The 288,025-nt window shown below is 32.5% G+C and overlaps 2 protein-coding genes across 2 annotated transcripts; one reads left to right on the top strand and one right to left on the bottom strand.

The window, feature by feature from the left end:
- Positions 1–93,583: 93,583 nt before the first annotated feature.
- Tak1 (TGF-beta activated kinase 1) lies at positions 93,584–227,646 on the top strand. The gene is made up of 8 exons (XM_075302294.1): positions 93,584–93,837; positions 100,310–100,678; positions 100,743–101,042; positions 108,341–108,838; positions 108,902–109,315; positions 109,386–109,431; positions 226,270–226,622; positions 226,696–227,646. Exons 2-8 carry the CDS (start codon positions 100,469–100,471, stop codon positions 226,855–226,857), a joined length of 1,983 nt encoding a protein of 660 aa, XP_075158409.1. The 5' UTR covers positions 93,584–93,837; positions 100,310–100,468; the 3' UTR covers positions 226,858–227,646.
- A 10,964-nt stretch (positions 227,647–238,610) lies between these two features.
- On the bottom strand, positions 238,611–247,458 carry c12.2 (von Willebrand factor A domain-containing protein c12.2). Its single transcript, XM_075302293.1, has 7 exons — positions 247,115–247,458; positions 246,791–247,050; positions 246,535–246,702; positions 246,310–246,474; positions 243,627–243,782; positions 240,439–243,566; positions 238,611–238,940 (listed from the first exon to the last, which is right to left on the bottom strand). Exons 1-7 carry the CDS (start codon positions 247,314–247,316, stop codon positions 238,841–238,843), a joined length of 4,179 nt encoding a protein of 1,392 aa, XP_075158408.1. The 5' UTR covers positions 247,317–247,458; the 3' UTR covers positions 238,611–238,840.
- Positions 247,459–288,025: the final 40,567 nt, after the last annotated feature.

The raw sequence follows: 288,025 nt of genomic DNA, 5'->3' as shown, positions 1-288,025 counted from the left end.
TGCATTTTATAGTTTTATCTTTGTTTATACATAAAGTATTTACATTTTTTTTAAAGTAAACGCATTCCTTAGTCATATATATCTATTATTTATTATATCATTGAAGCGTTTAAGTGCATACATTCGCGTTTGTCTATATTAACTTTATAAAATAAGCCTATGATTGGTTCTCTGTAAGTGTGTGTGTATGTGTGCATTTGAAATTCTATCAGAATGTATGTGTGATTGTGTTGAATCAATAATGCAACTGATCGTAATGCCACAAAGATTATTTTTATTGTTACCGCAGATGTGGTGGTGCGGTCTATAATGCACAATTAAAAATCTGAAATGTTAATAGTAAATTAAACTAAATAAAAAAAAACCCAACAACTCACAAACCGTCCAGTTTAAACCAAATCAACCACTTTGTATATACACAAAACTACACACATGTAAATCTGTGTATGTGCGCGTATGTGTGTGTGTGCGTAGATGAATGCAACAAAATAAGCCAAGTATCACCACTCACACGTACGAATCTTTACCTTAGAGTTAATTATTTCCTAACCATTGAAAATGAACTCAGATTAAAGATGATTTGTATTTAAATTAGATTATGAATTTTTTGTGACAATTGTCATTATAGATGTGATTGCTATGCCACACATTGATTATATGAAATGAAATGAAATGTAGAGATATTTAAAATCATTTGGATATAATGGCAAAATTCGTTTATATTAAATGCTTGGAAATTTTTGCAGTACATTCATAAAGTCTGGCAAATGATGTCATATTCCATTGACACTACTATCAATTATGTGACTTTTTTTCAATGTGACAAAAATGTAGGTTAGGTTAGGTTAGGTGGCAGCCCCATGTATCAGGCTCACTTAGACTATTCAGTCCATTGTGATACCACATTGGTGAACTTCTCTCTTATCACTGAGTGCTGCCCGATTCCATGTTAAGCTCAATGACAAGGGACCTCCTTTTTATAGCCGAGTCCGAACGGCGTTCCACATTGCAGTGAAACCACTTAGAGAAGCTTTGAAACCCTCAGAAATGTCACCAGCATTACTGCGGTGGGATAATCCAACGCTAAAAAATTTTTTGGTGTTCGGTCGAAGCAGGAATCGAACCCACGATCTTGTGTATGCAAGGAGGCCATGCTAACCATTGCACCACGGTGGCTCCCTTCCCATAGAATGATGGCAGGAGTATAATAAGTTTGTCATTCCATTTGTAACACATCCAAATATCGATTTCCGACTATATACAGTATATATATTCTTGATCAGTTAGAAATTCTAAGGCGATATAGTCATGCCCTTCTGTCTGTTTGTCTCTTGTAATCACGCTGCAGTCTTCAATAATGAAGCAATTGCACAAACTCCTCTCGTGTCTGCAGATAGGTCAAGTTCGAAGACTTTATCATTCCGTTTGTAACACATCGAAATATTGCTCTAAGACCGCCGGGAGCCACCGTGGTGCAATGGTTAGCATGCCCGCCTTGCATACACAAGGTCGTGGGTTCGATTGTTGCTACGGCCGAACACCAAAAAGTTTTTCAGCGGTGGATTATCCCACCTCAGTAATGCTGGTCACATTTCTGAGGGTTTCTAAGCTTCTCTAAGTGGTTTCACTGGAATGTGGAACGCCGTTCGGACTCGGCTATAAAAAGGAGGTCCCTTGTCATTGAGCTTAACATGGAATCGGGCAGCACTCAGTGATAAGAGGGAAGTTCACCACTGTGGTATCACAATGGACTGAATAGTCTAAGTGAGCCTGATACATCGGGCTGCAACATAACCTACCATAAGCTGAAGACCCCATAAAGTATATATATTCTGGGTCGTAGTGAAATTCCGAGTCGATCTGAGCATGTCCGTCCGTCCGTCCATCTGTTGAAATCACGCTAACTTCCGAACGAAACAAGCTATCGACTTGAAACTTGGCACAAGTAGTTGTTATTGGTGTAGGTCGGATGGTATTGTAAATGGGCCATATCGGTCCACTTTTACGTATAGCCCCCATATAAACGGACCCCCAAATTTGGCTTGCCGATCATGTTACATCCGATCCGGCTGAAATTTTGTACATGGTGGTAGTATATGGTCTCTAACATCCATGCAAAAATTGGTCCACATCGGTCCATAACTATATATAGCCCCCATATAAACCGATCCTCCATTTGGCTTGCGGAGCCTCTAAGAGAAGCAAATTTCATCCGATCCGTCTGAAATTTGGTACATGGTGTTGGTGTATAATCTGTAAGTAACAACTTTGCAAAAATTGGTCCATATCGGTCAATAATTATATATAGCCCCCATATAAACCGATCCCCCGATTTGGCTTGCGGAGCCTCTAAGAGAAGCAAATCTCATCCGATCCGGCTAAAATTTGGTACATGGTGTTGGTATATAGTCTCTAACAACTATGCAAAAATTGGTCCATATCGGTCCATAATTATATATAGCCCCTACATAAACCGACCAAATCCCCCGATTTGGCTTGCGGAGCCTCTTGGAAGACCAAAATTCATTTGATTCAGTTGAAATTTAGTACGTGGTGTTAATATATGGCCTCAAACACCAATGCAAAAATTGGTCGAAATCGGTCCATAATTATATATATCCCCCATATAAACCGATCCCCAGATTTGACCTCCGGAGCACCTTGGAAGAGCAAAATTCTTCCCATTCGGCTGAAATTTGGTACGTGATGTTAGTATATGGTATCCAACAACCATGCAGGAATTGGTTCCTGTCAGTCCATAGTTATATATAGCTCCCATATAAACCGATCGCCAGATTTGACCTCCGGTGCCTTTTGGAGAAGCAAAATTCATCCGATCTGTTTGAAATTTGGTACGTGGTGGTAGTATATGAAATTTAACAAACCTTGCCAAATGTGGTCCATATCAGTCCATAACCATATATAGCCGCCATATAAACCGATGCCGAGTTTTGGTTTTGGAGCCACTTGGAGGAGCAAATTTCATCCGAGTCAGTTGAAATTTGGTACATTGTGCTAGTATATGGTCGTTAACAACCATGCCTAACTAGGTCCATACCAGAGAATGAAGCCGCCGATTTTAGCCGTCGCCGACCCGTTTTTAACAGTCAACGCCTCCGCCGAATATGTCGACTCATCTCGACTCAAATTTAGCCGCCAATAATCTAAAATATTGATTTATATAAGAAAAATTTAATAATATTTGTTATAGTTTTTGCCCAAATTTTGAACTTTCCACTTTCAATCAATTAGTATCAAATTGCTATAATAGTTTTACAAAAATTTAGCTCAAAAAATTTGAATGAAATGTAAATTTGATTGTAAGATTGGTTGTACAACTAATCTCATTACAATTCGGAAAACTTCAAATTGATTTTATAATAGATAATTTTGCGCCGCCGAAGAGACAATTTTTTATCGGCTTAACCGTCAAGCCGCCGCCGCCGGAGTCAAAAATTTAGTGTTAGCCGCCGCCGACAAAAATGGGTCGGCTTCATTTTCTGGTCCATATCGGTGTATAGTTATATATAGCCCTCAGGTAAATCGATCCCCAATCATACAAAAATTGCTCCATATCAAGTTCATAATTGTATATAGCCCACATATAAGCGAACCCATATTTCAATTCTGGCTCTCTACGTACCGTGCAAAAGTCCATATCGATTCGTAATTATTTGTGGACTTACTTATACATACCTTTTTGTCTACTATATACTACGTATGGACTAACTAAAAATTTAGAAAACGATGTTAAGAAGTTTTAAGATACCGCAACCCAATTAATTCGATTGTGGATGACAGTCTTTCGTAGAAGTTTCTACGCAATCCATGGTGGAGGGTACATAAGATTCGGTCTGTCCTAACTTATGGCCATATACACTTGTTTAATTTAATTTAGTTAGGCTTCCCGATAAAAGGGATGCAAAAAATTGCTTTGTTCAAAACTCAAAACTAGTTTTACATCTCTGATTCGCAACTTCAAACTATTCTTGATTTGAGTGGTCCATAATGACCACCTAAGCCTTAGTTGCATCAGCGATTTATAAAATTCTCTCTAAACAAAAATTCACTTTTGCAAGACTCAAGTAGTCTTCCTTCCTTTCTTCCTTCCAGTTTCTGCAGAAATTTTGGAAAGAAAGGATGAGCGAATACCGACCGTTACGTTTACTGCACCATCAAGTAGTTCATTGTAATTTCGGCTTGGAGTCTCCAATTGAAATAACTCTATTCTCAAGTTTTTTAAACTCGTTAATTAATAACTTTATGAACATTCCTGAGAATTTAAAGTTCTTCGCACATATCATCATCTTGGATATCATTCCCTGCCTAGTTGAAGGAACTGAAGTATTTTGAGTTTGCGACGTTTGCTACTTTTCTAACATTTACGACGCGTATGTGACGTTTACAACTTTGCGACAGTCGCAAACCTAAAATAGCTTGATACAGACCATCTCTGGTCCACAAACCGTAAAAACCTAGAGACCCAAAACACCAAAAGCGCAATGGAAAACTATCACAAACATAATTTTTAAATAACAACCAAGTCATGATTCATAATTTTTTTATGTAAACTCCACCATAGGATACTACATTTGTTGAAGTTAAAATAGTTGCAGATGGAATTGCTCGATTTTAAAGTATTTGAATATTTTGCAAATAAGAAGTTTTTATGAAATAATATAATAACTTTCAGGGAATGAAAAATAGCCCGACAAGAAACCCTGAATCTAGCCCGACAAGAAACCCTGAATCTAGCAGAAAAAATTCTTTTGCCCACACTGAAAGAGGAGTTTCCTTTCCAAAACGGTTTAGAGACAATCAACGAATCATTTGTCATAAATTGCTCTCAAAGAGAATGCTTTATAAGAAAGATTAATTTCCTTTGTCATAAATTTCGTTCTGGAGGAACATATTTTTCTCCGGGAGTATATGTTTATTTTGAAGTGAAGTTATAAATTAAATAAAACTAATTTAATTTTTAAAGCAACCAATATCCCATTTATAACCGTCTTGGGAATATTTTTCTCGATTGATTCAAGACAATATTTCTTATAAAATGTCCTCTTTGATAAATTAAATTATTTACTGTGGGTAAGTCTTAGAGCTTCTCTTAAATAAGCTTCCATCCCGGTAACATGTGAAAGAATCTGTTTTGTTTTTATACCATGTGCCACACTGTGGAACAGGGTATTATAAGTTAGTGCATATGTTTGTAACACCCAGAAGGAGACGAGATAGACACATGGTGTCTTTGGCAATAATGCTCAGGGTGGATCCCTGAGTCGATATAACCATGTCCCTCTGTCCGTCTCTCCGTCCGTCCGTCCCTCCGTCCGTCCGTCTGTCTGTGAACACATTTTTGTGATCAAAGTCTAGATCGCAATTTAAGTCCAATCGCCTTCAAATTTGGCACATGTTCCTAATTTGGGTCAGAATAGAACCCTATTGATTTTGGAAGAAATCGGTTCAGATTTAGATATAGCTCCCATATATATCTTTCGCCCGATATGCACTAACATGGACCCAGCAGCCAGAGTTTTATACCGATTTGCTTGAAATTTTGTACAAACATAACACTTAGTCGTATAGTCAAGTAAGCAAAATTTGATTGAAATCGGTTCCGATTTAGATATAGCTCCCATATATATCTTCCGCCCTATATGGATTTATATGGCCCCAGAAGCCAGATTTTTGGCCGAATTTCGTTGAAATTTTGCACTAGAAGTAAAATTAGTAGTATAGTCAAGTGTGCAAAATTTTACTGAAATCGGTTCAGATTTAGATATAGCTCCCATATATATCTTTCGCCCGATATGGACTAATATGGTACCAAAAGCCAGAGTTTTGGCCCAATTTGGTTGAAATTTTGCACAGGGAGTAGATTTAGCATTATGGCTATGCGTGCTAAATTTGGTTGAAATCGATTCAGATTTAGATATAGCTCCCATATATATATTTCGCCCGATATGCACTTATATGGTCCTAAAAGCCAGAGTTTTGGCCCAATTTGGTTGAAATTTTGCAAAGGGAGTAGATTTAGCATTGTAGCTATGCTTGCCAAATTTAGTTGAAATCGGTTCAGATTTAGATATAGCTCCCATATATAGCTTTCGACCGATTTACACTCATATGACCACAGAGGCCAATTTGTAACTCCGATTTAGCTGAACTTTTGCACAGGGAATAGAATTAGCATTGTTCCTATGCGTGCCAAATTTGGTTGAAATCGGTTCAGATTTAGATATAGCTCCCATATATATGTTTTTCTGATTTCGACAAAAATGGTCAAAATACCAATATTTTCCTTGTAAAATCGCCATTGCTTAGTCTAAAAGTTGTAAAAATGACTCTAATTTTCGTAAACTTGTAATGCATATATATCGAGCGATAAATCATAAATAAACTTATGCGAACTTTCTTTAAAATTGCTTTAGATTTAAATGTTTCCCATATTTATACCCTGCGCCACACTGTGGAACAGGGTATTATAAGTTAGTGCATATGTTTGTATCACCCAGAAGGAGACGAGATAGACACAGGGTGTCTTTGGCAATAATGCTCTGGGTGGGTTCCTGAGTCGATATAACCATGTACGTCTGTCCGTCTGTCTGTGAACACATTTTTGTGATCAAAGTCTAGGTCGCAATTTAAGTCCAATCGTCTTCAAATTTGGCACATGTTCCTAATTTGGGTCAGAATAGAACCCTATTGATTTTGGAAGAAATCGGTTCAGATTTAGATATAGCTCCCATATAAATCTTTCGCCCGATATGCACTAATATGGACCCAGCAGCCAGAGTTTTATACCGATTTGCTTGAAATTTTGTACAAACATAACACTTAGTCGTATAGTCATGTGTGAAAAATTTGATTGAAATCGGTTCAGATTTAGATATAGCTCCCATATATATCTTTCGCCCGATATGGACTAATATTGTCCTAGAAGCCAGAGTTTTGGCCCAATTTGTGTGAAATTTTGTACAGGGAGTAGAATTAGCATTGTAGCTATGCGTGCCAAATTTGGTTGAAATCGGTTCAGATGTAGATATATCTCCTATATATATCTTTCGCCCGATATGGACTAATATGATCCGAGAAGCCAGAGTTTTGGCCCAATTTGTTTGAAACTTTGCACACGAAGTAGATTTAGCATTGTAGCTATGCGTGCCAAATTTGATTGAAATCGGTTCAGATTTATATATAGCTCCCATATATAGCTTTCGCCCGATTTACACTCATATGACCAGAAGCCAATTTTTAACTCCGATTTAGTTGAAATTTTGCACAGGGAGTAGAATTTGACTAATATGATCCTAATATGATCCTAGAAGCCAGAGTTTTGGCCCAATTTGTTTGAAACTTTGCACACGAAGTAGATTTAGCATTGTAGCAATGCGTGCCAAATTTGGTTGAAATCGGTCAAAATACCAAAATTTTCCTTGTTAAATCGCCACAGCTTAGTCGAAAAGTTGTAAAACTGACTCTTATTTTCCTAAGCTTCTAATACATATATATCGAGCGATAAATCATAAATAAACTTTTGCGAAGTTTCCTTAAAATTGCTTCAGATTTATATATTCCCATATTATTTTACTAACATTGTGTTCCACCCTAGTGCCTTAGCCGACTTAAATTTTGAGTCTATACATTTTGTAGAAGTCTATCAAATTCTGTCCAGATCGAGTGATATTTAAATGTATGTATTTGGGACAAACCTTTATATATAGCACCCAACACATTTGACGGATGTGATATGGTATCGAAAATTTAAATCTACAAAGTGGTGTAGGGTATAATATAGTCGGCTCCGCCTGACTTTAGACTTTCCTTACTTGTTTAATTTTATTTTAGTATCATCAAAGCGAATTTTTACATGAAAATATTATCCAAAACTCAACTTTTTTAATTTTATTTTTTTAATTTCAATGAAATAATTTTTTATTAGAAAATTATTATTTTTTTTTTAATTTAAGAAAGTCTCAATTACTTATTTAAATACATTGATAACAGCACTATATAAAGCCTTTCGTTGTTCTATTTACTTTGTTATTGAAATATTTGTATTTTTATATTTTGAAATAATTTTTAACCTTTTATTTAAAATCTTCAATTAATTTTTTTTTTTGAGATTTCAAAATATATATTTTTTTATTAAATCATTTTTTATAAATTTCACAAACACATATTTTTTTAATTATTTCATTTAAAATGAAAATCCAACAATAGCAATGGAGAATTGCAAATAATTTTAGTTTTATTCAAACGCGTTGTTTTTTTGTCGTTGTAATGATTTTTTTTTGTGCGGTTGACCGTTTAACCGTTTTTGTGGTGACTTGATACTGTATTTGGCGGCTCGAACTCGACGATTTTGTAATCCTCCTGGCGATCGATTCAAATGCTGCGCTAGTATTAAACTCGGGTATATAAATTTTCGGTTTTTTTGAGGTTTTGTGGTAAAACATGAACGCGACCGCTATATGAGGACCGCAAATACGACAAAATTTCACACAAAATGTTGGCGACGCAAACGACGATGACGGCAATGGCGACGACGACAACGATGATATGGCCAAAATTGTTAATGGTTTGGTTATGTTGTTGTTGGTCGATTGGTTGGTTGGTTGGTTTATGTTGGTGTTGCTAGTGATACTATTGCTGTTGTTTTTTTATTTTTGTTTTTGTCGTTGTAGGTGTTGTTTTTGTTGTTCGTATTGCCAACACTGTAAGCGTCTGTTGTTTGGTTTATTGTTGTTGGTCTAGTATTGGTGTAAGAAGATTGCTGAGGACAACGAAGAGGCTAGGATACGACACGACGACGAGGACGATAATAATAAGGATTCTGCAACGACGGCAACGACGTCAACGTCTTCTTCGTTACCAATGACGATGGCAATGATGATGATGATGGAGGTGGTTAAACCAAAACAAAAAAAAAACACAAATCTCCAAGATGCCCCCGCTTCTTGGCATAGATGAGTATGAAGAGGAACAGCAAAAAAACACAACTAAACGCCTTTACAAACATTTGGGGTTAAGGCGACAACACGCAACCATACATGGTTGGTTGGCAAAAAAGCTTAAGCCTTAACGACATCCATTCATGGCAAGCGTGTGATAACATTCAGCCAACCCCCGACCAGACTCTGTCCGTCGTCGTCTGCCCTCTTACCAGGAGAACATATTGTCATCAACATTTTCGGTTAACACCAGAGAATAGACTCCCTCGAAAGAGCCTGATTGCATATTTTCCAGGGCATAATAACGCCCCATTTATATGGCAAGTGAATATTTACTCCTTCCATTTAGTGTCGCAGAAGCAACAAACATTCATTTTCACATCAAACGTCGGTCGGTCCGTCCATCCATTCATCTCAGTTTCTCGGAGTATGCATTGAGATGTCTAATAGTGATACCACCAATGCCAACAACACCTCCATTTCCACTTAACCAAAGCTTTACTGCTCGAGTATTCTGCCGCTCTTGATGTTTTAACTGCTGCCTCCTGCTCCTCGAGAGAAAATGAAAAAATCATTCCTTAGGATTGCGTTTTTCGTTTTTTTTTTGTTTCTTAGCTTAAAACCGAACCACGAGAACCAGTAGAAGTGGTTTACTCTTGTGGTGTACTCAATACCGCACCCGTAACCCAACACAAGGCAACAAATATGCCATGCAATTCGACAAGAACAACAACAACAAAAACTGGGAAACCCCAAAATGATGAGTCTGATGAGATGCCAGTTGGCCTCTTGCTTGCTCTCTGGAATTGAATGAATGAGAAAAGATGAAACTTGTTACAACACGTGAGAGAAAGGACATTTTCTTAAGGATTGTTTTTTTTTTTCAACTCAAGAAAAACATACACACATACATACACACTGTGAACATCTAACCAACCATCCTAAATAACTCAAATGGTGTTTTTTCCATTACGCGAACGAAAAAACATTGAGGGCAGAACAAAAAAATCTTACTCAAAATCTTTAAATGAGATGAGTTTTATTTTTTTTTATTCGCGCTCAGTCTCTATTGAGAGTTTTTTTTTTCTTAGCATCCAGTGATTTTATGTGGATGTTTGGAGGTTGAAGGTATATCTTCAACTTAGTAAACTGCTCAAACTTATTCCTTATATATTCGAGGGACACGATAATAGTAACCGCCAATATTAAAAAAAAAAAGATTTTATTCATTATTTAAGGTTTTGTATTTGAATAATATAAATTACAGTTAATACATTAGAATTATCCAATTGAGCCATAATGGTCAACAATCCTCTGAATATTTGAGTTCTAAATTTGCTTTTGGAGACTCAGTTAAAACTTCTGCTTTTGTTATGCCCCTGTCAAATGTTATGTCTCATTACTTGAATTCCCAACTTGTGATCTGGAAGTAGCGAAAATTTGGATCATCTCTAATGAATTTTACATGGGCTTTTTATAAGACAGAAGTCCTCCGTTTTAGATTTCTTTGCATTGGTTTTGAATTTATGACTCGGAAGTTGAACTTAAAATTAACATTAACATTAACATGGTTTTTAATTTGTTATTTTCAGGAAATAGTTTTTTTAATTTAAATTTTTAAATTTTATATCCAAACCCTTCTTAATTTTTCTTTTTTTTTTAATTTTTTATTAGTTTTTCTATTCATTTATGCGACATTGTTAGGAATGGACCATTTCACTTAAAACGGCATATTTTCTAAGAACTTTGTGGAAAAAATGGATAGAGCATCCCAGGATGCGCTTAAAACAATGTTAATGGAATAACTTCAATTTTTTTAGATATATATCCATCAGCATAGGACGGTGATGGGAGAAATTCAACGACGATATAATCAGTCCGTGATTACAAACACACTATCGTCCTGAAGATAGGCTATATCGGTTCAGGTTTCAATATAGCCTCATATAAATCGATATCCCGATTTTACTTCTTGGGCTTCTACACACCGCAATTTTTATCCGATTTATTCGACATTGGAAATTTAGAAGTATATAAGGTCCACAAATAGAGTTTCGACTATGGTGTGTATCGGTCCATGTTTTGTGATAGCCTCCATATACACTGCAGTTAAATTAACAATAAATTTAACTAATCTTTAAGGCAAACGATTATTTGTTTATAGTTATATTTTATTATATTTGTTTTTTTTTCGAAATTTTCTACATCCCCATGATTTTTTCTTTACGAACTACGAGGTTGGCTGATAAGTTCCCGGTCTAACAAAGAAAAACACATTTTTTTTTTTTTCAAAATTCATTTTTATTATTCAACATAGTTCCCTTCAAGAGCGATACAACGATTATAACGACCTTCCAATTTTTTGATACCATTTTGGTAGTACTCCTTCAGTTTTGCCTCAAAATAGGCCTCAGGAGAATACGGTGCGTGGGGAAGCAATTCGAAGCCCAATTCATGAATTTTTGCCATCGTTCTCAATGACTTCTGGCACGGTGCGTTGTCTTGGTGAAACAACACTTTTTTCTTCTTCATATGGGGCCGTTTTTCCGCGATTTCGACCTTCAAATAACGCCAAATAATATTCACTGTTGATGGTTTTTCCCTTCTCAAGATAATCGATAAAAATTATTTCATGCGCATCCCAAAAAACAGAGGTCATTACTTTGCCAACGGACTTTTGAGTCTTTCCACGCATCGGAGACGGTTCATCGGTCGCTGTCCACTCAGCCGACTGTCGATTGGACTCAGGAGTGTAGTGATGGAGCCATGTTTCATTCATTGTCACATATCGACGGAAAAACTCGGGTGTATTACGAGTTAACAGCTGCAAACACAGCTCAGAATCATCAACACGTTGTTGTTTTTGGTCAAATGTGAGCTCGCGCGGCACCCATTTTGCACAGAGCTTCTGCATATCCAAATATTGATGAATGATATGACCAACACGTTCCTTTGATATCTTTAAGGCCTCTGCTATCCCGATCAACTTCATTTTACGGTCATTCAAAATAATTTGTGGATTTTTTTGATGTTTTCGTCGGTAACCACCTCTTTCGGGCGTCCACTGCGTTCACCGTCATCCGTGCTCATTTCAGCACGCTTCAATTTTGCATACCAATCAATTATTGTTGATTTCCCTGGGACAGAGTCGGGAAACTCATTATCAAGCCAAGTTTTTGCTTCCACCGTATTTTTTCCCTTCAGAAAACAGTATTTTATCAAAACACGAAATTCCTTTTTTTCCATTTTTTTCACAATAACAAAAGTTGCTTCACAAAAGACACTCTATCTCACAAACTAATTGACTTACAGACGTCAAATTTTGACACGAATCATTTGAAGGTTGGTACTATATAAAAATAATATGCATTTAATACTAGCGACGCCATCTATGTGTCAGACCGGGGACTTATCAGCCAACCTGTTATGTACCCTCCATCATGGATTGCGTAGAAACTTCTACTGAAGACTGTCATCCACAATCGAATTATTTGGGTTGCGGTATCACTTGCCGATGGCAAGGTATCTTAAAACTTCCTAGCACCGTCTTCTAATTTGCGAGGTAGTCCATACGTGGTATATATTAAACTAAAAAAGGCCGATTAAATACGTATATAATTAAGTTTGACAAAATTTTCTATAGAAATGAAATTTTGACAAAAGTTTTTATAGAAATAAAATTTTGACAACATTTTCTATAGAAGTAAAATTTGGCCAAATTTTCTAAAGAAATACAATCATGACAAAATTTTCTATAGAAATAATATTTTGAAAAATTTTCTATAGAAATAAAATTTTGACAAAATTTTCAATAGAATTAAAATTTTGACAAAATTTTCAATAGAATTAAAATTTTGACAACATTCTCTATAGAATTAAAATTTTGACAACATTTTCTATAGAAATAAAATTTTGCTAAAATAAAATTTGACAAAATTTTCTATAGAAATAAACTTTTGGTAGATTATTTTTGGCTCGAGTGGAAACCATGATTATGAACCGATATGGACCAATTTTTGTGTGATTGGGGATCGGCTATATATAACTATAGACCGATATGGACCAATTTTGGCATGGTTATTAGCGGCCATATACTAACACCGCATTCCAAATTTCAACCGTATCGGATGAATTTTGCTTCTCCAAGAGGCTGCGGAAATCAAATCTGGGGATCGATTTATATGGGAGCTATATATAATTATGGACCGATATGGACCAATTTTTGCATGGTTGTTAGAGGTCATGTACTAATACCACACCCTCAAAAAAATCGCTTCTCTAACATATGTTCCAAACATATTTTGCAGGAAGCACATATATTATTGGATACCGCCGAAACATTAATATGTTTGTTTTATGTGAGCATATTATACGTTTGGAAGCATTTTGAGTCCAAAAATAGTATATGCTTGGAATAATTCCCCAAAGAAGATTGTGTTCATTCCCTCACATATTTTTAACTTCCACGAAATTTTTGAGTTCTTCGCATCTTTTTCTGTAATACAAATATGCTGTTTTTTTCTCAAATGTCTATTTTCTTGGTTCCGAATGTCTATTCTCTTTATTCCGAATACTCAATCTACTATTCAAATTAAATAATATTTAGACTTAAGCATACCAAATTTTTGGCCATATTATAAAACAGTTTTCCGAAACAACATACAAGCGGTTTCACAGAAATTGCTCTCATTTCATTCTCTCGCTGTGTTATGTTGATATCTTTTTATTCAACCCTCCCGGTTTCCATCTCTATTTCTTTCTCTATACTAACTCTCTCTCTCTCTCTCTGTCGCTCTCTGAATAAAGTATCACAACATATATATGTTTACTCGAAATTTGTAAATTTATATATGTTTACATTCACGCATATTATTTTTATGAAACATTCATGCCCCAAACATAATATATTCTAACATATTAACATATGTGTCCCAAACATTTTGTGTTAGTTTAGGAACATTACATGTTTGCACTTAAATATATTGTGTTTAAAAATTGTGCCCGAAACACATTTTGTTTATATCGGAACATATGAAAAACATATTTTTCTAACAGTGCATGTACCAAATTTCAGCCGGATCGGATGAAATTTTCTTCTCTTAGAGGATCCGCAAACCAAATCTGGGGATCGGTTTATATGGGGGCTATATATAATTATGGACCGATGTGGACCAAATTTTGCATGGTTGCTAGAGACCATATACTTACACCATGTACCAATTTTCAGCCAAATCGGATGAAATATGCTACTCTTAGAGCCACCGTGGTGCAATGGTTAGCATGCCCGCCTTGCATACACAAGGTCGTGGGTTCGATTCCTGCTTCGACCAAACACCAAAAAAACGTTTTTCAGCGGTGGATTATCCCACCTCAGTAATGCTGGTGACATTTCTGAGGGTTTCAAAGCTTCTCTAAGTGGTTTCACTGCAATGTGGAACGCCGTTCGGACTCGGCTATAAAAAGGAGGTCCCTTGTCATTGAGCTTAACATGGAATCGGGCAGCACTCAGTGATAAGAGAGAAGTTCACCAGTGAGGTATCACAATGGACTGAATAGTCTAAGTGAGCCTGATACATCGGGCTGCCACCTAACCTAACCTAACCTATGCTGCAAATAAAATAATGGAAGTAACCAATTGGTGCCTTAAGAATATATATATACACAAAGAAAATTTCATTAAATTATTTTTTCCACCAGTGTATGACTGAGGTGAAACACAATATGTTTTAACAATACGAACAATATTTTGTTTGGACCAACCCTGAAAATATATATGCTTGAAGCAAAATATGTTTGGGGTATATGTTACAGAAGCGATTTTTTTGAGGATTTTTTGAGGAATAGAAATAGTGCTCACAAGTGATATATAATCTTGAGTATAGCATTGTTGGCGTGAAGGAAAACAGCACTACCTCTCATGCATCTATACTGCATGAATTGGTAGCAATAACGTAAACGCATGATCATAAACTAGTTTGATTACTCATTTACGTTATTGCCACCGATTCATGTAGGGTGGATGCACTGCCTACTTTATTGTATACCAAAACTCTTACTGCTGAAGTATTTTTTGCTGAGTTGGCATTGAAATGTTCACTGACATATTCTAGTATAGCCATATTTTAGTACAAAATCGTAAACTTTAGACTAAGTCCTTAAATTCGTACTAATTTATCTATTAGACTATTATGACTTGGCTATAACTCTGGTCAAACTAAAAAGACCACAGTAGACTATGAGACAATGTTTTATGTACGGCTATAATTTTTATCGTATTCATCATTGAAATCTTAAGCATTTGCTTTTTCTCATTGTGATGAAACTTAAAATCTTAACTCCACTCAAAGTGAATTTATCTCAGTACGAACTTCGAATTGCTTCAACCTCTACATAAACAAATCTTTCTTATGTTTATCACTCGACTCTAGTAAATGTCCCAAAAAATTCCTTCTGATTACAAACATTGTCCCCTTGGTCCCTTAAGAATACATTCCCTGGCATGGTTCTTAGCAATATTTTCTCTTACTTCACTCCTGCCCCATTATTCTAAGGCTCAGAAACAAAGCTCCTTAGACGTTTCTTTCTCCTCGGACAATTTGTTTTTCTTCCCTGGTCAACAACCAAAAATCTCCCTTTATCTGTTTTCCTTAATATAGACGAAAATGCCTTAACCCCTCATACCCTCACTTCTACAAAACCGCGTGTTTTGGTCCCCCCCTCAAAGATTTCCATCAATCGAACTTCAAACCTCTAAAAAGAACATCTTGGCCATATTTCCAATTACTCAATGGGTTTTTTTCTTTATTTCTCAAATGAAAAAAATATCCTTCAACCTCCTTAAGATTCACTGTTCCACTCAAACCTTCCATATCCTCCTCTCCTTGGAATATTACTCCCCTTAATATACCATTAAGCATTGTTTTGTACTTTCATCCGCGAAAAAAGTCCTTTACCCCTGGCCCATTTCCTTTGCCTTTGAGGAAGAAAAAAACTTCCCTTTTGCAAAAATATTACGCCGCAACGCCACCCCCTTCTTAGATGGTATTCCAATTTTTTTTTCTCGCAACTTTGAGTGGGACTCATAGTTAAATGTCGTTATACACTCTAAGGGTGGCAACATGTTTGATGGGTGGAGTGTCTGTAGGAACAAGGCTGAGGATGCTGAGCTCGAATGATGACAAAATAATGGTTTATGACATTTCATTACTCAAATAATGGAATAGCTCACATGCACAAAACAAAATCTCAGACCCTGGGAGAATTCGACTAGAAAAACAAATGAGTAAGCACATGGTGGATTTGAAGACCTATAAAAACTGCAGTGTGAGAGTATTTGGCAGGGAATTGTGAGCATTAACTGGCATCTGCTCAGAGTTTTTTCTCTGCTAAAAAAAAAAGAGAAGAAAAAACCTCGCCAACCTCAAGATAAGAAAACCCCAAAAGCCTCAAATAACTATGTGGTGGTAAAGAAATCGTCCAACCACACATACATATAAATAGCTCTGCTTTCGCAAATTCTCTGCCTCTCAGGAATTCAAAAATATCTTCCACGACCTTAGCAATTCTTGGTTCCTTCAATTTTTATTGGATATCCTTAAAAAGAGAACGGAGGGTTCACTCCATTCCATTTGGGTGTATGCAGCTATAAACACAAATTGTGGCTTACATTTGTGGCTAAAGACAACCCATTAGAAATTTGTTTTTAACCAAGACATTTGGTAAAAAAATCAAATCAAAAAAATCAAAAAAATAAGACTTCTCTGAGAGCAGCGCGAAAAGGACCTCCTTCAGAATGCATATATGAAGCGCAAAAAAAAAGATGAAAAAACAACGAACATCTTCACCATTTGTCATAGACATCTATTAACAAACCACATGAGTAAGGCGGAGCCTATACTAAGACATAAGACTTTCCAGAACCCAAAGAATCACCACACCCATTTTTATGGCATAGGTGAATATATAAAACCACCACCTTTCACCATCGCCACCACCACCTACAAAAGCCAAAAACCACAAGGGGTGTTTTGTGGTTTCATAATCAAAACCACAAGAATTTATAACAGATTTTGTGGTTGCAATTCCTTACCCATACACTCACGTAAACACAACAAGCAGTAACCAATAATAGAAGGCCTCACAAGGGTCTTCGATTTATATAAAATGGCCTTTATCTCTGCTTATTTTTTCTTTACCAAAATCTTAAAATTTTATTTTTTGTTTTAAGGACTTTATATCAAGCTTTAATATTTGTATCCATTCTGGTCTGGAATATCATGGTCCTACGTCCCTATAGTAGATCCCCTTGGTATTTAATCTTCACTACCATCTTTTTTAATTTGTAGCCATTTTTCTTAATTTTTGGTTTTTACAAACCCCTGCTCTCCCCTCATCTTTGATTATGGCGTTGTTGATTTTTTTTTCTCTCTCAAGAAAATACAAACTCATTGCGGCTAAACGCGAATGGTCTCCCACTGACAACGTTTCGTGGTCCACCAAAAATATGCTAAAATATATACCACCAATCTTTAGACATCTCTCCTTCCTTTCCCTGCCTTTGGTCAATGCTTTAACTTAACACCTAACCTTATATAAATTTTATATACAAAATATATCCTTAATATATGTATTTGTATTTGTATATATAGGGTCCTTTCGTTTGATACATAACTCTCAAGAATTTTTGTTTATATTCTTGCATTTACTAAGGAGTCTTCGGCTTGTCTTAGTGAAATTTATTTGCGCCAACGCATTGGAAATTTTGTATCTTCATAAAAAATCCTACTCATTTTCATTTGTTTGCTTGAGTCCTCAGCGTTGGGTGTTTTTGTAAAAAACAAATCTCCTTTTAACAGAAACAACAGCGGATATTGAAAATTGGAAAAGTGTCAGTATTTTGTAACTTCACCGACGGCAAGGCAAATCACTACTGAGAGAAAGACCTTAAAATGCCTATTATTTCTTAATGTTCACAAAGTGAATGTTAAAATTCAGACCACTAGGATGAAATGGTTAATTAAAATAACTAAAAACTACAAAGACGCACAGAAAAAAAATTCCCTAGTTAAACAAACACTAAATTTAACTTATTTTTAATGGAAATCAAGTATATAAAGCAGTAAGTTCGGCCGGGCCGAATACCCACCACCATGAATCAAATATTACAGTTTCCTGTGAAAATTTCAGCGGGATTTGATGACAAGCAGATCAGTTCAACCAGTACACTTCCCGAAGATAAATTCAAAGATTTTACCTATGAAGACTAGATCAGATTCTGGATTTATAAGAACTATATTTGTTTGAGTTTTAGATGAATCATAAACATCGTGTGCAAGTGTGCAAGAAAACGATGAAATAACGCCTTAATTTAAAATCTAACATCTGTAGATTTTTACCCCCATTATTTAAATGATTACCAGAAGTAAAATCTGGAACTATAATTCAGTTTGAAGCAATTTTCATTATCAGTGCACATGGACCGATATTCACCATTTTCGGCACACCTCTTTATGTTCCTAAAATACTTCTATATTTAAAATTTCATTCAAATTTGAAAAAAACTATGGTTTCTAAATTCGGGAGATCGGTCTATTTGGGAGATAAACCAAAACATACACGTCATTTTCGGCTCTCATATTTAAGGTCCTAAAATACCTCTAGATTTCTCATTTCAGGTCGGTCTATCTGATGGCTATATCAAAACATGGACCTATACTCACCATTTTCGGCATACCTTTTTATGATCCTAAAATACCTCTAGATTTCCAAATTGAGGCAAGTTGGATAAAAACTACGGTTTCTATAAGCTCAAGAATAAAATCTGGAGATCGGTCTATATGGGGGCTATATAAAAACATGGTCCGATACTCATCATTTTCAGCACACCTCTTTAGGGTTTTAAAATACCTCTTGATTTCTAATTTCAGGCAAATTGGATAAAAACTACAGATTTTAGACGCCCAAGAAGTAAAAACTGGAGATCGGTCTATATGGGGGCTATACCAAAACATGGACCGATACTCACCATTTTTGGCACATCTCTTTATTGTTCTAAAAACCTCCAGATTTCCAATTTCAGGCAAATTGGATAAAAACTACGGATTCTACAAGCCCAAGACCCCATATCGGGAGATCGGTCTATGTGGGGCATATACCAAAACCTGGACCGATACTCACCATTTTTAGCACACCTCTTTATGGTCCTAAAATACCTCTAGATTTCAAATTTCAACCAAATTGGATAATAACTACGGATTCTAGAAGCCCAAGAAGTAAAATCGGGAAATCGGTCTATATGGGGGCTATACGTAAACATCAACCGATAGTCACAATTTTTGGCACACCTCTTTATGGTACTAAAATACCTCTAGATTTCCAATTTCAGGCGAATTGGATAGAAACTATCGATTCTAGAAGCCCTAGAAACATAATCGGGATATCGGTCTATATGGGGGCTATACCAAAACATGGACCGATACTCACCATTTTTGACACACCTCTTTGTGGTCATGAAATACCTCTAGATTTCCAATTTCAGGAAAATTGGATAAAAACTACGGTTTTTATAAGCCCAAGACCCCAAATCGGGAGGTCGCTTTATATGGGGGCTATATCAAAACTTGGACCGATATAGCCCATCTTCGAACTTGACCTGACTGCAGACAAAAGACGAGTTTGTGCGAAATTTCAGCACGATTGCTGTATTATTGAAGACTGTAGCGTGATTACAACAGACAGACAGACAGACGGACATGGCTATATCGTCTTAGAATTTCTCCCTGATCAAGGATATATATACTTTATATAGTCGGAAGTCGATATTTCGATGTGTTACAAACGGAATGATAAACTTATTATACCCCCGTCACCATTCTATGGTGGTGGGTATAACAACAAAGACGCACAGAAAAAAATTTCCCTAGTTAAACTAACACTAAATTTAATTTATTTTTAATGGAAAAAAAATATGTGCTAGTAGTTCAATTTTATTATTTTTTTTCGAAATTTTCCACAGCTTAATGATATTTTTTGTTTTGTTTTTTGATATTTTTGTTAAGTATGTCTCAAAATTTTATGAACTAATTGTGGGTATAAAGTTCAATGACCGTACACATAAGTTCAATATGAACTAAAGCAAAAGAAGATTTTCGTACGATTCCCAAAAATGGTACTGTATGGTTAAAATGGTCATGGTTTGGCGCCAATGATTTTCTTCTTTATTTTTAGTTAATTTTTTCTTCTATCAGAGGATGTAATTTCGTGAACTGCAGTTAAAAAGTACAACAGTGCAATAAATTTTCCCGGTTTTAATTACGCTTTGTGGAAATTTCAAAATGTGGAGTAAAATTTAGTTCAATTTTCGTGCGAGGTAGTTCATTCTTCCTATAAAAAATAGTTTCGGTGCGAGTGAAAACTCTCAATTATGTTCTAAACCAACCCTAAGAATTGGTACTAAAATTTACTCGCGATGACTGAGTCCATCATTTTGCAAATTAGAAGAAGAATAAAAGATAAAACAAGTAAGGAAAGTCTAAAGTCGGGCGGGGCCGACTATATTATGCTATATTATATTATTTTCGATACCATAGCACATCCGTCAAATGTGTTGGGGGCTAAATAAAGGTTTGTCCCAAATACATACATTTAAATATCACTCAATCTGGACAGAATTTAATAGACTTCTACAAAATCTATAGACTCAAAATTTAAGTCGGCTAATGCACTAGGGTGATACACAATGTCAGTAAAAAACAAGTAAGGAAAGTCTAAAGTCGGGCGGGCCAACTATATTATACCCTGCACCACTTTGTAGATCTAAATTTTCGATACCATATCACATCCGTCAAATGTGTAGGGTGCTATATATAAAGGTTTGTCCCAAATACATACATTTAAATATCACTCGATTTGGACAGAATTTGATAGACTTTTACAAAATCTATAGACTCAAAATTTAAGTCGGCTAATGAACTAGGGTGGAACACAATGACAGTAAAAAATATGGGAAAGATTTGAATATGAAGCAATTTTAAGTAAACTTCACAAACTTTTATTTATGATTTATCGCTCGATATATACGTATTAAAAGTAGAGGAAAATTTGAGTAATTTTTACAACCTTTCGACTAAGCAGAGGCGATTTTAAAAGGGAAATGTTCGTATTTTGACCATTTTTGTCGAAATCAGAAAAACATATATATGGGAGCTATACCTAAATCTGAACCGATTTAAACCAAATTTGGCACGCATAGCAACAATGCTAATTCTACTCCCTGTGCAAAATTTCAACTAAATCGGAGTTAAAAATTTGCCTCTGTGGTCATATGAGTGTAAATCGGGCGAAAGCTATATATGGGAGATATATCCAAATCTGAACCGATTTCAATCAAATTTGTCACACTTGACTACACTACTATTTGTACTCTTAGTGCAAAATTTCAATCGAATTGGGCCAAACCTCTGGCTTCTACGACCATATTAGTCCATATCGGGCGAAAGATATATATGGGAGCTATATCTAAATCTGAACCGATTTCAATAAAATTTGTCACACTTGACTACACTACTATTTGTACTCTTAGTGCAAAATTTCAATCAAATTGGGCCAAACCTCTGGCTTCTAGGACCATATTAGTCCGTATCGGGCGAAAGATATATATGGGAGCTATATCTAAATGTGAACCGATTTCAATAAAGTTTAGCACACTTGACTACACTACTAATTGTACTCCGTGTGCAAAATTTCAACCAAATTGGGCCTATACTCTGGCTTCTGGGGCCATATAAGTCCATATCGGGCAAAAGATATATGGGAGCTATATCTAAATCTGAACCGATTTCAATCAAATTTTGCACACTCGACTATACTACCAATGTTACTCCTCGTGCAAAATTTCAAGCAAATCGGGATAAAACCCTGGCTTCTGGATCCATATAAGGATCCATATCGGGCGAAAGATATATATGGGAGCTATATCTAAATCTGAACCGATTTCTTCCAAAATCAATAGGGTTCTATTCTGACCCAAATTAGAAACATGTGCCAAATTTGAAGGCGATTGGACTTAAATTGCGACCTAGACTTTGATCACAAAAATGTGTTCACAGACAGACGGACGGACGGACAGACGTACATGGTTATATCGACTCAGGGACCCACCCTGAACATTATTGCCAAAGACACCATGTGTCTCCTTCTGGGTGTTACAAACATATGCACTAACTTATAATATCCTGTTCCACAGTGTGGCGCAGGGTATAAAAATATGGGAAACATTTAAATCTGAAGCAATTTTAAGAAAACTTCGCAAAATTTTATTTATGATTTATCGCTCGATATATATGTATTAGAAGTTTAGGAAAATTAGAGTCATTTTTTCAACTTTTCGACTAAGCAGTGGCGATTTAACAAGGAAAATGTTGGTATTTTGACCATTTTTGTCGAAATCAGAAAAACATATATATGGGAGCTATATCTAAATCTGAACCGATTTCAATCAAATTTGGCACACATGACTATATTACTAATTGTACTCCTAGTGCAAAATTTCAACCAAATTGGGCCAAAACTCTGGCTTCTGTGGCCATATAAGTCCATATCGGGCGAAAAATATATATAAAAGCTATATCTAAATCTGAACCGATTTAAATCAAATTTAGCACACTTGACTATACGACTATGTGTTATGTTTGTACAAAATTTCAAATAAATCGATATAAAACTCTGGCTGCTGGGTCCATATTAGTCCATATCGGGCGAAAGGTATATATGGGAGCTATATCTAAATCTGAACCGATTTCTTCCAAAATCAATAGGGTTCTATTCTGACCCAAACTAGAAACATGTGCCAAATTTGAAGGCGATTGGACTTAAATTGCGACCTAGACTTTGATCACAAAAATGTGTTCACAGACAGACGGACGGACGGACAGACGGACATGGTTATATCGACTCATATTAGTCCATATCGGGCGAAAGATATATATGGGAGCTATATCTTAACCTGAACCGATTTCTTCCAATATCAATAGGGTTCTATTCTGACCCAAATTAGAAACATGTGCCAAATTTGAAGGCGATTGGACTTAAATTGCGACCTAGATTTTGATCACAAAAATGTGTTCACAGACAGACGGACGGACGGACGGACGGACAGACGGACATGGTTATATCGACTCAGAAGCCCACCCTGAGCATTTTTGCCAAAGACACCATGTGTCTATCTCGTCTCCTTCTGGGTGTTGCAAACATATGCACTAACTTATAATACCCTGTTCCACAGTGTGTGGAGCAGGGTATAAAAACACTTGACAAATAACAAGTATATACAGCAGTAAGTTCGGCAGGGCCGAATCTTAAATACTCACCACCATGAATCAAATATAATAGTTTTCCTTGAAAACTTTTCGTCGTAGCGGTTTTCTTGATAATACATAGAATTTTAGGGGGTTTGATGACAAATTTTCTCCCAAGCAAATCAGTTCAACCAGATTCTACCTATGAAGTCTAGATCAGATTCGGGATTTATGAGAACCAATTTTGTTTGAGTTTTAGAGAAATCATAAACATATCGTGTATATGATGAAATAACGCTTTGATTTGAAATCTTAAATCTGTAGATTTTTTCCGCCATTATTTAAATGAATACGATGAGTAAAATCTGGAAATTATACTTTCAGTTTTTAAGCCATTTTCATGATCAGTGGGAATTTCGTTTGTCTAAAATTTCATTCCGGAGGAAAATAATTTTTCTTTGGGTGTACCCTCAAGAAGTTAAATCGGTCTATATCGATGCCTTACCAAACGGACCGGTAAAAATAAATGCGATACAGAAACTACGGTTTCTACAATCCCAAGGAGTTAAATCTGGAGATCGGTCTATGTGGAGGCTATACTAAAACATGGGTCGACACACACCATATTCGGCTGACCTATTTGTGGTCAGTCGGATTCCAGAAGTCCTAGAAATAAATTGGGGAGTTATGTCTATTTGGGGGCTATACCAAAACATGGACCAATGTTCCTCAAATACCAAAACTTCTTAATGTTTCTCAAATACCTCTAGAATTCCTCTTTCAGACGAATTGGGTGAAAACTACGAATTCTAGAAGCCCAAGAAGTAAAATCGTGAGATCAGTCTATATAGGGTCTATACCAAAACATGGACCGATACGGACCATTTGCGACACACCTCTAGATTTCTAATTTTCGGCAAATTGGATAAAAACTCTATATGAGGGCTATACCAAAAAATGGACCGATACACCTCAATTTCGGCACACTTATTTGTGGTGCCAAAAAATCTCTAGATTTCCAATTTCTGGCAAATCGGTTAATAAATACAGTTTATAGAAGCCCAAGAATAAAAATCGGGAGATCGGTCTTTATGGCGGCTATATCAAAACTTGGACCGATGTAGCCCATCTTTAAGTGCCTGCAAACAAAAAACGAATCAGTGCCAAATTTCTGGACTATAGCGCTATTATTGAAGGCTGTAGCGTGATTACAATAGACACACAGACAGACGGACGTGCTTACATCGTCTTAGAATTTCTCCCTGATCAAGAATACATATATATATATATATATATATATATATATATATATATATATATATATATATATATATATATATATATATATATATATATATATATATATATATATATATATATATATATATATATATATATATATATATATATATATATATATATTTTTTTTTTTTTTTTTTGTTAAAGTCGAACAAAGGGAGAGGCCCTTTGTTCGGCTTTAAAAAAAGTCGAACAAAGGGCCTCTCCTTTGTTCGGCTTTTTTTAAAGTACAATGAAAAAACTAAAATTCTCTAATTTATCTGAGATTTACAGAGAACATGTGGTGAGGTTATGGAATTAATATGGGGTACCCGATGCTTTCATATGTATATGGGGGGGACCTCCCCCTTGCCCTACTTTTTGAAACTTGGAACAAAATTATGCGATTTGCTTGAAATTTTCATTGAATGTTGGGGTTGGCATGTAGACAAAAATCCGCTACATTATTTTCCGATATTTGGTCGGGGAGGGGGACCACCCCTTTGCCCAATTTTTTTTTTTTTTTGAAAATTCAAACAAAACTAAACTCCCCCGACTGAAATTTTACAGAAAAAATGGGTTACGAAATTTATATCAGGTTCCTGATTTTTTAATAAAAATAAAAGGGCATAGGGAGACATCCGCTTCTCTTAAGTACATACAGAGAAACAATTAAACTTTACCGAGTTACTTGAAATTTACAGAGGACTGGGGAGAGATCGTAACCTCCGTCAACCGTAATAGTTGATACCTGATTTTGTGATATTTGGACGGAAGAGAGGCCGCCACTTTAGGCTTATAATTTGCTTGACATTTTCTGGGACGTTTACAAAAGATACGCTTTTCGACATTTGGTCGGGGAGGAGGTCCTCCTCTAAAACTACAAAAAAATCTAAGTTTTCTTGAAATTTACAAAAGCAGTGGGGGAAAGTTATGAACGAAGAGGCAACCTTCCTTGCCCCACACTTGAAGGAAAGTTTCAAGAATTTTCAGGGAAGGTTAGGGGTGTCGATATTGTATCGGGGAAAGTGACGTCCCTTTAAAACAATAGAGCAAAATTTAAACATCTCCGATCTACTTGAAATTTACAGGGACGTGGCAGGAGGTGGTTAAATTTATACATAATTTTTAAATTAGTAAATGATTTTTCGATATCTGGTTGGGGAAGGCGAAAATTGAAATACACTTTATCGATTTACTTCGATAGAATTTATAGGGACCATTGAGTAGTTGCGAAATTAATATAGGGTACGTGATAGTCCGATATCAGGTCGGAGTGGTGCGAAGGTGGGGAGAGGGTTCCCTTTTGTCCGTTTTTTTTTTTTCTTAAATTGAAAGTAGAGGGTTGTCCGTAAATGGGAACTCGGTACATAATTTTATGATTTTTGTACAGGCTTCTGCCAGACTTCTTTTTAGTAAAGAACTTAAATTTACATGAAATTGGCAGCCAACGTAGAGGATGCATCATTTTCCAACATTTTAGCAAATGTTAATGTGGTAAATTTTTTTACTACTTTTGCTTTTTCCGATTTATTGGATGCGAAACAGTAATTCTTTGTATGTTATTATAATATAGTGCTTAATTTTCAGATATGTTGAGGAGAAGGATACCTTTCCTTGACAAACGCTTCGGAAGGCGCAGCGAAGCGGGCCGGGTTACGCTAGTATATATATATATATATATATATATATATATATATATATATATATATATATATATATATATATATATATATATATATATATATATATATATATATATATATTGTAACACATTGAAATATTGCTCTAAGACCCCATAAAGCATATATATTCTGGGTCTAGGTTAAATTCTGCGTCGATCTAAGCATGTCCGTCCGTCTGTTGAAATCACAATAACTTCCGAACGAAACAAGCTATCGACTTGAAACTTGGCAGGTTGGCTGATAAGTCCCCGGTCTGACACATAGATGGCTTCGCTAGTATTAAATGCATATTATTTTTATATAGTACCAACCTTCAAATGATTCGTGTCAAAATTTGACGTCTGTAAGTCAATTAGTTTGTGAGATAGAGCGTCTTTTGTGAAGCAACTTTTGTCATTGTGAAAAAATGGAAAAAAGGAATTTCGTGTGTTGATAAAATACTGTTTTCTGAAGGGCAAAAATACGGTGGAAGCCAAAACTTGGCTTGATAATGAGTTTCCGGACTCTGCCCCAGGGAAATCAACAATAATTGATTGGTATGCAAAATTCAAGCGTGGTGAAATGAGCACGGAAGACGGTGAACGCATTGGACGCCCGAAAGAGGTGGTTACCGACGAAAACATCAAAAAATCCACAAAATGATTTTGAATGACCGTAAAATGAAGTTGATCGAGATAGCAGAGGCCTTAAAGATATCAAAGGAACGTGTTGGTCATATCATTAACCAATATTTGGATATGCGGAAGCTCTGTGCAAAATGGGTGCCGTGCGAGCTCACATTTGACCAAAAACAACAACGTGTTGATGATTCTGAGCTGTGTTTGCAGCTGTTAATTCGTAATACACCCGTCGATATGTGACAATGGATGAAACCATGGCTGAATAAGGAGGTTGAATCACGATAACAAAAACAACAAATTTCAATATGTTGTTTACAATTTTAAGAAGTCAAAATCAGCTGATAAAAGAATCGTATGGCATTGGTAAAAGTGGCAATTATTTATTCTTTCAATTGTCCTGAAAAAATAATTAAAATCCAGAGAAAAATAAAGGTTCAAATTTAATTGCGTCACCTATGAGTGATTGTGAAGTGGATAATTCATCCGAGGAACGCCGATATGAGACAAATAAGACTATAATACCCACCAAAGTTAAGAATGGAAGTCAGTCAAATGGATCTTCGCCATCTATTAACAAAAACAGTTTATGATGCAGTTTAAAAACTGATGTGTGTGGTATTTTGGGTCTGGAATATGTTATCAAGATACTCAAGTCATCTTTGAACAATTCTCCAGCTATGAATGCGCGAGTTTGTTTGAGATGCATTTGCTATGCAGTGTCATTTGGAGAGCTGCAATCACCATAAACATATGATTTTGACATCTTAAAATTTTGTCGAAATAAAAAAATTGTAATCATATGGGCCCATGATTTAACCTTCTTGTTCAGCCATGGATGAAACATGGCTCTATCACTACACTCCTGAGTCCAATCGACAGTCGGCTGAGTGGATAGCGAACGGTAAACCCTCTCCGAAGCGTGGAAAGACTCAAAAGTCCGCTGGCAAAGTAATGGCCTCTGTTTTTTGGGATGCGCATGGAATAATTTTTATCGATTGTCTTGAGAAGGGAAAAACCATCAACAGTGACTATTGTATGTCATTATTAATATAATTACTTTTATTAAGAATATACAAATTTTACTGCTAATTTTCGTATACACAAAAAAAATTCAAACAGTTCCAATTAGCTTTCAATTACATCCCAGATTTCCCTTAAAGACATCTACCCACTTCTTCTCGAGAATACAATATAAAGTTCCACCCTCACAGACACACTCACACATAATTTCTCAGGGGGAAACTTTTAAAATTCTTGTCTGGAAAAGGGTTAATTTGATGGTAAATGAAAAATACCATGATACATTTTGTGAGGATGAACTACATCTCAGTCCTTATATACACTCTTGCATAGTTTTGACACATGTCACGCTAATATTAACGAACGTGTGATAAAAATGATAAAAGCCAACACGACGACACGACATTTACAGCGAAATCTCAAACTGCATCAGGTGAATGGTATTCATGCCTATCGCGGCTTTTGTATAGCAAAAACACCTGAGAGCTTTAGAGCTATGGAGTGAGTAGAAGAGTTATTTGTTTGAAAACACTGATATGAGGTAGGTATTGGAATTTTTGTACAAAACTTATAGTCTGAACAAACGAATGTATTTGACAAAATATTATTATCAGGTTATAAAGGTTGACATCAGTCCGTAGAAAAGAATTGACATCATCATAGAGCTATGGAGTGAGTAGAAGAGTTATTTGTTTGAAAACACTGATATGAGGTAGGTATTGGAATTTTTGTACAAAACTTATAGTCTGAACAAACGAATGTATTTGACAAAATATTATTATCAGGTTATAAAGGTTGACATCAGTCCGTAGAAAAGAATTGACATCAATTTAGACCATGTTATTCCATTGTGATTGCTCAGAGTTACATTTTCTTCATACCTTAAATTTCAATAAATTTCACAACAAATAAAACATGGACCTCATCCCACTTACGTTTGACTGGGAAGCCCTAATATCCAGGAACCCAGCCCAGAGTACTACTGACTCTGCAAATATATAAATAAAGCTGAGGAAAAACATCCATAATGACGTTATTTGTACGCTTTCTTTAGCCAGCATGCCTGGCTCTAATTTACCTATTGTTCCATAATATCCGGGAATCCAGTATGACAGCGACTGACTACCTTCGACATTATGTTCGCATTAACAAATGCCTTTTATATCAGCCTTCTCAACATGAGTTCTACAGTTTTTGTTATAACAAACGCCTCCGTGTAGGCCTTTTTTAGGCGAACACCTGTATTTTTTACCAATTTTGAACTGAAGTCTAAGGCAACTTCCAATTTGCGAGCCGATTTTGGGAGGCTCAATTTCGTCCCTTGAAATATGGGTCCTTAGAGTCTGTGGTTTTTCGTTACTGAAAGGGGATGTGGAACAAACGAATATGATAGAACCGTAGGAATTGTGAAATTTTTATGGGGATGAGCAGACTGACTTTGAGACCTTTAATTGGAATTGTAACTGGGCATAAAACACCTGGGGAACTCATAATAAGAACTCGCCTCACAGATAGTGATAATTGCAGATGGTGTCTGAACGCTGAAGTTACCGAAGACTCGTACCACTTCCTGTGCCAGTGTCCCGCATTATCCTTTAGAAAAACAAGATACTCGGCTCCTTTTTCTGTCAGGCTCTCACCGATCTGCAGGAGTGTAGCTTAAGGAACATACTCGCCTCTGATAAGATATTTTAAAACTTCAGGAAAAAGAAGTTAGAAAAATTACCCTGAAGAATCACAATGAACCTATAGTGGTATAAGTGGACATAAATTCGATCCAAGAATTTTTGTAATCCCCTACATTTTACCCTCGCCTAGCGAAACGGCCTGCAGAAAAGCTTGTGGTTTGCGGGGTTTAATGTATAAATTTTTATTTTTATTGCAATAAATATTTTTTTTTTGTAATAAAACTAAAAAAAGATGTGGAGCACACTTTATGAATGCCCCAAAACGGTGGTCATCATATATACCACCAAGGGAAAGGTATTTGCAATAATCTTTCTCATGCTCAGAATTAGGAGCATGATATGATATGCAAGATTTTTTCAGATGCCTACTATATCATCACAGATTATTGCCACTTTATTCTCCATGGTAACCGTTTCTCTGGGCGCCTGGACAAGACGTCTAACATTGAAACTTGTTAAACTAATTTTTATACCCTCCACCATAGGATGGGGGTATATTAACTTTGTCATTCCGTTTGTAACACATCGAAATACTGCTCTAAAACCCCATAAAATATATATATATATATATATATATATTCTGGGTCGTGGTTAAATTCTGAGTCGATCTGAGCATGTCCGTCCGTCCGTGCGTCTGTTGAAGTCACGCTAACTTCCGAACGAAACAAGCTATCGACTTACAACTTGGCACAAGTAGTTGTTATTGATGTAGGTCGGATGGTATTGCAAATGGGCCATATAGGTCCACTTTTACGTATAGCCTCCATATAAACGGACCCCCAAATTTGGCTTGCAGACCCTCTAAGAGAAGCAAATTTCATCCGATCAGGCTTAAATTTGGTACATGGTGTCAGTATATGGTCTCTAACAACCATGCAGAAATTGGTCCACATCGGTCCATAATTATATATAGCGCCCATATAAACCGATCCCCCGATTTGGCTTGCGAAGCCTCTAAGAGAAGCAAATTTCATCCGACCCGGCTGAAATTACGTACATGGTGTTAGTATATGGTCTCGAACAACTATGTAAAAATTGGTCGAAATCGGTCCATAATTATATATAGCCCCCATATAAACCGATCCCCAGATTTGGCTTGCGGAGCCTCTAAGAGAAGAAAAATTTCATCCGATCCGTCTGAAATTTGGTACATGGTGTTAGTAAATGGTCTCGAACAACTATGCAAAAATTGGTCCACATCTGTCGATAATTATATATAGCCCCCATATAAACCGATCCCCCGATTTGGCTTGTGGAGCCTCTAAGAGATACAATTTTCATCCGATCCGTCTAAAAATTGGTACAGGGTGTAAGTATATGGTCTCTAATGACCGTGCAAAAACTGGTCCACATCGGTCCATAATTATATATAACCCCCATATAAACCGATTTCCCGATTTGGCTTGCGGAGCCTCTCAGAGAAGAAAATTTCATCCGATCCGGCTGAAATTACGTACATTGTGTTAGTATATGGTCTCGAACAACTATGCAAAAATTGGTCCACATCGATCCATAATTATATATAGCCCCCATATAAGCCGATCCCCAGATTTGGCTTGCGGAGACTCTAAGAGAAGCAAATTTCATCCGATCCGGCTGAAATTTGATACATAGTGTTAGTATAGGGTCGTTAACAACCATGCAAAAATTGGTCCACATCGATCCATAATTTTATATAGCCCCCATATAAACCGATGCCCAGATTTGGCTTGCGGAGCCTTTAAGAGAAGAAAATTTCATCCGATCCGGCTGAAATTTGGTACATGGTGTTAGTATATGGTCTCGAACAACTATGCAAAAATTGGTCCACATCGGTCGATAATTATATACAGCCCCCATATAAACCGATCCCCCGATATGGCTTGTGGAGCCTCTAAGAGTTGCAAATTTCATCCGATCCGTCTAAAATTTGGTACATGGTCCCAGCAAAAAAATTTGGAAGTTCTTCCAAAGGCACAATTTTAAAGGCACTTCCCGAAGATGCACTCCCAATGATGTTCTTTATTTTAACTACCCAGGAAGTTCTTTTAATTCAATTTTTTATAACTTGGCTTTTTCATACTTTTAATGGGTAATTTTAACATTTTTTGTTTCAAATATGTTAAAAATAGAGTAAGAATTCATAAAATGATGCAAATTTAAATTTAAATTTTGTCGAAAAAAATGCTAAATCCAATTTGAAAAAATTGTGAATTTTTGACAATTTTTGAGGTCAAACGTTTCTGACAATCGTTAGATTCCATTAAAAATTATAAACAATTATAAAAATTATTTATTTGACAAAATATCACATAATTTTTTAATTTACATCCAAAACATTGAATTCGGATCACACCTAAAGAAGTGATGCAAATTCAGTGCGACGGCTGTTGAAATGAAGGACTTCCGTCCTATGACAAGCCCATGTTAAATTCATCGCTTCTGCGTCAATTTTGCACCACTTCCGGATCCAAAAAGAACATTTTCATTACTTTTTTGGCGACATTTTTTTTGCTGGGGTGTTAATATATGGTCTCTAATGACCATGCAAAAATTGGTCCACATCGGTGCATAATTATATATAGCCCCCATATAAACCGATCACCAGATTTGAACTCCGGAGCCTCTTGGAAGACCAAAATTCATCTGATTCAGTTGATATTTGGTATGTGGTTTTAATATATGGCCTCAAATACCCATGCAAAAATTGGTCACAATCGGTCAATAATTATATATAGCTCCCATATAAACCGATCCCCAGATTTGACCTGCGGTGCCTTTTGGAGAAGCAAAATTCATCCGATCTTGTTGAAATTTGGTACGTGGTGGTAATATATGATATTTAACAACCATGCCAAAAGTGGTCCATATCAGTCCATACTCATATATAGCCCCCATATAAACCGATCCCGAGATTTGGTTTTGGAGCCACTTGGTGGAGCAAATTTCACCCGAGTCAGTTGAAATTTGGTAAATTGTGCTAGTATATAGCCCCCATATAAGCGACCCCCATATTTCAATTCTGGCTCTCTACGCACCGTGCAAAAGTCCATGTCTATTCGAAATTATTTATGTACTTACTTATATGTACCTTTTGTATCCAAGAAGTTTTAAGATACCTTGCCATCGGTAAGTATTACCACAACACAATCCATGGTGGAGGGTACATAAGATTCGGCCTGGCCGAACTTACGGCCGTATATTTATTTATTTATTTTATTGGCGAATCCAAGCCGCAAAGCCATGTACGGATTCCAAAACTACACAAACATAGCAATAATTACAAATTATAATAATTATGACCTTAAAAACTAGAAATTAATAACAAAAATAGTATCAATAAGTGACTAAACAGAATTTGAAACAAACAAATACACAATTATTAAAACAATTAACAAAAAAATTATGAAAATTAAGAAAACTTGTTCTTTGTCTTCACTATTCGATTAATCTTTCGAAAACAATAATAAAAACTCTTCCAATAATTAATATTTTTACACCTTAAACATTTTAGCTACACACTCATTCCGTCTGCATTTATAAACGATGTCTGACTAAATATGCTTAAAATGACCCATTCCTCACTTTCTCTTCATAAATGAATTTATCTCCATGCATCTCATGCCAAATATCTTTTGTTTTCTATGACAAATGTTTTTTTTTTTACTGTTGATTTTTGTGAACATCGCTGTACAAATAACCCGATGAACGAAACATTGGTTACCCTTTTGTCATTGTTGCTGAGGTTGACAAATGTGTCAGAATGCAAATCCGCAACAATTAAAAGAAAAATCAACAAAACTTGCTAAAAGCGCTCTCTCATACCCCCCCAACTCACCTAAATGCTCTGACATTCTCGTCCACTTGGTTGTAGCCTGCAGAAACAAAAACAACTACACAAATAAAGTAGAACAATATAAGGAGTGCAAGAAGAAGAACAACAATAACAAAAGCCTTCACATAAACAAAAAACAATCAGCGAAATAAGAAATGACAAATAATTGTGATATTTTTCACAAGGGTTAGCGTTATTTTTTTTATTTCAGCCAACCAATGTGGGGACCACTGTAACACAACGACTGTGTTAAATGAGAAAGAGTTAGCAACAAGGGGTGAGAGAATATGGTTAAGAAATCCACCTCTCATATTTTCACAATCCCATAACATGTGTCAACATATACCGTTATAATGCTTCTTCTTCTTCTTTTTGCTAAGGTATCGTTTTGCTAAGCTCAAGAGGTTTTTTTTAAGCTTACGGCCCTAAATGAATGCAGCAAGCAAAGTAAAACAAAAAAAAAACAAAATAAATACGAATTTAGAACAAGAAAAACGAGGACTCAAGACATCTAAGACCGCTGGCGTTGAGGAGGGCAATTGGCACTGAGTAAAAAGTGTTGTAAACGGAACCATTAAAATTGCTTTTAGGCCACACTTGTAACACTTGAATATTAGACGAGAGTAGTCCGAAAAGAGTTGGTGCTGGCTGCATTACCACTTGATGATGTTGATGCGTGTTTTTAGGTTATATTTTAATTGGCCATAAATAAACATTGATGAAGAGTGACTACAATATTCCAGATAGAAGAGCAAGCTACGTCAGCAGCAATGTGACCATAAGGGGACATACAGTCTAGATGAGAAGGAAACTCAAAATTTTAATTGCTTGACAAAAGAAAAGCAAATATTGTACTGTTCCAAAACCGTGTATTATACATTAGAAACGACACTAAGCTATATCCGAATCTATATTTGAATAAATTGAATCTATATTTGATTTATTTGCGAGATCGTTTCATCATTTAACTAACAAAAGTAGAAAAATTAAAAAATGGAAATTAAGAATAAATTAATGTTGACAAAAGAAAAACAAGTAAGTAAAGTAGAAAGTCGGGCGGGGCCGACTATATCATATCCTAAACCACACTTGCTGAATTAGTAAACATAAGCATTTGTGGGGTAACATTGATATAGGTATGGGAGATAAACCGCAGTTGCATATTCAAGAAAACTAAAAGGTACATGTTTATGGGTGCTTTGTCTCAATCTGACTATAGCTCATAGTCAGTGTTGCTAGGGAAAATGTTCGGTTTACCCTACAAGGACAAAAAAAGTTACCTACTTTCCCATACATTCCCAAACAATTTTCCCTACAATATTTTCGTTAAATTTAAACAAATTTTACAAAACAAAAATGGTTGTAAGTACTTTATTATCTTAAAACATGAATATGCAACGTATAAAACTTAGAATATGAATTTGTATTACCACCACGGTTGCCACAGTTGATAGAATTCTACCCAAAATAGTATTTTTTTTTTTCTTGTTAAATCTCTATAAAAATAAAATTTTGGAAAAAGTTTCTATAAACAAATTTTTGTAAGAAATTTTTCTATAGGAATAAAATTTTGACTATAAATTCTATAGAAATAAAATTTTGACTATAAATACTATAGAAATAAAATTTTGAGAAAAAATTCTATAGAAATAAAATTTTGAGAATTTTTTTTTTTTTTTTTGAAATAATATTTTGAAAAAAATTGCTATAGAAATACAATTTTGGCAAAATTTTCTATAAAAATAAAATGTTGACAAAATTTTCTACAGGAATAAAGTTTTGACAAAAATTTCTATAGAATTTTTTTTTTTAGATTTGTGGTAATTTGTGGTAATCTTCAAATTTTGTTAGATTTTTTTTTTTTTGGCACGAGTGGTAAATGTTGTTAAAGATCAAGCCTTTCCGGCTTCTAATTTCCTCCACTAGAGCCACCAAAATGTAAAAATTATTAAAAATTGTGTTGAGTGAAAATGTCCCTACATTGTGCTCCAACGTACCTACAGGACGCTAAATATTAGAAAACCCCAATATATATATAGGTAATTTCCCCTACTTCTAGCAACACTGGCTGTCGTTGATATTGCACCTACGGAGTATGCCACTAATATTGAGCCCATTATTAAACAAGTATATACGGCCGTAAGTTCGGCCATTCCGAATCTTATGTACCCTCCACCATGGATTGCATAGAAACTTCTACGAGAGATGGACTTTTTGCACGATACGTAGAGAGCCAGAATTGAAATATGGGTGTGGGGGCTATATACAATTATGAACTTGATATGGACCAATTTTTGTGTGATTGGGGATCGATATCTGAGGGCTATATATAACTATAAACCGATATGGACCTAGTTAGGCTTGGTTGTTAACGGCCATATACTAGCACAATGTACCAAATTTCAATTGACTCTGATGAAATTTACTCCTCCAAGAGGCTCCAAAACCAAATCTCGGGATCGGTTTATATGGGGGCTATATATGATTATGGACTGATATGGACCATTTTTTGCACGGTCATTAGAGACCATATACTTCATCCATCAGACGGATTGGATGAAATTTGCTTCTCTTAGAGGCTCTGCAAGCCAAATCTGTTGATTGGTTTATATGGCGGCTATATATAATTATGGACAATTTTTGCATGGTCATTAGAGACCATATACTTACACCATGTACCAAATTTCAGCCGGATCGGAGGAAATTTGCTTCTCTTAGAGGCTCCGCAAGCCAAATCTGGGGATCGGTGTATATGGGGGCTATATATAATTATGGATCGATGTGGACCAATTTTTGCATGGTTGTTAAAGACCGTATACTAACACCATTTACCAAACTTCAGCCGGATCGGAGGAAATTTGCTTCTCTTAGAGGCTCCGCAAGCCAAATCTGGGGATCGGTTTATATGGGGGCTATATATAATTATGGACCGATGTTGAGCAATTTTTGCATGGTCATTAGAGACCAAATACTAACACCATCTACCAAATTTCAGCCGGATCGGATCAAATTTGCTTCTCATAGAGGATTCGCAAGCCAAATTTGGGTTTCCGTTTATATGGGGGCTATACGTAAAAGTGGACCATCGGCCCATTTGCAATACCATCCGACCTACATCAATAACAACTACTTGTGCCAAGTTTTAAGTCGATAGCTTGTTTCGTTCGGAAGTTAGCGTGATTTCAACAGACGGACGGACGGACATGCTCAGATCGATTCAGAATTTCAACACGACCCAGAATATATATACTTTATGGGGTCTTAGAGCAATATTTCGATGTGTTACAAACGGAATGACAAAGTTAATATACCCCCATCCTATGGTGGAGGGTATAAAAAGAGAAAATCGTTCAATTAGTGTGGGTAATAAATCCAAATTTGTAAAAATCGAGCAATATTCTTAAGTAAGAGCTACAAGTACGTATAAATACGATCGGCCAGTACATCAAAATTTGAAATTTGAGTAACATTGGTTAATAAATAAGAGTACTATAGCCAGATTTGGGAAAATCGAGCGAGAAGCTATATCTAACTCTGAACCAATTTGCATAATATTTTGCAGGTTTGATTAAAACTACAAAAGGTGACCTTGTGCAAGATTTGAGTAAGATCGTTTAAGAAATAAGGCCTGTATGGTCAAACATAAGGTTATTAGGGGCGAATTTTTCAAAATCGGGCGATACATATATGGGAGCTATATCTACATGTGAACCGATTTCGATGAAATTTTGCACATATAGTTAGTACTATAGAGGTCTGGATCTAGCCAACTTTGAGTAAGATCGGTTGATAAATAAGGGTTTTATGGCCAAATTTAGAAAAATCGGGCGGTACATATATATGGGAGCTATATCTAAATCTGAACCGATTTCGATGATTTTTTGCACATGTAGTTAGTGCTATAGAATATTACATTTAGCCAACTTTGAGCAAGATCGGTTGATAAATAAGGGTTTTATGGTCAAATTTAGAAAAATCGGGCGGTACATATATATGGGAGCTATAGCTAAATCTGAACCGATTTCGATGATTTTTTGCACATATAGATAGTGCTATAGAAGATTACATTTTGCCAACTTTGAGTAAGATCGGTTGATAAATAAGGGTTTTATGGCCAAATTTAGAAAAATCGGGCGGTACATATATATGGGAGCTATATCTAAATCTGAACCGGTTTGGATGATTTTTTGCACATATAGTAGGTGCTATAGAAGATTACATGTAGCCAACTTTGAGTAAGATCGGTTGATAAATAAAGGTTTTGTGGCCAAATTTGGGAAAATCGGGCGATACATATATATGAGAGCTATTGAAGGACGATGAAAAAGATTACCTTTGGCCAAATTTGGTGACGATCCGTTTGAAAAAAAGCGCAACGTCACCCCATTTGTCGAAATCGGACGATACATATATATGGGAGCTATATCTAAATTTGATCCGATTTCTTCCAAATTCAATAGCGTTCTTCCTTGTGCCTAGAAAACTCGCTGTACCAAATTTCATCAAAATCGGTTAATAATTGCGACCGGAATCCTGTGAACAACAAATACATGGACGGATGGACACCAAGCGCTAGATCGACTCAGGAGGTGATTCTGAGTCGATCGGTATATATTTTATGGGGTCTAAAATCAATATTTCTGGTAGGCACATTTTTTGGCAGATCAAACTTATTATACCCTAACCACTATTTATGTGGTTTAGGGTATAATAATAATTAAATTCTGGAAAGAAGGCAAAAATGTTCGAAAAATTAGTAAAACTGTAGGTAGATCATATTCATCTGTTATTCATATGGTTAAGCCTAATCCCTGGATAACCTCTTCCAAAATTGTGGAAAATGTTAAAGTATCATTTAAAAACAGTAGTTCCGCAGAAACAGCCAGAAAAGTATTGCAAAAAGCTGGTCAAAAACCATAAATATCGTTTGTGAACATTTGTTTTGAGTGTTTGCTTTGTATGTTCTGGCTGACTTGGATTTGCCTGAAATTCGAATTTCGGTGACCTGAAAAGGGACACCCTCAGCTCAGCTCTGTTGTTGATTCAGGTTGAGTATAGTGGAAGTTCATTATTTAACGTTCATTATTTTACACTTTTAAGCACATTATGATATCACAATTTTCTCAATATCAATATTTTCTCAATGAGTGCTACCCGATTCTATGTTTTTGTTAAATTTATTAAAAAATATTTGCGTATTTTCGTAATATTGGCGTTTGTAATAGAGTTTATTTAAAAAATTTTTACAATTATCCTATATTGTCTTTCTTCGCTGAGTATTGCTTTACTCTGCTCAAAATATAGCCTTCTCTTTTTTTCGTAATAACCCTTGAACATAGTTATTTTTGAATCCAATCTCTTGTTTTTAAATCTCTGCAATATATGTGTGTACAATAAATATTAAATACATTTTTAATTTAAAAACACGATGTTACAATTGGCATAATAATATTCGCAAAGTCACTCGCCACCTTTCAAAGACGTCTAGTCTTCGGAATCTTTTTTTACACCCTGCTGTTTGCCAATATAAAAACCCAACAACTAAATTTATAACGAAATACGTGTACATGGCTAAAGGCTCAGAAGTATGGATTACACACATGGGAGCTGTAACCGCTTTTTATGGTTTGTTTTCATTGATCTCAGTACAAATGGAGGAAAGCAACATAAAAAATAGTCCCCCTCAAACAAAAACAAAAAACGGAGAAGTCGCTTTTTTGCACAACTAATAGACTTAAGTAATTTGCCAAAATAACATTCAACATAAGTTACAGCATTACTACGTTCCCTGATGCAAAAAAACAGTGCGTAAATGATGTTACTTCATATCATAAACAGAAACAAGCCTTACAATAATGGTGGTGGTGGCGGTGTTGATAGGGGGTTGTAGAAATCACCCTCATTTCTTTGGAACTATAATCTAGAATCGCTATTCAAAAAATCGCTAATAAATTGTAAAGAGTCGCATATTAATTCACATGCTTGAGAAATCTGTATGGATTGCTATCAATATATTTCGAAACGAATTCAAGAAGCCCTACATAAAGCCTAAACCTTTTGCAATTATTCCAAGAAGTACCAGATGAGATAAAACTTCTTTCAAGTCAATCGGGGTGTTCACATTCACATTCCATTTTCGTTTAAGTGCTTATGTGTCTGTTTTTTCTTCAACTTGAGGTTAGAAACCTTTAATAGATAAGGTGTGCATCATACACTGAAAAAATTATAGACCTATTATAAAAAACTATGAAACCTACATTTACGAGGGCAGTGCGGAAACTTCTTAGCCTAGCACAAAAAACGCGGTATAAAAAGAAAAAAGTTAAGTGTTTTGGACACTTCCATCTCTGTTATGAACACATGTTAAATTTTATATCGATCTGGCAACTTCTTCATATAGAAACAGGTGTTCAAAAAAGACGCATCCGCAATTGTTTTAAAATGGAAAAATTAGAAATGCGTGCTGTCATTAAATATTTACATAAACAAGTAAGGAAAGTCTATAGTCGGGCGGGACCGACTATATAATACCCTGCACCACTTTGTAGATCTAAATTTTCGATACCATATCACATCCGTCAAATGTATTGGGGGCTATATATAAAGTTTGTCCCAAATACATACATTTAAATATCACTCGATCTGGACAGAATTTGATGGACTTCTACAAAATCTATAGACTCAAAATTTAAGTCGGCTAATGCACTAGGGTGGATCACAATGTTAGTAAAAAAATATGGGAAACATTTAAATCTGAAGCAATTTTAAGAAAACTTCGCAAAAGTTTATTTATGATTTATCGCTCGATATATATGTATTAGAATTTTAGGAAAATTAGGGTCATTTTTACAACTTTTCGACTAAGCAGTGGCGATTTTACAAGGAAAATGTTGGTATTTTGACCATTTTTTGTCGAAATCAGAAAAACATATATATGGGAGCTATATCTAAAGCTGAACCGATTTCAACCAAATTTGGCACGCATAGCTACAATGATAATTCTACTCCCTGTGCAAAATTTCAACTAAATCGGAGCAAAAAATTGGCCTCTGTGGTCATATGAGTGTAAATCGGGCGAAAGCTATATATGGGAGCTATATCTAAATCTGAACCGATTTCAACCAAATTTGGCACGCATAGCTACAATGATAATTCTACTACCGGTGCAAAATTTCAATTAATTCGGAGTAAAATATTGGCCACTATGGTCATATGAGTGTAAATCGGGCGAACGATATATATGGGAGCTATATCTAAATCTGAACCGATTTCAACCAAATTTGGCACACATGGCTACAATGCTAATTCTACTCCCTGTGCAAAATTTCAACTAAATCGGAGCAAAAAATTGGCCTCTGTGGTCATATGAGTGTAATTCGGGCGAAAGCTATATATGGGAGCTATATCTAAATCTGAACCGATTTCAACCAAATTTGGCACGCATAGCTACAATGCTAATTCTACACCCTGTGCAAAATTTCAACTAAATCGGAGTTAAAAATTGGCTTCTGTGGTCATATGAGTGTATATCGGACGAAAGCTATATATGGGAGATATATCTAAATCTGAACCGATTTCAACCAAATTTGGCAAGCATAACTACAATGCTAATTCTACTCCTGGTGCAAAATTTCAATTAAATCCGAGTAAAATATTGGCCACTGTGGTCATATGAGTATAAATCGGGCGAACGATATATATGGGAGCTATATCTAAATCTGAACCGATTTCAATAAAATTTGGCACACTTGACAACACTACTAATTGTACTTCTAGTGGAAAATTTCAACCAAATTGGGGTAAAACTCTGGCTTCTGGGACCGTATTAGTCCATATCAGGCGAAAGATATACTAACTATTCTCTTTCATTGATAACATAAGCTAAGAAGTTTCCGAAGCGCCCTCGTAAGGACCTGCAATTTACACAAAGTGTCCTTAAACATTTCTTTAAAATAAAATTAATTAAAAGAAAGTTGAATATGTGTCCCTTCTTCAAAATCGTAAGTCTTTGAAGTAAATAAAATTTTCCTAAATGTAAATAAAGGTAATTCCGAATCAATGAAATAATCTTTATACTAACTGAAATACTGAATCTTTAGATTAAAGAAAAAAGCTTCATACATAGGCTAAGAATTATTTTGAGATTTTTGTCTCTTTGGTTTAAAGTTGTTTTTTTTTTTTTCTAAGAACACTATCGTTTGTTTGATGTGTAGGGTGGCTGATTCCCAAAGCGATAGTTTGACCGCTGACAGATTTATACCATTGACTGTTAATTTTTTATTTGCAAGCTTACAAAAGCATTTCTGCATATTGCCTTCTAGCATGATGGTGTCAATGCTTTATATTTGGCGATAGCCACTACAAGTGGCTATCGTTATAGACCTTCAGTATTTAAATGTGAATACATATATTGTTTCTTATACTATTGGTCGTTACCGTGATACTGATATTGTTGCATCTTCGAATCAATTCCAAATTAAGCAGTTTGTGAAAAAATGATCGAGTTTACTTGCCAAAAAGGTCTGTTGAATATATACACCTTCGAGCGGCCAGTAGGTTAGGTTAGGTTAGATTAGGTGGCAGACCGATGTATCAGACTCACTTTGACTATTCAGTCCATTGTGATACCACAGTGGTGAACTTCGCTCTTATCACTGAGTGCTGCCCGATCCCATGTTAAGTTATGTCAATGACAAGGGACCTCCTTTTTATAGCCGAGTCCAAACTTAGAGAAGCTTTGAAACTTTCAGAAATGTCACCAGCATTACTGAGTTGGGATAATCCACCGCTGAAAAACTTTTTGGTGTTCGGTTGAAGCAGGAATCGAACCCACGACCTTGTGTATGCAAGGCGACATGGTAACCATTGCACCACGGTGGAACCCAGCGGCCAGTAGAACTATGGTCCAGTTGGTACAATTCTACCTAAAATGGTAGATTTTTTACTGTTTGGAAGATTGGTAGAATTCTTGATTTTTTTGGTAGATTTTTTAAAATATTCTTCTCAGGAGGTACTTCACAAATTTCTTCTAGAAAGGAAATTTTGACAAATTTTTCTCTAGAAATAAAACTTTGACAAATTTTTCTAAAGAAATAAAATTTTGACAACATTTTCTATAGAAATAAAATTTTGAGAACATTTTGAAAAAATAAAACTTTCTATGACAACATTTTCTATAGAAATACAAATTAGACAAACATTTTTCTATAGAAATAAAATTTTGAATAAAATTCTTCTAGAAATAAAGATTTGAAAAAATTTCCCTTGAAATAAAATGTTGATAAAATTTCCTCCAGAAATAAAAGTTTTAACAAAATTTCCTCTAGAAATAATGTTTGACAAAATTTTCTCTAGAAAATGAATTTTGACAAAATTTCCTCTAGAAATAAAGTGTTGACATCATTTTCTGTAGAAATAAAATTTTGACAAAAATTTTCTATTGAAATAGAATTTTTACGAAATTGTCTATAGAATTAAAATTTTTGACAAAATTTCCTCTAGAAATAAAATTTTGACAAAAATTTCTATAGAAATAAAATTTTAACAAATTTTCTTATAGAAATAGAATTTTGACAAAATTGTCTATAAAATTAAAATGTTGACAACATTTTCTATAGAATTAAAATTTTGACAAAATTTTCTATAGAATTAAAATTTTGACACAATTTTCTATAGAATTAAATTTTTGACAAAATTTTCTATAGAATTAAATTTTTGACAAAATTGCCTATAGAAATAAAAATTGGCAAAACTCTATGGAAATAAAATTTTGACAAAATTTCCTATAGAAATAAAATTTGGCAAAATTCTATAGAAATAAAATTTTAACAATTTTTTCTATAGAAATAAAATAAAATTTTGACAAAAATTTCGATAGGAATAAAATTTTAACAAATTTTCCTATAGAAATAGAATTTTGACAAAATTGTCTATAAAATTAAAATTTTGACAACATTTTCTATAAAATTAAAATTTTGACAAAATTTTCTATAGAATTAAAATTTTGATAAAATTTTCTATAGAATTAAATTTTTGACAAAATTGCCTAAAGAAATAAAATTTTGACAAAAATTTCTATAGTAATAAAATTTTAACAAATTTTCCTATAGAAATAGAATTTTGACAAAATTGTCTATAAAATTAAAATTTTGACAACATTTTCTATAGAATTAAAATTTTGACAAAATTTTCTATAGAATTAAAATTTTGACACAATTTTCTATAGAATTAAATTTTTGACAAAATTTCCTCTAGAAATAAAGTGTTGACATCATTTTCTGTAGAAATAAAATTTTGACAAAAATTTTCTATTGAAATAGAATTTTTACGAAATTGTCTATAAAATTAAAATTTTTGACACAATTTTCTATAGAAATAAAATTTTGACAAAAATTTCTATAGAAATAAAATTCTAACAAATTTTCCTATAGAAATAGAATTTTGACAAAATTGTCTATAAAATTAAAATTTTGACAAAATTGTCTATAAAATTAAAATTTTGACAACATTTTCTATAGAATTAAAATTTTGACAAAATTTTCTATAGAATTAAAATTTTGTCACAATGTTCTATAGAATTAAATTTTTGACAAAATAGCCTATAGAAATAAAAATTGGCAAAACTCTATAGAAATACAATTTTGACAAAATTTTCTATAGAAGTAAAATTTTGACAAAATTTCCTATAGAAATAAAATTTGGCAAAATTCCATAGAAATAAAATTTTAACAAATTTTTCTATAGAAATAAAATTTCCAAAAAATTTTCTATAGAAAAGAAAATTTTCTGTAGAAATAAAATTTTGACAAAATTCTCTCTAGAAATAAAATTTTCAATTAAAATAAAATTTTGACAAATTTTTCTATAGAAATAAAATTTTAACACAATTTTCTATAGAAATAAAATTTCGAAAAAATTTTCTATAAAAAAAATTTAATTTTTTCTATAAAAATAAAAACTTCTATAAAAAAAACGAATTTTGACACAATTTTCTATAGAATTAAAATTTTGACAAAATTTCCTATAGAAATAAAATTTGGATAATCGCTATAGAAATAAAATTTGAACAAAATTTTCTATAGAAATAGAATTTTGACAAAATTGTCTATAGAAATAGATTTGACAAAATTTTCTGTAGAAATAAAATCTTAACAAAATTTTCTACATAAAAAAATTGACGAGATTTGCTATAACCGGCCAATGATGGCTTCAAAAAATGGTAGATTTTGTACTGTTTGATAAATTGGTAGAATTTTTGTTTTTTTCCTAGATTGTTAAATATTCTTCTCCAGCAAGAGGTTCATCATAAATTTCTTCTACACGCAAAGAAAAAAACGTTTGGAAAACGTGTACCGAAAACGTTTTTCTTTTGTTAGAGTTTTTTGAATTGCTTCGAAAATTAGACACTTTTATAACCAAAAAAATTCGTTTGTTACAAAGTTTTTATTTTTTCAATAAAAAAAGTTATTTTTGAACCAACAACACAGTCCATTTCGTTTATATCAAACACTGTTCTTTTCTGACTTTAGGTCTTTAATAAGACACATTTTACAATTCATAGTAAAAATTTAATATAGTAGAATGTAATCTTGAACATTTTTTCGGAATCTTCCGACCATATATGTATGTAATATATGTAAAAAAAAAACTTTGGTCGAAACAGGGATCGAACCCACGACCCTTGGCATGCAAGTCGGACGTAGCAACCACTGCTCCACGGTGCCCAACTAAATGTATTTTTCTGTTAAATAAAGTTTGTTTAATCGGCTCGTGGCCGCCGCAAGCTATGCTATATAAATATAACTTATTTGGGTAATTGTCTATTGATGACAATAACGGCTACATAGCTCAGTGGATAGTGTATCTTTATGAAATTGTTTTTACATCCTGGAAAAGAATAAACGTTTATCACAAACAGTATATACTTTTCTTCCAAATAGAAATAAAATTTGGCAAAACTCTATAGAAATAGAATTTTGACAAAATTTTCTATAGAAATAAAAATTTGACAAAATTTTCAATAGAAATAAAATTTTAACAACATTTTCTATAGAAATAAAATTTCGACAAATTTTTCTATAGAAAAGAAAATTTACTATATAAATAAATTTGACAAAATTTCCTCTAGAAATAAATTTTCTATAATAATTTTCTATAGAAATAAAGTTTTCAAAAATTTTCTGCAGAAAAGAAATTTTTCTATAGGAATAAAATTTAAAAAAAAAATAAAACAGACTAAGTTTCTGTACAGCCAATACTAAAATAAAATAATGAAACATTAGAAACGTTGTTTTCATAATAATCACAAAAAACAGTGTAAAATAAGATTTGTTTTATTTGGTACTTTGTTGGTAAAATGTTCTTAAAATTTTGGTAGTAAGTATTATTTTGAACAATCTTACAGTTCATGTGACTACTTAAAATTAGTTAAAAAATTTACTTAAATTGTGGTACTCTTAAATAGTTTAAAATTGTAAAGATTTGGGTAGTCTCCTTCAAGTAATGAACATTTTATTTAAACCTATTACAACATTTTAATACTAGTCAATTCAATTTTATAAAAACTAATTAATGTTTTTCCCAAGTGGTAGTTAAAATGACCATGATTTGGCCCTTAAGACAGTTTCGGCCAAAATGTACCATTTGGTACGCTTACGCTTAAAAAAATCACCCTTCAAAATTCGACATTTATTTTAATGCCCACTTTAAGTCTTCTTAGGCGTTCTGTAATACATATACTGAATTGTTACATATAGTACTTTATGCACCAATTTTATATTTGCAGCAAATTAGATACCAAAGTGGTGAAAATACAAAAATCTCAATTCCTATACTTATGCCGAATTAGAGCTTATAGTCCATCTGCATATTTATATTGAATTGTCCCATATAGACATTATGTATCAATTTGGTGCAAATGCATCTCAAATTAGTGTTTGTAGCCCATCCGTTTTGTCTATACTGAATTGTCCCATATAGTACTTTTTGTACCAATTTTTTAGAACTTTATATATCAATTTGGTGCAAATGCATCTCAAATTAGTGTTTGTAGCCTATCCGTTTTGTCAATACTGAATTGTCCCATATAGTACTTGTTGTACCAATTTTGGGCAAATACATCTCAACTGCTATATTTATACAAACGAGTGTTTGTAGTCCAGCCATATATGATGAACGAAAGAATCGCATTTAGTAGCGTTTTTTGTAAAATTGTTGGTACCGAAATAGTGAAATGTATATCCCATCAGCAATCTGCCATTGAAATTTTTTGCGGATATTTATACCTAAATATTGGTTACAAACCTTTTAACAAACTTATCAGACGCCTCACCCTATAGTGAAGACGTAAATACCAATTGACAAAGATAAGAACTTTCACTGCCTATCACATAAATCTTCACAGAAAAAAAACAGCTACCAAAAAAAGACCTCATTGGTTTTGTTAGCTATTGATTGGACATCAGTTAAACAAACCATTACAATTTATTACACTTCTATAATGGTATGAGTGGAAGAGATTCTTTATAGTCATATATCCTGGAAAATAAAAACAATGTCTGGGGTGTGAGCAGTTTGTTATTTAAGATCTCCCATATATAAAAAAGTTTTCCATTATTCTAGAAACCTCCAACAAAATTTGTCACAATTGCGTAGCGAAAAAAATGAACCACGTTTTTTATAAGGAAAAAGCTTTCCACATTAATAGCACCACCAAGATATCAACCATTGTCATTACAAAGGACCTTCTTCTGGTCTTGTAAAGTTATAGCTGGTCTGTGTTTGGAATTCATAATGATTACAGCATCATTTAAACGATGTCCTTGTTATCGTCCACCTTGCCTTTACCTTTTGGGGCACTTTGTTAGGTTTCCGTTTCCTAACTTTTACCACTTAACCTTGGCTATAAATTTTAGAAGCTATCTATGTATGTATGGGTGTGTGCCTGTGTGTTGAGCTTGTTGACTCACCTAATATGTTCCAAAAGGACATCATTACCAATATTATCCTTGGACCTTCTTGTTTCAATTTATGTCTATTGCAAATAATGTTAATAATGTTCATTTCCCTTTTGCGATATCTTTTTCTTATTTGGTAAAACCCTGAACGTTTTAAGAGGGTGAGACAAAGTCTATAAAAAACGGCTGACCATTGTCAAATTTAATGTTTAGGAAATGTCCTGTTGTTTTGTCTTTTTGTTTTTTTTTTCTTTTTTTTTTTGTCATAACGACATGGACTTTTGTGGAACGAACACAGTGGACCATTAGTTTAACTATGAGCAAATCTTACGAAATTTAGGTTAGGTGTAGAGGCTATCTGCCCTTACAGCAGTATTGTCTGATACTCCTAATAAAAAAATGTTAAAAATTCAGCTGCCAAAGGCGGCACATCGCCAAAAACCACAATATAAAATTATAAAAATTTCGTTTCATTTACAGGGTGGCTGATATATATTGAAACCACCCAGCAAAAAAATTTGGAAGTACAACTTTAAAAGCAGTTCGAAAAATGTCCTTCCAAAGATGTTCTTTATTTGAACTGCCATTCCGTTTGTAACACATCGAAATATCGACTATATAAAGACGATATAACTATGTCCGTCTGTCTGTCTGTTGTAATCACTCTACAGCTTTCAATAATGGCGCTATCGTCCTGCAATTTGGCACAGATTCGTCTTTTGTTTGCAGGCAGGTCAAGTTCGAAGATGGGCTATATCAGCCCAAGTTTTGATATAGCCACCATATAAGCCCACCCTCGATTTGAGGTATTGGGCTTCTAGAATTCGTATTTTCTACCCGATTCGCCTGAAATTGAAAATCTAGAGCTATTTTAGGATCATAAATAGTTGTGCCGAAAATGGTGTCTATCGGTCCATGTTTTGGTATAGCCCCCATATAGACCGATCTCCCGATTTTACCTCTTGGGCATGTAGAACTCATACTTTCTCTCCGATTTGCATGAAATTGGAAATCTAGAGGTATATTAGGACCAATAAAAGGTGTGCCGAAAATGGTGTGTATTGGTCCGTGTTTTGATATAGCCCCATATACATCGATGTCCCGATTTTACTTCTTGGGCTTCTAGAAATCGTATTTTCTATCCGATTTGCCTGAAATTGGAAATCTAGAGGTATTTTAGGACCATTAATAGGTGTGTCGAAAATGGGGTGTATTGGTCCATATTTTGGTATAGACCGATCTCCCGATTTTACTTCTTGGGCTTCTAGAAATCCTATTTTCTATCCGATTCGCCTAAAATTGAAAATCTAGGGGTATTTTAGGATCATAAATAGGTGTGCCGAAAATGGTGTCTATCGGTCCATGTTTTGCTATAGCTCCCATATAGACCGATCTCCCGATTTTATTTCTTGTGCTTCTAGAATTCTTATTTTCTACCCGATTCGCCTGAAATTGAAAATCTAGAGCTATTTTAGGATCATAAATAGTTATGCCGAAAATGGTGTCTATCGGTCCATGTTTTGGTATAGCCCCCATATAGACCGATCTCCCGATTTTACTTCTTGGGCTTCTAGAAATCGTATTTTTCTATTCGATTCGCCTAAAATTGAAAATCTAGGGGTATTTTAGGATCATAAATAGGTGTACCGAAAATGATGTCTATCGGTCCATGTTTTGGTATAGCCCCCATATAGACCGATCTCCCGATTTTACTTCTTGGGCTTCTAGAAATCGTATTTTCTATCCGATTCGCCTAAAATTGAAAATCTGGGGGTATTTTAGGATCATAAATAGGTGTGCCGAAAATGATGTTTAGCGGTCCATATTTTGGTATAGCCCTCATATAGACCGATCTCCCGATTTTATTCTTGGGATTCTAGAAACCGTATTTTCTCTCCGATTTGCCTGAAATTGGAAATCTAGAGGTATTTTAGGATCATAAATAGGTGTGCCGAAAATGGTGTCTATCGGTGCATGTTTTGCTATAAACTGCATAAAAATTTTAAAAAAAATATTATTTATTAAATGAGAAAAATGAGTAAGCATATATGCCGGAAAATGGAACACCCTCTATGTTGTCTCTCAATTAATATAAATATAAATTTTTTATTTAAAAAGAACTTCACCTCCTGTGGAAATATCATTCCTTGAAATGTCTTTGGACATTTCAAGGAAATTGGAAAAATTAAAATGTTCAAACAAATCTGGCAGGAAGGAGGTCCCTCTCTCGTTCCCAGTAAATTTCGAGTAAATCAGAGAATTTTCAAAAATTCTGAAAAGTTAAAATTTTCAAAAAAAAAACAAGTATATACGGCCGTAAGTTCGGCCAGGCCGAATCTTATGTACCCTCCACCATGGATTGCGTAGAACCTTCTACGAAAGACTGTCATCCACAATCGAAATACTTGGGTTGTGGTATCTTAAAACTTCTTAACATCGTTTTCTAAATTGTGAGTTAGTCCATACGTGGTATATATTAGACAAAGAAGTTATGTATAGTTAAGTCTACAAATAATTACGAATCGATATGGAGTTTTTGCACGGTACGTAGAGAGCCAGAATTTAAATATGGGGGTCACTTATATGGGGGCTATATACAATTATGAACTTGATATGGACCAATTTTTGTGTGATTGGAAATAGATTTATCTGAGGAATATATATAACCATAGACCGATATGGACCTAGTTAGGCATGGTTGTTAACGACCATATAGTAGCACAATGTACCAAATTTCAACTCACTCGGATGAAATTTGCTCCTCCAAGAGGCTCCAAAACCAAATCTCGGGATCGGTTTATATGGGGCTATATATGGTTATGGACTGATATGGACCACTTTTGGCATGGTTGTTAAATATCATATACGATTACCACGTACCAAATTTCAAGCAGATCGGATGAATTTCGCTTCTCCAAAAGGCACCGGAAGTCAAATCTGGGGATCGGTTTATATGGGAGCTATATATAATTATGGGATGATAGGAACCAATTCCTGCATGGTTGTTGGATATACTAACATCACGTACCAAATTTCAACCGAATGGGAAAAATTTTGCTCTTCCAAGGGGCTCTGGTGGTCAAATCTGGGGATCGGTTTATATGGGGTCTTATGGACCGATTTCGACCAATTTTTGAATGGGAGTTTGAGGCCATATATTAACACCACGTACAAAATTTCAACTGAATCAGATGAATTTTGGTCTTGCAAGAGGCTCCGGAGGTCAAATCTGGTGATCGGTTTATATGGGGGCTATATATAATTATGGACCGATGTGGACCAATTTTTGCATGGTTGTTAGAGGCCATATATTAACACCATGTACCAAATTTCAGCCGGATGAAATTTGCTTCTCTTAGAGGCCTCGCAAGCCAAATCTATGGATCGGTTTATATAGGGGCTATATATAATTGTGGACCGATGTGAACCAATTTTTGCATAGTTATTAGAGACCATATACTTACACCATGTACCAAATTTCAGGCGGATCGGATGAAATTTGCTTCTCTTAGAGGCCTCGCAAGCCAAATCTGGGGAACGGTTTATATGGGGGCTATATATAATTATGGACCGATGTGGACCAATTTTTGCATGGTTGTTAGAGATCATATACTAACACCATGTACCAAATTTCAGCCGGATCGGATTAAATTTGCTTCTCTTAGAGGCCTCGCAAACCAAATTTGGGGGTCCGTTTATATGGGGGCTATACGTAAAAGTGGACCGAGTGCAATACCATCCGACCTACATCAATAAAAACTACTTGTGCCAAGTTTCAAGTCGATAGCTTGTGTCGTTCGGAAGTTAGCGTGATTTCAACAGACGGACGGACATGCTCAGATCGACTCAGAATTTCACCACAGTGGCACACTTCTCTGTTATCACTGAGTGCTGCCCGATTCCATATTTAGCTCAATCACAAAGGACCTCATTTTTATAAACGAGTCTCAACGACGTTTCAAGTTGCAGTGAAACTACTTAGAGCAGCTTTGAAACACTCAGAAATGTCACAAGAATTACTGAACCGCTGAAAACCCATTTGGTGCTCGGTCGAAGCAGAGATTGAACCTACGACCTTTGTATCCAATGTGGGCATACAAAGGCAGACATAAACTCCGCGGCAAAAACAAGGTCCTCAATTCACTTGCCGGCAACACTTGGGGTGGCGACAAAGAAACCTTGTTAACTACTTATAAAACAATTGACAGTGGTCAGTGGTAAACTATGCAGCGCCAGTGTGGACACCTCAGACAAGTGATACGCAGTCGAATAACATACAGACCTGCCAGAACGCTACCCTTAGAACTGCTATAGGATGTCTCCACAGCACACTCCTGGATCACCTTTATATGGAGACAAGGATCATCCCTGTGCCACAGTGGTGCAATGGTTAACATGCACGCCTTGCATACACAAGGTCGTGGGTTCGATTCCTGCTTCGACCGAACACCAAAAATTTTTTGGTGACATTTCTGAGGGGTTCAAAGCTTCCCGAAGTGGTTTCACTGCAATGTGGAACGCCCTTCGGACTCGGCTATAAAAAGGAGGTCCTTTGTCATTGAGCTTAACATGGAATCGCGCAGCACTCAGTGATAAGAGAGAAGTTCACCAATGTGATATCACCATCGACTGAATAGTCTAAGTGAGCCTGATACATCGGGCTGCCACCTAACCTAACCATCCCTGTGCGTACACACAAAAAAATTCACGAAAATTTTTCCAATTAAAATTTTAATTGAGTTTTAAAAAATATTCAATTAAAAATTTAATTGATTCAACAATTTTTTTTAATTGAAACAAAAATCAATCACAAAAATAATAGTATCAAATAATTTTTTAATTGAATCAATTAACTTTTTAATTGACCTTCAATTAATTTTTTAATTGATACTATCATTTTGTGATTGAAGATATTTCAATTAAAAATTAATTGGATCAATTAATTTTGTGATTGAATCAGAAAAAAAAATTTTTTGTGTGTAGACACAACTACATGTTGTCCTTGGTTGTTATCGGAATAATCACCCAATTCACCATTTCATGGATAAACGATCTCCACCCAGGTAAGGGTGGCGGGGTTTATCTACATCATCTAGAACGCGAAATCCAGCGCTACAAAAGAGAGCTTCTAGATCATGCAGCTCTGAACAGGATTCATGAATATGATGTAGCTGAAGAAGTGAGTAGCTACAAAGATGATCCTGTTCTCAGAGTCCGACCAACTCCCATAGCACCAGAGGAAAGAATCTAAAGTGCTGCGATTGTCCTCTTTGTTCCTTTGAATTCTTTTCTGCCCGCTGAAATGAACGATTTTTTTTAGGTTGCTGGTAACATTTTAAAAATGTGTATTCTGCACAGACAAATGAAGACAAAGCACTTTTTTGGAAAAGAAAACATCATAAGATCTGGCAAGTGCAGCCTCCTCAAATCCTATCTATGAGTGATTGATAGCAGCGTAGCTTACGTGTGTCCCATCTGTAAGCAGGGGCCACATGACAAGAGTTATATTTTCTCTTACCCACCTAAACCTACACGACTCACTACCAGATCACTCTGGACACACCCCACCTTTGTCGCAGAGTTCCTTGATCTCGATACAAGCCGAAGTATCAACACAATTGCATCCCTTTATTTTTGGGAAAGGTCCTTTAATTCCTCTAGTAGATAAGTAAAATTTCTCCTTGTAAAGTTTGTCCATGCTAGTAGGGTTTATTCCCTCTCAGTAGTACTGGTGACATCTCTGAGTGTATTAAACTTCTCTAAAAAGTGGTTTCACCGTAATGTAAAACACCGGTCGAACTCGACTATAAGATGGAGGTCTCTTGTCAGTGAGCTTAACACAGAATCGATCTGAACTCATAGATAAGAGAGAAGTTCACCAACAATGGACCGAATGATCTATTTGAGCCTGAAGTATGGGGCTACCACTATACCTAACCTAACAATGTAGGGCGTGAGAAAATTTTCACTCACTTACCCGTTTATATTGTTATTATGAGAAAAAACAACTTATTATACCCAGTACCACAGTAGTGGTAAAGGGTATAAATATGAACCATTGCCCCACTGTTATTGATTTCAACCGAAAAATATCAACAACAACACTAACCGAAAAAAAAGTCATTCATATATTGGGAAAAATACACACAATACCTATTGGTAAAGTTGGAAAATTGAATTGGTATATATTTCCGATAGACACTTAAGTTTTCGTTCACTTCATTCTCTTGAGATACACGATTCGCATAACAAGCAATATGCTACCGGGAGTTGGGAGTTGACTAAAGTACTCAACCCCAATAAAGAGGACGATAAAAAACAAACGAACATTGACCAATACAAAACAACTTAAAGGAAAACACGTATGGTCAAAGTTGAATTGAGCACGGAAAGTATCCTTGGCAAGAACTATAAAGACCATGCCATGAAGGGATGGTACATGTAGTGTCATCATTATAATGGTCTCTCATTTTACTCAAGAAAACTGACCCATTCAATTAACCATGAAGAAAATTCATTTTCATCGATTTTTTTTTTACTTTTCCATTCTCACCCAACCCAATGTAATAAAAAACCAAACTCTAAAGGAATTGAAGAAATTGGGTAACTATAGAGTCCAACTCTAAGGGAGGGGGAGAAGAATCTATGGAGCAGCATCATCAGCAAAAATGGCCAGTCAATATAACCGCTGTCCGCATCGATGAACCCACACAAAAAGGACACACATTTTACCACTTAAGGAGTGCCACAACAAAACACGCATCACTTATCGCACACATGCTTACCCTACCGATGGGTAGGCGTTGACGCGAATCCAACGAGGGGAGGTATGAAATGATGTTGTGTTTAAAAAATACTCAGAAATAAGCAAAGAACATTTTATTAAATCATCCCAACAGGAAGAAAAACCTTAAAATCGGGAACTATTCTATAGAACATTTGGAACATTTTGTAGAAAGCTGACTTAAATCCAAGAATTTTGACCTAAATTTTAAGATCGATAAAGAGTCAAAGATACTGGTGGTTACAAGCCCATTTTCATCAAACTCCGTAAGTGCTTGCTATATATTCATATGCCAGTTAAATTTATCGAACGTGGGTTCAAATAAATCCAGAATATTATGTCCTCACGACAGATAAACATTTCGGCCGCAGACCAAGGACGTTCCAACAGGACTCAGCACCACGGCTCTGAGCATTCGTTAAACAACAATCGTCTAAAAAGGGGTTGAGATCTCTCGAACTCAATCCCTTAGACTTTTGCTCCTGGGATATTTTGGGGAGTACTCCCATTGCCTCGATCATCACAAGAGGGAACTTCGCCAGGAATGAGTGAAAATACCGCAGTGCTACTCATACAGCGTGAGATGGCTTTGTCGGCCCTTTAATTTAAGGTCGCAATTGGTGCAGAAAGTAGCCAATTCATACGACTCTAAACTGATTCTACAATTGATGTTATTACCGACAAAATTTTCTAAATAAAACTTTGACAAAATTTTCTACAGAAATAAAATTTTGACAAAATTTTCTATAGAAATAAAATTTTGACAAATTTTTTACAGAAATAAAATTTTGACAAATTTTCTATAGAAATAAAATTTTATTTCATGTTAGCCTGATACCGAAACAGGCAATTGAAAAAAAAAATAAAATTTTGAAAAATAAAATTTTGGCAAAATTTTCTATAAAAATAAAATTTTGACAAATTTTTCTATAGGAATAAAATTTTGCCAAAATTTTCAGTAAAAATGAAATTTGACAAAATTTTCTGTAAAAATAAAATTTTGAAAACATTTGCTATAGAAATAAAATTTTAGCATAATTTCCTATAGAAATAAAATTTTGTCATAATTTCCTATAGAAATAAAATTTTGTCATAATTTCCTATAGAAATAAAATTTTGCCAAAATTTTCTATAGAAATAAAATTTTGATAAAATTTTCTATAGACATTTTTCTATAGAAATAAAATTTTGCGAAAATTTTCTATAGATATACAATTTTGAGAAAATTTTCCGACTCGACAATAAAAAGGAGGTCCCTTGTCATTGAAAGCATAGAATCGGGCAGCACTCAGTAATAGGAGAGAAATTCACCACTGTTGTACCAAAATGTGCTGAAGAGTGTATGTGAGCCTGAAATTACAGGCTGGCACTTCACCTAACCATGTACGTGCAGGGTAATTGACGCGAAGTAATACTAAGTTATATACAGGGTGGTTGATATAATTTGTAACCAACTGCAATTAACTATAATTTCTAAGCAGCTCGTCAGATTCAGTTTCTTTTATTGTTTTAGAAAAAAAAATTTGACCAAAATTTTCTATAGAAATACAATTTTGACAAAATTTTCTATTGAAATAAAATTTTGACAAAATTTTCTATAGAAATAACATTTTGAAAAATTTTTCTATAGAAATAAAATATTGACAAAATTTTCTTTAGACATAAAAAAACGAATAGTTTTCTGTAGAAATAAAATTTTGAAAAAATTTTCTATAAAAATAAAAATTTGGCAACATTTTCTATAGAAATAAAATTTTGACAAAATTTTCTATAGAAATAACATTTTGACAAAATTTTCTATTGAAATAAAATTTTGACAAAATTTTCTATTGAAACAAAAATTTGACAAAAGTCTCTATTTAAATAAAATTTTGACAAAATTTTTATAGAAATAAAATGTTGACAAAATTGTCTACAGAAATAAAATTTTGACAAAATTTTCTATAGTTATAAAATTTTGACAAAATTTACTATAGAAATAAAATTTTGACAAAATTTTATATAGAAATAAAATTTTGACAAAATTTTCTATAGAAATAAAATTTTGATAAAATTTTCTATAGAAATTAAATTTTGTTATAATTTTCTATAGAAATAAAATTTTTACAAAATTTTCTATAGAAATAAAATTTTCTATAGAAATAAAATTTTCTATAGAAATAAAATTTTAATATAATTTTCTATAGAAATAAATTTTTGAGAAATTTTTTAATAGAAATGCAATTTTGACAAATTTTTCTATAAAAATAAAATTTTGCCAAAATTTTATATAGAAATAACATTTTGACAAAACTTTCTATAGAAATAAAGTTTTGAAAAAAAAAAATTCACAAAATTTTCTATAGAAATAAAATTTTGACAAAATTTACTATAGAAATAAAATTTTGACAAACATTTCTAAGAAATAACATTTTGACAAAATTTTCTATAGAAATACAATTTTGACAAAATTTTCTAGAGAAATAAAATTTTGCCAAAAATTTTCTATAGAAATAAAATTTTGCCAAAATTTTCTATAGAAATAAAATTTTTGACAAAGTTTTCAGTAGAAATAAAATTTTGACTTTAGAAATAAATTTTTGAAAAAATTTCTGCAGAAATAAAATTTTGAAAAATTTCCTTTAGAAATAAAATTTTGACAAAATTTTCTATAAAAGTAAAAGTTTGACAACATTTTCTATAGAAAAAAAAGTTCACAAAATTTTCTATAGAAATAAAAAATTGAAAAAAATTTTCTACTGAAATAAAATTTTGGCGAAATACAATTTTGAGAAAATTTTCTATAGAAATAAAATTTTGACAAAATTTTCTATAGAATAAATTTTTGAGAAAATTTTTTATATAAATAAAATTTTGACAAAATTTTCTATAGAATACATTTTGAGAAAATTTTTATAGAAATAAAATTTTGGCAAAATTTTATATAGAAATAACATTTTGACAAAATTTTCTATAGAAATAAAATTTAAAAAAAAAAATGGACAAATATTTCCAAAGAAATAAAATTTTGTCAAAAATTTCTATAGAAATAAAGTTTTGAAAAAATTTTCCATAGAAATAAAATTTTCTATAGAAAAAAAATTTATAGCAATAAAATGTTGAAAAAATGTTCTATAGCAATAAAATGTTGACAAAATTTTCTATAGAAATAAAATTTTGAAAAAATTTCTACAGAAATAAAATTTTGAAAAAGTTTCCTATCCAAATAAAATTTTGACAAAATTTTCTATAAAAATAAAATTTTAACAACATTTGCTATAGATATAAAAGTTTGTTGTTGTTTTTGATTTCATCTTAAAACCATGCATTGACTAAACTACAAGTGTAGCTTAACCAACAGAATGTTTGTAAAATTTATTTGACAAAATATTCTATTGAAATAAAATTCTGACAAAATTTTCTATAGAAATAAAATGTTGACTCAATTTGCCATAGAAATAACATTTTCTATAGAAATAAATTTTTGATAAAATAAGATTTTTTTGTTTGGTAGTTATACCCTAAACCACATAGTGGTCAGGGTATAATAAGTTTGATCGGCCAAAAAATGTGCCTACCAGAAATATTGATTTTAGACCCCATAACATATATAGCGATCGACTCAGAATCACCTCCTGAGTCGATCTAGCGCTTGGTGTCCGTCCGTCCGTCCGTCCGTCCGTCCATGTATTTGTTGTTCACAGGATTCCGGTCGCAATTATTAACCGATTTTAATGAAATTTGGTACAGGGAGTTTTTTGGGCACAAAGACGAACGCTATTGAATTTGGAAGAAATCGGATCAAATTTAGATATAGCTCCCATATATATGTATCGCCCGATTTCTACAAATGGGGTCACGTTGCGCTTTTTTTCCAACGGATCGACACCAAATTTGGCAAAAGGTAATATTTTCCATCGCCCTTCAAGTCTGCAAAATTTCATCCAAATCGGTTCAGATTTAGATATAGCTCTCATATATATGTATCGCCCGATTTTCCCAAATTTGGCCACAAAATTTTTATTTATCAACCGATCTTACTCAAAGTTGGCTAAATATAATCTTCTATAGCACTAACTATATGTGCAAAAAATCATCGAAATCGGTTCAGATTTAGCTATAGCTCCCATATATATGTACCGCCCGATTTTTCTAAATTTGGCCATAAAACCCTTATTTGTCAACCGATCTTACCCAAATTTGGCTAAATGTAGTCTTCTATAGTACTAACTATATGTGCAAAAAATCATCGAAATCGGTTTAGATTTAGATATAGCTCCCATATATATGTATAGCCCGATTTTCCCAAATTTGGCCATAGAACCCTTATTTATTAACCAATCTTACTAAAAGTTGGCTAGATCCAGTCCTCTATAGTACTAACTATATGTGCAAAATTTCATCGAAATCGGTTCAGATGTAGATATAGCTCCCATATATGTATCACCAGATTTTGAAAAATTCGCCCCTAATAACCTTATGTTTGACCATACAGGCCTCATTTCTTAACTGATCTTCCTCAAATCTTGCACAAGGTAACCTTTTGTGGTATTAATCAAACCCGCAAAATATTATGCAAATTGGTTCAGATTTAGATATAGCTTCCATATATATGCATCGCTCGATTTTCCCAAATTTGGCCATAGTACTCTTATTTATTAACCAATGTTACTCAAATTTCAAATTTTGATGAACTAGCCGATCGTACTTATACGTACTTGTAGCTCTTACATAAGAATATTCCTCGATTTTTACAAATTTTTATTTATTACCCACACTAATTTAACGATTTTCTCTTTTTTAATAATGGGCTCAATATTAGTGGCATACTAACTCCGTAGGTGCAATATCAACACAGCCAGTATTGCTAGAAGTATATGTCGGGTTTTTCTAATATTTAGCGTCTTGTAGGGACGTAGGACCACAATGTAGGACATTTTCACTCAACACAATTTGTAATAATTTTTACATTTTGGTGGCTCTAGAGGAGGAAATTAGAAGCCGGCAAGGCTTGATCTTTAACAATGTGTGGTAAACTTTATTCCTGTAGAAAATTTTGTCAACATTTTATTTCTATAGAACATTTTGTCAAAATCGTATTTCTATAGAATTTTTTATTTCTATAAAAAAATTTCTCAAAATTTTATTTCTGTGGATTTTTTTTTTCAAAATTTTATTTCTATAGAATTTATTGTCAAAATTTTATTTCTATAGAAAAATTTCTCACAAAAATTTTTTTATAGAAACTTTTTCCAAAATTTTATTTTTATAGAGATTTAACAAAAAAGATTACTAATTTGGGTAGAATTCTACCAACTGTGGCAACCGTGGTGGTAATACAAATTTATATTCTAAGTTATATACGTTGCATATTCATGTTTTAAGATAATAAAGTACTTAGAACTATTTGTTTTGTAAAATTTTTTTAAATTTAACGAAAAATATAGTAGGGAAAATTGTTTGGGAATGTATGGGAAAGTAGGGAACTTTTTTTGTCCTTGTAGAGTAAACCGAACATTTTCATTGGCAACATTGACTATGAGCTATAGTCAGATTGACACAAAGCACCCATTGACATGTACCCCTTAATTTTCTTAAATATGCAACTATATGTTACTCCACAAATGCTTATGATTACTAATTCTGTAATGGTGGTTTAGGGTATGATATAGTCGGCCCCGCCCGACTTTCTACTTTACTTACTTGTTTTTTGATATTTTTAATTTCGTAAATTATTTCGAGTTGCAAACATCGATCTAGCCATGGCCGTCTGTCTGTCAACACTTGTTTGTAATCCAATCAAATTATGCACAGATATGTATTTTGGGTCAGAATAGAGCCCTACTGTTTTTGGAAGAAATCAGTTCAGATTTAGTTCCCATATAGATGTTCGTGAAATTTTACACAGGATGTAGAATTAGCATTCTAGCTACGAATGCCAAATTTTATGTATAAAGTGGTATAAGGTATAGTATAGTCGACCCAGTTCGACTATATGATGAAATTTTATAAAATCGCCAATCGCACATAATTCCAAGATTCCCCATATTTCGCTATATCTCTACCGTTGCTTTCACATGCACCTCATATCGGTTCAATTGTAACCGAAAAAGAAACGAATAAGAACAAAACCCCGGATGAATAGATTCATGTAATGTAATGGTCAACATTGGCGGTGTCCTTGTAAGTCCCGTACTCATCAACATCATCATCATCATCGTCAGCATCAACAAGCGTAAAGACCATGTCTTTTGTTTGGCCTTGTCACTGCCTCGTTCTCATCACTCTCATCATCAGCATTGTCGTCAACGATGATGATAGCCCATGTATTGGTATTGTTATTGAGGTGTAATACAATTTTTAAGCCATGATAGCCTTAAAGGAAGACCAAACACAAAAAAATATCTATCTGGAATGACCATTAATACAAGGACACGAGGTTGTGAAGACAAAAAGGTCACTTTTTCCTGTTTTCTCATATTACCACCGAATATTGATATGAGAACCACCAGAAGAGACCACCAGCACAGTGTGGAAGCCATAGCAGCAATTATTATTGTCCCCATGAGCAACGGGGACAAATATTTCTTTTTTGCTTGGTGGAGAGGGAGAGAGGGAACGTAGTGGATTCAAACAAATTGAATGAATACTCGTAGATGATGTTGGAATGTCCACATGTGAATGGAAGAAGAATATCTGTCCTTTTGCCTGTTTTGCCATCAGAATGGGTGTGGACACGAATTGCTTTCGCATGTGTCCACAATTGAAGACATATGGTGGCAAAAGTTACGAACCATTCAACGCGTTTCCCATTTGCTTTTTTTCGTTTTTGCGAGGGTGTCGGGTTTATCCTCTACTCTTATGAAGACCATCTTTATTCTTTTTTGTGGATACTGACACCATTCCTTTTTTTTGTCGGTTGATATTTCTTTTCTCTGTGGCTCTGTTGCAAAGAGGCAAGGCAACAGTTACAGGGTCATCCTCAAATCTTTCTCCATTCCCTTATTTATATATGAGAGCTTTTCGGTTTTCTTTCCTTTATGCGAGTGTGAATGTTTGATAAAATTCCAATTGAGCCAATTTGTAAAATACGTAAAATCCTCAATTATAATAGTCGGGATCACAATTACTTTCCATAGATTAAACTCATGTCACATGCCATGAGTAGAGACTAAAGGATAATGGCTATGTTATTGGTGTAATTGTATTTCACATGAATTTTTGTTTTCCATTTTCTTTTCTTGCTCTCTCTCGTGTATTGGTATGAATTAAAATTCAAAAAATGTTTGACCTAAGGAAATTAAATTAAATAAATTTAATGTTAATATTAAGAGATAGTAAAATGTTTTTTGTTTTTGCGATGACCGCTCGCTAGAATATTTAAAGAATACAAATTGATATCCAAGATCATCGTATAATTAATTATTTTCTACAGAAAATATTAACAAAATTTTATTTCGAAAATCTTGTCAAAATTTTATTTCTATAGAGAATTTTATCAAAATTTTATAACTATGTCAAATTTATTTGGGCCTTTTTTCGGAGGGTTCAAGTGTGGTTTATTGTTGGTTTAATGAACTGCCTGAATTTATTCTGATAATTGGATGATAGTTTCGCTGCAAGTAGAGGATGCTGATGAGGAATGTGGTAATTCCGAAACGTGCGTCCATCCAACCATCTTGCAGTCTATAGGGTTTGCCCAAATAAATTTGACAAACATTCTTTTCCTCTGTTGGTTAAGCTACACTTGTAGTTTAGTCAATGTATGGTTTTAAGCTGAAATCAAAAAAAAAAAACAACAACAATGATTAAAATTTTATTTCTAATTTTTTTTAAATGTTATTTCTATAGAAAATTTTATCAAAATTTTATTTCTACAGAAAATTTTATCAAAATTTTATTTCTACAGAAAATTTTGTCACAATTTTATTTCTATGGAAAATTTTGTCAAAATTTAATTTCTATAGAAAATTTTGTCAAAAAATGTATATCTACAGAAAATTTTGTCAACATTTTATTTCTATAGAAAATTTTGTCAAATTAAATTTATATAGAACATTTTGTTAAAAAGTTTATTTCTATAGAAAATGTTGTCAAGATTTTATTTATATAACAAATATTGTCAAGATTTTATTTCTATAGCAATTTTTATCCAAAATTTTATTTCTACAGAAAATTTTGTCACAATTTTATTTCTATAGGAAATTTTGTCAAAATTTAATTTGTCTACAAAATTTTGTCAAAAAATTCATATCTTTAATTTTATTTATATATTATTGTCAAAAATTTATTTCTGTAGAAAATGTTGTCAAAATTTTATTTCTATTCTGATTATTAATTTTGTTCGGCTTGAGGTCATAGAAACAATCGATTATTGATTTGTTTTAATATTTATTTCCAATATTTCGGTTAGTGCCACTAACCATCTTCTGGGATTTTGTATCTACATAAAATACAAAAATTAAATTACTTTTAATGTTCACAAATCACAATATTATTTTAGATATAATATATTGAAAATAACTAACGTGGGTTCGTGTGATGCTGTTCGTTCTGCAAGTCACCATACACTAAGCTTCGTTTGTGTCGATGTTTGTTTATGATGTGTCGATACATTCTCGCGCATTCTTCCGTGTCTTTTTTGAAATTCATTCTCTTGTCAGGAGAGAGATCTATTATATTATATATCTATTATATTATTTCTATAGAAAATTTTGTCAAAATTTTATTTCTATAGAAAATTTTGTCAAAATTTTATTTCTATAGAAAATTTTGTTAAAATTTTATTTTATAGAAAATGTTGTCAAAATTTTATTTCTATGTAGAAATTTTGTCAATTTATTTTGGTATTGAAAATTTTGTCAAAAGTTTATTTCTATAAAAAATTTTGTCACAGTGTCATTTCAATAGAAAATTTTGTTAAAATTATATTTCTATAGAAAATTTTGTCAAGATTTTATTTTATAGAAAATTTTGTTAAAATTTTATTTTATAGAAAATTTTGTCAATATTTTTTTTCTAGGTAGAAATTTTGTCAATTTTTTTTGTATAGAAAATGATGTCACAATTTTATTTTTATAGAAAATTTTGTCAAAATTTTTATTTTTATAGAGAATTTTGTCAATATTTTATTTCTATAGCAATTTTTGTCAGGATTTTATTTTTATAGCAAATTGCCAAAATTTTATTTTTATAGAAAATTTTGTCAACATTTTATTTCCGTAGAAAATTTTATCAAAATTTTATTTCTACAGAAAATTTTGTCAAAATTTTATTTGTCTACAAAATTTTGTCAAAAATTTATATCTACAGAAAATTTTGTCAAAATTTTATTTCTATAGAAAATGTTGTCAAAATTTTGTTTCTAGAGAAAATTTTGTCAAAATTTTATATCTATAGATTTTTTTTAAATTTTATTTCTATAGAAATTTTTATCAACATTTTTTTTCTATAAAAAATTTTGTCAAAATTTTATTTCTATAAAAAATTTTGTCAAAATTTTATTTCTATAGAAAATTTTGTCAAAATTTTATTTTTATAGAAAAATTTTGTTAAAATGTTTATTTCTATAGAAAATTTTGTTAAAATGTTTATGTCTATAGAAAATTTTGTCATAATTTTCTTTCTATAGAAAATTTTGTCAAAGTTTAATTTGTTTAGAAAGTTTTGTCAAAAAATGTATTTCTACAGAAAATTTTTATCAAAAAATTATCCACATTTTATTTAAATAGAAAATTTTGTCACAATTTTATTTCTATAGAACATTTTTAAAGTTTTATTTCTATAGAAATTTTTATCAAAATTTTATTTGTACAGAAAATTTTGTCAAATTTTTTTTACTATAGAAAATTTTGTCAAAATTTTATTTCTATAGAAAATTTTGTCAAAATTTTATTTTTATAGAAAAATTTTGTTAAAATGTTTATTTTTATAGAAAATTTTGTAAGGATTTTATTTCTATAGCAAATATTGTCAAGATTTTATTTCTATAGCAAATTTTGCCAAAATTTTATTTCTATAGAAGATTTTGTCAAAATTTTATTTCTATAGAAAATTTTGTCAAAATTTTATTTCTATAGAAAATTTTGTCACAGTTTCATATCAATACAAAATTTTATTAAAATTTTTATTTCTATAGAAAATTTTGTCAAGATTTTATTTCTATAGAAAATTTTGTTAAAATTTTATTTTATAGAAAATGTTGTCAAAATTTTATTTCTATGTAGAAATTTTGTCAATTTATTTTGGTATTGAAAATTTTGCCAACATTTTATTTCAATAGAAAAATTTTTAAACATTTTATTTCTATAGAAAATTTTGTAAAAATTGTATTTTTTAAAAGTTGGTTAAAATTTCAAGGGCCGATTTTGATTTTGAATAAAACACAAACTATTTAGGAAATTATTGTAATTTTATTTTATTATGATATAAAGTATAAAGTCCAACGGTGTCAAATCACATGATCTTGGCGGCCAATTGACATCGCCATTACGTGAGATAACACGACCATTGAATTTGCTGCGCAAAAGAGTCATTGTTTCGTTAGCTGTGTGCTGAAAGTGCTGAAGTTCGTTATCATCTCACGATAGCGAATACCATTCACAGTAACTGCCTGACCGGCCTCATTTTGGAAGAAATACAGCCCGATGATGCCGCCAGCCCATAAACCGCACCAAACAGTCACTCTTTGTGGGTGCATTGGTTTTTCGACAACCACTCTTGGATTATCATTCGCCCAAATGCGGCAATTCTGTTTATTGACGAATCCACTGAGGTGAAAATGTGCCTCATCACTGAAGATGATTTTCTTCGAAAATTGATCATCCACTGGGGCCATTTCTTGGAACCATTTAACACGTTGTTGGATTGTGTATCTCTCCATGGTTCAAATTGAGTAAGTCTGAAATGTCAAATAAAATTCGGAAAAAAACTTGGCGTTTAGGTGTGGTTCACATTCAACATCGGCCCTTACAATTTAACCACCCTTTAGCAAATTTTGTCAAGATTTTATTTCTATAGCAAATTTGGTCAAATTTTATTTCTATAGAAAACTTCATTCGATTCGATTGAATATAACAAGCTGAAAATTTCATTGTATATAGCTCTCATATGAACCAATCCCCATATTTGATTGCTTGAGCCTCCTAGAGCAATATCATCCGATCCGGTTGAAATCTGGTACATAATTTAATATATGTCTACTAACAACCTTGAAAAATTGATTCATATCGGTCTATAATTATGTAATGCCCCCATATAAATCAATACACATATGGTAAGCTCTTAGATGAGGAAATTGCCAGTTTTAAAATACCTTGCCATGGGCAACTGTAACAGTTACCACAGTCGAAGTAATTCGCTTAAGGATGAAATTCTTTAGTATAACTTCATACGCAATCTATGCTAGAAGGTACATATAATTGCACCTGGCCAAACTTCCGGCCGAAGATACTTGTTCATGTTATGTTTTTTGAATTAATAACTTAAAAAAAAATTAATGCAGTTGAGACACCCACTTTGTAAACGAGATTTTGTTTGTTTTTTATGAAATTTTTTCCATGGTGGTGAATATATAAAATTCGGCCCTGCAAAACTTTGGCCAAATATATACCTGTTTTTTAATAAATTAGTTTGTTACAAATGTCATGAAAATTCGTCTTCGTGATGAGCTCTAGACTTTATTCTTATAAATATTTAACCTGAAAAATCTGTCCTCCCTTTACCTTTAAACATTTTTTTTCAGCCATTGTCATTTGACCAATTTGTCACAGCAAACCCTCCCCCTACCTTGAGAACTCCCACACCTTCATTCATCTTTGTCGACATCAAACAAATTGCCAAATAATTCACTATTTCCCTTTGTACACATGTAATTCCTGAGGAAACCAAAAAAGGATTCAAAGTATCGGCTTTTCTAAAAAGGAAATTTTCTATTGAATTACCATATGTGACGGTGTGAAGGATATCATCCAACCCCCATTTTTACAGACCTAAGGAATGTGGGAAAAAAAATACACAACCTTCAGAGAAGTTGATGATATGACGACTTAACCCTTTTGTATTGACCCCAAGAAAAATCTCAACAACACCACCTGATTATTTTCCCCAGAAGTCCATAAACCTACACACATTTGAATGTATATCACACACATACCCACACCGCGCCCCTTAAGTTAACAATATATATATATATGTGGAAAACAAAATTTCTGAGAAAAGGATTTTTGTTACTTACAATTCTCACCCTATCTCCATTTGCCCAAAAAATCCATTCGTCAGTCAACACTCACACACAAAACAATTATGGAAAAATACGCCATAGAAAGCATGGATGCTGTCTGAATGATGGCAAGGTTACTATGGCCGTCCTAAAAAGGAAATTCAAATTATTTAAAATACATCAGTATACATATCATTATACTTAAATGGGTGTAGATTGTTGCACAGTGCATTCAAAAAAAGTTTTCGTGAATCCAAAGGTTTTGAGCTTCCTTAAAGATGTTAGGTATTGATTCTGAACCATAGATACGACTTCTTTACAAAAAGATATTTTTACCGAAACTATCACGTTATTGCATAGGCTCTATGCAATAACAACCCAGCAAAAAAATGGAAGTACTACCAAAGGCACAACTTTAAAAGCACTTCGAAAAGTGTCCTCCCAAAGATGTTCTTTAATTTAACTACTCTGGAAGTTATTTTAATTCAATTTTTATAACTCGTTTTTTATACCCTCCACCACAGGATGGGGGGTATATTAACATTGTCATACCGTTTGTAACACATCGAAATATTGCTCTAAGACCCCATAAAGTATATATATTCTGGGTCGTGGTGAAATTCTGAGTCGATCTAAGCATGTCCGTCCGTCCGTCTGTCTGTTGAAATCACGCTAACTTCCGACCGAAACAAGCTATCGACTTGAAACTTGGCACAAGTAGTTGTTATTGATGTAGGTCGGACGGTATTGCAAATGGGCCATATCGGTCCACTTTTACGTATAGACCCCATATAAAGGGACCTTCAGATTTGGCTTGCGGAGTCTCTAAGAGAAGCAAATTTCATCCAATTTGGAACATGGTGTTAGTATATGATCTCTAACAACTATGCAAAAATTGGTCCACATCGGTTCATAATTATATATAGCCCCCATATAAACCGTTCTCCAGATTTGACCTCCGGAGCCTCTTGGAGGAGCAAAATTCATCCGATCCGGTTCAAATGTGGAACGTGGTGTTAATATATAGTCTCTAACATCCATGCAAAAATTGGTCCACATTGGTTCATAATTATATATAGCCCCCATATAAACCGATACCCAGATTTGACTTGCGGAGTCTCTAAGAGAAGCAAATTTCATCCAATCCGGTTGAAATTTGGAAAATGGTGTAAGTATATGATCTCTAACGACCGCGCCAGAATTGGTCCATATCGGTCCATAATTATATATAGCCCCCATATAACCGTTCTCCAGATTTGACCTCCGGAGCCTCTTGGAGGAGCAAAATTCATCCGATCCGGTTCAAATTTGGAACGTGGTGTTAGTATATGGCCGCTAATAACCATACCAAAATTGTTCCATATATATATTATATAGACGATCTCCAATCACACAAAATAATCTACCAAAATTTTATTTCTATAGAAAATTTTGTCAAAATTTTATTTCTATTTCTATTTTGTTCAAATTTTATTTCTATAGAAAATTTTGTCAAAATTTTATTTCTATAGAAAATTTTGTTAAAATTGTATTTCTACACGCAAAGAAAAAAACGTTTGAAAAACGTGTACCGAAAACGTTTTTCTTTTGTTAGAGTTTTTTGAATTGCTTCGAAAATTTTAAACTTTTATCACCAAAAAAATTCGTTTGTTACAAAATTTTTATTTCTTCAATAAAAAAAGTTATTTTTGAAACAGCAACGCAGTCCATTTCGTTTATATCAAACCTGACTTTTAGTCTTTAATAAGACACATTTTATAGTTCAAAATTTAATATACTACAATGTAATAATGAACATTTTTTCGGAATCTTCCGAACCTATCTGGAATATATGTAAAAAAAAAACAAAAAAAAACTTTGTCGAAGCAGGGATCGAACCCACGACCCTTGGCATGCAAGTCGGACGTAGCAACCACTGATCCACGGTGCCAAACTAAATGTTTGTTTCTGTTAAATGAACTTTGTTTATTCGGTTCGTGGGCGCCGCAAGCTATGCTATATAAATATAACTTATATGGATATTGCGTGTATAGAACATTTTGTCCAAATTTTATTTCTATAGAAAATTTTGTCAAACTGAATTATATACTTATTTAATCGATCTTTTTTGATTTAATATATACCACGTATGGACTTACATACAATTTAGAAGACGGTGTTAGGAGGTTTTAGGATACCTTGCCATCGGCAAGCGTTACGGCAACTTAAGTAATTCGATTGTGGATGGCAGTGTTTAGAAGAAGTTTCTACGCAATCCATGGTGGATTGCCTTCGACCTGGACGAACTTACGGCCGTATATACTTTTTTCATATTTTTAAAGGGTAATTTAATTTTTTTGTTTCAAATAGGTTAAAAATAGAGTAAGGATTGGTAAAATCGTACAAATTATTTTAATTTTGTCGAAAAAATGCTAAATCCATTCTAGAAAAAGTATATACAGCACTAATTTCGGCCGGGCCGAATCTTAAATACCCACCACCATGAACCAAATATTAGGGTTTCCTTTGAAATTTCAGGAGGGCTTGAGAACTTGAGGACACTTCCCGAAGATAAATTTAAAGATTTCACCTATGAGGACTATATCAGATTCTGGGTTTATAAGAACCATTTTTGTTTGAGTTTTAGAGGAATCATTCACATCTCTTGTAAGTGTGCAAGAAAATTATAAAATAACGTCTTGATTTGAAATCTTAAATCTGTAGAAGTAAAATCTGGAAATTTTACATTGAGCTTCAAGCAATTTTCATGATCAGTGCACCTTCTACACCCTCAAGAAGTGAAGTCGGCCTATATGGATACACGTTTTTGTGAGCCTAAAATACCAGAATATTTACAATTTCAGGCAAATCAGATAAAAACTACGGTTTCTAGAAACCCAAGGAGTTAAATCGGGAGATCGTTCTTATGGGGGCTATGCTCACCGTTTTCGGCACACCTCTTTATGACCCGAAAATACCTCTAGATTTCCAATTTCAGGCAAATAGGATAAAAACTTCGGATTCTAGAAGCCCAAGAAGTAAAATCGGGAAATCGGTCTATATGAGGGCTATACGAAAATATGGACCGATACTCACCATTTTCGGCACGCGTATTTGTGGTTCTACAATACCTCTAGATTTCCAATTTCAGGTAAATTGAATAAAAACTGCGGTTTCTATAAGCCCAAGAAGTAAAATCGGGAGATCGGTCTAAATGGGGGCTATACGAAAATATGGACCGATACTCACAATATTTGGCACACGTATTTGTGGTCCTAAAATACCTCTAGATTTCCAATTTCAGACAAATTGGATAAAAACTACGGTTTCTATAAGCCCAAGACCCCAAATCGGGAGGTCGTTTTATATGGGGACCATACCAAAACATGGACCGATACTCACAATTTTTGGCACACGTATTTGTGGTCCTACAATACCTCTAGATTTCCAATTTCAGGTAAATTGAATAAAAACTGCGGTTTTTATAAGCCCAAGAAGTAAAATCGGGAGATCGGCCTATATGGGGGCTATACCGAAATATAGACCGATACTCACAATATTTGGCACACGTATTTTTGGTCCTAAAATACCTCTAGATTTCCAATTTCAGACAAATTGGATAAAAACTACGGTTTCTATAAGGCCAAGAAGTAAAATCGGGAGATCGGTCTATATAGGGGCTATACCAAAACATGGACCGATACTCACCATTTTTGGCAAACCTCTTTATGGTTATAAAATACCTCTATATTTTAAATTTCAGGAAAATTGGATAAAAACTACGATTTCTATAAGCCCAAGACCCCAAATCGGGAGGTCGATTTATATGGGGACTATATCAAAACCTGGACCGATATATCCCTTCTTCGAACTTGACCTGCCTGCAGACAAAAGACGAGTTTGTGCAAAATTTCAGCACGATTGCTTCATTATTGAAGACTGTAGCGTGATTATAACAGACAGACAGACGGACATCGTTATATCGTCTTAGAATTTCTCCCTGATCAAGAATATATATACTTTATATAGCCGGAAATCGATATTTCGATGTGTTACAAACGGAATGACAAACTTATTATACCCCCCATCACCATTCTATGGTGGTGGGTATAAAAATTGCGAATTTTTGAAAATATTTGAGGTCAAGTGTTTCAGACAAGCGTTAGAATGCATTAAAAATCAAAAAAAAAAAATTTTAAAAATTTTGTATTTATCTAAGTACCACAATTTTTATACCCTCCACCATAGGATGGGGGTATATTAACTGTGTCATTCCGTTTGTAACATATCAAAATATTGCTCTAAGACCCCATAAAGTATATATATTCTGGATCGTGGTTAAATTCAGAGTCGATCTAAGCATGCCCGTCCGTCCGTCCGTCTGTTGAAATCACGCTAACTTCCGAACGAAACAAGTTGTCGACTTGAAACTTGGCACAAGTAGTTGTTATTGATGTAGGTCGAATGGTATTGCAAATGGGCCATATCGGCCACTTTTACGTATAGCCCCCATATAAACCGACGCTCAGATTTGGATTGCGGAGTCTCTTGGAGGAGCAAAAAATTGGAAGGTCGTTATAATCGTTGTAGCGCTCTTGAAGGGAACTATGTTGAATAACAAAAACGAATTTTGACAAAAAAATGTTTTTTTCTTTGTTAGACCGAGGACTTATCAGCCAAACTGTTATAGCACCCAACACATTATAAGGTTTCGAAAAAGTGGATCTACAAATTGGTGCATGGTATAATAAAGTCGGCCCCGCCCGACATTCGACTTTCCTTACTTGTTATACCCTCCACCATAGGTTAGGGGTATATTAACTTTGTCATTCTGTTTGTAACACATCGAAATATTGCTCTAAGACCCCATAAAGTATATATATTCTGGGTCGCGGTGAAATTCTGAGTCGATCTGAGTCCGTCCGTATGTCCGTCCGTCTGTTGAAATCACGCTAACTTCCGAACGAAACAAGCTATCGACTTGAAACTTGGCACAAGTAGTTGTCATTGATGTAGGTCAGATGGTATTGCAAATGGGCCATACCGGTCCACTTTTACGTATAGCCCCCATATAAACGGACCCCCACATTTGGCTTGCTAAGGAAGGAAAGAGAAGGAGAAGAGAAGAGAAGGAAATTTCATCCGATCCGCCTGAAATTTGGTACATGGTGTTAGTATATGGTCTCTACCAACCATGCAAAAATTGGTCCACATCGGTCCATAATTATATATAGCCCCCATATAAACCGATCCCCCGATTTGGCTTGCGGAGCCTCTAAGAGAAGCAAATTTCATCCGATCCGGCTGAAATTTAGTACATGGTGTTAGTATATGGTCTCTAATGACCATGCAAAAATTGGTCCACATCGGTCAATAATTATATATAGTCCCCATACAAACCGATCCCCAGATTTGTCCTCCGGAGCCCCTTGGAAGAGCAAAATTCATCCGATTCGGTTGAAGTTTGGTACGTAATGTTAGTATATGCTATCCAACAACCATGCAAAAATTGGTCCACATCGGTCCATAATTATATATAGCCCCCATACAAACCGATCCCCAGATTTGTCCTCCGGAGCCCCTTGGAAGAGCAAAATTCATCCGATTCGGTTGAAATTTGGTACGTAATGTTAGTATATGGTATCCAACAACCATGCAGGAATTGGTTCATATCAGTCCACAATTATATATAGGCCCCATATCAACCGATCCCCAGGTTTGACCTCCGGTGCCTTTTGGAGAAGCAAAATTCATCCGATCTGGTTGAAATTTGGTACGTGGTGGTAGTATATGATATTTAACAACCTTGCCAAAAGTCGATATCAGTCCATAATCATATATAGGCCCCATATAAACCGATCCCGATATTTGGTTTTGGAGCCACTTGAAGGAGCAAATTTCATCCGAGTCAGTTGAAATTTGGTACATTGGCTAGTATATGGCCGTTAACAACCATGCCTAAATAAGTCCATAACGGTCTATAGTTATATATAGCCCTCAGATAAATCGATCCCCAATCACACAAAAATTGGTCCATATCAAGTTCATAATTGTATATAGCCCCCATATAAGCGACCCCCATATTTCAATTCTGGCTCTCTACGTACCGTGCAAAAGTCCATATCGAGTCGTAATTATTTGTAGACTTACCTGTACATACCTTTTTTGTCTAATATATGCCACGTATGGACTAACTCACAATTTAGAAAACGATGTTAAGTAGTTTTAAGACACCACAACCCAAGTAATTCGATTGTGGATGACAGTCTTTCGTAGAAGTTTCTACTCAATCCATGGTGGAGGGTACATAAGATTCGGCCTGGCCGAACTTACGGCCGTATATACTTGTTTTCCTCTATTTTAGTTAATTTAACTAACTTACGCAAAAAAATATTAAAGTCATGCAAACTTTCTTAAAACATAATAATTACTTAAACTAAAAGAGAATAAAATCGGCTTTAGTGAAATATAGGGTTCATTTTTTTAGTGAAAAACATACTACGAATCCGTGAACTAAAATAAACTTAAATTGCCTTAAATGATCGGTGTATGAATATAACTCTTATATTAAGAGACAAAATGCTAGCCCTATCTTAGTCCACTGTTTCAACTTCGGAAACCTCTTAGAACATTTCCTCCACCATATAAACCAGTATCTAAAACTTTCTAACCGGGCCAAAAGTATGGTATGAGTTGCAAATGTGAAACAATACTCGCATATCCTTTTATCTTTTACGCAACATACGCCCATAAGGATGGATATTCTTCCATAAGTATTTACATTGCATTTAGATCCTGGCTCTCATTGATGGCAAGAGCTGGGAAAATGATTGGGACTGACTTTGCATAGAGTCTTTCGAGACTGGCATATAAAGGAGATTCAGAACCAGAAAAAGGGACCCACATTAAAATTAAAACAAAGTTTCAACATACTTAGGACACGGAATTGTATGTGGGTGACCCCAGCCAATGGCCCTCATATAAATATGTTTAAGGATAAGATTTCCATGTCCATACTCCAACACTCTTACCCCATCCGCCCACCTCACTCTTCTATTCTACATATGCAAATAATGATATGGAGATGTGAAAATGCGAATACGAATTACGACGACCCACAAATAAATCTAAACTTTGCAACTTTTTTACTTCCTTCCATCCATGATGCATGTGTGAATAAATATACAAAGTATTTCTTTTTTTTCTACATTAAAGGACATCCGCATTGAGATTCATCCATGGCAAGGATGGTGTTGATGTTACAAAATGGATGGATGGATGAATGAATGAATGGACCCAGAGATGGATTGCTGGCTGACTGCCTGTATGTTTAGATGGATTGTTGGTTGGTCGCATTGTCGTTAGCTTGCATAAGTGAGTATGCGAATGGATTATTGTATGAAATCACTTACTGAAATAGCATTCTCTACTGCTTAAAGGATTTCCTTTTAAATATTGAGTTTCCTTTTTTCTTTGGTTGTATGGTCCCGCATTAGAACAATAACTTAAGTATACATGAGCTGCAATACAAATGTCCCTACGAATTTTAAATTAAATATATTTATTTTTTATAGTAAATCGGTTTAAGAATGAATATCTTCATTTAAGAATGAAGATATTTAATCGTTGAGCGTTTTTGTTTGATTTCGACAGTGCGGAATTCGAAAGAAATTCCAATTCCAAGTTAAATTTTGTCGCCTCCAAAATCTAAATTTCAGCCAGACCAAATTTTATGTAGCCTCCACCTAGGATTGCGTACAAAGTTCTAGAAAAGTTTGTCATTCACAAACGGTAACAGTTGCCGATGGCAATAAAAAAATTATTTTTGATTCAAAAACACAGTCCATTTCGTTTATAGCAAAAAATTATCTTTTCTGATCTTTTGAAGTTTTGTAGTAAAAATGTAATATAGTACACTGAAAAATCAGTGAACCCATCAGGAAGAAAACGTACGGTTGTTAATTTTAGAAATTTTTGAATATTTTTAGAAAATTTTACAGTATTACAAACGATATCACAGAAATAAGTAAATATTTTTCGACAAATTGAAAAACATTTATTAGACATCATTATTTTTTTCATTTGTTAAAGAAAATTTTGTAGTTTGAAGGAAAAAATTAAAGTTCAAAATTGCAAGAATATCTTTATTGACATACGAAGTTCACGCGTTTGTTGTAAAATTTACGAATTTAAAGAAAAAATTAACCATTTTGTGAGTAGTACGAATTTAATAAATCTTTACGCTTAATTTGTGTATAATTTTTTAACGTTGTTTAGTTAATATAACTAACGTACGCAAAATAAGTAAGGAAAGTCTAAAGTCGGGCGGGGCCGACTATATTATACCGTGCACCAATTAGTAGATCTAAATTTTCGAAACCATATCACATCCGTCAAATGTGTTGGGTGCTATATATAAAGGTTTGTCCCAAATACATACATTTAAATATCACTCGATTTGGACAGAATTTGATAGACTTTTACAAAATCTATAGGCTCAAAATTTAAGTTGGCTAATGCACTAGGGTGGAACACAATTTTAGTAAAAAACAAGTAAGTAAAGTAGAAAGTCGGGCGGGGCCGACTATATCATACCCTAAACCACCATTACAGAATTAGTAATCATAAGCATTTATGGGGTAACATATAGGTCTGGGAGATAAACTGCAGTTGCATATTTAAGAAAATTAAGTGGTACATGTCTATGGGTGCTTTGTGTCAATCTGAATATAGTCCATAGTCAATGTTGCCAGGGAAAATTTTCGGTTTACCCTACAAGGACAAAAAAAGTTCCCTACTTTCTCACACATTCCCAAATAATTTTCCCTACTATATTTTTCGTTAAATTTAAAAAATTTTACAAAACAAAAATGGTTCTAAGTACTTTATTATCTTAAAACATGAATATGCAATGTATATAACTTAGAATATAAATTTGTATTACCACCACGGTTGCCACAGTTGGTAGAATTCTACACAAAATTAGTAATCTTTTTTGTTAAATCTCTATAAAAATAAAATTTTGGAAAAAGTTTCTATAAACAAATTTTTGTGAGAAATTTTTCTATAGAAATAAAATTTTGACAATAAATTCTATAAAAATAAAATTTTGAGAAAAAATTCCACAGAAATAAAATTTAGAGAAAATTTCTTATAGAAATAATATTTTGAAAAAATTTCTATAGAAATACAATTTTGACAAAATTTTCTACAGGAATAAAGTTTACCACATCTTGTTAAAAATCAAGCCTTGCCGGCTTCTAATTTCCTCCTCTAGAGCCACCAAAATGTAAAACTTATTACAAATTGTGTTGAGTGAAAATGTCCTACATTGTGGCCCTACAAGACGCTAAATATTAGAAAAACCCTACATATAGGGAATTTCCCCTACTTCTAGCAACACTGGCTGTGTTGATATTGCGCCTACGGTGTTACTATGCCACTAATATTGAGCCCATTATTAAAAAAGAGAAAATCGTTAAATTAGTGTGGGTAATAAATACAAATTTGTAAAAATCGAGCAATATTCTTATGTAAGAGCTACAAGTACGTATAAGTACGATCGGCTAGTACATCAAAATTTGAAATTTGAGTAACATTAGTTAATAAATAAGAGTACTATGGCCAAATTTGGGAAAATCTAGCGATGCATATATATGGAAGCTATATCTAAATCTGAACCAATTTGCATAATATTTTGCGGATTTGATTAGTACCACAAAAGGTTACCTTGTGCAAGATTTGAGTAAGATCAGTTACGAAATGAGGCCTGTATAGTCAAACATAAGGTTATAAGTGCGAATTTTTCAAAATCGGGCGATACATATATGGGAGCTATATCTAAATTTGAACCGATTTCGATGAAATTTTGCACATATAGTTAGTACTATAGAGGACTGGATCTAGTCAACTTTTAGTAAGATCGGTTAATAAATAAGGGTTCTATGGCCAAATTTGGGAAAATCGGGCTATACATATATATGGGAGCTATATCTAAATCTGAACCGATTTCGACGATTTTTTGCACATATAGTTAGTGCTATAGAAGACTACATTTAGCCAAATTTGGGTAAGATCGGTTGATAAATAAGGGTTTTATGGCCAAATTTAAAAAAATCGGGCGGTACATATATATGGGAGCTATAGCTAAATCTGAACCGATTTCGATGATTTTTTGCACATATAGTTAGTGCTATAGAAGATTATATTTAGCCAACTTTGAGTAAGATCGGCTGATAAATAAAGGTTTTGTGGCCAAATTTGGGAAAATCGGGCGATACATATATATGAGAGCTATATCTAAATGTGAACCGATTTGGATAAAATTTTGCAGACTTGAAGGGCGATGGAAAAGATTACCTTTTGGCAAATTTGGTGACGATCCATTTGAAAAAACGCGCAACGTGACCCCATTTGTCGAAATCGGGCGATACATATATATGGGAGCTATATCTACATTTGATCCGATTTCTTCCAAATTCAATAGCGTTCGTCCTTGTGCCCAAAAAACTCCCTGTACCAAATTTCGTCAAAATCGGTTAATAATTGCGACCGGAATCCTGTGAACAACAAATACATGGACAGACGGACGGACGGACACCAAGCGCTAGATCGACTCAAGAGGTGATTCTGAGTCGATCGGTATATATTTTATGGGGTCTAAAATCAATATTTCTGGCAGGCACATTTTTTGGCCGATCAAACTTATTATACCCTGACCACTATGTGGTTTAGGGTATAAAAATTACGTTCCATAGTCGTGAACAGGCGGTGACAAAATGAAACGGAAACGTTCACAAAAAATCAAAACGGAATGTTCACAAATTTTGCTGTTACTTTTCTTTAATAATTCATTTTAAAGAATATGCCATTATTTGTCATTTTAACGGCTAAATTCAAACGTAGTACCCACCTTAATGTGAAACGCCATTCGTAATAGGCTATACAAAGATGGTGAATTGGGCAGCACACTGTGATAAAAGAGAAGTTCACCACTAAATATGACAATAGACTGATTAGTCAAAGTGAGTCTGAAATAACGGGATCGAAAGAGAAAAAGAGAGACCAAGCAAGAACGTCTAATGGTGAGCCCAATAAACACAAACGTTTGAAAAATGCTAAATTTCAACAATTTTTCAAACATTTTTTCAAAGGATTAGGGTAATATTCAAGTTGAGAAATTGTTGAGAAAATCGCGTTCTCAACCAAAAACAGACATTACCCTCAACAGTGAAATTCAACACATTAGCAATAATATCTCAAGTGTTATCCTCAAATTGAAATGCATCGCTACTCAATAATTTGTCAAACACTTTTGCATTCATAATTCGATTTCCTTCCTTTTGGTGTTATAAAACAGCATTAAAATTTATTAACCTGCGGGCAATTTGAAATTAGGAACGTACTGGACCGCGTATTAGAATTGATTTCCAGCAGAAGGAATTCACAAAATATCCATTTTAAACTGATAATAGCATATGAATTAAACTGACGATGTGATGCACATTTTCATCCAGAAGTTTTGATTTCAACAATTTGTTGTTTTTAACAATTTTAATTGGTTGCACTTGTAATGTTTCTGGAAACTTTTTCTTGTCGATAAGCCACTCATTTTTCATTGGTCAGCTTCTTAATGTTTGCAAGAATGTAGCATCCAAAGATTTTAGTTTTCTGCAAAGAGATTTAAATTTAGTGACTTCTCTAAAATGTTGATTTAATTTCATATTGACGTACCAATTATTATAAACTATTTGAAGCAGTTCCAGTTAATTGTCCACCATTTTTTCATCGGTCAGCTTTTTAATGTTTTCAAGAACGTAGAATCCATAATTTTAGTTTTGTGCAGAGATATACATTTAGTGACTTCCATAAAGTTTTATTTCATTTTTTATTTTCACTTACCTATTTTTATAAACTATTTGGTTATTTGTCTAAAATTTTCCATTTTTTTAATTTCTTGCAATTGACCACGAACTTCGTTGCACAAATAAGTATTGAAAACCACATGTTTTTTTGTTGCATTTTAGGGTAGTGTTTTGTCAAAGTTTTCTGATATTATTTTCAACACCTTTTCAAAGATTTCATCAACATTTTGGCAAATTGGAAGTAATTCGCAAACAATTTGAAGATGTATTGAAGATGAGCTATTTCAAGTCAAGTTGAATTTATTTTGAAAATTATATTTACCCTCAAACTGAAAAGTTGTTGCATTTGAAAAACGCTCATCCTGTGTTTATTGGGAGTTTAAAAGAATTGAGAATCAATGGCAACGCTACATACATATTGTTACGAATGTGATATTTCTTGATTTAAGTTTATTTAAATTAGTTTACGTTAATTTAAATTTCAAATTGTAACGATAAAATTACGTCATAACTTGTTAGAGTCATTTCTTTATTTTCTAGTACTTTCTTAAACATCTTTTGTGTTTCCAATCGTTCATTGTAAAAGTAACGCCTTTTGTTTTATGCCTGCACGACATCTACCTAATCTAGTAGAATGCACTAGATTATTAGCATAAGCCTAAAAGTATGTGTGCCATATCACCTGTAAAGTAACGCCGATAGAATATTCCAGATGGCTGTAGGCAATGAAGATAACCAGTTGAATATGTGGTGTTAGATAAATTGTACAAGATAGTTCTAGATGGTTGTAGGCCAGAATATCCAGAATTTTCGAAATCGTCAAATCACGGTATATAAGCCCCTGGCGGAGGGAGCAGTCAAGTCAGTCGTAAGCTAAAGTTTATACAGTACACATCGTAGAGCAAATAAGTGAAGCCATCAGTTAAACTAATAAATTGTAGATTGTCGTTATTTGAAAAGGACTGTGTTTTAATTATCGGGTTATTAAACACGCCTCAATATAAAAACGTAACAATTGGTGTCGGAAGTGAAATAACGGGAAAAAAAAATCTACAATGAAGTTTAATCAGCTTCGAGTGGAAGACTTGAAGAAGGAATTGAGCAAAATGGAGCAGCCGACTACAGGAAACAAGGCCCAATTACAAAAGCGACTACTGGAAGAGTTCGAGCGGCGCAGTATTGATATCGAAACACATGAGTTCGATTATAAGGAAGATCTTGACGAATCAGTAGTAGCCAGCGCCTTGGAAACTCCATCTGTAGCTTCTAATGTTGTTGATTACACATCGATGGTCAATATTTTGAGCAAAATGATGGAAGAAAATTCTTTAAAAATGCAAGAGAATTCTAGAAAATTGGAAGAAAAATTCGACGAAAATTCAAAAAAGATGGACGAAAATTCTAGAATTCTAAATGAGAATCTTCAACAAATTGCTGAAGGCATGGAAAAACGTGTGGACCATATCGAAAGCCAAATTGGGGAGCTGGATAAGAAGATTATTTCTGTGGATGAGAAAATTATGGTTCATGATGAGAAGTTTCTACACATTGAAAGAAAAATATCAGAGCTGGAAATTAAAGGTGGACCAGTGCGCGTTATCGAGGGCTCGAAAACCAAACCTCCTGTTTTCGATGGCTCAACTTCATTTGATGTATTCAAATTCCAATTTGAAATGGTTGCTTCTAGAAATTTATGGAACGACAATGACAAAGCAATTGAACTTCTATTGGCATTAAAGGGCAACGCCGCTGATGTGATACAAAGCATTCCCGCTGCCTCTAGAAATAATTATAATGAAGTAATAGCGGCACTTCAACGTAAGTACGGCGGAGAACATAAGCAAGACATCTTCAGAATGGAATTAAGAGGAAGAGTCCAGAAGTCAAATGAGACTCTACAAGACTTTGCAGCAGAGGTTGAGCGGTTGGTTCTTTTGACATATCCAGGAGAAAGTCATCCACTTGTGGACCGCATCAAGATCGAGACCTTTGTGAATGGAATTAGAGACCCTGATATAAAATGTGCAACATATGCGTCACAAAAGGCTACATTCGCAGAAACAGTAACATTTGCACATGCACAAGAAACTGCAAGATTGTTGGCACGGCCTCAAATTCACAAAGTACGCAGAGTAGAGACCCAGTGTGAAGAAACGCAATCGGTCATTGAATTGGTAAAAGAGGCTCTAAGACCGATAATGCAAGAAATGAAGCAGCAGGCAAATAAATCTAGAATAAAATGCTATAACTGTGATAAGGCTGGACATCTATCCCGGGAATGTAAAGCGTGGCGTAAAACGTCGGGGTCAATCTCGCCATCTCCATTAAACAATAATCATAAGAAGGCGACCACAAAGCCAAGCGACTCAAATTTAAATTTTGCGGATAATAGAAAAGGTGGCAAACAAGTTATTGATCAAGCCTTGACACGACGGCATTGCAATGTAGAAAGCACACGCCACTCGAAGGCTGAACCACAGGAGACAGTTGTAAATGTCAGGCAGTTACACATCGAATCTGGCACAGACTGGTCAACAGAGCAACGTAAAGATCCCATTCTGAGAAAAATTATTTCGGCGAAAGAAGAAGATAAGAAACCCAGTAAGAAAGACATCGCAGCCGAAAGCCCACTAATGAAATCATACTGGGCTCAATGGGACAGTCTATGTCTGGTCAACGGAACCCTACAACGTAAGTGGGAAAGTGAAGATGGCAAGAATAGCCGCAACTTGATAATCGTGCCAGATTCCAAGGTAAAGGATGTTTTGACGGAATTCCACAATGGACCTAGTGGAGGTCACTTAGGAATAACCAAAACAGCCGAGAAAGTGAAGCAACGATTCTACTGGGTTGGATGCCAGAAATCAATTGCTGAATGGGTGGCAAATTGTGAGAAGTGCATAAAGGCGAAAGGGCCAAGACGAAAAAGTAGAGGTCTTATGCAAGAGTATAGGCCAGGAGCGCCTTTTGAAAGAATAGCAATGGACGTTGCAGGGCCTTTCCCAGTAAGTGATTCTGGAAATCGATATGTCCTTGTGGTCATGGACTACTTCAGCAAGTGGCCAGAAGTTTATGCCATTCCTAACCAAGAGGCGAAGACGATTGTAGATGTAGTCGACAAGAACTGGATATGTCGCTACGGTGTGCCGACCGAGATACACTCAGACCAAGGAAGAAATTTTGAATCGGCCATATTCAAAGAGATGTGTGACTCCCTTGGTATCAAGAAAACAAGGACCACGCCATTGCATCCGCAGTCTGATGGCATGGTAGAAAGGTTTAATCGCACTCTGGAAGAACATCTTCGAAAGGTGGTGGATAACGGCCAACGAGACTGGGACGATCATATACCAAAGTTTTTGCTGTCGTATAGATCAGCCATACATGATTCTACGTCACGAACACCGGCCAAGGTCCTATTCGGAACGGAATTGAAGTTGCCCGGAGATTTGATATTTGGCGCTACACCCAATGAGCTCGCCATGGAAGAAACCAGTAACGACATACCAAACACATTTGGTAAAGTTCACGAATCAGTGCGAAACAAAATAAAAATGGTTAGCAACAGAATGAAGGCGAGATATGATCGTGCAGCAAACACTGAGGGCTTTAGTGAAGGACAACTGGTTCTGCTATTCAACCCGCAACGAAAGAAAGGATTATGTCCTAAACTACAAACACAGTGGGAAGGCCCATATAAAGTCATCAAGAAGATCAATGATGTTGTATACCGCATTCAAAAAGACGACAGCCCAAGGTCAAAGATGAAAGTCGTTCACCTGGAACGTTTGGCTCCATACGGAACGGGTTCTGTGCCTATTCGGGACGAACAGGCTTAAGCGGGAGGCAGTGTTACGAATGTGATATTTCTTGATTTAAGTTTATTTAAATTAGTTTACGTTAATTTAAATTTCAAATTGTAACGATAAAATTACGTCATAACTTGTTAGAGTCATTTCTTTATTTTCTAGTACTTTCTTAAACATCTTTTGTGTTTCCAATCGTTCATTGTAAAAGTAACGCCTTTTGTTTTATGCCTGCACGACATCTACCTAATCTAGTAGAATGCACTAGATTATTAGCATAAGCCTAAAAGTATGTGTGCCATATCACCTGTAAAGTAACGCCGATAGAATATTCCAGATGGCTGTAGGCAATGAAGATAACCAGTTGAATATGTGGTGTTAGATAAATTGTACAAGATAGTTCTAGATGGTTGTAGGCCAGAATATCCAGAATTTTCGAAATCGTCAAATCACGGTATATAAGCCCCTGGCGGAGGGAGCAGTCAAGTCAGTCGTAAGCTAAAGTTTATACAGTACACATCGTAGAGCAAATAAGTGAAGCCATCAGTTAAACTAATAAATTGTAGATTGTCGTTATTTGAAAAGGACTGTGTTTTAATTATCGGGTTATTAAACACGCCTCAATATAAAAACGTAACAATATGTTGTTTATTTTATCTTTATTGGACGATTTTGATAATATCAGAATTAGTATCAAATTACCTTTCGTATACGATTAAATTTACATTTGTCGGCTACTGTTTGGCGGCTTTATTCTCTTGCGTACTCCTTTGTCATCTTATTTTAAAGAAAGGATCACGTAGAAGAGCGTTTAAACCATGGACCTTTTTTCTAATTTCATGTAAAGCTGAATGCTGCTGCTTAATGAATAATTACTTCCACATTACAATTGTGCTAATCCTCAAAACAGGAAAAAACCTCCAAAAAAAGGAAATATCTGTTTCGAAGTAGTCTTGTAAAACGATGGATTTATTTACAATAAAATTAAAACAAACGGTATTAGTGAAAATAGAGTCCAAAACAATAAAAGTACAAACGTTTTTTTTTTAACTTTTTTATTTATTTATAAACATTTTATATCTTCAAGATTTTAATGGGCGATTGGAGTGGAAAGGATAAACTTTTTATGCATTTTCGACGAATACTCGTACAAAGATGGTAATACTGAAACGATAGAAAATGGAGAAGAGAAGGAAACTATAAATTCTATTCACAGACGCTAGTTAAAGAGGTGAGTATTATTTTTTGTTAAAAGGATATAGGGATGGGAAAACGATATGCCATTTTTCCCACAATATACAAAACGACATCTCAACAAAATTTTTGCTACACCCAAAAAAATTTTGTTACTCTTAATTTTTGCTAAAACAGCAATTTTTGTTTGCTAAAAAAGGAACAGCAGTAGCATGTAGTTGTTTTAGCAAACATTCGTTAGTTGAAACAGCAAACATTTTTTACAGCTAAAATAGCAAACAAATGCTGATGAAGTAGCAAACTGCGTTAGTTGAAATAGCGAACATTTTTACTGCTATAACAACTACAAATGTTAGTTGTCTCTATTCAACCGTCGAAGGGAACGGACGTGTTTTTTAATAGCGGATAAACTCATCGTAATAGGTACCTATTAAGAATTTCAAGTGTGGTGGGGACCATGCAGCGAAATTCAAAGTCATCCACTGGGTTGCTAACTTCAGGGCCAAGTGGACGGGTATCGACTAGAGTTATAAATCTGGGCAATGACCAAGAGTTAGGCTCAATTAGTCGACCCGTAGACGAGTCGACTGGTGGCGACACTCTGACAAGTCGAAAGAGATTCAAGGAATGCAGAAATGCTTTGTTTATCCTAAAGAAGTTAGGATCAGTCGACCCAAGCACGCTGTCGGGTAAACAAAGCGATTCCTTAAAATGGGCTCAAGGAATTCTTGAGACTGGAAAAAGGGAACGATCGCTGGATGAGTTGTCATCTTCTAAAAGGGATCAAAGATCGTTTGCCTCAGTTGCTAAAGACAGCCTTGTGATGACTATTATTAATAAAGGAGCATTGGACGGTATGGTTCCAAAGCAAAAATGGGGGGAAATTGGGAATGCTCTGTCTGTCGTCAACTCACAGGTGCTGGAAAAGTTTCCCGGCCCAGATCCTCGACACCAAGAGGCTGGTTGGTATCAAGGACGATTTAAGCTAGTCGCATTTGAGGACCAGAGGTCTATAGAATGTTTTAAAACTGCTCTGATACTAATTGGTGAAGTTTGGGAAGGAGCTGCTCTAGAGTTAATCGAGAAGAAAGACATACCGGCTAGACCTAGAGCACATGCGTGGATACCTTCAAACCCTTCTGACCCTGAATCTATTTTAAATAGGCTGAAACGATGCAATCCAGATCTTCCAACAGCTGATTGCAAGGTTGGCCGTTTGGATGAAGTGGATGGACCAAGACGGCATGCAGTGTTTATATTGAACACTCAGTCTTTGTCACATCTAGCAAAGTCTCAGGGCCGTATATGTTATGGCTTTCAATATATCCAAATGAAGGTGTATAGGAACGATCAGCTAAAGGTTTCAGAAATGGACAAGCCTCTGTCTGAATCAGAAGTAAGCGGATCATCTTGCGAAGTCGAGGGAGATACCAAAGTTGAAGACATGGATAAATACCGTATGGTGAGGAGGTTTCTACTGCCTCAGAACTCACCAAAGTTGGGTGTCTTCGGTCTATATGGGACCTGACAGGGAGATGCCTCCATGTGCCGTTAAGACCTTAGTTGAGGAGTCACTGAAAACAAAAACGAAGCTCATTATGGGATGCGATGCGAATGCGCATCATAGTATATGTGAAAGTAGTGATACTAATGCAAGGGGAGAGTCGCTAATAGAGTTTATTTTGCGTACTAATCTGGTAGTTTGCAATAAGGGAGATGCACCAACCTTCGTCACCAGGAACAGACAAGAGGTTTTGGACGTCACGTTGACCTCTCCGGAACTGAATGATAAGATATCTGAGTGGCAAGTTTTGAGGGAACATAGCTTCTCAGATCATCGCTATATCAGTTTCAGATTGGCTGTTCGTACTTCAAAGACCATATTTCCGCCAAATGTTAGGAAAGCTGATTGGAATAGGTATAGGGAATCGTTCAATTTGATGATACCGGAAATGCCGGAGACAAATATGAGCACTGTGCAAGATATCGAACACGTAGTGGAGCGGATTACTAAGGCCTTCAACATTTCACTGAAAGCTGCTTGCCCTAGAGGAAAGCCAAGGGGAAAAATCGGCCGCCATGGTGGACTACGGAGTTAAGTAATATGAGGAAATCCTGCAGGAAGCTCTTTAACAAAGCAAAGTCCACAAGAGCTCCGGAGGATTGGGACACTTACAAGATGAATCTGGGAGAATATAAACGAGAACTGAGAAGGTCTCAACAAAACTCTTGGGATGATTACTGTAGCAGTATTGAGAATACGTCAGGGGCTTCCAGACTACGGAAGGTACTAGCATCCACTAACACCGCTCCAGGTTTCATTAAAACATCGGAGGGAAATTGGACAACGTCCAGTGAGGAGACGTTGGAGGTACTTTTGGACACACACTTCCCTGGAAATCTGACGGTTGAACCATGTTCCGGCGGTGTAACAGAGGCTCAGCGGTCATTTCCTATCGAGGAAATTGTGTAGGAATCTAGAATAAAATGGGCTTTAAATAGCTTTGGACCATTCAAATCTCCCGGACCTGATGGAATTACTCCGGCGGAGTTACAAGCATTGACTGACAAAATTATCCCCTGGTTTTCGGCGATATATAAAGGATGTATCAACTTATCATATATCCCAGGAAAGTGGAGGGAAACAAAAGTCGTTTTCATACCTAAAGCGGGAAAAGCCTCTCACTCGAGTGCGAAGGATTCCCGACCAATCAGCTTATCCTCATTCCTACTTAAGACTCTGGAGAGGATGATAGATATTTATCTTAGAACTAGCATCGATTCAAGTTTGTTCTCGAAACGACAGCATGCATACTCGAAGGACAGGTCTACTGAGACCGCATTACATGAACTAGTCAGCTTTATTGAAAGCTCACTATCTGTCAAAGAATACACAATCGTGGCGTTTCTAGACATCGAAGTGGCGTTCAATAATGCCCATCCGAGCTCGATATTAAAGGGACTGACAACTCTGAATGTTGATCCACGTATACTTAGGCTGTTAGACGAACTTCTAATGAAGAGACGTATTTCAGCCACACTAGGACAAGCAAACATACAAAGGTATGTGAACAGAGGCACTCCCCAAGGAGGAGTTCTATCACCTTGTAAAGATAGCTACTTTACAAATTGATGGTAATAACGATAAAGAATAAACAGAAATTTTTGACACTGTATAAAAAGGGAGACTATGAAAATTTTAATTTGGAAAAAGAAAAAGTAGGCATAGGACTGAAAAAAAAAAAAAAAAAAAGAAAAGAAAAAACTTTCACATTTTTTTGAGAAGAGAGGAGAAAAAAAGATTATTGGAATTCTTGTTTAAAAGGAAAAAAAAGGCATTTTTAATAAAATTTTGAAGAAATTCATATTGAAACATTGTAAAAAAAAAAATCTCGTGATAAAATAGACCTGGTACCTAACTGTTTCCTGCTGTCAATCATTTTGGATATTACCTCCGATTAAGTCGGTTCCAAGACTCATTGCCTCACATTACATGGTCAGAGCTGAATGTGTCCTTGTGTTCCTGCCATCTTGGGCGTTTAAAAATTTTCGCCATACTTCTACCGTAGATGAATATTTGTGTGAGCCTTTCAATGAAGAATCCGATTCGATGAAAGAAAAATTATTATTTCCATTTCCTTTTTTTTTCAACATCCGAATAACCTAAACGCAACATCTTTGAGACGATTTCAAGCATTTCCGGATTTTAAAAGCATAATAAAGAAAAATTAGTTAACTCCAACCCATTAGTTTATACCGACTATTTAGTTAAGTTATTTGCAAGACTCATTCCATTTAACTTTTACAACGAGCGCCACAATTAAAATAATTTTATGAAATTTATCGAAAATGTGGATATCAACCTCTGGATCAACAGGCCTGAAGATCTCAAGAAGTTAAATTTGGTAAGTCCACTACTATTTATTTATTTTAATTGTTCACGCTCGTTATTTCCTGGTTAAATATTTTATTTCATTACAATTAACTAATTTTATGACACTCGAATTTTATTTCTCTTTTTCATAAACTTACCTGTTCATTTAAAATATCGCGAATTAAATTTTTTTTTATTATTATTAATTATCATAGGTTTAATTTTTTTTTTTATTTTATCGTAAAATAAATATGTATCCAAAACTGTAAATTTTTACCTTCATTCACGAAAGGTGATGAGAGACTATGGGGGGGATACTGGGCTAACTGGACGATTTCGTCCGACATAACATAATAATGAAATAAAATGTTAGGCAAAATGTGATCTTAATGCCGTACATCTAATCCAACGCTAATTTCCATTCTTTCTGTTTTAACATTTTCTTTTATTACCTTGTTGTTAGAGTTACCTTAAACTTTTCTTTATGATAATGAACCCGTGCCTATTCCAAATCGAAAGAACTCCCCCCAAGACTGAGCACGGCTGGAGCCATAAGGTAACCACTTTGATTGGGAATAGGACCTAATAAGAAGGGTTGTTACATAAATAAATGGCGCCCAACGTGGGGCCTTAGTAGAAAACATGTTATTCCATTTAGTCTTAATACCATCTTAGACGAATTCTGCTAAGGTTCTGCCATTTTTTTTTTTTTGCATTGTTGGTGAAATTAGAGGCTTGGATTTTCATTATATCGCTTATCGAATAATGTACCAGAGCTAATTAACCAACAAAATCTATTGGAAATTGTTTCTGCGTGGAATTTCGATGTGGATATTACCGGAGTCGAACCAGTGGAAATCATTTTCTCAATTAGATGATCTTTTATTTTATATTCTCTATGAGGAATATAGACTTGAGAACTTTGTAAGTGCAAAAGTTAGTGCGATTACATACTTGGTCGATTTCCCATTGTTACTTCTATTTTAAAATACGGTCTTAAAGCGACTATAAACGATTTTTAGTTCTGAATGATACGTAATTGGAATTTTACGTTTGGTCGAAAAGGTCTTTATCGTTGTGAATATTAGCGTTGGATAGGTTAGTTTTAGTTATCCCCTTTTAGTCGTCTCCTTGCTGAGTAGTGAGTTTTTATATAAAATATCTGGGACATTATAATTTTTTTTACAATCGAATCGTTGTAAGTTGTACCAAAGAATTTGTGGAGCAACATATTAAGTAATTTAAAAAAAAAAAAACAAAAAAAAAAAAAAGTTATCAAAAATAACAATAATAATGCCTGTTACGAGAGGTAGAGAAGATTTGACAGAGGCCAATGACACAGAAGGTGCCGCTGGAGTTGAAATAATTGGAGACCAAAATACGCAAGATTCTAGAGTAAGTACCAGGTCTCAATCTAGGCGACCTCATGGACAGGTACACAGTTTGAGTAGGGACAGGAGTAGACGAGAATCCATTGGAATGGGAGAACAACAAATTCGCCATATCGTGGCTTCATCCCTTAACGATTTTCGGTCCGAAATACCGACGATTATTTATAATGCCTTACGAGATATGGAGATTAGATCGACTTCTACTAATAGATCTCGAAATAATACACCTCCGCCTCCGGTAGCCATTCAACCGGAAAATTCGGAGAAAATTGTAAACATTATTAAAAATTGGCGTCTTATTTATTCGGGAAGTGGAAAGGATATCCCCGTTGAAGAATTTATCTATAGAGTGAATAAAATGTCACAAACTACTCTTGGGGGACACTATGAATTGGTAGCGTTGAATGCTCATATGCTGTTTGAAGGAAAAGCGTTGGAATGGTTTTGGCGTTACCACCACAGAAATAGAATAGTAGAGTGGGCTAGCCTTTTAGAAGCTCTAAGGACACAGTATAGGGAGTACTACAATGACTTTGACGTAAAAGATGACATACGTCGTCGTAAGCAAAAGGCGACTGAAAATTTTGACGATTTTTATGACGCAATACTTACTTTGTCCGACAAGCTTAGCATTCCGTTATCGGAGGAGGAGATGTGTGAATTGGTGCTACGTAATTTGAGATCAGAAATAAGGCATGAATTATTGCATATGGAATTCAGACATGTGGCTGAGCTTAGAAAAGCGGTAAGAAGACATGAAAAATTCGTTAGAGACATGCAGATTAGTAAGAAGTTCCATCCGGGACGTGATAAGTTTCAAATTTCAGAAGTGGAAGCAGAATTAGATATGGTTAGTGAATCTGAGGGTAACATTGAGGTTTGCGGTATCAAAGTTCCAATAAAGTGCTGGAACTGTGATGCTCCTGGGCAGGAACTTTCCACAAAGCTCACGAATAAATAAATTTAGTTCTAAATTGGCTCCAACAGGTGTAAAGGCTATCGTTATACGGAAAATTGGAAATACTTACTACGAGCTAAGAGACGTATGTACCGGAAAAACTGCGATTTATCATTTAAAAGATATATGGGAGTAACATTATTTTTTTTTTTTTTTTTTTTTTTTTTTTTTTTGCGTGGTGTAGTTTGTAAAGATAGCTACTTTACAAATTGATGGTAATAACGATAAAGAATAAACAGAAATTTTTGACACTGTATAAAAAGGGAGACTATGAAAATTTTAATTTGGAAAAAGAAAAAGTAGGCATAGGACTGAAAAAAAAAAAAAAAAAAAGAAAAGAAAAAACTTTCACATTTTTTTGAGAAGAGAGGAGAAAAAAAGATTATTGGAATTCTTGTTTAAAAGGAAAAAAAAGGCATTTTTAATAAAATTTTGAAGAAATTCATATTGAAACATTGTAAAAAAAAAAATCTCGTGATAAAATAGACCTGGTACCTAACTGTTTCCTGCTGTCAATCATTTTGGATATTACCTCCGATTAAGTCGGTTCCAAGACTCATTGCCTCACATTACATGGTCAGAGCTGAATGTGTCCTTGTGTTCCTGCCATCTTGGGCGTTTAAAAATTTTCGCCATACTTCTACCGTAGATGAATATTTGTGTGAGCCTTTCAATGAAGAATCCGATTCGATGAAAGAAAAATTATTATTTCCATTTCCTTTTTTTTTCAACATCCGAATAACCTAAACGCAACATCTTTGAGACGATTTCAAGCATTTCCGGATTTTAAAAGCATAATAAAGAAAAATTAGTTAACTCCAACCCATTAGTTTATACCGACTATTTAGTTAAGTTATTTGCAAGACTCATTCCATTTAACATTTACAACGAGCGCCACAATTAAAATAATTTTATGAAATTTATCGAAAATGTGGATATCAACCTCTGGATCAACAGGCCTGAAGATCTCAAGAAGTTAAATTTGGTAAGTCCACTACTATTTATTTATTTTAATTGTTCACGCTCGTTATTTCCTGGTTAAATATTTTATTTCATTACAATTAACTAATTTTATGACACTCGAATTTTATTTCTCTTTTTCATAAACTTACCTGTTCATTTAAAATATCGCGAATTAAATTTTTTTTTATTATTATTAATTATCATAGGTTTAATTTTTTTTTTTATTTTATCGTAAAATAAATATGTATCCAAAACTGTAAATTTTTACCTTCATTCACGAAAGGTGATGAGAGACTATGGGGGGGATACTGGGCTAACTGGACGATTTCGTCCGACATAACATAATAATGAAATAAAATGTTAGGCAAAATGTGATCTTAATGCCGTACATCTAATCCAACGCTAATTTCCATTCTTTCTGTTTTAACATTTTCTTTTATTACCTTGTTGTTAGAGTTACCTTAAACTTTTCTTTATGATAATGAACCCGTGCCTATTCCAAATCGAAAGAACTCCCCCCAAGACTGAGCACGGCTGGAGCCATAAGGTAACCACTTTGATTGGGAATAGGACCTAATAAGAAGGGTTGTTACAACCTTTTCTTTGGAATGTTGCTATAAACGACCTTCTGGTTTCCCTAGAAAAAGAAAGGATACAAGTGGTGGCATACGCAGATGATGTGGCGCTAGCTGTCAGGGGAAATTCCCATCAACAGTGAGAGATATTATACAGAGAGCCCTCCGGATGACTGAGAAATCGGCGAAAGATAATGGTCTTGGGGTAAATCCTGCAAAGACACAACTAATCATGTACTGCAAAGATCGCAAAACTCGTGCAAAAAGGCAATAGGAAAAAAGTGGGGACTAAAACCAAAAATTGTGCATTGGCTATACACGGCAGTGTTTAGATCTATAATGCTATATGGTGTTGTAGTCTGGTGGCCGGCACTTCACCAGTCGACAAGTTTAGGCAAAGTTCAGCGTATGGCGTGCTTGTGTATCTCAGGCGCATTCAGTAAAACAGGAACAGATTCCCTTAATGTCATGCTACATCTATTGCCTTTAGACATTTTGGCCAAACAGTCAGCTGTAACAACGGCTGTGCGGTTGCGCGAGCTATCGCTGTGGTCGGAAAAAAGTTACGGCCACAGTTCGGTCCTCAAAATAATGCCAGATGTGCCTAACGTAGTGGATTACACTTTGGCGAGTCCACTTTTCGACAAAAAGTTTGAGGCTCTAATCCCCAACAGTGAGGCGTCGTGTACACAGACCCCGGGGAATAAAAGATATATAGATTTCTACACTGATGGCTCCCATTTGTATGGACAAGTGGGTTTCGGAGTATATTCTAAAGATCTGGAACTTCGAATAGCGAAAAGATTACCTAATCACTGTAGTGTTTTTCAGGCTGAAATATTAGCAATAAAAGAGGTGGAGAATTGGCTGAGATGTAATGTTCCAAACAATGTTGGCATTAATATATACTCAGACAGTCAACCTGCAATAAAATCCTTGGACTCTGTGTTCCTTAACTCCAAAACGGCCATCGACTGCCGCAAATCTCTCAACGAGATGGCTGAGCAGTACAATATTCACCTAATATGGTTGCCTTGTCATAGGAACATAGGCGAATTTGCAAAAACTATTGGTGCGAAGTATAATGACTACTGTATGACCTGTCATGATGCGGAGGAAAAGGATGCGGAGGAAAATTAAACACCTCTTGTGTGAGTGTCCTGCATTTTGTGTAAGGCGTAAGCAAATTTTAGGGGCATATAGCTTTAAATTACTTCGAACCTGAAAAACGTTAACTTATGCAGTCTGTTAATGTTTTTGGAACAGTCTGGTTGGTTCAACAAAAGAAAACAATAGAGAAGGTTCAGTGGTTAAAACTAGAAGTGCCCATATGTAATAGGTACTTTTAGTTAAATGTGGTATCACAATGGACTGAATAGTCTAATGGCGATTTCGATTGGGAAAAAAGGTGCAACATTCTCGAAATTGATTGCAACATATCAAGGACACTGTCATAGATTTTGGATCCTTTATACCTCACAATATTATAAATTAATAATAACTTTAGAATTACACTATCATTTGGGCGAAATATCAATTAGGGAAAAAGTAGTGTAACACCAAGGCAACATATTTTTTGCGAATCGAAAACGCCCTAAGTGAGCCTGAAACTAAACCGGGCTGCAACTAACCTAACCTAAGCTAACCAGATCGGGGATAAATATATATGGCAGCTATATCTAAATCTAAACCGATTTTTTCCAAAATCAATAGTGATTGTCTTTGCCCCCAAAAAACGACCCTATGCCACATTTGAGGACGATCGGACTTTGCGCACAAAAATACATGAACAGACACACAGACGGACATCGTTAAATCGACTCAGAATTTAATTCTAAGACGATCGGTATACTAAACAATGAGTCTCAGACTTTTCCTTCTTGCCGTTACATACAAATACACAAACTTATTATACCCTGTACCACAGTAGTGGTGAAGGGTATAAATATACTCGAGTTGAGGAAAAGTCCCAAATACTGGCTACTTTGCTACCAATTGCCAGTAAACAATCGTTAACATTCTTTCTGTAATAAAAGTGCATACATTTCCTATGGGTACACTCGTGGTCTAGCGAAATACAATTTGTAAATAGTGTAGGTTCTATTGGATTTTAAAAACCCATAATTAACCTAATTAATATTCTTAAATGCTCTAAAATACGATCAGCAAACTGTTTGTAAGCTGTTATGTTTTGATTTCAGACAAATTCACATTTTTTAACAAATAAAAGGACATATTCGCAATGTATCATTTTTGTTGTGTTACGAAAACCTCTAATTTAACTTTTTTGTTTGTTTCAAACAAACTAAAAAACATGTTATCGTGTAATCAATTATAAAAAATTAAAGACATTGTTTGCTATTTCAGCAAACAGTTACGCATCCCCTTTTTCAGCAGACTCTTTGATATTTCAGTAGATTTTTCTATTGCAAAATTGCCTTATTGAGATAGCGTTCAAAAGGTTGTTGAATTTCATAGAGTATTGAAATGTTACATTTGAAATCGTGTTGAATACCAGCCTTTCTCATGCTTCAAGCCGTCGTTACACCGCCCTCTTTATAGCTATGTCACCAACCACAATGTAGTTCCGCCTGTAATACATGTCCCTGTCTTTACATGTTTTCGTTAAATTTTTTGACGACATATTTTTGTTGTTTTTCTAACAACAGCTGTTACTGACATTTGCTGTCAATTTTTAGTTCTTTCATTATCAAAGCATAAAATTCACTCCAATTTTATTAAATTCCCCAAAAATCCTTTATTGTTGTCCATCCAAAACAATTTATCCAAAATCTACAACAACAACAAGAATTATGTAATTGGAACAACAAACTGGAAAACGAAGAAGGCAATCATCTTAAATTAAAAGGAGAATAATCACAAAAAAAGAAAAAGGCATGAAGTGTTTTTTCTTAATTGGCGTTTTAATAAAATTTTAGGTAAGGACCATAGCTGCCAGATAATGTTATTCTCTATTGTGGCAATGGGGATATATGTGCAGTAAATGAAAGATCATTAATGTGCAGCAATTACCCAGTCAGAAAAAAACCATCGGAAAAGCGTTGTAAAAGCGTTGTGAACGGTTGATACACGGTGGGAAAAAGCGTTGTTACAACCCCAAAATGATAACATCATTCCACGGTGTATCGATTGTATTTAACAACGTTTTCAAAGCGTCATGAAAACAATATTTTATACGCTTTTCCGATGGTTTAACGAACGCTTTGACAACCCCAAAATGATAACATCGTTATACGGTGTATCGATGGTTTTTACAACCATTAAAAAGCACTGAAAAACAACATTTCATACGTCTTTCCAATTGTTTTAGGAGGGTTAGAATTATAATTTTACAGTACCTTAAAACCGCTATTGAAACAAAACAAAATTAGTGTTTTACACTTTACAAAGGAACATCAGAAAACTTAACAATTAACAATTAATAGGCAAAATACATAATTAAGATTAAGATTGACATTTCTAATTGGTAAAAAAATCTTCTAATAATATGGTCAAAAATGATTATATTACTTCAAGGTCATATACCTTCTGATCTTCCTCCAGCCCTGTCTCTAGTAGAGGCAAACCAACGGCTTGTTTTTGTCAGAATTGTAGCCTCAGTCTCATTTTCAAATCTGTTTAACAAAAAATCTATAAAAAAATGATTAGTAAATTATTACAGAGTTCATATTTTATTACCTTGTTGATATGAATTGATTTATAATAGGATAATGTTCCTTTATCATATAAAGTGAATATGTACATTAACAGTGAAACCACTAGGAACAGTTTTGGTTAATTTTACAAATGAGGCAATTGTAGAAAGTTTTAACTGAACTAAACGCTGACATCACGCCAAAACCCAAATATAAATACTTATTTATCGACTAATTAAAGAAATTTTGTTAGACATAATTACTTTTTTTCACATGTTAGGTGAGTATTAACTTCGAGTTTAGCCGCTTAAATCGCTAAAATGAAAACTAAGGGCGTTTTCGTTTCGCAAAAAATATGTTGCCGTGGTGTTACACTACTTTTTTCCTCATTGTATTTTCTCTCAAATTATAGTATAATTTCAAAGTTATTGGTAATTCATAATGTTGTGAGGGATACAGGATCCAACATCTATGACAATGTCCTTCATATTTGGCAATCAATTTCGAGAATGTTGCACATTTTTTCCCAATCGAAATCGCCATAAATCAGTAAAAAAGGCATAAAAGTATACATATTTATTGCAGATTTCTTTATATCTTGATGGGGAATAGCCCAAAGCAAATTTTCACAAAGTTTGTATTCCTTAAAATGGATTATTAAAGAAATGTAATCGTGAAAAATTTGCGATTTTAGTGCCTTTATTATTTCCTATAAATATTTCAAACAAAACAGTTCAGAATTTCTTAAGATTTGTACATTTTACCCCAAATGCGCCAAAAGATTTGTACATTTTACCCCAAATGCGCCAAAGGATTTATCCATTTTACCCCAAATGCAACAAAAGAACATTCTTGCAATACTGAACTCCATTGTTTTCCTTCAAACAATGAACTTTTCTTTAAAGGTGGGTATTAAGTTCGAGTTTAAGCGCTAAAAATGTCATTTTTTCACGATTACTTTTCTTAATAATCCATTTTAAGGAATACAAACTTTGTGAAAATTTGCTTTGGGCTTTTCCCCATCAAGTTATAATAAAATTTGCAACAAATATGTATAATTTTATGCATTTTTCTTACTGATTTAGTTTTCACTTTATCGATTTAAGCGGCTAAACTCGAAGTTAATACTCACCTTAACATGTGAAAAAAGTGATTATGTCTAACAAAATTTCTCCAATTAGTCGATAAATAAGTACTTATATTTGGGTTTTGGCGTGATGTCAGCGTTTAGTTTAGTTAAAACTTTCTACAATTGCCTCATTTGTAAAATTAACCAAAATTGTTGTTCCTAGTGGTTTCACTGTTAATGTACATATTCACTTTATATGATAAAGGAACATTATCCTATCATGAATCAATTCCTATCACCAATAATACCTCCATTACTCATTAAAAACCATTGGACATTGATGGAACATGAATTTTCAACGATAATTTTATGGAAAATGTACTATTTAAAAACCGTAAATTAATTTGTTTAGCAAGCGTTGTTTCAACGTTGGCTTCCAACGCTGTTACAACGCTCAATATTTATAACCATCGTAAATTTCTGACTGGGTATGTTTACTATAAATGTAAGTTTTAACGATGGTCAGTCTAAATTGAAGCCGAATTGTTATGGACGGACATACGGACGTATATTATATTTACGATGAGGAGCTTTTGGAGTCAATCGTTTATGTTTTTCCCAACATTTAAGTGTGGAACGTGCAATATTATTAAATTTAAATTGGGGGGGGGTGGGTTGGTTGTTTGACTGCCTGGAAAATATACATTTGAACCTTCTATTGCCAATATCATAAAGGCTCAACTGCCATCTAGAACCAGCAAAATTATATCAAAATCTACAATAAAAGGAAGGTTTGGTATCCTTACGCCCCCGGGACCAGATGAAATTTATACGTAATGTAGGCGTTATGGACGGACAGACAAACGTATATTGTATACTTGTTGAGGAAGTCTTTTGTTGCATTTGTTTATATTTCATTTCATAGACCAATATATATTACTTAGCAAGAATTCCTGAATACAACACAAAATTCTTAATTTAATATATGCCCATTGTATTCCCAAATCCACTTCCAGGTGAATGTGAATCAATTCCACGATTTTCGTGTCCTACAATCCACTTTGACCGGAATTTTCGTGAAATCAATTCACTTGCAAAAGTCTTGGTGCAAGTTGAATTATGTCCAAGATGGGTGTATTTCCGGTTAAAAAAAAGTACTCGCGTAAAAAATTTGAAATGTTTTATATTTAATACATGAGTTTTATTAAAACTGCGTCATTTTTAATTAAAAAAAAAAATAAATTAAAATAAGACTATTGATTCCACTTATTTTGATTTCCGCCTTAGTGAATTTTTTGTTCAAAAAAGAAAGTGGAATTACGAACACCAAATTTTCACGTTTGTGGATTTGACGTGAATAGTGGAAGTGGAATTGAAGTGGATATCGGAACATGGGTGTAAATGATTTATATAAAATCAAGTACAAAAATATGTTAAAAATTGTTTTTTTTTTTTTTTTGCATTCTTAACAATTTTCTGTAACACTAGTCAATTTATCGGCTCCCCAGCCTAACTATAAATTTGCAGTTTTTAGGAATGTAAGAATAAATAAATAATATTAGACCCGCACGAGGTAGACATATATAAATAGACCAAGAATAGTATTAATGTGGCAATATCGAATCCATATACTGCAACAGTTTCAAACGAAAGGAGTTATTACACGGTGAACATATTCGTAACTCAAGCGGTAACCCATTCCAACAACGTACAATTCTCACAAAAAAAGATTTAACAAAAATACTTCTCCCAATACGGTGAACAAATAACTGTGGATTCCTTGACGAGCGCGAAAAGGAGAAGGAAGAACGTAAAGGTACAGGCTTAGAGTAATATATAATCTTATAAAATAAAATCAGATTCCGATAGTCAACAAAATTACGGAAAGAGAGGCCAAGAAAACCCCTTACGTAACCAGAAATAGAGTCCCTCCTTCGAACATTGTAAACAAAGCGCACAATCACATTCAACAGTCCGTCTTAGCTTCGCAAAAAGTTGTCCAGAGCAGCCTGAGATAACTTCAAGGCCATAAAGAACTTGAGACATTAAGAGCGAATGAGCCAATTTGAGCCGGACATTGAGTGGCAAAAATAAATTCGATGAAGAAATCCTACGCAATGTAGACCAGATCCTACCAGACAGAGCATCAATATGGAATCGAAAGGAGAACTCATAGTCAAGTACAACACCCAAACAACGATGCCTATCAACAAACTCAATGCGTTCATATCCTAGGAACAAATTAGACAATTGAGAGAGCCCCCTGTTCGACCTAAACATCAAGGCTTTCGTCTTAGCCACATTAACCATCAAATCATTCACCAATGCCAAATGCCTAAAACGATCCAACCCATTATCCGCAAAAGCGAACGTTCTACACACCCAGGAATCAGTGTAACAGTGGATATCATTAACATACAGGATGAATAAAAGTGGGTCCAAGACCGAACCCTGAGGTAGACCAGAAGCAAGTGGAAGAAAGCTAGATTCTGCACCATTCAAAGCAACAAATTGTTCCCTATTTCTTAAATATGAATACATAAGCTTACAAGCTGATAATGAAAAACAAAATTGACCACCAAGTTTAGCAACTAATTTAGCATAACTCACGGAGTCGAAGGCCTTAGATAGATCAAGAGAAACAAAAGAACTCAAACAACCATTGTTAATATCTGTGCGGACATGATCAGTCAAAAACAAAAGCAAATGCGTAGTATTTAGACCCTGGCGAAACGCATATTGAGACTCATGAATAATATTAGAAGTAGCCATAAGTATCTGTCCTTTCATAATATGCTCAACAATTTTAGAAATTGCAGGTAGGATCGAAATTGGACGTAAATCAGTAGGTTCAGAAACAACCCGAGACTTTGGTATAGGAACTACACGAGCTTTCTTCCAAGCGGAAGGAAAAGTGGACGTAGTCAGAATGCAATTCACCAAATCCAAAATAAAGCTCGATACAAATGGGAAAATAGATTTAATAAAATTAATAGGCAAACCATCCACTCCCACCGACCTCGATTTAACTTTTCCCATCGCTTCAAGAAACTCTAGCTCATCAACACCACGAACAGAAAACGGTGAATCTGATTCATGGAAACTATCAAAATCGAATTATTCAATTCGGCTGACAGAAGCTGAACCGTTAGCAAAAAAAGAATTTATACATTCGACATCCAAATTAGTTTCCACGAAGTCATCAGCAACACACCCAGAACTACGAAAAATCCTCCACATGCCAGATGAGTTCAAAGATTAAAACCGAGCAAAACTTTAGGGCTCTTGGAACCCAATGGAATTGATGCGTAATGTCAAAAGCAAAGGCTGACCCAATAAACCCAGCGTTTGACGTTATGTCCTACAAGGGACGTTTTAATCCCAAAATGTAATTCCTCTCCTTAAGTGAATGGCAATGAAATTCCCTTTGCGATGCATATATATGGGAGCTATATCTATATCTGAACCAATTTGGATAATATTCGACAAGTTTGATTGATACCACAGAAGGTTACCTTGTGCTCAATTTGAGTAAGAACTGGTAATAAATGATGCCTCTATGGTCAACAATATGGTTATTAGGGACACATTTTTCAAAATCGTGTAATACATATATGTGGGAGCTGTATCTAAACCTGAACCGATTTTGACAATATTTGGCAGGTTTGATTGATGCAATAGAAGGTCATCTTGTGCAAAATTTTAGTAAGATCGGGTAATAAATAAGGATATTCTGGTAAAAAAAAGGGTTATTGGGGCAAATTTTTGAAAATCGGGCGATACATATATATGGGAACTATATCTAAATGTGTACCGATTTTGATGATATTTGGCAGGTTACGTTTTGCTAAATTTGAGTAAGATCGGGTAATAAATAAGGGTTTTGTGGCCAAATTTGGGAAAATGGGGCTATACATATATATGGCTATATCTAAATCTGAACCGATTTTTTGGCAGGTTTGATTGGTGCTACGGAATGTTACCTTTTGCTAAATTGGAGTGGGATCGGGTAATAAATAATGGTTTTCTGGCAAGATTTGTGACAATCGGGCGATACATATATATGGGAGCTATATCTAAATCTGAACCGACTTGGATGATATTTGCCAGGTTTGGTTGATACCACGGAAGGTTACCTTTTTGCTAAACTTGATCGGGCGATACATAGATATGGGAGCTATATCTAAATTTGATCCAGTTTCTTCCAAATTCAATAGCGTTCGTCCTTGTACCCCAAAAACTCACTGTACCAAATTTCATCGGTGAATAATTACGGCCGTAATCATGCGAACAACAAATACATGGACAGACGGACGGACACCAAGCGCTAAATCGACTCATGAGATGATTCTGAGTCGATCGGTATATATTTTATGGGGTCTAAAATCAATATTTCTGGTAGGCACATTTTTTGGCAGATCAAAGTTATTATACCCTAACCACTATGTGGTTTAGGATATAATTAATAGAACCACATATAAAATTAATTGATTGAGTTCATTTTTGAGACTGAATTGTGTCGTAATTAAAAAATAAGTGGAATCGATTAAATTTAATTAAATATTTTTACAAAATTAAAATTTTGGTTGGAAATTTTGGAGAAGTGTTTTTTCCATCGTATCACAGTTTTAAAATATTTCCTTTGAAAATACACTCTAAAATAATATTTCTTGTATTTTCTTATAGATTTTTGCGGAGAAGAAAAATAAAAGCCTAATTCCAGGAAAGTATATCATCTACAGGAATTTAACAAAAATCATCGATTATTGGATAAAACTCTAACGCAGAGAGCCCACACAACAAAAATCTGCCTAAACGGCGGAAACACCAACCAAAGGAACAATCATGACTGATGAAACTCAGGAACAAGCAACAGTATCAACAGTACCCTCAACAACTAATGGGACAGATAATTCACTAGAAACTGGAGATCCTAGTTTAGCTCTACCACAACCATCAACTACACCTCAAGAGCCTCATCATGGCATTGTAAGCAGTGGAGGTTTAAGTCTTTTATGTCCTGGTGTTGATTTTACAGAGATTTCATTTAAAGAGGTTTGCTTTTGTGTAAATACATGCATTTTGTGTGTCTAAAAAATATTTTTTTTTCTTTTTACAGAAAGTTGGTCATGGCTCCTATGGTGTGGTCTATAAAGCATTTTGGCGTGATCGTTATGTTGCCGTAAAGGAATTTGGTCCCAAAGCTGAACAGAAAGCTATTGAAACAGAAGTTAAACAATTATCCCGCGTTCAACATGAAAATATAATTGCCCTCTATGGTATTGCATTGAATCAAATGTCCACATATTTGATAATGGAATATGCCGAAGGTGGTTCGTTATATGATTTTCTACATGGTAAAGTGAAACCGTACTATTCAAAGGCTCATGCTATGAGTTGGGCGCGACAATGTGCAGAGGTAAGTGGAGAGGAGATGTAGAATCATATTAGAATAATAGCACCATAAAAACTATATGTAGTTAAGTTCATTTGAGTAAGTTCCCCAAATTGGATGGTATAATAAAAGAAAACTATGTGCCTTTTCATTGGTCTAAACCACACTTGAACCTTCCGAAAAAAGGAAAAGAGAAATGTTTGTACAAAGTTTATTTCGGCAAAAGTCCACTATCATAAACTTTTTTTCGGAAGGTTCAAGTGTGGTTTACTTTTGGGTTTAGTGAACTGCCTGAATTTATTCTGATAATTGGTTGATAGTTTTGCTGCAAGTAGAGGATGCTGATGAGGAATGTGGTAGTTCCGAAACGTGCTTCCATCCAACTATCTTGCAGTCTATAGGGCTTTGCCTAAATAAATTTGACAAACATTATTTTCCTCTGTTGGTTAAGCTACACTTGTAGTTTAGTCAATGCATGGTTTTAAGCTGAAATAAAAAAACAACAACAACAATGATTAACCCTTTCACTACCGAATAAAACCTAATGTTAAAAACTTTAATTTTTCCTCCGTATCTACTTGTACTAACAGCATGTAGAAAAAATATTGCAATTTTGAAGGCCTACCTCAATTATTTATAAAACTATGTGTGCTTGTTTTGAAAACTTAATACTTGAATTGTGACCAAATGGTCATACGAAACTAAATGCTATTTGGCCTGTAATGTTTGTTGAAGTGTGGGAAAAAAAATCAAAAACGAATCTGCAATAACATAGGCTATAGTTTTTATATGAAAATCCATTTACTAGAGACGTACTGTCGAAAAATTGTCTCAAAATTGTGTATTTTTTGTTTATTGTCAAGAAATGTTATGAAAATACATTTTAGTGCCCAGCAATATAGAAAATATTTATAGCATATTTAGATAAGAGCCTCTACTTTAAAATAACATCGACAAATAAATCGAAACTAGGTTAGGTGGCAGCCCGATGTATCAGACTCACTTAGACTATTCAGTCCACTGTGATACCACATTGGTGAACTTCTCTCTTATCACTGAGTGCTGCCCGATTCCATGCTAAGCTCAATGACAAATCGAAACTAAGTAGGGAGTTAGAGTTTGGAGTTGTTTTCGAATGTCCGTAGTGAAAGGGTTAAAGAAAAAAACCAACAATAACAAAACAAAACGAATGAAATAAAATTTGACAAATTTTCTATAGAAACAAAATTTTGACAAAAAAAATAAAGTTTTGACAAAATCTTTTATAGAGATAAAATTTTGACAAAATTTTCTATACCCGTGTAAAAATTGGTGGATCTGGCCAGATATTATTATATCTCCTGCCATATCTGATTAGATATGATAGTATATGTAGGCAGATCTGGACAGATCCGAAAAATGGTAATATCTGATCAGATCTAATTCTAAAGGAATTAGATCTGATCAGATCTCAAATTTGGCCCACATCTAATTATATCTAATTTGATATAATTAGATGTTAATATATATTTAATTATATATAATTTTATCTACAAATTTCCAAAATTAGTGAAATTACAGTAATTAATAAAAACGATTTATTTTATGGTTTTATAGTGAAAAGAGTATTTAATATTATAAGTTGGATCAAACATATGTACATTATATATATGTCTACCCAGTCAGAAAAAAACCATCGGAAAAGCGTTGTAAAAGCGTTGTGAACGGTTGATACACGGTGGGAAAAAGCGTTGTTACAACCCCAAAATGATAACATCATTCCACGGTGTATCGATTGTATTTAACAACGTTTTCAAAGCGTCATGAAAACAATATTTTATACGCTTTTCCGATGGTTTAACGAACGCTTTGACAACCCCAAAATGATAACATCGTTATACGGTGTATCGTATCGATGGTTTTTACAACCATTAAAAAGCACTGAAAAACAAAATTTCATACGTCTTTCCAATTGTTTCTAGAATGCTTTAGGAGGGTTAGAATTATAATTTTACAGTACCTTAAAACCGCTATTGAAACAAAACAAAATTAGTGTTTTACACTTTACAAAGGAACATCAGAAAACTTAACAATTAACAATTACCCCCATTTTCATAAAGCTCCGTTAGTGTTCCGTTAACTAACCAACTTTTGAACCGTATTATGGACGAAATTATCATCTTGCATATATATTCCATAGCCAGTTAGGAACACAACTGACGAGCATTTTTCACTTAAAGTTAACTGGAGAGAAGATATTTGCAATTTACTTTCTGTTATTTGGCAGTTAAAGCCTAACGGAGCTACATGAAAATGGCCGTTAATAGGAAAAATACATAACTAAGATTAAGATTGACATTTATAATTGGTAAAAAAATTATTTTAATATGGTCAAAAATCGCTAAAGTGAAAACTAAATCAGTAAAAAAGGCATAAAAGTATACATATTTGTTGCAGATTTCTTTATATCTTGATGGGGAATAGCCCAAAGCAAATTTTCATAAAGTTTGTAGTCCTTAAAATGAATTATTAAAGAAAAGTAATCGTGAAAATTTTGTGATTTTAGGGGCTAGTCATATGTCTTTATTATTTCCTATAGGTAATAGTTCAAAATTCACTCTTGGAAAAATTTTAAGGTACATTAAAAAGAGAATCCTCTACGACACTAAAATGAACTTAACAAAGGGAAAAAGTTATACACAAATGTGCGTATTTCACACAAAACACTTCAGAATTTCTTAAGATTTGTACATTTTACCCCAAATGCGCCAAAAGATTTGTACATTTTACCCCAAATGCACCAAAAGAACATTCTTGCAACACTGAACCCCAATTTTTTCCTTCAAACAATGAAATTTTCTTTAAAGGTGGGTATTAAGTTCGAGTTTAGGCGATAAAAACGTAATTTTTTCACGATTACTTTTCTTTAATAATCCATTTTAAGGAATACAAAATTTGTGAAAATTTGCTTTGGGCTTTTCCCCATCAAGTTATAATAAAATTTGCAACAAATATGTATGATTTTGTGAATTTTTCTTAATGATTTAGTTTTCACTTTAGCGATTTAAGCGGCTAAACTCGAAGTTAATACTCACCTTAACATGTGAAAAAAAGTAATTATGTCTAACAAAATTTCTTCAATTAGTCGATAAATAAGTACTTATATTTGGGTTTTGGCGTGATGTCAGCGTTTAGTTTAGTTAAAACTTTCTACTCATTTGTAAAATTACCCAAATTGTTGTTCCTAGTGGTTTCACTGTTAATGTACATATTCACTTTATATGATAAAGGAACATTATCCTATTATAAATCAATTCCTATCAACAATAATACCTCCATTACTCATTAAAAACCATTGGACATTGATGGAACATGCATTTTCAACGATAATTTTATGGAAAATTTACTATTTAAAAACCGTCAAATAATTTGTTTAGCAAGCGTTGTTTCAACGTTGGGTTCCAACGCTGTTACAACGCTCAATATTTATAACCATCGTAAATTTCTGACTGGGTAGGTATAAAAGCCTAAGAATTAAAAAACAACAAAAACAAAATATATACATAGCCACCAAGGGTTCTGGCATTTAAATTTCCCAAGGCGGTAGTACATTGCTCTCTGCAAACAGTTCTTTAAATGAGTCTCGCAACTCCTTTATTTGGCTACTCGGAATGAAAACTCTGAAAAATATAAAATATACAGAAGAATTATCAGTATTTAAAGATATATTTGCAAATAATACATATACTTACCAAAATTTGCTTCTCGTACCCAATAATTTAAACCAGCGCTGTATTGAATGGTTTGTGCGAAGCTCCAAATGCCATACTATAACTAATTGCACGGGAATGTATCCGGTTCACAATGCAAATCATCTCCAAATTTGTATTCTTTTTGATATTGGAAAATACTTCCTTCTATCGCAACTTCGGATATGGCCTGGTCACAAATCTTTACGTTGTCTTCCGCTGTCTTCTTTTAATCTTTTCCTGGACTACCACAAATTCATCCTCCTAAAACAGAGAAAATATTCAATATATAAAAATAGGAACAAAATAATAAACTTACCTTATCACAGCTTCTCATACTCCTTTATCTTCCTCGAAAAATGAGAAGACATTCGATTTTTATATGAAATAAAAATATGAAACTCGCATTATCAAATATTTGATATATATTTTTGTCAAATTTAATAACAACAGGCGTTGCTAATGGTGATAGTTATGGGGTGACATTTTTGAAAACAAAAAGACGGTTGTGTCTGAAAGTTAAGCATTTTATGAAGACACTTCAAAATGATATTTAAAAGGGTTTCTTGAAACTGTCACAACATATAAAGATTGTTTGGTTATGTTCACCACATGTTTTGATGTGCGACCATACATACGTGCTTGTAACCAAGTATATCACGTTAGTATTCTCGTAACAAACACATTATTTTTACACACAAACATATACAAATATTTTTTTATCCGTGTTACACAACTGGTTCACGATTTAATGCGATATATATATATAATTAGATATGGAGCTATATATAGTATATATAATTAGATATGATGTCATATATGAAGATATATAATTAGATCTTACCAGATATGACTGATATAAATAGATATAACAACATATATAATGAGATCTTGAATCAGATCTAATCATATATAACACTATACATAACATATCTCCGTAGATCTATTTATATCTACGACCATATCTGAGCAGATATAATTATATATACTTTGATATTATTAGACATGATTAGATCTCTCAATTTTTACACGGGTAGATATAAAATTTTTAAAAATGTTCTATAGAAATAAAACTTTGACAAAAAATAAAATTTGGACTAAATTTTTTATAGAAAAAACTTTGACAAAATTTTTTATAGAAATAAAATTTTGGCAATATTTTCCATAGAAATCAAATTTTGAGAAAATTTTCTATAGAAATAAAATTTTACAAAATTTTCTATAGAAATAAAATTTTCTATAGAAATAAAAACTTGCAAAATTTTCTATAGAAATAAAATTTTAAAAAAATTTTTGTAGAAATAAAATTTTGGCAAAATTTTCTATAGAAATAAAATTTTGACAAAATTTTCTATAGAAATAAAAATTTGACAAAATTATCTATAGAAATAAAATTTTTTAAAAATTTCTGTAGAAATAAAATGTTGACAAAATTTTCTATACAAATAAAATGTTGACAAAATTTTCTATAGAAATAAAATTTTGACAAAATTTTCTATAGAAATAAAATTTTTAAAAAATTTCTATAGAAATAAAATGTTGACGAAATTTTCTATAGAAATAAAAACTTGCAAAATTTTCTATAGAAATAAAATTTTAAAAAAATTTTTGTAGAAATAAAATTTTGACAAAATTTTCTATAGAAATAAAATTTTGACAAAAACTAAAGTTTTGACAACATTTTTTATAGAAATAAAAATTTGACAAAATTTTCTATAGAAATAAAATTTTGACAAAATTTTCTATAGAAATTAAATTTTGACAAAATTTTCTATAGAAATAATATTTAGACAAAATTTATAAGAAATTTTTGTAGAAATAAAATTTTGACTAAATTTTCTATAGAAATAAAATTTTGACAACATTTTCTATAGAAATAAAATTTTGACAACATTTTCTATAGAAATAAAATTTTGACAAAAACTATTACAGAAAAAAAAATTTGACAACATTTTCTATAGCAATAAAATTTTGACAATATGTTCTATAGAAATAAAATTTTGCCAAAATATTCTATAGAAACAAAATTTTGGCAAAATTTTCTACAGAAATAACATTTTGACTGAATTTTCTATAGAAATACAATTTTGACAGAATTTTCTATAGAAATACAATTTTGTCAAAAAATAAAGTTTTGACAAATTTTTCTATAGAAATAAAATTGTGACAAAATTTTCTATAGAAACAAAATTTTTGACAAAAAATACTACAGAAATAAAATTTTGACAAAATTTTCTATAGAAATAAAATTTTGACATAATTTTCTATAGAAATACAATTTTGACAGAATTTTCTATAGAAATAAAATTTTGTCAAAAAATAAAGTTTTGACAAAATTTTCTATAGAAACAAACTTTTGACAAAAAATACTACAGAAATAAAATTTTGACAAAATTTTCTATAGAAAAAAATTTTGACAAAATGTTCTATAGAAATAAAATTTTGACAAAATTTTCTATAGAAATAAAATTTTGTTGTTGTTTTTTATTGCAGCTTAAAACCATACATTGACTAAACTACAAGTGTAGCTTAACCAACAGAGGAAACGAATGTTTGTCAAATTTATTTGGGCAAAGCCCTATAGACTGCAAGATGGTTGGATGGACGCACGTTTCGGAATTACCACATTCCTCATCAGCATCCTCTACTTGCAGCAAAACTATCAACCAATTATCAGAATAAATTCAGGCAGTTTATTAAACCCAACAAAAACCACACTTCGGAGGGTTCAAACTACGCTTGTAGTTTAGTCAATGTATGGTTTTAAGCTGCAATAAAAAACAACAACAATGCTTAAAGAACAAAACCAACAACAACAAAACAAAACGAATGGAAATAAAATTTTGACAAAATTTTCTATAGAAATAAAATTTTGACAAAATTTTCTATAGAAATAAAATTTTGACAAAATTTTCTATAGACATAAAATTTTTAAAAAATTTCTATAGAAATAAAATTTTGACAAAATTTTCTATAGAAATTAAATTTTGACAAAATTTTTTATAGAAATAAAATTTTGACAAAATTTTCTATAGAAATAAAATTTTAACAAAATTTTCTATAGAAATAATATTTAGACAAAATTTATAAGAAATACCATTTTTACAAAATTTTCTATAGAAATAAAATTTTGAAAATATTTTCTATAGAAACAAAATTTTGACAAAATTTTCTATAGAAACAAAATTTTGACAAAATTTTCTATACAAATAAAATTTTGACAAAATTTTCGATAGAAATAAAATTTTGACAAAATTTTGTATAGAAATAAAATTTTTAACAAAATTTTCTATAGAAATAAAATTGTGACAAAATTTTCTATAGAAATTAAATTTTCGAGAAAATTTTCTGTAGAAATAAAATTGAATTTGAAACAAATTAATAAATCAGAACCCATTCAGATCGAACTCTGCGTTCGCTTGTGTTACTGAAGTTTTTCCTTCTGAAAATTTTTGGTACTATTGGAAATATGAACATGTGAAACTACGTTTCTTCGGAGAAAAATTTTGGAAATCCCCAATTTTCCAAAATTTGTCCAGAAATTGCGTTACAAATTCATGAATACGTCTATATATGTTTTATGTTTTCTTCCAGGGTGTCGCCTACTTACATGCAATGAAGCCAAAACCGTTGATTCATCGTGATTTGAAACCATTAAACCTTCTGCTCACTAATAAAGGGCGTCATTTGAAAATTTGTGATTTTGGTACAGTAGCCGATAAGTCTACACTAATGACAAACAATAAAGGTTCTGCAGCTTGGATGGCTCCAGAGGTATTTGAGGGTTCTAAGTATACCGAAAAATGTGATATTTTCAGTTGGGGTATTGTGCTGTGGGAGGTGCTGTCCCGTCAGAAACCATTTAAGGATGTGGACAACACTTATTCGATAATGTGGAAAATTCATAAAGGTGAAAGACCTCCGATTGTTACAGATTGGCCTCAACCCATACAAAATTTGATGACCTCATGTTGGGCTACAAAACCAGATCTGAGACCATCTATGCAATTGGTGGTGGAGGCAATGCATGAATTGGTTCAGGCTTATCCTGGAGCTGATGAACCATTAGAATATGAATTTATAAATCAACAGGTATTACATATTTTTATAATTTCAATATTTTGTTTTAATTTTAATTTTTTTCTCTTTCTTTAGATTGTAAGCCCCAATGTCAATGGAACAACGGGTGATAGTTTTATTTTAGATTTTAGTGATTATAGTAACTCATCTAGTTATGGAACCTCAAATACCCAAGTTACCCGTCCTACCACCGATGATAGCGGTGATAGTAGTAGCAATCGTTCATCATCAGCAACTCCAACAAATCAATTTTTACCACAGGGTCATTTCAGCAGTACATTTCGCTGGGATGTTATACCTGAAGAATCAGAATGTTCTACAAATAGAACTGATGATCAGACTGACGAAGCAGCAGCAGCATCGGCGGCGGCAAAACCATTGGATTTATGTGCTTCGGAAGAATCGAAAAAACGTTATGAAACTATTCGTAGTAATATGTTAGAAAATGCCAATGTACCCATGGCTCCTTTGGGGATTGAAGTAGATCCTGTAAGTATATGAATGGGAAGGCATAGTTTGTTTTTTAATATTATTATGTATTTTAATTTTCTTTTTCTAGAATGCTTGGGATCTTCCCCACAGCGATAATGTTGCAAGTAATGTCGGTAAGTTTAATACTTTTCAATTTTTCCTTATCCATTTGTTGGAGGTGAAAAGCATCGTTTCTAGTGGAATTGTAAGCAGATATGCAATGAATTGATTTTTATCATTTGGTTATAAGTCCTGAGGGTATGTTAGAGCATTTTTAAATGTACATTTTAAATGTACAAAGTATATCGTAGGAAGAACTTCCATGTTTTATACCCTCCACCATAGGATGGGGGTAACTAACTTTGTTTTTCCTTTTGTAAAATATCGAAATATTGGTCTTAGACCCCCTAAAGTTGACATATTCCAGGACGTGATCGAATTATTATTCGATCTAGCTTTGTCTGTCCGCCCGGATGTCCGTTCGTTCCACTTTAAACTTGGAACAAGCAGTTGTTATTGATGTAGTATGATATTGCAAATTGGCCATATGGGACCACTTTTACGTATAGCCCCCATTCAAACCAACCACTAGATTTAATTTACGAAACATTTTGTTGGTCCCTAGTGGATTCACGGGCTGACCTATAGGCGTTGAATGTTGTTTTAGCTATCAAATTCGCGATTATGAACCGATCCCTGCATAGAACTTGAAAACCCCTTAAAACAAGGTTATCTGTGTGTGCGAATAACTCTATAATTCAAATACAAAATTATAACAAGGTGGGGTCAGTATTTTGAATGTAGAAGGTCCGTTTTTGAGCGAATCCATGTTTTCCTTTTCTTAACTACATTCCCTACAAAATTCTACGTATTTTAGAAAAACAAATTGTGTACCTTAAAAGTTGTAAACACCACAATTTGGAACTTCAACATTTGTTCTTTCTTTCTGTCGTAACATTTGTTTTCTTCTTCACACAAACATTTGTTTTATACCCTGCGCCACACTGTGGAACAGGGTATTATAAGTTAGTGCATATGATTGTAACACCCAGAAGGAGACGAGATAGACAAATGGTGTCTTCGGCAATAATGCTCAGGATGGGTCCCTGAGTCGATATAACCATGTCGGTCTGTCCGTCCGTCCATCCGTCCGTCCGTCTGTCTGTGAACACATTTTTGTGATCAAAGTCTAGGTCGCAATTTAAGTCCAATCGCCTTCAAATTTGGCACATGTTCCTAATTTGGGTCAGAATAGAACTCTATTGATTTTGGAAGAAATCGGTTCAGATTTAGATATAACTCCCATATATATCTTTCGCCCGATATGCACTAATATGGACCCAGCAGCCAGAGTTTTATACCGATTTGCTTGAAATGTTGTACAAACATAACACTTAGTTGTGTAGTCGAGTGTGCGAAATTTGATTGAAATCGGTTCAGATTTAGATATAGCTCCCATATATATCTTTCGCCCGATATGGACTTATATGGCCCCAGAAGCCAGATTTTTTGTCGAATTTGGTTGAAATTTTGCACCAGGAGTACAATTAGTAGTATAGTCAAGTGTGCAAAATTTGACTGAAATCGGTTCAGATTTAGATATAGCTCCCATATATATCTTTCGCCCGATATGGATAATATGGTCCTAAAACCCAGAGTTTGGCCCAATTTGGTTGAAATTTTGCACAGGGAGTATATTTAGCATTGTAGCTATGCGTGCCAAGTTTGGTTGAAATCGATTCAGATTTAGATATAGCTCCCATATATATCTTTCGCCCGATATGCACTTATATGGACCCAGAAGCCAGAGTTTTATCCCGATTAGCTTGAATTTTTGCACAAGGAGTACAATTGGTAGTATAGTCATGTGTGCCAAATTTGATTGAAATCGGTTCAGATTTAGATATAGCTTCCATATATATTTTTCGCCCGATATGGACTTATATGGCCCCAGAAGCCAGAGTTTTGGCCCAATTTGGTTGAAATTTTGCACTAGGAGTACAATTAGTAATATAGTCATGTGTGACAATTTGATTGAAATCGGTACAGATTTAGATATAGCTCCCATATATATGTTTTTCTGATTTCGACAAAAATGGTCAAAATGCCAACATTTTCCTTGTTAAATCGCCACTGCTTAGTCGAAAAGTTGTAAAAATGACTCTAATTTTCCTAAACTTCTAATACATATATATCGAGCAATAAATCATAAATAAACTTTTGCGAAGTTTCCTTAAAATTGCTTCAGATATAAATGTTTCCCATATTTTTTTACTAAAATTGTGTTCCACCCTAGTGCATTAGCAAACTTAAATTTTGAGTCTATAGAATTTGTAAAAGTCTATCACATCCTGTCCACATCGAGTGATATTTAAATGTATGTATTTGGGACAAACCTTTATATATAGCACCCAACACATTTGACGGATGTCATATGGTATCGAAAATTTAGATCTACAAAGTGGTGCAGGGTATAATATAGTCGGCCCCGCCCGACTTTAGACATTCCTTACTTGTTTTTTTTTTTTTTTCTGGTTGAATCAATTAATTTTTTAATTGAAATGTCTTCAATCACAAAAATGATAGTATCAATTAAAAAAATAATGGAAAGTCTTTTTTTCGATTCTTTTAAATTAATTCTAAATCGGGCTTTTAAGGTCTCTAAATATGCAAATAAAAAGACTTTACTTCATATTTTCGTTGGTAATTTTCGTTGGTAATTTCCAACTTCTTCTGGGAATAATTTTATTGAAATATTTAGTCTTCATATCTTCGATATCATTGTTAAAAGGTAAAAAGTGACGGCACATGAGCACCATAACATTAAACAAAAATTTAAAATAATTTCAAAAATAAATAAATAAAAACTAAATTAAAATATCACAGAGCTTTTTTCTTATGGCTACGATCACAGATGATTAAACTTAAACTGAAGGTCGATTAAAAAAATAATTGATCTACTTAAAGAATTAATTGATATTATTATTTTTGGTGATTGATTTTTGTTTCAATTAAAAAATTTGTTGAATCAATTAAATTTTTAATTGAATATTTTTTAAAACTCAATTAAAATTTTAATTGAAAATTTTTTTCGTGAAATTTTTTTCTGTGTTCCAATTTTTTGCTTGTTTTTGTATGGAACACCAAATAAGGATACGCTTTTATCGGTCACTTTGGTCAAATATTATATGTGTTCTTCTCATCACAATGCTGGCAATTTTGAAAAGATTTTTTTTTTTACAAAATTTTCAAATGACAAAGCATGGATTGCTAAGCCGATATCTTTGGTCCAAACGGCCTTATATGTCCACGAACTAACTGTAAAATGTTTTAACGGTTGAGAAATGTGAAAATTTAAAAAATTGACGCCTTTTAACATACATAGAAAAAAATTTCACGAAAATTTTTCCTGTTAAAATCTTAATTGAGTTTTAAAAAATATTCAATTAAAAATTTAATTGATTCAACATATTTTATAATTGAAATAAAAATTAATCACACAAATTAATAGTATCAATTAATTATTTAATTGAATCAATTAATTTTTTAATTGACTGTCAATTAATTTTTTAATTGTTATTATTATTTCTGTGATTTAAATTTCAATTAAAAAATTAATTGGATCAATTAATTTCGTGATTGAATCAGAAAAAATAGTTTTCCTGCAAAAAGAAACTTATAAAGGCTTCAATTGATATTTTTAATTACCAAAAAGTTTTAATTAAAAAAAATTTTCCTTGGCCATAAATTTTTTCGATACAAGGAAAGTCCTCTGAAATACCTTTACAACGATATATTAAATATAGCGTTACTAAGTAAAATGCCCCAAAGATTTACACTAAACCTCACTAACTCTGATTAAAACGTTCACACAAAAAAAAAATTGGTTTTCAATTGCGAAAATGATAGTATCAATCACAGTTTAAAAAATTTTTTAACTACAAAATTATTTGATTAGATTTGAAAATTTCAATTAATTTTTCATTGGATTCAATTAAAGATTTAATTGATGTCGATTGCAAATTAATTAATTTTTTAATTATTCTATGAATTATTTACTTAAACTGCAACCCAATTTCCAACTATCATTTTAATTATTCAGTTAAATAATTAATTGAGTTTCGCAATGAACATCGTTTAATTTCTTTAAATTAAATTGTTAATCGGAACAATTTCTCTCAATTTCGTAACTAAATATTGCTCTAAGACCCCATAAAGTATATATATTCTGGGTCGTGGTGAAATTCTGAGTCGATCTAAGCATGTTCGTCCGTCCGTCTGTTGACATTACGCTAACTATCGAAGGAAACAAGCTATCGACTTCAAATTTGGCATAAGTTGTTGTTATTGATGTAGGTCGGGTGATATTGCAAATGGGCCATATTGGTCCACTTTTACGTATAGGCCCCATATAAACCGCCCCGGTTTTGGCTTGTCGAGCCTCTTAAAGAAGCAAATTTCATCCGATCCGGTTGAAATTTGGTACGTATTGTAAGTATATGGTCTCTAACATCCATATCGATCCATAATTATATATAGCCCCCATATAAACCGATCCCCAAATTTGACCTCCGGAACCTCTTGGAGGAGCAAAATTCATCCGATCCCGTTGAAATTTGGTACGTGGTGTAAGTATATGGCCTCTAACAACCATGCAAAAATTGGTCCATATCGCTCCATAATTATATATAACCCCTATATAAACCGATCCCCAGATTTGAACTCCGGAACCTCTTGGAGGAGCAAAATTCATTCGATCCGGTTGAAATTTGGTACGTGTTGTAAGTATATGGTCTCTAACATCCATATCGGCCCATAATTATATATAGCCTCCATATAAACCGATCAACAGATTTGAACTTCGGAGCCTCTTGGAGGAGCAAATTTCATCCGATCCGGTTGAAATTTGGTACGTGGTGTTAGTATATGGTCTATAACAACCATGCAAAAATTGGTCCATATCGGTCCATAATTATATATAGCCCCCATATTAACCGATCCCCAGATTTGAACTCCGGAGCCTCTTGGAGGAGCAAAATTCATCCGATCCAGTTGAAATTTGGTACGTGGTGTTAGTATATGGTCTTTAACAACCATGCAAAAACTGGTCCATATCGGTCCATAATTATATATAGCCCCCATATTAACCGATCCCCAGATTTGAGCCTCTTGGAAGAGCAAAATTCATCCGATCCAGTTGAAATTTGGTTCATTGTGTTAATATGTGCCCGCTAACAGCCATGCTAAACTTGGTCATAATTGGTCTAAAGTTATATAACCCTCAGATAAACCGATCCCCAATCACACAAAAATTGGTCCGTATCGGTTCATTGTATATAGCCCCCATATAAAGTGACCCCCATATTTCAATTCTGGCTCTCTAATTACCAAAAGCTCATATCGGTTAGTAATTCTTTGTAGACGTTCCTTTTTTACCTAATATATACCACGTTTGGACTAACTTAAAAGACGATGTTAAGATACCTTGCCATCGGTAAATATTACCGCTTGGACGGCGGAAGTACGCAGGCAGTTGAATGTCAGAGTCGATGGCTAAGTAATTCCGACCACAAATTACACCAAGATTCTCGGGGCCACATTCAACAGCCTTTTTAAGTCGTCTGCCCATGCCACTGCAATTTGTAACAAGCTCCGCGGTAGAAACAAGGTCCTCAAGTCACTTGCCGGCAGTACTTGGGATGCGGACCGGTCCGGTCAGTGGTAAACTATGCAGCGCCAGTGTGGACACCTCAGACAAGCGACACGCAGTGGAATAACATCCAGACCTGTCAGAACGTCCAGACCTTTGAACTGCAACAGGATGTCTCCGCAGTACACCCCTGGATCACCTTTATGCGGAGACCAAGATCATTCCGGTGCGTCGGCACAATTACATGTTGTCAAAGCAGTACCTCCTGGATTGCTGTCGAAGTTGTCATCCAAATCACCATCTTGTGGATAGGCAACCTCCACCCAGGAATATAAGGGTTGATCTTCACCTTCTAGAGCCCGAGATCCAGCGTCACAAAAGTGAGCCTCTAGATCAGGCAGCATATCAGACAGGTCTGAACAGGATTCATGAGAATACTGTAGCTGAAGCGGTGAGAAGCTACAAGGTTAATTCTGTTCTTGGAGTCCGACCACCGCCCATAGCACCGGATGAAAGAGACCTCCCAAGGCAGATTGGTTTTAACCCAATTAAGATCAGACAAGTGCAGCCGCCCCAATTCCTACCTATCAGTGATTGATAGCAACGTAGCTGACGTGTGTCCCACCTGTAACCAAGGGCCACATGACACTTGTCACCTTTTTGCTTGCCCAGCTAAACCTACCCGACTCACCACCAGATCACTCTGGACGCATCCCACCCTTGTCGCAGAGTTCCTAGATCTGGATACCAGCTGAAGTACCAAAGCATTGAACACATTGGATGAAATTACATTAAAACTGTTACAACAACAACCACAACCCTAGTAATTGTGGATGACAGTCTTTAGTAGAAGTTTCTACTCAATCCATGGTGGAGGGTACATAAGATTCGGCCTGGCCGAACTTACTTGTTTGATTTAAAAAAAAAAATGATACAATAAATTTTTTTATCAAAAATTAAAATAATTCAATCATTTATTAACTGAAAGTTTCTTATATTTTTAATTAAAAATATAAAAATGATCAATATTTTCTGTGTGTAACATATTTATTTTTTTTTTATTACATATCTCCCAATTTTGGATTTTTTTTGGGTATTTTTGTTACGAATTTTGGGAATAGTGTATATAACAATATTTCTTAAAGCAACTGTTTCAGCAGAACACAATAAAAATCATAATGAAAAGTTCTAAAGGTTTCAATTCAATTTGTAAAACTGTATTAAAAAAAAAAATGATTAAGATATGGCTCCCATACATATCTTTCGCCCGATATGCACTTATATGGCCCCAGAAACCAAAGTTTTACTTTGTTTTACTTAAAATTTTGCACAAGGAGCACAATTAGTAATATTTTATACAACCAACGTGAATTTTCTACGTCTATAGGTCAGCTCGGGTCCACTCCTTCAATTTTGTATACACATCTCTAGGTCAAATGGTCTGTATAGTTAGGTTAGGTTATGTGGCAGCCCTATGTATCAGGCTCACTTAGACTATTCAGTCCATTGTGAGGTGGGATAAACCACTGCTGAAAAACTTTTTGGTGTTCGGTTGAAGCAGGAATCGAACCCACGACCTTGTGTATGCAAGGCGGGCATGCTAACCATTGCACCACGGTGGTCTGTATAGTTGCCAAAACCGTGGTTCGCTTATCTCGTTTATCAAGTTTTGTACAAACGAGTACGAGTACAAGACACTTATGCTTACACGAAGAGAAGAAATGTGGTTTACACGATCGTATACATAGAAAAAAATTTACGAAAATGTTTCCAATTAAAGTTTTAAAAATAATTAATTGAGATTTAAAAAATATTCAATTAAAAATTTAATTAATTCAGCAATTTTTTTAATTGAAACAAAAATCTATCACAAAAATTAATTAAGTTTTTAATTGGATCAATTAATTTTTAAATTGATTTTAAATTAATTTTTATTGATACTATCATTTCTGTGATTGAAGACATTTCAATTAAAAATTAATTGGATTAATTAATTTCGTAATTGAAGACAAACCATATGTTTTTGTGTATATTTAAAGAGCAAAAAAAAAACACAGTTAACAAGTTTTATTTTTTAGATTTTTTATCCTTTAAATAATAGAATATTTTTTTGATTTTTTATTAAAATTCATAGCAAAGTGGAGGATGGCCTTACAGTACTTACTAGAGGTCTGCACAATTCCATTTGTAAATGCAGAGTACACGTGTACTTGCTACATGAGTACATCTATTTGAGAGAGTCGCAAAACAATTGGTACACATTTTAATGAACATCAAAAGCCACGAGCAACTTCTTGTTGCTACTCTGATGTCTTCACTACCAACAAACACATATTCCTCTTTCTCTCTTATTGAAGTGTACTCAGATTGATCACGTCGAGTATGTTGCGAGAACAAAACTTCATAGAGTACTCCATGTACCACGTGAAGTTTCAGAAATACAAGAAAACAGTTACTCTCCATAATATATGTTTTCGGATTGATATAAAGAACGGAAAACGTTAAGATAATTGTGTGACATACATAAATATATGAAATATGTGAAATACGTACATATCTATGATTAATAATAATGGAAAGTTTTGCTTCGCACATAGCTAAGCAATACTTGTGGTACCACGTGAAGTGAAGAGAATCCATGTTGTACTTTTTCTCAAGTACTTACATTTTTATTGTTCCTTTTTTCGGAACACATATTGTTTCGGGTAAGTACTTGGTGGTATTTGACAAGCAAGCGTTCTCTTCACTTCACTACTTGCGCTCTGAGAGAAAGACAGTGTATGTAATATATTCGACAGCGAATTGCATACATGTAGTGAAAAGTTATTTGATGCACACCTCTAGTACTTACATTTAAAAATGTTAAACATTTTCATCTATCAACTTGTTGCTGAAGCAGTTGATGACAGAATTGCTCACAAGATTCTCTTCATTTTTACAGATAAACGAAATTCATTATATTTTCTCAGATATTTACATGTTTTTTGTTGCAAAATCTATGTCATTTTAAATTTAATTTCAATCATATTTGCCAACATATTCGCATGATGTATTTCTATTTTTTTTTAATTCTGTACAACACTAGAATTAGATAATTGCTTATGTCAAGAAAAGCCAAACAGTCTACTTGATAGCATGTATATTTGCCTAATGGCTGTGCTCAAGAAAACCCGTAGAATATATAAGGAATATTACATTAAATATTTTTTGCGAAGGATAAACAAAGAAATAAAGTCATTCTATATTTGATCATTTTATTATAGTTATAGTACACAGATGGTCAGTGGAAATAATTATTAGAAAATTTTCCCTCATGACATGATAAAGTTTCACCATTTATTTTCTTGGCGAAATCAATAAAACACTCATCTCATAAATTGCAAATTCAAAAAAAAAAAAATGTAAAATAAAAAATAAATATTTATTGTGAAAATTCGATGCAAAAAGAAAAATCACAATAGTCGACAAATAATGCCGCCAACACCCACTTTAAATTCACACATCTATGGCAACACACACTCATAACATTCTTCCTTTACCCCCACCTGATTAGTCGATTCCATTAATTAATGGATATTAGTCGTGTCGTCTGCGATATCGAAATCACAATAAAATCTAAATCATCGATGAATGAATCATCCATCCATCCATCCATGCCATTTTCATCCAAATGTATTCTCTGGGCTAACGAAGAAAGGGGCGGGTCACTCAATGGCAGGTTGCTTGCCCTGTCACAGTTTGGCGGCACAAATCTTTTGAATTTGTCATTTGGTGGGGAATGCCCCTCTCTCTCGCGATCGTCGTGATCGTGTAATTAAAAGTTCAGTTTTGTTTTATTGCTCACACCCTCCATTATTATTGCAATTGGGAATCCGTGCCAAGAAAATGATTTTCTTTATTTACATATTTTTTGTATAGCATTAAAATCGATCGTTGTCAGTGATAGATATCGGCAGACTGCCATTGGAATTTCTTGTATTGGTATGCATTGGCATATGACAGATCGCACCTGCTTTGTAGTATGTTTTTTTTTTTTTTGAAAATTATATCAAATAAGGGGCGCTAGGAAATATCTACGATTAATTACTTATTCCAATCAAAAATTTCCAAAGAAAAAATTGACTTTGAAAAGAAGCCACTATGCTGAATTTCACGATCAGTCGAATTTATACAACCCAAAAGTCAACTATGAATATTTGATTTTGTTTACAACTTTATGCCTGATATGTAATGCAACAAAGTAATTTTATTGTTCAAAATCAAAAAATGTCGGAAATAACATACAAATTTTAAAATCAGTTTAGATTTGTTCTAATTGGCTACCTCTTGTAAGAATTAAGACCTTCAAACGGTCGACAAAACCAATATAAACTGCACGAAGGTGGATCTGCGGTATTTTGAACCACTCCCCTCTTCAGATGATCGATACTATGGTATTTTTTAGTGACTACCTTACTCTCTAAAATTTCCCAGGCGCAAAAGTCCTAGTCCATCAAAATCTCCGGATTTAAGTCCGGCGATTTTGATAGCCATAGTAATCTTCTTTTTAAGCCATTCTTGGTGTAACTGTGCTGAGTTCGATAGTTCTCAGTCCAGTTGGAATATCCATGGTATGCGGCCGCAATGTTTATCAGCCCTGCCAGCTGTCAGACAAACGGCTTAGAAATAAAAGCAACTTAAAGTTGGTTGCAATACATATCAGTCACCAAAATATTCCTTATATATCGAGAAAATTTCTAAGACGATATAATGATGTCCGTCCGCTGTCTGTTTGTGTGTTGCAACCGCATTACCACCTTCGCTAATGACGCTTTCGTTCTGAAATTTGGTACAGATTCGTTTCCAAAATGCACTCACAAAGGGCATTTTCAAAAATGGACTCCCAAAGATGTTCTTTATTTTAACCCTCTAATGCCCCAATGTGTTTGCCAGCTGATTAAATATTTAATGTTAACGATACAAAATCAAGAAAAATTTATACGGTAAAATTTAGTACAGTGAAACCTATCAAAATTGGACACTCTCAAAACCGGACACGTCCCAAATGTTGACAGTTGTTATTATATTAAAAAATTAAAATTAACCTCTCAATCCTGGACACCTTCCAAACGTGGACAAAATGGAGGCGACCGTGGGTATCCACCTTTCAGAGGTTTCACTGCATATGCTCCAAAGACTCTTGAACAGTTTTAACTAAGTTATCTTTTTATTTTACCCATCTTTGTTGTCTTAAGGTGTGTTTTACTAAAAGCTTCCTGATTTAACGAAGCCCGCCTAAAGGCAGGATTGGGCATTAGAGGGTTAACTACCCAAGAAGTTCTTTTAATTTTTTTTTTAATAACTCGGTTTTTCGTATTTTTAATGAGTAGTCTAGTTTTTTTTGTTTTAAATTGGTTAAAAACAGAGAAGGAATTTATTTATAAGTTATTTAAATTTTGCCGAACAAAGTGTTAAATCCATTCTAAAAATATTTAAAATTTTTGAAAATATTTGATGCAAAACGTTTCAGACAAGCGTTATAATGCTTTATTAGTTATTTGGCAAAATATCACAAAATTTTTGAATTCACATCCAAAACACTGAATTAGTATCACACCTTCAGAAATGATGCAAATTCAATGCAACGGTGTTCATCCGTCCTATGACAAGCTCATATTAAATTCATCGTAGTATGTTTCTTAAAATCCACCTGAAATGCAATATATTTGCAAGTAACCCGCTACGATAGGTTAGGTTAGGTTATGTGGCAGCCCGATGTATCAGGCTCACTTAGACTATTCAGTCCATTGTGATACCACAGTGGTGAACTTCTCTCTTATCACTGAGTGCTGCCCGATTCCATGTTAAGCTCAATGACAAGGGACCTCCTTTTTATAGCCGAGTCCGAACGGCGTTCCACATTCCAGTGAAACCACTTAGAGAAGCTTTGAAACCCTCAGAAATGTCACCAGCATTACTGAGGTGGGATAATCCACCGCTGAAAAACTTTTTGGTGTTCGGTCGTAGCAGGAATCGAACCCACGACCCTGTGTATGCAAGGCGGGCATGCTAACCATTGCACCACGGTGGCTCCCGCTACGATGAGGGGCTTTCAGAGGAATGTATTATTTAATTCATACACCCAGAAAAAAGGGGCTCTAATGCCAACTGAACTTTATTTTAGTTCATGAAGATTAGTTGATTTTAGTTAAATTTTGCACAATATGAGTAAATGTTCCTTATTTGAATAATTTTTTGCTAAATTTAATGCACAATTTTACTACAAAATAAAATGGTTCATATTTTCCTAAAATGGCAGCAGTTTGCTTAAATTGAGTTCATAAGTCTCTAAAATGAGTAAATTTTACTAAAATTGTACCTGTCTTGAACTTCGTAAAAGACATTTTTAACAATTTTGAAATCAAAACATATGAAATTTTCTTAAACAACAGAAAAAAATTAATTATTTTTAAAAAAAAATTCTTCAGTTTGACAAAAAGCTTTAACTTATTTATAACATGTTGCAATTAGAAAACTATTTTAGTTAAAATTTTCTAAAATAAACCTACATTTTCTTCCACGGTGGGTTCACTTTTTTTTTTGGGGTGTAAACTGTAAAACTTTAATTCATGGTGGTGTGAATTTAAAATGCTCTATTTACTTGTTTTAGTTAAAAAATTGGCTTCCAGCCTTACTCACTGCCCATTCAGATCTGAGGACAAATTTGTTTTCTTTTGTTTTCGAAAATTAAATTAAATGTCACGCGCACATCTCTAATATGCACACATCTCTAATATTATATGCACATAAGAAATCGTATAAATGATAAAAATGAATTATTCAAAAATTCAAAAACCTTATAATTCATATTCAATCCAACTTTTGCAATTATAATTTAATTTAAAAAGGCAATTCCAATATATTTAAGTAGGCAGGCATGTGAAATCCAACCAAATGAAATACAATGGCAAGTCATCATAATTTTCAATGCGAAAACAGTATCACTAAATTACTCATACGCTCTGTGTACAGGCTGTGAAAATATACTTCGTAATTTACGAATTCACTATGGTGTGGTCAGACAGACAGACGGACTGAGTGCGAGAGAGACCGATCTCACAACATATGGTTAAATATACACATATGCAATTGTGCAACAATTAATAAATAAATTAAAATAATGCAATAGAAAACAACAGCAACAACAACAACAAAGCGTAAAGAAAACAAAAACAGATTTCAAATTATATAGCAAATAACCAAAAATAAAACTATAAACGATGACGACCAAGACGATGCTGATGATGATAAATACAAAAACCAAAGAGGGGGGAAAAAGATCCAATTGCCATTTTGTAATGGATGAATCATCAGAACATTGTTGAAAATTAATTTAATGCGTTTCGGAAAATCATAGGAAAATTGTGCGTTATTCATTTGGACTCTGTTTTTGTGATTTCAATGCAACAACAATGAAACTAGAAGACTTTGTTCCACCACCTTGTGAACACAGTTGCCACTAGTGCCAAAAATAATCTACCAAAATTTTACACAAATCTACCAAATTTAAAATATATATTTTTTTAAAGTTTTGATAAAATTGTTGTGTTCTATTGGCGACAATTTTTGGGTGTATAAAAATACAAATATAAGAAATGTTGTCAAAATTTTATTTATTAAAAAAATTTTGTCAAACCGAAATTTTATCAAAATTTTATTTCTAAAAAAAATTTTCTCACAATTTTATTTCTGTAGAAAATTTTCTCAAAATTTCATTTCTATAGAAAATTTTCTCAAAATTTTATTTCTATAAAAAATTTTCTCAAAATTTTATTTCTATAGAAAAATTTCTCAAAATTTTATATCTATAGAAAATTTTCTCAAAATTTTATTTCTATAGAAAATTTTGTCAAAATTTGATTTCTATAGAAAATTCTGTCAACATTTTATTTCTATAAAAATTTTATTTCTATAGTAAATTTTGTCAAAATTTTATTTCTATAGAAAATTTTGTCAAAATTTTATTTCTATAGAAAATATTGTCAAAATTTTATTTCTATAGAAAATTTTGTCAAAATTTTATTTCTGTAGAAAAAAATGTCAAATTTATTTCTATAGAAAATTTTGTCAGAATTCTTTGTCTATAGATAATTTTGTCAACATTTTTTCTCAAATTTTTTTTTAGAAAATTTTCTGAAAATTTTATTTCTATGGAAAATTTTCTCAAAATTTTATTTCTATAGAAAATATTGTCAAATTTATTTCTATAAAAAAAATTTCAAAATTTTATTTCTATAAAAAATGTTCTCAAAATTTTATTTTTATAGAAAATTTTGTCAAAATTTTACTTCTATAGAAAATTTTGCTAAATTTAACTTCTATAGAAAATTTTGCTAAATTTAACTTCTATAGAAAATTTTCTCAACATTTTATTTTTATAGAAAATTTTGTCAAATTTTTATTTCTATAAAAATTTTGTTAAAATTTCATTTCTATAGTAAATTTTGTCAAAACTTCATTTCTATAGAAAATGTTCTCGAAATTTTGTTGCTATAGAAAATTTTCTCAAAATTTTATTTCTATACAAAATTTTGTCAAAATTTTATTTCTGTAGAAATTTTTGTCAAAATTTTATTTTTATAGAAAATTTCTCAGAATTTTATTTCTATGGCAAATTTTCCCAGAATTTGATTTCTACAGAAAATTTTCTCAAAATTTTATTTCTATAGAAAATTTTGTCACAATTTTATTTCTGTAGAAATTTTTGTCAAAATTTAGAAAATTTATTATAATTTATATTTTATATTATTTAGAAAATTTTTATTATAATTTAGAAATTATAATTTAGAAAATTTTGTACAAATATTATTTCTATAGAAAATTTTGTCAAAATTTTATTTCTATAGAAAATTTTGTCAAACTTTTATTTCTATAGAAAATTTTGTATAAAAATTATTTCTATAGAAAATTTTGTTAAAATTTTATTTCTATAGAAAATTTTGTTAAAATTTTATTTCTATAGAAAATTTTGTCCAAATTTTATTTCTATAGAAAATTTTGTCAAAATTTTATTTCTATAGACAATTTTCTCAACATTTAATTTCTTTAGAACATTTGTCAAAATTTTATTTCTATAGAAAATTTTGTCAAAATTTCATTTCTATAGAAAATTTTGTCAAAATTTTATTTCTATAGAAAATTTTGTCAAAATTTTATTTCTATAGAAAATTTTGTCAAAATTGTATTTCTATAGATAATATTGTCAAATTTATTTCTATAGAAAATTTGTCAATTTTTTTCTATAGAAAAGTTTCTCAGAATTTTATTTCTATACATAATTTTGTCAACAGTTTTTCTCAAAATTTGTTAGAAAATTATTTCAATGGAAAATTTTCTCAAACTTTTATTTCTATAGAAAATTTTCTCAAATTTCTATTTCTATAGAAGATTTTCTCAAAATTTTATTTCTGTAGAAAATATTGTCAAATTTATTTCTATAGAAAATTTTGTCAGAATTTTTTTTCTATAGATAATTTTGTCAACATTTGTTCTCAAATTTTTTCAGAAAATTTTCTAAAAATTTTATTTCTATGGAAAATTTTCTCAAAATTTTATTTCTATGGAAAATTTTCTCAAAATTTTATTTCTATGGAAAATTTTCTCAAAATTTTATTTCTGTAGAAAATTTTCTCAAATTTTTATTTCTATAGAAAATATATTCAAATTCATTTCTATAAATTTTTTTTTTCAAAATTTTATTTCTATAAAAAATTTTCTCAAAATTTTATTTTTATAGAAAATTTTATCAAAATTTTATTTCTATAGAAAATTTTGACCAAATATTATTTCTATAGAAAATTTTTTTAAAATGTTATTTCTATAGAAAATTTTGTCAAAATGTTTTTCTAAAGAAAATTTTGTCAACATTTTATTTCTGTAGAAAATTTTCTCAAAATTATATTTCTATAGAAAATATTGTCAAATTTATTTCTATAGAAAATATTGTCAAATTTCTATTTCTATAGAAAATTTTCTCAAAATTTTATTTCTGTAGAAAATTTTTTCAGAATTTTATTTCTATATATAATTTTGTCAACATTTTTTCTCAAAATTTTCTAAAAAATTTTCTGAAAATTTTATTTCTATTTAAAATTTTCTGAAAATTTTATTTCTATGGAAAATTTTCTCAAAATTTTATATCTATAGAAAATTTTCTCAAAATTTTGTTTCTATAGAAAATTTCGTCAAAATTTGATTTCTATAGAAAATTTTGTCAACATTTTATTTCTATAAAAATTTTGTCAAAATTTTATTTCTATAGGAAATTTTGTCAAAATTTTATTTCTATAGAAAATATTGTCAAAATTTTATTTCTATAGAAAATTTTGTCAAAATTTTATTTCTGTAGAAAAAAATGTCAAATTTATTTCTATAGAAAATTTTGTCAGAATTTTTTTTTCTATAGATAATTTTGTCAACATTTTTTCTCAATTTTTTTTTTAGAAAATTTTCTGAACATTTTATTTCTATGGAAAATTTTCTCAAAATTTTATTTCTGTAGAAAATATTGTCAAATTTGTTTCTATAAAAAAAATTTTCAAAATTTTATTTCTATAGAAAATTTTCTCAACATTTTATTTTTATAGAAAATTTTGTCAAAATTTTATTTCTATAAAAATTTTGTTAAAATTTCATTTCTATAGTAAATTTTGTCAAAATTTCATTTCTATAGAAAATGTTCTCGAAATTTTGTTGCTATAGAAAATTTTCTCAAAATTTTATTTCTATAGAAAATTTTGTCAAAATTTTATTTCTGTAGAAATTTTTGTCAAAATTTAGAAAATTTATTATAATTTATATTTTGAAAATATAGAAAATTTTGTACAAATATTATTTCTATAGAAAATTTTGTCAAAATTTTATTTCTATAGAAGATTTTGTCAAAATTTTATTTCTATAGAAAATTTTGTCAAAATTTTATTTCTATAGAAAATTTTGTCAAAATTTTATTTCTATAGAGAATTTTGTCAAAATTTAATTTCTATAGAAAATTTTGTCAAAATTTTATTTCTATAGAAAATTTTGTCTAAATATTATTTCTATAGAAAATTTTGTTAAAATTTTATTTCTATAGAAAATTTTGTCCAAATTTTATTTCTATAGAAAATTTTGTCAAAATTTTATTTCTATAGACAATTTTCTCAACATTTCATTTCTTTAGAACATTTGTCAAAATTTTATTTCTATAGAAAATTTTGTCAAAATTTCATTTCTATAGAAAATTTTGTCAAAATTTCATTTCTATAGAAAATTTTCTCAAAATTTTATTTCTATAAAAAATTTTGTCAAAATTTTATTTCTATAGAAAATTTTCTCAAAATTTTATTTCTATAGAAAATTTTCTCAAAATTTTATTTCTATAGAAAATTTTCTTAATATTTTATTTCTATAGTAAATTTTGTCAAAATTTCATTTCTATAGAAAATTTTCTCAAAATTTTATTTCTATAGATAATATTGTCAAATTTGTTTCTATAGAAAATTTTGTCAAAATTTTTTTCTCAAGTTTTTTCAAAAAGTTTCTCAGAATTTTATTTCTATACATAATTTTGTCAACAATTTTTCTCAAAATTTGTTAGAAAATTATTTCAATGGAAAATTTTCTCAAAATTTTATTTCTATAGAAAATTTTCTCAAATTTCTATTTCTATAGAAGATTTTCTTAAAATTTTATTTCTGTAGAAAATATTGTCAAATTTATTTCTATAGAAAATTTTGTCAGAATTTTTTTCTATAGATAATTTTGTAAACATTTTTTCTCAAATTTTTTTAGAAAATTTTCTGAAAATTTTATTTCTATGGAAAATTTTCTCAAAATTTTATTTCTGTAGAAAATTTTCTCAAATTTTTATTTCTATAGAAAATATATTCAAATTCATTTCTATAAAATTTTTTTTTCAAAATTTTATTTCTATAAAAAATTTTCTCAAAATTTTATTTTTATAGAAAATTTTATCAAAATTTTATTTCTATAGAAGATTTTAACAAAATTTTATTTCTATAGAAAATTTTGTTAAAATTTTGTTAAAATGTTATTTCTATAGAAAATTTTTCAAAATTTTTTTCTATAGAAAATTTTGTCAACATTTTATTTCTGTAGAAAATTTTCTCAAAATTCTATTTCTATAGAAAATATTGTCAAATTTATTTCTATAGAAAATATTGTCAAATTTCTATTTCTATAGAAAATTTTCCCAAAATTTTATTTCTGTAGAAAATTTTGTCAGAATTTTATTTCTATAGATAATTTTGTCAACATTTTTTCTCAAAATTTTCTGAAAATTTTATTTCTATGGAAAATTTTCTAAAAACTTTATTTCTATGGAAAATTTTCTCAAAATTTTTTTTTCTATAGAAAATTTTCTCGATTTTTTATTTCTATAGAAAATTTTCTCAAAATTTTATTTCTATAGAAAATATTGTCGAATTTATTTCTATAAAAAAATTTTTCAAAATTTTATTTCTATAAAAAATTTTCTCAAAATTTTATTTTTATAGAAAATTTTGTCAAAATGTTATATCTATAGAAATTTTATCAAAATTTTATTTCTATAAAATTTTTTCTAAAAATGTTATTTCTATAGAAAATTTTATCAAAATTTTATTTCTATAGAAAATTTTATTTCTATAGAAAATTTTTTCAAAATGTATTTTTTTTGGTAGAATTCTACCAACTGTGGCAACCGTGGTCCTGACACCATTGACTTGTTGCATTAACGCCACACTGATCTTTTGGTCTGGTCTTATCAACCAACGTCTTAATGTCTAGCTGTTGTATTTCTCTATGTCTACAATGAGGGATGCGTCATCATTTTGCTCCTCATCCATAGTAAAAGCCTAGTATGCGTTACTCTTTTATCCCCGTTTTATTGCCTCCTCTGACATCCAAATCTTTGGATGATCATCGTTCGTAATGTGTTTTACTTTCTGGGACATTGGGATTCGTGCAATTGTTTCCGCCGATCACATTTAAATGTTTGCTGTTCTCAGTTCTAGTTAAACACTGCACGAATTCGCGCGAGTTGTAACGACATTTTTTTCAATTCGTTTGAAAATTTCTTCTTATAATTTTTCGATTTCGATTTTTATTTTCTTGAACAATTTTTATTGCAATTTCGAATAATTGTTTTATTTTTGTATAGCCATTAATTCCTTTGTATTTACAATTTTTGGCCATAATTGTGAATTTGTTTTGAATTTGCTGTGTAGGCGCCGTCTTCGTCGTCGTAACCGCTTCCTGTATCGTTGTTGTCTCAGACAGTAATAAAGCGCATCGTAAGCTACGCTAATATTTACCAAAAATATTGACGCATTCATGCCAATAAAAGTTTAATAAATTCTTGGTGTCGAAAATTTTAAAATTAAAAAAGCGACGGGAAAAATTATTAATTATTTTTTTTTTCCTAGAATCAAACGCACATATATTTTGTTTTATTTGATCATTTCAATCGAAAAATTTCATCGTGGCGGCTGCTCAAGAATTACGATTTTCATTGACTTGGAACACAATGGGTAAATAATGATTTCATGTTTATATGTGTCTTTTTGTTTGATTTGTTTTTTTTTTTTATCGTACATTTCTTCTTAGAAACAATTAAAATACATTTGAAATATAGTCTTCACATAAATTGTTTATGTATTTCTATGACACAACATTTCTATAGAAAAACAATGAAATTTTAAGCAATAATAACAACAATAACTTAATAGTTATTTCTTTCTTCTGTAACGAAATGTTAGACCAACCATGTTTTCCCCATGGAAGCAAATAAAATTTTTAGTTGTAGTAACCGTTGCCACATTTGGCACCCAACGAATCTTGTTTGGCTTGAAAGAAACAACTTTAACAACAAAAGAAAACTTTATTTGTTACAAATTTCATTTTCGAGAAAACAAATAAAGGTTTTGTGTGTTGAAGAAGAAGTTGAAGAAATATTCAGTGAAGTTCACCAAATTAACGCTATTATATCAATAAATCGGCAATTAGAAACATACACCCAAACAAAAAGAAAGAAAAAAGTGCCCTACTTAAATTTATTTTACTTCATGAAAATTAAAAAAAAAACATTATATTCCATGTTTCCCGTGAAAAGTAACATTATGCTCTTAAAGCATCCCACACCCAGAGAAGGAATATGATCACCTCAAACATGTTTCAAGAGCAAAATGTTATTTTTGGGTGGTGACCTATTAGAAACAAAAAATATTAAAATTATCCATTAATAAGTATATACAGCCATAAGTTCGGCCAGGCCGAATCTTATGTACCCTCCACCATGGATTGCGTAGAAACTTCTACAAAATTTTCTATAGAAATAAAATTTTGACAAAATTTTCTATAGAAATAAAATTTTGACAAGATTTTCTATATAAGTAAAATTTTGACTAAATTTTTTATAGAAATAAAATTTTGACAAAGTTTTCTATAAAAATAAAATTTTGACACAATTTTCTATAAAATTAAAATTTTGGTAGATTATTTTTGGCTCGAGAGGCAACCATGATTATGAACCGATATGGACCAATTTTTGTGTGATTGGGAATCGGCTACATATAACTGTAGACCGATATGAACCAATTTTTGCATGGTTGTTAGAGACAATATACTAACTCCACGTACAAAATTTCAACCTGATCGGGTGAATTTGCTCCAACAAGATGCTCCGGAGGTCAAATCTGGGGATCGGTTTATATGGGGGTTATATATAATTATGGACCGATATGGACCAATTTTTGCTTAGTTGTTGAAGACCATATACTAATACCATGTACCAAATTTCAGCCGGATCGGATGAAATTTGCTCCTCATAGGGGATCCGCCAGCCAAATCTGGGAATCGGTTTATATGGGGGCTATTATATAATTATGGGCCGATATGGACCATTCTTTGCATGTTTGTTAGATACTATATACTAACTCCATGTACCAAATTATAGAAAAAAAATTTTAACAAAATTTTCTATAGTAATAAAATTTTGACAAAATTTTATATAGAAATAAAATTTTGACATAATTTTCTATAGAAAAAAAATTTTGACAAAATTTTCTATAGAAATAAAATTTTGACAAAATTTTCTATAGAAATAAAATTTAGACAAAGTTTTCTATAAAAATAAAATTTTGACAACATTTTATATAGAAATAAAATTTTGACAAAATGTTCTATATAAATAAAATTTTGACAAAATTTTCTATAGAAATAAAATTTTGACAAAATTTTCTATAAAAATAAAATTTTGACAAAATTTTCTATAGAAATAAAATTTTGACAAAATTTTCTATAGAAATAAAATTTAGACAAAGTTTTCTATAAAAATAAAATTTTGACAACATTTTATATAGAAATAAAATTTTGACAAAATGTTCTATATAAATAAAATTTTGACAAAATTTTCTATAGAAATAAAATTTTGACAAAATTTTCTATAAAAATAAAATTTTGACAAAATTTTCTATAGAAATAAAATTTTGACAAAATTTTCTATAGAAATAAAATTTAGACAAAGTTTTCTATAAAAATAAAATTTTGACAACATTTTATATAGAAATAAAATTTTGACAAAATGTTCTATATAAATAAAATTTTGACAAAATTTTCTATAGAAATAAAATTTTGACAAAATTTTCTATAAAAATAAAATTTTGACAAAATTTTCTATAGAAATAAAATTTTGACAAAATTTTCTATAGAAATAAAATTTTGACAAAATTTTCTATAGAAATAACATTTTGACAAAATTTTCTATAGAAATAAAATTTTGACAAAGTTTTCTATAGAAATAAAATTTTGACAAAATTTTCTATAAAACTAAAATTTTGGTAGATTATTTTTGGCTCGAGTGGCAACCATGATTATGAACCGATATGGACCAATTTTTGTTGTGATTGGGAATCGGCTATATATAACTGTAGACCGATATGGACCAATTTTTGCATAGTTGTTAGAGACCATATACTAACTCCACGTACCAAATTTCAACCTGATCGGGTGAATTTGCTCCTCCAAGATGCTCCGGAGGTCAAATCTGGGCATCGGTTTATATGGGGGCTATATATAATTATGGACCGATATGGACCAATTTTTGCTTAGTTGTTGAAGACCATATACCAATAACATGTACCAAATTTCAGCCGGATCGGATGAAATTTGCTCCTCGTGCAGGATCTGCAAGCCAAATCGGGGAATCGGTTTATATTGGGGCTATTATATAATTATGGGCCGATATGGACCATTTTTTGCATGTTTGTTAGATACTATATACTAACTCCATGTACCAAATTTCAGCCAGATCGGATGAAATATACTTCTCTTAGAGGCTGCACAAGCCAAATCTAGGGGTCCTTTTATATGGTGGCTATACGTAAAAGTGAGCCGATATGGCCCATTTGCAATACCATGAAACCTACATCAATAACAACTACTTGTACCAAGTTTCAAGTCGATAGCTCGTTTCGTTCGGAAGTTTGCGTGATGTCAACAGGAGGCCGGATGTACATGCTTAGTTCGACTCAGAATTTCACCACGACCCAGAATATATATACTTTTTGGGGTCTTAGAGCGATATTTCGATGTGTTACAAACGAAATGACAAAATTAATATACCCCCATCCTATGGTGGAGGGTATAAAAATATGAAAAAAAAAGCGACAGAACCTCCGGTGTAGTTAAAATAAAGAACTTCTTTGGGAAGACATTTTTGGTAGTGCTTTTAAAGTCCTGCCTTTAGAAGAACTTCCAAATTTTTTCGTGAGGCCCACAATTGCTTTTCCTTAAAATACGCATGCGAATTTTCTTCGCATAGAAGACGCTTCTCCAAATTTTCATTCTAAGTCTTGTGGACTTAAATTTCAAGTTACGGTTATGAACTATTGTTAAGATATCAATGGTACAAACTACCTAAGATACGGCATGCCCGAATTTTTCAAAAAAAAAAGTTCTCCAAAAACTTAAAAAATCTATTTATATATTTTATTTATTTATTTACTCTCACAACTCGTAGACAGTCACCTGTTTTCCCCATACCACTTTTTTTCAAATCATTTACAATTATAATTTCATCGAAAATATTCTAAAAGTAGACAATGTATTTTAGTAGTCATTATTAGACGATTATACCTTCGTATATCTTTCGACAAAATTTCAGAATTTACGAAATACGACCAACAAAAAAAACTGGCAATCACTTATAAAAAATGGAAACATTTAAAATATAATGGTGAAAACAAATATTTAAAAAATCTACTCAAAATGTCATTCAACATTCAAAACACCACCAAGAAAAACAAATCACAAATAAAACAGAAATATTATGTATATGAAAAGAAAAAAATACGAAAAATACAATTTTATTTTTGCGAAAAATTTATGTTGACATATTCACTCACACAAGCCATCAGTGCCATTGGTATGAACAGTAGAAGAAATTTTTACTAAAATCTTACAGAAAATGACAGTAAAGTCGAACTGGTCATATCTAAAGCCCAGTTTTTTTTAATATTATTTCTTTAAATTAAAAATGGGTTTCTTTAACTTAAGGAAATTTTGTCTTAATTCAGAGACTTGCGAACTTAACAAATTTCATATATGAACGTCCTAAATTTAAAGAAAAAATTTTAAGAACAAAAAATATGAACTTTTTTTAATTAAAACTTCTTTAAAAAATTCATCTTTAGTACTTTGTAAATTGAGTGTCCTTAAATTTGTATAAGCCTTCATATTAGGTCAATATTTTTTCTATTGTTATTATTTTCAAAATAAATAAATATCCCATTGTGCATTATGTTAAAGGATCCTATATGTACCTCCCCAATTTGGCGAGTGGACACGCTTGATCGGTCATTAAATTCTTAACAATGCATATGAGTCATCACAATGTCTATGTATAAGAGTCTGTATTATTATTGTTTTTTTTTTTTTTTTTTTTTTTTTTTTTTTTTTTTTGATACAAGAACACATGTGTTCCCGTGTATACATATCGATATACACAAAATCGAACATTTATCCAAAGACAAGACATAGCCTGATGGCGCTATGAATATGGGCCCCAATGAGCCTCAACAAGTGGAATTAAGTATTTCTTGGGTAGTCGGGAGCTATCTTCTATGTACGGGGTCCAAACCATAAGGGTTAATGGCCTACGTCTGAGTTAGTATCTTACTACGGGGTATGGGTCCCATGATATTAAGCTGCTACCAGTACCCCAAATATGGGGCGATGAATATGAGCCCTTAAAAATTTAACTACACAGAAAAAAAGAATACCACTCAAAAAATTCCATTTAAAAAGTTAATTGAAGCTGAAAATTGGTTCAATTGAAAAATTATTTATTACAATATTTATTCGAGCTTATTGGACAGGAAATTAATTGATACAATTATCTTTTAAATCAAACTCGGAAGACTAAGTCAGTTAAAAAAATGATTGAATTTTTTTAAATTTTTAATAAAAAAAAACTAATTGATACAATTAATTAATCAAATCAAATAAATCAAAATAAAAAAAGTTAATTAAGAATTTAACTAAAAACTTAATTGATATAATCATTTTTTAATTCAATCAATCGAATTTAATTGATCCAAGTAATATTTTAATTGAAATTATTTCAATCGCGAAAATTATAGCATCAACCACTTTTTAATTGGGCATACAATAATTGTCTACAAAATTTATTGATTTGTTTTGAAAATTTCAATTATTTTTTTAATTGATTCAATTAAAAATTTAATTCATGTTGATAGTAAAAATCTATTCATTTTTAAATTGATTCAATCGTAAATTTTAATGGTGTCGATTGGAAAACTCATTCAGTTTTTTAATTGATTCAAGTAATTATTTAGTTAAAATTAAATCCAAATTTCAATTAGCTTTTTCGTTAAATCTGTCAAAGAATTAACTGAATGCATTTTTTTCTGATTCAATCACGATATTAATTGATCCAAATTGAAATGTCTTCAATCACAGAAATGATAGTATCAATTAAAAAATTAATTGATACTATTAATTTGTGTGTTTGATTTTTGTTTCAATTAAAAAATTTTTTGAATCAATTAAATTTTTAATTGAATATTTTTGTAAAACTCAATTAAGATTTTAATGGGAAAAATGTTCGTGAATTTTTTTCTGTGTAATTAACATTGTGGTCTTAGTTTGATTACAAAATTATTCTATCAATTAATTTTTTAATTAAAGACGTATCTATTTTCACTTTCTTAATTGACCCTGTGCTTTTATTTTGTAGTAAACATTTATTTATCAATTAATTTTTTTTATTAAAAATTAAAAGGAAGTTCAATCATGTTTTACTGACTTAATCTTCCGAGTTTGATTAAAAAAGTAATTTTATCAATCAATTTCTTAATGAAAAAATTTAAAAATTCACCATTGACCTAATTGACTTAATATTTCTAGTTTAATTGTATTAATTATTTTTAGTTTGAAAAAAAAAATCATATTCAATTAAATTAAATATGTTAGTGATATTTTTTCTGTGTAGTTAAGAAAATGAGTGCACATGTTCGCTGTTCAATTGTTCCAATCAACAATTTAATTAAATAATTTAATCGATGTAGATTGTAAAAATCATTTATTTGTTTTAGGGATTTAATAAATAAAGTTAATTGGAAATTGGATTAAAGTTTAACTAAATACTTAATTGAAAGAATTGAAAAACTGATTGGATTTTCCAAGCGAAATCAAAGTTTTGATTGAATCAATTAAAAAATTAATTAATTTTTGCTATCAACATTAATTTAATTTTTAATTGAATCAATTAAAAAGTTAATTGAAATTTTCGAATAAAATCAATTAATTTTTTAATCCAATATATTTTATGACCAATTAAAACTGTGATTGATTCAATCATGAAATTAATTGATAGAAGACATTTCAATTAAGAAATTAATCAGATCAATTAATTTCATGATTGAATCATAATTTGTTTTATACCCTCCACCATAGGATGGGGGTATATTAACTTTGTCATTCCGTTTGTAACACATCGACATATAGCTCTACGACTCCATAAAGTATATATATTCTGGGTCGTGGTGAAATTCTGAGTCGATCTGAGCATGTCCGTCCGTCCGTCTGTTGAAATCACGCTAACCTCCGAACGAAACAAGCTATCGACTTGAAACTTGGGACAAGTAGTTGTTATTGATGTAGGTCGGATGGTATTGCAAATGGGCCATATCGGTCCACTTTTACGTATAGCCCCCATATAAACGGACCCCCAAATTTGGCTTGCGATTGCTCTAAGAGAAGCAAATTTCATCCGATCCGGCTGAAATTTGGTACATGGTGTTAGTATATAGTCTCTAACAACCATGCAAAAATTGGTCCATATCGGTCCATAATTACATATAGCCCCCATATAAACCGATCCCCCGATTTGGCTTGCGGAGCCTCTAAGAGAACCAAATTTCATCCGATCCGACTGAAATTTGGTACATGGTGTTAGTATATGGTCTTTAACAACCATGCAAAAATTAGTCCATATCGGTCCATAATTATATATAGCCCCCATATAAACCGATCCCCCGATTTGGCTTACGGAGCCTCTAAGAGAACCAAATTTCATCCGATCTGGTTGAAATTTGGTACGTGGTGTTAGTATATGGTCTCTAACAACCATGCAAGAATTGGTCCATATCGGTCCATAATTATATATAGCCCCCATATAAGCCGATCCCCAGATTTGGCTTGCGGAGTCTCAAAGAGAAGCAAATTTCATATGATCCCGCTGAAATTTGGTACATGGTGTTGGTATATGGTCTCTAACAACCATGCAAAAATTGGTCCACATCGGTCCATAATTATATATAGCCCCCATATAAATCGATCCCCAGATTTGTCCTCCGGAGCCTCTTGGAGGAGCAAAATTCATCCGATCCGGCTGAAAATTGGACCATGGTGTTAGAATGTGGTCTCTAACAAACACACAAGAATTGGTCGATATCGGTCCATAATTATATATAGCCCCCATATAAACCGTTCCCCAGATTTAATCTCCGGAGCCTCTTGGAGCAGCAAAATTCATCCGATCCGGTTGAAATTTGCAACGTGGTGTTAGTATAAGGCCGCTAATAACCATGCCAAAATTGGTCCATATCGGTCTATAGTTATATATAGCCGATCCCCAATCACACAAAAATTGGTCCATATCGGTTCATAATCATGGTTGCCACTCGAGTCAAAAATAATTTACTAAAATTTTATTTTTATAGAAAACATTGTCAAAATGTTATTTCTATAGAAAATTTTGTAAAAAATTTATTTCTATAGAAAATTTTGTCAAAATTTTATTTCTATAGAAATTTTTTTCCAAATTTTATTTCTATAGAAAATTTTGTCAAAATTTTACTTCTATAGAAAATGTTGTCAAAATTTTATTTGTATAGAAAATTTTGTCAAAATTTTATTTCTATAGAAAATTTTGCCAAAATTTTATTTCTATAGAAAATTTTGCCAAAATTTTATTTCTATAGAAAAATTATTTCTATAGAATTTTTTTTTCCAAATTGTACTTCTATTGAAAATGTTGTCAAAATTTTATTTTGTCAAAATTTTATTTCTATAGAAACTTTAAACTTAATTATATACGTATTTAATCGTCCATTTCTAGTTCAATATATACCACGTATGGACTATGTGGTATATATTACGGTATTAGGAAGTTTTAAGATACCTTGCCATCGGCTTCAGTAGAAGTTTCTACGCAATCCATGGTGGAGGGTACATAAGCTTCGGCCTGGCCGAACTTACGGCCGTATATACTTGTTTTTGTGTAATTCATCCCAAATTGATGGAAAAAATGTGAAGATCTAAAATAAAAACAAGTATATACGGCCGTAAGTTCGGCCAGGCCGAATCTTATGTACCCTCCACCATGGATTGCCTAGAAACTTCTACTACAGTCTGTCATCCACAATCGAATTACTTGGGTTGCGGTAAACCTTGCCGAAGGCAAGGTATCTTAGAACTTCGTAACACCGTCTTCTCAAAAAAAAGGCCGATTAAGTACGTATAATTCAGTTTGACAAAATTTTCTATAGAAATAAAATTTTGACTACATTTTCTATAGAAATAAAATTTTGACTAAATTTTCTATAGAAATAAAATTTTGACAAAATTTTCTATAGAAATAAAATTTTGACAAAATTATCTATAGAAATAAAATTTTAACAAAATTCTTCAGATCAATAAAATTTTGACAAAATTTTCTATAGAAATAACATTTTGACATATCTGGGATCGGTTAAAATGGGGGTTATATATAATTAAGACCAGTATGGACCAATTTTTGAATGGTTGTTAGAGACCATATACTAACACTAAGTACCAAATTTCAACTGGATCAGGTGAATTTTGCTCTTCCAAGGGGCTTCGGAGGTCAAATCTGGGGATAGGTTTATATGGGGGCTACATATAATTATGGACGGATATGGACCAATTCCTGCATGGTTGTTAGAGACCATAAACTAACACTACGTACCAAATTTCAACCGAATCGGATGAATTTTGCTCATCCATGAGGCTACGGAGGTCAAATCTGGGGATCGGTTTATATGAGGGCTATATATAATTATGGACCGATGTGGACAAATTTTTGCATGGTTGTTAGATACTATGTACTAACACCATGTACCATATTTCAGCCGGATCGGATGAAATTTGCTTGTCTTAGAGGCTCCCCAAGCCAAATCTGGGGATCGGTTTATATGGGGGCTATATAATTACGGACCGATATGGACTAATTTTTGCGTGGTTGTTAGAGACCATATACTAACACCATGTACCAAATTTCAACTGGATCGGATGAATTTTGCTCCTCCAAGAGGCTCCGCAAGTCAAATCTGAGCGTCGGTTTATATGGTGGGTATACGTAAAAGTGGTCCGATATCATCAATAACAACTACTTGTGCCAAGTTTCAAGTCGATAGCTTGTTTCGATCGGAAGTTAGCGTGATTTGAACAGACGGACATGCTTTATGGGGTCTTAGAGCAATATTTCGATGTGTTACAAACGGAATGAAAAAGTTATAATTAAATATGTGTTAATGAGTTAAAAAACAAACAAGTAGAAGAAAAAAAGTGCATATTATCACCAAAGCCAAATTCAAGAAAATTAACACAAAATGAAATTAGGGTTAATTTTCATATGAGATATTAGGGTCTATTTTCACCATGTGAACAGGCCAAAAAAAAATAAAGTGAAGTTACCTCCAAAAAGGAGACTTTTTTCTTAAATTTTTAAGGAGTACATATTCATAACACTTTAATTTTTATATTAAAACTTCGGCGCTATGAAAATGGGCCCAAACCCAAATGAAGCAGGGCCACAAATGTAAAGCGACGTTTCATAATGAGTATGCGTCCCATCAAAATGCGCCCCAACAAGGTGTGAAAATCGACCCCAAAATAAAAATTAAAAAATAAAAATTCCATCATATGAACTCTAACTGATAAAAATGACTCCTAACTGATGGAAAAAAAATATAAAATTTTAAGAAAAAAAAATAAATATATTTTCCTGGGTACGAATCGCTTGGGAATCGCGTTAGCCTTACTTCATAGAAGAAAGTATTAAACACCGAAGACCAGCCACGCAAATCTAATACGATACAATGCTATTCAGAACATCATTTTCAAATCCCAGAATGCGAAAAAAAGGAAACAAGCCCCGAAAAAAATGGAGTTACTCTCCAAAAAAACATCAAAATTTGGTGTTGTTATTTTCCATATATTTTTTTTTTTTTTGGTCCTACTTCATTTAGCAAATTTTCATTGGTCCCTTATTCATAGCATCTATTTTTCCATTAGTTAGGATTAATTTTCGAACATTGTTTTTTTTTTTAATCACAATTAAAAATGACGCCTAATTTTGTTACATATTCTCAGGGCTCTTATTTCGTGGGGCCCATTGTCACGCCGCCATACCCAAATTTGTTAAACCATTTTGTAGCATAGATAATGCTGAAGATTAAAATGAAGGGGATACGTTTCTTTGGACTTACGCAGAATAAACAAAATTTCTCGACGAAATGGCGACAAGCATTATAAATCCATGGACCTCTAGACGATAACCATGCAGCGCTGACGCATATACATCTATGAACATTTGATTGAAAGACAAAAAACAACACCATTTCAATATATCACCGCATAAAACAACATAAGAAATGGAAACATTGAAAAACGAACATTAATTGGATGAACATTTTAATAGTTTATGAGTCTAGAGTAGAAAAAAAACTTTTCCCAATACAAGATCATATGATACTAATGATGATTACTCATTTGGGAATATATATATATATATATTTTTCAAGTTTTTAGGAAATTTTTGTTCCAAAATTTGTATTAAATTAAATAAATATTTGGTGCCATATGCAGACTTGTAAGAATCTACCAAGTAAGCTCCCAAAGATTCTGGCGAAACTCTATCAATGCGGATCGCCTGGCAATACTCTGATGGAATACAATTCCCCACGTATTGATCAAAACTCAGCGATTGCTTCCTTCAGACGATCCATTTGTTGGTACTACAACACAAACCTTTCTTTCAACCCTTGAACCCACCCAATGATATCCTTCTTTTGGGCCAAGCTAAACTAAAAAATAAAAGTGAACCCACTATGAAAAAAATGTAGGTTTATTTTAGAAAATTTCAACTAGAATATTTAACTAATTGCAACATGACACAAATAAGTTGATATTTTTTGCCAAATTGTAAAATATTTATTAAAAATAATTGTTTTTCTGTTGTTAAAGAAAATTTCATGTTTTGAAGGAAAACAAGTATATACGGTCGTAAGTTCGGCCAGGCCGAAGCTTATGTACCCTCCATCATGGATTGCGTAGAAACTTCTTCTAAACACTGTCATGGAATTACTTAAGTTGCGGTAACGCTTGCCGATGGCAAGGTATCTTAAAACCTCCTAACACCATCTTCTAAATTGTAAGTCCATACGTGGTATATATTAAATCAAAAAAGATCGATCCAAATATAATTCAGTTTGACAAAGTAGACATAAAATTTTGACAAAATTTTCTACAGAAATAAAATTTTAACAAAATTTTCTATAGAAATAAAATTTTCACAAAATTTTCTATAGAAATAAAAGTTTTGACAAAATTTTTTATAGAAAGAAAATTTTGACAAAAATTTCTACAGAAATAAAATTTTAACAAAATTTTCTATATAAATGAACTTTTAACAAAATTTTCTATAGAAATAAAATCTTGGTAGATTATTTTTGGCTCGAGTGGCAACCATGATTATGAACCGAATAAAATGTGAACAAAATTTTATATAGAAATCAAATTTTGACAAATTTTTCTATAGAAATAAAATTTTGACAATGATGAAAATTTTATTATGAACCCAATAAAATTTTAACAAAATTTTCTCTAGAAATAAAATTTTGACAACATTTTCTATAGAAATAAAATTTTGGTAGATTATTTTTGCCTCTAGTGGCAACCATGATTATGAACCGATATGGACCAATTTTTGTGTGATTGGACCAATTTTGGTATGGTTGTTAGCGACCATATACTAACACCTCGTTCCTAATTTGAACCGGATCGGATGAATTTTGCTCCTCCAAGAGGCTCCGGAGGTCAAATCTGGAGAACGTTTTATATGGGGGCTATATATAATTATGGACCGATATGGACCAATTCTGGCACGGTTGTTAAAGATCATATACTAACACCATGTTCCAAATTACAACCGGATGTGGATGAAATTTGTTTCTCTTGGAGACTTCGCAAGCCAAATCTGGGGATCGGTTTATATGGGGGCTATACATAATTATGAACCGATGTGGGCCAATTTTTGCGTGGTTATTAGAGACCATATACCAATATCATGTACCAAATTTCAGGCGGCTCGGATGAAATTTGCTTCTCTTAGAGGCTCCGCAACCCAAATCTGGGGATCGGTTTATATGGGGGCTATATATAATTATGGACCGATATGGACCAATTTTTGCATGGTTGTTAGAGACCATATACCAACATCATGTACCAAATTTCAGCCGGATCGGATGAAATTTTCTTCTCTTTGAGGCTCCGCAAGCCAAATCTGGGGATGGGTTTATATGGGGGCTATATATAATTATGGACCGATGTGAACCAATTTTTGCACAGTTGTTAGAGACCATATACCAACACCATGTACCAAATTTCAGCCGAATCGGATGAAATTTGCTTCTCCTTTAGGCTCCGCAAGCCAAATCTGGGGATCGGTTTATATGGGGGCTATATATAATTATGGACCGATGTGAACCAATTTTTGCATGGTTGTTAGAGACCATATACTATCACCATATACCAAATTTCAGCCGGTTCGGATGAAATATGCTTCTGTTAGAGGCTCCACAAGCCAAATCTGAGGGTCCCTTTATATGGGGGCTATACGTAAAAGTGGACCGATATGGCCCATTTTCAATACCATCCGACCTACATCGATAACAACTACTTGTGCCAAGTTTCAAGTCGATAGCTTGTTTCGTTCGGAAGTTAGCGTGATTTCAACAGACGGACGGACGGACGGACGGACGGACATGCTTAGATCGGCTCAGAATTTCACCACGATCCAGAATATATATACTTTAAGGGGTCTTAGAGCAATATTTCGATGTGTTACAAACGGAATGACAAAGTTAATATACCCCCATCCTATGATGGAGGGTATAAAAATTGGAATTAAAAATTGTTAAAATACCTTTTGAGCTATATGAAGCTCAATACAGACGCAATTTAAGGAAAATCATTTCAGAAACTTATAAAAGCAATTTATGAAAACTTCACTTATTTTAGGAAATTACGAAGTATATTTAGTAAAATTGTATACTACATTTGTATACAATAAGCAAAAAATCATTAAAATAAGGAAAATTTTCTCACATTTGGCAAAATTTATTTAAAATCAACTAATTTTCATGAATCAAAAGCAAAGTTAAATCCGCTATAAAAAGATGTCATTCACTTTTCTCGGAGGGCATTATTGCAGCTATCACCAGTGATGTCTGGCACTAAGTTCCCAGCAAAAAAAGCATCGCCAAACAAACAGTGAAAATTTTCATTTTTGATCCGGAAGTGGTGCAAAATTGGCGTAGAAGCAATGAATTTAACATGAGCTTGTCATAAGACGGAAGTCCATCATTTCAACAGCTGTTGCACTGAATTTGCAATACTTCTTAAGATGTGATCCGAATTCAGTGTTTTGGATGTGATTTAAAAAACTTGTGATATTTTGATAAATAAATAATTTATTTAATTATACCCTGCGCCACACTGTGGAACGTGGGTATTATAAGTTAGTGAATATGTTTGCAACACCAAGAAGGAGACGAGATAGACACATGGTGTATTTGGCAAACATGCTCAGGGTGGGCTCCTGAGTCGATATAGCCATGTCCGTCTGTCCGTGAACACATTTTTGTAATCAAAGTCTAGGTCGCAGTTTTAGTCCAATCGACTTCAAATTTGGCACAAGTATGTGTTTTGGCCCAGAAGGGAGCCACCGTGGTGCAATGGTTAGCATGCCCGCCTTGCATACACAAGGTCGTGGGTTCGATTCCTGCTACGACCGAACACCAAAAACTTTTTCAGCGGTGGATTATCCCACCTCAGTAATGCTGGTGACATTTCTGAGGGTTTCAAAGCTTCTCTAAGTGGTTTCACTGCAATGTGGAACGCCGTTCGGACTCGGCTATAAAAAGGAGGTCCATTGTCATTGAGCTTAACATGGAATCGGGCAGCACTCAGTGATAAGAGAGAAGTTCACCAATGTGGTATCACAATGGACTGAATAGTCTAAGTGAGCCTGATACATAGGGCTGCCACATAACCTAACCTAACCTTGGCCCAGAATAGAACCCTATTGTTTTTGGAAGAAATCGGTTCAGATATAGATATAGCTCTCATATATATCTTTCGCCCGATATTGAGTTATATGGCCCCAGAAACCAGAGTTTTACCCTAATTTGCTTAAAATTTAGTGCTATAGTCAAGTGTGCCAAATTTTATTGAAATCGGTTCAGATTTAGATGTAGCTCCCATATATATCTTTCGCCCGATATGGACTAATGTGGTCCCAGAAGCCAGAGTTTTAACCCAATTTGGTTGAAATTTTGCACTAGGAGTACAATTAGTAGTGTAGTCAAGTGTACCAAATTTTATTGAAATCGGTTCAGATTTAGATATAGCTTCCATATATAGCTCACTCATACGACCACAGGGGCCAATTTTTTACTCCGATTTAGTTGAAATTAGCATTGTAGCCATGCACTCCAAATTTAGTTGAAATCGGTTCAGATTTAGATATAGCTCCCATATATATGTTTTTCTGATTTCGACAAAAAAGGGGTCAAAATGTCAACATTTTCCTTGTAAAAATGACTAATTTTTCTAAACTTCTAATACTACATATATATCGAGCGATAAATCATAAATAAACTTTTGCAAAGTTTCCTTATAATTGCTTCAGATTTAAACGTTTCCCATATTTATACCCTGCGCCACACTGTGCATTTGTACGTAACGCCAAGAAGAAAAAGTCAGAGACCCATCGTTTAATATACCGATCGTCTTAGAATTAAACTCTGAGTCGATTTAGCGATGTCCGTCTGTCTGTCTGTCTGTCCGTCCGTCTGTCTCTCTGTTCATGTATTTTTGTGCGCAAAGTACAGGTCGCAGTTTAAGTTCGATCGTCCTCAAATTTGGCATAGGGTCGTTTTTTGGAACAGAGACAATCGCTATTGATTTTGGAAAAAATCGGTTCAGATTTAGATATAGCTGCCATATATATTTATCCCCGATCTGGTCACAATTGGCGTGTTTATCAACCGATGTTCTTCAAATTCAGTACATCCGAATATTTTATGAGTCTCGAAAAACTTGTAAAATATCAGCTAAATCGGTTCAGATTTAGATATAGCTCCCATATATATCTTTCGTCCGATTTAGACTCATATGACCACAGAGGCCAAAGTTTACTACCGATTTTCGTGAAATTTTGCATAAAGAGTAGAATTGACATACTACCAATGTTTGGTAAATTTGATTGAAATCGGTTCAGATGTAGATATAGCTCCCATATATATCTTTCGCCCGATATGGACTAATACGGTCCCAGAAGCCAGAGTATTACCCCAATTTGGTTGAAATTTTGCACAGGGAGTAGAATTACCATTGTAGCTTTGTGTGCCAAATTTGGTTGAAATCGGTTCAGATTTAGATATAGCTCCCATATATATGTTTTTCTGATTTCGACAAAAATGGTCAAAATACCAACATTTTCCTTGTAAAATCGCCACTGCTTACTCGAAAAGTTGTAAAAATGACTCTAATTTTCCTAAACTTCTAATACATATATATCGAGCGATAAATCATAAATAAACTTTTGCGAAGTTTCCTTAAAATTGCTTCAGATTTAAATGTTTGCCATATTTTTTACTAACATTGTGTTCCACCCTAGTGCATTAGCCGACTTAAATTTTGAGTCTATAGATTTTGTAGAAGTCTATCAAATTCTGTCCAGATCGAGTGATATTTAAATGTATGTATTTGGGACAAACCTTTATATATAGCCCCAACACATTTGACGGATGTGATATGGTATCGAAAATTTATATCTACAAAGTGGCGCAGGGTATAATATAGTCGGCCCCGCCCGACTTTAGACTTTCCTTACTTGTTTTTTACTAACATTGTGTTCCACCCTAGTGCATTATCCGACTTAAATTTTGAGTCTATAGATTTTGTAGAAGTCTATCAAATTCTGTCCAGATCGAGTGATGATGTATGTATTTGGGACAAACCTTTATATATAGCCCCCAACACATTTGACGGATGTGATATGGTATCGAAAATTTAGATCTACAAAGTGGTGTAGGGTATATTATAGTCGGCCCCGCCCGACTTTAGACTTTCCTTACTTGTTTTTTTTTTATGATTTTTATGCGTTCTAACGCTTGACTGAAATGTTTGACTTCAAAATTTTTCAAAAATTTGGGTGAAAATTTTTGAAAGTGCTTTTAAAGCTGTGCCTTTGGAAGAACTTCCAAATTTTTTTGCTGGGCTTAGATGGAGCCAAATTTGTTTTCTGTCTTTACAATCCGCCCATCAGCGAATCGCCATCATATAAGCCGCAGTTTGAGCTTGTGGTTGAATATAGGAATGTCAACAGATTCTAATTCCCCTGGAATTTGTAGTTCTTGGATATCCGTTTTGCAGTTCCCTAATACATTCCTGTACTGTCGTTGAGTGATTTTTTATTTATGTTATTACTCGCAATAAATTAAGTGAAATTAGTGAATTAAGTGAATTTTAAAATTACTTAATTTGAATAACCCTTCACTATTTAGTATAAAATAGTCAAATTCCTGTACTAACTTGCACATACATATATCATTTAAACTTACTTTTTTTATTTTTATTTCTTAATATTTTTCACTTTTTTATTTTTAAATTATTTTTAAACGGTAAATTTATATCAAATAGTTACATATCTATGCGAGTTTCTCCCCCGCTTAAAATTCGCATATGTCATAAAAAAACACATATGGTGTGGGTTCGCTAATTCATTTGCTAGATGATGCTGCTGAAGAAAAAGATTGTGAATGAAAAACTTGCAATTTTAGTTTACACTTTAGTCCATTTGAATTTTGAACACCCTGGTGTCATGCTTTCTCGACCACAACGAATGTCGATGATGTGTCACACATATATTTTTTAAAGTACAAATAATGAGAAATGAGAGCTGAAATTGGCACAAATCAAATATGTTAAATATTTAAAAATTAATAGGTTTTCTAAGGAATTATTGGAGCGTAATACAACAATTTTGAAATTTTCATATTTTATTCATGGAATTTTATTCCAACAAAACACTTGCTTTTTAAGCATATTTTAAATTTAATTCTAATTTTACTAATGTAAATATTTAGAGCATTTTTAGAATTTTAAAATAATTATTTATACAGGCAACTATTTGAAGTCATTCCCAGTGAACTAAATTGTCGTCTAACATTTAATAGTTTAATAACACACGACAAAATGTTGTCAATCAATTATTGTAATCGATTCATAACAATCCATGAATGATCAAGTAATGTTCATAATGTGCAATACGATTTGTTTGTTGCTTGTTTTTGAGACACATTATGACAGATATTTTTCAAATCATTTGTTATCTGTCAACCCACATTTGTTTATGCATTCAGGTTCTACTTAGAATCACACTTTGATGCAACTCAATTCTATTTTCCATTTGAATATCTGTAAATGTATTGTGAAGAGGGTGTGTTGGATCACACTGAAAAACAATTGGTAGAATTCTACTAAAAATTATGGATTTTTTACATTTTGGTAGATTTTTCGAAACATTTATTGGAAAAATTTTCTATGCAAATAAAATTTTGCAAAAACTTTCTATTGAAATAAAGTTTTGATAACATTTTTGAAAAATTTTTTAAAGAAATAAAATTTTGACAAAATTTTCTATAGAAATAAAATTTTGACAAATTTTCTATAAAAATAAAATGTTGATAAAATTTTCTACAGAAATAAAATTTTGACAAAATTTTCTATGGAAATAAAATGTTGACAAAATTTTCTATAGAAATAAAATTTTGACAAAATTTTCTATGGAAATAAAATTTTGACAAAATTTTCTAGAAAAATAAAATTTTCCATAAAAATAAAATTTTGAGAAAATTTTCTATAGAAATAAAATTTTGAGAAAATTTTCTATAGAAATAAAATTTTGACAAAATTTTCTATAGAAATAAAATTTTCTATAGAAATAAAATTTTCACAAAATTTTCTATAGAAATAAATTTTAGACAAAATTTTCTATAAATATAAAATGTTGACAAAATTTTCTATAGAAATAAAATTTTGACAAAATTTTCTATAAAAATAAAATTTTCCATAAAAAAAATTTTGACAAAATTTTCTATAGAATTAAAATTTTAACAAAATTTTATTTCTTTTTCAAATAAAATCAATTATTATAATCGATTCATAACAATCCTGGAATGATCAAGTAAAATTGCCAAGCCATTTATTCATAATGTGCAATACGATTTGTTGGATGCTTGTTTTTGAGACAAATTATGACAGATATTTTTCAAATCATTTGTTATCTGTCAACCCACATTTGTTTATGCATTCAGGTTCTACTTAGAATCACACTTCGATGCAACTCAATTCTATTTCACATTTGAATATCTGTAAATGTATTGTGAAGAGGGTGTGTTGGATCACACTGAAAAACAATTGGTAGAATTCTACCAAAATTATGGATTTTTTACATTTTGATAGATAGGTATAATTCTTGATGTTTTGGTAGATTTTTCGAAACATTTATTGGAACATTTTTCTATAGAAATAAAATTTTAATAAAATTTTCATTAGAATAAAATTTTGAGAAACTCTTCTAAATAAATAAAATTTTGAAAACTTTTCTATAGAAATAAAATTTTTACAAAATTTTCTATAAAAAAAACAAATTTTGGACAAAATTGAAATAAAATTTTGATAAAATTTTGAGAAACTCTTTTAACGAAATACAATTTTGACAAAATTTTCTATAGAAACAAAATTTTGACAAAATTTTCTATACAAATAAATTTTGACAAAATTTTCTATAGAAATAAAATTTTGACAAAATTTTCTATAGAAATAAAATCTTGAAAAATTTTTCTATAGAAATAAAATTTCGAAAAAAATTCTATAAAAATAGAATTTTGACAAAATGTTTCTATAGAAATAAAATATTGACAAAATTTTGTATAGAAATAAAATATTGACAAAATTTTGTATAGAAATAAAATTTTGACAAAATGTTTCTATAGAAATAAAATTTTCACAAAATTTTCTATAGAAATAAAATTTTGGAAAACTCTTCTATAGAAATAAAATTTTGGAAAACTCTTCCATAGAAATAAAATTTTTGAAAACTCTTATATAGAAATAAAATTTTGACAAAAAATTTTATAGAAATAAAATTTTGACAAAATTTTCTATAGAAATAACATTTTGATAAAATTTTCTATAGAAATAAAATGTTGACCAAATTTTCTATAGAAATAAAATTTTGACAAAATTTCCTATAGAAATAAATTTTTCTATAAAATTTTTATAAAATTTTCTATAGAAATAAAATTTTGACAAATTTTCTATAGGAACACACATTTCTATAGAAATAAAATTTAGACAAAATGTTTCTATAGAATAAACTTTTGACAAAATTTTCTATAGAAATAAAATGTTGACAAAATATTCTATAGAATTAAATTTTGACAAAATTTACTATAGAAATAAAATTTTTAAAAAATTTTCTGTGGAATAAAATTTTTACAGAATAATTTTTTCTATATATATAAAATTTCGACAATATTTTCTATAGAAATAAAATGTTGACAAAAATTTCTATAGAAATAAAATTTTAGAAATAACATTTTGATAAAATTTTCTATAGAAATAAAATTTTGACTAAATTTCCTATAGAAATAAATTTTTCTATAACATTTTTATAAAATTTTCTATAGAAATAAAATTTTGACAAATTTTCTATAGGAACACAAATTTCTATAGAAATAAAATCTTGACAAAAAGTTTCTATAGAAATAATCTATTGACAAAATTTTCTATAGAAATAAAATGTTGACAAAATGTTCTATAGAATTAAATTTTGACAAAATTTACTATAGAAATAAAATTTTTACAAAATGTACTATAGAAATAAAATTTTGACAAAATTTTCTGTGGAATAAAATTTTTACAGAATAATTTTTTATATATATATATATAAAATTTCGACAAAATTTTCTATAGAAATAAAATGTTGACAAAATTTTCTATAGAAATAAAATGTTGACAAAATTTTCTATAGAAATAAAATTTTGGAAAACTCTTCTATAGAAATAAAATTTTGGAAAACTCTTCCATAGAAATAAAATTTTTGAAAACTCTTATATAGAAATAAAATTTTGACAAAAATTTTTATAGAAATAAAATTTTGACAAAATTTTCTATAGAAATAAAAATTAGGCAACAATCTCTCTGTAGAGTAATAAAAAAAAAGATTTTTTGAAAGTAGGGTTTTCTCGGTTCTAAACAACCGTACCAACCCCACTGTGCATCAGTGTGCCAATACGTTTATTCACTTTGCAATTTGTATTTTCATTTTTATCAAATCCACCTGTTAGTTAACAGATGTTCTTAAATATTTGTGTTTTTTTTGTAGATGGAATGCAAATATTTTGAAATTATCTTCTTTGGTTAACGACATTTAATGTCAAAATTTTGAATTTCTTATGTTTGGTCAAATATATAAATAAACTAAATACAGAATGAAACCCTTTGTGAGAAGAGCAATAATCAAAGTGGTTAAGAATTGAATTTCACTATGATTAAAAATTTATTGAAATCAATTAAACTAGAAAAAATATTGCTGATATTTTCTTATAGGGCTTTATTTTGTAACTTGATTTATTTGCATCAGTTGATTTTGTAATTGATCACCTTTGCAACGGCCATGAACTTTTTAATTTGACATATGTTGGTGATTTTTTTCTGCATATTCAAATAAATTTCGGGTCTTCTATTTAATTAACACTTTTATAGATTTCTTCTTTTGAAAAGTCTTCTGACCCGAATTTCAGCTGAAATTACCAAACTTATAGACATAAATTTCCAATGAAATGATGACTGATGCATGAACTAAACATGTTGTATGTTTATGCAAAGTGATATGTTGTTATTTTTTTCAGTTACGAGTTTGGTTTTTATACCCTCCACCATAGGATGGGGGGTATATTAACTTTGTCAATCCGTTTGTAACACATCGAAATATTGCTCTAAGACCCCATAAAGTATATATATTCTGGGTCGTGGTGAAATTCTGAGTCGATCTGAGCATGTCCGTCCGTCCGTCCGTCTGTTGAAATCACGCTAACTTCCGAACGAAACAAGCTATCGACTTGAAACTTGGCACAAGTAGTTTTTATTGATGTAGGTCGGATGGTATTGCAAATGGGCCATATCGGTCCACTTTTACGTATAGCCCCCATATAAACGGACCCCCAAATTTGACTTGCGAGGCCTCTAAGAGAAGCAAATTTCATCCGATCCGGCTGAAATTTGGTACATGGTGTTAGTAGATGGTCTCTAACAACCATGCAAAAATTGGTCCACATCGGTCCATAATTATATATCCCCCGATTTGGCTTGCGGAGCCTCTAAGGGAAGCAAATTTCATCCGATCCGGCTGAAATTTGGTACATGGTGTTAGTATATGGTCTCTAACAACCATGTAAAAATTGGTCAATATCGGTCCATAATTCTATATAGCCCCCATATAAACCGATCCCCCGATTTGGCTTGCGGAGCCTCTAGGGAAGCAAATTTCATCCGATCCGGCTGAAATTTGGTACATGGTGTTAGTATATGGTCTCTAACAACCACGCGAAAATTGGTCCATATCGGTCCATAATTATATATAGCCCCCATATAAACCGATCCCCCGATTTGGCTTGCGGAGCCTCTAAGGGAAGCAAATTTCTTCCGATCCGGCTGAAATTTGGTACATGGTGTTAGTATATGGTCTCCAACAACCATGCAAAAATTGGTCCATATCGGTCCATAATTATATATTTATTTACTTATTTATTTATTTATTGAACATATATAATACCAAAAGCCGTATAAACCGATCACCAGATTTGACCTCCGGAACCTCTTGGAAGACCAAAATTTATCTGATTCATTTGAAATTTGGTACGTGATGTTAATATATGGCCTTAAACACCCATGCAAAAATTGGTCGATATCGGTCCATAATTATATATAGGCCCCATATAAACCGATCCCCAGATTTGACCTCCGGAGCACCTTGGAAGAGCAAAATTCTTCCCATTCGGTTGAAATTTGGTACGTGATGTTAGTATAGGGTATCCAACAACCATGCAGGAATTGGTTCCTATCAGTCCATAATAATATTTGATTTGACCTCCGGTGCCTTTTGTAGAAGCAAAATTCATTCGATCTGGTTGAAATTTGGTACGTGGTGGTAGTATATGATATTTAACAACCATGTGAGTTGAAATTTGTGGATGACAGTCTACGCAATCCATGGTGGAGGGTACATAAGATTCGGCCTGGCCGAACTTAGGGCCGTATATATTGTTTTTTTTTTCATATTTATATATGTATATATTTTTTTCCACACGAAAATTATGCTAAAATGTGAGTGACACACGTGCCTAACTTTTACTTTCGATGTTTGTTTTTTTATTTTTTTTTTAATGCCAGGCACATTTAATCTACCATGATTTCCTTTTAGTATTTCTTCGACTATATTTCAAAATGCCTATAAAATTGTTAAATTCCCTTTTTTATAACATAAGAATTTCGCATATACATTGGTTCGAATTGACTCGTACACACACGAAAAAAGAATCGTGTGCAAATGTTTTCGTTTTTAATAATTTTTTTGTTATGAAATTAATAAAATTATTAGAAGACGTCTTATTTTAAATGAGTTCAAATAAATTTGGTTTGTTATACATAAGGACATGCTCGTTGACAAAGAAATAGTTTTACTACAAACTATTTCGTCTTTCCCATAATAAAATTGAAGCAAATGAATTTTTTTTTTATCTTTAAAGAATTTTCTTTAGGGTCAAATAGAACTGAAGGGACATTACTGCTTCTAAGCATATATTTTCTACAATAAACAAAAGTTAACTAAATATTTTGACTCTCCCTTAAAGATTTTGGCATTAGTTCTGAGCCAAAGATGCGGCTTTTTTAGGTTGAAGTCGTTTTTAGGTTGAATTAGAATTAGTATACAAATCTCATTTATCGAATTTTCATTTTCTTTCTGCGATTTTTTAACGAAGCAGCAGTATGACAACGGGCCCCAGGGAAATTTTTGAGGGGGTATGAGCAAGGGACCTAGGTTAGGTTAGGTTATCTGGCAGCCCGATGTATCAGGCTCACTTATACTATTTAGTCCATTGTGATACCACAGTGGTGAGCTTCTCTCTTATCACTGAGTGCTGTCCGATTCCATGTTAAGCTCAATATGACAAGGGACCTCCTTTTTATAGCCGAGTCCGAACGGCGTTCCACATTCCAGTGAAACCACTTAGAGAAGCTTTGAAACCCTCAGAAATGTCACCAGCATTACTGTGGTGGGATAAAGGGTGATACGGTCAAAATTTGGTCAAGCGAAAACGCGTGTAAATCGGTGAAATCGTTTATTTAAAAAATCAAATTATATTTCTTTTTCAAGTTCAATTAGTATAAAATTCAGGAAAAATATTCAGTTAGGCTTTCGCTTTTCCAAATCCGAATTGCCGGGCCTCACGCTTGACACCCGCCATCAGATTTTGTACAGCCACCTTGTCCACCGTCTTCGCCGCAGAAAGCCAGTTTGCCTTGAACTGCTGCTCGACCTTAGCAGTTTTTTGGTCTTCTTTAGGTTCCGCTTGACAATAGCCAATTATTTCTCAATTGGGCGGAGCTCTGGCGTGTTGGGAGGGTTCTTGTCCTTGGGAACCACCTGCACGTTGTTGGCGGCGTACCACTCCATGGCCTTTTTACCATAATGGCAAGATGCCAAATCCGGCCAAAACAGTACGGAATAACCGTGTTTCTTCAGGAAAGGCAGCAGACGTTTATTCAAACACTCTTTCACGTAAATTTCTTGGTTGACAGTCCCGGAAGCTATGAAAATGCTGCTTTTCAAGCCACAGGTACAGATGGCTTGCCAAACCAGATATTTCTTTGCGAACTTTGACAGTTTTATGTGCTTGAAAATATCTGCTACCTTTCCCCTTCCTTTTGCGGTATAAAACTCCTGTCCCGGAAGCTGCTTGTAGTCGGCTTTGACATAAGTTTCGTCGTCCATTACCACGCAGTCAAACTTCGTCAGCATCGTCGTGTACAGCCTCCGGGATCGCGCTTTGACCGTCGTATATTGTTTATCACCTCGATTTGGAGTCACTACCTTCTTGAAACTACCGGCAACTCTCTTTGTCGTCTCAGCGGCTTACGGTTTTCGATTTCCCCCCGATCCAGACTTCCTGGCTGTCGACAAACGTTCCCCAAACACTTTAATTACATTTGTAACGGTTGATTTGGCAACTTTTAGCGATTTTGCCAGCTTTGCGTGCGAGTAGCTCGGATTTTCGCGATGCGCGAACAAAATTTTGATACGCTGCTCTTCTTGCTTGGACGGCATTTAGACAACTGAAGAGTGAATTCCAAAATCAACATTCTACACACACACACCTTCAAAATGAGGGGTGTTCAGGTTTTTTAAATGCAAAATTGAAAGAAATACGTCAAGTTTATATTGACCAAATTTTGACCGTATCACCCTTTAATCCACCACTGAAAAACTTTTTGGTGTTCGGTCGTAGCTGGAATCGAACCCACGACTTTGTATATGCAAGGCGGGCATGCTAACCACTGCACCACGGTGCAACAAAAGAGTGTATAGTTGTCATCATTGTCAAATTTCAGAATACGCAAATATACCCACTTTAAAAAGAAGCGCAATCTCATAAAGGACATTGGGGTTCATTTTCATTTGAAATTTTGGGGTTTATTTTCATTTGAAATTTTGGGGTTTATTTTCATAATGCAAATGGGCCGCAAAAATAAAATGAAGTTTTTCCCCAAAAACATAAAACTTTGCTGTTGTTGCTCCCCATATATTTTGTTGGGTCTTACTTCACTTAGGTTTTGGGGCTAATTTTCATGGGACCCATAGCGCAAAGTCCCTAAACCAAAATAAAACAGGACCCCAAAATGGGGCGACACTTCATAAAGAATATGAGCCCTGAAATTAAACCCCAAAGTAAAATTAGGGCTTATTTTCACTTTCAATTTAAATGACTGTGTGAAAATGAACCCTAACTGATGGAAAATTAAATATGTATTACAGAGTACGAAAAATATTAATTTTTGTTACGTCGGTAAATTGTGTCTTGAATGTTCTATTGAAATTCGCATTAGCCCACTTTGGACTCTGCCCATAAGAGAAAGGCTTAATCCCCGGCCGAACGCCAATCACTTATAACACTTTAGAATCGCGTCAACCCAATTTAGACTCTGTCCATAGGAGAAAGACTTAAACCCCGGCCGAAGGACGGAAATCGTGTTATCCCACTTTGTCCATAGGACAAAACCTTGAACACAGGCCAAAGCCCGTCCACCCTTTTAATTAAGTGTTAGCCCACTTGGACATCCATATCAAATTTGTTGCATTATCGGTATGAAAATGGGCCCAAGGAAAATAAGTCCCAAAAACCAAATGAAACAGGCCCACAAATGAGGGGCGACGATTCATAATGAATATGAGCCACATGAAAATTACCCCCAACAAAATGTAATTGACGTATGAAAATTGATCCCAAATTAATACTAGGGCTAATTTTCTCTTTTGATTTAAAAGACTGTGTGAAAATGAACCCTAACTGATGCAAAAATTTGAAGTTTTAAGAAAAAAAAAATCACATTAAAATTACCCCCAATAAAATGTAACTGAAGCATGAAAATTGACCCCAAATTAATACTAGGGCTCATTTTCTCGTTTGATTTAAAATGTTATTTGGGGTTTATTTTCATTTGAAAATGGACCCCAAATATCAAATGAAGTTACTCCCCTAAAAAATGGTATTGTTGTTTTCCATATAATTTTTTGGAGTCCTATTTCATTTAAGTTTTGAGGCTAATTTTCATGGGGCCCCTATTCATAGCGCTTTATGTAATGCAATGTTATATAGAACTACCAACGAATGCACAGTGTTCACCATTATCAAATTCCAGAAAGCGAAAATGGGGGCGCTATGGGCCCCATGAACATTAGCCCCAAAACCTAAATCAACTAGGACCACAAAAAATTACATGGAAAACAAATTTTTATATTATTTTTTTAGGAAATTTTTATGTTTTTTGGGAAAATTTTTATGTTTTATTATACCCTAAACCACATAGTGGTCAGGGTATAATAAGTTTGATCGGCCAAAAAATGTGCCTACCAGAAATATTGATTTTAGACCCCATAAAATATATACCGATCGACACAGAATCACCTCCTGAGCCGATCGACACAGAATCACCTCCTGAGTCCTGAGCGCTTGGTGTCCGTTCGTCCGTCCGTCCGTCTGTCCATGTATTTGTTGTTCACAGGATTCCGGTCGCAATTATTAACCGATTTTGATGAAATTTGGTACAGGGAGTTTTTTTGGCACAAGGACGAACGCTATTGAATTTGGAAGAAATCGTATCAAATTTAGATATAGCTCCAATATATATGTATCGTCCGATTTCGACAAATGGGGTCACGTTGCGCGTTTTTTCAAACGGATCGTCACCAAATTTGGCAAAAGGTAATCTTTTCCATCGCCCTTCAAGTCTGCAAAATTTCATCCAAATCGGTTCAGATTTAGATATAGCTCTCATATATATGTATCGCCCGATTTTCCCAAAGTTGGCCACAAAACCTTTATTTATCAACCGATCTTACTCAAAGTTGGCTAAATATAATCTTCTATAGTACTAACTATATGAGCAAAAAATCATCGAAATCGGTTCAGATTTAGCTATAGCTCCCATATATATGTACCGCCCGATTTTTCTAAATTTGGCCATAAAACCCTTATTTATCAACCGATCTTATCCAAATTTGGCTAAATGTAGTCTTCTACAGCACTAACTATATGTGCAAAAAACCATCGAAATCGGTTCGGATTTAGATATAGCTCCCATATATATGTATAGCCCGATTATCCCAAATTTGGCCATAGAACCCTTATTTGTTAACCGATCTTACTAAAAGTTGGTTAGATCCAGTTCTCTATAGTACTAACTATATGTGCAAAATTTCATCGAAATCGGTTCAGATGTAGATGTAGCTGCCATATATGTATCTCCCGATTTTGAAAAATTCGCCCCTAATAACCTTATGTTTGACCATACAGACCTCAGTTCTTAACTGATCTTACTCAAATCTTGCACAAGGTAACCTTTTGTGGTATTAATCAAACCCGCAAAATATTATGCAAATTGGTTCAGATTTAGATATAGCTTCCATATATATGCATTGCTCGATTTTCCCAAATTTGGCCATAGTACTCTTATTTATTAACCAATGTTACTCAAATTTCAAATTTTGATGTACTAGCCGATTGTACTTATACGTACTTGTAGCTCTTACATAACAATATTGCTCGATTTTTACAAATTTGTATTTTTTTACCCACACTAATTAACGATTTTCTCTTTTTTAATAATGGGCTCAATATTAGTGGCATACTTACTCCGTAGGCGCAATATCAACACAGCCAGTGTTGCTAGAAGTAGGGGCAATTCCCTATATGTAGGGTTTCTCTAATATTTAGCGTCTTGTAGGGACGTAGGGCCACAATGTAGGGCATTTTCACTCAACACAATTTGTAATAATTTTTACATTTTAGTGGCTCTAGAGGAGGAAATTAGAAGCCGGCAAGGCTTGATCTTTAACAATGTGTGGTAAACTTAATTCCTGTAGAGAATTTTGTCAACATTTTATTTCTATAGAACATTATGTCAAAATTGTACTTCTATAGAAATTTTTTTTCGAAATATTATTTCTATAAAAAATTTTCTCTAAATTTTATTTCTGTGGAATTTTTTCTCAAAATTTTATTTCTATAGAATTTATTGTCAAAATTTTATTTCTATAGAAAAATTTCTCACAAAAATTTTTTTATAGAAACTTTTTCCAAAATTTTATTTTTATAGAGATTTAACAAAAAAGATTACTAATTTGGGTAGAATTATACCAACTGTGGCAACCGTGGTGGAAATACAAATTTATATTCTAAGTTATATACGTTGCATATTCATGTTTTAAGATAATAAAGTACTTAGAACCATTTTTGTTTTGTAAAATTTTTTAAATTTAACGAAAAATATAGTAGGGAAAATTGTTTGGGAATGTATGGGAAAGTAGGGAACTTTTTTTGTCCTTGTAGGGTAAACTGAACATTGCCAGGGAACACTGACTATGAGCTATAGTCAGATTGAGACAAAGCACCCATAAACATGTACCCATTATTTTTCTTAAATATGCAACTGCGGTTTTTCTCGCAGACCTATATCAATGTTACCCCACAAATGCTTATGATTATGTTAGTAATTCAGTAAGGGTGGTTTAGGGTATGATATAGTCGGCCCCGCCCGACTTTCTACTTTACTTACTTGTTTTTGGAGTCCCTTTGCTTTGTGAAAATAAACCCCGATATTTTAAATGAATACTAACCCCAATTTCAATTAGATTAAAGAACCTAATTAATAGTCATTGAAAAGAAATTTTCAATTTCCTTTTTGGGATTGTACTTCGTTTTCAAGTGGGGCCTATTTTCGCATTCTGTGATTTGACGAGGAGAATTTCTCATATGGAAGTGTCCAAAGTGAGCTAAAGCGATTCCCAAGAGATTCATACCGAGTAACACATATTTATTTGTTTTTTTTTTTTTTTTTTTTGTCTTAAAACTTCAGTTAGGGTTCATTTTCACATGGTCTTTTAAATGAGCCCTAATTTTATTTTGGATTCGATTTTCATGTTTCAGTTACATTTTGTTATGGCTCATATTTATTATGAAACGCCGCCCCATATTTGTGGCCTTGTTTCAATAGGGTATTGGGGCTTATTTTCATGGGGCCAATATTCATAGCGCCGAAAATAGGCCCCCTTAAAATGAAGCACAATGCCAAAAAAGTGAATTGGGATTAATTTGTGAAATATTTGAGATTATTTTGATAAAACAAATTATGTAGGGTTTCACCATGGGGCCCATACTCAATTTAAAAGTACAAATTAAAAAAAAAAATCTTCAAAGTAGAACAAAACTTGTTCTTAAAAAAAAAAACTTTTAGCCTTTATGTGAAGCTCACCAATGGATGGGGGATATACTAACCTTGTCATTCCGTTTCTAACAAATTAATATATTGGCCTCAGGCCCCAAAAAATATATATTCTTCTTGTTCGAGGTAAAATTCTGAGTTGATCTAGTGATGTCCGTCCTTCTGTCGAAATAACGCTAACTTCCCAACGAAATTTTATACTTCCAGTTTCCAAGATCCACTTTTTCAAGTTTTATGCAAGTGCATTTTCTTTTTTTTTTTGAATTTTAATTTAATTTTAAATTCTAATTTCTCTCAAGATTTTCTAAAAGATTTTTATTCATTTTTTTACTAAATCAAAGACTATAAATATAAATTTCATAATGGTTGAAAAAAATTCTCACACACGCACACAAATATTAATATTTACTATCTCATATCTTTCCATCCATCATAAAATATGCCTGTCATAAATTAATCTCTATACAAAATAAATTACAAATTATATAAATTTATAATTATTCATTATTATATTTATCTCAAATCTCAAATTTTCATTGAAGCTTATACGCCACATTTTATCACATGATCAAGAAAATATCCTTTATGATTATGACTCACTTCAATTAATCATTTTTCAGAAGCATACCACCACCGACCATTGCTACCACACAAAACGTGAATATTACATTGAACATATTTCTGTGGTAGCTCACTCACACTCCTCCTGGCAATACAGTGCAGCAAAATATTTTTCTTGGCAATTTTAATTATTTTTAATATTTTATAAACAGCAACAGTATGAAACAATTTCTCATATAAGAAAGAAAGCAACGATTCGAACAAAAATTCAAATTTTACATCCACCTTGGTGTGAATGGAAATAAAACATGCCGTTAAAATTGGTGCTAAATATACCCACACGCAAGACTACGCACCGTTGAGAAGAAAATTGCAAATAATTATAAATCTTTTCATTATTTTTATTATTATTCTTATAAATGCTATATATAGTCTATTGGTGATTTTGCTGCGAGGAAATATGTAATAGAGCATTACCCTACTGTAGGATATTTATGATTTTATTATCTATAATAAAATCGAATAGTTTATGTTTAACAAATCGAATATGGTATTACAAAATACAGGGCGTCTGATATGTAAAAGCAACAAAGTAAAGCGCTATATTTACCTTTTTTATTTTTAGTTTTATTGTTAAAAGGCTAAAAGGCTAAAAATATCGGAAATAACATCACATTAGATTTGTTCAAATTGCCGACCTTTGGCACGAATTACGGCCGACAAAGTCATAACACGCTACACAAAAGTGGCTCTAATGTACTTTGGTCCATTCCCGGCGAAGCGCCTTACATTCCAAAATGCCCCAAGCATAAAAGTTCAACAGATTAAAATCCGAAATTTTTTGTGGACATTGTGCGATAGAAATGAATCAAGAAACCTCCTACTTAATCAATTTTTGGTCAACGAAACATATTTAGCTACACTCTTTAGGACATTTTCCCAATAACATTCGGCATTTATTTTGAGTAAAAAGAGCGAACATCGGCTGTCATGGTGACCACACTGAAAAAGAGCTCGCGCGGTTCCATAGATTTTGTCTTCTTTCTGTATTTTTCCGGATCTCAAACGTACACTTAAAAAGAATGTTTAAGTGATATTAAAGATTACGCAACCTAAATTTTAGGACCCGCAATTTACAAAATATTAAGGACAAATTTTTTTCTTATTCTTCTCTAACTAAGAGGTACATTAAAACTTTTTTTATAGAAATAAAATTTTGAGAAAATGTGCTATAGAAATAAAATTTTTACAAAATAAATAACATTTTGAAAAAAAAAATTTGTATAAATACGATTTTGAGAAAATTTATTATAGAAACAACATTTTCTATAGAAATAAACTTTTGAGAAAATTTTCAATAGAAATAAAATTTTGAGAAAATTTTCTATAGAAATAAAATTTTGCCAAATTTTCTATAAAAATAAACTTTTGACAAAATTTTCTTTAGAAAAAAAAAAATTGAGCAAATTTTCTATAGAAATAAAATTTTGGGCAAATTTTCTATAGAAATACAATTCTGACAAAATTTTCTATAGATATAAAATTTTGAAAAAATTAAATAGAGAAATAAAATTTTGACAAAATTTTCTATAGAAATAAAATTTTGGGAAAATTTTTTATAGAAATGAAATTTTGACAAAGTTGTCTATGATAAAATTTACTATAGAAATAAAATTTTTACAAAATTTTCTATCAAATAAAATTTTTACAACATTTTCTATCAAATAAAATTTTGAAAAAATTTTCTATAGAAGTAAAATTTTGAGAAAAATTTCTATTGAAATAAAATTGTGGGAAAAGTTTCTATAGAAACAAAATTTTGAGAAAATTTTCTAAGAAATAAAATTTTGAGAAAATTTTCTATAGAAGTAAAATTTTGACAACATTTTCTATAGTAATAAAATATTGAAAAAAAATTCTACAGAAACATATTTTTCAGAAAATTTTCTATAAAAAAATGAGAAACATTTCTACAGAAATAAAATTTGGAGCAAATGTTCTATAGAAATAAAATTTTGAGAAAATTTTCTATAGAAATAAAATCTTGAGAACATTTTCTATAGAAATAACATGTTGGCAATATTTTCTATAGAAATAAACTTTTGGCAAAATTTTCTTTAGAAAAAAAAATTGAGCTAATTTTCTATACAAATAAAATTTTTTCTATAGAAATAAAATCTTGAGAAATTTTTGACAATATTTTCTATAGAAATAAACTTTTGGCAAAAGTTTCTTTAGAAAAAAAAAATTGAGCTAATTTTCTATACAAATAAAATTTTGAGCAAATTTTCTATAGAAATAAAATTCTGACGAAATTTTCTATAGATATAAAATTTTGAAAAAATTAAATAGAGAAATAAAATTTGTAAAAAATTTTCTTTAGAAATAAAATTTTGACAAAGTTGTCTATGACAACATTTACTATAGAAATACAATTTTTACAAAATTTTCTATACAAATAAAATTTTGAGAAAATTTTCTATATAAATAAAATGTTGACAAAATTTTCTAAAGAAATAAAATTTTGAGAAAATGTTCTATAGAAATAAATTTTTGAGAAAATTTTCTATATAAATAAAATTTTGAGAAAATTTTCTATTGAAATAAAATTGTGGGAAAAGTTCCTATAGAAATAAAATTTTGAGAAAATTTTCTAAGAAATAAAATTTTGAGAAATTTTGACAACATTTTTTATAGTAATAAAATATTGAAAAAATTTTCTATAGAAATAAAATTGTGGGAAAAGTTTCTATAGAAATAAAATGTTGGGACAATTTTCTATAGAAATAAAAATTTGACGAAATTTTCTATAGAAATAAAATTTTGACAAAATTTTCTATAGAAATAAAATTTTTAGAAAATTTTCTATAGAAGTAAAATTTTGACAAAATTTTCTATAGTAATAAAATAGTGAAAAAAATTTCTACAGAAACATATTTTTCAGAAAATTTTCTATAAAAAAAAAAATTGGGAAACATTTCTACGGAAATAAAATTTGGAGAAAATGTTCTATAGAAATAAAATTTTGACAAAATTTTCTAAAGAAATAAAATTTTGACAAAATGTTCTATAGAAATAAATTTTTGAGAAAATTTTCTATATAAATAAAATTTTGAGAAAATTTTCTATTGAAATAAAATTGTGGGAAAAGTTCCTATAGAAATAAAATTTTGAGAAAATTTTCTAAGAAATAAAATTTTGAGAAATTTTGACAACATTTTTTATAGTAATAAAATAATGAAAAAAATTTCTATAGAAATAAAATTTTGAGAAAATTTTCTATAGAAATAAAATTGTGGGAAAAGTTTCTATAGAAATAAAATGTTGGGACAATTTTCTATAGAAATAAAAATTTGACAAAATTTTCTATCGAAATAAAAATTTGACGAAATTTTCTATAGAATTAAAATTTTGACAAAATTTTCTATAGAAATAAAATTTAGAGAAAATTTTCTATAGAGAGAAAATTTTGAGAAAATTTTCTATAGAAGTAAAATTTTGACAAAATTTTCTATAGTAATAAAATAGTGAAAAAAATTTCTACAGAAACATATTTTTCAGAAAATTTTCTATAAAAAAAAAATTGAGAAACATTTCAACAGAAATAAAATTTGGAGAAAATGTTCTATAGAAATAAAATGTTGAGAAAAATTTCTATAGAAAATTTTCTATAGAAATAAAAATTTGATAAAATTTTCTATAGAAATAAAAATTTGACAAAATTTTCTATAGAAATAAAATTTTGACAAAATTTTCTATAGCAATCAAATATTGAAAAAATTTTCCAAAGAAATAAAATTTTGAGAAAATTTTCTATAAAAATAAAATTTTCAGAAAAATTTCTATAGAAATAAGATTTTGACAAAATTTTCCACAGAAATAAATTTTTGAGAAAATTTTCTTTAGAAATAAAATTTTGACAAAATTTTCTACAGAAATAAAATTTTGACAAAATTTTCTACAGAAATAAAATTTTGGCAAAATTTTCTATTGAAATAAAATTTTCGATAGAAATAAAATTTTGAGAAAATTTTATACAGAAATAAAATTTTGAGTAAATTTTCTATAGGAATAAAATTTTGAGAAAATTTTCAATATAAATAAAATGTTGACAAAATTTTCTAAAGAAATAAAATTTTGAGAAAATTTTCTCTAGAAATAACATTTTGAAAAAAATTTTCGATAGAGATAAAGTTCTCAATTTTTTTTCCATAGATTTTCCATAAAAATTAAAATTTAATAAAATTTCCCATAGAAAAAAAAATTTTGCAAAATAAGATTTTTTTTGTTTGGTAGATTTGTGGTAAAATTTTCTTCAAATTTGGGTAGATAATTGTTGGTTCGAGCGGCCACCGTGAACGCAACACTACCAGTACCACGGTAATGAACAATGGTACGAGAAAAACAAAAGATATATTTACATTTAAATGCTGGAGGACTCTAATGATAGCCACTTGTAGTTTTCCAGCCAAATATTATTCAGTCACACTATCATGCTTGAATTCCATCATGAATAATTTTAATACTGAATGCAATACATCATTAACTACTTTTGTATGGTTGTAAAGCATAAAATGAACTGTCACTGGAATAAATCTGTCAGTTGTCAGCCGATTGTTTTAAAATTTGACAGCAACCTTAAGTTGGTTGGAATACATATCAACCAACCTATAGGACTTTATCCCCAATTTCATATCCATTTATTATATATGTTTTTCTTATATTTGTTTCTATGTAAAGTCAATAATCCAATTTGTTTCTTTTGTTTCGATCATGTTTTATGAAATCATAAATTGTTTTAGGGGCATTTATTTGTGTAATAACACTGCCCTACAATATACGAACAAAATAGCACACAAACAATAATGTTTAATATCATAATAATTTCTTGTGATTTGTATGAAAATTGTTTATGTCTGGCCAGTTTTTTGGGGCCATTTTTATTATAAGAAAAAAATTCGTTGATTCTTCATCAAACTCATCGTGTTTATATATCACAAACAGGCCATAAAATATCATTGCCATGAATCATAATACGAACAGTGGTCACTAAGGCTTGAGCATGTGGTGAAAATTTGGTGTAAGAGCCGACACTCTCCGTTAGGCGCTATGAATATAGGTCCCATGAAAATTAGCCCCAAAAACTAAATGAAGTAGGACCCTAAAAAATGATATGGAAAACAACAAAACCAAATTTTAATGTTTTTTTTTTTTTGGGAGTAACTTCATTTTATTTCTGGGGCCCGTTTGTATTATGCAAATAAACCCCAATATGTCAAATGAAAATAAACCCAAAATTTCTTTTTTTTATGTACTTCGGGATTTTACAATAGTGACAACTATACACACTTCTGTTGTTCTGAATAGTATTGTTTTGCATGGACCGATACACACCTTATTAAGCACCCCTGTTTGTGGTCTTAAAATACCTAGATTTCCGATTTCACCAAAATCGGTCCATATGGGTCGATATAAACCAAATTCTTTGTGGACCTAAAATTCCTCGAATTCCAGACAAATTGAATACATATCCAAATGCCAAATCAAATCGGGAGTGGGTTTATAAGGTTGCTATATGAAAACATGGACAGATACAAGCCATATTAGGATATCCTTGGTATGAACCGCAAATATCCCTAATGTCTCTATATCTATACACTGAAAAAAATATTGTCGTGAGCTCAAAGATTTCATGTCTTTAAAATACGAATGCAAATTTTGCTTAGCATAGAAGAAACATTTCTATTATCGAGGATCTTGATGTACGCAGATGACGTTAAATTGTTTCTGTCACTTGATTCTGCTAGGGATACTTCCCTTCTTCAGGATGACATTGACAGACTAGTCGAATGGTGCGCTTCTAATTGTATGGTACTTAATCTTTTAAAGTGTAAGAAGATGACTTTTTCCCGCGGAGCTTGTGAACAGACTGAGTACTGCATTGGGAACTATAAGCTTGAGAATGTGCTGAGATTTAATGATTTAGGCGTTTTGTTGGATTCCCGACTTGATTTCGGTTCTCATATTGAGGAATGTGTGAATAAGGCAATGGGTGTTTTGGGTTTCATTAAGAGATGGTCTAAGGAATTTGTTGATCCTTATTTGACGAAAAGGCTCTTTACGACTCTGGTTAGGCCGATATTGGAGTACGCATGTGTTGTCTGGTCACCAACACGCAGAGAAGAAACATGATTGTCACAATCATATTCGAAGAGCAAAATAATATGATAGGAGCTATTTTTGCGGCGACCATGTAACATTTTAACCTGCAACCATGTTGGCTCAGTGAACATGGTTCTAAGAAAAATGTAATTGTCCTCATCTAAAATGTTATTATATTGATAAAAAGAATTTTGTTTGAATGAAAAGACAATGGTCACGATTTAAAATGTTATGGTATTCATTAAAAATGTTTTTCTCCTAGTTAAAAGAACATGGTCACAACCTAAAATGTTTTGATCTTTATGAAAAATCTTTTTTCATCGTCGAAAAAGGACGCCATCTGAGAAGAGGAAACAAAAATTAACTTTATTTGTTTGTTTTTATTTATTTATAAACTAATTCATTGTTTATTTGTATTTATAATGCCGTTCAAGCAAACATCATATATTTTTACACACTCTATTTTATTTCAATTTCAACAATAAGTAATTATTCCATATTTACATCGTGCCCATCAAATGTACAAACGCAGACATCATGTAACTGCAAATAAAAATAAATTATACCATATAGTAAAATGCAGAACAAAAAACAGATACATTTTTTCAATTACACTGTCCTTTTTTGTGTTCACATAAAACCACGTGCCACTTCTGAATAAATAAATTAACACAAAACACAGTAAATTCGTATTCTCCGTCCATTCCAAGAAACAATCAACACACGACTGACGCGCAAAATGAAAATCGTGTGTACCTGCTCAATGTTTTTATAAAATTCTTTTCGCTGCAAACAAGTTAAAAAATTAAATGGTCACGAAAAAAATGTAAATGGTCTTTATGCTCATGTAATGGTTCTAGACATGTCTATACTTAACCTATAAAAATACTTTTTCCCTGTAAAAAAGTAAAAAAATGGAATGGTCAGGTACATGATTTTCCGGACCATTTAATGGTCTCAAATTCTATCATTTAAATGATAGAAAATGTTTGCGGTATTTGAGAACCATTCAAATGCTTATTGCCACCATACATTTTTCTCCGCTCGAAAACTATTTTTACAAAGACAAAATACATGGTTTTCGCGGCAATTACATGCTCTAGATAAGCATTAAATGGATGCGGCAACCATGTCCAAACATGTTTTTTCTGTGCGTGAAGTTATCGCTATTATATTGATCGTGCTGAATCTGTCCAGAAGCACTTTCTTATTTTTGCTTTGAGAGGGCTTGGCTGGAATAATTTATACGACTTGCCTCCTTATCCTAGCCGTCTTTTATTAATTGATCTTCCATCTCTTGAGCGTAGAAGGTTCATGTATGGTATTGTATTTCTCACTAAACTAATTAAAGGAGATACTGATTCACACTACCTAACCTCGAAAATTTGCTATAATGTTCCTAATCGCTTAACTAGGAACTTTGTACTCTTAAAGACTGACTTTTGTAGACACAACTATGAATTATTTAATCCACTTAACGTTTTGTCTAGAAACTATAACTCGGTGTATACATTTTTCTCGTTATCTGAGACGATTCCTGCCATAAAGGAAATTATACTTAAGTTGGACAATAATGTTGTTGAGCCAAGGGTTGTCGCCTTCTAATTTTCAGGTACACATTGGAGCCTGCTTTATTCATCTAACGGCGGGAGTCCCTATAATACGGTGGCACTTACTGGCCTAAAGGCTCGGAGGGTCCTTTCTGGCCCATTTCTAAACACACGATGCGCCCATACTCTGACTTCTGGAACTTTAAGCCTTTTTGGCTCAACGGAGTATATGGAGTCCCTTCTGACCCATTTGTTGATATATGTTGAACCCTATCGAGTTCCGCGGAGCCCTTACTGGCTCAACGGGGTCCCTCCTGACCCATCTCGACTAACTAACTTGGAGTCCCATACTCTGACTTGTGGAACTTTAAGCCTTTTTGGCTCAACGGAGTATATGGAGTCCCTTCTGACCCATTTGTTGATATATGTTGAACCCTATCGAGTTTCGCGGAGCCCTTACTGGCTCAACGGGGTCCCTCCTGACCCATCTCGACTAACTAATTTGGAGTCCCTTCTGACTCGCTGTGGTCCTTACTGACCTATAGGGTCCCTTCTGGCCCAATTGTAATATAGAATTATATTTAATTGAATTGTTATATTTTGTAATGTCCCGGCTGCTATTAGCCGTGTAAATAAATAAATAAAAATAAATAAAGTTTTTTCCCTTGTCCAAAAGCCGATAAACTTTTCAATGAAGTCGTATTGTCCTTATAATTACGTGATTTTACTTAAAAATGGGTATCATAACATGAAAGAAAAAATGTTTGGGCTAAGGTCAACTTCACTTTAATAATTCAGAAAAATTCTTTAAAATTAATGAAATTGTCTTTAAATTTTTTGTCTGTTTGACATACAAAGCAAAAAATCGTTAAAAAATAGGACATGTTTTTCAACACTTTATTTTAAAGATGTTTTTACTTGAAACATAGCATAATTTCTATTGGAAGTCGAGCCTGAATTTGGAAAATAAAGTTGTCGTTAACTCTTTGTTAAAGGACTTTGATAGCATATGAACACAAAAATCTAAAAATCAAAAAAAAAATCAAAATTTGCTTCCAGGAAGCAAGTACACAGAACCCAAATTTAAAAGAGAATTGTGTCTTAAAAGTATCCTTACCTTCTTCTTTGGCTCGGAACCAAAGTAAAGACAAAATCGTTGGAACCGCGCATGCTTTTTTTTCAGTGTATGGGGGCTATACCAAAACAGTGACAGATACAAACCATATTAGGCAAACCTATTTTTGGGCCTAAAATATATTTGAAACACAGATGCTACTCGTGCCAGAAATAATCTGTTATAACGATTTTAGCATGCACCAACAAGGGAAAGCTACACTGAAAAAAAGCTTGTCCGGTTCCAACGATTTTGTATTTATTTTAATAATGTTGGTAACAGGTTGGCTGATAAGTTACCGGTCTAACAAAGAAAAACATTTTTTTTTTTGTCAAAATTCGTTTTTATTATCCAACATAGTTTCCTTCAAGAGCGATACAACGATTATAACGACCTTCCAATTTTTTGATACCATTTTGGTAGTACTCCTTCGGTTTTGCCTCAAAATAGGCCTCAGTTTCGGCGATCACCTCTTCATTGCAGCCAAATTTTTTCCCTGAGAGCATCCTTTTAAGGTCTGAGAACAAGAAAAAGTCGCTGGGGGCCAGATCTGGAGAATACGGTGGATGGGGAAGCAATTCGAAGCCCAATTCATGAATTTTTGCCATCGTTCTCAATGACTTGTTGCACGGTGCGTTGTCTTGGTGGAACAACACTTTTTTCTTCTTCATATGGGGCCGTTTTGCCACGATTTCGACCTTCAAACGCTCCAATAATGCCATATAATAGTCACTGTTGATGGTTTTTCCCTTCTCAAGATAATCGATAAAAATTATTCCATGCGCATCCCAAAAAACAAAGGCCATTACATTCTCAGGAGTGTAGTGATGGAGCCGTGTTTCATCCATTGTCACATATCGACGGAAAAACTTGGGTGTATTACGAGTTAACAGCTGCAAACACCGCTCAGAATCATCAACACGTTGTTGTTTTTGGTCAAATGTGAGCTCGCGAGGCACCCATTTTGCACAGAGCTTCCGCATATACAAATATTGATGAATGATATGACCAACGCGTTCCTTTGATATCTTTAAGGCCTTTGCTATTTCGATCAACTTCTTTTTACGGTCATTCAAAATCATTTTGTGGATTTTTTTTATGTTTTCGTCGGTAACCACCTCTTTCGGGCGTCCACTGCGTTCACCGTCCTCCGTGCTCATTTCACCACGCTTGAATTTTGCATACCAATCAATTATTGTTGATTTCCCTGGGGCAGAGTCCGGAAACTCATTATCAAGCAAAGTTTTTCTTCCACCGTATTTTTTCCCTTCAGAAAACAGTATTTTATCAAAACACGAAATTTCTTTTTTCCATTTTTTTTCACAATAACAAAAGTTGCTTCACAAAAGACGCTCTATCTCAAAAACTAATTGACTTACAGACGTCACTGCGTTCACCGTCCTCCGTGCTCATTTCACCACGCTTGAATTTTGCATACCAATCAATTATTGTTGATTTCCCTGGGGCAGAGTCCGGAAACTCATTATCAAGCAAAGTTTTTCTTCCACCGTATTTTTTCCCTTCAGAAAACAGTATTTTATCAAAACACGAAATTTCTTTTTTCCATTTTTTTCACAATAACAAAAGTTGCTTCACAAAAGACGCTCTATCTCAAAAACTAATTGACTTACAGACGTCAAATTTTGACACGAATCATTTGAAGGTTCGTACTATATAACAAGTAAGTAAAGTCTAAAGTCGGGCGGGCCGACTATATTATACCCTTCACCCCTATGTAGGCCAAAATTTGTGTTACCATCTCAACTACTTCACATTTGCTGGAAGCTATATAAAGGAGACAATCTTTTTACTTCTACAAAATCTGTAGAATTAAAATTTAAATCGGCTAACGCTATCCAGTTAATTGGAGGAAACTTCCATTGAAATTGGGTCTAAAATGTGTAACAGTCTACCATATTTCCCCAACTCTGGTGTACGTATATATGGGAGCTATATATAATCTGAACCGATTTTGACTAAATTTGGCATGTATAGTTAGAATAATAATTCTGCCATCTATGCAAAATTTCACGTAAATGGGAGTATAACTTTGGCCCCCCTGATCATATGAGTGCAAATCGGACGGAAGATATATATGGGAGCCATATCTAAATCTGAACCGATTTCAACCAAATTTGGCACAATTACCGATACTACTAAACGTACTCCTTATGCAAAATTTGAAGCAAATCACGGCAAAACCCTGGATTTTGAGTTCATATAAGTTCAAATCCGACGAAAGATATATATGGGAGCTATATCTAAATCTGAATCGATTTTGACCATATTTGGCACATACAATAGTATCGTTAAAAGTGCCGCTTGTGCAAAATTTGAAGTAAGTCAGGGCAAAACTCTGGCTTTTGAGAGCATATGAACCGCTTTTAACAAAATTTGACACACTTAACGGTACTATTAAACGTACCCCTTGTGCGAAATTTGAAGCAAATCACGGCAAAACTCTGGCTTTTGTGGCCATAAATGTACAAATCGGACGAAAGATATATATGGGAGCTATATCTAAATTTGAACCGATTTCAATCAAATTTACCAAGCATTGGTAGAATGTCAATTCTTCCCTCTGTGCAAAATTTCACGAAGATCGGTAGTAAACTTTGGCCTCTGTGGTCATATGGGTCTAAATCGGACGAAAGATATACATGGGAGCTATATCTAAATCTGAACCGATTTGGCTGATATTTTGCAAGTTTTTCGAGACTCATAAAATTTTCGGATGTACGGAATTTGAGGAAGATCGGTTGATATACACGCCAATTATGACCAAATCGGGGATAAATATATATGGCGGCTATATCTAAATCTGAACCGATTTTTTCCAAATCCAAGAAATGGCCCTATGCCAAATTTGAGGACGATCGGACTTAAATTGCGAGCTGTACTTTGTGCACAAAATTACATATACAGACAGACGGACGGACGGACAGACAGACAGACGGACATCGCTAAATCGACTCAGAATTTAATTCTAAGCCGATCGGTATACTAAAAGATGGGTCTATGACCACTATTTCTTAGCGTTACATACAAATGCACAAACTTATTATACCCTGTACCACAGTAGTGGTGAAGGGTATACAAATAATATGAATTTAATACTAGCGACCATCTTATCAGCCAACCTGTTATATACCACGTCCCAGCAAAAAAAGCGTCGCCAAAAAAGTAGTGAAAATGTTCTTGTTGGATCCGGAAGTGGTGCCAAATTGGCGCAGAAGCGATGAATTTAACATAGGCTTGTCATAGGATGGATTTCCACCCTTTCAACAGCCGTTGAACCGAATTTCCAACACATTTTAAGGTGTGGTCCGAATTCAATGTTTTGGATGTGAATTATATGTTAAAATTTTGTCATATGTTGCCAAATAAATAATTTTTATAATTTTTTTTATGATTTTTAATGCATTCTAAAGCTTGTCTAAAACGTTTGACTTCAAATGTTTTCAAAAATGTGCAATTTTTCTAGAATGGATTTAGAATTTTTTTTTCAATAAAATTTTAATAATTTGTATTAATTCTTAAACTATTTGAAACAAAATAATTTAAAATTTCTTATTAATATGAAGCGAGTTAAAAAAAATTGAATCAAAAGAACTTCCTGTGTAGTTAAAATAAAGAACATCCTTGGGAGAGCATTTTTGGAAGTGCTTTTAATGTTGTGCCTTTAGAGGAACTTCCAAATTTTGTTGCTGGGGTATGGACTAACCCTTGCTATCGGCAATTACTACCACAACCCAAGTAATTCGATTGTTGATGACAGTCTTTAGTAGAAGTTTCTACACAATCCATGGTGTAGGGTACATAAGATACGGCCTGGCCGGACTTACGGCCGTTTATACTTGTTTATCCTGATTTTTTATTCTAAAATTTTCACAATATTAAAATGATGAAGTTTTAGCCCCAATTTTAATAAAAATTTCCTTTTGCATATACCACATTGCAAAATTCGTTGCCCGATCATAATGATTGTGCTGATGGCAATATAAAGATTTTGTTTTTTTTTTTTTTTGGTAAAATCATTGGGCTCTTCATTTCACATAATTGTATTGTATGTCTTCTTTGTTTCGTTTGAATTTTGGCTGGGTAATAAAAATAAACACCACCACTATTTTACAATTAATCGATTATTTATGATTTTCTAAAGTGTTGAGTTGCAATAAATTTCAATTAAAATAATGATATATGACCGCCTAAAATATTATGAGCATTATAATTTTTCTCAATATATATACATTTTTAGATGCAATTTTCGCACGGCTCGTTGGAAATTATGAAAATTCAAGCAATATATAATTATGTGTCGGTGTCTTTTGAAATTCATTAAAAGTCATACAATAAAATTAAGATTTCCCACAAAAATTTAAATATGTCATTGTAAGGACAACAAGAGATATACTGATAACAATATTGAATCAATATGAATAAGTAGGCGTAGTGTATACACTGAAAAAACAGTGAACCCTTTTCCATTGCAAAATGAACTAAACTGTAGTAATATTGACCATGATTTAGCCCTTAAGATTTTTTTCAACTTGTCTAGTTTATAATTCTCTTAAATTTTAGTTCATCTATAACATTGTATTTTAGTTCATTTTTACAACACCATAAGATTTATATACCCCTACCGAGTTAAACAGTCAGTATTATTTTGGTTTACTTGCTTATTTTGAGGGAAACCCGATAATAAAATTGGTTAACAGTCTCTTTAAAATGTCGACAACTAAACTTTTTTTAAATCAATCCTTCCACAGTACAGATAAATTAAATAATTAAAGGAACAACAAACCGTTTTACTATTATGAAAATTTTGAAAATTGAAATTAAACTTTCTTTAAGCAAAAGTACTTTATTATTAAAACTTATGATGAAAGTTCTTAATACAATGTTTTTTGTGAATAAAAATTATGACCACGTGGAACAGAGAATAGTTCATTTGAACTCGCTGTTTGGATATTTTGACTTATCCTTTTATCATTCATCGTAGGTAATTTTTTTAACATATCTTGCTGGAAAAAAATGGAAGCAATAATGAAAATTGTTAAAAATTAACACCATGTAATGAAATATAATTTTTTAATTCTTCATTTTAGCTTGTAACTTACCATATTTGGGGGGCATTTTATCAAATGGTGTAAGGAATTCAACTTTTCTTTGGAAAACGTATCTCATAAAATTTGTACCTGAAACAATTAGAGAAATAATGAAGTTCTATATAAACTCATAAAACTGTGTTGTTATCGATGTGAAGGATATAATAAAATAAATATTCTAGTTGAAAGAAAGCCAAAGTTTTAATATAAAACTTAAATTGTACGCTGAGGGGAAATATGAAAAGTTGTCCAAATTTATTTGGGTTACTCTGAAATTAAATATTTATTTTTTATATTGAATAAAATTATTAAATAGTTTTTCAAAAAATTTAATGAAAAAAATAATAATATGCATAAAAAAAACAAATATTCTTGATAACCCTAGACAGTCATCATTCGTCAAAATGACGACACGTAATTTCATTTTCGATTTAAAATGCATTTTAGTCTATTGGGAAATGGTAAATTTAAGTTATACTAATTCGACCGTTTTATGAATTTTTGTTTTATACTACTTAAGACCAAATTGAATAAGAAAATAAATTCAAGTTTGGTTCACTTTTTCGCTCACGATGAAAATTATAGCGTCTTGAAATGAGCCGTAGTCAAAATGACGAAGGATGACGTTAATGTACAAAAAATAAGGATGACTGTCGAGGGTTAAAAGAAAGTAAAGAATCCTTACCAATTCACTATTAAATTACAGGCAAAGGAGTACAAAAAATTTGTCCAAATTTTTAAGGGGTTATTCTGAAATTAAATATTTGTTTTTACATTAAAAATATTACATTGGTTTCCAAAAAAATTGATTAAAGAAATACTAAAATAAGGTATTAAAAACCTGTAATTTTGATGATAAAAAGGTCAGAAAAACGTAAATATTCTAGTTGAAATAAAGCCAATTTTTAAAAGAAAACTTACCAATTCTCTATTTTTTAAATTTGTTCGAATCCATCTGTAGTTGCTCTCATCTTTACATTAATCACATTCCACTATGCCGATAAAGATCTCTGCACGGATGAAAAAGACTGTTTTTCATATGTTTGGCTATAAACATTATATGTTTGGAACACAAATTTTTAAACACAATATTTTTGAGTGCAAGCATATAATGTTCATAAACTAGCATAACATGTTTGGGACATATATGTTAATATGTTAGAACATATTATGTTTGGGACATAAAATGTTTGTAAATATAATATGCTTGGATGCAAACATATATTAATTTAGAAATAGCCTATAAACATATATGTGTTTAGTAGCTTGGAGCGCTATTTAACAGGGAGCGATATTGAATTAAGTTGGTGGTTGTTGCTTGTTATTACAAAATTAACATTTTATTTTTCCTTGGGCAATTGATCAGCTACTTCTTTGATCCTTACAAACTGTGTGGTCCGCTGTTCGAATCCCCGTCCGGCAAAAGGTAAAATTAAAATTAAAAAATCATACAATTGGATAATTTCTTCTACAATGTTTGTATTACAGAAAAAGGTGCTAAGAAATAAAAAAATCTCGTGGAAGTGAGAAAGATGTGGGGGAATATACAATTGGGCAGAAACAAAATTTTGAGCATTCAAGTCGAAAACCTATGTTGTTAGCACCTATATTACCTGTTTATTTTCATAATTCATTATGATTGTAAATATATAAATAAATAAATAAAATTTTGAGCACAATATTGTTTGGGAGAATTTTTTTAAGCATATAATATTTTTGGGTACAAAATGCTTCCAAACATATTATATGTTCACAAAATAACATATTGTTTTTTGGAAGACAACATTATTGAATTTGGATGCAAAAATACAAAATGTTTGGAACTTAGACTACCCAAACATATATTGTTTAGACCAATATGCTTTCAAACATATTATATATTGGAAGAGATCAAACATATAAATGTTTGGGCAATAGCCAAAAATGTATATGCTCGAAGCAAAATATGTTTGGGAGTATATGTTACAGAAGCGATTTTTTGTGAGCGTGTGTGCTATGCATTAGTTCATCGCATCTGCTAAGAATAATATTCGTAAAGGCACACAAGTTTATGAACGATGAAACGTTTAACTTAAATTTTGCAAAATTTTCATGAAATGTTATCTACCATTTTTGACGAAAATGTCTATAAATTTAATTACATGTGAACTAAAAATATTTTATTGGGTAATTTTTTACCAGCAATTATTAACTATAGGAATTGTCAGTAAGAAATTGCTATCCACTTTCAAGTTCATTTTTCGTAAAAAAAATATTTTCTCATACAAAAAAATCTTATAGTAAATTGCACTTATTATTTAGAAAATACTTTACATTTCACAAGTAGTTTTATAGCATGACAAACGAATTTTTAACTACCAGTTAAGAATTTTTTTAAGGAAATTTCCATCGTATTTTGTAGGCTATGAACTAAACGATTGCTACTTAGAATTTGTAAAATTTCCTTTCGAGTAGTTAATTTTCGTTGAAGATACGAAAAATGAACTAAAATTCTGGAAAATTCTTGTAATAAATTATTGTACAAATCTTCTTAAATTTACGAGACACTTTTTTTCTGTGTACGTAAGATACGGAATTCACATAATACTAAAGACAAATTTCTTTAAAATAAAGAGATTTTAATTAAAGCTTTCAAATCAAGTCTACTATTTCATTTTCTAAATTCCTTAAGAGCTCTCAATATAGACTCACAAGTAGCTCAGTTATTCCTATGAAAAGGTATAGCAAAAATAATCATAACATTGTCAAATAAACTTTAGTAACCCTCTAATGCCCAAGCCCGCCTTTAGGCGGGCTTCATTTAATAAGGAAGCTTTTAGTAAAACACACCTTAAGACACCAAAAATGGGCAAAATAAAAACAAAACTTATTTGCAACTATTCAAGCGGCTTTGCAGCATATGCTGAATTTTACGGTATAAATTTTTCTTACTACTCTTGCTTTTGTGTCTTTAACATTGAAAATTTAATCAGATGGCAAAAAAAATTGGGGCATTAGAGGGTTAATTGGTTCACTTAATAATTGAATTGATTCCATTAATTAATAAAATTAATTTTTCAACGTTATTATTATTTTGCAATTATAATGAAAAAAGTATAATTGGTGATTGATATTACCATTTTACCAAAGTAATTTCATTTAAAAATATTACAAAATATATTTCTTTTTCTGTGTTGATATTTAATTTTTGTAAAAATATGTTTGAACAAAAATATTCAAGAAAAATAAGTGCTCTCTAAATTTAAGAGTCAACGAAAATTACAATTGACATAGGTTAGGTTAGGTTAAAGTGGCAGCCCGATTAAGATTCAGGTTCACTTAGACTATTCAGTCCATTGTGATACCACATTAACGAAATGTACCTATTACATATGGACACTTCTAGTTTTAACCGCTGAACCTTCTCGATTATTTTCTTCTGTTGAACGAACCAGATTGTTCCAAAAACATTAGCAGACTGCTTAAGTTAACGTTTTCCAGGTCCGCCAGTAATCTAAAGCTATATGCCTTACACAAAATGCAGGACACACACACAAGAGGTGTTTAATTGATTCCTTTTCCTCCGCATCATGACAGGTCATACAGTAGTCATTATACTTCGCACCAATAGTTTTTGCAAATTCGCCTATCAGGCAGCGACCCGTTATAGCAGATATCAGGAGTTATATCTGACGTCTTGAGAACACTAGCATATCTAGTGTGCAGTTCAATTTTCAATGGGGCCATATTTGCTTGGTGTCGTTACAACCCTTGTAATTCTCCCATCGAACATTTGCCATCATAACAGCCTTCTCACGCAGTATGAGCTTGCAGGTAGCCAGGAGCATACCAACTAGTCTTGTGTCGTTCCGGAACGAACTAGTTCCAATGAACGGTTCACTAAAAGGAACGACTGTCACTAGTTCCATCTCTTTCGTTTTCATCGTTCCTTTTGTCAATTAAATTTATTTTCAATTTACGCTCCATCGTTCCTCGGATCGCAGTTTGAGCTATTTGCCAATTCATTCATTTTGGCGCGTATGTATTTAACTCATTGATTGATATGCTACTATTTAATAGAATCATTAATTCCACCTCAGGCTCTTCACAAACGACAAAAAAATCGTAATTTCTTGCAATGAATAATTTTGCACAGAGTATAGTATTATTCAATCCTAAAATCCATCCAAAGAGTTTGGCTTCCTGAATTTAGTTACTTTCTTAAATTTTCCATTCCTTTAATTTTTTTTCTTACTATATTACTATAAACTATTTGAAGTAATTTCACTCAATTTTCCATATTTTTGTATCTTTCAATTGACCATGAACTTCGTTACACAAAGTAAACAAACAATGTAATGTGTGCCTTTAGTAGATGACAATGATGACAAATATATAAATCCGGAACGACAAGGAACGATGGAACGATTTGAAGGAAATAGTTCATTTGTACAAAAGGAACGATGAGTCCGAATCACTACGGTGAACGATTTTGCCCAAGACTAATAGCAACAGATTCTAGTTCCCCTGGAATATGTAAGGTAGTCCCTAGCCTTGCCAACTCATCCGCTTCGCAGTTCCCCGCAAGCGCACAGCCGTCGTTGCAGCTGACTGTTTGGGCAAAATGTCTAAAAGCAATGGATGCAGTATGACATTAAGGGAATTTGTTTCTGTCTTGCTGAATGCGCCTGAGATACACAAGCACGCCATACGCTGAACTTTGTCTAAACTTGTCGACTGGTGAAGTGCCGGCCACCAGACTACAACACCATATAACATTATGGGTTTAACCACTGCCGTGTATAGCCAATGCACTTTTTTTGGTTTTAGTCCCCACTTTTTTTATACCCTGCGCCACACTGTGGAACAGGGTATTATAAGCAGCGTTGCCAATTTAGCTTTTTTCCCGCTAGATTTGGCTTTTTTTGAAGACGTGTAGCGGGGAAAAAATGCATTTAGCTTTTTGCTTTTTTTCTGGCTTTTTTTCATGACCCTTTTAGCTATTTTTGGCTTTTGTATTTTCGACATGTTCCTATTGAAATATGGATAAAGCTTCGTTTTTATCTAAGTCTTGCTGCCAGAATAAGGTTTTACACATATTTCAAAGCTCAATTGAAGCCTTAATCATTATTCCTGCCATTATGCGGGCATTTTTGCAGCAAATACACCTTGTTGTAAAGTTTTTTCCTCGTATTCATAAAAGTTATCGTAAACTTTAAATCTACTATTACCGTACAAATTCCTTATATAAAGTTTCAGTAAATTATTAGGAATAATAGAATTTGACTCGTTTATCCTTTTTATGTTATTAGATATAATATTGTAAAGTTATTATGATATTACTAAATTAAAATAGTAGATGTGAATTGCTTTGTACACTGAAAAAATATTGTCGTGAGGCCAAAGATTTCATGTCTTTAAAATACGAACGCGAATTTTGGCTATAATAGCATTTGTGAATTTCTCTTATATAAACTGTTTCCTTGTCCAAAAGCCGATAAAATCATTTTGTCCTTATAGTTAAGTGATTCAACTTAAAAATGGGTATCTTTTCATGAAAGAAGGCTAGGGTCAATTCTAAAAAATTCTTAAAATTAATTAAATAGTCTTTAAATTTGTGGAGTTTTTGTATCTTGACCACAAACCAAAATAGCGTTCAAAAATAGAAGAGGTTTTTCAACATTGCTGAAAAAACGAATAAATTCAAATATGACTCGGAATCAATACCAAAATCATTAGTGTAGTATCTTTGGAACCGAACATAGAAATAATTAAGGAAATAAAGTTTTGAATGTGGTATTATTTTTTTTAACATCAAAAAAATGCAATAAAAAAATTCGTAGTGATAGGATCAAAACAAATCTGCTATTTATTAATGGAATGGATTTACATTTACGAAAATTGGACAACAATAGGTTTGTATGGGAAATTTTCGAATAAAAGTTATTCAGTATACACTTGCAAGACAGTTAGAATGGGTTTTAATCTCTTGGGTAATATTAGGAGAAGTGTACACGTTCACGAAATTCAGTTAAAACGAAATATATTGATATTTTCTAATGCAGTTCTATGTGACATTGGACTTGTTGATGATTAACCAGCTGATAATGTATTGAGTATTGAGTACGAAAACAGAGCTAATATGACTTAGATTTTCTTTAAGTCTCACAGAAATGGAAATAAAATGAATACAATTAAAATAATATGCATCTTAAGTGAAATAAAGCCTTTAAGTTTGTTAAATTTCAATCAAACATGTGATTTTTGATACAAAAAAAATTAGCTTTTTTCTAGCTATTTTTTTACATTTTTTAGCTTTTTTGGCTAGTTTTTTGGACAAATCTAGCGGTTTTTGGTGAAACAATTCTGGCAACGCTGATTATAAGTTAGTGCATATGTTTGTAACACCCAGAAGGAGACGAGATAGACACATGGTGTCTTTGGCAATAATGCTCAGGGTGGGTCCCTGAGTCGATATAACCATGTCAAAGTCTAGGTCGCAATTTAAGTCCAATCGCCTTCAAATTTGGCACATGTTCCTAATTTGGGTCAGAATAGAACCCTATTGATTTTGGAAGAAATCGGTTCAGATTTAGATATAGCTCCCATATATATCTTTCGCCCGATATGCACTAATATGGACCCAGCAGCCAGAGTTTTATTCCGATTTGCTTGAAATTTTGTGCAAACATAACACTTAGTTTTTTTTTTATCATTTATTTATTTAGGTTTATATATACAATTTTACTACAAATAAACAAATAGATAAAGTATTTATATATAGTGCACACAGTTCCTAAGTAGGACTCTCAAGTACAATTTTTAAGATACATTTACTATTAAGATTAATTATTCTTTGAGTTATAGAGACTATAAATTCCGATAATTGCTGTGTAATGAAAATAATTTGAAAAACATCACTTTTTTATTTGTAAGCATAAAATGGAAGGGTCGTATTAGTAAAAGGGGCAGTGTTAGGGCACAATCCACCAATATTTATCAAAATCTATGTTTTTCCTCTCATCTATGTCCCTGGTAGGAATACTTGTTTTGAATCGCATATCATTGTCGGCTAGCCTATTGCTATCAACGAGCTTGTTATTCGCTCTTCTATAGAGATGATAGAAAATTGGAACACCATTTGGATTCTGAATGAAGCCTTTACTGTCGAGGTATAAAAACGCTTCCGGTGGCACATAGCCCGATGCTAAAGTGCAAGCAATGTATTCTTCGCTGACATAATATGGAGCCATAATAAGATTATTCGTAGTACACTCCAGACTATTAGTAATATAATTTCTTATTAATTTTATCATAAAATTATCTATCCTGTTGATTCTTGCAGGGTTATACAAAACCTCATTAGATACATACTTAGTAAAATTGCTAACCGGTGTTCTAAACAATTGCATACAACTACGTAGACACTTTCGTTCGAATTTTCTTATTCTCTCCATGTAAGAAGGTGATATGTTGAACCATGAACAGCAACTGTAAGTTAAAATGGGCCTTATCAAGAGCTGGTACATAATAATCTTGATTCTTGGGAGCAAATTCCTCGAGACAAATAGTCTCTTATATTTGAAGAAAGCTTTCCTGGCCTTAGAGATTTGCTCATTGACATGAAAACCAAAGTAAAGAAATTTATCTAAATAAACTCCTAAGTATTTAACAGTGTCATGTTTAGGTATACTCCTATCCGTTGATACTGAACGAATGCCGAAACGTCTCCAATTCCTTCTTATATTGGATTTGCATCTATTGACTGGTGGGCGAAACAAAATTGTTTCACATTTTTCCACGTTTATTTTCATGTTCCAGTCCTTTGCATACTTTTCTACTGAATCAAATTTTAACACTTAGTGGTATAGTCAAGTGTGCAAAATTTGATTGAAATCGGTTTAGATTTAGATATAGCTCCCATATATATCTTTCGCCCGATATGAACTTATATGGTCCTAAAAGCCAGAGTGTTGGCCCAATTTGTTTGAAATTTTGCACAGGGAGTAGATTTAGCATTGTAGCTATGCGTGCCAAATTTGGTTGAAATAGATTTAGATTTAGATATAGCTCCCATATATATCTTTCGCCCGATATGCACTTATATGGACCCAGAAACCAGAGTTTTATCCCGATTAGCTTGAAATTTTGCACAAGGAGTACAATTGGTAGTATAGTCATGTGTGCCAAATTGGATTGAAATCGGTTCAGATTTAGATATAGCTTCCATATATATGTTTTTCTGATTTCGACAAAAATGGTCAAAATGCCAACATTTTCCTTGTTAAATCGCCACTGCTTAGTCGAAAAGTTGTAAAAATGACTCTAATTTTCCTAAACTTCTAATACATATATATCGAGCGATAAATCATAAATAAACTTTTGCGAAGTTTCCTTAAAATTGCTTCAGATTTAAATGTTTCCTATATTTTTTTACTAACATTTTGTTCCACCTTAGTGCATTAGCCGACTTAAATTTTCAGTCTATAGATTTTGTAGAAGTCTATCAAATTCTGTCCAGATCGAGTGATATTTAAATGTATGTATTTGGGACAAACCTTTATATATAGCACCCAACACATTTGACGGATGTGATATGGTATCGAAAATTTAGATCTACAAAGTGGTGCAGGGTATAATATAGTCGGCCCCACCCGACTTTAGACTTTCCTTACTTTTTCTATTGCCTTTTTGCACGAGTACAAAGCTACCGTTGCTTTCCTCGCCCTTTCTTCAATATTAAGCTTAAAGTTCAGCCAAGGTATTTTGCACACTCACCAAAGGGAATTTCAATACCTCCAAAGGGAATTTCAATACCTCACCAAAGGGAATTTCAATACCTCCTAAGGAAATGGACCTAACCGTGGGAGTTTTGAGATTTTTGCAGTACATGATTAGTTCTGTCTTTGCAGGATTTACCCCTAGACCTTTATCTTTCGTCCATTTCTCAGTCATCCGGAGGGCTCTCTGTATAATATCTCTGGTTGTGGATGAGAATTTTCCTCAGCAACATTCCAAAGAAGAGGTGATAGAACTCCTCCTTGGGGAGTGCCTCTGTTCACATACCTTTTTAACACGACTTTTGTTTCCCTCCACTATCCAGGAATATATGCTAAGTTGATACATCCTATACCCGTATATATCGCCGACAACCAGGGGATGATTCTGTCAGTCACTGCTTGTAACTCCGCCGGAGTAATTCCTTTAGGTCCGGGGGATTTGAATGATCCAAGGCTATTTAACGCCCATTTTATTCTAGATTCTGATACCATATCCTCGATAGGAAACGACCGCTGAGCCCCTGAGGCACCGCCAGAACATGGTTCAACCATCTGATTTCCAGGAAAATGTGTGTACCTCCTCCAGCGTCTCCTCACTGGACATTGTCCAATTGCAATCGACATAATATCAACATATACAGAGCCCCTGAGGCACCACCAGAACATGGTTCAACCATCTGATTTCCAGGAAAATGTGTGTACCTCCTCCAGCGTCTCCTAACTGGACGTTGTCCAGTTGCACTCGACATAATATCAACATGTTTTTAGTTTGAAACCATTTGAGCAAAACTTGCCAACGAATGCCTTATAGTTTTCTCAATGGCAACGTGAGATTTACAAAGAAAAGTTGATTTCATTTAATAAAATTATCCTATTTTGCCTAGTGTTGTTTGTCTAATAGTTGAACAGTGTTGTGGCTCTTTTTTTTTTGCTACAAGTACTAACTTTTGTTATCGAAATTTTTATGTATTCTGAAATTTCTTAATACTTTCCCCCATTTCTCTTTTGTAATTCTTGGCATGTGTTTTTGAGGTAGGAATTTCATATGAAATATGAATTATTGTTTTCATATGCTTTTATTTGTGGCGGTATTCCAAAAAGCTCTTAAATTATTTTATACAAATCATTTTACAAAGTGACAACAAATTATTTATCACATAAAACTGTTTTGCAACATTGTTTATGAACTTCACAAGGAATATTTTTAGCATCAACGCAATGTTCTATGCATTTGTAATTTCCATAAATTTTAGTTGGCAAATAAAAATGTCTGTAAAACTTGAACGAAATTTATTTAAATATATATATAGTTTAATTTTATCAAATTTTAAAAAAGTTGAAAGATGTGTAGTGGATTCCGAGCAAAATATGCTGCTTCTTAGAAATAAAGACATTTTTGGGAGTTATCTAGCTTTATAGCTAGGCTCTATAAATTCAGAATTCGGATACACATCCCATTTATGGAATTTTGAAAAAGTTGATTGGTGGAAAAGTAGACTTTTCCAAAGTCGACTTTTCTTAATTTTCAAAAATTTGGAAAGTCGTCATTTCGAAATTTTTAAAAATTGGAAAGGTCATAAAGTTGACCTTGATTCAGATACAATCTCACGCAAACTTCCGAACGAAACAAGCTATCGCCTTGAAACTTGGCACAAGCAATTGGCTTACACAGAAACAAGTATCATCAAAATATCTCCAATTAAAAAGTTGTTTGAAGCTGAAAACTTTTTCAATTAAAAAAATTAATTGACACAATTAACTTTTTAATCAAACAAGAAACATTAAGTCAGTTAGGTCAATGGTTGAAAACCCTTAAAATGTTAATTAAATAAAACAAGCACTAAGTTCGGCCGGGCCGAACCTTATATACCCACCACCATGAACCAAATATTAGGGTTTCCTTTGAAATTTTAGGAGGGCTTGAGGACTTGAGGACACTTCCCGAAGATAAATTCTGGATTTATAAGAACCATTTTTGTTTGAGTTTTAGAGGAATCATTAACATCTCTTGTAAGTGTGCAAGAAAATTATAAAATAACGTCTTGATTTGAAATCTTAAATCTGTAGAAGTTAAATCTGGAAATTTTACATTCAGTTTCAAGAAATTCAAGTGAAGTCGGTCTATATGGAGGCATTACCAAATGGACCGAGCCTAAAATACCAGAATATTTACAATTTCAGGCAAATCAGATAAAAATTACGGTTTCTAGAAACCCAAGGAGTTAAATCGGGAGATCGTTCTTATGGAGGCTATACTAAAACATGGACCGATACTCACCGTTTCCGGCACACCTCTTTATGACCCGAAAATACCTCTAGATTTCCACTTTCAGGCAAATAGGATAAAAACTTCGGATTCTAGAAGCCCAAGAAGTAAAATCGGGAAATCGGTCTATATGGGGGCTATACCAAAATATGGACCGATACTCACCATTTTCAGCACACCTCTTTATGGTCCAAAAATACCCCTAGATTTCCAATTTCAAACAAATTGGATAAAAACTACGCTTTCTATAAGCCCAAGACCCCCAATCGGGAGGTCGTTTTATATGGGGACCATACCAAAACATGGACCGATACTCACAATTTTTGGCACACGTATTTGTGGTCCTACAATACCTCTAGATTTCCAATTTCAGATAAATTGAATAAAAACTGCGGTTTCTATAAGCCCAAGAAGTAAAATCGGGAGATCGGTCTATATGGGGGCTATACCAAAACATGGACCGATTCTCACCATTTTTGGCACACCTCTTTATGGTCATAAAATACCTCCAGATTTCAAATTTCAGGCAAATTGGATAAAAACTGCGATTTCTATAAGCCCAAGACCCCAAATCGGGAGGTCGGTTTATATGGGGACTATATCAAATCCTGGACCGATATAACCCATCTTCGAACTTGACCTGCCTGCAGACAAAAGACGAGGATTTGCAAAATTTCAGCACGATTGCTTCATTATTGAAGACTGTAGCGTGATTACAACAGACAGACAGACGGAGATCGTTATATCGTCTTAGAATTTCTCCCTGATCAAGAATATATATACTTTATATAGTCGGAAATCGATATTTCGATGTGTTACAAACGGAATGACAAACTTATTATACCCCCGTCACCATTCTATGGTGGTGGGTATAAAAATAATTGATACAAAAATTAATTGATACAAAAGTTAACCAAACTAGAAATATTAAGTAAATAAGGTTGAAAATGTTTAAATTTTAAAAATGATTAAAAATGATTTGATACAATTAACATTTTAATCAAACTCGGAAGATTGAGTTTGTTAAAATTTTTTTTTTTTTTTTAATAAAAACATTAATTTTTTACATTTTTTATTTACTTCAATTTGTTATTGCTAATAAAAATATTAATTGATATAGTAAACTTTTAATCCAAATAAAAACACAAGTCAATTAAGAAAGTGATTGAAAATAGTTACGTTTTTAATTAAAAAATTAATTGTTACAATCATTGTTTTTAATCAAACTATGAAAACAAAGTTAGTGAAGAATATGAAAGAAAATGTTCGCGGTTTTTATTAAGCAGTGTTAATTGTTCCAATTAACAATTTAATTAAAAAAATTAATCGATGTCGATTGCAAAACTCAATTAATTGTTTAACTCATGTAATCAAAAAGTTTAATAAAAAAAATTAATGTAATCACTTAAAAACCCGAGTTTTCCAATCCACATCAATTAAATTTTTGATTGAACCAATTAAAAAATTAATTGTTTTTATACCATCAACATCAATTAAGTTTGTAATTGAATAAATTGAAATTTTGAAATCAAATCAATTAATTTTTAATCAAATATTTTTTGTGCCTACACAGAAAAACAACTTTTACGAAAAATTGTCCAATTAAAGTCTTAATTGAGTTTTAAAAAATATTCTATCAAATATTTAACAGGGCTTTTAAGGTCTCTCAATATGCAAATAAAAAGACTTTATTTCATATTTACATCCGACGTTTCGTTAGTGATTTCCAACTTCTTCTGGGATGAATTTTTTATTGAAATATTTAGTCTTTTGTCATATTTTTTAAAATTAATTTTAAATTGTAAAAAGCAACGGCACAGGAACACCACGACATTAAACAAATATTTAAAATAATTTCAAAAATAATTACAAAACTAAATTAAAAAAATATGACAGACATTTTTCCTTATGACTACGATCATAGAAGATTGGACGTAAACTGTAATTTTTTTAATTGGATCAATTAATTTTTGAAATTACTTTCAATTAATTTTTTAATTGATACTATCATTTCTGTGATTGAAGACATTTCAATTAAAAATTAATTGGATCAATTAATTTCGTTATTAAATTTAAAAATTATTTTTTTGTGTGTAATTAAAATTATGATTGATAATTATATATAATTATGGACCGATTTCGACCAATTTTGCATGGGCGTTTGAGGCAATATATTAACACCACGTACCAAATTTCAACCGAATCAGATGAATTTTGGTCTTCCAAGAGGCTTCGGAGGTCAAATCTGGTGATCGGTTTATATGGGGGCTATATATAATTATGCACCGATGTGGACCAATTTGTGCATGCATGGTTGTTAGAGATCATATGCTGACACCATGTACCAAATTTCAGCCGGATCGGATGAAATTTGCTTCTCTTAGAGGCTCCGCAAGCCAAATCGATCGATCGGTTTATATGGGGGCTATATATAATTATGGAGCGATGTGGACCAATTTTTGCATGGTTGTTAGAGATCATATTCTGACACCATGTACCAAATTTCAGCCGGATCGGATGAAATTTGCTTCTCTTAAAGGATCCTCAAGCCAAATTTGGGGGTCCGTTTATATGGGAGCTATATGTAAAAGTGGTCCGATATGGTCCATACTATCCGACATACATTAATAACAACCACTTGTGCCAAGTTTCAAGTCGATAGCTTGTTTCGTTCGGAAGTTAGCGTGATTTCAACAGACGGACGGACATGCTCAGATCGACTCAGAATTTCACCACGACCCAGAATATTTATACTTTATGGGGTCTGAGAGCAATATTTCGATGTGTTACAAACGGAATGACAAAGTTAATGTGCTCCCATCCTATGGTGGAGGGTATAAAAATTAATTTTGATATTGAATATAATTTTTTTATACCCACCAGCATAGAATGGTGACGGGGATATAATAAATTTGTCATTCCGTTTGTAACACATCGAAATATCGATTTCCGACTATATAAAGTATATATATTCTTGATGAGGGAGAAGATATAGCTAAGACGATATAGCCATGTCGGTCTGTCTGTCTGTCTGTTGTAATCACGCTACAGTCTTCAATAATAAAGCAATCGTCTTTTGTCTGCAGACAGGTCAAGTTCGAAGATGGGCTATATCGGTCCACACAGAAAAAAATATCACCAAAATATTTCCAATTAAAAAGTTAATTGAAGTTGAAACTTTTTTCAATTAATAAATTAATTGGTACAATTAACTTTTTAATCAATATAGAAACATTAAGTTAATTAAGTCAATGATTGAAAATTGTAAATTTTTTAATTAAAAAGTTAATTGATACAATTAACTTTTAATCAAATTCGGAAGACTAAGTCAGTTAAAAAAGTGATGCATTTTTTTTTTAAATTTTTAATTAAAATTTTTTTCAAACAATCAATTGTTAATCCAAATAAAAATTCTAAGCCAATTCAGAATGTAATTGAAAATAGTTACCTTTTTTTAATTACTAAATTAATTGAGTTTTGCAATCAACATCAATTAAATTTTTAATTGAATCAATTAAAAAATTAATTGAAATTTGGTAATGAAATCAATTAATTTTTTAATGAAGAATTTTTTCTATGCCCAATTAAAACTGTGATTGATACTACCATTTTCGTGATTGAAGACATTTCAATTAAAAAATTAATTGGATCAATTAATTTCGTGATTGAATCAGAAAATGTTTTTTTGTGTGCACGTTTTGATATAGTCCCCATATAAACCGACCTCCCGATCGGGCTTATAAAAACATTAGTTTATATCCAATTTGCCTGAAATTGGAAATCTAGAGGTATTTTATGACCACAAAGAGGTGTGCCAAAAATTGTGAGTATCGGTCCATGGCTTCTAGAATCGATAGTTTCTATCCAATTCGCCTGAAATTTGAAGTCTAGAGGTATTTTAGCACCATAAAGAGGTGTGCCAAAAATGGTGACTATCGGTTGATGTTTACGTATAGCCCCCATATAGACCGATTTCCCGATTTTACTTCTTGGGCTTCTAGAATCCGTAGTTATTATCCAATTTGGTTGAAATTTGAAATCTAGAGGTATTTTAGGACCATAAAGAGGTGTGCTAAAAATGGTGAGTATCGGTCCAGGTTTTGGTATATCCCCCATATAGACCGATCTCCCGATTTGGGGTCTTGGGCTTATAGAATCCGTAGTTTTTATCCAATTTGCCTGAAATTGGAAATCTAGAGTTATTTTAGAACAATAAAGAGGTGTGCCGAAAATGGTGAGTATCGGTCCATGTTTTGGTTTAGCCCCCATATAAACCGATCTCCAGTTTTTACTTCTTGGGCGTCTAAAATCTGTAGTTTTTATCCAATTTGCCTGAAATTGGAAATCTAGAGGTATTTTAGGACCATACAAAGATATGCCGAAAATGGTGAGTATAGGTCCATATTTATATGTAGCCATCAGATATACCGATCTCGCGATATTACTTGTTGGGCTTCTAGAAACCGTAATTGTTGTCCACTTTGCCTGAAATCGAAAATTTGGAGGTTTTTAGGAATATAAATAGGTGTGCAAGAAATGATTTTATTTTTTAGGCTTCTAGAATCCGTAGTTTTTATCCAATTTGCCTGAAATGAGAAATCTATAGGTATTTTAGGACCTTAAATATGAGAAATGAAAATTGCGTGTATTGGTCCATGTTTTGGTTTATCTCCCAAATAGACCGATCTCCAGATTTTACTTCTTGGGCTTTTAGAAACCATAGTTTTTTTTTAATTTGCATGACATTTTAAATCTAGAAGTATTTTAGGAACATAAAGAGGTGTGCCGAAAATGGTGAATATCGGTCCATGTGCACTGATAATGAAAATTACTTGAAACTGAATTATAGTTTCCAGATTTTACTTCTGGTAATTATTTAAATCATGGTGGTAAAAATCTACAGATGTTAGATTTTAAATCAAGGCGTTATTTCATTTTCATTTCATTTTCTTGCACACTTGCACACGATGTTTATGATTCCTCTAAAGCTCAAACAAATATAGTTCTTATAAGTCCAGAATCTGATCTAGTCTTCATAGGTAAAATCTTTGAATTTATCTTCGGGAAGTGTACTGGTTGAACTGATCTGCTTGTCATCAAATCCCCCTGAAATTTTCAAACAGGAAACTATAATATTTGATTCATGGTGGTGGTTATTTAATGGCGTTTTCGATTAGCAAAAAATATGTTGCCTTGGTGTTACCCTACTTTTGTCCTCATTGCATTTTCGACCAAATTATAGCGTCATTCCAAAGTTATTGTTAATTCCTAATATTGTGAGAGATACAGGATCCACAATCTATCACAGTGTCCTTCATATTTTGGTATCAATTTCGAGAATGTTGCGCCTTTTTTCCCAATCGAAATCGCTATAAGATTCAGCCCGGCCAAACTTACTGCTTTATATACTTGTTTTTTGTGTACAGAATCTCTTGGGGCATCAAATTTCATCCGTTTGAAATTTTGTACGTGGTATTAGTCTATGGCTTCTAATTCCATATCGGTCCATAATTATATATAGCCCCCATATAAGTCGATTTGGGCTTCCTGGAGGTGCACATTTCGGTTGAAATTTGACTCTCGAATTACCGTGCCTCTATATAAACTGACCAAAAACTGAATTGGCTTATATAGGTATTTATTTTGCTTTTTTGTCTATTGTGGTTCGGAAACTAGCGACTGAAGAAAATTTTGCGTTTTGCGAATTCGTAAACCAGAACAGGGGGGATAGACTTCATATGAATTAACTTACAATTTAGTAGACAATGTTACGAAGTTTTAACCCTTTCGACCCTAAAGTTGCCTGTGGGCAACTTTTTGTGTTTTGGGACTCACTGTCAGCGTTGTTTTTGTTTTTGTTCATTAAACTGCAACGGTATCGAAAGCTACAAGTGTTTTCTTCAAGTTGAATGAAAAATCAGCTAATTTGGTTGTCAATTAGCAAAAAATTTGTCATTAATACGCACGTACCTCAAGAAAAAAATATTTGCGAATTTAAAAAGAGGTTTTTATACATGTGACTTTTTTCAAAAATTACAACTAAAATGTTGAAAGTTTTTATTAAATCTATTGTAGTACATATCAAATAAAATATTTCTGGAAGTCAAATCTTAGAATTGCAAAAAAAACAACAATTGGGAAATTTTTAAAATTGAAAAGTTGCCTGTGGGCAACTTTGGGCAATTGTGGTAGTAAAATTACATATTTTTGAACATAAGACCTGGAGAACAAAAGGTTTGAAAAACAATGATTTTGAAAAAATTTTGAACTTCAATTGGGATGTCCCAGTGACGAGAAATGCAGCGATGATGTGGAAAACATATCTGCAGTGCAGTGGGGAATTTGGAAGGAATCGTAAAAAGGGAGGAAGCCATTTCTTGGCAACATTCTAGTGGATTAGCACGAATATTAACGCTTTATAATACTTTGGTTTTTTACACCGCCAGTTAAATTGACATGGGTTAAAAACAAAAAAAAAACATTTTCGTGTGTCATGCGTGATTCACGCGAAGCCGTGAATGAAATTTAAACGAAATCTCGTGAATGAAATTTAAACGAAACCTCGTGAATGTGCGTGAACGGGATTGAAGAAAAATGTGTGCCGCGTGAGTAAAAATCAAATTGTGTTCGTGATTGTGAGTGAGTAAACTTTCTCCGAGAACACGCTCCCGATAAAAATTTACTTTCACGATCCAACCCACGCTCATGATCCAACTCACGCTCAAGATAAAGTTCACGTTAACAATAAAATTCATATTCCCGATAAAATTCGCACTCACGGTAAAACAGACACAAAAAGTCACAATCACGAACAAATTCACGTTCACGACTAAATTCAAGCTCACCGATTTTAATCACCTTTATATATTTAATCACGCTTAAGATTTCAATAGCGTAAGTCATGAGAAATTTCGTTAATTAACAGAATTTTATTGAGCCACGAAAATTGTCGTGTTCCGAAAATATTCGTGACTTACGAGATTTGTCGTGAATTACGAAAATTGTCGTGAATCGTGCAAAAGCGTGAGACATAAACATTGTTCATGTGTGAGCGTGTGCGAGTATGACATTTCATGACCGTGAATTCCTACCTACATGGCATGCGTGAGTACAAATATTTCTTCGTGAATGTGTTTGAGCGTGATTGAAATTCCACTCACGCGCGCATCTAAGTATATATTTACTGTAAAATAACAAAAAACTTAACAAAAATCCAATAATACGTAATACGTCTCTCATTACAAAACAAAATAGTTTGTAGTCACAATTGCCCAAAGTTGCCCACAGGCAACATTCTCTACCGCCTAAACGAATGGGCGTGGCGACCCGAAATTTTGGCTAGACGCTTCTTAAATGATTTCAACATGATTAAAAGTAAACAAAAAATTTAGCGAAACCTATAAAAATTCGGGGTCGAAAGGGTTAAGATACCTTGGCATAATCCAAGTAATTTGATTGTGGATGACATTCTTTAGTAGAACTTTCTACACGGAGGAAAAAGACTGTTTTTCGTATGTTTGGGTGTAAAAATTATATGTTTGGAACTCAAATTTTTTAACACAATATTTTTATGTGCAATCATACAATGTTCATAAACTAGCATAACATGTTTGGGACATAAAATGATTGTAAATATAATATGCTTGGATGCAAACATATATCAATTTAGTAATAGCCTTTAAACATACATGTGTTTACAAAGAGGGACCTAGAGAGTATGCTGCAAGTAAAAGAATGGAAATAACTAATTGGCGCCTTAAAAATTTATATACACAAAGAAAATTTCATTAAAATTTTTTTGTACCAGTTTATGAAACATAATATGTTTGAACAATACAAACAATATATTTTTTTTGTTTTTGGACCAATCCTGAAAATATATAAATTAAATATATTTAAATTTAATTAATTTTTTAAAAAAAGGTTTCGCAGCCTTCACGGCTTGCGAACTTTATTGTTTCAAGTTAAAATCAGAACTAACTTAAAACTAAACATCAATAAAACTTATTACTTAAAGAATATTTGCTGATGTAGATGCATTGTTGCACACGCCGGTCGAGTTACGTGGGAAACTGCATGCACTTCGTTTCCCTAGGTTTTGTTGACACCGTTGTCAGGTATTCTGCTGACGCTATGTCTGTTTGGCTGGCACATGTTTATGATGGTATTTGGTAGTGTTAATATAATATTTTGTTATTTTGGTGCAATGTTAAATATAATATTCCTTAACTCCTCCCCCTTTAAGTCCATACGTCCTCGTATGGATTGTTAGAAAAATGGAAGACTATGGATGCTCTTGTTGTTGGCATTTTTTTGGAGCTTGGGATGCGAGTCTTCGTTTTGTTGCTCTCCACTTTCTACATCTGAGCGGGTTGATGATTCGTTTTGTTGGTTTGTATCGTAGGGAGGGGTTTTCTTCTGTTGATAGATTGTACAATTGGTGGAATTTGATTTCAGGTATTTTATGGCAAATAATAGTGTCACTATAAAGGTAGTTGCAAGCAGGATTATGGTTAGTGATAGGCTTATTCGGTTCTTCATTTCTAGGTTGTATAGAAGTTGCGTGTTATTGACATTCATCTCATGTACCATCTCCAATGAAAGTGTTTTTGTCAGGTCGGTCCTTTCCATTGGTTGCACTAGGGCCGGTAGGGGCTTGGTGCCTGACACCTGTGATGACAAGTAGGTTTTGTTGTTGATTTCAATAGTTGAGTTATTGTGGTGTATTAAAAAAGTGCCGTTTAGCCATAGTGGTGAGTGGTCAACTTGTATTTCTCCTCCGAATTGGTTTAACATAAGAATTCCTTCTTCGATTTCCTCGACCGTAGGGATGTGATCATTATTGGTGGCAGTGCATTTAGAGCTTCGACTTCTCAAGAGATTCGGAATACAATCGGATTCTGATATTTCTATAACATTTTCTTTATTGCAAATACTTAAGCTATTGTAAGACTGACAAGTTTCTTTTATACCAAATATTTTATTGTCACAATCCAAAATATGATTAAAATTTATTTTAGTAATACTATTTCCGTGTTTTACAGGTTTTATTAGAATTTTCTTACAATTTTTTGATTCTGTAGTAGGAATACTAACAATGTAAATAATGTTTTGTCCTTCGGTAGCTATCTTTATTTTTGAAAAATTTAACAATTCATCGGTACTCTTAAATGGTATGTCTTCTTTATCAAATATTTTATTTAGAATTTCAATTTCAAGGGATGATAGGATAAATGAATTTACAACATTTACTTTAGCTAAATGTATTGCCAATTCTATATTAGAGATTTCATCTTTTAAGATTTCCAATTTATACTTAATTTCTAACATTTTTTCGTTTTCTTGAAAGTTTTCAGAATGAAGGACTTTTACAATTTCGTTTGATATTTTTGTGAGTTCAGAAATTTTATCAATTGTTAGTTTATTGATTATTACTTGATTGTTGCTATTATCCAGGACATTGGACATTTTTTTCTGAATAATTTCGAAATCATGGTGGTCTGGGCTGCCAGCCAGCCATTTCCAAGCTGTTCCAAGAAAATCTATTGAACGTTTTGATTTCAATTTTGGTTTGAGTCTTGCTATATGTGTTTTGATTTGTGTAATGGTGAAGGAAAGGTATGGGATTAGGGGATGACGGGATGTGTTCCTTAGGATGTTGGCCTCGAATTGTCCGACAACGTCCTCGTAGTTTTGTAGGTCGATGGTGTGAATTATCTTGAATGTACCTGATTGAATTTTTGCTAATCCAGAATGCATTGCTACCAAATTGGAATTAGAATAGTCCAATATTTGGACCTCCCCCTTGCAGAGCACGGTTAGTGCTAGAAGTCTGTAGAACAATAAGTAAAAGTTAATTTCGGATGTAGCTTTTATGGACTATACGTCCGCTTTCGGTGAGTATAGTTGAGTTCCTATCCTCTTTTACTACTTCCTCCTTGTATCTTTCTGATAGTTTAGTTCCTAATCGCTTGTTTACCCTAACAAATATTGTCTGTCCAGGTAAGTAATTCTTTGGTTCAGTTCTGTTTTTGTTGTGGAATTGCAGGTCCTTGGTTTGTTTTTCCTGTAGTTTCTCGATGGTGGAATGTCTTGTACGGTCATAACTTCCAGGAGAAAAATCAACTGTCCTCCCGAAAAACAGATCAACTGGTTTTTTTTCTACAGTTGAATGAACGGAGTGGTTGTATTCGTTCACCGATTTTTCGAGAAGTTCCTCAAAGTTTCTTGATAATCCTTCGGCTTTGATGCATCTTAGCACCTCGGCTAAAGTCGAGTGAAACCGTTCTACTTGTCCATTGACTTCACTTTTGTAGGGTGGCGAGCAAAATACTTCTATACCAAGTTCATCTTGCATCATAAACATTATGGAAGATGAATTCAAGGAACGCTCATTATCAATGACTACGCTTTTTGGTACTCCATAAAAAAACAATAATTCTCTGAGAGGCTTTCGTATATCCTCCGTTGATTTTCCCTTAAGAATTCTGGCTTGTGCGTACTTGGAATATTTGTCTAGGGAGGTAAGGACGAGTTTTTTATCTGTAGAGAAAATATCTATATGGACTACTTGTCCTGGGTACGATGGTATTGGTGTTTCCCCTAATTTAGGTTTGTTGGGATGTCGATCATATTTATTAGCTTTACAGATAGAACAAAGCTTGACGATCCTTTTTACCTTAGCTAACATTCCGGGGAAATAATATTTCTCTAATATCTGTGCCTTATTTTCTACGGCATTATGGTGAGCCCGTTTGTGCGTATCAATAATTATATCGTCCTGGTCCGATTCAGATGTTACGTCCTCTACAATAATTTGTGAAAAACATGTCTTATAATTACGGAAATTATCGGGATAGATTTCCTGAATTTTTCCCATAACAAATTCTGGTGCCCTAATGCAATTCCTAACTGAAGGGTTAAGGTACCTTTTCAGTATATTGGTCAGAGTTACGGGCGTAAATTCCCTTTCGGCTATTAGATGCCTATGGTATCCTGGAAAAATTATTTTAAATTGATAAGACGATGTTTCATCGATGGAAAATATAATTTGATTTTTGAATGCATTTATGGGAGCTTCCACGCTATGGACTAAATTTTCCGCAGAGCTTTCATGACTATGAATAGTTCCTGTTAAGGAGTTAATGTTCGTAGTATTTGCTCTAGAGAGAGCATCTGCCACTACATTAGTCTTTCCAGGCTGATACTTGATTTCGTAGTTATACTCTTCCAATATTGCTTTCCATCGTTTCATTTTTGAATTGTTATTTTTATTGCTGAGGGCATACGTTAGGGGTTGATGATCCGTGTGGATCACTACCTTGGCTGTGCCATAGACATAGTTTCTCAGGGTGTCTAAGGCCCATATTATAGCCAACATTTCACGCTCATTCGTAGCGTAATTTTCCTCTGTTCTTGATAGAACCCTGGAGATGAAGGTGATAGGCCTTCCATCTTGGCTGAGTACCGCACCCAAAGCAGTGTTAGACGCGTCAGTGTAGAGGTGGAATTCTTTTTCATAGTCCGGGTAATAAAGCATTACATCCTTAGAAAGTAAGGCATTCTTCAATCCGTCGATTGCCTTTTTCTCTAAATCACCCAGTGTTATTTTGACTTTGCTTGATTCCGACTTGGGTATATTTCCGTATGGACCTCTTAACATGGAAGTTAAGGGTTTCGCAATATCTGCATATCCCTGTATGAAACGCCTATAATAATTGCAAAGACCCAGGAATGATCTAAGTTTTCGTAGTGTATTCGGATATGGTATATCAACTATTGCGTCGACCTTCTTTCGAATAGTTTTCACGCCCTCGCCTGATACTAAGAAACCCAAAAATTCGACGTCACTTTTAAAGAATTCACATTTGTCTAGTTGTATTTTCATGTTTGCCGCATTGAGCGTTTTAAATATTTCCTGTAGATGCATTAAGTGGGATTCCTCGTCTCTGCTAAATATTATAATGTCATCAATGTAGACATAGCAGATTTTACCTATGTAGTCCCTAAGTATGTCATCGAGTGCTCTCTGGAATATCGAAGGTGCATTCTTCAATCCGAATGGCAACCTAGTGAACTCATACTTCCCATTATTAACTGAGAAGGCAGTTTTCTCTATATCCTGCTCTTTTAATGGTATTTGATGGAAACCACTTTTGAGATCGATGACAGTAAAGAACTTGTTACCACCGAGACGAGACAAAACTTCCCCAACTTCTGGTATTGGATACCTATCGGCTATGGTAATGGCATTCAATTTCCTGAAATCTACAACGACACGGTATTTCCTTTTTCCCGATGAGTCCTCCTTTTTTGGGACGACCCATATTGGCGAGTTGTATGGTGAGCGGGAAGGTCTTATAATTCCGTCTCTAAGTAATTTACTAATTTCTTCATCAACTACATCCTTCAAAGCCATCGGGTATGGATAATTCCTAGTGTATGTAGGTGAGTCAGTTGTAGTTCTAATCTCTCCCATCACTCTTGTGGTGTACGTTAGCCTTTCGTCAGGATCGGCAAACAAGTTTCTAAACTTGTTAACCATTTCCATAAGTCGCGAGGTTTGATGAGGGGTTAGATGTTCCATACGTATTTCGATGTTATTGACATTTTGTGTTAGATATTGATGTATTGGTATTTTGAGGCCATTTTTTACCGAAAAGTAACTTTCGGCAGAATAAATGACTGCTGACAAATCTTTCAAAGTGTCATTACCCAATATTCCATCAAAGGTCCTTAATCCTGGTAGGATATAGAATTTGATGGGTCCGGTGTCCTCACCAAATACGTCTATGATGGTATGATGGGTAACTAAAACGTTTCCCGAGATGGCATTTGCCGAAAATATTTCCTGATTAGGTAGGGGTTTTTTTACTAAACTCGATTTGATATAATTTTTATTACTGCCTGTGTCCAATAAAATTTTAAGGTCCAATCCGTTCCTCGTTTTGATTATAAAATATGGCAACGAGGAACTATTTAACCAAAAAAATTAAGATCCGTATTTAATTCATTGGAAGGGTAATCAATATTTTTGTTGTATTCCTCCTTGCCGTAATCAAATGGATGGAGATAATCTTCAACTTCCTCCCTGACCATGACTTCGTCGTACTCCTCAGAGCATACGGCGTCATTTTCCCATGATCCTGGATTCGTTGAATCATGAGTGTCATTAATCTGATTATACTCTGAATCTCGATTACCCATTGTTTCCAAGTGGAAATTCCTTTGAATTTTATTTATCGGGCCCTGGAAAGATCCTGCTGGTCTTTTAAAGGTATTAAATTGTGGCCGATTTACATAATTAACGTGTCTAGTTTGAATAGATTGGTCAATGTCCATGGGTTGGGGTTTCTGTTGCTGTTGACTGTTGCCCGAAGGATTATTTCGGAAAAATTGCGGCCCCTGTTGATATGGCTGCCTAAATTGTTGTCGGTACCCAAAGTTGGGCACAGATGGACGATTTTGATCCCAATTGTTCACATTAGTGGGAAACATTGGCTTCTGCATTCTTGGTGGTAGTGGAGGCCTAGGCTGATGCCGTGGTGGTCCTCCTACATGGGCCAATTCTGGGAAAAATCCTTGTTTTGGTAAGGGATTATGATGATTGATTCCTGGTCCCCTTAGGTGACCGAGAGCATGACTAGTTCTCAGATTCATATTTTCCAATTTGAGACAAATATGTAATGCCTGTGGTAAAGAACTAGGAGCGGAGATTGCTAATAGTTTCGGCAGTTCTCCCTTCAGTCCTCTAATAAAGGTGTCTAACGCTTTATCCCTATAGGCATTAGTCATGTTCGTTAAACTTTTATCATCATAATCGAGACATGAAATTTTGTCCAATATCAATGACAGGTGTTGGTATACGGCACGGTAGAATTCCGTAATTGTCATATTCCCTTGCCATAATGAGGTCATTTGGTACTCCAAGGTACTAATGTCGCGTCTGTCCGAATAGTGCATCATGAGACACTTTTTTATCCTACCCCAGTCAAGCGGCGTCCTGTATGACTCTAATGCGGTGTCTGCGTCCCCAACTATTTTCGATCTAATCGTATGGAGGATGGCGAAATATTTTCCCGATCCTTTTATGCCATCGAATAGTTCTAGTATTCTGTCAACCGATTTCCGCCAGGAATTAAATTCTCCTGGGCGACCAGAAAACTCTCTTAGATTTTTTACGATGTCGGGAATCGAGTCTAGTTCCTTTACATTAATATGACCAATAGGTTGGTCCCCTATCTCTTCCTGAATATCCCTTCTGAAAAAACTGGCTACAATAGAGCGGACATCTTCCTGTTGTGTGGGCGTTAAGCCTCCTACTTTCGAGGTAGCACCTGAGGAACTTGGGATGTGGTTAGAAGGATTAGAGTCAAAAGCCTTTTGAAGCCTTTCAGAGATTTCGTCTATTTCTGTCATTTTTTTTGTGCTTTACTTATATTATAAAGTATAAAAAATTCTTATTCTAAAGGTTCTTACATAAAAATGCTGGTTTCCATTGATGAATTCCTTAAATTGCCGATGAATCCTTTAAATTTCCGATAAATTTCAGCTGGTTTACTCGTTTTTTTTTTTTTGTAATGTTTATTTAATAATTTCACAGGTGCTTCCTTTTTGTTATTTAATTGTTACTTATTTTTATTGTCAATTTTAATCACTTTCACAAATTCTTTCTTTCTCTTTTAATTTTCATTCAGGTTATTAATTATATTTTGTTTTGTTTTTGTTTTGCTTTCTTTAATTGTTACTTATTTGCAAATTTTAATCACTTTAAAAAAAATTTTCTTTCATTTTAATTTCCATTGATTATTCTTAAAATTCTCACAGTGTTTTTTTATTTATTTATTCATAATTCAATTGTTATTTTCTTGTAGTTATATATTTTTTTCAATATCACCTTTATCTTTTTTATTTCAGAATTAACATTCGTATCAGTTTTAACACAATTATATTTTTCTTTTTTCTCTTTTTTTAAATTATTCCAAGTTTTTCAATTTTATTTTTTTTTTTTTCGATTAACACAATTTATTTTTATTTTTTATGCTATTGTTCCTGCCAAGGCGGCTGACACATTAAATGTCTCCCGTTTACTTGCGTTACTAGGGGGCCTTATTTCCTTGGACTTTGTTACACTTTATCACGAGTTTCTGATTTATCACTTGACCCTTTTTTTGTTTGTGGGGTCTTATCCTGACGATTTTAAGGACGCGCAGGGCCCCACGTTGGGCGCCAATTAAATATATTTAAATTTAATTAATTTTTTAAAAAAAGGTTTCGCAGCCTTCACGCACGCACAGAAAAAACATGTTTGGACATGGTTGCCGCATCCATTTAATGCTTAATTAGAGTATGTAATGGTCGCGAAAACCATGTATTTTGTCTTTGTAAAAATAATTTTCGAGCGGAGAAAAATATATGTTGGCAATAAGCATTTAAATGGTTCTCAAATGTCGCAAACATGTTCTATTATTTAAATGATAGAATTTGAGACCATTATATGGTCGGGAAAATCATGTACCTGACCATTCAATTTTTTTTACTTTTTTGCAGAGAAAAAAGTATTTTTATAGTTTACGTATAGACATGTCTACAACCATTACATGGCCATAAAGACCATGTACATTGTTTTCGTGACCATTTAATTTTTTTAATTTTTTGCAGCGACAAGAATTTTATAAAAACATTGAGCAGGTACACACGATTTTCATTTTGCGCGTCAGTCGTGTTTTGATTGTTGCTTTGAATGGACGGAGAATACGGAACTATTGTGTTAATTTATTTACTCAGAAGTGGCACGTGGTTTTATGTGAACACAAAAAAGGAAAGTGTAATTGAAAAATGTACCTGTTTTTTGTTCTGCATTTGGCTATATGGATCATTTATTTTTATTTGCAGTTACATGATGCCTGCGTTTGTACATTTGATGGGCACGATGTAAATATGGAATAATTACTTATTGTTGAAATTGAAATAAAATAGAGTGTGTAAAAATATATGATGTTTGCTTGAACGGCATTATAAATACAAATAAACAATAAATTAGTTTATAAATAAATAAAAACAAATAAATAAAGTTAATTTTGTGTTTTCTTTTCTCAAGTGGCGTCCTTTTTTCGACGACGAAAAAAGTTTTTTCATAAAGATCAAAACATTTTAGGTTGTGACCATGTTCTTTTAACTGGAAGAAAAACATTTTGAATGAATACCAAAACATTTTAAATCGTGACCATTGTCTTTTAATGGAAACAAAATTCTTTTTATCAATATAATAACATTTTAGATGAGGACAATTGTATTTTTCTTAGAACCATGTTCACTGAGCCAACATGGTTGCAGGTTAAAATGTTACATGGTCGCCGCAAAAATAGCTGCTATCATATTATTTTGCTCTTCGAATATGATTGTGACAATCATGTTTCTTCTCTGCGTGCGGCTTGCGAACTTTATTGTTTCAAGTTAAAATCAGAACTAACTTAAAACTAAACATCAATAAAACTTATTACTTAAAGAATATTTGCTGATGTAGATGCATTGTTGCACACGCCGGTCGAGTTACGTGGGAAACTGCATGCACTTCGTTTCCCTAGGTTTTGTTGACACCGTTGTCAGGTATTCTGCTGACGCTATGTCTGTTTGGCTGGCACATGTTTATGATGGTATTTGGTAGTGTTAATATAATATTTTGTTATTTTGGTGCAATGTTAAATATAATGTTCCTTAACTTATATACTTGAAGCAAAATATGTTTGGGGTATATGTTACAAAAGCGATTTGTTTGACAATGTACGCAATCGATGGTGAAGGGTACATAAGTTTTGGCCAGGTCGATTTTACGGCCATATATACGTGTTTAGTTTTATTTCTATTGACCTGTTATTTATATAAAATTTCGTTTGGCGACAAAAAAAGTATTGACATAAACGTATTCCCCCTTTTCTACATTCACACACTTCAATTAATATCTTTATAATAATTAAATTTATTAAAACTAAATATATCTAATTAATATTGAAAATTTCTCAAAGGGTCTCAATTAACAAAACAAAATTCTGAGAAGATACTGTATGGGATACAGAACAGAAGAATGTGCCATATGTGAACATTCCTAATGAAAAATCATTCTAATGAATGACTCATACGCTCAGAATCATTTTCATCTTGTTTTTTTTTTTTTTTTAACTCTCACTTTGATTTGTTTTTGTATCAAGAAAAGAAAATAAAAATTTCCCCACTAAAAGCTAAATACAAATAGTCAGTCAGCCAGCCATAGGCTGTAGTATAAGGCGAAAGATCGAAGAAAAAACATCATCATCATCATCGTCATCAGCAGCAGCAGCAGCACACAAAGCATTCACATTGAGTTTAGTTGGTATGAAAAAGAAATTTTGCGACATGGGAAAATTACCGAACACCATGTCATAGCCTGAAATTTTTTTCAAAATGATTATTTAGCCATAGTAGTGGGCCTTTTGGGTGTTTTCTAAATGACAAGTGATCGACAAATCACTGAGATAAACTGAAATGATATGGTCAAAAAAGCAGGCAGCAGGCTCTCCTTCATTATGGGATATCCCCATGGTTAGCTATGAATTTGTAGTTTTTTTTTTTTTTTTTTTTGTTTAGCCATCCAAGTAGATCTATGAGAGATTTTTCCTCACTAATTTTTGGTCGAAATAAATGACCTTTTTGGTTGTTAGTGAAAAAAATATCCTCTTGCCTTCATTGAGGCATAGCCATTAATTACTAAAAATGTGTGTACATACCGTAACCATTAATCATTAGAGCTTGTTAAAATTGCTCTCTTTTATTTTTTTAGTGAACTGTATAAGAATATAATTTTCTTATATTTTTGGGATTTTTTACTATACCACCATAGGATAGGGGGTATATTAACTTTGTCATTCCGTTTGTAACACATCGAAATATTGCTCTAAGACCCCATAAAGTATATATATTCTGGGTCGTGGTGAAATTCTAAGTCGACCTAAGCATGTCCGTCCGTCTGTTGAAATCACGCTAACTTCCGAACGAACTAAGCTATCGACTTGAAACTTGGCACAAGTAGTTGTTATTGATGTAGGTCGGATGGTATTGCAAATGGGCCATATCGGACCACTTTTACGAGTACGTGTAAAGGGTGATACGGTCAAAATTCAATATAAACTTGACGTATTTCTTTCAATTTTGCATTTAAAAAACCTGAACACCCCTCATTTTGAAGGTGTGTGTGTGTAGAATGTTGCTCCTATTTTGATTTTGGAATTCACTCTTCAGTTGTCAAAATGCCGTCCAAGCAAGAAGAGCAGTGTATCAAGACTTTGCTCGCGCATCGCGAAAATCCGAGCTACTCGCACGCAAAGCTGGCAAAATCGCTAAAAGTTGCCAAATCAACCGTTACAAATGTAATTAAAGTGTTTGGGGAACGTTTGTCGACAGCCAGGAAGTCTGGATCGGGGGGGAAATCGAAAACCGGAAGCCGCTGAGACGACAAAGAGAGTTGTCGGTAGTTTCAAGCGAAACCCTAATCTCTCTCTCCGAGATGCCGCAAATAAGCTGGGTGTATCGTCTACAACCGTGCATCGAGCCAAAAAGCCGGACTATCGATTTACAAGAAGGTAGTGACTCCAAATCGCGATGATAAACAAAATACGACGGCCAAAGCGCGATCCCGGAGGCTGTACACGACGATGCTGACGAAGTTTGACTGCGTGGTAATGGACGACGAAACCTACGTCAAAGCCGACTACAAGCAGCTTCCGAGACAGGAGTTTTATACGGCAAAAGGAATGGGAAAGGTAGCAGATATTTTCAAGCACATAAAACTGTCAAAGTTCGCAAAGAAATATCTGGTTTAGCAAGCCATCTGTACCTGTGGCTTGAAAAGCAGCATTTTAATAGCTTCCGGGACTGTCAACCAAGAAATTTACGTGAAAGAGTGTTTGAATAAACGTCTGCTGCCTTTCCTGAAGAAACACGGTTGTTCCATACTGTTTTGGCCGGATTTGGCATCTTGTCATTACTGTAAAAAGGCCATGGAGTGGTACGACGCCAACAACGTGCATGTAGTTCCCAAGGACAAGAACCCTCCCAACACGCCAGAGCTCCGCCCAATTGAGAAATACTGGGCTATTGTCAAGCGGAACCTAAAGGAGACCAAACAAACTGCTAAGGACGAGCAGCAGTTCAAGGCAAGCTGGCTTTCTGCGGCGAAGAAGGTGGCTGTACAAAATCGAATTGGTCCATATCGGTCCATAATTATATATAGCCTCCATATAAACCGATCCCCCGATTTCCGGAGCTTCTTGCAGGAACAAAATTCATCCGATCCGGTTGAAATTTGGCACGTGGTGTTAGTATATGGCCTCAAACACAAATGCAAAATCGGTCCATAATTATATATAGCCCCCATATAAACCGATCCCCAGATTTGACCTTCGGAGCTCCTTGGAAGAGCAAAATTCATCCGACTCGGTTGAAATTTGGTACGTGATGTTAGTATATGGTCTCTAACAACCATGCTAAAATTGGTCCACATCGATCCATAATAATATATAGCCCCCATATAAAATGTTCCCCAAATTTGACCTCCGGAGCCTCTTGGAGAAAATTTGGAACGTGGTGTTAATATATGGCCGCTAATAACCATGCAAAAATTGGCCCATATCGGTCTATAGTTATATATAGCCGATCCCCAATCACACAAAAATTGGTCCATATCGGTTCATAATAATGGTTGTCACTCGAGCCAAAAATAACCTACCAAAATTTTATTTCTATAAAAAATTTTGTAAAAATTTTATTTCTATAAAAAATTTTGTAAAAATTTTATTTCTATTGAAAATTTTGTCAACACTTTATTCCTATAGAAAATTGTGTCAAAATTTTATTTCTATAGAAAATTTTGTCAACATTTTATTTGTATAGAAAATTTTTCAAAACTTTATTTCTTTAGAAAATTTTGTCAAAATTTTATTTCTATAGAAAATTTTGTCAAAATTTTATTTCTATAAAAAATTTTGTCAAAATTTTATTTCTATAGAAAATTATGTCAAAATTTTATTTCCATAGAAAATTTTGACCAAATTTTACTTCTATAGAAAATTTCTATAGCAAATTTTGTCAACATTTTATTTCTATAGAAAATTATGTAAAAATTTTATTTCTATAGAAAATTTTGTCCAACTTAAATTTCTATAAAAAATTTGGTTAAAATTTTATTTATATAAAAAATTTTGTCAAAATTTTATTTCTATAGATAATTTTGTCAAAATTTTACTTCTATAGAAAATGTTGTCAAACTTTTATTTCTGTAGAAAATTTTGTCAAAATTTTATTTCTTTAAAAAATTTTGTCAAAATTTTGTTTCTATAGAAAATTTTCTCAAAATTTTATTTCTATAGAAAATTTTGTCAAAATTTAATTTCTATAAAAAAATTTTGACCAATTTAATTTCTATAAAAAAATTTGTCAAAATTTTATTTCTATAGAAAATTTTGTCAACACTTTATTCCTATAGAAAATTGTGGCAAAATTTTATTTCTATAGAACATTTTGTCAACATTTTATTTTTATAGAACATTTTGTCAACATTTTATTTGTAGAGAAAATGTTGTCAAAATTTTATTTCTTTACAAAATGTTATTTCTATAGAAAATTTTGTCAAAATTTTATTTCTATACAAAAAAATTTGTCAAAATTTTATTTCTATAGAAAATTATGTCAAAATTTTATTTCTATAGAAAATTTTGTCAAAATTTTATTTCTATAGAAAATTTTGTCCAAATAAAATTTCTATAAAAAATTTGGTTAAAATTTTATTTATATAGAAAATTTTTGTCAGAATTTTATTTCTATAGAAAATTTTGTCAAAATTTTACTTCTATAGAAAATGTTGTCAAAATTTTATTTCTATAGAAAATTTTGTCAAAATTTTATTTCTTTAAAAAATTTTGTCCAAATTTAATTTCTATAAAAAATTTTGTCGAAATTTTATTTCTATAGAAAATTTTGTCAACACTTTATTCCTATAGAAAATTGTAGCAAAATTTTATTTCTATAGAACATTTTGTCAACATTTTATTTTTATAGAACATTTTGTCAACATTTTATTTATATAGAAAATTTTGTCAAAATTTTATTTCTTTACAAAATTTTATTTCTATAGAAAATTTTGTCAAAATTTTATTTCTATACAAAAAAAAAATTGTCAAAATTTTATTTCTATAGAAAATTATGTCAAAATTTTATTTCTATAGAAAATTTTGTCCAAATTTTACTTCTATAGAAAATGTCTATAGCAAATTTTTTCATAATTTTATTTCTATAGAAAATTTTGTCCAAATTTTACTTCTATAGAAAATGTTATCAAAATTTTATTTCTATAGAAAATTTTCTCAAAATTTTATTTCTATAGAAAATTTTCTCAAAATTTTATTTCTATTGAAAATTTTCTCAAAATTTCATTTCTATAGAAAATTTTGTCAAAATTTAATTTCTATAAAAAATGTCAACATTTTATTTCTATAGAATTTTTTCCAAATTTTACTTCTATAGAAAATGTTGTCAATATTTTATTTTGTCAAATTTTTATTTCTATAAAAAATTTTGTCAAACTTAATTACATACGTATTAAATCTGCCTTTTTTAGTTTAATATATACCATGTATGGACTACCTTGCAATTTAGAAGACGGTGTTAGGAAGTTTTAAGATACCTTGCCATCGGCAAGTCTATACAAGTTTCTATGCAATCCATGGTGGAGGGTACATAAGCTTCGGCCTGGCCGAACTTACGGCCGTATATACTTGTTTTAGTTTAGTTTTTGTTATTTGTGAGAAATTTTAAGCAAAGACCCATTTGGCTTGCTAAACACTTGGCTATAGTTTCTGGATATAAGCAAGCAAGCAAGTGAGTCTAATGAGAAATAAACAAAACGCGTCAATAGTCATTGTGACGCCTGTTAGCAATAAAAATCTTTAAATAATACCATCATATGTGAATCGTTTCATTTGTACACTGTATCCTAGAATTAGTTGTCATAGTCTATTCCCAAGATTCACATTCTACATAGATCCCAAGGGACTAAAGAAGGATATTTGATAAGTTGGAGTTTTTACTCCAGCCTCAATGAGACATTCGACATTGTCTTTAAATTTGTTGTCTTTTTGCACCTTGATTACAAAGCATAATTTCTAATGGAAGTCGAGCCTTAATTTGGAAAATAAAGTTTCCGCTAACTCGTTTTTAAAGGACTTTAATAGCATATGAAGAAAAAAAGCTGAAAAAGCGAAAAATTAAAATTTGCTTCCTAGAAACAAGTACACAAAACCCAAATTTAAAAGAATATTGGTTCTTAAAAGTATCCTTACTTCTCCGCTTCTTTGGCTCGGAATCAATACCAAAATTTTTAAAGTAAAGACAAAATCTTTGGAACCGGGCATGTTTTTTTTTCAGTGTACAAATGTAATCGTCTTCATATATATTTTTGCACTTTTAATTTAGTGTTTTGATGAAAAAAAAAAAAAACGGAGCATGGTGCTCACCTTAAGATTCTATTCTCTTTTGAACCTGAGTTTTGCATACATGATGCTGGGAAACAAGTTGAATTTATTGTGTTTTTCTTGTTTTTGTTTTTCATCATGTAGTATAAAAGTCTCCTGAAATCGTCCTAATCAATACAAAAATCCTTAAAGGAAAAACAAAATCTCTCAGTGTTTCAAAAAAGGATGATATTAGGAAGAAATTTAGTAAAAGGGGGAATCTTTTTTTATATCGTTAAAAGTTGGAGACTCATGAACCATATTGGAGAGTTTTTTTATTGAATAAATTTCAAATGAAACATTTGCTGTTACGTTTCAATTCTTCGTTATTTTCCAACTATTTGTTATACTGTGGGTCTATATAACAGTTACATATCTGAAATGACGTTAAATCGCTTTGAAAATACTTCAACATTCCATCTATGACGATATCATTAAATCATGAATCATGACGTCTAAACATTAGCCAGCCAATATTTGGATATTAAGCGAGATTCCCCTTTACAGTCTTGTGTTTGCTCATAACGCCTGCGACTGCGGGCATTCATGTACCTGTACTTTTTTATGAATCTTAAACAATGTTAACGGACGATTAGTTTTCTCCGGAATTTCATCATACAATAAACACCCCAACAATCATGGTGTGAGAACGTATACCAGCAACATGTTTGTTGACCCATAACAATTTCGGGGAATTTTTTCTCATCATGTCATTCCATTCCGGGATATCATTGCCTAAACACAATAATACTTAGAAATCGTTTTTTTTTTTTTTTAATTGAAGCTATAGCTCATGTTTTTTGCTTTGTACTTTAGATTGATCTCTCTCGCTAAATAAATTATCAATCCATTGTCTTAGAAAGAAGTTTTATTTTTTATTTTATTGGCTCGCAGATATTGTATTTGTTATAATTTATATGATTTCATTTCCTAATAAATACCCTTTTTAACAACAATATTCATATTAGTATTTATTTCGCCTTTTTCGTTAATGACGTTTTTGTAGTTGTTATGGGGAAAAAGAATGAGAAAGAGAGGGGTACATGAGAAAATTCTGAATCGGACAAATCTTTGAAATGCTGAAAATTCATAAAATTATTCCTATACCTAAAGTTCCAGGTTCGAGACGAGTTACAGATTTTCGACCTGTAGCAGTGTTGCCAATTATCGACAAAATTTTTGAAAAAATCATATGTAATCAGTTTTCTCAGTTTCTAAATGAGAATAATATTTTATATGAAAATCAGTTTGGGTTCACTAAAGGTTGTGGAACGGATGCAGCTTTGGTGTATGTTATAGAATATATTTGTGCTGGACTAGACTCTGGATATAAAGGAGTCGCTGGAGTATTTTTCGACTATTCAAAGGCTTTCGACTTAGTACAGCACGACATATTGCTAGAAAAGCTACGTTACATTGGAGTATCTGGCCGTACAGTGGAGCTTCTAAAAGATTATTTGAGTAATCGATTTCAATATGTCCAAGTAGGCGAATCCAAGAGCAATAAATTGCCAGTAAATTATGGTGTTCCGCAAGGAAGTGTACTAGGACCACTACTCTTCAAGATATATATAAATGATTTAAAAAATATAAACTTTAATGGGAAGTTAGTAATGTTTGCTGATGACTTGTGTCTGTTTTACAAATACAAACATGAAACAGTATTGCAGACGGAGATACAATACGACGCATCAATATTGTCGGAGTATGCTCGATTAAATAAACTTATTTTGAACTCATCAAAAACTAAGTTCATTAGGTTTACCACAAATGTAAGAGAAACTGGAGAGATGACTGTTCCAATTAATGGAGAAACTATTCAAGAGTCTAAGACGGTCAAATATTTAGGAGTGAATTTGTGTAGCAATCTTCTTTGGGATGAACACATAAAAAGTGTAAAGGCAAAAGTATCATCAGCCACTGGAATTTTGCATAAGTTTAGAAATATTTTAACTACTGATACAAAACTGATGATATATCACTCACTTATCCATTCCCACTTGACATATTTACCTATAATTTATGCACATCGTTCAACGAGAACTTTAAAGGAGCTACAGTCCGCCCAGAACAAAGCCTTAAAAGTTGTCTACAATTTGCCACTGCGTTATCCAACAACACTTTTATATAAAAATCATGCTAAAAATATATTGCCAATTCGTGGTTTATATAAGCAGCAGTTATTGTTATATATGTTCAAATCTGTACATAGATTAAACACAAGATCGTTACAATTTGATCAAAATTTTACCAGAACAGGGAGAGTAACTAGACAATCCAGTAATTTGAATGTAGCACGTTGTCGGATAGATTTAACCAAGCAAAGAATATCATTTGCCGGTCCTACTGAATACAATAACTTGCCAGGCAGATTAAAAAACATTTGTATTATATCTTCATTTAAAAATAAACTAAAGTCATATTTATTAGATAATTTGACAATGCTTTTGTAATCCAAATATTATGTAAATTATATAGAATTTCTTTTTATGGAATCGTTAAATATTAGTTAAAGTTGCCATGGTTTGGTCTCTTTAAAGCCTTAAGGCGCTGAGACCTCAAAATGTACATATTGTAAATTTAAAATATGAAATAAAATGAATCCAAAAAAAAAAAAAAAAAAAAAAAATGAAATATGTAAATCATACATATTCGTAATGGTGTAGGTTATGATCTGTTCACCATCTGAATGATCTGAACAACAACCATGCCGCCGATATTCTTCAATATGTAATTTTATTTTCTTCATTGTTTGAAGAGAATATGAGTTTTGTTCTCTTACGCTCTCTGCTATGTATTTAAAATTAGTGATGCCAATATGTGACAATCTATTTTCATTGTGGTGAATTTGCGTCCGATTCAATTTTTACGAGTGTTGGAAGAAATCAATATGGAATTTTCGATTTTTTAAGAAAATGTCTAATGTTGTAGGTTGTTTTTGATATATTGTAAATGAAGATACAATATATCACAAAAAAAAATTGTGCTAATTTTGAAAATGTAACATTATTTTCCAGAAGATTGTAAAACAGGTGACAATTATTTTTTTTTTTCCTTTTTGTCCATCTTGGTGGTACTTTGAGGACTTGTAACAAAAAATTATATCTCTGAATTATATTTTGTTTTTTTTTTTTTTATTATTATTATTTTGGTTTGTATTTGTTATTAGGAAAGACCGTTCCTTCACGTACCTCTCATACAAAGGCATAGAAAATATCTGACTGCATAAAAGGGAGAGATAAGAGAAATAGCAAACTTTCCGTCATTTGGAAACGGTTATATATCACTCTTTGAGATTTTGTATGGTTAGATCGGAGGTATTGACCAAGTAGTGAGCCAAAATTTTGAGACCCTAGGTGACAGGCCTCTAAAATTAGTCCCCTCAACGATGGGGAAAAGTTTATCATTTATTATTATTTTTTTAAATAAATTTGTTTTATATTTGTTGTTAGCTTTCAACTAATGCAACATTATTTTTCAGAAGTTTGTGACAGGTGACAATTAAATTTTTTCCTTTTTGTCCATCTCGGTGGTACTTTGAGGACTTGTAACAAAAAAATATATTTCTGAATTATATTTCTTTTTTTGATCTTGTTTCGTATTGGTTATTAGTACACAACTCACAAAATAAAATTTTCCTAATTTTAAAATATAACGTTATTTTTCAGACATTTGTAAAACATTTTGTTGACTTGTACCAAAAAATTATATATCTGAATTTCATTTCTTTCTTTGATTCTGTTTAATATTTGTTGTTAGCTTTCAACCCAAAAACGCTAGAAATACACCCACAGAAAAAAATGATGAACGGCGTGCTCATTTCAAAACGATCCGTTCATGATATTGAATCAACACACATTTGGTGTCAAACGGAGAACAGACGGTGTCAATCTGACAACGATAAAATGTTTCAAAACAACAATCAGCGTTCATGATCTGAAAACGTAATGATTACGAATTTATAACAAAAAGTAAAACAAAATCCGCTACCGTGACTCGAACCTGGATTGCCAAAATATTCCCAATTAAAACGTTGATTGAAGTTGAAAACTTTTTCAAGTACAAAATTAATTGATACTATTATCTTTTTAATCAAACTAGAAACAATAAATGAATGATTGATGTTTTTAAATTTTCAATTAAAAAATTAATTGATACAATTAACTTTTTAATCAAACTCGGAAGACTAAGACAGTTAAACAAATTATGAATATTTTTTTTTCTTAATTCTTAATTAGACTTTTTTTGAGACTATAAATCTTTGAATCAAACTAAACAGGATTACAAATAGTTTCGTTTTTAATTAAAAAATTAAATGAATTTTGCAATCGACATCAATTGAAAATTTAATAGAATCAAATAAAAAAATTAATTGAAACTTACTCATGAAATCAATTAATTTTTTAATCAAGTATTTTTGTATTCTCAATTAAAACTGTGATTGATTCTATCATTTTCGCGATTGAAGACATTTCAATTGAAAAATTAATTTGATCAATTAATTTTGTGATTGAATCTGAAAAAAATAAAAATTGTGTGTACGCGCTAACAGTCGCCTAAGCGCATTGCACCACCGACGGAGTTGCCATAGCAACGGCTAACGATTATTTTAAGACATTCCATGGCCAAAGAAAAACGAAAGCCTTTCGTGAAATCGTGAACGGCTTTGGACGAAACCGTAAACATTCCGTTTTGATTTTTCGTGAACGTTTCCGTTTCATTTTGTTACCGTCCGTCCACGATTTTGGAACGTAATTTTTTTTTCTATTAGTGTATATTGGAAGAGTTTTTATCAAAGATGTTTTTCGTTACTTTAAAGACATACGACTTTAACAAAAGAACGCAAATTTCCGAAAATTTTGCCGGAAGATCTGGAAGTTATATGTGATGAATTTAGCATGAGCTTGTTATGACAATGGACTGAATAGTCTACGTGAGCCTGAATCTTAATCGGGCTGCCACTTTAACCATGAGCTTGTAATAGGACGGATGTCCATCATCTAAACAGCCTTTGCACAGAATTTGCATCACTTCTTAAGGTGTGATCCGAATTCAGTGTTTTGGAAGTGAATTAAAAAATTTTGTAATATTTTTCAAAATAAATAATTTGTATAATTTTTATGATTTTTTATGCGTTCTAACGCTTGTCTGAAACGTTTGATCTAAAGTATTTGTTAAATGGATTTAGCATTTTTTGACATAATTTAAATAATTTGTATCATTTTATTAATACTTACTCTGTTTTTTTCTTTTGGAAACAAAACAAGGTATAATTAACTATTAAATATATTAAAATTGAGTTAAAATAACTTCCCGTGTAGTTGAAATAAAGAACATCATTGGGAGGACATTTTTGGAAGTGCTTTTAAAGTTGTGTATCTAGAACAACTTTTTTTGCTGGGTTATAAAAGAAGATGTAAATTGTTTTGTGTGCAAAAAAAAACAGCAATTTTTTTGCTGGCACAACTTTAAAAGCACTTCCAAAAAATTAATCCCAAAGATGTTCTTTATTTTAACTGCACATGAAGTTCATTTGAGACAATTTTTTATAACTCGCTCTTTGTATATTTTTTAATGAAAAATTTTAATTTTTTTATACCCACCACCATAGGATGGGGGGTATATTAACTTTGTCATTCCGTTTGTAACACATCGAAATATTGCTCTAAGACCCCATAAAGTATATATATTCTGGGTCGTGGTGAAATTCTGAGTCGATCTAAGGATGTCCGTCCGTCCGTCCGTCCGTCCGTCCGTCTGTTGAAATCACGCTAACTTCCGAACGAAACAAGCTATCGACTTGAAACTTGGCACAAGTAGTTGTTATTGATGTAGGTCGGATGGTATTGCAAATGGGCCATATCGGTCCACTTTTACGTATAGCCCCCATATAAACGGTCCCCAAAATTTGGCTTGCGAGGCCTCTAAGAGAAGCAAATTTCATCCGATCCGGCTGAAATTTGGTACATGGTGTTAGTATATGGTCTCTAACAACCATGCAAAAATTGGTCCACATCGGTCCATAATTATATATAGCCCCCATATAAACCGATCCCCCGATTTGGCTTGCGAGGTCCCTAAGAGAAGCAAATTTCATCCGATCCGGCTGAAATTTGGTACGTGATGTTAGTATATGGTCTCTAACAACCATGCAAAAATTGGTCCACATCGGTTCATAATTATATATAGCCCCCATATAAACCGATCACCAGATTTGACCTCCGGAACTTCTTGGAAGACCAAAATTCATCTGATTCAGTTGAAATTTGGTACGTGGTGTTAATATATGGCCTCAAACTCCCTTGCAAAAATTGGTCGATATCGGTCCATAATTATATATAGGCCCCATATAAACCGTTCCCCAGATTTGACTTCCAGAGCCCCTTGGAAGAGCAAAGTTCTTCCCATTCGGTTGGAATTTGGTACGTGATGTTAGTATATGGTATCCAACAACCATGCACGAATTGGTTCCTATCAGTCCACAATTATATATAGCTCCCATATAAACCGATCCCCAGATTTGACCTCCGGTGCCTTTTGGAGAAGCAAAATTCATCCGATCTGCTTGAAATTTGGTACGTGGTGGTAGTATATGATATTTAACAACCATGCCAAAAGTGGTCCATATCAGTCCATAATCGTACATAGCCCCATATAAACCGATCCCGAGATTTGGTTTTGAAGCCTCTTGGAGGACAAATTTCATCCGAGTGAGTTGAAATTTGGTACATTGTGCTAGTATATGGTCGTTAACAACCATGCCTAACTCGGTCCATATCGGTCTATAGTTATATATGGCCCTCAGATAAATCGATCCCCAATCACACAAAAATTGGTCCATATCAAGTTCATAATTGTATATAGCCCCCATATAAGCGACCCGATATCGATATCGATATCGATTCGTAATTATTTGTAGACTTAACTATACATAACTTTTTTGTCTAGAAAACGATGTTAAGAAGTTTTAAGATACCACAACCCAAGTAATTCGATTGTGGATGATAGTCTTTCGTAGAAGTTTCTACGCAATCCATGGTGGTGGGTACATAAGATTCGGCCTGGCCGAACTTGCGGCCGTATATACTTGTTTTGTTTCAAATGGGTTAAAAATAGATTAAGAGTTAATAAAATGGTAAAAATTATTTAAATTTTGCCGCACATAACACCAAATCCATTCTAGAAAGATTGCGAATTTTCGAAAATATTTGATGTCAAACGTTCCACACAAACGTAAGAATGCATTAAAACTCATAAAAATTTTTAAAAATTATTTATTTGTCAAAATATCACAAAATTTCTTAATTCATATCCAAAACACTGAGTTCGCATCACGTCTTAAGAAGTGATGTAAATTCAGTGCACCGCCTGTTAAAATGGTGAACATCCGTCCTATGACAAGCCCATGTTGAATTCATTGCTTCTGAGCCATTTTTGCACCACTTCCGGATCCAAAGAGAACATTTTCACTACTTTTTTGGCGACCCTTTTTTTGCTGGGAAATTAAGAAAATCAAAAAATTTCAAACAAATTTGTTTACAGTTATCAAATTCATAAGATCAAATGAATGTCATGAGCGCGATAAAAACAAATCTGCCGATTATGATTGGAATTTAAAGTACATTACCGGTAATTAAATGAATTGACATTATACACTATTTTGCGGGGAATAGTTTTTGACTAAATACAGCTGATTATTGTGTATCCAACAAAAAAGTTGAACTTCTCTAATTTAGTAGTAATTTAGTAGATTTTTTTTGGAAATCTAGCAATTTTTTGTAAAAAATTCCTGCAACGCTGGTCAATTTAATAAGTAATTGATTTTATTATTTTTTTAAATCAAAATAAAAATCAATAATAAAAATTAATTGAATCAAATAAATTTTAATTTAAGTAATTATTTAATAATTGGCGTCAGTGATATATAGTATCATCTTCTTGATTGCAGAAATTTCAATTAAAAATCAACCAATTTCGAGATTCAAACCAATTTTTTTTTTTTGTAAAACAGAAACAAAATGAAATCTATTTTTAGAGACGATTGCTTAATTCTCAAAATGCCTTGTTTCTAGTCACCCACAATTTACAGTGCAGACTTTGTATTTTCCTGTAAATTAATAGACGAAAGGACGCAAGTTTCGGACGATTCAATAAAAAAATTGTTAAAACAAGATAGTGAAAACTTTTGAAAAAGTTTATATAAAACATCTTTAAACATTTTCAAAAAATTCGTCCATAATATTGAGTAAATATTGTGGTCATAAATGTTGCATAGTTTTTATAACTAAAACAGCCACTTTTTCATAATAATAATTTAGCAACACTGTGAATACCAGTGTTGCCAATTTGGTGCTTTTAGCACCAAATTTAGTGCTTTTTGATTTCTAAAAAGCACCAAATTGCCTTTTTGGTGCATTTTCAAAGAAAGCACCAACTTGGTGCTTTCTGGCAATTTCATTTAGTGCTTTTGGTGCTTTTTTATTTTGAACAGTATTAAGTAATTGATACAAAAATTTTGATTAGACTTTCAAGAGCTGAAGAAACTCAAATTTATTGCCAAATATAGAATTTGATTGTTATGAAGTTGGTATTGATTATTTTTTAATTAATATTGTTATTTAGGGTATTCTGTAGGAAAGTCGAACGATGAGTGCCGAATTTTTGAATTTGGTAAAGATGTCATTAAAAACGTTTGTATTAAATTCCCAAAGCACGCACAACTGAAATAAGCAATAGACTCCTTCCATATATTAATACATATTTAGAAAGATGAAAAACATCACTGATCAAAATGAATTGAACGAAAGCGGTTCATAATGGTGAGTACTAAGTTTGAGTTTTGCCGCTAAAGGGCAAGGGTAAAAAAGGCATAAAATTATGCATATTTGCTGCAAATTTTATTATAACTTGAAGGGGTATAGCCAAAAGCAAATTTTCACAAAGTTTGTATTCCTTAAAATGAATTATTAAAGAAAAGTAATTGTAGAAAAATGACTAAACTCGATCTTAATACCCACCGTAACTTTATATAAAATTCAATTCACAAAAGTTCTATAATACATCTTCGGAAGTTTTTTTTTTTTTTTTTTTTTTTTTTTTTTTTTTTTTTTTTTTAGTAGACCATTTAATTTTGGATTTTGTGGTGGAAGGTGGTATGTTAGAATTTATAATATATTTTTGGTGCTTTTTGGCCTTGGTGAGTTGGCAACACTGGTGAATACGTAGTGAATAGTCTCTCTTCAATGGTATAAGTATAAACTCTCTTTAGTAGTTGCTTTACCATTGTTATGCGTCTCGTATCAAGAGAAATAGAGAGAGTTCAGAGATGTTGCTAAGAACTCATATGTTAGCAATGTCTTACTAGCAGACAAATTGTGATTTTACTCCCAAAACATTCAGTAGATTTTCATTTATTGACGAATTCGTATTAATTGCCGAAGCAAGCGATTTTAACGTATTCTAAACGTGCGAGTCTTTTAAAGAAAAACGTCATATATTTACAACTAATTAAATAGTCTTTTAAATTATTAAATAATAATACGGATGGGAAAAACTACTACCAATGACAAATTATGATTTAATAAAAATATCTTAATACCAATACATTAAATAAATTGTGTAAAAGTGTGAATATAAAAAAAATTTAAATAATGTTAATAATTGCAAACGTTTAATCACAAGTTATAGTACAAATCTGTATCGATTGTTTTGCGGCAAATGCAGAAGAAAAGCCAATAAGTACGTGATAATATTGAATAAGGATTCACTTATAAACAAATAAAAAAAAATATTGTGTTGGTTATTTTAATTTTATGAATCGTGTATTATCGTAGATACAAGCAGTCTATGGAGGCAAAACTAAGTGCATTGCTTATTGAAGAACATAAATAAAACAAAAAATATTTTTTTTTACCCAAATTAAAATGTGTGGCACACTCTACGACCATTGCCGTTAGTATTTGCATGAAGTAGAAATCTCAAGTGCCTAATCATCAACGCTGCCAGTAGTAAAGCTCATTCTTGTTTGTTTTCTAATAAAATACAATATTGTGGGTTGGAGGAACTAAACAAAAACAAAAACAAAAAAAGAATAGCAGGCAGAATACACGGAATATCATATGAAATTTTCAAATGAATTTCGGAAATGTGTGATTCGACATGTTTTATTGCGCCATTGAAACAAACGGATTTATACAGCTGCTGGTGTTGCTTTATTTATAGTAAGGAGGAAGGATTAAGTTTTTCTTAATCTCAATTGCTTTGTTTACATAATAGCAATTCATTTTATGTTTATCTATTCTCTATCTATTTGAGCAAATGATTATGAGATAAATACATCAATTATGCGATAAATATACTAATAACTAAAAATTTCTTGGAAAAACAAAAAATATTTCTTATAAAATTATATTCTCAAATGGATTATCTGCGTTAATTTTGTGTAAAATAATTGTTTTAGCTTTACAAAAAAAAAACAAGTATATACAGCAGTAAGTTCGGCCGGGCCGAATCTTAAATACCCACCACCATGAATCAAATATTAGGGTTTCCTTTGAAATTTCAGGAGGGTTTGAGGACTTGAGGACACATCCCGAAGATAAATTTAAAGATTTCACCTATGAGGACTGTATCAGATTCTGGATTTATAAGAACCATTTTTGTTTGAGTTTTAGAGGAATCATTAACATCTCTTGTAAGTGTGCAAGAAAATTATAAAATAACGTCTTGATTTGAAATCTTAAATCTGTAGATTTTCACCCGAGAAGTAAAATCTGGAAATTTTACATTGAGTTTCAAGCAATTTTCATGGTCAGTGCGCCTTCTATACCCTCAAGAAGTGAAGTCGGTCTATATGGAGGCATTACCAAAAGGTCCTATAAAAACTTAATCCGATACACGTTTTGAGAGCCTAAAATACCAGAATATTTACAATTTCAAGCAAATCGGATAAAAACTACGGTTTCTAGAAACCCAAGGAGTTAAATCGGTAGATCGTTCTTATGGGGGCTGTACTCAAATATGGACCGATATTCACCGTTTTCGGCACACCTCTTTATGGCCCGAAAATACCTCTAGATTTCCAATTTCAGGCAAATTGGATAAAAAAATCCGGATTCTAGAAGCCCAAGAAGTAAAATCGGGATATCGGTCTATATGGGGGCTATATCAAAACATGGACCGATACTCACCATTTGTGGAAAAACCTCTTTATGGTCCTAAAATACCTCTAGATTTCCAATTTCAGGCAAATTGTATATAAACTACGGATTCTATAAACCCAAGATGTAAAATCGGGAGATCGGTCTATATGAGGGCTATACCAAAACATGGAACGATACAGACCATTTTCGGCACACCTTTTTATGGTCCTCAAGTACCTCTAGATTTTCAATTTCAGGCAAATTAGGTTACGGTAATTACGGTTTCTTTAAGAACAAGACCCCAAATCGGGAGGTCGGTTTATATGGGGACCATACCAAAACATGGACCGATGCTCACCATTTTTGGCACACCTCTTTACGGTTCTAAAGTACCTCTCGATTTCCAAGTTCAGGTAAATTGGATAAAAACTGCGGTTTCTATAAGCCCAATAAGAAAATTGGGAGATCGGTCTATATGGGGGCTATACCAAAATATGGACCGATACTCACCATTTTTGGCGCACCTCTTTACGGTTCTAAAGTACCTCTAGATTTAAAATTTCAGGCAAATTGGATAAAAACTGCGGTTTCTATAAGCCCAAGAAGTAAAATCGGGAGATCGGTCTATATGGGGGCTATACCAAAACATAGACCGATACTCACCATTTTTGGCACACCTCTTTATGGTCATAAAATACCTCTAGGGAGTTCGGTTTATATGGGGACTATATCAAAACCTGGACCGATATAGCCCATCTTCGAACTTGACCTGCCTGCAGACAAAAGACGAGTTTGTGCAAAATTTCAGCACGATTGCTTCATTATTGAAGACTGTAGCGTGATTACAACAGACAGACAGACAGACGGACAGACGGACATCGTTATATCGTCTTAGAATTTTTCCCTGATCAAGAATATATATACTTTATATAGTCGGAAATCGATATTTCGATGTATTACAAACGGAATGACAAACTTATTATACCCCCGTCACCATTCTATGGTGGTGGGTATAAAAATAAAACAAACTTTTGATTTTCTCCATAAATTAATTCTAAAGTAAAGTTATTTAAATGTAATTGTGATTACAATTTTTATACCCTGCGCCACACTGTGGAACAGGGTATTATAAGTTAGTTCACATGTTTGCAACACCAAAAAAAAATGGAAAATTGCTCAGGATGGGCTCCTGAATCGATATATCCAAGTCCGTCTGTCTGTGAACACATTTTTGTGATCAAAGTATAGGTCGCAGTTTTAGTCCAATCGACTTCAAATTTGGCACAAGTATGTGTTTTGGCTCAGAATAGAAACCTATTGATTTGGTAAGAAATCGGTTCAGATTTAGATATAGCTCCCATATATATCTTTCGCCCGATATGGACTAATACGGTCCCAGAAGCCAGAGTTTTACCCTAATTTGCTTAAAATTTTGCACAAGAAGAACAATTAGTACTATAGTCAAGTGTGTCATAGTTTATTGAAATCGGTTCAGGTTTAGATATAGCTTCCATATATATCGTTCGCCCGATTTACACTTATATGACCACAGTGGCCAATCTTTTACTCCGATTTAATAGAAATTTTGCACAGGGAGAAGAATTATCATTGTAGCTGTGCTTGCCAAATTTGGTTAAAATCGGTTCAGATTTAGATATAGCTCCCATATATATCTTTCGCCCGATATGGACTTATATGGCCCCAGAAGCCAGAGTTTTACCCTAATTTGCTTAAAATTTTGCACAAGAAGAACAATTAGTACTATAGTCAAGTGTGTCATAGTTTATTGAAATCGGTTCAGGTTTAGATATAGCTTCCATATATATCGTTCGCCCGATTTACACTCATATGACCACAGAGGCCAATTTTTAACTCCGATTTATTTGAAATTTTGCACAGGGAGTAGAATTAGCATTGTTGCTATGCGTGCCAAATTTGGTTGAAATCGGTTCAGATTTAGATCTGATTTCGACAAAAATGGTCAAAATACCAACATTTTCCTTGTAAAATCGCCACTGCTTAGTCGAAAAGTTGTAAAAATGACTTTAATTTTCCTAAACTTCTAATACATATATATCGAGCGATAAATCATAAATAAACTTTTGCGAAATTTCCTTAAAATTGCTTCAGATTTAAATGTTTCCCATATTTATACCCTGCGCCACACTGTGGAACAGAGTATTATAAGTTAGTGCATATGTTTGTAACACCCAGAAGGAGACGAGATAGACACATGGTGTCTTTGGCAGTAATGCTCAGGGTGGGTCCCTGAGTCGATATAACCATGTCCGTCTGTCCGTCCGTCCGTCTGTCTGTGAACACATTTTTGTGATCAAAGTCTAGGTCGCAATTTAAGTCCAATCGCCTTCAAATTTGGCACATGTTCCTAATTTGGGTCAGAATAGAACCCTATTGATTTTGGAAGAAATCGGTTCAGATTTAGATATAGCTCCCATATATATCTTTCGCCCGATATGCACTAATATGGACCCAGCAGCCAGAGTTTTATACCGATTTGCTTGAAATTTTGTACAAACATAACACTTAGTCGTATAGTCAAGTGTGCAAAATTTGATTGAAATCGGTTTAGATTTGGATATAGCTCCCATATATATCTTTCGCCCGATATGGACTAATATGGTCCTAAAAGCCAGAGTTTTGGCCCAATTTGGTTGAAATTTTGCACAGGAAGTATATTTAGCATTGTAGCTATGCGTGCTAAACTTGGTTGGAATCGATTCAGATTTAGATATAGCTCCCATATATATACCTTTCGCCCGATATGCACTTATATGGACCCAGAAGCCAGAGTTTTATCCCGTTTAGCTTGAAATTTTGCACAAGGAGTACAATTGGTAGTATAGTGATGTGTTTCAAATTTGGTGGAAATCGGTTCAGATTTAGATATAGCTCCCATATATATTTTTCGCCCGATATGCACTTATATGGCCCCAGAAGCCAGAGTTTTGGCCCAATTTGGTTGAAATTTTGCACAAGGAGAACAATTAGTAATATAGTCATGTGTGCCAAATTTTATTGAAATCGGTTGTGTTCCACCCTAGTGCATTAGCCAACTTAAATTTTGAGTCTATAGATTTTGTAAAAGTCTATCAAATGCTGTCCAAATCAAATGATATTTAAATGTATGTATTTGGGATACACCTTTATATATAGCACCCAACACATTTGACGGATGTGATATGGTATCGAAAATTTAGATCTACAAAGTGGTGCAGGGTATAATATAGTCGGCCCCGCCCGACTTTAGACTTTCCTTACTTGTTTTTTACTAACATTGTGTTCCACCCTAGTGCATTAGCCGACTTAAATTTTGAGTCTATAGATTTTGTAGAAGTCTATCAAATTCTGTCCAGATCGAGTGATATTTAAATGTATGTATTTGGGACAAACTTTTATAGCACCCAACACATTTGACGGATGTGATATGGTATCGAAAATTTAGTTCTAAAAAGTGTTGGTTTTAGTCCACCTAGTTACAGGTTTTAGTCCAGCTAACATAATTAAAAATTAACAATTCATTGTAATAGCCACACTGTGGCTTAATACAGTTGAGGTGCTCTCTTTTCAAACGAGATTTTATATACTTTTTATGCAATTCTACACTGAAAATACTCGTTTAGTGATCAACCTTCAGTCATCAGTGCATTGTGCATTACACAATTTGTCGGTCTTCTATTCAGTTTTACCATCATCGTATAAAGTGTAGTAACCGGTGTCCTGTTTTGGATATCATAATTACGTATACGCATTATTGTACGGTCGAGGGTGCGTATGACAAATTTAAATTTTTATACGCACGCTTAAATAGCAAAATTTATATTTTATAAAGGAGTTTTGAGTCACGCGGTATTTTGATCGATGCAATTTTGAATCTTTTACATTTGAGATTTAGAAACTACGCCATTACTAAAAATGGAACGATATACACAGAAAAAAATTTCACGAAAATTTTTCCAATTAAAATTTTAATTGGATTTTAAAAAATATTTAATTAAAAATTTAATTTATTCAACAATTTTTTTAATTGAAACAAAAATCAATCACAAATATTAATAGTTTCAATTATTTTTTAATTCAATCAATTAATTTTTTAATTGACCTCCAATTAATTTTTTAATTGATACTATCATTTCTGTGATTGAAAACATTTCAATTAAAAAATTAATTGGATCAATTAATTTCGTGATTGAATCAGAACAAAATTATTTTGTGTGTACGCTTCAATAATGCTAATGCATTTACAATTTTAAAAATAGCTAAATTAGGAATTTTAGACTCACTTAGGCTCTTCAGTCCACTTAGTCGGCACAAGTGGCGATCTTCTCTCTTACCAATAAGTGATGCCCGATTCTTTGTTTATCTCAATGACGAGGGACCTCCGTTTTATTGCCGCGTCCAAACGGCGTTTCGCATTGCGTTGCAACCACTTAGAGAAACTTTGAAATACTCAAAAATGTCACTAGTATCACGAGAGGGGGATAATCCACCGCTGAACAACTTTTTGGCGTTTGGTCAAAACTGTATATACATAGAGGGCACCAAGGAGCACAGTGCTTCGAAAGCGGCAAACAAAATATGTGCTACGATGTTTATTCTAATTTCTGTTTTTAATAGTCTATGATACCAAGCTTCGAATACAAAAATAAAATTCTGCTATAATTGATCAGAACTAGTATTAAACAAGTAAGGAAAGTCTAAAGTCGGGCGGGGCCGACTATATTATACCCTGCACCACTCTGTAGATCTAAATTTTCGATACCATATCACATCCGTCAAATGTGTTGGGGGCTATATATAAAGGTTTGTCCCAAATACATACATTTAAATATCACGCGATCTGGACAGAATTTGATAGACTTCTACAAAATCTATAGACTCAAAATTTAAGTCGGCTAATGCACAAGGGTGGACCACAATGTTAGTAAAAAAATATGGGAAACATTTAAATCTGAAGCATCTTATCTTATCGCTCAATATATATGTAATAGAAGATTAAGAAAATTAGAGTCATTTTTACAGCTCTTCGACTAAGCAGTGGCGATTTTACAAGGGAAATGTTGGTATTTTGACCATTTTTGTCGAAATCAGAAAAACATACATATGGGAGCTATATCTAAATCTGAACCGATTTCAACCAAATTTGGTACGCATAGCTACAATGCTAATTCTACTCCCTGTGCAAAATTTCGACTAAATCGGAGTTAAAAATTTGCCTCTGTGGTCATATGAGTGTAAATCGGGCGAAAGCTATATATGGGAGATATATCAAAATCTGAACCGATTTCAACCAAATTTAGCACGCATAGCTACAATGCTAATTCTACTCCCTGTGCAAAATTTCAACTAAATCGGAGTTAAAAAATGGTCTCTGTGGTCATATGAGTGTAAATCGGGCGAAAGCTATATATGGGAGATATATCTAAATCTGAACCGATTTCAACCAAATTTGGCACGCATAGCTGCAATGCTAATTCTACTCCCTGTGCAAAATTTCAACTAAATCGGAGCAAAAAATTGGCCTCTGTGGTCATATGAGTGGATATCGGGCGAAAGCTATATATGGGAGCTATATCTAAATCTGAACCGATTTCTTCCAAAATCAATAGGGTTCTATTTTGACCTAAAACACATACTTGTGCCAAATTCGAAGTCGATTGGGCTTAAATTACAACCTAATCCCTTGGTTACAAAAATGTGTTCACGGACAGACGGACATGGCTATATCGACTCAGGAACCCACCCTAAGCATTTTTGTCAAAGACACCATGTGTCTATCTCGTCTCCTTCTGGGTGTTGCAAACATATGCACTAACTTATAATACCCTGTTCCACAGTGTGGCGCAGGGTATAAAAAGATTTCAATTTTAATTTTTTTGGTCGAAAATGGTCCGACTTTAAGCAAATTAAATATTCTGTCTAGGTAGGAAAAAGGATAATTTACAAAAGAAAGGAAGGAAAAATATATCTCTCAATTTTCTTCTCACACTATCTTTCGGGTTAGTTATAGAGTAGATTATTGAAAAAAAAAACATACAATTCTGATATTTTTATTTAGAAATATTTTTCAAAAATTTTTACTTTTGGAGTATATTTTGGGAAAACCCCATTTAACAGGTTGGCTGATAAGTCCCCGGTCTAACAAAGAAAAACACATTTTTTTGTCAAAATTCGTTTTTATTATTCAACATAGTTCCCTTCAAGAGCGATACAACGGTTATAACGACCTTCGAATTGTTTGATACCATTTTGGTAGTACTCCTTCGGTTTTGTCTCAACATAGGGCTCAGTTTCGGTGATCACCTCTTCATTGCAGCCAAAGTTTTTCCCTGCGAGCATCCTTTTGAGGTCTGAGGACAAGAAAAAGTCACTGGGGGCCAGATCTGGAGAATTCGGTGGGTGGGGAAGCAATTCGAAGCCCAATACATGAATTTTTGCCATCGTTCTCAATGACTTGTGACACGGTGCGTTGTCTTGGTGGAACAACACTTTTTTCTTCTCCATATGGGGCCGTTTTGCCGCGATTTCGACCTTCAAACGCTCCAATAACGCCATATAATGGTCACTGTTGATGGTTTTTCCCTTCTCAAGATAATCGATAAAAATTATTCCATGCGCATCCCAAAAAACAGAGGCCATTACTTTGCCAGCGGACTTTTGAGTCTTTCCACGCTTCGGAGACGGTTCACCGGTCGCTGTCCACTCAGCCGACTGTCGATTGGACTCAGGAGTGTAGTGATGGAGCCATGTTTCATCCATTGTCACATCTCGACGGAAAAACTCGGGTGTATTACGAGTTAACAGCTGCAAACACCGCTCAGAATCATCAACACGTTGTTGTTTTTGGTCAAATGTGAGCTCGCGCGGCACCAATTTTGTACAGAGCTTCCGCATATCCATATATTGATGAATGATATGACCAACGCGTTCCTTTGATATCTTTAAGGCCTCTGCTATCTCAATCAACTTCATTTTACGGTCATTCAAAATCATTTTGTGGATTTTTTGATGTTTTCGTCGGTAACCACCTCTTTCGGGCGTCCGCTGCGTTCACCGTCCTCCGTGCTCATTTCACCACGCTTGAATTTTGCATACCAATCAATTATTGTTGATTTCCCTGGGGCAGAGTGTGTTGTTCTCCATAGCTAAAATTTTGACAAAATTTTCTATAGAGATAAGATTTTGACAAAATTTTCTATAGAGATAAAATTTTGACAAAATTTTCTATAGAGATAAAATTTTGACAAAATTTTCTATAGAGATAAAATTTTGACAAAATTTTCTATAGAGATAAAATTTTGACAAAATTTTCTATAGAGATAAAATTTTGACAAAATTTTCTATAGAGATAAAATTTTGGCAAAATTTTCTATAGAGATAAAATTTGGATAAAATTTTCTATAGTGATAAAATTTTGACAAAATTATCTATAGAGATAAAATTTTGACAAAATTTTCTATAGAGATACAATTTTGACAAAATTTTCTATAGGGATAAAATTTTGACAAAATTTTCTATAGGGATAAAATTTTGACAAAATTTTCTATAGAGATAAAATTTTGACAAAATTTTCTATAGAGATAAAATTTTGACAAAATGTTCTATAGAGATAAAATTTGGACAACATTTTCTATAGAGATAAAATTTTGACAAAATTTTCCATAGAGATAAATTTTTGAGAAAATTTTCTATACTCGTAGAAATAAAAATTTGAGAAAATTGTCTATAGAAATAAAATTTTGACAAAATTTTCTATAGAGATAAAATTTTGACAAAATTATTTTTTTTCCTGTTCTTTTTGGTTTTTAAAATACATTTTCCATTAGTGATTTTTTTGTTTGGTAGTTTTTTTGTTAGAATTTTCTCCAAATTTTGGTAGATTATTTTTAGCTCTAGTGGCAACTGTGATTGAGGCTGTAATCTCTTTATTAAATAATTGTCCCTATTTAATTTTCTCTTAAATCTCTTTCTAATGGCTTGTATTGTCTTATTTATCATTTGCAGCTAAAAATTTTGACAAAATTTTTTATAGAGATACAATTTTGACAAAATTTTCTATAGAGATACAATTTTGACAAAATTTTCTATAGAGATAAAATTTTAACAAAATTTTTTATAGAAATAAAGTTTTAACAAAATTTTCTATGGAGATAAAAATTTGACAAAATTTTCTATAGAGATACAATTTTGATAAAATTTTCTATAGGGATACAATTTTGACAAAATTTTCTATAGAGATAAAATTTTGACAAAATTTTCTATAGAGATACAATTTTGACAAAATTTTCTATAGAGATAAAATTTTGACAAATTTTCCTATAGCGATAAAATTTTGACAAAATTTTCTATAGAGATAAAATTTTGACAAAATTTTCTATAGAGATAAAATTTTGACAAAATGTTCTATAGAGATAAAATTTGGACAACATTTTCTATAGAGATACAATTTTGACAAAATTTTCTATAGGGATAAAATTTTGACAAAATTTTCTATAGAGATAAAATTTTGACAAAATTTTCTATAGAGATAAAATTTTGACAAAATTTTCTATAGAGATACAATTTTGACAAAATTTTCTATAGAGATAAAATTTTGACAAATTTTCCTATAGCGATAAAATTTTGACAAAATTTTCTATAGAGATAAAATTTTGACAAAATTTTCTATAGAGATAAAATTTTGACAAAATGTTCTATAGAGATAAAATTTGGACAACATTTTCTATAGAGATAAAATTTTGACAAAATTTTTTATAGAGATAAAATTTTGACAAAATTTTCCATAGAGATAAATTTTTGAGAAAATTTTCTATACTCGTAGAAATAAAAATTTGAGAAAATTGTCTATAGAAATAAAATTTTGACAAAATTTTCTATAGAGATAAAATTTTGACAAAATATTTTTTTTCCTGTTCTGTTTGGTTTTTAAAATTAATTTTCCATCATTGATTTTTTTGTTTGGTAGTTTTTTTTTTGTTAGAAATTTCTCCAAATTTTGGTAGATTATTTTTAGCTCTAGTGGCAACTGTGATTGAGGCTGTAATCTCTTGATTGCATAATTGTCCCTGTTTAATTTTCTCTTAAATCTCTTTCTAATGGCTTGTATTCTCTTATTTATCATTTGCAGCTAAAAGTGATGGTAAAGAACGTATAATGGTTACCGAAGCCAAACCCATCATTAAATCTGTCGATCAAATCAATCCCAATTTCCCTATTGAAACCAATGATACCGATGATGATGAAGAAAATGGACAACCATTGGAGGAGTTGTTGGATCCGGAATTACAGCCGGAACAGCCCATACCGGATAATGCTGAGTCACAAGAAATATTTAAAGAACATCGTAGATTGGCCATGGAATATCTAAGAGTCAATACAAATCTATACTATGCCCAAGATATAAAAGAAAGGATTCTAATACAAATGGATCCTCAGGAGCGGCAAGAGAAACAAGAGCTTCTAAAGAAAATGAAAGAGAGGGTAAGTGTTATATTAAAGCAAAGAGAAGAATGGAGAAACTAATTATGACCTCTTTACTCTTTTTGTTTTACAGCAAGAATTATTGGAATTGTATAACAATTTGAAACATGCAATGCGTTCCTCCCTACCACCAGATGATCAACCAAATAGATCCGATGTAAATGCCAATAATAATGGTGGAGATCTAGTACCCGATGATAGCTGGGTAGTTATAAATCGTAATCAAAATTCATAGTATTCGGCTGAATATGATGATGACGACGTGCAGGAGGAATTTGTTGAGAGTATAATATCCTTAAATAGTTTATGACTGGATGTGGATTATGGAAACCGACAGGATAATTTAGACATAACGTCCTCTTTAGGTTTTTATCCACCCAGACAGATGTGATGCTTAGCTAGCTAGTAGCTCTAGCTAAGCCATCATTAACGTTTTGTTTGTTTTGTTCATTTTGTCTTATGCATGTAGTATATGAGTATATGTTACGCGTATGTGATCTCAGGTTTTAAGGCCAACAATATTTTAGATTTAAAATTTAGATGTAAGATCATTTTTCTTTTGCTCCAGCATTTGGAGAAAACTCTAACCCTAAATAACCATATTTTTTGGAAATTATTTGTTAACTTAAAGGACTTTTAATTGTCCCCCCAATTATTTTATAGTTTATTGCTAATTTGTGTTTCAAATGTTTCCTTCTATAATTGACTGTCCATACTATAATTAGTATATGTTTCTTTACTACTACTGTTTGTTTGTCCCTTAGTTTCTTAAGTTTTAGTCGTAAATATAAATATTTTTGTTTATTTTAAATAGTATTAAGTCACATGATAGTTTCATCAAATGCCAAGATAAAGAAAATTATTTTGTATTAAAAAAACATTAAATTGTTAAATTGACTAAAAGGAAAACTTTTAAATGTACGCATTTGCATTAAATAGTTTACATAGATTTCCTTATATGAACATATTTAAAAGCAAAACATCACTTTTTTCATTAATTAATAAATGAATAAAAGAGACTAAATGTAGTTTTTTTTCAAACACATGACTTGTAAGATCTTTCACTCAAGACCCCATCCAAAGACTTTGGATATTTATTTCCTCACATTGAGAAAAAGAGGTAAGTTTGTATTGCTAGCAGATGGCGTGTCATTAGAAAATTTGAAAAGTGAGGTCTCACATGGAAGGTTGACAGAGACGTTTTCCTGTTGGATTTATCTGCAAGCTACACACGATATTTTTCAGGGGAAGCAAAGAAAAGGAAGGGGAAGCAAAGAGAAGGAATTGAACCCCAAATAAATCTTTTTATTATCATCTGTTGATATGTTGCCTATGTTTATTGGTAAGTATTGGATTATACAGTGGAATGAAAGGCCACTGAAAAAAACATTTAAAAATAAGACTTAAGACCGAAACATAATGAAAAAAAAGGCGTAGGCTTAGTTTTTTTTTTTTTGCTTTGAAGCTGCTTTAGTCTTTCCAACACACATAGAAAAGCATAATTCTCATTTCATAAACATAAACTAACTTAAATTTCCATAGGCAAACCTGGAAGCAACAAGTATTTTTACCCTCAAAAGCAAAGCAGCCTTAGAAGACGAAAAAGTTTAAATAAATTTAACTTATGTTTACGCTTCGGCGTCAAGTTTATATTTATTGGGCGCAAACTAATATACTTATGAACGTTTCAATTTTTTTCGAAGCAAAGGAAGCGAAGAACTAAGCAGCATGTTAATTGTGTGTCGGCCTTTATTCCTATAGCAGCGTTGCCGCAATGTATTTTTATTTTGGACCATCATTTTTCAAAAATTGGACCAAACTTCGTACCAGCGGACCATTTTTCCACATTAAATTTATGTAATTTAAAAGTCAATATTCTTTCCAAAATTTTATTTCTATTCAAATTTTTTATTTCTATAGAAATTTATCAAAATTTTATTTCTATCGAAAATTTTGTCAAAATTTTATTTCTATAGAAAATTTTGTCAAAATTTTATTTCTAAGAAAATTTTGTCAAAATTTTATTTCTATCGAAAATATTGTCAAAATTTTATTTCTAAAGAAAATTTTGTCCAAATTTTATTTCTATAGACATTTTTTTCAAAATTGTATTTCTCTAGGAAATTTTATCAAAATTCCATTTCTTTAGGAAATTTTGTCAAAATTCAATTTCTATAGAAAATTAACCAAAATTGCATTTCTATAGAAAATTTTCTCAAACTTTTAGTTCTATAGGATGTTATCGCAAAATTTTATTTCTATATAAAATGTTTGCATAATTTTGTATTTATACAAAATTGTTTTAAAGTTTATTTGTGTACAAAATATTGTTTTCTATAGAAAATTTTGTTAAAATTTTATTTCAATGGAAAATTTTGTCAAAATTTTATTTCTATAGAAAATTTTGTCAAAATTTTATTTCTAAGAAAATTTTGTCAAAATTTTATTTCTATAGAAAATTTTGTCAAAATTTTATTTCTATAGAAAATTTTGTCAAAATTTTATTTTTATAGAAAATTTTGTCAAAATTTTATTTCTATAGACATTTTTTTCAAAATTGTATTTCTTTAGGAAATTTTATCAAAATTCCATTTCTTTAGGAAATTTTATCAACATTCCATTTCTTTAGGAAATTTTATCAAAATTCAATTTCTATAGAAAATTAACCATAATTTCATTTCTATAGAAATTTTTTCCAAAATTTTATTTCTATAGAAAAATTTTTTAAAGTTCATTTGTGTACAAAATTTTGTCAAAATTTTATTTCTATAGAAAATTTTGTCAACATTTTATTTCTATAGAAAATATTGTCAAAATTTTATTTCTATAGAAAATTTTGTGAAAATTTTATTTCTGTCGAAAATATTGTCAAAATTTTATTTCTATAGAAAATTTTGTCAAAATTTTATTTTTATAGAAAATTTTGTCAAAATTTTATTTCTATAGACATTTTTTTCAAAATTGTATTTCTTTAGGAAATTTTATCAAAATTCCATTTCTTTAGGAAATTTTGTCAAAATTCAATTTCTATAGAAAATTAACCAAAATTGCATTTCTATAGAAAATTATCTCAAACTTTTAGTTCTATAGGATGTTATCGCAAAATTTTATTTCTATATAAAATGTTTGCATAATTTTGTATTTATACAAAATTGTTTTAAATTTTATTTGTGTACAAAATTTTGTTTTCTATAGAAAATTTTGTTAAAAGTTTATTTCTATAGAAAATTTTGTCAAAATTTTATTTCTATAGAAAATTTTGTCAAAATTTTATTTCTATAGAAAATTTTGTCAAAATTTTATTTCTATAGACATTTTTTTCAAAATTGTATTTCTTTAGGAAATTTTATCAAAATTCCATTTCTTTAGGAAATTTTATCAACATTCCATTTCTTTAGGAAATTTTATCAAAAATTCAATTTCTATAGAAAATTAACCATAATTTCATTTCTATAGAAATTTTTTCCAAAATTTTATTTCTATAGAAAAATTTCTCAAACTTTTAGTTCTATAGGATGTTATCGCAAAATTTTATTTCTATATAAATGTTTGCATAATTTTGTATTTATACAAAATTGTTTTAAATTTTATTTGTGTACAAAATTTTGTTTTCTATAGAAAATTTTGTTAAAAGTTTATTTCTATAGAAAATTTTGTCAAAATTTTATTTCTATCCCTTTCCGACCTATAGCCGATCCACGTGATAGATTTTCCTAAATTTTTCAAATCTGTTATTTATGTGTACATAGAACATTTTAAATTATTAAGTTTGTTCAGTTTGATCCTGTATCCTGTTATTTCAGGATACGTACAATTGTTGCTGTCCGTTAAATTCCGGTAAAAGTCCGGACGTAAAAATATCAAAAAACACAAAATAATCACGAAGTTACTGTTTGCATACAATATTTAAAATGTTTTCTTATTGAAAACACTTGTTTGATGAAATATTCCACAATTTAAATAATTTTAATATATTTGCAAACTTAAATCTTCCACTCATTTTTACAAATGCGCAAAGTACACTGCTGAAACTACAAAATTAATATGAAAAGCAAATATTTATAACGGTTCTTCACATTCTTAGACAAAGAGAGAGCATACACCATTATTTTTTTGCCGCTCTTATCGCAGTACGTCATATATTAAAGAAATTATAGAGACTTAAACTTACCCGCACAATTGTGCGTACACGGTCGGAAAGGGCTATAGAAAATTTTGTCAAAATTTTATTTCTATAGAAAATTTTGTCAAAATTTTATTTCTATAGAAAATTTTGTCAAAATTTTATTTCTATAGAAAATTTTGTCAAAATTTTATTTCTATAGAAAATCTTGCCAAAATTTTATTTCTTTAGGAAATTTTGTCAAAATTTCATTTCTATAGAAAATTAGCCAAAATTTCATGTCTATAGGCTAATTTTTGCCAAAATTTCATTTCTATAGAAAACTAGCGTATCCCGGCCCGCTTCGCTGCGCCTTCCGAAGTGTTTTTGTAGGAACATTTTGCGTTAACTTAGTCAACTATATCCTTCGTGCTGAAAACAAATTCGAAAAGATTTGAATTCTTTCAAACAAATCGGACTACTGCTTTTTCGTTTATAGGTACGGCGGATATGCATATGTAAAACGGTTCGTCTTAAAAAATGTCGGGGAGAGGGTGTACCCTTTCCTCCAAATTTTTTAAATAATGTTCTGTATTCAAGTAGTTGGACAATCTTCTATATTTGTTGTGAATTTTAAGTGTGGAAATGTATCATTCTCCTCAACATATCTGAAAATTAAGCACTATATTATAATAACATAACATACAAAGAATTACTGTTTTCAATTCAATAAATCGGAAAAAGCAAAAGTAGTAAAAAATTTTACCACATTAACATTTGCTAAAATGTTGGAAAATGATGCACCCTCTACGTTGGCTGCCAATTTCATTTAAATTTAAGTTCTTTACTAAAAAGAAGTCTGGCAGAAGCCTGTGCAAAAATCATACAATTATGTACCGAGTTCCCATTTACGGACAAGCCTCTACTTTCAATTTAAGAAAAAAACGGACAAAAGGGAACCCTCTCCCCACCTTCGCTCCACTCCGACCTGATATCGGACTATGACGTACCCCTATATTAATTTCACAACTACTCAATGGTCCCTATAAATTCTATCGAAGTAAATCGACAAAGTTTATTCAAATTTTCCCCTTCCCCAACCAGATATCGAAAAATCATATACTAATTTAAAAATCATGTATAAATTTAATCACCTGCTCCCACGTTCCCTGCAAATTTCAAGTAGATCGGAGATGTTTAAATTATGCTCTATTGTTTTAAAGGGTCGTCACTTTCCCCGATACAATATCGACAAACACCGTACACTCAAAAAAAAGTGAACTCTCTATTTCACTAAAGCCAATTTAACTTTATATTAGTTCATAGAATCATTATGTTTGGAAAAAGTTTACTTTACTCAAATAATTTTTTGCGTACGTTAGTTAAATGAACTAAAACACAGGAAAAAATTATACAAAAATAAAGCATAAAGGTTTCCTAATTTCGTATTTCTCACAAAATAGTTCATTATTTCCTTAAATTTGTAAATTTTACCAAAAATGTGTCCATCATGAACTTCGTATGGCACTAAAGACATTCTTGCAATTTTGAACTCCAAGATTTCTCTTAAAACTACAAAATTTTCTTTAACAAGTGCAAAAACTTAGTTATGTCTAATAAATTTTCTTGAATTTGTCGAAAAATATTTACTTATTTTTACCATATCGGAGTGATGCCAGCGCTTGTAATACTGTTTAGTTAAAATTTTCTAAAAAAATTCAAAATTTTCTAAAATTAATCGAAAGTTATCTTTCCTGGTGGGTTCACTGTTTTTTCAGTGTAGTGAATAGCACCCCTAACCTTCCTTGTGGCGGCCTCTCTTCCGTCCAAATATCACAAAATCAGGTATCAACTATTAATATCGTAACCTCTCCCCAGTCCTCTGTAAATCTCAAGTAACTCAGTAAAGTTTAATTGTTTCTCTGCATGTACTTAAGAGAAGCGGATGTTTCCCTATGCCCTTTTATTTTTATTAAAAAATCGGGAACCTGATATAAATTTCATAACCTCACCCATTTTTTCCGTAAAATTTCAGTCGGGGGAGTTTAGTAGCGGATTTTTGTCTAGATGGCAACCCCAACATTCAAAGAAAATTTCAAGCAAATCGGTCAACTTTGGTTCAATTTTCAAACAGTCCGACAAAGGGGAGGTCCCCCTCCGCGACCAGGTGTCCAAAAATGAGGTACCCTATTTTCACCACATGAACGCCCCCTACGATCTCTGAAAGTTTCAAGTAAATCGGTTCAGCCGTTTCGGAGCCAACTCGGAACATACAAACAAACAAACATAGATTGAATTTTATATATATAGATGTTGTCAAAATTTTATTTCTTTAGGAAATTTTATCGAAATTCCATTTCTTTAGGAAATTTTGTCAAAATTTCATTTCTATAGAAAATTAGCCAAAATTTCATTTCTAAAGAAAATTTTGTCAAAATTTTATTTCTTTAGAAAATTTTGTCAACATTTTATTTCTTTAGAAAATTTTGTCAAAATTTTATTTCTTTAGAAAATTTTGTAAAAATTCCATTTCTTTAGGAAATTTTGTCAAAATTCAAGCAACAAACCTGGAAGCAACAAATGTTTTTACCCTCAAAAGCAAAGCAGCCTTAGAAGACGAAAAAGTTTAAATAAATTTAACTTATTTTTACGCTTCGGCGTCAAGTTTATATATATTGTGCGCACACTCATATATTTATGAACGTTTCAACTTTTTTTCGAAGCATAGGGAAAAGCGAAGAACTAAGCAGCGTGTTCATTGTGTGTCGGTCTTTATTCCTATAGCAGCGTTACCGCAATGTATTTTTATTTTGAACCAACATTTTTCCAAAAGTGGACCAAAATTCGCACCAGCGGAACATTTTTCCAAATTAAATTAATGTCATTTAAAAGTCAAAATTTTATTTCTATCCAAAATTTTTTTTCTATAGAAAATTTTGTCCAAATTTTATTTCTATCGAAAATATTGTCAAAATTTTATTTCTATAGAAAATTTTGTCCAAATTTTATGTCTATAGAAAATTTTGTCCAAATTTTATTTCTATAGAAAATTCTGTCAAAATGTTATTTCTATAGAAAATTTTGTCAAAATTTTATTTCTATAGAAAATTTTGTCAAAATTTTATTTCTATAGACATTTTTTTCAAAATTGTATTTCTTTAGGAAATTTTATCAAAATTCCATTTCTCTAGGAAATTTTGTCAAAATTCAATTTCTTAGAAAATTAACCAAAATTTCATGTCTATAGAAATTTTTTCGAAAATTTTATTTCTATAGAAAATGTTCTCAAACTTTTAGTTCTATAGGAAATTTTATCAAAATTCGATTTCTTTAGGAAATTTTGTCAAAATTCAATTTCTATAGAAAATTAACCAAAATTTCATTTCTATAGAAATTTTTTCCAAAATTTTATTTATATAGAAAATTTTCTCAAACTTTTAGTTCTATAGGATGTTATCGCAAAATTGTATTTCTATATAAAATGTTTGCATAATTTTGTATTTATACAAAATTGTTTTAAAGTTTATTTGTGTACAAAATTTTGTTTTCTATAGAAAATTTTGTCCAAATTTTATTGCTATCGAAAATATTGTCAAAATTGTATTTCTATAGAAAATTTGGTCCAAATTTTATTTCTATAGAAAATCTTGCCAAAATTTTATTTCTATAGAAAATATTGTCAAAATTTTATTTCTATCGAAAATATTGTCAAAATTTTATTTCTACAGTAAATTTTGTCAAAATTTTATTTCTACCGAAACTATTGTCAAAATTTTATTTCTATAGAAAATTTTGTGAAAATTTTATTTCTATAGAAAATTTTGTCAACATTTTATTTCTATAGAAATTTATCAAAATTTTATTTCTATCGAAAATATTGTCAAAATTTTACTTCTATAGAAAATTTTGTCCAAGTTTTATTTCTATAGAAAATATTGTCAAAATTTTATTTCTATAGAAAATTTTGTCAAAATTTTATTTTTATAGAAAATTTTGTCAAAATTTTATTTCTATAGACATTTTTTTCAAAATTGTATTTCTTTAGGAAATTTTATCAAAATTCCATTTCTTTAGGAAATTTTGTCAAAATTCAATTTCTATAGAAAATTAACCAAAATTGAATTTCTATAGAAAATTTTCTCAAACTTTTAGTTCTATAGGATGTTATCGCAAAATTTTATTTCTATATAAAATGTTTGCATAATTTTGTATTTATACAAAATTGTTTTAAAGTTTATTTGTGTACAAAATTTTGTTTTCTATACAAAATTTTGTTAAAATTTTATTTCTATAGAAAATTTTGTCAAAATTTTATTTCTATAGAAAATTTGGCAAAATTTTCTATAGAAAATTTTGTCAAAATTTTATTTCTATACAAAATTTTGCCAAAATTTTATTTCTTTAAGAAATTTGGTCAACATTTCATTTCTATAGAAAATTTGCCAAAATTTCATTTCTATAGAAAATTAGCCAAAATTTCATTTCTATAGAAAATGTTGTCAAAATTCAATTTCTTTAGGAAATTTTGTCAAAATTCCACTTCTTTAGGAAATTTTGTCAAATTTCCATTTCTTTAGGAAATTTTGTCATAATTCAATTTCTCTAGAAAATTGGCCAAAATTTTATTTCTATAGAAAATTTAGTCTACCTTTTAGTTCTATAGAAAGTTATCGCAAAATTTTATCTATATAAAATTTTTAAAAAAATTTTTGCATAAAGTTTGCATAAATTTTGTAGCTATACAAAATTTTTTTAAATTTCTGTACAAAATTTTATTTCTATAAAAAAAATTTGTATCTACACAATTTTTTTTTTTTAAATTTCTGTACAAATTTTTGTCTACAGAAAATTTTGTCAAAATTTTAAAAACTTTTGAAAAATTATCGATTTAACGAAAATGGACCAAAATCAACCAAATTCCATTTGGTCCGACCATCGGACCAAATTTAAAATTTAATAATATTTTGCACCAATTTTGGTCCGATCAGATTATAGTCCTATAGTCGTTGTTGTTTTTGTAACAGTTTATTGTGATTTCATCCATTTTTATGTTATCCGCTTGGTACTTCAGCTTGTGGACAGATCGAGGAACTCTGCGACTAAGGTGAGGTGTGTCCAAAGTGATCTGGTGGTAAGTCGGGTTGGTTTAGCTGGGCAAGAGAAAAGATGACGCGTGTCGTGTGGCCCCTGGTTGCAAATTGGACATACGTCAGCAACGCTGCTATCAATCACAGATAAGTAGGAATTGAGGCAGCTGCAATTGCCTGATCTCCATGTAGTGAATAATGTGGCTGAGGATTTGGTTGGAGATATCCTCAAATTTCTTGCAGTGAAATAACTGGTAAGATCAGCGAGGTAGACATTCAATCGATCGCATATGTCATCAACAATGGGCCCGGATGCCATGATTGTACAATCGTCCGCATATGAAACAATCTCAACGCCGTCAGGAAGGGGGTGGAATCGAGGACCAGTAGAGATTAAACAATGCCGGAGATATCACCCCACCCTGAGGAACTCACTGTTTAACTCTACGGAGTTTTGACTTCCTGTCCCTGAATACCACATACGACTGGCGTCCGCACAGATAATTCAGAACCCAACGCTTGGTTCCTGCCGGTAGGGACGTATTCTCGATGTCCTCGAATAGTGTGGCATGGTTGACCGTATCGAATGCCTTCGATAAGTCAAGCGCCACGAGAACCGCCCTGTGACACGACTTGGGCTGATTGAGTCCAATGTTGATGTGTGCTGAAATGCCAGGCAAGGCTGTCGTCGTACTATGTACCTTACGGAATTCATATTGATGGTGGGCAGCTGGAAAATTCTCTACAAGGCTGGGGAGGAGTAGTGCCTCAAGTGTCTTGGCTACTGGCTAAATCAGTTAACTGAGTTTTGCAATAAAAAAACGATTAAATTTTTATTTAAATTGTTATTTGGAACAATAAATTGTTTAATTAAAACCGCGAAAAGTTTCACTCATTTTCTTAGCTACTTTATTTTGCAAGTTTGATTAAAAAATATGACTGTGTCAATTAATTTTTTTTTAATTAAAGATGTAAATATTTTCACTTTCTTAATTGACTTTGTTCTTTTATTTTGACTAAAAACTTTATTGTATCAATAAATTTTTTATTAAAAAATCAATCATTTTTTAACTGACCTAGTCTTCTGAGTTTGATTAAAAAGTTAATTTTGTATCAATTAATTTTTCAATTGGAAACAAACCGCGTAAAACGAACATAGTACCGTCCTTTAGTGCCGAGGCGTTAAAAAGTGACGCCGAAAACGAAGACGACTATAGGACATATGCGATCGATTGAACATCTACCTCGCTGATCTTACCAGTTATTTCACTGCAAAAAATTTGAGGATATCTCCCATCATCCTATCCCTACATGGACGGCGGAAGTACGCAGGCAGTTGAATTTCAGAGTCAAGGGCGAAATAATTCCGACCACAAATTACGCCAAGATTCTCGGGGTCACATTCGACAGCCTTTTTAAGTCGTCCGCTCATTCCACTGCAATATGTGATAAGCTCCGCGGTAGAAACAAGGTCCCTCAGTCGCTTGCCGGCAGCACTTGGGGTGCGGACAAAGAAACCTTGTTGACTACATATAAGACAATTGGGCGGTTAGTGGAACAGGATGTCTCCGTAGTGCAACAGGATGTATCCGCAGTACACCCCTGGGTCACCTTTATGCAGACACCAAGATCATCCCAGGGCGTCGACACAATTACATGTTGTCAAAGCAGTACTTCTTGGGTTGCTATGGAAGTTGTCATCAAAATCACCATCTTGTGGATAGACAACCTCCACCCAGGAATGTAAGGGTTGATCTTCACATTCTAGAGCCCGAGATCCAGTGTTATAAAAGAGAGCCTCGAGATTAGGCAGCATACCAGACAGGTCTGAACAGGATTCATGAGGATACTGTAGCTGATGCGGTGAGAAGCTACAAGGTTAATCCTGTCCTCGGAGTCCGATCGCCGCCCATGGCACCGGAGGAGAGAGACTCCCACTGCTGACCAGGGTAGTTTTAGCCCAACTAAGATCAGTATTGCTGGTGACATTTCTAAGGGTTTCAAAGCTTATCTAAGTGGTTTCACTGCAATGTGGAACGCCGTTCGGAGTCGGCTATAAAAAGGAGGTCCCTTGTCATTGAGCTTAACATGGAATCGGGCAGCACTCAGTGAAGTTCACCAACGTGGTATCACAATGGACTGAATAGTCTAAGTGAGCCTGATACATCGGGCTGCCACCTAACCTAACCTAAGATCAGGCAAGTGCAGCCGCCTCAATTCCTACTTATCAGTGATTGATAGCAGCGTAGCTGACGTATGTCCCATCTGTAATCAAGGGCCACATGACACTCGTCACCTTTTCGCTTGCCCAGCTAAGCCTACCCGTCTCACCACCAGATCACTCTGGACACACCCCATCCTTGTCGCAGAGTTCCTTGATCTGGCTACTAGTTGAACTACATAAGCATAGAACAAAATCGATGAAACTACATTAAAAACTGTTACAACAACAACTGTGTTCACTTTTCGCGTTGAAATTTTCGCGGTTCGTTTCCAATTGAAAAATAAATTGATACAAAATTAACTTTTTAACCAAACTCAGAAGACTAGGTCAGTTAAAAATTATTGTTTATTTTAATAAAAAATTTGTGTATTTTAAGCAGTTAAATTCATAATTGGGTTCTGGAATATATAAGCAAGATGACAGATATGTCCATTGGACGGTTTAAAAGTTCGTTAGCTAACGTAGAACTAACGGAGCTTCATGAAAATAGGCGTAAGAGTCTATTTATTATTTGTAAATAAAAAAATTTACAAAAAATAAACAATACTACAGATATAAGAAAACAAAAAAAAATATATTTGTTTTGAATTTTATTCTATTAGAAGTTTGGATTAAAAATAATAAATGCATCACTGGTGAAATACGTCGTTATTTTTATCACTGATTATATTATTAAATATAAAAAAATAAACACGATACATTAATTGTATTGTCGATAACATTCAGTAACATTGTAAAATTTTTCTAAAATTTACTATTTGATCGCTTAACAACTAATTTTGATAGGTACTTCATTTCGTTTCAATCACAATAGAGACGATGTAAAAATCTGCTTCAAAATTTGAGGCAAAGTTGAAACATCCATACACACATAACTGTGACCGGCTGGCATTTGTGAATTTATGCTGTAAAGAAAAAATAAAATCAAATTATTATTGTACGAAGGGAGTGTCACATTCTCATTAGCCCTATTTATACGACAATTATTCAAGAAATTGGTAAATTAAAAAAAAAAGAAAAACAAATTCCAACTGCCAAAAAAAAGAATTTCTGTGATTTTAAAAGACTCTTCAACTTGTCCCCTAATTTCTTTATTATTCCCGTAGTCTGGAAAATGAAAGTAGCAATAAAAAAATGTAGTTCTAATGTCATCCTTTTCTAAATATGTATCTCAAAAAATTGGTAGTTTAATATCCAACCATAATTTTTAAAGTGTGAAATTAACCCTCTAATGCCCAAGCCTTTAGGCGGGCTTCATTTAATAAGGAAGCTTTTAGTAAAACACACCTTAAGACAACAAAAATGGGCAAAATAAAAAGAAAACTCTTTTGAAACTATTCAAGAGGCTCTGCAGCATATGCTGAATTTTACCGTATACATTTTTCTTGCTTAGGTCATTTTCATGTATCTCCGTTAGACCTTAACTCCCAGTTAACAGAAAGTAAAATCGAAATATCTTCTCTCCGGTTAACTTTAACTGAAAAATTTTTAGCAGTTAAGTTCCTAACTGGCATATGGAATATATAGACAAGAAGACAGACATGTACGGTTTAAAAGTTCGTTAGCTAACGTAGCACTAACGGAGCTTCCTGCAAATGGGGGTTAGTTCTCTTGCTTTTGTGTCGTTAACATTGAAAATTTAATCAGCTGGCAAAAAAATTGGGGCATTAGAGGGTTAGGTTTCTTGAACTTCGGACTTTTCAGTTTTCCGTTACGGACTTAGGAAAATTTTTAAGTCGAAAGAGCCACATTCTGTGCTACTAAAAGAATATAGCAAATGGCGCATTACACAGAAAAAAAATCACGAAAATGTTTCCAATTAAATTCTTAATTGAGTTTTAAAAAATATTCAAATAAAAATTTAATTGATTCAAAAAATTTTTAATTGAAAGAAGAAAAATCAATCACAAAAATTAATTGTATGAATTAATTTTTTTAATTGGAAAAATTGAGTTTTTAATTGACTTTCAATTAATTTTTTAATTGATACTATCATTTCTGTGATTGAAGAAATTTCAATAAAAAAAATTAATTGGACCAATTAATTTCGTAATTGAAGACAAAAAACTATTTTTTTGTGTGTACATTTATAAAGGTCCTTTGAGAGATACAAATTCTAAAACTGATTAGAACGTATCAGACATGAGGTTTATTTATAGTCAGAGGTCTGGTCAAGCAAAATCACTAGATACACACAAAAAATATCACCAAAATTTTTGCTATTAAAATTTTAATTGAATTTTAAAAAAGTTGTAATTGATTCAACAAATTTTTTAATTCAAACAAAAATCAATCGTACAAGTTAATTGTACTAATTAAATTTTTAATTGGATCAATTAATTTTGTAATTGAAAGAAATCTATGATTTTTGATTTCTACTTCTAGAATTTTTTATCTACTTACATATCAGCCTCTTCGGCCAAACTGCCAATGAATATCACATGGCCCTTCACCTTTGGTTCACCATTCATCAAAGCTTTGGCAAAATCTTTGGGTTGAATACCATAACGACTTAAATTCGCATCACTCAACACAATTACTATGGAATTATCATAGTCCTCTTCAGCTAACGTGTTAACAGCCTCTTTGGCCGCTTTCACAGTGCTATCACCTGACCAGCAAAATTGTGAATGAGCATGCATCATACGTATTGTCTCGAAACGTTCTTTATCCGTTTTCGGAGGGCTACCACTGACAACAAATGGTATTTCATAGCCTTCACCACTATGGCCGACTATATCGTAAACCACTTTCTTTTCATAACCCTCAAGAGCTTCCATAACCATGACGACAGCTTCCAATTCACGATCTAAACGACCATCGTAACCATTAAAGCGATACATGGAGCCAGAAACATCGACCACAAGTTTCAAACGGTTGGGTTTCTCTTGAATATGATCAGCCCAGGGATTGGCCTCAGCACGCCTTCTATAGATATTCTTTTCACCGGTTATACCTTCGATCAGGCGAGTATCATCCAGTTCACCATGAGTTTGATATTTTTGCCATTGTCTCTCTTTGCTTTTTGTCTGCATGGCATCCAAAATGGCTTTTAACTGCTGCACCTGCTTACGAATGGGTTCACTGAATTGAGCATACAGGGCATGATCATGAGCAGACATACGAATCTCCTTGAGTTTTTCCTCAAAAGCTTTACGATTCATTTCACGGGCGGCCTTTTTCACCTCTTCGGGTATATCATTTTTCTCCTCATCGGACAGCTGATGTACTTGATGACCAGCATCTAGACGAAAGGGCCCACCTTTTCCACCCAAACCAGCTGTATCACGGCCACCACTACCACCAGCCCAAGTGTTACCACCTACATGGGGTTCATTTTTCGGATCAACTTTACCATATTTTGGCCCTGAAACTCCAAGGCCACTTTTACGATTCACTACTGCTTGCATTTCCTTCTTCTTCCTCAGAGCATACAATTCATTTCGAGCATAAGCCTCTATGGGTAAACCATGTTTGGCCAAAACTTGTGTAACTTGTTCCAAAGCTTCCGGCTGATATCTATCAAAATCCAATACGTTACCCACTAATTCGGACATATTCTCGTCGGGATATTTTTCCAAATGCTTAACAATGTTGACCACTTCTCTTGTTGAGTAGGGATAATTGAGTAAACCTTCATCGGCCATTTGACGAAGTTCTCCAAAGGCATTAACTAACGTAGCCAAAGTTTTCTTGGGTACAGAAGGGCCATATTGTTGCAACAGGTATATTTCCGAGTCTGGCGAGGGATTATCTACAGCATGACAACTGAAGACATCACCCAACGAAGCAAAGAAATCATTACCCAAGAATGGAAAACCAGGACGATTGGCTAGAACTATACAACGGAAATTGGGATGGGTTTCAATGATTTCTTGGCCAGGATTTTCTTCCAGAGCAGCTGCCTTGTCTCCAGGGGCAACAATTTTGCGACCATCAGAAAGCATCATTTCACCACTTTCGACTAAGGTCCGTAAAATGCAAGTGACATTGACCGGAGCTTTATCCGCTTCATCAATAACAAGAAGATGGCCTGATTTTACAGCTTTCACCAAAGGACTGTCCTCGTAAACAACTTGTCCATCTTTTAGTGTCGATTGCACGGTCAAACTATGCACTGTGGTATCGCGATGTAGCTGCAGATATTCTCTAGACTTGTTCATCAACTGCAAAAGCTTATCGATCAATTTATTCTTGCCTACACCTTGATTGCCCACCAACAACAAATGATCACCAATAAGAAAATCTTGCAGCAGACGTTCCAGCAAGGCCACATGCTGAGGCATTTCATAGAATAATGTACTGGGAACTTTAGATTCTTCGGAGGCCTTTTCCAATTTCATTTCGGTTTGACCAATCTTCAAGATATTATTCTCCACAGATATTTTCCTTCTTCCCGCCTCTCTGGAGGTCTCTGGTTCTATACCTGCCTGACGCATAGCATTTTCCAAAGCTGCTCTCGGCAATGCGGGCATAAATTTCATAAGAAAAGTATTTTGTATGATTTCATGAACATCTGTGGGAAACGAAGACATTCTTCGGGCTATTTTTAATAATTGTCGTGTGGATAAAGTTCCCGAAAGATTTTGCAAAGTGGCATCACTGGATTCCCTTAGAATATGTGACAATTCGATAACTTTATGAATATTGTCATCAATATTTCCATACAGTTTATTCATAATCGTAAATTCCTCCGATTGGTGTAAAGGTCGTACTTCCAAAAACAGAAATAGACTCATCATCTCGGGTGTTAACCAGTTTTGAGAGGGAGAGTTGGTATTTGGTGGTTCTGCCAATGCAATAATCCGGAAACTATCATGAATTTTCGAGATGCCTTTTTCGGCCAAATCCAATTTCGTGAAGCCCTGTTGGAGTAAAGCTTCATAACGCTCACCACCTAAAAGTGTGGTGCCATCGCACAGCTGCAGCTCTCTGTCATGAATTAAACGTTGAAGTATGGTAATAGAACTTTTATGCAAACGATTGATACCATTTAGCAGGGCCACAGATCCCGTCTTAGCAGCTCTCACCAGTGGTGAGTCCCGCCATACGGTATCTCCCTCTTGTGTAGTAATTCTTTGTTGAATCAAATCTCTTGAAGTCATATCCTCATACAGAACCATAGGCTCTAGAGATTGTTGCAAACGCTGCATTAAATGTTGGGTAAGGGTACTTTTTCCCACACCTTTTTGCCCCAAAAGACATACATCGCCCACAGCAATGGCCTGTATCATTTGAGCTAAGATATTGCGTTGATGTTCTAAGTCAACAAATTCTTTTTGTTTTTGTGTCACACCCATACGATTACCCCCAGGTACATGAACTGTGACATCATCAATTTGGAATTGTATAAGGTTGCCTTGATCTTGCTTTTGATTGGAAATTTTCTTCACAGCTTTCGTCGTTTTCATATCAATATCGAAAGATTTCAATAGATTTCTAATACGATCTTGTTGTTCTTTTTTCAAAGATGTTCGATAGGGATAAATACGATTGAGGGCATCAAATGTTGAAAGATTCGGATTGGTGTTCTGTAAGAATCAAAGGAAGTTAGAAATTGCTTGTAGAAATGTTTTACCAAAATTTCTTACCATCATTTTGGCAACTAAGTGTAAATTATCCACAGGAAAATCTGGTAAATTTGCTGTGGAATCTGCTGACTGTATGGCTAAACCAAAGGAGAGCAATGCCTTAAGATTTTCAACGGGAACATTTGGTGCTTGTGTACGTAAATCTATTAACATTTCCTGAAAACGAAAACAAAAAATAATTATTCTGGAGAACTGTAGAAGTAGGTCAAGAAGATACATTTAGGGCCATTTTCATGTAGCTCCGTTAGGCTTTAACTGCCAGTTAACAGAAAGTAAATTGCAAATATTTTCTCTCCGATTAACTTTAACTGAAAAATTTTCGTCAGTTAAGTTCTTAACTGGCCTATGGAATATAAAGGCAAGATGACAGCTTCGTCTATAATACGGTTTAAAAGTTGGTTAGTTAACGGAACACTAACGGAGCTTTATGAAAATGGGGGTTAGTCTTATTTACTGATCATTGCGAAAATTTTGGTACGTCAGTTGAAATCATGCTTAGTCAAAGCGAATCATGCTTAGTCAAAGCGAAGTCAAAACTAGAATGGTCTAAATTCGTAGGTCGTTGAGTTGGGATAATTGACTAACCCTCCATCGGCCATTTGACGAAGTTCTCAAAAGTCATTAACTAAAGTAGCAAAGGTTTTCTTGGGTACTGAAGGGCCCTGTAGTTGCAGCAGGAATATTTCCGAGTTTGGTGAGGGACTATCTGCATTATTATAATTGAATACATCACCCAATGAAGCAATGAAAACAATACCCAAAAATGGAAAACCAGAGCGATTGACTAAAACAATACAACGGAAATTGGGATGGGTTTCAATAATTTCTTGGCCAGGATTTTCTTCTTCTAAATCCGCTGCCTTGCCTCTAGGTCACAGTTGCCACAGTTTATTTATTTATTTTATTTTTGTTCTACCAAATGGTACCTTTATCTACAAAAATAGTATCTTTTTACTGTTAACTAAGAGGCACTTCACAATTTTTTTATTGAAGTAACATTTTAACAAAATTTTCTATAGAAATAAAATATTGACAAAATTTTCTATAGAAATAAAATTGTGACAAAATTTTCTATAGAAATAAAATGTTGACAAAATTTTCTATAGAAATAAAATGTTGACAAAAAATACTACAGAAATAAAATTTTGACAAATTTTTCTATAAAAATAAAATTTTGGCAAAATTTTCTATAGAAATAAAATTTTCTATAGAAATAAAATTTTGACAAAATTGTCTATAGAAATAACATGTTGACAAAATTTTCTATAGAAATAAAATATTGACAAAATTTCCTATAGAAATAAAATATTGACAAAATTTTCTATAGAAATAAAATTTTGACAGAATTTTTTATAGAAATAAAATTTTGACAAAATTTTCTATAGAAATAAAATTTTGACAAAATTTTCTATAAAAATAAAATTTTGACAAAATTGTCTATAGAAATAAAATTTTGACAAAATTTTCTATAGAAATAATATTTAGACAAAATTTATAGGAAATAATATTTATACAAATTTATAAGAAATAAAATTTTGACAAAATTATTTATAGAAATAAAATTTTGACAAAATTTTCTATAGAAATAAAATTTTGACAAAATTTTCTATAGAAATAAAATTTTGACAAAATTTTCTATAGAAATAAAATTTTGACAAAATTTTCTATAGAAATAAAATATTGACAAAATTGTCTATACAAATAAAATTTTGACAAAATCTTCTATAAAATAAAATTTTGACAAAATTTTCTATAAAATAAAATTTACAAAATTTTCTATAGAAATAAAATTTTGACAAAATTTTCTATAGAAATAAAATTTTGACAAAATTTTCTATAGAAATAAAATTTTGACAAAATTTTCTATAGAAATAAAATTTTGACAAAATTTTCTATAGAAATAAAATTTTGACTAAATTTTCTATAGAAATAAAATTTTGACAAAATTTTCTATAGAAATGAAATTTTGACAAAATTTTCTATGGAAATAAAATTTTGACATAATTTTCTATAGAAATAAAATTTTGACAAAATTTTCTATAAAATTTTCCAAAATAAGGGATTTGTAGCACAGTGGGAGTAAAGATGATTCAATTTGTAGGAGGAAAATTCCCAAAATTGAGTTATCTATCCCAGTCAGATCTTTACTTAAGGCTGTGGAAAAGTTAATTCGCCCGAACTGAAACATGTACAGGCTAGGCGTGTATAGATTTGTATCTGGCATTTTGTTTTCAATGGTTCTATTGATCAAGTTCCTTAATCTACTTTGTCCATAAAGCGCGAATAATAATTAATTGTAAATTAAGATATCATTTGATATCATATCATTATCATTAAATACCTGTTTCAGTATCAGGCTAAAATGAAATATTTTTTTTTTTTTTGTGGTTTTTTGGTATTTTTTTCAAATTTTTGTAGATTATTGTGGACTCGATTGGCAACCGTGCTCTAGGTCTGTCAATTTAAATGGTGCTGACTTTTGCACAAATAATTCCTTATGCTAAAAACTATGAAGGATTGCAAAGTCAAAACTAAAATGGTCTAAATTCGTGGGCCATTTAATGTTCACAGCAAAAAAGGTCTATTTAAAACCTAAATCTAGAATAATTCCAAAAGCTACTGTTTCGATCTAGTAGGTAGACAAGCCCATGGTTGACTTGGAATATTTTTGCTTCTTACTTACCTCAAATGAAAAATGTGAAACATTACGGGATTGGAAACGTGATCTCAGAGGAGGATCCAAAGGAGTACCTTTATATTTTTGTGTAGGACAACCAAGAGCTACAACACGAAAATCTTCAGATACCCTTAACAAGCCCCACGAATCCAATTCTTCTTTGGAATAAGTCTAAAGAAAATAAACTCATTAGTAAGAAAGTAAATTCAATAAAATACATAAGCTACGTACCTCCAATAACTTATCATATCTCTCAGGAGCCATTAGGAATTTTCCATTTTCCAAATGCATTTCACGATTCTCCAAGAGATTATTTAAAATGGGCAAAACATTACGTTCGGCATGCTCAACGCCATCCAATATGAGAATACGACCATTAACAGCTGCTCTCACTGCACACTGCAAAATGTAAACAATATTAGCTCTGCATATGTGCTGAGTGTTCAAAGGTCATTTTGCTCCCTCTTCGAACGGTGGTACTACTTACTTGATCATAGTATATGGCTGCTTTATTCTTAATTTCACGACGTTGTTTAAGATCACTTTCCGTGGTATCTCTACTCAAGGCTATATATTCCAATTCTCTTTGAGTTAACTCCAAAAATTGCATAGCCAATTGACGCCTTAGAGCACCTGGTTGCCCCAAGAGAAACATGTCTTGTTTCAATGTATCTTTTTGCAGCATCCAACGTAAATGGTGTAAAGCTGATTGAGTCAACTCCATAGTGCCATCTTCGGCATATTTAACTAGAATTGGAAAATGGAGCATTTTCACTTTATAATTTTGCTCAATATTTTATGGAAAACTCACTGTATTTCTGAGGCACCAATTCTGGATTCCGTGCTTGTTTAATTTCTTTGGTTACATCACCGATACTAACAGTGTCCGCATTTTCTTTTGCTTTGGTCGAATAGAATTTATGATAAACCGGCACAAACGTTGGTGTTTTTATGATCTTTCCATTGTTTATCAAGGATTTTGTGGTCCTATGCAATAATCGTGGTAATAACATATTTCACTCGTTTTTTTCCTCTGTAATGCACGTACTAAGGGCTGCTATAGGAATAACAAAAACAATGAAAACAACGAAAGAACAAAAACACCACGCGTGAACCTGACACGAGATGGCAACAAAAAGCAAAGAACTATCGCAAATACCGAGCGATTTATGGGAAATAAACATCAACAGCTGTTTAATGGGTTGCTGTAACATTATAACAGGGTTGTATATTTGTGCACTTAAATTAACCCATTCAGAGAGTATAACAAGGAAATTCTTAGTAAAGGTGAGTACTATGTTCGGTTTTCGAGTTGAAAACCACTTGATTTTCGCGATTAATTTTCCTTATATAATCAAAATTATAAATGAAAATAAACATATTCCTGTAAAGTCTCGCCGAAATCTTTAGGAAAAAGAAACTGCGCGTCATGTGAGTTAATTTTTCTGCTTCATATTCCCTGCCAACATTTTTTGAATTTGGGGGCGCTTCTGAGAATCCCCACTACGTCGAAAACAATCATATACGACATCAAAAACTCGTCGGAAAAGCGCCGTCACAATTGAGAAGTTGTACCACGCCAAGTTACTACAAAAAGTTTCTCATCAGTGCAATTATTAGGTGCCTTTTTAGATCAATTTAGAACGACGCCAATAAGAGCCCCTTCAAACTATCAGAAAAAGTGCATTTTAAGGTAATTGTAGAAGAATCATTGTGGTCAAGTAAAACACGATTGTGTAGATGTTTATTGATTTGATTAAACATTTATAATTTCTTATAAATATAACATTTTTCGGTTTATCTCATCACATTTAACATCATTTTTGCATTAATAAAAGAATGATGCTGAGTTTTAAGTAGCAAGTTACATATTGCAGCGTCTATCAGTCAGTTTGTTTATTTTCGATGGAGACAGCGTGCCTGGAAAAATATTTGAAAAACGATCACTTTATTCTATTTGGAAAGTCGAAAATTGTTCACCATATACCTTTCACAATTTTAAGCGTAATATCTATGTTTTCAGAACTTTATTTTCGTTTTTATTTAAATAAAATATAACGCTTGGCGTTTCACAAAAAATAAAATGGCTCTTCTAACAGTAGTGATGGCAAAATACTTTCATGTACATTTTGTACTTTTTGATATGCTTCCCCCATCACAGTTCGCGATGGTTGTGGTGACATTTACGAGTCTGTGGTAGCGATGAGGATGAAATGGAACTTTGAAATGCTGGCAGGGATAAAAGAATGATGTTGATTTACACGTAGCAAGTTACATATTGCAGCGTCTATCAGCCGTTTGTTTATTCTCGATGGAGGCAGCGTGTCTGGAAAAATATCTGAAAAAACAGTCACTTTATTTCATTTGGAAAGTCGAAAATTGTTCACCATATACCTTTAACAATTTTAAGCGTAATAGCTATGTTTTCAGGACTTTATTTTCGTTTTTATTTAAATAAATTATAATAAGCTAGTTGCGTTTGGCGTTTCCCAAAATATAAATGACTCTTCTAACAATAGTGCTGGCAAAATACTTTCATGTACATTTTGTACTTTCCCCCATCACCGTTAGTGATTGTTGTAGTGACATATTACGCTTCTGTGGTAGCGATGAGGATGAAATGGAACTTTGTAATGCTGGCAGGGATCAAACTATTGCCCGAAACAAAAAAAAATTGTTTAGGGCAATACTTTTTGTTTTATATATATTTCTATCCCCCATTTTCATAAAGCTCCGTTAGTGTTCCGTTAACTAACCAACTTTTAAACCGTATTATGGACGAAGCTGTCATCTTGCATATATATTCCATATGCCATTTAGGAACTTAACTGACGAAAACTTTTCAGGATTATTAAAGAAAAGTAATAGTGAAAAAATGACGATTTTAGCGGCTAAAGCTGAGTACTATGTTCAGTTTTCAAGCTGAAAACCAGCTTATTTTCACGGTTACTTTTTTTAATCAATTAATTTCGAAATATTAAATGGTTGGCAATCAATACAATGGATCTTTTCCATCCATAATTTGAAGAGACTTGATAAAAATATTATCGTCTTCATATACATTTTTGCACTTTTAATTTAGTGTTTTGGTGAAAAACTCGAACATAGTACTCACCTTAAACTCGAACTTAATACCCACCTTTAAAGTTAACTGGAGAGAAGATATTTGCAATTTATTTTCTGTTAACTGGCAGTTAAAGCCTAACGGAGCTACATGAGAATGGCCGTATATATAATATTATTGCATACCATATATTTTATGTAAATTACTATTACTATTGAAACATCAATTCATAAAAAAAAACAAATTTATATTAAAACTAAATTAACATCCCAGCAAAAAATGGAGCACTATTTCAGCAGGATTGTAAGGAAGAGAGGCAGCACTAACTGCTTACAAAACAACCGAATCAGCGCTGATTTTTGTGGGCGATGTGCCGATTTAGAGCAGCATCTACATAGCGCTGATATATTGCTCATTTCAATAGCAATGCTGGTCAGAAGTGATATGTAATTTTGAGATTCCTATTTTATAGCATTGTTGTTATGATGGAAAATACCACTACCTTTTACGCATCTATACTGCATGAATTGGTTGCAATAACGTAAACGAATGATCATAAACTAGTTTAATTACTCGTTTACGTTATTGCCACCGATACATGCCGTGTGGATGTTAAATTATTTATATATTGGTCAACATCTAATAGTGTTCAATATAAAAAAAAATATGTTTTCATGAAAAAATGCAATTAAAAGAAAATCATGTGAATCAGAGAATGAAACCGCCGAGTCGCGCCGCCGACCATTTTTGACCAGTCGACGCCGCCGCCGAATACGTCGACTCATCTCGACTAAAATTTAGCCTTCAATGAAATGTTTGAAAGCGAAAGCTGGGTTAGTGTGCCCCAAAATGAGAAAAACCAACAGAAACGCCAACATTTTTTTAATTTGATGGCACTTCTGAGAATCGTTATATTTACAAGAATTTATAAATGTTTAATCAAATTAATAAACATCTAAACAATCGTGTTTTACTTGACCATAATGATTCTTTTACAACTATCTTAAAATTCACTTTTTCTGATTGTTTGAATATCGTTGCTTTGGATATCGTATACGATTGTTTTCGACGTGTTGGTGATTCTTAGAAGCGCCGTCAAATTCAAAAAATGTTGGCAGGGTTAATAGTTCAATATTTATTAACCCATCTATTGAAAAACAAACTCATTAAATTCGAACATCAATGAGCATAATTGTAAAGTTTTTGTTTTGTATTTGGGTTGCGTTGTCAAATTTATTTGGACTGCAAAATGGTAAAGAATCGATAAGATCTGGTCATCTTTTCTGTAAATTAAAATTTCTTCGCATTTTCATTGAAATCGATTTGAAATTCTCTAACCCAAAAACAAGGTCGTTTGAAAACTAAACACTTCTGGTAGTCTAACCGGTAAATTAAAATGTCTTTGAATTTTCATTAAAATCGATTTGGAATTCAATGATATGCCATAGCATAAGGAAATGATAGCTTTTTCTCGTAGTCCACAACATTTCAACAGTCAACACTTATCTTGTTCAAAAGGATTTGTGGGTGAATTATATATGTAGACTATCTGTTAAACCTTGTTTAACAATAATATATGTGATACGCTGTATTTAGTTTAAGCTCTTAAGTACTAAAAATGTAATATAAATTTGGTAGTATTTTTATCTGTCAATTTTGCGAACAATGCGAAGTTTCTTAATTAAAATACAAAATGTAACTTCCTCTTTTGTCAACGTCAGCCGAAGTATCAACATCGCTCAAAGGATGGTAAAATAAATTGTACTTATAAAACTGAACTTGGTCTCGCTTTATTTTTCTCCCCGCTATAGGTAATCATTTCCTACATTGCTCGATAGGATTTGTAGTAGATTTCTACTCTCTGAAATCTACGCGCCTAAGAAGTCATTAGCTATGACTTCTCTCTTTTATTTTGTTAAAAGAAAGTGCCCTGCCACTTTCTGCCAAGGTTTTAGTTTTCTCTTTTTTACAGAAAGTCTCATACTACTTTCTTCATGGTCCTTCGAGCCTCCTTTGAAGCAGCCCGCTGGATTTCATCTCATTTCGTGCTGACGGGGACAAAGAGCACGAAATATCCAAGTTGGTATTTTGTTTTCACCGCTCAATATTATACAGTCCACTCTACTCTCAAAACGCTAATTTTTACGCTCTCAAATCACAAACGCAAGTATTATATTATCTCTCTAATAATTTAATCACATTCCTTAAATTAATCGTTCAATTTAATTGTGCAAACTTAACACATATTCAACATCAAACAGCAAATTTTGGTTCTCTCTCTCAGAACATTATGTGCTGTCACAAACATATGCGCGCAATACCATTTGGTTTTCGCATATGTTCCCATCTCATTTATGTATTAACACCTACGTATTGCAATAGTGAAAAAGTGCATATATGATAAAAAGTGTATGACAAATATTTCTTTGCATAAAGCAAATGGCATATATTTGACGCTTTTTGTTATGTGCATAGTACCTGGATATAATGTTGTTGTAAGCTAAAAATAACCCCTTAACAAATAATCTTTCTCCATAATCACACGGGAAAAGGTAATCATCGGATCCGAATGACTCGCAAGCCTTTGTAGGTGGCTTTTCTACACTCTGAAAAGCTACGCACCTTTCAAGGAAGTTGTTACCCGCTATAACTTCAATGTGACGAATGGAGTTAACGAAATAATAATTGTTTGTTTTTTCTTTTAGAAGCCCATTTACACCAACAGCTCAGTAGCCCAGGTGAAGCATCTCTAACTCATAAACGAAAAGACATAGGTTCAACTCCCACTCCGGCCAAAGTCGAAGAAGTTTTTTCCAGCTGGTCATATCATCCCCATCATCAACTAATGTGGAATTTGCATCAAACTCTCGCTCTTTGAAGGACAGTAACATGGAAGAACTAAATAGACCCGAGAAACTGCAGCGACAATATTCATCAACAAAATACATACTACATTTCACATTCCTCATCATCTTCTCACTTCATTGGCCTTATAAGCCAAGGGGGGGGAGTATGTTAAACCTTGTTTAACAATAATATATGTGATACGCTGTATTTAGTCTCATACTACTTTCTTCACTATCTTTTCGTCAGTAAGGCTCAAACCACGATTGACTGAATACAAGATTAAATTATATCGTCGTCGTATTCATCATCAGAGTCGCACGACCTAAATGTGAGGCGGATAATATTTAGAATGTTGTTCTTAGATTAGTACGAATACCCTGTCGACGACGAATTGAATAAGAGTTCATAAAAATTTCTTAAAGAAATTCATATGAACTCTTATCGAACATTATGAAAACCTCCCATATCTCGTGGGAACTAGGGTTTTAAATGTAAAAATAACATGATCATGCACACACCACACATCAAAATCAAAAAAAAAACACGACCTAAAATAATATATTGCATATTCAGCTTATGGCAAAGAGTTCTTATCAATTCTTCGAATAATATTTTGTTTTGAGATATATTTTATTGAAAGTTTTCAAAAACTGACCTCTACACGAAATAAAAAAAAAAAATAAAAAAACAATTTAAAACGTTAAAGTAATGTATGTACGTTAATATATTTTAGAAAATCACACTGAAAGAATAACAAGCCTGCCGAAATCAAATGAATAAAGCAGAAAATAAATTAAATTTTATTTAGATGAATAAGTTGCTCGGTCGCTTTAGAAAATGTCACAGGTTTGGAATATGAATCAAAATATGGCTTAGAGAACTCAACAATATTGCATACACAGAGTCGTGGGCATTAGCGTAGCTAGACAATTTTCCTAGGGGGGGCTATAGCCCCCCTAGAAAAAAATTAATAGACTGAACTTCAGTTCGATTCATGTTTTATTTTATAAAAATTAATAAAAAATCAGACTTCAATATAACTCGACAATTAATTTATAAAAAAATAACTAAAAGTAGTTCCACACTTTTTCCCAGCAAAAAAAATTTTGTGTTGTGTTTCTAAAGGCACAACTTTAAAAGCACTTCCAAAAATGTCTTCACAAAGAAGTTAATTATTTTAAATACGCAGGAAGTTGTTTTGATTCAACTTTTTATAACTCATTTTTTCTTTAATGGGTATTTTTTTTTGTTTTTAATGGGTTGTTGTTGTAACAGTTTATTGAGATTTCGTCCATTTTTATGTTATACGCTTTGGTATTCAGCTTATGGCCAGATCGAGCAACTCTGCGACGTGTTGTGTTTTTAATGGGTAATTTTTTTGTAATAGATTAAAAAGTATATAAAATGGTACAAATTTTTCAAATTTTGCCGCAAAAATGCTAATCCATTCTAGAAAATTTTAATATTTTAATAATTTTTGAAAATATTCGATAAAAAAGCTTTATAATGCATTAAAAATCATAAAAACTTTTATTCGGGAAAATATCACAAAATTCACCTGATAGTAAAGAAACCAACTTATAATTTAGAAGACAATGTTAAGAAATAAAATCGGCAACTGCTACCACAATGCAAAGTCGTAAACAGGTTTTCAAATTCTGGGGGTGGCTAAAATTTTTCTGGGGGGGTCTAAGCCCCCTCCCCAGAGGTCTTCCTACGCTTATGGTCGTGGGTTCAATTTCGACCAACCACCAAAAAGTTTTTCAGCGGTGGATTATCCCACCTCAGTAATGCAGGTGACCTTTCTGGGTGTTTCAAAGCTTCTCTAAGTGGTTTCACTGCAATGTGCAACGCCATTTGAACACGGCTATAAAAATGAGGTCCCTTGTCATTGAGCTTAACCTAGAATCGGGCAGCACACAGTGATAAGAGAGTAGTTCACCACTGTGGTATCGCAATGGACTGAATAGTCTAAGTGAGCCTGAAATATCGGGCAGTCACTATATCTAACCTAACCTACCCACTACTGAAAAAAAATATTTACGTAATATTAAAGATTACGCAAGCTAAATTTTAGGATGTGCAATTTACAAATTACTAAGGACACATTTCTTTAAAATAATGAAATTTTAATAAAGATAAAGTTTATAATCTTTTCTTCAATTTTTTATACCCACCACCATAGAATGGTGACGGGTGTATAATAAGTTTGTCATTCCGTTTGTAACACATCGAAATATCGATTTCCGACTATATAAAGTATATATATATATTCTTGATCAGCGAGAAATTCTAAGACGATATACCGATGTCCGTCTGTCTGTCTGTCTGTCTGTCTGTTGTAATCACGCTACAGTCTTCAATAATGAAGCATTCGTGCTGAAATTTGCACAAACTCGTCTTTTGTCTGCAGGCAGGTCAAGTTCGAAGATGGGCTATATCAGTCCAGGTTTTGATATAGTCCCCATATAAACCGACCTCCCGATTTGGGGTCTTGGGCTTATAGAAATCGTAGTTTTTAACCAATTTGCCTGAAATTGGAAATCTAGAGGTATTTTATGACCATAAAGAGGTGTGTCAAAAATAGTGAGTATCGGTCCATGTTTTGATATAGCTCCCATATAGACCGATCTCCCGATTTTACTTCTCGGGCTTCTAGAATCCGTAGTTTTTATTCAATTTACCTGAAATTGGAAATCTAGAGGTATTGTAGGACCACAAATGCGTGTGCCAAAAATTGTGAGTATCGGTCCATATTTTGGTATAGCCCCCATATAGACCGATCTCCCGATTTTACTTCCGCAGTTTTTATTCAATTTACCTGAAATTGGATATCTAGAGGTATTGTAGGACCACAAATACGTGTGCCAAAAATTGTGAGTATCGGTCCATGTTTTGGTATGGTCCCCATATATAACGACCTCCCGATTTGGGGTCTTGGGCTTATAGAAACCGTAGTTTTTTCCAATTTGTCTGAAATTGGAAATCTAGAGGTATTTTCGGGTCATAAAGAGGTGTGCCGAAAACGGTGAGTATCGGTCCATATTTTGGTATAGCCCCCATATAGACCGATTTCCCGATTTTACTTCTTGGGCTTCTAGAATCCGAAGTTTTTATCCTATTTGCCTGAAATTGGAAATCTAGAGGTATTTTCGGGTCATAAAGAGGTGTGCCGAAAACGGTGAGTATCGGTCCATATTTTAGTATAGCCCCCATAAGAACGATCTCCCGATATAACTCCTTGGGTTTCTAGAAACCGTAGTTTTTATCTGATTTGCCTGAAATTGTAAATATTCTGGTATTTTAGGCTCACAAAAACGTGTATCGGATTAAGTTTTTATCGGTCCATTTGGTAATGCCTCCATATAGACCGACTTCACTTCTTGAGGGTGTAGAACGCGCACTGATCATGAAAATTGCTTGAAATTCAATGTAAAATTTCCAGATTTTACTTCTACAGATTTAAGATTTCAAATCAAGACGTTATTTTATAATTTTCTTGCACACTTACAAGAGATGTTAATGATTCCTCTAAAACTCAAACAAAAATATATCAGACCTCCTTGGTGAAATCTTTAAATTTATCTTCGGGAAGTGTCCTCAAGCCCTCCTGAAATTTCAAAGGAAACCCTAATATTTGGTTCATGGTGGTGGGTATTTAAGATTCGGCCCGGCCGAACTTAGTGCTGTATATACTTGTTTTTATTAAATTTAGGACACAAATTTTGGAAATTTGCGTCCCTCGGTTAAAGTCGTATATCTTTGAACTAAGGGAACCACCGTGGTGCAATGTTTAGCATGCCCGCCTAGCATACACAAGGTCGTGGGTTCGATTCCTGCTTCGACCGAACACCAAAAAGTTTTTCAGCGGTGGATTATCCCACCTCAGTAATGCAGGTGACATTTCTGAGGGTTTCAAAGCTTCTCTAAGTGGTTTCACTGCAATGTGGAACGCCGTTCGGACTCGGCTATAAAAATGAGGTCCCTGGTCATTGATCTTAACATGGAATCGGGCAGCACTCAGTGATAAGAGAGAAGTTCACCAATGTGGTATCACAATGGACTGAATTGTCTAAGTGAGCCTGATACATGGGGCTGCCACCTAACCTAACCTAAGGCCAGCTTTCCTTAAAGTAAAGAAACACATTTTTTATTGAAATAAACCGTTTTTAAATTAACTGAAATATTGAATGTTTAAATTTAAGATAAAATCGCTTCAAATATAGGCTAAGACTTATTTAGAGGATTTAGCATCTTTGGTTTAAAGTTTTTTTTTTTTTTGGAATTAAGAAAACATTTTGTACGTTGATGTATCCGTTATAATTTGGATTGTTAAAGTGTCATTTGTTTGTAAGTGAATAGCTTTATGAAAATACGCGAAAAGAGAATGAAAATTCGATAAATGGAATCTCCATCTTAAATTTAATTTTACTGATCCTATATTTAAAGCAACAAATCAATAGGTCGCTAAATTTTTTTATTATTTCTTTATTTAAAAGTAGCCGCATCTTTGGCTCGGAATCAATGCCAAAATCCTTAAGGGAAAAGGGAAAAACAGAAAAAGTATATTAATACAAAAATATATGCGAAAAAAATAAAATAAAAACGATGTATAACATAAAAAAATATTTTTTTTAGAAAAATATGTAATACGCAAAATTGCCGCTGGTGAGATTGGAATCAGCGTTCTTTATTTTTTCATTCATAATAATTAAGAACATCTCAGGAAGTAGTTACAATGTAATGCCGTGGTATCATATTAGATTCATATCACAAACATTTAAATAGACTTTATGATGCATTGTGTTCAAAGGCGTTTGTAGCTGAGTGTGGCAAGGCGTGCTGTTACGGTGCCAACAGACCCAGGTTCAACCCCCGGTAGAAGCGAAGATGTTTTTCAATTTGTAAAAATTACATAATAAGACAATAAAAGTACAACGAAAAATACTGATAAAAATAAAAAGTGAAATTGATTTTTTTTTCTTCCAAGGCACATTTTCTAAAGCAATGCAAGGGATACTAAAATGGAGCACTTCCGTCCTATGACAAGCCCATGTAAAATTCATTGGAGATGATCCAAGTTTGCACTACTTCCGCATCACAAATTGGGGATCCAAACTACTTTCTTGGAAGCTCTTTTTTTTGCTGGGTTATTCCAAAAAAAAACTTTAACTCAAAAATACAAAATCCTCAAAATTAGTTTTAGCCACTATTTGAAGCGTTTTTATCTCAAATCTAAAAATTCAATATTTCAGTTAATTTCAGGAAGATTTATTTAAGCCACAAATATTTTTCTTTACTTTAAAGTTTGCCTTAGTTCAAAGAAATGCAACATTAACAGAGGGACAAAATTTTCCAAAATATGAGTCCTAAATTTAATAAACAAAATTTTTGAAACAGAGATTCGAAACTTTATTTTAATTAAAATTTCATTATTTTAAAGAAATTTGTCCTTAACACGGCGTAAGTTGCTTGCCCTAAAAGTTAGACTGCGTAAACTTTAATACCACGTAAATATTTTTTTTTCAGTGTAGAAAATGAATTGGGACGGGGTTAAAGACAGTACTTATAGCCAAATTTTGCGTACAAAATTCGAAAATCGACCTTTCGGTTACGTATTTATACTTGACCTTTTCATTGTGGTACCACATGTGGTGAATACCTCTGTAATAAATAATTGCTGCCCTATTCTTAGTTTAGCTCAATAACCTCCTTTTTAACGGAAAAGTTGCATTTTTAATGAAACGAGAAGTTGCTACCTACATTACACACACAGAAAACAATTTCACGAAAATTTTTCGAATTAAAGTCTTTATTAAGTTTTAAAACCTATTCAAATAAAAATTTAATTGATTCAACAAATTTTTTAATTGAAACAAATATCAATCACAAAAAGTAATAGTATCAATTAATTGTTTAATTGGATCAATAATTTTTTTTAATTGACTCTCAATAAAATAACTAAAAATCAATCACAAAAAGTAATAGTATCAATTAATTGTTTAATTGGATTAATAATTTTTTTAATTGAATCTCAATAAATTTTTTAACTGAAACTATAATTTCTGTAATTGATTAAAAAATGTATTGCTTGAAATAAATTTTTTAATCAATTACAGAAATTATAGTTTCAATTAACAAATTTATTGAGAGTCAATTAAAATTGTACCAATCAACTTTTTAATTGGAAATATTTTGGTGATATGTTTTTCTGCACATCAAAAAAAATCTGATTCAATCACAAAATTAAGTTTTTAATTGAAATGTCTTCAATCACAGAAATTATAGTATCAATAAAAAAATTAATTGAGAGTCAATTAAAAAATTAATTGATAGGTTAGGTTAGGGAGCCACTGTGGTGCAATGGTTAGCATGCTCGCCTTGCATACACAAGGTCGTGGGTTCGATTCCTGCTTCGACCGAACACCAAAAAGTTTTTCAGCGGTGGATTATCCCACCAAACTAAAAAGAATAAGCCAGTTAAGAAAGTTTTTCAATTCACATAAATTAGGTTTTTAATTGAATCAATTAAAGATTTTTTTATGCCCAATTAAAACTATAGTAGAATTTTTTGCGTATGCTAAAAATTCATCAAAAATTCGAAAGTTATTATGTCAATAGTCGCACGCTCACAAAAAATCGTTTCTGTAACATATACTCCCAAACATATTTTGCTTCAAGCATATACATTTTTGGGTATTGCCCAAACATTTATATGTTGGATCTCTTCCAATATATAATATGTTTGAAAGCATATTGGTCTAAACAATATATGTTTGGGTAGTCTAAGTTCCAAACATTTTGTATTTTTGCATCCAAATTCAATAATGTTGTCTTCCAAAAAACAATATGTTATTATGTGAACATATAATATGTTTGGAAGCATTTTGCACCCAAAAATATTATATGCTTAAAAAAAATTCTCCCAAACAATATTGTGCTCAAAATTTTATTTATTTATTTATATATTTACAATCATAATGAATTATGAAAATAAACAGGTAATATAGGTGCTAACAACATAGGTTTTCGACCTGAATGCTCAAAATTTTGTTTCTGCCCAATTGTATATTCCCCCACATCTTTCTCACTTCCACGAGATTTTTTAGTTCTTAGCACCTTTTTCTGTAATACAAACATTGTAGAAGAAATTATTCAATTGTATGATTTTTTTTATTTTAATTTTACCTTTTGCCGGACGGGGATTCGAACAGCGGACCACACAGATTGTTAGGATCAAAGAAGTAGCTGATCAATTGCCCAAGGAAAAATAAAATGTTAATTTTGTAATAATAAGCAACAACCACCAACTTAATTCAATATCGCTCCCTGTTAAATAGCGCTCCAAGCTACTAAACACATATATGTTTATAGGCTATTTCTAAATTAATATATGTTTGCATCCAAGCATATTATATTTAAACACATTTTATGTCCCAAACATTATATGTTCTAACATATTAACATATATGTCCCAAACATGTTATGCTAGTTTATGAACATTATATGCTTGCACTCAAAAATATTGTGTTTAAAAATTTGGGTTCCAAACATATAATGTTTATAGCCAAACATATGAAAAACAGTCTGTTTCACCCGTGCGCCTTTATTAAAATATTTCGAAAAGTCAAAAAACGATATTTTCAATTTTGGAATAATTCGAAAAAAAGATTTTGCAAGTTTTACAAAAATGGAAAAGTTGAGTTTTTAATTTTTGATTCTCATTACAATCCGTTAGCCAAAGCTTTAGAGAGTTAATACTCTTTCCAATTGCTGCTAGGAATTTTCTGATCACCATAAAAGTAGCCACAATTGCTGGTGAATACTTCCAAAAGCTTTTTCGATCATCCATGAGATTTAGAAGAACTGTGATAAGTAAAGTGAATTTTCGGGACTACCATAGTTTTTGGACAAGTGTGTGCGTAAAAGGTATCTTCCTAAAGAAATATATTTTGCTTTTGAATATTCCGTCGATATCGAAAGCCAAAGTTAATATTTACAAACGACTATCTCGAATAGTCGTACGAATTAAACTTTCTGTCAATGAGTATATTTTTCCACTATTGTGTATATTTGATTTGTGGGATTTTTTTTTTTTTTTTTAATTATTCCTCCATTCTTATCAGCTATGCTTGTATAACCGTGCATTGCCAGAAACATGCAATAATTCTAAACTGTAACAATTACGAAAAGAAAAACAACCACGGGAGGTGATAAGATTTGCAAAACGTTGACGTTGAAACGTGATTGAATGTTTTTCCCACGATTTTTTAAGTAAAACAGTTTTTGTTTTTTTTTTCTAACTCTTAGTTTATCGCTAATTGGATTCATATTTAAGTGGGTCACATAATTATTGAAATACTTAAGCGTCTCAATTGGTAGTCCAGCAAAAAAAAATGAAAGTTGCTCCACAAACATTTCTTTTGAAGCTCATCCCGGAATCGCCCATAATTTTTTCCAACTTCCGATGCAGTCCTTTGAACAAGTCTTAGAAAGTAGGCAATTATGTTAGGCAGTTTTAAGTGAAAGTTTTGGGCAATTACATTTCGAAAAAAAGAATAGAAAATCAATAAAAAAAATCATACGCGTTGTGATTTGAACCTGTGCCGTTTCCATGGAAGTTCTTTTGAAAAGGTTTTGCAAATTAAGGTAATTTTTGTTTATTTTTAATAGAAAAAAAAAATATATCTACAAATATATATGACGAAAGAAAAAAAAAAAAAACAAGTATATACAGCACTAAGTTCGGCCGGGCCGAATCTTAAATACCCACCACCATGAACCAAATATTTGGGCTTCCTTTGAAATTTCAGGAGGGCTTGAGGACTTGAGGACACTTCCCGAAGATAAATTTAAAGAAGTAGAAGTAGAAGTAACATCTGGAAATTTTACATTGAGTTTCAAGCAATTTTCATTATCAGTGCGCCTTCTATGCCCTCAAGAAGTGAAGTCGGTCTATATGGAGGCATTACCAAATGGACCGATAAAATCTTAATCCGATACACGTTTTTGTGAGCCTAAAATACCAGAATATTTACAATTTCAGGCAAATCAGATAAAAACTACGGTTTCTAGAAACCCAAGGTGTTAAATCGGGAGATCGTTCTTATGGGGGTTATACTAAAATATGGACCAATACTCACCGTTTTCGGCACACCTCTTTATGACCCGAAAATACCTCTAGATTTCCAATTTCAGGCAAATAGGATAAAAACTTCGGATTCTAGAAGCCCAAGACCCCAAATCGGGAGGTCGTTTTATATGGGGACCATACCAAAACAAGGACCGATACTCACAATTTTTGGCACACGTATTTGTGGTCCTACAATACCTCTAGATTTCAGGTAAATTGAATAAAAACTGCGGTTTCTATAAGCCCAAGAATTAAAATCGGGAGATCGGTCTATATGGGGGCTATATCAAAATATGGACCGATACTCACAATTTTTGGCACACGTATATGTGGTCCTACAATACCTCTAGATTTCCAATTTCAGGTAAATTGAATAAAAACTGCGGTTTCTATAAGCCCAAGAAGTAAAATCGGGAGATCGGTCTACATGGGGGTTATACCAAAACATGGACCGATACTCACCATTTTTGACACTCCTCTTTATGGTCATAAAATACTTCTAGATTTAAATTTTCAGGCAAATTGGATAAAAACTACGATTTCTATAAGCTCAAGACCCCAAATCGGGAGGTCGGTTTATGTGGTGACTACACGCAAAAAAATAATTCTTTCCTCCCAAACGAAATTTTAGACAAACAAAGTTCGTTTCTCATTTGCTTTTCGCTGTAAGGAAGTCTATTTGGAAGAAAAGTATATTCTTTTTGTGATAAACGTTTACTCTTTTCCAGGATGTAAAACAATTTCATAAAGACAAACTCAAAAAAGAAAAAAAAAAACATTATTTTCTTGCTTATTGCATTTTCCCTCACATCTTTCTCACTTCCACGAGGTTTTTTAGTTCTTAACACCTTTTCCTGTAATACCAACAATATAGAAGAAATTATACGATTTTATAAATTTTTAAAATTTTTTTACCTTTCGCCTGGACGGAGAATCGAACCGCAGATCATGCACTTTGTAAGCCAACACACTAACCACTGAGCTATGTACCTGATATGGTCATCAATAGATAAATATCCATATAAGTTATATTTATATAGCATAGCTTGCGGCGCCCACGAACCGAATAAACAAAGTTTATTTAACAGAAACAAACATTTAGCTTGGCACCGTGGAGCAGTGGTTGCTACGTCCGACTTGCATGCCAAGGGTCGTGGGTTCGATCCCTGCTTCGACCAAACTTGTTGTTTTTTTTACATATATTCCAGATATGTTCGGAAGATTCTGAAAAAATGTTCGACATTACATTGTAGTACATTAAATTTTGAACTGTAAAATGTGTCTTATTAAAGACCTAAAGTCAGAAAAGAACAGTATTTGATATAAACGAAATGGACAGTGTTGTTGTTTCAAAAATAACTTTTTTTATTGAAAAAATAAAAATTTTGTAACAAACGAATTTTTTGGTGATAAAAGTTTAAAATTTTCGAAGCAATTCAAAAAAATCTAATAAAAGAAAAACGTTTTCGGTACACGTTTTCCAAACGTTTTTTTTCTTTGCGTGTATATCAAAACCTGGACCGATATAGCCCATCTTCGAACTTGACCTGCCTGCAGACAAAAGACATCGGATGAGTTTGTGCAAAATTTCAGCACGATTGCTTCATTATTGAAGACTGTAGCGTGATTACAACAGGCAGACAGACAGACTGACATCGTTATATCGTCTTAGAATTTCTCCCTGATCAAGAATATATATACTTTATATAGTCGGAAATCGATAATTCGATGTGTTACAAACGGAATGACAAACTTATTATACCCCCGTCACCATTCTATGGTGGTGGGTATAAAAACAAAAAAAAAAAAAAAAAATAACGATGTATAACATACAATTTTTTTTAGAAAAATATTTAAAAACAAATGCCGCTGGTGAGATTTTAACCAGCGTTCTTTATTTAATAATAATAAAGAACATATCAGGAAGTAGTCAGAATGTCATACCGTGGTATCATTTTAGGTTCATATCACAAACATTTTAATAGACATGTTGATGCATCGTGTTCACACAGAAAAAAATTTTCCGTAGTTAAACTAAACTAATGCTAAATTTAACTTATTTTTATTGGAAAAATATTATTTGCTTGTACACGCAAAAAAATAATTCTTTCCTCCCAAACGAAATTTTAGACAAACAAAGTTCGTTTCTAATTTGCTTTTCGCTGTAAGGAAGTGTATTTGGAAGAAAAGTATATACTTTTTGTGATAAACGTTTATTCTTTTCCACGATTTCATAAAGACAAACTCAAAAAAAAAAAACAAGTATATACGGCCGTAAGTTCGGCCAGGCCGAATCTTATGTACCCTCCACCATGGATTGCGTAGAAACTTCTACGAAAGACTGTCATCCACAATCGAATTACTTGGGTTGTGGTATCATATACTATCACCACGTACCAAATTTCGAGCAGATCGGATGAATTTTTCTTCCCCAAAAGGCACCGGAGGTCAAATCTGAGGATCAGTTTATATGGGAACTATATACAATAATGGACTAATAGGAACCAATTCCTGCATGGTTTTTGGATACCATATAATAATATCACGTACCAAATTTCAACCGAATGGGAAGAATTTTGCTCTTCCAACGGGCTCTGGAGGTCAAATCTTGGGATCGGTTTATACGGGGCCTATATATAATTATGGACCGATACCGACTAACTTTTGCATGGGAGTTTGAGGCCATATATTAACACCACGTACCAAATTTCAACTGAATCAGATGAATTTTGGTCTTCCAAGAGGCTCCGGAGGTTAAATCTGGTGATCGGTTTATATGGGGGCTATATATAATTATGGACCGATGTGGACCAATTTTTGCATGGATGTTTGAGGCCATATACTAACACCAAGTACCAAATTTCAGCCGGATCGGATGAAATTTGCTTCTCTTAGAGGCCTCGCAAGCCAAATCGGGGGATCGGTTTATATGGGGGCTATATATAATTATGGACCGATGTGAACCAATTTTTGCATGGTTGTTAGAGACCATATACTAACACCATGTACCAAATTTCAGCCGGATCGGATGACATTTGCTTCTCTTAGAGGCCTCGCAAGCCAAATCGGGGGATCGGTTTATATGGGGGCTATATATAATTATGGACCGATGTGGACCAATTTTTGCATGGTTGTTAGAGACCATATACTAACACCATGTACCAAATTTCAGCCGGATCGGATGAAATTTGCTTCTCTTAGAGGCCTCGCAAGCCAAATTTGGGGGTCCGTTTATATGGGGGCTATACGTAAAAGTGGACCGATATGACCCATTTTCAATACCATCCGACCTACATCAATAACAACTACTTGTGCCAAGTTTCAAGTCGATAGCTTGTTTCGTTCGGAAGTTAGCGTGATTTCAACAGACGGACGGACGGACGGACGGACATGCTCAGATCGACTCAGAATTTCACCACGACTCAGAATATATATACTTTATGGGGTCTTAGAGCAATATTTCGATGTGTTACAAACGGAATGACAAAGTTAATATACCCCCATCCTATGGTGGAGGGTATAAAAACATTGTTTTCTTGCTAATTGTATTTTCCCTCACATCTTTCTCACATCCACGTGGTTTTTTAGTTCTTAACACCTTTTCCTGTAATATCAACAATGTAGAAGAAATTATACGATTTTATAAATTTTTAAAATTTTTTTACCTTTCGCCTGGATGGTGAATCGAACCGCGGACCATGCACTTTGTAAGCCAACACACTAACCACTGAGCTATGTACCTGTTATGGTCATCAATAGATAAATATCCATATATGTTATATTTATATAGCATAGCTTGCGGCGCCCACGAACCGAATAAACAAAGTTTATTTAACAGAAACAAACATTTAGTTTGGCACCGTGGAGCAGTGGTTGCTACGTCCGACTTGCATGCCAAGGGTCGTGGGTTCGATCCCTGCTTCGACCAAAGTTTTTTTTTTGGTTTTTGTTTTACATATATTCCAGATATGTTCGGAAGATTCCGAAAAAATGTTCATTATTACATTGTAGTATATTAAATTTTGAACTGTAAAATGTGTCTTATTAAAGACTAAAAGTCAGAAAAGAACAGTGTTTGATATAAACGAAATGGACTGCGTTGTTGTTTCAAAAATAACTTTTTTTATTGAAAAAATAAAAATGTTGTAACAAACGAATTTTTTTGGTGATAAAAGTTTAAAATTTTCGAAGCAATTCAAAAAACTCTAACAAAAGAAAAACGTTTTGGGTACACGTTTTCCAAACGTTTTTTTTTCTTTGCGTGTAGTTAAATTTTATTATTTTTATCGAAATTTTCCACAGCTTAATGAAATCTTACATTTTTTAAGTATGTCTCAAAAATTTTATGAACTAAACGTGAGTATAAAGTTAAATGACCGTAGACATAAGATCAATATGAACTAAAACAAATGAAAATTTTCGTACGATTACCAAAAGTAGTAAGAATGAACTACTGTATGGTTAAAATGATCATGATTTGGCGCCAATGATTTTCTTCTTTACTTTTAGTTAATTTTTTCTTCTATGAGATGATGTAATTTCGTGAACTGCAGTTAAAAAGTACAACAGGACATTAAAATTTCCTGGTTTTAACAACGCTTTATGGAAATCTCAAAATGTGGAGTAAAATTTAGTTCAATGTTCGTGCGTGGTAGTTCATTCTTCCCATAAAAGAGTTCACTTTTTTCGGTGCAATGGCGTTTGGGGCCGAGTGTGTTAAGGCGTTCTGTTATGGTGCCAACGGACCCAGGTTCAACCTCCGGTGGAAGCGAAAATTTTCAATTAGTAAAAAGTGTATCAAAAATGAGTGATAAGAATAAAAGGTGAAATTGGAAAATTTTTATACCCTCCACCATAGGATGGGGGGTATATTAACTTTGTCATTTCGTTTGTAACACATCGAAATATTGCTCTAAGACCCCATAAAGTATATATATTCTGGGTCGTGGTGAAATTCTGAGTCGATCTGAGCATGTCCGTCCGTCCGTCCGTCCGTCTGTTGAAATCACGCTAATTTCCGAACGAAACAAGCTATTGACTTCAAACTTGGTACAAGTAGTTTTTATTGATGTAGGTCGGATGGTATTGCAAATGGGCCATATCGGTCCACTTTTACGTATAGCCCCCATATAAACCGATCCCCCGATTTGGCTTGCGAGGCCTCTAAGAAAAGCGAGTTTCATCCGATCCGGCTGAAATTTGGTACATAGTGTTAGTATATGGTCTCTAACAACCATGCAAAAATTGGTTCACATCGGTCCTTAATTACATATAGCCCCCATATAAACCGATCCCCCAATTTGGCTTGCGAGGCCTCTAAGAGAAGCAAATTTCATCCGATCCGGCTGAAATTTGGTACATGGTGTTACTATATGGTCTCTAACAACCATGCAAAAATTGGTCCACATCGGTCCATAATTATATATAGCCCCCATATAAACCGATCACCAGATTTGACCTCCGGAGCCTCTTGGAAGACCAAAATTCATCTGATTCAGTTGAAATTTGGTACGTGGTGTTAGTATATGGTCTCAAAGTGCCATGCAAAAATTGGTCCAAATCGGTCCATAATTATATAAAGCCCCCATATAAACCGATCCCCAGATTTGATCTCCGGAGCCCCTTGGAAGAGTAAAATTCATCCGATTCGGTTGAAATTTGGTACGTGATGTTAGTATATGGTATCCAACAATCATGCAGGAATTAGTTCATATCAGCCCATAATTATATATAGCACCCATATAAACCGATCCCCAGATATGACCTCCGGTGCCTTTTGGAAAAGTAAAATTCATCCGATCTGGTTGAAATTTTGTACGTGGTGGTAGTATATGATATTTAACAACCAAGCCAAAAGTGGTCCATATCAGTCCATAATCATATATAGCCCCCATATAAACCGATCCCGAGATTTGGTTTTGGAGCCTCTTGGAGGAGCAAATTTCATCCGAGTCAGTTGAAATTTGGTACATTGTGCTAGTATTTATATGACCGTTAACAACCATGTCTAACTAGGTCCATATCTATATAGTGATATATAGCCCTCAGATACATCGATCCCCGATCACACAACAATTGGTCCATCAATATCATCAATCAAGAATAATTGTATATAGTCCCCATATAAGCGACCCCCATATTTCAATTCTGGCTCCCTACGTACCGTGCAATAGCCCATATCGATTCGTAATTATTTGTAGACTTATCTACACATACTTTTTATTTTGTCTAATGTATACCACGTATGGACTAACTCACAATTTAGAAAACGATTAAAGATACCACTACCCAAGTAATTCGATTGTGGATGACAGTCTTTCGTAGAAGTTTCTACGTAATCCATGGTGGAGGGTACATAAGATTCGGCCTGGTCGATCTTACGGCTGTTTATACTTGTTTTTTGTTTTTTAGTTTTTCAAATTTCTCCATCCAAATAAACTTCCAAGGCACAACTTCTAAAGTAATGCAAAGGATCCATTGCCATGGAGTACTTCCGTACTATGAGAAGCCCATGTAAAATTCATTGGAGATGATTCAAGTTTGCACTACTTTCGGATCACAAATTGGGGATTCAAACTACTTTTTGGGAAGCTCTTTTTTGCAGGGAGGAAAAGGAACCAGAGAAGAATTATGGTCACCGCAAACGTGTTCAAGAACAAAATGTTATTTTGGGAAAGTGAATATGGAACGTTTTTGTCGCAAAAATTTTGTTTTCTCGGCAAACATGGTAAATCAGACACAAACATTTCGAGAAAATAACATGGTTGCGACAAGCATGTTTACCGTCCAAAAATAACATTTTGCTCTTGAACCATGTTTGGGGTGCATTCCTTCTCTGCGAATATCCTTGTATTAATCGAAGGGAAACCCATTAAGCGACATCTCATGTAGAGCGGGGCGAAGTATATGATACCCTAAATTAGCATTAAGAAGTCGATAAATTTAGACTTGTTTCCCAATATAATGTAAATGAAACCTAATCTTAAAAGTTGTGCACACAAAGCAAATTTCATTAAAATTTTGCCAACGAAAAATTTTCATTGATATAAGGAAACATTTTCATTATGGCAATGAAAATATTCTCTTAATGATACAAAACGTTTCGTTGATTAACAGAAAATTCGTTAATCAACTTAATATAACGAAGTTTTTTCTACCAATTTGTCTTAAATGTATCCTTTGTTTAAATCCACGCTCCATTTTATTAACATCAAATTTTATTGGAGCATTTTTATACCCACCACCATAGAATGGTGACGGGGGTATAATAAGTTTGTCATTTCGTTTGTAACACATCGAAATATGGGTTTCCGACTATATAAAATATATATTCTTGATCAGGGAGAAATTCTAAGACGATATAACGATGTCCGTCTGTCTGTCTGTAATCACGCTACAGTCTTCAATAATAAAGCAATCGTGCTGAAATTTTGCACAAACTCGTCTTTTGTCTGCAGGCAGGTCAAGTTCGAAGATGGGCTATATCGGTCCAGGTTTTGATATAGTCCCCATATAAACCGACCTCCCGATTTGGGGTATTGGGCTTAAAGAAATCGTACTTTTTATCCAATTTGCCTGAAATTTGAAATCTAGAGGTATTTTATGACCATAAAGAGGTGTGCCAAAAATGGTGAGTATCGGTCCATGTTTTGGTATAGCCCCCATATAGACCGATCTCCCGAATTTACTTCTTGGGCTTATAGAAACCGCAGTTTTTATTCAATTTACCTGAAATTGGAAATCTAGGGGTATTGTAGGACCACAAATACGTGTGCCAAAAATTGTGAGTATCGGTCCATGTTTTGGTATGGTCCCCATATAAAACGACCTCCCGATTTGGGGTCTTGGGCTTATAGAAACCGTAGTTTTTATCCAATTTGTCTGAAATTGGAAATCTAGAGGTATTTTAGGACCATAAAGAGGTGTGCTGAAAATGGTGAGTATCGGTCCATATTTTGGTATAGCCCCCATATAGACGGATTTCCCGATTTTTCTTCTTGGGCTTCTAGAATCCGAAGTTTTTATCCTATTTGCCTGAAAATGGAAATCTAGAGGTTTTTCGGGTCATAAAGAGGTGTGCCGAAAACGGTGAGTATCGGTCCATATTTTAGTATAGCCCCCATAAGAACGATCTCCCGATTCAACTCCTTGGGTTTCTAGAAACCGTAGTTTTTATCTGATTTGCCCGAAATTGTAAATATTCTGGTATTTTAGGCTCACGAAAACGTGTCTCGGATTAAGTTTTTATCGGTCCATTTGGTAATGCCTCCATATAGACCGACTTCACTTCTTGAGGGTGTAGAAGGCGCACTGATCATGAAAATTGCTTGAAACTCAATGTAAAATTTTCAGATTTTACTTCTACAGATTTAATATTTCAAATCAAGACGTTATTTTATAAGTTTCTTGCACACTTACAAGAGATGTTAATGATTCCTCTAAAACTCAAACAAAAATGGTTCTTATAAATCCAGAATAGTCCTCATAGGTGAAATCTTTAAATTTCTCTTCGGGAAGTGCCCTCAAGTCCTCAAGCCCTCCTGAAATTTCAAAGGAAACCCTAATATTTGGTTCATGGTGATGGGTATTTAAGATTCGGCCCGGCCGCACTTAGTGCTGCATATACTTGTTTCATTAGTTAAAGTGATATCCCTTAAAGAAATTTCTTTAAACCGAAAAAGAATCCGTTTTATCTACAGTTGCAATCAAAGAAAAAATCATAATATCATGGTCACATAGTTTCCTTAGTAAAAATTTTAATTTTTATCCCTTTTTCAAAAATTGTCATTCAATGTGAATTCATTTTTGTACAGTGCCATGTGCAATATGGCAATGTGTGAAAAATTGTGTTTTGAAGAAAATGTGGTTTTCTAATACATCATTGACTTCCAAATTTGTCCTTGTAGTGGGAAAAATCTCTCCATCCAATTAGTGAAGCAAGTTAATACAAATTAAATTTACCACAAAAACTAATATGCACCTTCATAGAGAGAATTTAATAAGCACATAAAACCTAACCTAATTGGTAAGAAATCTATGGATATATGAACCATTCTACATTACAGAGGGTTTGATGACAGATACTCTCCCAAGCAGATCGGTTCAGCTAGTATTAGAGTGATAAAAAAATCGGGTTTTTTGATAGACGGGGTTTTTTCGGTTTTAAAAAACCTGGCCTTTTTTTCAAAATCGGTGGTCGGTGTCTTTGATACAAATAACCGCCATAACTGGTTTTCATAAAAACACGTAATTTTGGAAAGAAAATATAAAATTAAGTTGTCACAAAAAATTAACGAAAAAATAAGAGTTGGACACATTTTTTTTTAATTTAAATGTACTTTTCACCTACTTGGAAATATTTTCATTGCAGTTTATCAAAATACCCAGATGTACTTTCCTAAATTTGACACTGACATTGGCAATTTTACAATGAAAATTTAAAAACCGAAAGCCGGTTATTGAGGCCTTGAAAATGGGATTTTCACGAAAACCGACAATCAGTTTAAAAAGAGAAACCGCTCCACCGGTTTTGATCACTCTAATTAGTATGCTATTAGCAGTTAAATGTAAATGTAAATAGAGACTACATCAGATTTGATGTCTACACTGAAAAAAAAAATATTTACGTGATATTAAAGATTATGCAACCTAAATTTTAGGACAAATTTCTTAAAATAATGACAATTTAATTAAAACAAAATTTATAATCTGTACTTAAATTTTTATACCCTGCGCCACACTGTGGAACAGGGTATTATAAGTTAGTGCATATGTTTGTAACACCCAGAAGGAGACGAGATAGACACATGGTGTCTTTGGCAATAATGCTCAGGGTGGGTCCCTGAGTCGATATAACCATGTCCGTCTGTCCGTCCGTCCGACCCTCCGTCCGTCCGTCTGTCTGTGAACACATTTTTGTGATCAAAGTCTAGGTCGCAATTTAAGTCCAATCGCCTTCAAATTTGGCACATGTTCCTGATTTGGGTCAGAATAGAACCCTATTGATTTTGGAAGAAATCGATTCAGATTTAGATATAGCTCCCATATATATCTTTCGCCGATATGGACTTATATGGCCCCAGAAGCCAGATTTTTGGCGGAATTTGGTTGAAATTTTGCACTAGGAGTACAATTAGTAGTATAGTCAAGTGTGCAAAATTTGATTGAAATCGGTTCAGATTTAGATATAGGTCCCATATATATCTTTCGCCGATATGGACTAATATGGTCCTACAAGCCAAAATTTTGACCCAATTTGGTTGAAATTTTGCACAGGGAGTAGATTTAGCATTGTAGCTATGCGTGCCAAATTTGGTTGAAATCGATTCAGATTTAGATATAGGTCCCATATATATATTTCGCCCGATATGGACTTATATGGACCCAGAAGCCAGAGTTTTATCCCGATTAGCTTGACATTTTGCACAAGGAGTACATTTGGTAGTATAGTCATGCGTGCCAAATTTGATTGAAATCGGTTCAGATTTAGATATAGCTTCCATATATATTTTTCGCCCGATATGGACTTATATGGCTACAGAAGCCAGAGTTTTGGCCCAATTTGGTTGAAATTTTGCACTAGGAGTATAATTAGTAATATAGTCATGTGTGCCAAATTTGATTGAAATCGGTTCAGATTTAGATATAGCTCCCATATATATGTTTTTCTGATTTCGACCAAAATGGTCAAAATACCAACATTTTCCTTGTTAAATCGCCACTGCTTAGTCGAAAAGTTGTAAAAATGGCTCTAATTTTCCTAAACTTCTAATACATATATATCGAGCGATAAATCATAAATGAACTTTTGCGAAGTTTCCTTAAAATTGTTTCAGATTTATATGTTTCCCATATTTTTTACTAAAATTGTGTTCCACCCTAGTGCATTAGCCAACTTAAATTTTGAGTCTATAGATTTTGAGTCTATAGATTTTGTAAAAGTCTATCAAATTCTGTCCACATCGAGTGATATTTAAATGTATGTATTTGGGACAAACCTTTATATATAGCACCCAACACATTTGACGGATGTGATATGGTATCGAAAATTTAGATCTACAAAGTGGTGCAGGGTATAATATAGTCGGCCCCGCCCGACTTTGGACTTTCCTTACTTGTTTTTAATTTAAATTTAGGACACAAATTTTGTAAATTTGCGTCCCTCCGTTAAAGTCCCATGTCTTTGAACTAACGCAAATTTTCCTTAAAATAAAGAAACACATTTTTGATTTAAAGAAATCGTCCTTAAATTAACTGAAATATTAAATCTTTAAATTTAAGATAAAAAAGCTTCAAATATAGGCTAAGACTTATTTTGAGGATTTAGCATCTTTTACAACACATTTCAACTTTGAGGTACCCGCCATAATTTGGATTTTTAAACTGGGATTTGTTTGTACGTGAATAGCTTAATTAATATACCGCGAAAACAAAATGAAAATTCGATAAATGAGATTTGAATCCTAATTTTAAATTTATTGATCCTAGATTGGCCTTAAATCTAGGATAAATAAAATAGGATAGGTCGCTAAAAAATTTCTTTATTTTAAAGAAGCCGCATCTGTGACTCGGAATCAATACCAAAATCGCTAAGAGAAGGTCAAAATTTTTGGATCCAAGTAAACTTTTTTTTTTGTAGAAGCTAAAGAAGTAAAATCGGGAGATCGGTCTATATAAAAGCTATACCAAATCTTTGACCGATACCCATAATATTCGGAACATCTATTTGTGCACCCAAAATACCTCTAGATTTCCAATTTCAGGCAAATTCGATAAAAAATGCGATTTCTAGAAGCCCAAGGCGACAAATCGGGAGATCGGTCTATATGAAGACTATTCCACAACATTTACCGATATACACCATATTCGGCACACTTATTTATGGATCGGATAAAAATTATATTGTCTGGTGTGGTCAGTTTATATGAGGGTTATATAAAAACCTGGACCGATATGTCCTGTCTGCAGACAAAAACGAGCCTGTGCAAAATTTCAGCTCGGTAGCGAGATTACAACAGACACACGGACAGCCAAGCAGGAGGACATTGTTATATCGTTTTAAAATTTCTCCCCGATGTATAAAATATATACTTTCTATATTCGAAATCCATATTTCTGTGTTTCAAATTTATTACACTTCCATCAACATCCCAGCAAAAAAAGCGTGGCAAAAAAAGTTGTGAAAATATTCTTTTTGGATCCGAAAATGGCGCAAAATTGGCACAGAAGCGATGTATTTAACATTGGCTTGTCAAATGACGACTGTCCACCATTTCAACAGCCGTTGTACTGAATTCTCATCACTTTTTAAGGTGTGATCCGAATTCAGTGTGTTGGATGTGAATTAAAAAATTTTGTGATATTTTGTTAAATAAATAATTTATATAGTTTTTTTATGATTTTTTATGCATTTAACGCTTGTCTGAAACGTTTGACTTAAAACATTTTCAAAAATGCGCAATTTTTCTAGAATTGATATTGCATTTTTTTCGAGAAGATTTTAGTAATTTGCACCATTTTACTAATTCTTACTCTGTTTTTAACCTGTGTGAAACAAAAAAGTTGAAATTGCCCATTAAGAATATGAAAAAAGAGAGCTTTAAAAAATTTATTTAAAAGAACTTCCTCTGTAGTTAAAATAAAGAACATCTTTGGGAGGATATTTTTTTGGAAGTGATTTTAAAGTTGTGCCTTTGGAAGAACTTCCAATTTTTTTGCTGGGATTCTATGATGGTGAGGGTATAATAAGTAGACATTGACTTATTTATGGGTTTGGCATCGGTCAAGTTTTAGGAGCGAAAACTCCAAGTAAGATCACTCTTATGAAGTTTTTAGTTCAATGCATTCAAAAGGAAAATTGCATTATTATTTTTTTTGTTTAACAGAAATGTTGTCATAATAATCAACTATTTTGTTATATTGACGAATTTGTTTCGTTGGCTCAATTTTATTGACACGTTTTGTTGATATAACGAAACTTTTCTTCAGTGCAGTTCACGTTCCTCCCCGTCCTTTTTTTTTGACACGATTTCATGTCAAATTTCGAAAAATAGAATAAAAATTTCTAGGACCTCAAGATATAAAATCAAAACTAGGCAGAATAAAATCAATCGAATGAATATCGTGTCATTCATTTATTTTCCTGCACTCAAAAAATATGACTAAAATTTTTTCAATTAAAATTTTTATTGAATTCTAAAAAAAATTTTTTGAATAAAAATTTAATTGGTTCAACAAATTGAAACAAAAATCAATCACAGAAATTAATTGATTTCTAGGACCTCAAAATATAAAATCAAAACTAGGCAGAACAAAATCAATCGAATGAATATCGTGTCATTCATTTATTTTCCTGCACACAAAAAATATCACCAAAAATTTTCCAATTAAAATTTTAATTGAATTCTAAAAAATTTTAGAATAAAAATTTAATTGGTTCAACAAATTGAAACAAAAATCAATCACAGAAATTAATTGATTCTATTAATGTACATTTTTGATATGATCAATAATTTTTTAATTGACGTTGGTGTTTGATACTATCATTTCAGTGATTGAAGAAATTGCAATAAAAATGTAATTAGATCAATTAATTTCATGATTGAAGACAAAAAATATTTTTTCTGTGTGGAATTAAAAAAAAAATTGGAGTTTCGCTGGGCCAAGTGTAGACTTTTAAGAAGAATGTCTAAGCACGGTTGCCAGATTTTTTGAGCGAGATCCCCAACATTTCGAAATTATTTCCCCAAAAAATCCCCAACTGAAATGTTTTGAAAAATTATATAATTATTGTAAATGTGTAAATTTTATTCTATGAAAACTAAAAACAATCTTACAATATCGAATTCTTTAATAGGTAAGCACTTCAGCAAGTTTGTTAGCTCGTCAATTGTTGCAAACGATGTGTGTTTTGCAATAAAAATTGCAGACTTTTTTTCAGAAAGTTATACTATTCCAGACAAAAATAATCTACCAAAAATTGGAGAAAATCCAAACAAGAATTATTTTGTCAAAATTTTATTTCTATAGGAAATTTTGTCAAAATTTTTTTTCTTTAGAAGATTTTGAAAAATAAAAAAATAAATATAAAAATAAATTTCTGTAGAAAATTTTGCCAAAAATTTACTTCTATAGAAAATTTTGTCAAAATTTTATTTCTATATATGTCAAAACTATATTTCTACAGAAAATTTTGTTAAAATTGTATTTCTATAGCAAATGTTTTCAAAATTTTATTTCTATAGAAAATTTTGTCAAAATTTTATTTCTATAGAAAATTTTGTCAACATTTTATTTCTATAGACAATTTTGTCAACATTTTATTTCTATAGGAAATTTTGTCAAAATTTTTTTTCTTTAGAAAATTTCGTCAAAATTCTATTTTTATAGAAAATTTTGTCAAAAATTTTATTTCTATAGAAAATTTTGTCAAAATTTTATTTCTATAGAAAATTTTGTCAAATTTTGTTTCTATAGATATCGAACTTCGAACAATATGGAATTCTTTAATAGGTAAGGACTTCAGCAAGTTTGTTAGCTCGTTAATTGTTGCAATCGATGTGTGTTTTGCAATAAAAATTGCGGAGTTTTTTTCAGAAAGTTATACTAACATATTCCAGCCAAAAATAATCTACCAAAAATTGGAGAAAATCTAAACAAGAATTATTTTGTCAAAATTTTATTTCTATCGGAAATTTTGTCAACATTTTTTTTCTATAGAAAATTTTGTCAAAAAAAAAATAAAAACAAATTTCTATAGAAAATTTTGTCAAAATTTTATTTCTATAGAAAATTTTGTCAAATTTTGTTTCTATAGATATCGAACTTCGAACAATATCGAATTCTTTAATAGGTAAGGACTTCAGCAAGTTTGTTAGCTCGTTAATTGTTGCAATAAAAATTGCGGAGTTTTTTTCAGAAAGTTATGCTAACATATTCCAGCCAAAAATAATCTACCAAAAATTGAAGAAAATCCAAACAAGAATTATTTTGTCAAAATTTTATTTCTATAGGAAATTTTGTAATTTTTTTTTTCTTTAGAAAATTTTGTCAAAAATTTACTTGCATAGAAAATTTTGTCAAAATTTTATTTCTATATATGTCAAAACTATATTTCTACAGAAAATTTTGTTAACATTTTATTTCTATAGCAAATGTTGCCAAAATTCTGTTTCTATAGAAAATTTTGTCAAAAATTTACTTCTATAGAAAATGTTTTCAAAATTTTATTTCTATAGAAAATTTTGTCAAAACTTTATTTCTATAGAAAATTTTGTAAAAAATTTTATTTCTATAGAAAATTTTGTCAAAATTTTATTTCTATAGAAAATTTTGTCAAAATTTTATTTCTATAGAAAATTTTGTCAAAATTTTATTTCTATAGAAAATTTTGTCAAAATTTTATTTCTATAGAAAACATTGTCAAAATTTTATTTCTATAGAAAACATTGTCAAAATTTTATTTCTATAGAAAATGTTGTCAAAATTTTATTTCCAGAGAAAATTTTGTCAAAATTTTATTTCTATAGATATCGAACTTCGAACAATATCGAATTCTTTAATAGGTAAGGACTTCAGCAAGTTTGTTAGCTCGTTAATTGTTGCAATCGATGTGTGTTGTGCAATAAAAATTGCGGAGTTTTTTTTCAGAAACTAACATATTCCAGCCAAAAATAATCTACCAAAAATTGGAGAAAAGCCAAACAAGAATTATTTTGTCAAAATTTTATTTCTATAGGAAATTTTGTAAAATTTTTTTTCTTTAGAAAATTTTGTGAAAAAAAATAAAAAATAAAAATAAATATAAAAATAAATTTCTATAGAAAATTTTGTCAAAAATTTACTTGCATAGAAAATTTTGTCAAAAATTTACTTGCATAGAAAATTTTGTCAAAATTTTATTTCTATATATGTCAAAACTATATTTCTACAGAAAATTTTGTCAAAATTTTATTTCTATAGAAAATTTTGTCAAAATTTTATTTCTATAGAAAATTTTGTCAAAATTTTATTTCTATAGAAAATTTTGTCAAAATTTTATTTCTATAGAAAATTTTGTCAAAATTTTATTTCTATAGAAAACATTGTCAAAATTTTATTTCTATAGAAAATGTTGTCAAAATTTTATTTCTATAGAAAATTTTGTCTAAATTTTATTTCTATAGAAAATTTTGTCAAAATTTTATTTCTATATCAGCAAATGTTGTCAAAACTAAATGTCTATAGAAAATTTTGTTAAAATTTTATTTCTATAGCAAATGTTACCAAAATTCTATTTCTATAGAAAATTTTAAAAAATTTTACTTTTATAGAATATTTTGTCAAAATTTTATTTCTTTAGAAAATTTTGTCAAAATTTTACTTCTATAGAAAATGTAGTCAAAATTGTATTTCTATGGAAATTTTGTGAAGTACCTCTTAGTTGCAAAATATGCCAAATCCCATAAGCGTTATTTTACTCCCGCTTTTACACTTTCTATAACAAATTTAATTCATATAACAAATTTAATGTGATTGAAAGTGGAAATGCCCCCAGAAAAACCCCCAAATCACGACGTTATCCCCAACCACTAGAAAAAATCCCCAGTTTTGGGGAAAAATGCCCTAATCTGACAACGCTGTGTCTAAGTACTTATCGTCAACCTTCATAGTTAATTTTTCTACATTTTTCTGGATAAGAAGAATTTCTAAAAATTTTCCAATGGATTTATTGGTAAGTTAGCTTAGCTAGTGGTTGTTCCGACTTACCGATATTTTTATGAAATACCCCTTATAAACAATTTTATTTGGCAAAAAACTAAAAACTAACATGACCTCAAAAATTTAATGGCTATTGACGAAGAGCAATAACCTGTAATAACATCAATACTCATTTTATTCTTGCCAATATTTGAAATTATCCATGATGAGTTGATGCTTCATCAGATAAATAAATGCCTCTATGTACCTAAACACATACAAAACACATACATCAAACGAACATCAAAGCTTTGAGGGATTCAAGTGAAAAAATATGGCCATTAATTAACCGCAAAAGTCTGCATGAAAATCTCTGCTACTGTCTGATTACCTATCTCTCCAACCGTTTTTGTCTGACCCTTTGTCTGTGTTAACATGCTGCGTACAAAAGCCAAAAACATCAATACGACTGGAAATCCTTCATTGAGTTATTGCAGAAGTTACGGAAACGATTCAAACGATTGATAAATGAAAATAATTTCTCTTTAAAATGATTGTATTTATAAGACCTTTAATGTTGAAAAACTAAGTTTTTAAAATAACTTTTAAATATCAACAGAATACACAAAAATTGTTAGAGAAAAAAACGTAGTTACTTTTTTTCTGCATAAAATGCCTACGCACCAAATGCTAGGGCAGAAAAAAAAGAAATCTGATTAAAAAAATCACTGATATGAAAACAGCAGTACAAAAAAAATACCTAATACTTGGTACTCACGCCCCATTTAGTAGTGGTTATAAAAAGAAAACAAAAAATCACAATACCATAACGAACCTCCAACAACATTGAAAGTCTTACACAAACACACACCAAGCTACACGATGCCTTTCACACGTTGTTCACCTCACGCTACTTACCCAAGTTCTTATGGCATTTACAAAAACAAATGCCCATACTTGCTATCTGCATCCCATTTAACCAATCAAATGAATGAATCCCACACTTGCTTTGAGTATTCATACCAACAAACATGAAGAATTTCATAAAGTTGTTTTTGTTGTGTTTAACGAAGTGGCACTTTTGATTGGTTACTTTCATTAAAAGAGGTGGTGGTTGTAGATTTGTTGTGTAGAGAGTGTTTTGGTTGAGAGAGAGAGAGAGTGAGAAAGATTGAAGGAATTTGAAAAACAATATAACAGAGAACGCCTATTGGTAAATGAAACACTCTCATATATTAGTAATGAGACAATTAGTGAAGAATTTTTAAGAGTATACTAAGAGATGGTTTAATTCGAAGAGAAACAATATTGAATTTTGAATTATATGCTGGCATTTGGAATTTTTGCATTAATGGGAGTAGCAGTAAGAATTTAAAACACATTTAAGGGAAGTAATCCTTGCGAATGATGGCATTTTTGAAAGTTTGGTATTAAAAATTAATTGAAACAAAAATATATCTTCTTTTAACTCAATTTTTGTTAAATACCCCTATTACAGGATAATTTAAATAAGGCAAAGTTGTATGCAGTGAAACCTCTGAAAGGTAGACACCCACGATCGCCTAAATTTTGTCCACTTTTGAGAGGTGTCCAAGTTTGAGAGGTTAATTTTAATATGTTAATATATCAAACGTCCCCAGACAACAGTCCATGTTTGGGAGGTGTCTGGTTTTCAGAGTGTCCAAGTTTGAGAGGTTTCACTGTATACTTAAAATTATATTGAAGTGAGCATCATTATATTTACGAAGTTTTTATCAAGGCGAATAGAGTTTTATAAAAAATTTTTGAAATTTTTCACAATCATGAACTAATAACGAATGATTTTAAAATTATTGCTGAAATTATTATAATAATTACGTTGCCTTTAGTTTGGTTTACATACACAGCAAAGGCATCACTTTAAAACCACTTCCAGAAATGTCCTTCCATACATGTTTTTATTTATATACACAAGAAATTCAATTTTCTAACACACTTTTTCATATTTTTATATCCATATTCATAAAATTTAACGTAAACTTTAAACCTACTATTACCATACAAATTCGATCAATAAACTGTCACTAAATTATTGTGAATATAGACATTAGTGGGTAATTTTAACTTTCTTTGTTTCAAATAGGTTAAAAACAAATTAAGAATTAATAAAATCGTACAAATTATTTATTATTATTATTATTAGGAAAAATGCAAATTTTGAAAATGTTTAAGATCAAACGTTTCAGACAAGCGTTAGAGTGCCTTAAAAATCATAAAAAATAATAAAAATATTTATTTGGCAAAATATCACAAGGACCAATTCATGGATATTGTACTACGATCTGGAAAAAAAATCCTTAAATTTTTATAAAATTGAACTGTAAATTTAAACTACTTATTTTAAAAAAAAATTTAAGTAGTCATAGAAGTGCAAAATTGTTCAAAATAATAATTTTAAGAAAATTGAACAAATGCGCGATGCACTAAACTGAAGTTCAAATTATTTTTCTGTACACCAACAGACAAATGTCAGTTAATCAATCCACATTATAACCGAACATTCAAAGTAAAAAATGCATTTATAATTAAAAACAAGTATATACGGCCGTAAGTTCGGCCAGGCCGAATCTTATGTACCCTCCACCATGGATTGCGTAAAAACTTCTACGAAAGACTGTCATCCACAAATTTCAACTCGCTCGGATGAAATTTGCTCCCCCAAGAGGCTCCAAAACCAAATCTCGGGATCGGTTTATATGAGGGCTATAAATGATTATGGACTGATATGGACCACTTTTGGCATGGTTGTTAAATATCATATACTACAACCACGTACCAAATTTCAACCAGATCGGATGAATTTTGCTTCTCCAAAAGGAACCGGAGGTCAAATCTTGCGATCGGTTTATATGGGAGCTTAATTATGGACTGATAGGAACCAACTCCTGCATGATTGTTGGATACCATATACTAACACTATGTACCAAATTTCAGCCGGATCGGATGAAATTTGCTTCTCTTAGAGGCTCCGCAAGCCTAATCGGGGGATCGGTTTATATGGGGGCTATATATAATTATGGACCGATATGGACCAATTTTTGCATGGTTGTTAGAGAGCATATACTAACACCATGTACCAAATTTCAGCCGGATCGGATGAAATTTGTTTCTCTTAGAGGCTCCGCAAGCCAAATCGGGGGATCGGTCTATATGGGGGCTATATATACTTATGGACCGATGTGGACCAATTTTTGCATGGTTGTTAGAGACCATGTACCAAATTTTAGCCGGATCGGATGAAATTTTCTTCTCTTAGAGGCTCCGCAAGCCAAATCGGGGGATCGGTTTATATGGGGGCTATATATAATTATGGACCGATGTGAACCAATTTTTGCATGGTTGTTAGAGACCATATACTAACACCATGTACCAAATTTCAGCCAGATCAGATGAAATTTGCTTCTCTTAGAGGCCTCACAAGCCAAATTTGGGGGTCCGTTTATATGGGGGCTATACGTAAAAGTGCACCGATATGGCCCATTTGCAATACCATCCGACCTACATCAATAACAACTACTTGTGCCAAGTTTCAAGTCGATAGCATGTTTCGTTCGGAAGTTAGCGAGATTTCAACACGGACGGACGGACGAACATGCTCACATCGACTCAGAATTTCACAACGACCGAGAATATATACTTTATGGGGTCTTAGAGCAATATTTCGATGTGTTACAAACGGAATGACAAAGTTAATATGCCTCCATCCTATGGTGGAGGGTATAAAAAAAAAACACAAAACATTAAACCAAGGTTTCAAATCCCCAAAAAAATGTTAGCCTCAAAAAAATTGAATTAATTTGTTTTCATAGTAATATTATGCTTTGAGATATTTTTCTTAAATTTAATCATTTTTTTGTGTACGTCAGTTAAATAAAATAAAAAGGGGGAAACTAATAATAGAAAAAAATGAAGCATAAAGATTGAAATTTGTTAATATTATCTACAATGTGCCCATCACGAACTTCGTTTTTATAATTTTGACCTCTAATATTATCCTTCAAACTTCGAATTTTAACTTTTTCAATTTTTTAAACAAGTACTTACGGCCGTATACGTAAGTTCGGCCAGGCCGAATCTTATGTACCCTCCACCATGGATTACGTAGAAACTTCAACGAAAGACTGTCATCCACAATCGAATTACTTGGGTTGTGGTATCTTAAAATTTCTTAACATCGTTTTCTAAATTGTGAATTAGTCCATACAAATTATACATGTGATAATTTAAACATAAAAACAAGTATATACGGCCGTAAGTTCGGCAATGCCGAATCTTATGTACCCTCCGCCATGGATTGCGTAGAAACTTCTACGAAAGACTGTCATCCACAAATTTCAACTCACATGGTTGTTAAATATCATATACTACCACCACGTACCAAATTTCAATCATATCGGATGAATTTTGCTCCTCCAAAAGGCACCGGAGGTCAAATCTGGGATCGGTTTATATGGAAGCTATATATTATTATGGACTGATAGGAACCAATTCCTGCATGGTTGTTGGATACCCTATACTAACATCACGTACCAAATTTCAACCGAATGGGAAGAATTTTGCTCTTCCAAGGTGCTCCGGAGGTCAAATCTGGGGATCGGTTTATATGGGGCCTATATAATTAAAGACCGATATCGACCAATTTTTGCATTGGTGTTTGAGGCCATATATTAACACCACGTACCAAATTTCAACTGAATCAGATGAATTTTTGTCTTCCAAGAGGTTCCGGAGATCAAATCTGGTGTTCGCTTTATATGGGGGCTCTATATAATTATGGACCGATTTGGACCAATTTTTGCACGGTCATTAGAGACCATATACTAACACCATGTACCAAATTTCAGCCGGATCGGATGAAATTTGCTTCACTTGGAGGCTCCGCAAGCCGAATCTGGGGATCCGTTTATATGGGGGCTATACGTAAAAGTGGACCGATATGGCCCATTTGCAATACCATCCGACCTACATCAATAACAACTACTTGTGCCAAGTTTCAAGTCGAAAACTAACTAGTTTGCTTTTTTTATAAAGCCGACAAATCGACTTTTTCAAATATATATTGTTTGTGTAGTCATCGACATTGTTGCAGATTTGAATTTTTTTTATAAAGATTACTAGTTTTCAAAATAAAATTTTTTTCAAGTACATTTGATTATATGTGACTTTTCTTATATTTGATCTGCTGAATTCGAAAATTTTTTTAAATTTTTTTTGACCACTTTTTGAGATATCCCGTTATTTGTTCGCTCTTTTTTCAATAATATTGTTTGGGCCAACTCTTGCCTTGGTCGCACTCACCAATAGTCGAACCGGCACACGTCTATCGATATTAGAACTGCGCAAGTGGATTTTTGCCGCCGGGCTTGATCTAACAACTCACTAAAAATCCAGCAGCAGTATTCGAGACACTAATTTTTGTTTCGATACAAATATAAAAACTCAATAGTTTCAATATTAGTTCACTTTATTTACACTGTAAATTTTATACTGTTTTTAGCTTAACTTTTGTTAGCTTCCATGAAAATACTAGGATTTAATTCGGCTCCTTTCACAACCACGACAATTTTTCGAATGAAAAACCAAGAGTAAAAAAAGAAATAAAAAAACTTCACTAGAAAAGCGAGAGGGTCAACACGTCCACACGCCGTAATCGACAACATCTTTGATCGAGCAATAATTAGCGGTCGACGTGACGTGTGGACAAATATGTAGAGGTTCAAAAAATGTCGTCGCAAAAACGACAAATTTTCAAAAAACACATGTTTTACAGCGACCCTTTTCCGCCGGAAAAGTACAAACCATTTTTCTCTTCATGGTCGTATAGATGACTCTAACGTAAATAATAAGACCAACTAGAAGAAAAACGACAAAAACTGATAAGGTTATAAGCAATTGTGTGAACAAATCCGATGCCAAATCATGCAAATATAAGCAACTCACCAACACAAATATGCCACTCGGCCACATAAAAATGAGAAAAGTCACCTCTCATCAGAAGTAAATTTTCAGTGTGAACTGGTGAATCGTCCAAAATGTTTTTCTTTTTTTATTTTACTGTTTTTTTTTTCTTTCATATTTAAGCATAAATATTCTATGTTTTTTGATCTTGAGACATTTTTATTTTGGTATTCGTTTTACATTAATTATAATAGAATTGCTTCAGCAGGAATTAGTAATATATATTACAATAACTGAAAACAATTATTATTAATTATTAGATTTTTTTAAGTAAAAAAATTAATTTTGTCAAAATGGGTTTTCCAAGATTCCCAAATGTTAGATACAAATATTTTTAATTTTGTTTCGAATACCTTATGGATAGGTATAAACAATTTAATGAATTGTCCCAGAGGGCGTTTATATGACATATTACGTATACGCTCCACAATACTTATAGGAGAAGCTCTTAGTTTTCCCAATGCAATATTCAAAGCTTCACTAAATGGGAAAACCCCTCTCTGATGATCTGATATTCCCCAACGATTTGCATAAAAATATTTTTGATAGCTCGTCGCGTTTATAATAATCGAATATTTTCCATTGGGTACTTCACATGATATCCAAAACCATCTATTAAAATACTGACTCACATACAGCTGAGAGAACTCATTACATTTTTACTGTTAAGAGAACTAAAATAAAAGGTAAACTTGAAAATACGCAACAGTTGTTGGGAGTATTGGATTACTGATACATATTGGTTAAGTATAGGTATTTGAAGAGAGCAAAACCCCAAGAGAATTTAAAGGAGAAACAAAAAGAGCGTTTCGTTTGTATAACGGATTAAACAAATTCCTTTCTTTATTTTCCATTCTTATCTCAACTCTAAATTTGGTTATTAGTACATATTATTATTGTTCATACTGGATTGTTGTTGTTATTGCCATTGTTACAGCCCACAAACAATTGGTTTGAAATGTGTGTGTGCGCATAAGTGTGGCTGGCTGGATGGATGGTTCATTGGTTGGTGGTTTGTTGTTATTGCTGTTGTGGGTTTTTGCATTTTTATTTTAACTCAGCAGCCAACAACAAAACTCACTGTGTTGAGAAGAGTATTTGTGTGTTTTTGTGCGGGCGAGTGTGTGCTTCTGTTGTGTGTGTGTGGTTCGGTGTGCTTGTGGCTCTTGCTGACTCTATGGTTAAACCGATGCTGGTGGCCACGTTAAGTGCCAGTAACACTTTGATGCGACGCGCGTGAGCACTTGTTTTACGTATACGACAATGTTTGTTTTTATCGGTTATAAACAAAAATTAAGAGACTTGTAATAAATAAGAAAAAAAAATTAAACAGTTCAAAAAAATATATATATAAAAAATAAAAATATATGAAAAAAGTAATTCCATCAAAAAATGAAATACCTCCCAGGTGTTATTGGGAAGATAAATATGTACGCAAAGTTTAATTAACACATTTTAAGGAAAAAGAAGATTAAAATTATAAAAAATATTGTGGAAAATTTTAATATATCGCCTAAAGGAAGTGTTAGTGTTTATTAATAATAATATTTTATAATATTTTATTTTAAACGGTATTCATTAGATTCAATTAACATTTACCAAACCATAGCCGTCGTTATACGAAATTTGCTTAATTCATTTAGTCATTGTTTTTAACGGGAATTTTTGAGCATCAACAGACAAACGACCTTTAAATCTGGTTTTATATTCTACATAAACTTAATCATAGTTCGTTGCATTCATTGATTATCAACCCAAAAGTTTACTTGGCCATCTCTACACAAACCATGGACGAGCAAATAACCCAAAAATTCTCTCATGAATTTCAAAATCAAAACAAAAAAACATATGACCAGAGAGTGCAGCAACGACAACAACTACAATCATCAATAAAACAAAATCATCACTATTGTCATCAAAACATTGTTGTTAAAATTCGGCAAGAAAACAATACCAAAACAACAGCAACACCAACAACAATTCAAAATATTTTTAATTCTTCCGAAAATTGAACCGGTCTTTTTCTTTCCATTGTACTATACAAAAGCCCCTTGTGTAGAACTTTCCTCTCCCTACCCCCATAAACACCTTTGCCCACACCCTCACAACTCTATGAATTGATCTTGCCAATTCCAAAAAGCACACTGATCTTTCCGCGAACTCATTAAAATACGCTCAACGCAACGTTTAACGCTGTTCCATTACTCACATACGAGTCTAACTCCGGTTTTCTTTCAACGTCAGTGAGTGTCGTCTTCGGAAATATTAAACACATTTCGTTCATTCATTCATTCGAATAGCCATCTGAATTGCTTGGCCAACATAAAGAAGAGGGCTAAGCCAAATCGAAAGTGTTTTTGGGCATAACTAAAAATGAAATAGTGAATGAGTCATTTAGTTTAAGCTCCCCCAAAAAACAAGCGCGAATATGAGAGACATGTGAACTTTGGAAATAAACAAAAATAACTGCCGCCGATTTAAGTGTCAAAATGTGATGCGTTTGTGCTAACAAGTCAATAAAAAAGAGGCAATAAAACCAAAGTGAAAAAGTGTATTAACAAAACAAATGGTTTTAATAAAATTTTGGACAAACATTCATGATCTTAAACATTGTTTCGAAAATTTCTTAGTTTAGCATAAATTAAAAGTTGATTTGGATTTACAAATATTTTGGTATTGATATAGAGCCAAAGACGTTTTTTGGACTATATTTATTTTTATTGAAGACTAGGATATTGATCCTATTTATAGAACTTTCCGTTTTTGCATTTTATTAGAACTTCGAATCATAGATACTAAAATCTAATAGACAGAATATGTCTTATGTTATTAAACCATAATTTAATTAGGTTGCCCCTTTTTAAATATATCCTAACTCATTTCTGGAGATATTTAATTTAATTAAATATCAATCTATAATTTAGTGTATAGTTGATTTCTATGGAACACTAACGACAATTTGCTTTTCTTCGGAGAAATTCGAGGAAAAGTATTGACTTAATAGGAAATATTCTGCAGCCTACACTAAAAAAAAAAAAACGTGAACCCTCTGTTTACTATAGTTAATTAAATTTTATTTTTTGTTCATTTTTTTTCTTCAAATTTTATTTTTGTTACTCTAATAATTTTTAAATTAATATCCGGTTTCTGTATGTCGTACGAAAACCCGGTCGACTGAAAAGCAGTCACTCGAATTCGAATCAATTTGGGTTTCTCTATTTTTGAAAGTTCATATCGTTTGTATGAGAGTATATTGATTATCAAAAATGAGTATTTTCAAATTTTTGGCCTGAGAATTGATTCAAATTCCAAAACTGTTTTTACTTTTTTCTTGACACTTATTGTATATGTTCGTTTGCTACTCGACAACATAATATGAAGTGATTTGCCTGTCGACAAAGAGAAACCCAAATAATTTTTTTTCATTTGAAATACTCTCGTTCGACATACAGAAACAGGGAAAAAATCATACACAAGTGAAGCATAAAGATTTACTAACTTCGTACTACTCAAAAATAGTTAATTATTTCTTTAAATTTGTAAATTTTACTACAAATCCGCCTATCATGAACTTCGTATGGCACTGAAGAAGTTTTTGTAGTTTTCAACTTTCAAATTGTTTCTTCAAACTACAAAATTTTCTTTAACAAGTGAAAAAAAATTAATTATGTCTAATAAATATTTCTTAAAAAATACTTATTTTTGTAACATCGGCGTGATGTCAGCGTTTGTAATACTGGTTAGTTAAATTTTGCTAAAAATAATCAAAATTTTCTAAAATTAACCAAAATTTTTCATCCTGGTGGGTTCACTGTTTATACCCTACTCCACACTGTGGAACAGGGTATTATAAGTTAGTGCATATGTTTGTAACACCCAGAACGAGACGAGATAGACACATGGTGTCTTTGGCAAAAATGCTCACGGTGGGCTCCTTAGTCGATATAGCCATGTCCGTCTGTCCGTGAACACATTTTTGTAATCAAAGTCTAGGTCGCAGTTTT

This window comes from Haematobia irritans, chromosome 3 (assembly GCF_050003625.1).
Source record: "Haematobia irritans isolate KBUSLIRL chromosome 3, ASM5000362v1, whole genome shotgun sequence".
Classification (NCBI taxonomy): domain Eukaryota; kingdom Metazoa; phylum Arthropoda; class Insecta; order Diptera; family Muscidae; genus Haematobia; species Haematobia irritans.
Note: the sequence above shows the minus strand (reverse complement) of the source record. Positions and strands in the feature narration are given on the sequence as shown.

Excerpts from the sequence above, each read along its gene's own strand:
- Tak1 (XM_075302294.1), top strand. The coding sequence starts at position 100,469 with ATGACTGATGAAACTCAGGAACAAGCAACAGTATCAACAGTACCCTCA. Across the intron at positions 101,043-108,340 it reads GGGCGCGACAATGTGCAGAG|GGTGTCGCCTACTTACATGC; the intron begins GTAAGTGGAGAG and ends GTTTTCTTCCAG. Across the intron at positions 108,839-108,901 it reads ATGAATTTATAAATCAACAG|ATTGTAAGCCCCAATGTCAA; the intron begins GTATTACATATT and ends CTCTTTCTTTAG.
- c12.2 (XM_075302293.1), bottom strand. The coding sequence starts at position 247,316 with ATGTTATTACCACGATTATTGCATAGGACCACAAAATCCTTGATAAAC. Across the intron at positions 247,051-247,114 it reads ATTGGTGCCTCAGAAATACA|TTAAATATGCCGAAGATGGC; the intron begins GTGAGTTTTCCA and ends TTCCAATTCTAG. Across the intron at positions 246,703-246,790 it reads CAGCCATATACTATGATCAA|TGTGCAGTGAGAGCAGCTGT; the intron begins GTAAGTAGTACC and ends TACATTTTGCAG.